Consider the following 288358-nt stretch of genomic DNA (forward strand, 5'->3'; position numbering starts at 1 on the left):
TGTAATGTCTCAAAATAGAAGAGGTGCAGGTTATAAGAGTGGGAACCCCTACAAGAACATCCCTTTGCTGGAGCTCTGAAAGTACTTCTGAATTCCAACAGCACTAGAAATAGTAAGTGAAGTCGACCTGATTCAGAATGATCAATTGTTTTGTAACTCTGGAAAATTACAAAAAAGTCCTTTATCTTTTTCTAGCTGGAAATTCTTATTTCTTCTGTGCAGTTTCAATAAGACATTAAGAAATGAAAGAAAAAAATCCTAAAATTTTTACTAAATATTTCTGATTGTTATATTCTGAAACACATTGTTATAATCATGGATTTTTTGAGCCATATGGGAAACTGAATTTGAAGACCTACTGATAGAATAATATTTTATTCATTAAGGTAATAAGTTGCATTTTTTCATCTAATTATTTAAAAGTCTGCCTATAAAGCTTCCTCCAACATACTCAAAATTATTTTTATAAGCTTAATGTAGACTTATGTTAGAGTTTGCGTTAACATAGCCAACAAATAATGTGTTTTCCCTCAGAAAATGTTGTTACAATAAGTGTGCTTTATCAATAATGTATCACAAGAACTCCACTGTGTCTTGATTTAAATTCTAAAACTCATTCATTATTGACCAGAACTGGGAGAAAAAAAAAATCACATTTGAAGCTGCAAATGGCTACATTTAAAATAAATTTTAGATCTCTACATATTCAAATTAAATTGTATGTAACTATGCATCGTCCTACTCTGAAGAGCAGGTCAGATTTCCTGACTTTAGGAATTTAATGTCTTGAATATCAGGGAGCAGAAATCAAACAAAAGCATAACCCGAACAATCTCTCATTTTTACAGTGCTATGAACAAGCTGCAATTATAACCAGATAAATTATTTATATATTAGAAATCTCAATTTTCATTTCTCCTTTCTTGTGACAAGAAGGGTGAAAATTCAGATTTTTCTGTAGCACAAAGCACATACAAAGTATTTGCTGAAATTGCAAGTACCTTGTCTGATATGGCTATGGGGTTTTATTTACACAATTTAACTATTTCAATTATTCAGAATTTTATTCACCTGTCAGGATGCACGTGGTTGTTGCATTTCAGTCAATTATGGGTCAAATTTGAACAGGCCATCATACTTCTCACTAAAACAGATCTCATCAGTGTACATGGTAATAGTTTCTCTCAGTAGAGTTCCTGTCAGTATTCTGAAGTTACTTTATTCAGGGCTAAATGCAGAAAATCAGTGACTTGCCAGAAGTTCATGTTTTGAGATTTTGTCTCTTTAACTCCACGCTTTATCCCTCATTATTTATATAGTTTCCTTGTTTCCAGAAAACAGCTATACCCATCCTATTTTGCTGCTGATATTCAGTAAACATTACCTCTAGTTAAATAGGGTTTTTTTTCCTAAATAGTCTTTTTCAAGAACAAACGAGGGGTTTTACTCAGATATGGCAAAAGCAGGAAGGGTGAGGATTAGATTGTGTTCCACACGTAGAGCACCCATGTGTGTGTGTCAGCCCTTTAAACTGAATATTCAGTGTTTTTACATCATTAGACCCATATCACTGACTTCATGGCACTGTTTGAAGTGTCTTGGTATTGACTATTTAAAAAGTCAATACACTGGATCAAGTCCAGCTTTAAGTTGTCGTGTTGTTCCATCCCAGAGGAAATGAAAACAGGTGTTTCACAGGAAAGTGCTGCAAGTCCTATATAAACTGATATGGCCTGATTTGTTCTCTATGAATAGTCTGCGATATCAACTGGCTAATATTTGGTTTCAGAGGTGAAGAACAATGCCAATTATAGAACATATTTTGGAAGAGATTTTAAACTTTACAGTGCTGGATAAATGTTAACCCTTCTCCCTGAGAAGCACCTACATTTTGGTTATTATTACTTCATGAATACAAATATCAGATCTAAGGATAAAGAAAATTCTGTTTATCCCAATCTAAAATGCAGTATTAGAACATTGGTGATTAATAGCAATTAAGTTACAATCAATAGAAAGAACAACTAAAGCATGCACAGAAAAAGTTAAAATAAATCATTTCTTCCTATTGCTGCTAACACTGTTTTCTCCAAGTTCAGTAGTTTTATAGTAGAAGAAAGAGCTAGATAAAGTGTAATTGTATTTTGTGCATCTGTAACTGATGCACAAAACTGTGATACTTAGTTATATTACATCTTTAGGAGGTATATAATACAATTCACTGAAGCAATTGAAGTTAAAAATGTATATGCAAGGTTTAAGTACTCAAAAGAGAGTCTTAACTAAATCAAATCATGGTGTGAAAATGTAGAGAGTTGCAACTACAGTGCCTTTATGGTACTTGGATAAGCCAGATTTGTGAAACTGAGCCACTGCAGTCATTTTTAGACAGGGCTCAAACACCTTAATAAGTGTTTTGAGGATGTAATTTCTTGAGCAGCCATTTTCCCTTTCATTATTTAGTCTTATTAAACATAAAGAAGTCCTGATATCTGTTCTTCTGCTGGATTAGCTGTGCCTCTTGTATCCTGAGATACTTGTTCAGGTTTCCTGTTCTTTAACTTGGCTCATCTCTTGCCCTCCCAGTCCTGCAAAGTCTCTTCAGTGAGCTGATGTTCTGCTCCAAGGATCAGTGAAGCCACCCATGTGCTTGTTTACTGTCATGAAATTACTGTTTTTATCCACTTCTGCTCTTCCTCAGCTCCTATTTCACCCTAGATGAGGTCTAGTCTTCCTCCTAACTGGAGGAACAATGTATTTCCACTGTCCAAGAGATTTCAATCTTCACACAGACAACTTTCACAGGCAGGTAAAACAGAAGAATTAATTTCTATCAACCACCACAAGCCAACAGTTGCAATTTAACTGTTAAGCTACACACATTGGTGGCTCAGCCGGTCTCCTCCACTGCTTTCAAGTCAAAGAAGAGAAATGGGCACTTTCTACAGCATGATTCATGTCATCCTGGAGTGAGTGGTTAAGGGTGTCTAGCGATAAGAAATCACGCAACAGAAGTCCCTACCTCTCAACTATAAAGGCAGCCTAAAAGACTAGTTCCAATGGCACCTATTTCTCAGATGACATCTAATTTATGAACATTTCCAGTTACATGAGATTACCCTCATTCCAAAAAATCAAATCTTCTTGTGATCCGGATCAATCATTTCCATGTTCCAGAGAAAGCCATTAGACTGATAACGAGGTGAAGACTGAAGCTGTTTAGGTATCTGAAGGGGCCTACAAGGAAGCTGGAGATGGACTCTTCATCAGGAACTGGAGTGACAGGACATGGAAAATGGCTTCACACTGGTAGAGAGTAGGGTTAGGTGGGGTTAGATGGGATATTGGAAAGAAATTCCTCCTTGTGGGGGTGGTGGGGAGGCCCTGGCCCAGGTTGCCCAGAGAAGCTGTGGCTGCCCCTGGATCCCTGGAAGTGTCCAAGGCCAGGTTGGACAGGGCTTGGAGCAACCTGGGCCAGTGGAAGGTCCATGGAAGTTAATGGAAGTTCCAGCCCCGGCCCACAGCAGGGGCTGGAATGGATGAGCTTTAAATCCCTTCCAAGCCAAAGCACTCTGTGATTCTATAACAGAGAAAGAGTAGATCTGTAGCTGTGCATATCCCTTAATATGTCTTTTCATTACACGTATAAATACCTCACACTATTTGAGCTCTTTTTTTCTGCTAGTGGCATGCACTAATTAATACTGTAAATGTATAAAATCACAATGATAGAATCAGAAAGATGAGTCCTCCAGATGTTGGTACTGTCTGAACACCTAGGAGCGCAGCACATCATCATTAATATTTTAAATGGCTATTACTTTTTTTTCATGCACAGGACATTATTACAAACAGTTAAGATGTAGTAGTTGAAAGAACCCTTTGAGCATTCTAGGCTACTTAAATCTGATATACTATCATTATTCTTTTGAAGCAATATCATAAGCTCAGTAAGGCACATGTGAAAGAAGTTATTGCACAGGACAGTTTTGCTCTTTACAGCACTGTCATCAAAATTTACTGGTATACTAAAGGTTCTAATTTGGTAATAAGTTTTCTGCCTTTTTATGGTATGTGATAATTTATAGAGATTAAATTCATGGAGGAACTCAGAAACGCAATAATTAACAACTTTAAGATCTTCTAAATGCCAAAGTTGTTCCATGGGCTGACCAAGAACATTTAAAAGTCATGAATGATGTCAGAGAACATATTCCCCAAGATTAAATTATTCCTGAAGGAAAGATTAAAGCAGTTTACAAGCCTATATTTAATACAAACAGTGATTAAAAAACAAGTAACGAGGATAAAAATAAGAATGTGCTGTGACACAGTCAGAAAACAATTTCTAATATATTCCACCCTTGTTGGCTGATATGTAAAATTTATAATAAGTGGTAGTACAAGGGTTGTATTTTTTTAATGTGGGAAACAAGAAGAAAATGTTCTACATTTTTTGCTGTCTCCTCAAACGATACATGTTAGACCTTCATGTGAGAGAAAAGAAAAGCAGGGGAAAAGAAAGGGAAAAGAAGAAAGAAGGGGAAAAAAAGAATGGGGAAATAGAAGCTTCATGTTGCCCATTTTCCCCTGGAGCCATTCAGATCCCTCTCGGAACAAACACCAAGTTCTTTGGCCAAATCCAGCAGCAGCCTAATACAACTGGTGAGTTCCAAGATCACAGGTGACTAATGGGTCTGTCAATCAGAGGTGTAATAACTCATCCAGAAAACACACAAAAAGCATTCAATATAAGAAAGAAGCACAGATGCAGGACTATATGAGGGACCAAAATTCTTTCATATTTGTTTTCTACACAAATCTAATTATTGTCTTCTTCCAGGTGTTCCTTTGGCTGACTTGACTTTAACAAATCACTTCACTCTGTTAGTAGATGCTCACATGAATAAAATCTCTGCTTTACTCCAGCAAACTGTTATTTGAGCAATGATAAATATTTACTGACACAGGATGGTGTGCAGTACTTACAAATAAACGCTGATTTATTTCAAATTTGATCACCATTTTCTGTTCTGCTTGTTAGTTGAGAAACCAAGAAAACCATGTTGAAAATAAAATGTGTTCTTTCTTAAACTGGCTGATCATTCTCGAATAGATAAAAGAATAAATTAAGAGTTAATAGTATTATGCACAATGGCAGTCTTTAAAAAAATAAAGATATAGAAACCACCACATTTTACCTGAGACTTGCTAGGAATAAGTTACACTGGGGAGGAGAGGGAGGGAGGGTTGCCAGTGAAGTGATTCAGCACAAAGAAAGAAAGAGAGCAATTCACACCTCTTTTCCTCATTTGCACAGGTGAATTTATCTTGGTCTGCATCCCCTTGTGCAGAATACTAAAGGCCCCCCGGGAAATACCCCACAAATCTCTTTTGTACAGTGAAGTCCCCATGGATCATACCTGTGAGCAGGCACCTTTACAGACATCATGGCCCTGGGGGGAAGAGCTTATCTTAAAGGAACCTCCCTCCCTGTCCCTGAACCACTGCTCCAACACTTGTGATTATTTTAATTATGCCTTACCTGAGAGAAAATACAGCCTTTATTTCCTCAAATAGCACATGGTGAAACTACAAAAATAGATGACTACTTATTTCTCCTAAGGAATCTTGCACATTCAGTGTGTTACCTCACCTGCCATCTACTCTTGAATAAAGTTTTTTAAAAGTCTTTATGCCCCTCTAGTTTAAACTTCCAATTTTCCACTCATTTAATATAAAAGAGTACAATCTGTACTAGTTCAAGAGCTGGTTCATGAAATAATCTCTCACCCCGAGGAGGGAGCTGATCATTCATCAGGAGAGCAAAGCAGACAGCTGGGCTGGGAGATCTGCAGCCATCCAATTCGAGCCTGTTTTGGCATCCAATTTTAATCTGCATGTTTGTCCAATACCTTAGATGAACATCATGGCCACCAGTGAGTTTGGAAGGATTACTACTAATTCTTTCCCTTAAAAAGATGGAGGTGGGGAACAACTAAGGGAGAATATTTTGCATCCCTGTATTTCTGCTGCATGTTATAAATATTTCAAGGGTTGGCTGTGTTAGAAAGAATCCTTTATCTTTCAAATATAAATATACGTGACAATATTTGGTATTTCTGCACCCTTTTGGAATGAACATTTAAAGAAGTCTTCCCTCCCCTCTAGTTCAAATACCCAGATTAATACAGGAATTGTAAGACTCCTTTCCACTTAATATGAAAAGGGAAAAATCTCGGAGGTGACCTTGAAATACATCTTAACTTTCTTGATTGTCATACAGCAGTAGTCGGTGGTCTGTGTTCTTGACTTCTGGAAGTGCAGAAGTTGAAATCCTGTTTAAAGGATGTAAGATAAGAAGCTGTAGTGGGTTTCTGTGGCTACATTTTGGTAGCAGGGGGCTACAGGGGTGGCCTCTGTTAGAAGCTGCCAGAAGCTTCCCCTGTCCCGTGGAGCCAATGCCAGCTGGCTCCAGGACGGAATTCCTGCCGCTGGCCAAGGTCGAGCCAATCAGGAGTGACAGTAATGCCTCTGGGATAACATATTTCAAGTCCAGAAAGCCACTGCACAGAAAGAATTCCAGCCAGGGAAGAGCAGAGTGGGAACATGGGAACAGCACTGCAGACCCCAAGGGCAGTGCAGGAGGAGGGGCAGGAGGTGCTCCAGGCGCCGGAGCTGAGGCCCTGCAGCCCGTGGGGCAGAGCAGGGTGGGGCAGCTGTGCCCCTGCAGCCCCTGGGGGAGCATCGCCGGTACAGCTCGTTCCTGAAGGACTGACCCCATGGAGGAGTGACCCACGGGACAGCAGGTTGGGAAGAGCTGCTGCCCGAGGGATGGACTCACGTTGGAGAGGTCCATCAAGGACTGTCTCCCGTGGGAGGGACCCCGCGGGGGCAGGAGAAGGACTCCAGCTCCTCTTCCTGAGCAGCAGCAGAAACAACAACTGACCGTAACACCCATTCCCCGTCCCCCTGCACCGCTGGGGGGGAGGAGGGAGAACATGGAAGGAAGGAGGGGTGGGGGAAGCTTTTTTTAAGATTATTTTACTTCTCATTCTTTTGCTCTGATCCTGTTAGTAATAAGTTTAAGTAATAAATTTAGGTACTATCTTTGACTTTGAGTCTGTTTTGACCATGAAGGTAATCAGTAAGTGACCTCTCCCAGCTCTTAACTCATGAATCCTGCTGTTGTTTTTTCTCTCCTCTGTCCAGTTGCAGACGGGAGTGAGAGAGTGGCATCTGGCCAGGGTCAACCCACTACAGAAGCATTATTCTGCTTCTACCTCTTCTGCAGCTGGATTTAATTTTGATTTGGGCCTTTTTTCCCTATGACTTCTGTAACAGGCAAATACTGTGAGATTCCAGATAGGACTTCTCTCATTTGAGGATGGTCAAAATATCGTTCTTCTGTCAATCAGTCTTCATTTCTGGTCTGCCACCTTTCCCGTCTTCTGATACAATATTGATCACAAAATGTCAGCTTCAAATATACTGAGCAGAAGGAAATTCAGAAGCCATGGAGTTTATCTAGACTGAGGTCCATTTCCACACTTTGTCTTCCAAGCCCTGAGGACACTGTGCTATGAGAACTATATTCTTTCTCCTCTGTGATGGGATCATGGTTGCATTAGCAACAAAACTGTGTAGAAAGCAATGTCTTGGCACTCTCCTGGTGCTGGTGTCAACTGCAAGAATAACTGTCTTAATCTACCCATTGTCAGAAATATACACTCTGTGTAATATCTGCTTGCATATATTAAGAAAAACATTGGCAGTTCCCAAGACAAAACCTTTCATTTCTTCAGCTGCTTCTGAGGGATGTGTGTGTATGTTCTTTCTCCATCCATAGCCCAGAGCCACAATTACTTATATATATGCCTACAAATTATCCAAATGCAGTAACATCATCTGAATCAACAAATGTTATAAACTGTGTTGATGCTGATATTATCGTATTAAAGATCACAGTAGTTTATCTGGAAAACAACCAACTAGAATGTAGAGAGTCCTGAGATCCTAAAGCAAGGCATGAGGAGATCAGCACTGAACAGAATGTGCAGTGTTGTGAACATACAAATTGCTGATTTAGGCAGTGAAACCCAGAAAGAATTTTCCCTGTCTCTGTATGCTCCCTTGTTTATGATAGATTTTTAAGATTATTTCTGTGAGGCATTTCAGATCTCTCACAGAAACAACTAAACCCACCATATTAGTAGGTAAATCAGCTTCCAAGGTGTTTTGAAGAGGAGTGAGTGTCTGCCAGAGAGGAATGCAGGAACACTCAGTCTTGCTCCCTTAGCCAATGCAGCACCTGTTTTGAAAGAGAGTTGAGTGAGGATTGTTTTCCCAGATCCATGAATGTCATGGTTTCCTCCAAAGAGATAAAAGGTGGAAATGTTCCACAGCTGTTATTTGTGTTGAGCTCACCTGTGTAAGCCAAGCTCAGTGTGAGCTGAGCATCGTTGCTCTGGACCACTTCAGGAGTGATATAGAACGGCGAGGATCTGGTTCAGCTTTGTGGGCAGCAGGTGTTTCAGCTGGGAGAGGCAGTCAGGGCATCCTCAACAGAGGGACTGGGAGCCTGGGCATCTCCCAGGCTGAAACAAGATCCACTTCAACATTTGCTGAGCTGCGTGGAAGACCTGCATTACAGATATTGTAATACTGAAAAACACAAGAGGTGCCCTGATTCAGCCACCCTCCTCTGAATGTCACCACTACATATTCTGCATCACACCATTTTCAAAAACAAGTACAAAAAAGCTGCTTTGAATAAACAGTCAAAATAAGATTCTCCTTTCTGTTTATATTTCAATAACAAGCTCTTTTTGTTCATTGCATGGGGCATGTGTTTTCCCTATTGTCTCTGCAAATATTTGTCTTTAAGTAGAGCAGTTAATTTGTTTTGATTATACTCAAATCTCCCCTTATCACCACACCTATCTGATCTGATTAACATAAAGTAGTGAATGTTACTGCCATTAAACATAATAAGTAAACCCCTAATAGTTAAATAGCCTTAACTGATAAATAAGGATATTTAAGGGAAAAAAAAATCTCCATTCTTCTTTTCTACTATAAATTGTTTAAGAGCTCATATTCAATGTACAAAATAACAGGACATAAATTATCGGTGTGATATTGCACTGAAATAATCTTAAAGTCTGTCAAAAACAAGGGAGTATACAAAGACAGGGAAAATTCTTTCAAAAATAAAAGTCTGTATCTAGAGAAAATCACTACTCATTTGCATATTACCAGGTACATCATACATCAGGATAGATAGATGCACTGTCTCCTATATAGGCCCCAGTGTAGGGCCTACATTACCCAGTAATCTGTCTTTATGAGGCATAGCTTTTGAAGAGTCTAATCCTCCTCCAATGTGTCCTTCCTGTTGTCCAAAAGGTGGGATGATTTTATGATGTGAATGGAAATTAATAAATAAAAAACCATAAAAACCTCAAACAAACAATCAACAAACCAGGAAACAGTAAAATCTACCACTTGAATTTCTGGATTCAAGGAAGGATTAAGGATGACAGCCTCGTCATTAACTAGAAAAGTTATTTACTTACAGTAAGATGAACTTAACAATTTGCTCTTCTTCTATGAAACATTTGAATATGTATTATCCACTTACCTGGATTTACCACAGTTGCTGGATCTATTGGTACCAGATTATCCAGATGCTGAATCAGAATTTAACCATTTAGATGAAAGCATTTATTTCAATCCTGCTAAGAAGGCTCAGACCCCTCAAGAGTTGCACTGAGTTCCAGTGACAAAACTAAAAGTTAGCAAAGGATGTGTCACATGCAGAGAAGTGAGATTAGGAAAAAATAGTTTTTATGCAGGGAATTTAAGGAAGACATCTTTGATGTATCATATCTACTCCAAGGTTAAAAACTGTCCTGAAATACACTTTGAAAAGACGCAATATTTTTTATGTTAAAAGGATTTATGGTCTTCCTGTGACAACTACTGTCATTAATAAAAAGTCAAAACAACTTCTAGTGTTTCATAAATCCAAAAAAAAAAAAGGATAGTTCTACCTGGAAAAGGAGGCAGTTTGTGTGTGTTTCAACAAGCATCAATAATAGTCCATTAGGTAACAATTCAAATTGAGTTTGTGGTGGGTGGATCTTGGCCAGGTGCCAAACACCCACTCAGCCACTCACTGATTCACTTTCCTCAACAAGATGGGGGAAGAAAATAAGATGAAAAGGCTTGTGGATCACAATAAAGACAGAGACATCATCAGAATCTGGTAAGACAAACAAGATGGTATGAAGTAAAAAGCACAGTAGGATCTAATTTACCCAAATTAATAAAGCTCATAATTTGCTGTTCAAAATCAAGTGAAGCAATTAAAACATTAAAATGAAAAATATGATGTGCTTACCTCCTACAAGTGACAAAAATGTGTTCATATTCATTTGCATATGAAAAAAGTTTTTATTGCTACATAGTAAAAATTCAGTTGTTAAGATACGAACATACTAAGTTTAAAATCACATGAAAGACTAAGTCACTTACCTGCTTTCAATAGAGAATGAATTTAATATATTTAATACCAAGAGAACATGAGAGACTAGATGACAATGACACTCTTGGAATCTGGAAGATCATTCTGTGCATTGATTCTGCATTTCTATGCATGTGAATTGATTTTACATATAAATGTTCCATGCAGCAAAACAAAGTCGTATTCTAGATTCAGATAATTCACATTTATAGACAACAAGAATTTGAGGAACTTTAAGACATTGCAATCCTGATTTAACAAAGCTGTTAAGCATAGAAAACCAACACCAACTTTCAGTGTGCTGAAACACATGCCTAAATATTTTTGGCTAGAAGTGGGACTGCTCATATCTGCTTTGCTGAATAAGAAATCTTAAGACACAGCAGTTTGGACACAGCCTCCTCAAAACAATGGAATTTTAAAAGAAGTTTCACTGAGATGAGACTTCCCCTCTAAAGGATAAGTGATTAAAACAGTTTAATTTTAAGGTTGATAAAAGGGAGTCACTCCTTATAAATCAAGTGTTTACTATGCATGATGAAAAACCAAGGTGAAAGTCTGAAAAGCAAACCTGATTAAAGGCTATCAATGAGTAAAAATGGATATAAGGCCAGATAACCATCTAGATCAGATAAGAATTCACAAAGAAACCTTGCAATAGCAAGTTAACTAGTGAAGAAGAAAACACTGACCTAAAAAATACTAGAATTTTTAAATATTATCATCCCTGTGCTATTAAAGTTGCAGTCCTTTAATATCATGTGCTCTTTATTAAGTTTAAACTCTGGTGACCAGCCACATAGGGATTGGAGACTGCAGAGTCTTCTGAAGTGTCATGGAGAGACAGAGCCAGTTTCCCATGTAAACTTATGTTCCCATAGTTCAGAGGACATTGGAAGACAGTCTTAACACTAGTTACATGTTTTTTCCTCTAACTTTCCCAAACTGCGAACTGGAATATCTTGGAGCTATCCTAGGAATTTTGCAGCACTAAAAATCTGCCTGTGTTATGAGCCTATTATGACCTTGTCCATCTCCCCCTCAGGGTCTGGGCTGTGGTTTAACAAAGCCGGAACCGAGCGCGAACTTCCCGACCTGTCCCGCTCCCGCGGGCCGCTCCCCGCGACACTCCCGGGTCTCTTTGTCCTGGGGCAAGTGGGCACGGGGAAGGGGCAGAGCTGCCAGACCCCCGCGCATCTCAGAGTCCTCCAGGAGATATCAGAGCGCTCCTTACCCGCCGCATCCCGCGGTCCCGCTGCGAGCGCCCGCCCGGGCAGCGCTGGGGCTGTGCCGCGTTCCTGGGGCCGGTGCGGATCCAGCCCTGGCTGTTCCTGGAGACTGCGGTACCTTGGTGGGACCATCGTACCCCTGTATCGGCCGGGGCGGCTGCTCGGCCGAGGGGCTTTGCCCCGCTCCAGGCTCAACCCCTGCCCCGAGGTGGCTCCGGGGAACGCGCGGCGCTGGCGGGGGGCGATGGGAAGGGGGCTCGGTTCTACCTTCAAAGACCGAATCCCAGAATATGCTGAGTTGGAAGGGACACACAAGGATCATCGAATCCAGCTCGGCACAGACTCATCCCCAAGACTCACACCCTGTGCCCCAGAGGATCATCCAAACACTCCCTGAGCTCTGGCAGCCTTGGGGCTGTGCCCACTGCCCTGGGGAGCTCGTTCAGTGCCCAAGATGAGGCCAAGGTCCCCCGAGAAGTTCTCTGGGGCCGCGAGCGAACCAACTCTGCAGCTCCTCTCCGAGCGGGGAAAGGCAGGGCCAGCCCGTGCTGTGCCGGGGGTGTCTCCTGGCTTTGGTCCCTTTTCCCTCTCCCGTGGGCAGGGGATGCCCCGCTGGCCAATGCGAGGGTCCCCCAGGGATGGAGGGTCAATGGGCGACTTCTCCGTCTCTGTCCAGGGGGCTGCGGCAGGACACGGTGGGCACTGGAAGCAGGAGGGCTCTGTCCCTGCAGAGGCGCTGGTGGCACCGGGACACGCGGTTCTCCTGTCGTACCCGCGTCCTGCTGCGGGAACCTGGGGCAGGGGCAGTGTCACGGGATGCTCAGGGTGTCGCCCCGGCCCCATCCCTCCCCGGGACCCCTAAAGGCCCTGCTCCAGGACCCCCCCACCCAGGGCTCACTTCTCCCTGACTTCGCGGGGTTTTGGGGGCTCCCCCGGCTCCCCAGCCGGTCTCTGCCGGGTGCTGTGCTTTTAATAGGCAAAGGAAACACAGTTTGACCTGTTGATGTCATTCACTGTTTCACTCTTACTGTCTAGTCTCATGTACCAAGACAGCAACCAAAATGCCCTTCCGGGCACTAAACTGCAGTCATGGGGCCCCAAATGGTTCCCAGCAGACCCCAGGTTGTACCCCTTGTGTCCCAGGTTGCTCACAGTGCCCCATGTCACCCCACAGCAGTCCCAGATGTCCCCATCAGGCTCTCACTCCCCTGGTTGAGCCCCAGTTTGTGTCCCCAGTGCATCCAGGATAGGCTCCACAGTGTCATCTTAGTACGCCAAATGGCCTGGCTGGGCACCAAGTTACTCCTTGGGTACTGAAGGGACTGGGGATACAAACTATGGGATCAAAAGAAGAAGAAAAAGAAAAGTTGTTGAAATTGCTGATTAATAGCTCTTAAAACTACACATGAACTAAATCCAATCAATTCAAGAATGAATAAACTATGGCTAGTTTTACGCCACTACTTACCTAGAAGATTTTCCACAATTTTCAACAAAGTACAATTGTGCCACAGATTCCCAGTTTTCAGCTGTTAGTAGGTGCTCCCACCACACTTTATGCTTCTTGACTACTAATCCAATCACACTATGAAATTTTGCCTTGTGGTTTCACACTTCAGTTCAGTGTATTGTGTCACAAGTACTCACAATTCTGCAAAAGAATAGAAAAGGAAAAAAGACAGAGAGGGGAAAAAAAATCTTGATAAGAAAAGAACTGAGCCTTGATCATTCCCTTTATCTTACACTGCAGATACATGAAGTGTTGAAGAATGCAAAGACAAAACCATAAATCTTTCATAAAGACATTTTTCCTTAAAAATTAGATCGCAAAACTTGTAACCCTGATGAAATTATCAAAGATATGGGAAGCTGGAAGTGAAGAACAGAAGATTTTTCATACTCAACTCCTATTACATTGATTCCTGTTATTTCAATTAGATGCATTATCATAGAATCCCAGACTGGTTTGGGTTGGGAGGAACGTTAAAGCTCATCTCATTCCAATCCTTTGTCATGGGCAGGGACCCCTTCCACTAGCCCAGGTTGCTCCAAGCCCTGTCCAACCTGGCCTTGGACACTTCCAGGGATGGGGCAGCCACAGCTTCTCTGGGCAACCTGGGCCAGGGCCTCCCCACCCTCACAGGGAGGAATTCCTTCCCCATATCCAATCTAAATTTCCCCTCTGTCCGTGGGAAGCCATTCCCTGTGTCCTGTCACTCCAGCCCTTGTCAATAGTCTCTCTCCATCTTTCTTCCTGTAGCCCCTTCAGGCCCTGCAAGGCCACAGTCAGGTCACCCCAAAGCTTCTCTTCTCCAGGCTGAACAATCCCAACTCTCCCAGCCTTTCCTCCCAGCAGAGCTGCTCCATCCCTCTGCTCATCTTGGTGCCTCCTCTGGACTCTCTGCAGCAGCTCCATGTCCTTGCTGTGCTGTTCCCCAGGGCTGGAGCAGCTCTGCAGGGGGGTCTCTCCTGAAGGGCAGAGGGGCAGAATCCCCCCCTGCCCTGCTGCCCACACTGGGGGATCAGCCCAGGGCACGGGGGGTTCTGGGCTGGTTTATGTTCAGCCTCTCCCCCACCAGCCCCCCAGGTCCTTCTCCCAGGGCTGCTCCATCTGCTCATCCCCAGCCTGGATTGATCCTGGGGGCTGCCCTGACCCAGGTGCAGCACAAGCACTTGGCCCTGTTAAAGTTCATGGGATTCCTCTGGGCCACTGCTTGACCTCATCCAAGTCCCACTGGATGGAATCCCAAAGAGATATCAGAAAACAAAGCACATGTTGCATCTACATACTGGTGCAATTGTGCTCTGATTCAAGAAAGAAAGATCTATCCAGACAGGATAGATTGCCTGAGAACAATGCCCAAAGAGACACCTGTGGAGAAAGTTTCAGGACGTGGTTTCAAAAGACCCTTAAAATTATGCATCATATTAACAGGATTTGCATAACACTGAAAATGTTTCCTGCTGAAGATGATGGAGTGTTAAGCAGCACTGTAAAATTAGACAATATTTGTTCTCCCTGTGAATGAAATTAGTACTAAACAATTCCAACTATACCTATTTCTCAAATTTACTACATTTGTCTAAACAATATAATGTATTTATAAGAATATGAAACCAAGTTTTATAGTACTACCATTAGCTATATAAAATTAGTTCACTGGAATATAATATTACTGTATCTTTTCATACACCTCTGCTGCAGGAGAGCTGTATATCACCAGGTTTTTCCTGGTCTTCTTATGTTTGCTAAAAGTGGGCACATTTTAGAAAAAAACAACCAACCAAAAAAACCCACCAAATCACCACCAAAAACCAAACCCCAAACTAACAAAAAACCCACCAGTAACGACCCAATTCTATACAGAATATAATAAGACTTAAGATCCATCATCATATGCCAGACTCAAATGTTGTTATATGGGCATTTTAACTGACCAGGAACAAGACTCCCAATCCCGTTCTGCGCAACTGGTGCAATGTAATATTCTTTTACTGCCAAGAAATATGTGTGAACACAAAGAGAACTGTTTGACTTATTAATATTGTTCCTCTAACATTTAGGCTTTTATGAGGACATCCAGAAATTTCAATAAAGTATAATAAAAAGTTTTATTTTTGGCATATTACAGAATAGTAAATGTAACAGGTTAACCTTAAGCAAATATAAAGGATGCAGATATTCTAACAACTCAGGTTTCCTACTGCTGTTACTCGCAAGTATTTACTCCAGGTGAAGATGAAGCCTAAAAAATACCTAATTCCTCTGCAGTGGGTTTTCATTTTGTTTCTTTTTTTCTAAATCCTAGTAAAATTCTAATAAAAATTCTAAATTCTAATAAAAACATGAAAATATTTTTTTCCCACTGCATGCTCTGCTGCTAAAATACAAAAAGAGAGCCAGGGGAATGTAAGACATTACCAGAAGTTTTTTCCTAATTCTCATCAATATAACTCCAGTCTAGGAAAGGAAAATTAAATATGGTATGTGCATTATATTCAGGATGTATTAGGGTTGCTTTACAAGGCTGAGTCCAGGTTTTAAGAAACCTCTAAATAAGAGAGGTTTAGATGAACATATTTATCTTATAAATATTTAGAATTTTGAAAGTCTGACTTTGCTTCCTTCCTTGTCAACTGGGAATGTCATAGAATCATAGACTATCCTGAGCTGGAAGACACCCACAAAGATCACTGAAGCCCAGCTCCTGGCCCTGCAAAGGACAGCCCAACAATCCCACCCTGCATGAGATCCAACAGGCATTTGTTTCAAATTTTGACTTTAGATTTACTAAAAGGGTGATTATTTGTGGCTAACCATTGCATTCCAGAATGGTTTGGGTTGGAAGGGATCTTAATGATCATCCAGTTCCAGCCCCTGCCCTGGGCAGGGACACCTTCCACTAGCCCGGGTTGCTCCAAGCCCCGTCCAACCTGGCCTTGGACACTTCCAGGGATGGGGCAGCCACAGCTTCTCTGGGCAACCTGGGCCAGGGCCTGCCCACCCTCACAGGGAAGAACTTCTTTAATATCCCATCTAACTCTGCCCTCTGTCAGTGGGAAGAATTCCCCCTTGTTCTGTCACTACATGCTCTTGTAAAAGTTAACTGACACTCACATCCATTAGAGGAATTCAGCATTTTTCAAGAAAAAGGAAAAAACCCAAGTCTTTGTGATCATCTCAGCAACTAAGACTCCTTATTTACCAATCTACCATCACTGGTCATGATATATAAACTATTAGATGACTTAATTATTGTACTTTTTGATGACATGAGGAGGGGCTTAGCTGAACTGAGTGCCAAAATGTTAACAGGACAAAAAAAAGAAAAAAAAAAAAGAGAGAGAAAAAAAAATCTAAATCCACATAGGTTTTCTTCTTGTCTTTCCCTGGTAGAGTGTATGCCCGGAAAGATGTCAAAAACTCCTGCGATTTTTTGAGTATCTCGGCTTTTTCTAAAATCAGTAGCACATCTGATAAATTAGGGCTGGGGCCAAGTCCTTCTTAAGTTAATGAGGTTTTTTTAGAATTATCTACTGCAATACCTACATTGACCATACACATTAATGCCCTTTGTTTTGTGTTTAGCACAAAAGCATTAAAAATAATAAAAAAGTCAGAAAAAAACTCCTCTGAGTTATACCTAAGAGAGAACACAAGCTTTTGTAAAAAAAAGCTTTAAATTAAGAAAAACGGGATAAAATGAAAAAATACCACCCCTAATTGTTGAAGTCTGTAAAGACTAGCATACTGTAAATATAAAAAGATAACCACTTCTATTTTCTTGGAGAAATTTATTTATTTTCTCTATGATATGTGTAGAACAACTGATTTATGAATCTGACTCCCAGTCTGGATAGATCCTGCTGAGTCACAAAATGGATTGGTCTGAAATGTACAAGTGATACTCATAATTCTGTTGATCTGTTTACATCACACATGAAAAGGCGAGTTCTCTCTGCACTGTCATGAGGAAAGAAGCAAAAAACTGTAGGAAATCTTCAACTCTAAATAATTTTTTCTTTTGTTTTTCTAGTTTTCAGTCCCAGACTTGGCAATCCCTTTCCAGAACAGTAGGATCCCACAGAACTGTGCAGGGCTGCACATGCTCAAGCACCTACTGATATGGATCAGATTCCTGGATCTTGGTCAGAGCTGCACCTTGTGCAAATGTTTCACTTTACTCTCCATTTCAAAAACTGCAAAAGAAGGAAGAAAAACTTATACATTTGTTTCTCTAGCATGGTAGTGGCATCCTCATTAAAATTGTCCCTATTTCCTTGCATGTCTCTGCAAAGTCTGCTTATGTGCTTGAATTTTGATTGTGTGCCCAAAAAATCAAAGTATATTTTCAAAATAAAAAGCAATAATAGAAGTATTTACATCAAACATTACTTAATGATTTAAATAAATAATGAGCCTATAGTAAAACTGGTAAATCATTCTAAGAGGTACTTGGCTTCAGAGTTGTAAATATCTGTGCAGCTTGTTGTAAAAAGGCAGGGAATATGAGAAAGGAACATAAAAATTGAGAAGACTTTTAGATCTGAGTTAGTTCCCTTATACTGTATATTGTAAATTATGCTATGCAATAGAATATTTAAACTTGATTTTACTCTAACTTAAGGGATAAAATGAAGGTGTTTCAAGCACACCTTTTTCACCTTGTGAAGTAGGTGAACAAACACTATTCCTGCTTCTCTGTGAAACTTCTGTAGAGTGTCACTGAAAATAACACACACACACAAAAGTGCTCCAAACTAGAATAGTTTGGGGAAAAAAAAGGGGGGGGGGAAGCAATCAAACAATCCCAATGCTGAATGCAGCTACCTAGACATAGTGAAGGGCATGGAATGCTGATGAGGTCATTGCATTTACATCCCAGGAGGAGTTTTTTATTTCAGGTTTATTTATGCCTGCAAACCCCCAGCTCATAAACTAGTGTTTTACTAAGGAATACATTGGATAAGCATTAAATTCCAGTACTTGCCACTAAATAATATTGACCACATTGACTTTCTGTGAATGTCAATGAAAAAATTCCCGATGACCCCTCTGAGAAATTTCTCAGCACTATCCAAGCATAAAGGATGACATATCTAAATAAAGAAGCTATTAGCCTTGAGAGTCACTAGGTATTTTCATTCTGCCCTTAATATAAAATCTAATCCTTATACATTAACCCTAAAATTGCTTCAGAACCTTTTGCACAGACTTCTGCCACACTGGGCTTTTTGTTTGTTTGTTTGTTTGTTTGTTTGTTATTTGGAGCATTCAACATAGTAAAAAATTCATATATCTGTTATTGCTGCCACTAATTGGCCTATGACTCCGGTGGGCATTGGTGATGAAAGGAAGGAAAAAATTAACAGCAGGAGGTTGTGGTGCAGGGCACAGCTCCAGATCTTACACAACTGAGACTGTAAAAATTACTAATTTTTCTATTATATCACTATCATGTTATTCTCATAATCACTACATGGGTTGGGTTTTAACCTGAATAAGCACATTCTTTCTTAATCAGTCTGACTCTATGACAATGCAATATTATATTTAATTTAATGGTACATGATGCTTTTGAGTAGGCCATGGAAACAGAATAATCATAAATAAGTTTATTTTATATACAATTTTTTTCCACCTACTCTCTCCCACTCCCCCCCCCCAAAGGACAATCTCTGTCATCCAACCCAATGAGCTGCAAAGATCCACAGAAAATGTTAGTTAACATCTATTCCTTCGAGGATTCTTTTCTAGTGGCTGATGGTAGAGAAACCTTATATATACTAAACCACATTTTCAGATACCAACTTGTGCTTTGAGACCTGTGAACTGGTGGATGTAGCTATTTGTCTTGATAATAAAGGCTCACCAAGCAGACAAAATCCAGGAATGCATTAATAGCCTGAATTCCATTTATACTGGTATTTATACAGTTAAATAACTGTTGTGTTCAACAGAGGTTTTAATAAACAGAATCACATACTAAGAACAGTTCACCCAGCATAATTATGTCATCAATAACTAAATGTAGTATTTTGTCAGCTTTCACTATCTAGTGACATTAAATTGATTTTGGAAAGCAGGATATCAAGGCTTAAAAGACAGTAAAGCTTAAAACTTCTGCAGGTGTGGAAGGGGGATGGTTGATGATGTCAAGGCAACAGTGGGGTACAAAGGCTGGGCAAGGGCAAAGGTGTCTCCAAAACACCTTCTTTACTATTAATATGACTATGATTTTTTAACTATGATTTTGATTATAAACACCACTAACCAGAACAAAGAAGGATTTAGAACCAGAGTTCAAAGTACATAGAGAGACTTCTGAGCTGACCAACATTTCCCAGTATTGACAAGGTATTAATGCCTTATTATTTTGTGCTGCATATTAATACAATATATTTCAAGCTACAAGTCTTTGCAATGAAGCTGCAACCTCTCTCTTTTCCCCCACTTTCTTAATTCAAGAAATGGCAATTTGTTAAACAGTACAAATACATTCAATTACAGAACTGAGGAACAGTCTCACTGTCTTTGATATGAATAACAAACTAATTAGCTGTTGTAGAGTGTTTATTTCCTGTTTAATAAAAAGCTGACACAGCGGTCATGAGCATCTTAGGATGTACTCAGCTTAATATGCAAAGCATACTAAAATTAACACAATAATTATGTCAGAACAAACAGGATACAAAATGTTTAGATGAATTTAACTCATCAAATAATATCTTCACACTAACACACTAATACGGGCAGTTGCAGTATTTTCCATTGTGTGCTACACTCACATAAATTAAATGTACATTAGATACATGCTATTTGTTCTCACAGTCTTCCATACATGGCTGTGATGATCAGCTCTAGGAAGAAAACAGCTCTTAAAAAAAGAGAATTTTTTTTATGCTTTACAATATGAACATGCACACACAATACATAAAAAAAAAACTGGACTACCAAAAGAGAAGAGTTCATCTGCTTTTCTGAGGAGAGACATTCTGCCATTGCAGTTCTTATACAGTTTATTTAGTTTAATTCTCAACCAACATTTGCTCATTCCCGTCTGCTCATTTATGTTCTTTAAGCATCTTATTTTATTCCAAAAATAAATTAAAATACATAAAAGTTATATTAAGGTTGCCTAGGTGAAAGCACAAATTTTAAGGTCTAACTGTAAGTTTTCACCCGCAGAGGTCTCTCATTACTAAACAACCAGAAAAACACAGAGAGAAAAAAATAAATACAGCCACTTTAATGCTGAAATCCTAGTGCAAATTTGTCATTTCATTTGTTTGTTCTTTTATTAAGAAGTAAGGACTGAGCAAGTACTTGTGGAAATTCACGACTGCCTGTCTTTGCTGCACTCCATGTAAGAGTTTTATGTATTGTCTTTTCTGGGACAAGTGTTTCAATCCTGCACCAAGAACAGTCTTCACAATAGTCATTCTTGCGCTCCCTGAACTGCATGGGAAAAGAATATGCAATAATTTTAGAAATGAAAGTCAGCATTTTCATGGAAAATTTTTGACTGACACATACTTAGAACACTTTTCCCCCCAAATGTTGACTTCTATAAATTCAATCCTTCCGTCCCACAACTATGAGAATGAATGAGAGATCACAAGGAGAAGTAGCTGCTTGGAAGAAAGAGAAAAGTTCAACCAGACACATGAACACTGGAATTATTTTCACTTTCTTAAACTTCACATATAGGTTAATTAATAGTCAAGTCTATGGGACCAGATGGGATCCACCCTAGAGTGGTGAGGGAGCTGGCAGAACAGCTCGCCAAGTCACTCTCCATCATTTACCAACAGCTCCAGCTCACTGGGGAGGTCCCAGATGATTGGAAGTTGGCGAATGTCACGCCCACCCACAAAAAGGGCTGCAAGGAGGACCCAGGAAACTCCAGGCCTGTCAGCCTGACCTCAGTGCCTGGCAAGGTTACGGAGCAGATCATCCCAAGTGCAGTCCCACAGCACCTGCAGGATGGACAAGGGATCAGACCCAGTCAGCATGGGTTTAGGAGGGGCAGGTCCTGTCTGACCAACCTGATCTCCTTTTCTGACCAGGTGACCTGTCAGGTGGATGAGGGGAAGGCTGTGGATGTGTCTACCTGGACTGCAACAAAGCCTTGGACACCGTCTCCCATGGCACACTCCTGGAAAAGCTGCAGCCCACGGCTTGGACAGGGGCACTCTGTGCTGGGTTAGGAACTGGCTGGAGGGCCAGGCCCAGAGAGTGGTGGGAATGGTGCTATATCCAGGTGGGATCTGGTCACCAGTGGTGTCCCCAGGGATCAATGTTGGGCCAGGTCCTGTTTAATATCTTTATTGATGATTTAGATGAGGAGATTGAGTCCACCATTACCAAATTTGCAGATGACACCAAGCTGGGGGGTGTGTTGATCTGCTGGAAGGCAGGAGGGCTCTGGACAAGCTGGAGAGTTGGGCTGATTCCAAGGGGATGAGGTTCAACAAGGCCAAGTGCCGGGTCCTGCACTTTGGTCACAACTCCCCCCTGCAGCCTCATGGACTGGGGACAGAGTGGCTGGAGAGCAGCCAGGCAGGAAGGGAGCTGGGAGTGTGGATTGACAGGAAGCTGAACAGGAGCCACAGTGTACCCAGGTGGCCAAGAGGGCCAATGGATCCTGGCCTGGATCAGCGCTGATGAGGCCACCCCTGGAGTGCTGTGTCCAGCTCTGGGCCCTCAGCTCAGAAAGGACATGGAGGGGCTGGAGCAGGTCCAGGGAAGAGCAGTGAGGCTGGGGAAGGGACTGGAGCACAAGTGCTGTGAGGAGAGGCTGAGGGAGCTGGGGGTGTTGAGGCTGGAGGAGACTCAGGGGAGACCTCCTGACTGTCTGCAAGTCTCTGCCAGGAGATTGTAGCCAGGTGGGGGTCAGGCTCTTCTCCCAGAAACTAGCAGTAGGACAAGAGGGTTGGGTCTTCAGCTGTGCCAGGGGAGGTTTAGGTTGGACATTAGGAAGAAATTTTTACCGAGAGAGTGATCAGACATTGGAATGGGCTGCCCAGGGAGGGGGTGGAGTCACTGTCCCTGGAGATTTTTAAGATGAGATTGGATGTGGCATCAGTGCCATGGTTGATAACCATGACAGGGTTGGATCAAGGGTGGGACTTGATGACCTCGGAGGTCTTTTCCAACCCGGTTGATTCTATGATTCTAATTAATATTCTGATTTGTTTCATCTTTTGGTGAAAACTTGTTTTCAGGGACAGTATTTCACACTGTTCCTTCTAACTTTCCAGATATCACTTTTGCAGAAGAAACTTTCTTTGTGGTCACTGTACAACATGACTTTGTACACACTGGTCACTGTGATGAGACCCCAAACTGGCCAGAGTTCTGTGATCTTGATCTTCTCACCTTGATCTACAAGGAGACTCAAATTTCTGAGTGTTCAACTTAAGAAATAAACCCTTTGGCTTTTCATATTAATTACAACAGCAAACAGAGAAGCCAAAAGGAATAAGAGGGTTTCATACACCAGTCTCCCCTATTCATGGTGAGCTTGCATGCCTTTTCCTTTTCAGGCTTCATTTTGTTCCACTAAGGACAAAAGCAAAGCCTGTGCATTCTCCTTTGGTTCTCAGAAAAGCCTTTCATCTCCTGTACAGCATCCTGCTTTCTTGTGGTGATCTCCCAAATCCATAGTGATCTGTACACCTTTGTGGTGGCTTGAGACAGAGCAAAAGAGCTCTGATAGGACGCTTAGGGCAAAGACTGAACTGAAAGCTGCCCTAAATGTTCTGACTCAGGGGGAGCTTAAATCCCCTGAGGAAGGGACTGTCACAAAGATCCCTGCACTTGGTGAGGTGAGCCTTTGTCCTGGTTATCGCAGTCCACAGGAGAGAGACCTTCGCTTGGAGTCGAAGGGCTGAGAGGGGTGAGAGGAGACCCCCTTGTATGTAATGGAAAGAGATCCAGCTACAACTCCAGCTACCACTGCTGCATTGAAGGAGAGACTGCTGCCCTAAATGTGGAAAGGATCTTTTCTTCTTCCCTTCTGGACTTTTATTGGAGGGAAAAGAGATTTGACCCAATGTAAATACTGCTTTACCATAGGAGAGATAGTTAGAATTGTGTATATAATGTGCAATAATTGTAATATAATTCCCTTCCCCCCATATTGTGTCTTGTGTTGTGTCTGGAAAAACCCTCTCTCACTGGGGTGAGTTGTGGGAGGGGGGCTTGAACTTGGAAATTGGATTTTTGGGGGTCTCAAACTACCACAACCTTTGCTACAATAAGCATGCTCAGGAACTTCTAGAGAGAAGGAACAATCTCCTCCCCTCCACATCTCATTTTTCCGAAGGAAAAGTAACATAATCCTGAAAGAGAAAAACAACCAACCAAACAAACCAAAAAAGAAGGAAAACACCTAAAAACATCTATCCCCCCAAAACCCCCAACCAAACTCAAACCACAAATCCCCCAACAATCATGTTCAGCACAGTGGCACTTCCAGAACAGCTTACTGTAACTTTGAAATAGTAGCAAGCCATGACATTTTCGAATATTCTGTTTTCTATGAAGTAACTCATAGATAATTCTATTTGATATATTCCAATATGGATATGTTCTAATAAAAGTTTAATGTGGGCTTAAATCTGGTATGCTCATCCTGGATCAAAAGATCTCTCTATATTGGCCTTGATGTTAAGATGTTCCTAATATCTGTATATTTTATGACTTTTAACCAGAACCATGTTCTTTCAGATGCCACCCTGAGTGGCTGGAGCACTGTCTGCAGTTTTGTGCAAGGGGCCTTCTTCAGAGGGAAATGATCCAACAGTTAACAGTGGAGAACATCCAGAACCAACCTTCCACCTGAAGCAAAGGAGACAGTGTGTCATGTCTACCTGAGGGGACAACATCTACAGATACGTACAGACACAGCAGAGCAAATTAAGTCTATTTGTAACAAAGCTACTAAAACAAATGGGTTAGAGGCCCTTAAAAAAAAATAAAATTTATCTACAATTATACACATTTTTGCTTCCTGGTAAGAAAAAAAAATTAATCCTGAGACTTTATTATTTCTCACAAAATAGATAATGTTGATTTTGTACTCTTTTGAGGTTTTCCATTGGCACAAATAGGTTATAGTGGCTGATATATCTTAGCTGAGAAAATTCTGTTCAACAATTAAAGGATCTTTGAGGGTCACCAAGTTGATAAGGGGACTGGAACACCTTCCCTATGGAGATAGGAGGGGAGAGCTGGGGCTGTTCAGTCTGGAGAGGAGAAGGTTGTGTGGAGACCTCACAGCACCTTCCAGAGTCTGAAGGGGCCCACAGGGAAGCTGGAGAGGGACTGTTCATCAGGAACTGGAGTGACAGGACAGGGGGAATGGGTTCACACTGACAGAGTAGGGTAAAATGGGATATTGGGAAGAAATTGTTCCCTGAGAGGGTGGGGAGGTCCTGGCCCAGGTTGCCCAGAGGAGCTGTGGCTGCCCCATCCCTGGAAATGTCCAAGGCCAGGTTGGAACAACCTGGGCTAGTGGAAGGTGTCCCTGCCCATGGCAGAAGGTGGAACGAGATGAGCTTTAAGGTCCCTTCCAACCGAATTCTTTCTACGATTCTATGATATTCCACCCATGGCATTAGCCAAAAGAAGACTAAACAAAGCAACAAACAAACCAATACAGTTTCAGCTCAAAACAAATATCCTTTTAAAAAACAAACTCCCTTTTAAAGTTATTTAGCTGGAAAGTGAGATTCTGTAAAACAAGCCTTCCTTCTGACTCATGTTAATCTTAAAATACCTCATCTGTCTTGGTGGCAACTAATTATTGTAACTATTATATGTAAGGACTATTTAATTAACAAAATAACTGAGAATAAGCTGGAATCGAGGGGAACCTGTATGGATGCCTATTAAATTGCCTTCATATGGCTGCATCTTCAATCCTTAGTTCGCATTGTGTCCTCAATAAGACCCTCTCCTTGTTGTTACTGTTTCTGATGTGCAGCATGTTGCTGCCTATTTTAGATTGCTGACATTTTTGAGAACAGTTGGTTTGATATACATGCACTAACGAACCGAGCTGGTGAAAGATTAATATTTTCTCGGCGAAGGTCAGTCATGTGATAATGGCTTTTTGCTTCCTCAACACAACTTTTTAAGGAAGGTTACAGTAAATTAACCCAACTCCTGTCTGTCAATCCATATATGACCACGTCATGTTTGCTCTTTGATAAACGGTTATAGTTCAGCTTGTATTGTCCTAAACTATAAAAGAGCTAGAAGGAAAAAGCTTCTCACATGGGCAAATTTAGATTCTTTGGTAATTTTTCTAAGGAATGATAAGCTTTATTTAGAAGAATAGTCCCAAATGTGCAGGTCAAGGTGGGTGTTTGTACTTACAACCATATCAGTATAGAACATGAGGAGGAAAGACTTGATATGGGTGACTTGATGAAAACCTTTTTCTTTTTAATATTTACATTTATAAATTTTTTTAAAATACGTTGACATCTCCATGTTTACCAAATGCTCACCCATTTTTATTCTTTTTTTCTCAGAGAAGGTCCTGAGTCAACAAAACACTTAACCATTTTCTTCATAAAAAGACTTAAGTGACCCTAAAAACAAACATACTGGGTTAGCACAGCAGTCCTTCCATCTCAAAATCCTTTCCCAAAGAGTGGCTGGTGAGAGTCACTCAGGAAAAGGTTGAAAGAACACTAAATACATAGAAAGATGTATCCTGTCAAGCAGGATGCTATCCCCTACAGGCCATGGAAAGTTCTGCTTGATTAACAACTATTATGTCCTGCTTCTCCCCCACACTTCTCAGGAAAGGAACAAAAAGGTGGAAAAATGCCTTATGGTTGCATCACTCCAGGTAGTCCTTGAGGAAGACTCCAAGAGCAGGGAATGTGACCCTTTCCTGGCATTAGGAGAAACTGATGCAGCAGGAAGCCTGCTGAGCCCAGCAAAACCAGCTGCTCAGCCCAGTGACACCCCTGTGACTGCCACTCACCCGGGAAATTGGGCAGAGCACCAGACACGGCACAGCACAAAGGCATTGCCTGTTATTGAGGTCTAAGTAAAATCCAAGAAGGATGCAATCCCAGCACCCCTCATTTCACACATGGATGAGAACTCAGATGAGTGTTCAAAATTCCATTAACAGTCAAAAACCAGGGAGGTGTACTTTCTTTGTCCTTTTCTCCTATTCTACTCCTCATTTTCTTCTTAAAATCCAGGCGACTGATAGCATCCTGTGCATCTCAAGATGTCAAAAGCAAAAAACTAGGAAATAAAATACACCTGACTGAATGTAAAAAACCCCCCCACATTTCTCACATCAATGTCTGAAAATTGTCATAGAAGGTGGGATGGGAACCCAAGAGTGGAATGAGTAAAAACTCAATATTTCAATTTTTCCAAGCATGCTCACATTTCAAAATTTGCTTTTGCTTGGAAATAAATACTGCCTATCTTTAGGGAACTTCTGAAGTGAAAAATCAAAAATGAAAATATATATTTTTAATTTGGACAAAAATTCAGTTTGAAAACTTACAGATAACTGCACTTTGATTTAGACGTATTTACTTTATAATGTATATCTGTACTACTCTTACCTCATTGAGGAACTCAACACAAAAGATGCAACACACCAGGTAGAAGAACCTGAGAGACAGATCATTAGTGCACCCAAGAGCAATGGCTACTATTTGCTGACACAGCTCTAACTAGGACCTCATCAATCCAGTTGGAAAATCAAAGGGTACTGAAACCAGACAGTCTTCTAATTAGTACAGAGTGCTAAGCCCTTCTTCTTGAGTGTTAAATCTGTCTCACTGGTAAAAAATCTGATCTAGGAAGTAAAACAGAAATAAAATCTTTTCAAGGAAACTTGTGATTAATTAATTAAAAATACTAAAAGGAATCAAATTGATACTGTTTCTAATCATGTGATTTACACTATAAAAACATCAGGACATAACTACATATTTTTATATTTATGAATATCAAAAAGGCACTTCACAAAGGAAAAATATTTCTGTTGCCATCTGCTACATTAATTTTATTGCATTTTATGTTGAATTTCCCTGAGAAAATATTTTCTCCCTTCTTGTACTTTGATTTATTTTTGAAATGAATACAAGGTTTTTCTCATCTTCTACTAAGATGAGTGGAATTTAGATTATCAGGTAATACTATAAATTGAAAAACTAATCACTTTGAAGTTTTTGTGTAATCAGATTCAGTTAGTTTTAGTATAAATGTTTCAGAGTGCTCATGTAAAATGCTCACTCTAGGAGAGCAAAGTCACTTTTTCCCTGTCCATAGGTCCAGTGATCTTCAGAAAAGCATCACAGTTTTTGCTACAAGTTCTTTCTTGTGATGAAAGTTGAGACCTCGGGATAAAATTAACTTCTATTTCAGGGTGTCCGTAAGCAATATTATCTGTGTGTATCATCTTTGTATTTCTGTTCAGATTTTTACCAGATAATGAGAAACATCATGTAAAGGGAACAGAATCCTGCTCCTTCATAATCATGCAATTCTTGCCATTTCAGTTTCTTCACCCTTCTAACTCAGAGCCAGTACCCAGAGGAAGCAATGAGCTGCCAAAAAAATGGCACGTATTTTGTTATTGTATTTTTGATGCTTCCAGGATGTCATCTACCGAACAGAGATCTTGCCTGCACCACAAAATTGCCAACTCTGCTAGTTATTAAAGAACAAACATCTTTTATCAGCACAGAGTTGTATGACTTGTGGAAGGGCTACAAACTACTGAAGAGAACAATAATGAAAGATGATACTGGAGATTTCCTCAGCTCCTAATCATGACTAACAAACTCGGGAAAGAAGACGTGTGTCTTTTGCAAAGCTAAAAGCTTAGCTAGTTTTAGTGTTTAGTTCCATTAAAAACATCATTCTGTGAGCGATTCATGATGAAGGATCTAATTTAGTGGAAAAATAGTAATAAACCTCTCACACACATATTTACAGCAAAACCCTACACGTATAAATCCAAAGGGTGTTTTGCCAATCTGGACTCCTTTGGTTTATTTTAATGAAGTGGACATTCCTTGGTCTCTTATGAGTGCCATGATTATCCAGTGTTCATAACATTTGGAATACTTCCCAACAGTTTATTATTCTACACTTTTGCTACACCAGGGAGAGAAGCACTTATAACAAGTGAGACATTTCTATTCCAGTGATAAGTGACAGAACCAGCATATGAACAGTATTTTCTCTTGGGAGAGAAAATTTCTAGGTCAAAGCCTTTGCTAGCAAAAAAATTTGAAAGGAGCATATTAGGTTGGGTTAAGAACAGAGTACTGCATGTCACGTTAAAGGAATCTGCCTAGCATTTGGGTGAGTACAAAGGCAGCAAAGTAGGACACCAGTATATATTTTAGATGGATGGGTAGATAGATAGTTTCCTTTCCTCACATGTGCCAGAGATGTATTCCTTGATTTTCTGTTTCTATTCAATGACTTACCTCGAGTGCTGGGGACAGTTTGGGAACCATGGTATAAGAAAGATCTAAAGCTGTTAGAGTGTCCAAAGGAGGGACAAGAAGTTGTTGAAGGGTCTGGAGGGGCCATAAAAGGAGTGGCTGAAGGCACTTGGTGCATTCAGCTGGAGAGGAGGACATTGAGGTCAGAGCTCATCAGGGGCTGCAGCTCCTCCCGAGGGGCAGCTCCATCTCTGCTCCATGTGAGCAGTGACAGGATCCCAGGGAATGGCTGGAGCTGTGTTAGGGCAGGTTTAGGTTAGACATTTAGGAAAAGGTTCTTCTGCCAGAGGGTGGTTGGCACTGCCCAGGCTCCCCAGGGCAGTGGGCACAGCCCCAAGGCTGCCAGAGCTCAAGGAGGGTTTGGATGATTCTCTCAGGGAGATGGTGAGATTGTTGGGCTGTCTGTGCAGGGCCAGGAATTGGACTGGGTAGTCCTTGTGTGTCCCTTCCAACTCAGCATATTGTACGATTTTAAGATAATCATACATGTAGGCCTGTACCTCTGTTTTTACAGAATCTCACTTGCCTTCTGCTGGGTTTTCCAGAATTGTTTGGGTATTACATTGTGCTACAAAATAACCTCTATCTGTTCGAGAAATAGGCACAGTTCCTTCCCTGTTAAAAGGGCATACAAATCCTCTCATAGAAAAGCTAAATGCAATCTAAATCCAAGTCAAGGCAAAATGGAGCACTTCAGAGTAAAATCAGGCTCTAGGCTTAAGAATGAAAATCCTTCAGAGAACTTCAGTCCAGCAGTTCCTGAGCTTCTGCAAAAACAATACCATATCAAAGTGCTTCTTATATAACTTCAATATAATTTTTGGGAATTAAGCATAAACAAGTCATGGAAAAAGAGAAAGGAAATTTCTAGTGATTATAAGTCCTTCAATATTCTTACAAAAATTAAGTACTTTGTGTTCCTGGAAGTGTCTAAAATGATGTTTCAAAAACTTTTGTTCTGTCTTGAGCTTATAGGAATTAAGCAACGAGGGGCATCTTAAGCAACAATGTTCTTTGCAAGTAAGTGTGTCTATTTTGTTGAAATATAACCGAGGAATCTAATCAGTAGCATTGCTTTAGCGTGTGTCTTAACTGTTGTGCAATTTTTCTCTGTTGCTTTATTGAGTTTTCTTAGTAGCATAGTTTAAATGCCACTGCAGTAGTGACAGAGGTTAAAGTGGGATTAATTACTCACCTCAGCTGTGCCACATTAACATTATCTGCTGTATCACACAACCCCTCCACCTTCAGATATCCAAGGCAAATATGACAAGTACAGAAATTTAATGGTACTGGCTGTTCTAATACTACTTTTAATTTGATAGTTCTAGCTCCAGTTAAAAACAAATAATACTGAGAATAAGCATAAATTATTGAAAAAAATGTCATTACAGGACAAGGGCGAATGGCGTCACACCAAGAGAGAGTAGGTATAGATTAGACATATGGAAGAAATTGTTCCCTGTGAGGGTGGGGAGGCCCTGGCCCAGGTTGCCCAGAGAAGCTGTGGCTGCCCCATCCCTGGAAGTGTCCAAGGCCAGGTTGGACGGGGCTTGGAGCAACCTGGGCTAGTGGAAGGTGTCCCTGCCCATGGCAGGGGGTAGAATGGGATGATCATTAAGACCCCTGCCCCTTATTTTTGTAATTACTCTAATGATCTTACACTTTTATTGTGAACCGCACCAAACAAGCTGCTCTCTTACATACAACATTGCTGAAATGTGTTGGTTATTGGTAAGCAGAGGCACTAACTACTTGGGTAGCAAACTCCAGTATGCTCAGGAGAAAAGAATCAAGTCACAGGAATAAATCCCAAATCCTATAGAAAGATTATGTTATTTCCAGTAATTAAATAGAGCAGACAGGACTTGATTTTTGGAAGTTTCAGCTAAACCCTCTCTGCAACAGACTCTGTGAACTTTATAGAATGGAATTTATTAATCTCAGAAGCATAACTGCATGCTGTGGTTGTGGTAGGATTGAATACACATCTTCAGGGAGCCCAAATATTTCAGAGCAGGTATCTCAAATAATAAGAGATGAGAAGCAACCAAAAGAAATTTCAACTATTCCAAACCTGACTACGTGGTAGAAACCCATGATGAGAGAAAGCAAAGGAAAATTAGAGGCAAAACTGACAACTGGGAGAAATGTAAACAGAAAAAAAAAGGGGAATTCTGAATAGCAATTCATGGAAATTTGGATGACAAAAAAAAATCACTGCTTTCCTTAAAAAGGTGTAACTTTGGCAATAGATCCAATCAAGTGAAAGTAAAAATAAGAAAGGAAAACAAATACAATAACAAAAATAGTATCAAGTACATTCTTTTTAATATAAATTATAATTGTATAAATGTCAGGGGTGACAGCGGGTCTGTCAGCACCTTGGCACATACTGATGAAGCAATAGATGTTGACCAGATCAAAGTATACCCCTGAGATGGACTGAAAAAGAGGACTGAAAAATGGAGGCCCTGATCCTGACAACATACTGATGCATCCTGAAGAAGCTGTCCCGTGGGAACAGAGAACACTGTCTCATGAAAACAAGGACCTGTTTTGAACGAGAGTAGTTGGGAAAAACATCAACATGAGAGAAAAATAAGAGCAGGTGCTCAGGACTGTTGTGGGAAAGAACTGGGCTGTTTTGAGAAAGAGCAAAGCTGTTGCGAGAAAGTAGAGTTTAGAAAATGCACCTGTTAGCTGTAAGAATTCTGGTGTGAAAGTTTGAACTGTCCTATCCGTGTGCATTACGTGTGTTCAAAAACTGTACTTAAGGGGCTGCGCAGCAGCCCTGCTGTCTCTGCTTTTTTCTTGGAATAAATTTTGCTGGAACCTTTTTTCGTGTCGCTTTGGCCGTTCCGACATTATCAGCGACATATAAATACTGGTAGAAGCCAATAAACCTAAAGAACAACCAAACTGTAAATAAAAACATGAAAACAGATTATAGCAAAACTACTGTATCAAGAATGAAGGACTCCAAACCCAAATACCAAACTACTTTTCTTCAGTAAACTTGTTTTACTGAAAGAAAGACAGGTATTTGTGATGACAGTCTACAAGTGTATCACAAAGGCTACTATGAAAGAAAAGCATTTCTTTCATTTATTTCTTAACTTACTATATATGGTTGAGGGAAAAAGCTGCAGTTATAAAGCAAGGAGAAAAGGCTGTATCTCTCTTGTGACTCGAGGTATGAGGAAGTATCTTCAAAAGAAGAGTGATGAGCTTGTGAATCTCAAGGAAGCTCAAGACACTGAGAAAACCATTTGGAGTTTGCATAATTCAGAAACCCCTTCTCCCAGCCCAAGCTACCAGGATGCTCAGCAGGACTGGAACAAATGCCAGGATCCTTTGGACAAGGTGCAGATTTATCTTTTAGTCTCTTACCTCTGTTTTACCCCCGAATTTCTCAAAGTACTTTAACCTATTCTACTAACACTAAACAAGACCAGTGTTAAGTACTGGGTTTTCGGCAAGTTCGGTTTAAAGAAGAGAAGCAAAGCAGCAATTGCTGCCTGATGAACGGTTCTGTCTCAAAGGTCTGAGAGTCATAAAAGAAATATTTTAGACATCATAATTTCTTAGCATGAAAGGTTCAATGGAGGAATGATAAACCACTTCAGCAATAAATGACAGCAGTAATGTACATAGCAAGCAACATTTACTGGTTCTAAATAACTTAAATTAAAAGTTGTGGCCCTCGAGGTAAAACTTTTGTCAATTGTATTTTTATCAGCAGCACCATGTAACAAATGTTGCAATATGAAAGTGTTAAACAATAGTAATAAGGTACTGGACATCATGATCACAGTATCTCACCAGGTCGTAGGTACCAGACAGTGGACTTGCTACAACCAGAATATTTGTGGAACACATAAAATGAAAAATATTAAAACCACATATGGTAAAAAAAAAATCACAGCTAACCTACCTCTCCACTCACTAAAGGTGGCCTGAACACATCCCATACCTTGAGAAATATAGCTTAAATACTCTAAAATGTTACCAAAACACACTACAAATCTTTAGTTTTACTTTTTAGCAATTCATGGTTTCTTGAGTATCCTCTGACAGTTGTGGCACATTTCAATTTTATGGGATCACTGACAGATATGTCTGTAATTTTCCTCTGCACAAGAATTTATGCACAGCTTCAGTGGCATTCAGTGACAATTGATAAAATACTATCATTCTTTCAGATAATATTTTGATGCAACTCTCTGTCCTGAGAATGCCAGGTACATTACTCAGCAGGTGAAACATTTACCCAGCGACTAATAATAGAGCAGCTTACAATCAGAAGATTGTAATTAATTGGCCATTGAAACAACTCTGAATCAGGCCTGGTACAATCTGCCCTGTACAGGTGATGAAGGAAAGGGAAACACCAGACATTCGCCCATTAAGTCCATCTTTGGGTCAGCGAAGATATGAAGAAATTCCCATTTACAACTTATTAAATTCCCAATGTCAACTCTCTAAAAACAAATCAAATGGAGCAAGTGTTAATTATTCATTGGGATGAAGGTTTGTGAACCACCACAAAGAGCCCCACTGGGCTTGGGAGGAGGAGGAATGACAAATGCTGGAACGACATAAGAGGACAGAGCACACTATAATACAGCAATATTAATTAATAATTCAGATATGGTTTATGTTTAATAGGTTATAAAGCCATTTGGGGTTAATAAACTAACTGACCATCAACTTTGCAGTGAGTAGGCACAAGATATATTGCTTCTTAAAGAATGAATGCTCCAACATTGCCTTTGAAAATGAACATGTTGTTTGGTAACAGTGATTCAGTTTATTACACATGATCCCTCACATGGAAAAGAGGATAATTAATTAACTATTAAACTCTGTGTGTGTAATCCACCATAAAAAATGTCAATATTTATCTTTCCTAGAGTTCAGGAGACAATCACCTCAGAGAAACCGAATTTTTCATGAGCAAGTCTCCAGTAGCAGTCTTAAAATCTGCTGTCAGAACTGTTGGGTGAACCATGGCACTCCCACAATACCAAGAATGTGTGGAGACCCATCTGCATGCAAAATTCACTGAAACTCAGAAATTCTGAGTTCTTAAGAGGAAAGAGAAGCAAATCCTAAATTTGTGCAAGCAAATATCCACTGTTAAGGGGGTTTTGGCAGTAATGTTGCAAAGCATGTGCTAAAGTCCCTTGAATTCACAGCTCATTTGCATGCAAAATGTATGGTATGCAAATCTAAAATCTGGGCTCTACAGACTTATTTTTCTGTTGTTATGATGTATAATAGATTCAAAATTAGCCCTGCCAACAACAAAGTCAGAGGTTTGTTAGGTATCTTGTTGGTCTAGTTGAAAATTATTCTCCAAGTAAAACACCAAAATTTTTCCGTACTGAAACATCTCTCTGTAAATGTGGCAGCCTTTAAACCCAGAGTGCCAGAATCACTGAGAGCAGCACCATGGCTGCCATGGGGACACAGATATTTAGAGCATATCCAGAGTAAAGGGGTTGTCACTTGCCACCTGGTCTCTGCAGACAGTAGTGACTCAGGTTGTATAAAAAGTCATCTGGGGCCATCAGTGGGTGGTCATCATACCAAACAGCATTATTTAACCTTGTTGTCTATGTCATACTGCATGAAAACACTTGTCCATGTCCAAAAAAGATGAGGAAGAGTCTTGATTTGAAGGCATGTGAGGACACTGAGGGCACTTGGTGTGTTCAGCTGGAGCAGAGGAGACTGAGGGGAGACCTCACGGCAGTTCCAATTCCTGGGCAGGGGCAGAGGAGGGGCAGGGACTGAGCTCTGCTCTGGGGGGACCAGGGACAGCAGCCAGGGAATGGCTGGAGCTGTGTCAGGGCAGGCTCAGGTTGGATCTCAGCCAAAGGTTCTTCCCCCAGAGGCTGGTTGGGCACTGCCCAGGTTCCCCAGGGCAGTGGGCACAGCACCAAGGCTGCCAGAGCTGCAGGAGGGTTTGGATGATGCTCTGGGGCACAGGGGGTGACTCAATGATCCTGTGCAGGGATGGGCCTGTGCAGGGCCAGGGGTTGGACTCAATGATCCTTGTGGGTCCCTTCCAGTTCAGCATATTCTGGGATTCTGTGACTTTCACAGCATTTTTGCTAAACCAGTTTCTGTTGTCATTTAAAATGTTAATTTATGAGCGTCCCTTTGGACGCACAAACTGAATCACATAAAAAACATTTTGTCCCATTGTGCAGATCAGTATTTTTAGCTTAACATACAGACATGCTAAACTGTAAAATGCTAAACAGACTACATAAACACTGCAAACATCATATTCTTTTTATGCTATAGATGGTGTATTGTCTCAGAAGGCTCTGCAACATACTGATGCGTAATAATCTATTTAAAAACACATTGACTTATTCTCTTATCCTAGAAACACACACTCTTGAGTCTATTACTCTAAATTATATACTAGTTTAACATGAAATGTGTAGATTTCTTATTTTTCTTCAGCTGAATTTATTTTAATAAAGATTGTGGAGCTCAATGAGACATAAGCCATTAATCCACATTAAATAAACATGGAAGAAATTAAAGATTTATTGCTAACCAACTAGCCTTACAGTTAAGGAATCACCACACTCTTGTCATCCATAGACTGTGCTTCCTTGAAATACTAAATTAACTGGTTAATTAAAAAAGCAAGCAAAAAGAATTAATGCTCCACAATTTCTAACATGCTGTTCCAAACAAAGTAAATCTATAGAGATATATTGTTGCCTTCTATTTTTTTAACAAAGATTTTGCATATTTGCAAAATACAAGGATAAGATGAACTGAATTTAAAGAGAATAAATTAATCTGTTTGTCTTCTCTGCATATTAATTGAAACAAGTGAGATACAAAAAAATTATGAGGTAGAAAAGAATTTGTCATCCCAGGAGCAAGTGAGGTGAGGTGTATTTATGTAGAGATACAAGTGGATAAAGCATATGGTATTGTAAACAAACACGTGAAGCTCCAGCAATCAATGAAAATAGTCATACATGAAACAAATCCAATGTGCAGTCTGGAGTGAATGGAATTATTTGTTCTCAGAGTCTATGGAATTAGTCCCATTTGTTGTTAGCCTTGTCAGAGTGCACTGCTAGAAAGTGCATGATGAATATCTTGCAGTAAAAATTATTTTTTCTTTTATTTTTTGTTAAAAAATAAAGAAGGTGAATAGGAGCTGTTTCCTTGGTTTAAATGCACAGGTTTGTTTCAGGAAAAATGTAAGTGGTAATTTATTATCAGAGGTAAAATATGTAGGAGAGGCATTTTCTCATGGCTAGGCCTAGATAATTTTCAGCTGTAATCATGCAGTCTTATTTACACAAGAACATTTTATATACATACATATCTATACATGCAATAGATACAGTACGAAGGTGTAAAGCAGGAACAACACACAAGGATACACATGTATATCCATAATGAAGCAGAGGTTGTGTCCACTGAACATGTAATTCCTATGATCCACAAAAAAGGGATATATCTAATTCCTTTGATTTATTGAGGGACTGTGTGCCAGACTCCAAATTAAGAGGTCAGATATGAAGTCCTCCATTCCCTGTCACAAGGTCCATCATTCTGCACTTCTACACCTCCTTCTGGAGGATGGATCTTGGGGAAAAGGCTCAGGGCATTAGTTAAGGTCAAGGAAAAACATAAATTGCCAGCCAGAGCTGCTCAAGAAAGAATGGGAAAAGGGCAGAAATACTGAAAGATGAAGAGGGAACTCCTACACAGGCTTTCAGAATGGGTTCTGCAGAGATGCTCTACATCCCATTGCTCACCCTTAGCCTTCCAGCAAATTTCCATTACAACACAGCTTCTGTTTCACTGCTGTTATGAAGGTAGATAAGATTGATTTAGCCTTTTTTTTTTTTTTTTAATCACAGGGAGCATTTTTTTAAACTTTGCTACAAGACAAGTAGAGAAAGAGAATATTTTTAAATTTTTTTTAAGTTCTAGAAATTCAGTATTTTCATGGCATATGTGAAGACCAATGTGTTTGCTGCTTCTTCCATATTTTCCTATAAATCATGGAAACTACCAAAAGTGACTCCTGCATTATGGGTTCTTTTGTTCAGACCCAGAACTCAACTCACTCTTGGTTCATACAAGAAAAGGCTACCAGAGTAGTGCATGCTTTAAAGAGGTTAATTACACAGCTTAACAGAAATGAGGTGAGTGGTCTAGAGCAGCAACTGTACTGTTTTCATTCACGGCCAGTCTTCATGAACGAAGATTTGGGAAAGGTCTTTACCCTTCGAGCCTGCGCAGTGGGTTTTTTAGGTGAGACCCAGTGTGCGCTGAACTGAGCCCACCCTTTAATCCTGAGGTTCATCAGCCAGGGCCGAGCGAGCTCGGACAGTGGCAACGAGGTCCTCAGGACGTAGGTTTGTTTAGAGTGACCTTCTCTGAGATGGATGGCCTTAAGGGCTGACGAGCTCCATCTGCCTGGGGAAGACCCCTGACCGGGAATCGAACCCCGGGCCGCAGCGGTGAGAGCGCCACATCCTAACCACTAGACCACCAGGGGGGCCCGCACTGTTTTCATTACATGTCCATATTTGTATCAAGGTATCAGAGATACTTCACATCAGAGGAATGGCCCCCCAGAGTTCCATATTTCTGTATTTCAGCATTATCATCTCCAGACACACACTATTTTTAGAGATCCTTTCACTGACTGGGTGAATTATGGGCACATGTTCACCGAGGAGAGGCATCATTTTAAGCTATTTACCTCTCTTATTTATTTGATGAATTAGCTCTTGGTGATGACCATGTTCTTAAGCTTCCTAACTCTTGGTACAATCTCGAGGATTTCTGGTCTTTAAGTGCATTTTTGGGAGAAAGATTGGTTTCACAGAACAATTCTTTTCCTGCTGGAACAGCCTCTCTCTGCTTCAGTCCACTAATAGTCCAGTAAGGCCATTCTCCCAGCTTATGTATTAACATTTGTGAGGAAATAGGTATTGAAATAGATTGAAAATAACTGAAAATAATATATACAAAGTGTTTAACTATGACATGAGAAAATGTGATTTTCATTGTCATATACACATGAGAATATGCAAAAACTGAGTACTTCTGAAACCTATAATGTAAATCACAATCCATAGCTGAAAAAGTATGTCCTATCAGCATTTAGAAATATATTCCATACTTGTTTTCTTCCCTACAGAGTTAGTACTTACACAGTTTTCTTGTTTATTATTGCACAAATTCAGCTACTGTCTGAGGATTTTGGGTAGAGGCAAACCCATCTAGATCTTTACTTGTGTTCTTACCCAACAGCTTTATCAATAGAATTACTTTTGTTATGTATGAAAACCTCTGTGAGGGCAGGGGAAGTAGTGCACTTATCCTATTATTGATGTTAGAGGAGAGACTAGTGCACTTATCCTATTATTGATGTTAGAGGAGAGACTATTCCTGGTGTACACACACACGTGCAAGAACAGAAGGAGCACAGAGACCCTCTGTTTCCTCTCTTCTCTCCCTCCACAAACACAGTCTCCCAGCACATCCCTGACTGGACAGTGAAATTCCCTCCTCAGAAAGTGAAAGGTGGCAGGAGATCAAATGACGGCTCAGAGATCCCCTATGGATCAGCCTACAAACAGAGAAAGAGGGTATGCCAAGTACCAGCCGAAGGTTGGAAAGACCTTGTTAATGTCTAAGCAAAGCCTGCAAAGCAGAGTCTCACCCAGAGACTCCCCTGAGCTGGACACAGTGCAGAGCAGAGCCTGAAAAGTGCAGTCTCACTCTTAAGGTTACATGTGAGCTCCCTACAAACTCAGTCAGCAGCAGGAACATTAACCATTGATTCAGTCAATCACAGCCCTCAGAGGTTACAAAAGCACTGCCTGAGACATGTTTAAGACATAATGATTTATAATATATCAATCCCTGGTGGACCCTCAATACCTTTCACAGTTCCTCCTAGAAAAGTTCCTTCTAAAATAGATTGAGATTGGGAATCAATTTTACACCTAAAAACCCTCTAAAAGATGCTATCAATAAAACATATCGGTCTGGTAAAAGTCAATTTGACCTTTGGAGGTTTGTATAGTTTTCCGAGTTCTTGACTTTAATTACAGCCTTATGCAACTCTTTTGCCCTGAAAATATTATTTTATATGTGCAAGCACTGCTTGGCTCCCATTTTCTTAATCTTAACGGGAGTTACACTTAGTTTGTATGATACCATATCAGTTTTAAACTCAATAGCTAGGGAAACCGCATTTTCTTCAGATTCCCATCATCCAACAACCAACTTCCACCTTGCTTCTGAGCAAGATTTTGGAGTGAGACTGTTTACAAACACAAGATTTCAGAGACCAAATAAAAACATAACAAAATCCAGAAGGACTGGATTTCTGTCCATTTTAAACATAATCTTGCACGCTTTGTATACAAACCTTTGCTCACATGAGTATTCAGATGCAATTGCCAGAACTCTGCACCTGAATATGTTTGTGTACAGTTATAGGCTTATACAAAATTGCCTGACTTGCTACTTGTGATACTGTAGCTTTAATTTCTTGCTAACACATTAAAAATGAAAGAATTCCATATTTTTCAGAAATCTCCAGCATTTAATCTGGCTTTGAAAGGCTCATCAAAATAATATTGTGACAATTCCTTTAATTAAGATACATAGTCCAATGTTGAAGTCCATTGATGACAACTCTCATTCAACAGGTATTTCATTACGGTCAGAGAGAGCATCCAGTCCTACTAATTAGATTTGCTTTTTCTTCCATTCCTTCAAGTCATTCTTTTAAGAATTGTGCAGTTGTTTGGAATAAAACTACAGACTTCAAAGCTTTTTAATGGGTTCCTGGCAATTGCTGCTATTTTACTGAATCAAGCAAATGACACTAAATGCTGCATTAACACAGCACTGGCCAGTGGGATTATTGCTTTCAGGTGGATTAATAATGTACTAACCAGCAGGAATGACTCTCTAGTAAAATATTAAGATACAACATGTGTTTATCATACCCATGATAAACTTTTGAGCACTACAGTGTTAATTGTAGTGTGGTTTCCAAATTACTTGTACTTTGACTTTGCACTTATGGCTTTTACCTGCCCCCACCTGCAGAGCTGCCTCCAGTCCCGGGGAACAGCACAGCAAGGACATGGAGCTGTTGGAGAGAGTCCAGAGGAGGCACCAAGATGAGCAGAGGGATGGAGCAGCTCTGCTGGGAGGAAAGGCTGGGAGAGTTGGGATTGTTCAGCCTGGAGAAGAGAAGCTTTGGGGTGACCTGACTGTGGCCTTGCAGGGCCTGAAGGGGCTGCAGGAAAGATGGAGAGAGACTATTGACAAGGGCTGGAGTGACAGGACAGGGGGAACGGCTTCCCACGGACAGAGGGCAGGGTTAGATGGCATATGGGGAAGGAATTGTTCCCTGTGAGGGTGTTGAGGCCCTGGCCCAGGTTGCCCAGAGAAGCTGTGGCTGCCCCTGGATCCCTGGAAGTTTCCAAGGCCAGTTTGGACGGGGCTTGGAGCAACCTGGGCCAGTGGAAGGTGTCCCTGCCCATGGCAAGGGGGTGGAACAAGATGGGCTTTAAGGTCCCTTCCAACCTGTTCAGGTTCATTTTACAGCAGTGTAAATTGTGCTTCTTACCTGCTGAAATACTGGACTGACTTTCATCATCTGGCATTTTTGATATTCGTGTCTTTATTTTCTTCTTCCTTTATGAGTTAAAAGGTTCCTGAATATTCACCTTAAAACTGAACACAGAAGTGGAGCTCCAAGAAAACTCATTCTTCAATTCATCCAGTGATTACTTCTGTCTTTTCTTGTGATTTTCTAGAATGTGGAAAATGTGTTTATTCTTTGCTGACATGCAGAATTCTGCAAAGTAATGACACATCATCAGAATTTCTAAACTTCTCCATATTTTCAAATAAAGAATCTATCACCATAAATGGATCACAATAGATCTAAAATTTCATCATCTTCATGAAGATTTACATTACAAAATTTAAAAAAAATGGGATCAAGAGGGTATATCAATAAAACATTTCTCATATCCTAAATAAAGAAGAAAATAAAATTTAACATTTCAAATAAAAAACTTTTTAAAATTACTCTGCTTCTTAGCAAATAGCTGTAAAAGTTTTTTCCAGTAATGAAAAATGACCTACTGTGAAATATTAATGAAAAATGTAGTACTGTGGCCCATTAAAATATATGACAAAATTGCCACTAACTTTATCTGGGGTTGGAATTTTGTCCTTTGCTAACAAAGCTCTCTGAGCAGGCTGTTACATCAAATAGAAATTATTGATTTTATCTTATCAATTTTATTGTTTTATATTTCTCTAATTAAGACAAAATTCTAACTCTGGGTAAGGGAAATAGAAAGCTGATGGGGTTAACTGTTAACTCACACACTGCCTGTACGGTATCATAGGTAGAGATTATACCTTAAAAATAGAAAGAAACTTTAATTTTCACAACAAGTTTATGTACAGAAGCCTGTAGAGGGTGAACACTCAGACCTTCATTGCACTGCTTCACAAAAAGATGCTTCTAATACAATGCTGACATAACTCTTCTGATATTTGCAATTTGTAAACTAAGAAATACCAATTTGAGTTTTGGAGATGCTGAATCTTGCGCTGGAGAAATTATTGATTTAAAAGCTTGTACCACGGTATCTTTGTGCTGTAGAGGTTGTTCTCAAATAATTACTTTGAGACTTGAAATCTTGGGCTGGTTTAATCTCTACTGTGTTACTTTCTTATGGGCACTATCACAGTCTGAGCTATTCCAGGCTTAGACCAGTACCTCTGAATTTTAGAAGTGAATATGTTTTGTTTCTGGTAATACCACCAAGGTTCACTGTGTAAGAAATTATGCCATTAAAAGCAAGCCCAGGCTGCAAAGCTCTGTGTAACTATGTTAAATCCACAAGTGTACTGCTGTCACCACCTATTGGTTAGTTCTTTAGGTGTACAAACCAAATCCTTTGGAGAACAGAGCTGAAGCTAATTAGCAAAACTAGCAAACACATCAGAAGAATTAATAAGACATATTATGTTAAAAATCTCAAATTCGAGTCATGAATTGAGAGCAATTTAAAAGCTCATTTAAGTGTATGTACAGGAATCAGTAGCAAACATATCCAACTCTTTGCGCTTATCAGGAGGAAGATTAGCTCATGGTAGCTGAAACATCTGAGAGAGAAACGGATCCTTAATCTGTTAACATAAATAAACTAATTTCTGACAATCCATTTCAAGGACTTAATCTAAATTGCCAAGGTAATTAGCCCTGTTTACTGAGGCTTGCCCTCTTAACTTTATCTGGCAAGGCAGATTTTGCCTTCTAAGAAGGCAAAAGATTTCCAGTATCAGGAAATAGCACAGTAAATATAGTTACCACCCAACTCTATATGATGCTGAAGGTGTAACAGAGAAAAGAATTAGATGTGTGTCAAGATGAAAACATTGGCAGGGTAGACCAAGAACTGTGGCCCAGATCAGGCATTTTGTAGGATCAACAGCACTGAGCACTGCCAGGACACTGCAACAACCTGGGCAGGGTTTGCCTGAGCAAGATGGATAGCTCAGGGATCTGTTTACACTGTCTGCACCCTGCAGCCTGGCAAATACTAACCCATCCCTTCGGAGGGACTGCAGGCTTCTCTTTAGAGATGTGACAGCAAATCCTGCGCTTGGCCAGGAATTCAGGAGGGTGCTTTCCAAGCTTAAAAGGGCTTTCTGGGACTGTTTCTGACCCCATTCAATTCAATTCTTTGTAGCATGGCTTCCTTCCAGGAGTTTCAACATGCCATTCATTCAGGGAAATGCACTTTAAGTCAATGGTAGGTTTGCCTGCATAAGTATGAGCTCTGTCTCTATTCCCAATTAATCTTGGAAAGTCAGCTTGTGTGCACTCTATTTTAAAACTAAAGTTACTTTCCAACAGTCCACTCACATAATGCATCTACAGGAGGAGTGATATTTTGTGAGAACTCGGACTGGGTCCCAAATGAGAGGGTTGCTTTGTGTTTTGTTTTGTTGTGGGATGTTTTTATTTTCATATAAAATGTAGAATGATATTGATAGAAAATTGTACAATTTTCATCCTACTTTTTTTTTAAAGAATTTGCTACAAAAATATACATATTTACTTTTAAATTGTATTTTTAAATTAATCAGATGCAGGCAAGAATTAACAGTCTTGACTTGCCAATTGTCAATGTACAAAGAATCTGATATTTTCTGGTTACTGCAGTTTGCTTTGATTTAGCATTTATAAAGGGATTTTTTTCTCTAAATTGTACTACTTTCATCTTCCATTATTTATGAATTTACTACAAAAATATACATAAACATTTTTAAATTGCATTTTTAAATTAATCAGCTACAGACAAGAATTAAAAGTCTTGAGTTGCCAATGGTCAATGTATAACATAATCTGATATTTTCCAGTTATTGTGCAATTTAACATTTATAAAGGGCTTTCTGTCTCTAAAGGACATTATAGCAGAGAACACCTGAGTGAAGAGGAAAGCAGGCTGGGTGAGAGGAGTGAGATTTCAAGAGAACACAATGCAGGTGCCTGTCTTTGCCAACTAAGCTTATGGGGCTTCTTTCCATTCATCCTGAAAGCACTTGCTGAATCAGGGGCTGACTGCACACAAAGCACCAGGGATAACAAAGGGCAGGAAACTCCATCACACTGACTTGCTCATGAACACCCAAGGAATGGAAATCATTCTAAATAAAGAGCCAGACCAGGATGAGCTTAGTGGGCTGAAACAACTGGGATCATTTGTGGGAGAAGCCCAGTCTTTGTATGAAGAGGTTGTCGGACTCTGGCCCACACAGTTCAGTCACCCTCAACAAAGAGGGATGCTGAGCACCTTCCATTCCCACTGAGCCACTGCTCTTGGAAATGCCAGCACCCCAGAAACAGGGCTTCAGGAAGGGGAGGGGGCTTGCAATCCCACCCAAACAAGGGAATAAAAGTCTGCCTCCTTGCAGATCATTCCTGAGCAGAAAACAGGGCTAGGTTTGTGATGTAGGAGCATTCACTCAGAATCATTCACTCCGCTCTCCACTTGAAACAAACCTTCTCGTTGTGTAATTGTAATGCTCCCTAATTACTGATGACTGACCAATTATTTAAGTGTTAAGTTAATACTATATATAGTCAATCTGCCTGTGTTTGGTGTTGCACAAGGATTCTCATTTTATGTACTCCAGTTCTCCATTTCCCTTAAATGATGTCAAGTAAATTAACATCAAGGTTCCTGCCTACTAGTTTGCTCAGACATGTCTTCTTAGATATCTTTTAAACCAGTTCTGACATTTTAATGGGATATAATTATTATAACGAGAAACTCATTATAGAGAAGAGATTGAGGTCATATTAGGAAAATATTTCCCCGTTAGTTATTTTGCCCAATGAGGTACATTGATCTTTTGAAAGAGGCAAAGATTTCTACAAACCAAAACAAATATCAAATATTTATGTGAATAAAACTACGTAAATGTAGTGTGGAATCATTTCTGTTTATATACATCTGAGGCAAAACACTTTCTATGTATATTCACATTGACTTTGAGAAACACTTAATGCAGTTGTGCAGGTATAAGGTCCTTAGAGGAAAAGTGGAGGAGCTCTGAATTCCCCCTTTAATCTATCCTATGTTCTATTTTGTACATCTGTCAAGCCACATAACATCTCTTATGTAATATAGGCCTATAGAAAACAGTTTTTATTTCCAGTTGACACGTTTCTAAACTCAAACACTCAGCCATAATTTAGTTATTTCTTCCCTACATGTGGATTGTTTATTTACTTTACAGACTTGCACAGAAAATGCAACTGTACACTAAACCATTAGTATTCTGTTGGGAAGATGTGTGTTTTGTGTTGGAGGCAGTTCACATTAAACTCAAGGTCTTAATACTCCTTTGAGGCTTCTGAAGCCCCATGGCAACTCTTGAAAAGACTTTTATTCCTTCAGCATATGTAAATTGGATAGGGTGAAGTCGATGTGATTTAAAGCTAACATCTCTTCAAGAACTCAGATGAGACAAAGGTTTTATTAAATGAAATAGTGGAGGAAATTGAAGCTCCACATTTCAGTGTAATGTGATCATGAAGATGGAAAATAATATTTAGTGAAATTAAAAGTGCGGGCTTGGAATTTATATCACTCTTAATCTAGATCTGTTCTTTTCATTTAATTTATCTGGCATGCCCCACTTCTTTCAGGGGAATTACTGAAAAAGATCTATTGGATATAGGGATATTAGTAAGACGGCATTGGGGTCATACATTGATTTGGGCAATAGCCTTTTTATTATATTAATTAGGCAGAGATAATAGCAAATTAAAAAAGAAGAGTTAAAGTTTGTATGTTATGCAGATCCCTGTCTATGTTTATAACTAACTACAATATTTATATTCACAAGCCATATACTGTTATTTGATTGCTCAGAAGGGAAAAAGTATAGTTTTAGTCTGAAAAATTGACTTGGTTTCAAATTATTTCTCTTCTAAAAGTGAGTGCATTTAACATTTCCTGAGATGTCTCATTAAAATGGTGCTACATTAGGACTTAACAAGGTATTACTGTTTGTCAGGAGTTGACCTATGACCTGTACCACATTATTTGTGTCATAAAATTCTTTCATCCTTTACATTCATAATTAGTTGTTCAGAGTTCAAAATACTGCATTATATGATAAAGTATTTTATTTTTGCAATTTGAAAAATCAAGAGAAGAGAGGAAGAAATAATGCAAAACTTGTTTACAGTTATTTCAGCATTAATTAATAATTATCATGGGAGGAGGGAACATCGACAGTGCAACCACTACAAACATCAGAAAAGGATCTTCCATGCTTGTGGTCTTTTAGACTGTAAGAGGCACCAGCAGGCAGGAAGCACTGAATCAAAGAGGGTTAAGAACTCCCAAGTGTACCTTTCTAAGCCTCCCAGGCCATTTTTACATGTACATTCCAGCAGTAGACATGGAACATTTTCAGTGAATAGGAGAAAATTGCATATAAAAGCTCCTCCAGAAACTCACACATCTAAGAAAATATCAAATTATGTATCTTAGCACAAAATCCATCAATACAAAAATGCAATTCTGGAGCAGCTGGTTTCACATTATCCTTTAAAAAGTATAGCCTGCAATATTTAATTTATAAGATAGCATTTATATTTATTTTTATTTTTATTTATTTATTTTTTATTTATTTTTAACCTTAACTTATATTTAAGCTAAGTAGTGGAAGTAGGTGCAGAACATTGACATAAAATGTGGAGAGTTTTACAGAAATGTGGTTGATAGAAAGAGGACATGAGAAAGATACTATAGCTCTGGTCCCACGGTAAGGGAAAACTATTAGAAGGTCACTATATCTGTGAAACTGTGTACATGACAGAAGAATAGAATAAAGCAGATGGGAAACTAGAACAAATAGCAAACAAGTAACCATAAGAATGAGAAAGAAACAGCATTTGCGCAAATATAACTTAGGTAATTAGAAGCCAATGATGAGCTTAGCTTTTGTAACATGTATGAAGCTAATTAGTAACCTTTATAAGCACAAAGCATGCAGTAATAAAGTTGGATAAGCCATGATCAATTCTGTGGTCGGGTAAATTGATATCCCGTCGTCTACAACAATAAAAAAACCCAGGGCCGACTAAAAAACTCACCCATTAAGGGGGACTCTACTTGAAGCATAAGTGCTTTTTTTGAGGCATGTGAACTACCCTCATCATAGTATGATCATATAAATCATAGAAAATGAGTAACGAAAAATTATTCTGCCTTTACAGGAATCAAATCAGGGCACTTGAATTCCTTGGCCATCCCACTACCTTCTGGGGAGACTTTGAATGGCAAGGCTTGATTTCTACTGGGAATGCTTCAGTTTGCAATATTAATTTCTGATTTCCAGTTACCACATTGCTTTTTTCCTTCAGCTCATACCAGACACAACATGTAACACTTGTACAGATTTATCTTTGTTATATCAGTTACTGACAAATCACAGCAGTGATTTATCATAGAAAATAAATTTATCTTTTCAAAACAGCAACAACCTTTCCTCTCTGATGGGGCTGAAGAAAACCACTCTTGTGATTTTTCTTTTCATTCTATTGTTTCTTTTTATTCCCTACATAGCTTTGAGTTAGCTAGAACAAAAGAACTGCACAGAGCCTTACTGAAAACAATGCTGAACAACAGAGAAAGGAAGGGCTCTTCAATTCAAGAATGATCTTTCAGTATTGCCTGTGTGTTTTGTATTTGGAAGCCTATAATTTTTGGTGTGGAAAGGCAAATATGTAAGGCCTAGTGATACACCTAGTTAACTGTTTTTCATCTAAAAGGCCAAATTTGATCACATTTGTCCCATCTAACTTTAGTTATCACTTGATAACCTGTCGTTCACATCAAATGGGATAACACCACTACCTATAAAAACCAGCAGTCCATTTAAACAGTGAATGTTCTCTGGAGGTACCAATACTTCTCTGATGGCTACAAAAATATCACAGTTTGAGTAAACTTTTAACTTAAGATTCTCCCTGAGGAGGCTTCAGTAGATGGAATGAACCTGAGCACGTTTGTCTTGATCGTTTAGGGCAGAGATAATTTATCCCAGAGGAGTGGAGTAAAACCAAATACTGTTTGGATGAATTTACACAAATATAAAGTTCATTCTATTTCTCAACATTCTTGCTTCCCATGGACAAAGGAACAATTCCAGATTACTTGCACCAGGTCACATTTCAAATTAATGTTTGTCACTCATACTGGAATGACACAGGAGGACACAATGCTTGGAACAGTGGGAGAAATCAATTCAATTAGTTAATGACCTAACATAAGAAGGGCTAGATTTGGCTCCACTCTTCACAACTGGTTCTGCAAATAGGTGTAATCAAGCCCAACAATACTGCTGCTCGTAAAGTACTATGAAAATATTATAGAATCATAGAACGGTTTGGGTTGGAAGGACCTTAAACCTCATCCAGTTCCACCCCCAGCCACAGGCAGGGACACCTTCCACAAGCCCAGGTTGCTCCAAGCCCTGTCCAGCCTGGCCTTGGACACTTCCAGGGATGACGCAGCCACAGTTTCTCTGGGAAAATATAGAAAATATATAGAATAGTTCTGTAAAACAGTCACAGTTTAAATGACGATTCTAAGCCTTCACACAAGTAAGAAGAAATGGAAAAAATCAACACTAGTCTTTAAAAACATTACAAATTACTCTACAAAGCTATACTGTATTATGAAGATTGCATTATTTTTTAGGTTATGATGATTTGTTTAATCTTTTTTAAAGCTTGCAGGTCAGTCACTATTTGAAATGGAAGCAGGTATATTTTAATTAAGCACTCCTTAAATTATGGGGCACGAAGCCTCTCCTAGAGCATAGAAATTGCACTGGTTTTTTTAAAAAATTTTTGAATATTAAACAAATATGGGTTCATTTAAGCACTGTATACAGTTGCTGAATTGCGTAATATTGACAATAAAACAAATGTCAGTTTTCAAAACAATAGAAAGTTGCAACTTTTTATTCCTATTGAAATTCTCTTATTCCATCCTGCTGCAGTTTATTTTGTGGTTTTGGTAAATCATTTCAGTGTGTGGTGGCTGCAAGTATTTTGCCTGATATCTGCACTATTTCTCCTTAAAATTTGAAGACAAGTGTGAAGAGTACAAACAGCACAGAAAAATAGCAGCACACTTGAAGACAGTTAAAGAGATTATTTCCTTATCGTGACAGCAAAATGGTTTTGTGCACTGCACATTCATTATCATTCAGGAAGCTCAGAATGAAATTTTTCTCCTCCCCAGAGCACACATATTTTACATTGATTTCTGGTTCCCACATCACAACACTGAATTTCAACACAGTGAAATAAAAAATCAACACTATGTTTGTGAGATGATGTGATTTTCTGTAAGCTGCCATATGTTGAGTACTACATGACTATGGCTAAAAGTAAATCTGATCGTTCACCTGCAGAGATGAGGAGGACTTTGGATAAAACAAACAATCTTCTTCAAAGTGCACTGTCCACACTCAACAAATGTTTTACCATTGTTTCTATCAATCAGTTGGTTGTTTCATTGTCTGAACACAAATACTGCTTCTTTCCCAGAGCCACAACTCTTAAATATTTGATGTAACAAAAAGAGGTGTCCTGTTAAGTGGGTTCAGGCACGTATTAACAGACTTCTCTACTGTGGAGATCAAAGGGAACAGAAGAGCAGATCCCAAAATCACTTAGTCTGGAAAATCCCTTCAAGACCATTGAGTCCACCCCATGCCCAATTGTGCCCGTGCCACCTTATCCCCCAGCCCAGAGCACTCAGTGCCACAGCCAGGCCTTCCTTGGACACCTCCAGGGATGGGGACTCCAAACCTCCCTGGGCAGCCCCTGCCAAGGCCTCACCACCCTTTCCAGCAAGAAATTCCTCCTCATGTCCAACCTGACCCTCCCCTGGCACAGCTGGAGGCCGTTCCCTCTCCTCCTGTCCCTTGTTCCTGGGAGCAGAGGCCGGACTTTCCTCCCCGCTCCCCCTCTGTCAGGGGGTTGCAGAGCAGAAGGTTCCCCTGACTCCTTTTCTCCAGGCTGAGCCCCCCCAGCTCCCTCAGCTGCTCCTGCTGCTCCAGCCCCTTCCCCAGCTCCGTTCCCTTCCCTGCACACACTCCAGCCCCTCAGTGTCTCTCTTGCCGTGAGGGCTCAGAACTGGGCACAGCCCTTGAGGGGCCTCAGCAGGGCCAGCACAGGGGGTGGTCACTGCCCTGGTCCTGCTGCTACACTGTTTTTAATACAGGTCAGGTGCCATTGGCCTTCTTGCCCACCTGGGCACACCTGGGCTCATGTTCAGCCACTGTTGACCAGCACTCCCAGGTCCTTTTCCTAATTTCCAGCCCCTCTGCCCCAGCCTGGAGCTCTGCATGGGATTGTCCCATGTGACCCAAGGGCAGGACCCAGCACTTGACCTTATTGACCCTCACACTGTTGGCCTCAGCCCATTGATCCAGTCTGTCCAAATGCCTCCAGCAGAGCCTTCCTGCCCTCCAGCAGATCAATACTCCCACCCAAGTACTTCAGGAGTACTTTAGAACACCATGTCATGGAGTGTCAAATAACCAAGGCTGTCTTTTCAGTTCCACTTTTTCACCTGCGTTTTCTTCCACTCCCCCATGCCTGGGAACAGCAAGCTGATATCACAAATCCAATGTCGAGACAGGAATGAGTAGGACATGAAAGATTACTATGAAATTCTCACCATAAAGTCAGTAATCTAAGCAAGGCCAGAGTTGAAGTGTTGGTGGTAGATTTATGCCTTCATACAGCTGAAATAATAGTTTTCTGAGGTTGAGAGAAATTAGGGAACTTCATTAAAGCTGCCATCATGGACAAATTTTGCGACAAAGGCTGTGCACTTGATGAACGACACTGTGCGCTTAAGTGCACTTTCTGATTTAGAGTTCAAATCTTTTGTAGTATACTCCATGAAGATAAAATATTTTGTGCCACTGTGTTTTGGGCTCTATATTTTTGACAATACATTTCATGCCTCATTTGCCACTGAAGTAATGAGATTTTAGTCAATGTTCAAAGACCGACTTCACATTTTTCATGGTGAAAATCCAAATGGGTTATTTTTCTACACTACTGTACTGCTAGTTCAGTGAAGCTCTGAAGTATATGTAGACCTTGAGGCAGACAAAGTGTAAAACATTGACTTCACAACACAGAGAAGACAAGAAGCAAAACCACTGATTAATGACTGGAGCTGTCCATTGGTTCCTAGGATATAGTTTCTCATTTACATTTTTTTCCCAAATATCAACACACACTGATACTAATCTTATCAGAAAACAACTTCTCACATATGTGGATATAAAAATATAGATCATAGACCATTTTTTAAGCATTAAATTAGCTTCCTGTCTCAACTTTAGTTCTGCTTTCCTTAAGACAACTGGGAAAATATGGGTTGTGAAACAACCCACAAAGCATTTCATGAAACATTGATGATAATTTCCCTCCTTTTTCATGGAATAAATTATAGCTCAAACTATTGTTTCACTGAATATTGAAATCAATATTGTGTGTACCCATATGTTCTGTCAAAAGAGACAACAGTCTTTTTATTTTTAAAAATGACAGAGAGGGAATTTTCTGACACTTTTACAACACTTCCCATGCAAACTCTAATGTTGTCTTTTACAATGCATGCATACAGTTCTACCATGAAATTCTGAATATAAAGATAATAAGAAAGCAAACCAAAACCATAATTAGAAGATTGTAATGGTCTTTAATACATCAGACTTGTCTTTGAGTGGTTAACAAAGAGTTTCCCCACACTATAATCAACAAGAGTATAAATTGTTAGTACCAAGAGTATAAATTGTTAGTTTTAAAAGAAATTTAGTGAAATACTAACTGGAGTACAAATGTTAAAGAACAGGATAAAAAAAACCAGTCTCAACACCACTGTGCTGTAGCCAGGCTTACCATTACAGAACAATCTGAATTAAAGCTACACTTTAGCCGCTTTGGGCTGTAGCTAGCCAGGAAAAGCACTAGAGATGCAAGAGATTTATGAGATGCTTTTAAAAAAAAAAAAGTTAAAACAATACCCATTGATTGCATGAATTGCTGTTTGTACATTACAGAATATAAAATAATCTTAACAAAGAAAGTAACTACGTACTTTCAAAAGGAAAGTGCCTACTGGCTCTGACACTTGAGGAAATGGCTACCAATCACCAATCATTGTTAAGAAAGGCTAAATACTGCAAGTTCAAAAAAATTAGCACCCATCAATTGTAAAAAAAGGAGTGCATTTAAATTTAAGAGAAGTATTAATGCAATTCCAGTCTTTCTGCTTTCTCAAACCACATTTCCATGGCTTAATGTCAAGCATAGATATTGATCATATGACAAAACATTCCTATAACAGAGTTTTTTAAATAATGTAATACATAATAACTAATGTAATACATGACTTTTAATTGCAGAAACAAAAAACATCATATTGAACAAACAAAATCATATTGAAAAACTCTAAGAAACTTCTGATACTGTGTCAGAGCAGGAAAGCAACTGAACTGAACCTGCAAGGGCTTTTAAGAGGGGACACATTCCTGAGTCTACCATTTGCAAAGCAATTTTACCCCATTCCAGAACTGAGTATGATAAACCCCCTGTATTAGAAGATCTCTACATCTAAAAAGAGTAAAATCCTAACTTAGTCTGAGGACACAACAAGATGACACTGATTTTGGAGGCTAAGATCTTATTCCAGAGTGTTCATCTTCTGGATAGCTGCGCTGGAAAAACACGGTATTGTTTTCTCATGACTATTCAGAATGGAAGGGTGTGCGAGACTCCAGGACAAACCAAGAGGGAAAACTAGAATTATCAACCAAACTGGCACCTGAACTACAGCTGAACGTAGTGGAATTATATTTGTAGCATGACCTCTTCCACATTCTCTCTCCTTCCAGTCATATCCACCCTTGTCCCATCTCCCCACTGCAGCAGTGCAGTGTAAACTGGATACGGCACTGGGATCTTAGAGTGGCTGATGATAACATAAAGCAATGGAGCTGTTTAGCCTCTCCCAGCCATTTTGGCATAACTCGTGCCCATCTGTTCCCTTTCATGCTGCAGCTCCAGAGGGAAGCAGATGGGACCCACTCTGCACTCTTCTTCTGAAACTCATATTCGTTATAACCTAATTTTTAAAATTACAGTCTTGCCATCAGCAATGCTGCTCAACCAATTTTTTTTCCCATCTACAGAAGCAAAAATAAACTTTACAATAGTAGGCTTTGCCCATAAAGGTCATAATGTTAAAGAGACACTGACAAGTGAACCATCTTCTCATCCCTGGAAGCAATCATGTTTACATTCCAAGCCTTGGACTGGATCTGGGTATGACTCCCTAATGTGGTGTGACTGATACTCCTCTGATATTTTTCAGCAAAGGCAGAGGAATGAATGTTTTTTTCTACTGTGTTAGAAACTGCTGCTGCTTGTTGCACTAGTTGCCAGATTGCCAGCTCTGCTTCTTCCCAAAGTCGTGCTCTGAGGGAAGCACTTCCTCTAACACTTGGCTATTTCACAATGACTAAGTCATTTCATAGATCTTTAATAAGTTTTGCTTTTCCAACACCATTAAAAGACTACACAGAGAAATCACTGGATGGAGAAATACTTATGTTTTCTGCTGCCATTCTTCTTGTGGGTGTGAGTATAGGTCTATTCTTTACATGAATTCCATTCCATTTAATGATAACTTCCTGTATGGTTTTGGCGTATAATGTTCCCCCTCCATTTCGTCCCTCAGTCGAGCACACAGCAATGATCTCCTGACATTTTAATTAGCAGATTTACACCCTTTGTTTTCAGATGTTTTCTTCTTCTGTTAGACTAGAAAGAAGGCGCTACCACCACCCATTCTTTTCCTCCCTTGGTTTTGCTCAAGGAAAAAATTTATTAATAAAAACTTTGCAAACAGAAAAGAAAATACTCAAATCTGATGACTCTCACTATTTATTGGAACGTATCTGAACATAAATTCTATGATTTCTTTTTACTTTTAGTATTTTCTTCTCTTATACATGGGAATGTGCTGATTCAGGCACAGGTAATTGCCCAATAAAATGGATTTGGTGGTCCTGTGTCAGATCATTTCAGGTTTTCTCCTGTGGTACAGACATCTCAAAGTGCCAACACCACTTCTCACTGATCATTCCTATCCATGTCAACATGAAATAAATGAAAGCAAATCATGATGGAAAAGATATAAGACAGACAAGTGTTCACCCTTCTCCTGTTACCTTGAGGGTGTAGCAGGTAATATCTGGCTGTGAACGAATAGAATTTACCTCCTGTGTTCATCTCTGTGTCTGACAGGAAAGCTGCAGGACATGAGAACGGTGCATAAATAGGTAACAATGATAAACAGGGAGAAATGCAAGCAGACAGTCAGGAGTGCAGCTCATTAGCAAAGCCTCTACAGCTTCCCTATGCAATGCCTCAATTCGACCTACAGCGATGAGACACTTCTACACACTTAAGCCGCAGCTCTGCTGATTAATTCCTTTGTGTTGTTCTGACATATTTTCCTAGCTAGATACTTTTTAAGAGGGCAGAAAAAGCAAAATATTTAAGAAGTCCAAACTGACTCAGTCAAAGAATCCTGCCCTTCGTCTCTTTGCAATGGAACATAAAGGAACTTTACAAATAATAGGTCTTTCTCTTTGTGGTTTTTCTTTTTTCCTATGAATTTGACCTCAGGTTCAGAACATGTCTTTATGCCTCCTGGTAACCTTGACTATTATCTAGGAGCATGCAGAATCTTAAACATTTCTCATTCCCTCAAGTAAACTGGAAAATGTTGCAGGCTGTTCCATATACATGAGGCAGTGTCATCTAGTGCTGATGAATCAGGCACACACAGACTCCCTCTTGCCAAGAGGCAGAAGTGGTTATCACTTCCTTTCCCACTGCTTAGGTAAATTATTTATTACAAGTTCAATTGAATTTTAAAATAAAAAAATACATTAGTTGCATTAAATTTAGATTCTAATTAAATTGGGTTTTCTTCCCCGAACGTTTAAAGTATTTGAAATGTAAGAAATCAAAAAGAATGTTAAAGTATTTAAAAATAAAACAGTGATAAAGCACATGGTTTGTTGCTAGAGTGGAAAGATCCTAATTTACCTCATAAGATCATGCACCATGTGCAATTAGAGCATAGCTTATACATATCCATATTTTATATTATATAGTATATTTAGCTTCTCAAATAAATGAGAAAAGAGTGTTCAGAGCTCATGCAGAATTCTCCTGCCCAACTACACTATCAATTTTCTCATCCTCTCTTATAACCACTTCAGGGTTATAAATCTTTTTTTTTCTTTGAAGAAATTGCATTAATATTTAATTGGAAAACTTCATGAAATGTTAGAAAAATATTGCACCAAACACAGAGTAACGTCCAAGAGAGTAAACAGCGGATTTGTGTTATGTAGTTTAGCTATGCATTTGCATTTCGTTCTAATATCACTGACCTACTGAAAAAAAAAATCACTCTCATTCTTGCTGTGAACAGGAAATGTGATTTTGTCTGAGGAAATTAAACCCATGAAAAAGACTCATCTAAGTTCCCATTTCTTTAGCCATTTTGGGATGGATGCTTCAAAGGTATGGACTTGTTTTCGAGGCATTAAAGAAATGCATAATTAAATAAGTAGCTCTTAGCAATTTGGGATACATTTTATTGTGCACACCACTTCCTTTTGATTTAATATCACTTATTTTATAATGCCAGTGCACTATAACTGTGATATTAAAAGGCATTCAGGTATTAAAGATTAAACACTAGATGGATCTGAAATTATAAAAATATTATAAATTTTGAAAGAAAGTATCACTGAAAAGAACAAACAATTCAAATGATTCGCTCTGAGATGAGTAAATTTAAGGTCTATTCTTATGCAGCATCTGATGTATTTAGTTCATTAGTCTAACACATTTATGTTAAGTAGGTTAAGAGGCAGAGGGAATATGTTGCATTTCAGACCCTCTGGCTGTGATGACTTAATGGCTGGATCGCCATCATGAAGAAGAGTATTCTGAAATGCTCCTGCCATCTACACCTCATCTGCACATCACAGTGAAGCTGAAAAACCTATTTCACATTGGTATCTTTTCAGTTCTAGGACTTCTTGTTATCCTTATTTACCTGTTAGCTCCCTATTAGGATTTAGTTTCTAAAGAGTATGTGAATGATGAACTAATTAACACATGGAATGTACATTCTAAGGTCCTACCTTCAAGTAGTGGGTGTCTTTCACACATAAATTATATTATTTTAATATATGCTATTAATATCAATTAAATAATTGATAAACCCTGTTTTCAGACTTTTTTTAGCTTAATGTGTTTTTAATGTTGAGCAATACATTTAAAAATAATTATGCTAAAATCTGCTTATGTATCCAATTGCTTGATTTTTAATACCCACATTAATGATTTCATCAAATCAAAGCATAAATTCGGTTCTGAATGAAAATTTAGAGCCCCATGTCAAGCCAGTGGCAGTTTGTGTAACAACAAGCTGAAGGGTCAATCTTTAAAACCACACAATCACTTTCCTAGATAAGACCATTTTTCCTGATTTTGCAGTTGCTCAGATGTGACTCCAGAATTAACTCTGTGTCCATGTAGCTTTTTCAAACACAGAACTTCCACTGATGTCTCAAGTGGGACACTGCTCCATATCCTAAGTCCCGCATGAGTACTTGTTCCAATTTTGAAAGTCCAAGCTGTATCTTTCCTTCTAAAAGAACTCTGTATTAGGGACAAGTACAGAATATGTAATGGAGACTGTACAGATCCACTTCAGATTAGAAGGAAGATTTTATCTTTTATCTTAACATTTCTAATTCTCTGTAGAGTAACTAAATGTGAAGTTTCACTTTTGCATGTACAGATTTCTCCCTCAGACCAGAGGAGTTAGAGAGTAAATTCATCTGCTGCAATTCCCTTTGTCCAGGTTTTCTGCAACACTGTCCAATATTAATGGCCTTGTAAAAATTTTTGTCATCTTTTGTGTTAGAGTGCATTCCATCCTTATACAGCAGAAAGCCTTTAGATTTACTGAACAACAGGCAGTATTTTGAAACTGAGTACCAATAAATATACTTTACTATGAACCAAATTCAAATATTTTAAATCCCCCTGCAAATCAGCATTCCTTCCAGTTGGAACACCACAGTGGAGGCATTAAAAAAATATAATCACTACATTTTAAAGACTATGGCTGCATTTTCTCTCTTCTTTCTTTTTCTTCCTTTTCTTTTTTTTTTACTTTCTCCAACTCTAATACAGAGTTTTGCAAAATAATATTGAATTAAAGGTATTTTTAAAGAAAAAAAAGGTCCATACATTCAAAGGGTAGGTAAAACATTACTATTTTATAAGAATATAATTTCTTGTTGAGTCTTCTTTTCCCCCCTCTTTCTCCTTTATTGGGTTTCTTTTTCCAATAGATGTTTTTCCTATTTGATTGTTCATTTGTCTATTTTCCTCCCTTTGCTTCCATCAAAGATGTTGTGAAACAGTGTGCCATGGCAAAAATAAATGTTACTTGTATGAAGGAAGAGAAATATTTTCTGTGTTTAAAAAGTAGCAATTGATAGAAGACTGTCAGAAAGCAGAAGAAATCTGCTTTGTTCAGTTACTGGTTTTGAACTGCTCTAAATTTTGCTCCTTTGTCATGTACTTTACAACAATGTACAAAAGTCACTTCTGAATTTGGACTCATTTTTCTCTATAATCTTTGTTTAAAGGTTCAAATAAATCAATGATGAACCTGTCCTCCTACAGTTTCAAAGCTTTAGATGCTGTAATTCATGTTGCCTCACTGGCAAACTCCAGAATTTCATGCCTGATGGTACTGCAATCCATTGTTGTAATTCATTATTAGCAGACTTCCTTGATATACTTTAAAAAAAATAAATTAGCATCTGGCATGGTATACTGAGCAGATTAATGATTTCTGACCACAATATTCATGTGCACAGAGAGTTCCATTGCTTCCTGGGAAAAGAACGGGGAAGATTCAGGTCTGCTACAAATACATGTCTCAGTAGTTAGATATAAAGAGAGCAGTGCTTCAGTCAGGTCTTCGTAGACTCACAGAATCAATAAGGTTGGAAAACCCGTCCAAGAACATCAAGTCCACCCCATGCCCAGTTGTGCCCGTGTCACCTTGTTCCCCAGCCCAGAGCACTCAGTGCCACGGCCAGGCCTTCCTTGGACACCTCCAGGGATGGGGACTCCAAACCTCCCTGGGCAGCCCCTGCCAAGGCCTCACCACCCTTTCCAGCAAGAAATTCCTCCTCATGTCCAACCTGACCCTCCCCTGGCACAGCTGGAGGCCGTTCCCTCTCCTCCTGTCCCTTGTTCCCTGGGAGCAGAGCCCGACCCCCCCCGGCTCCCCCCTCCTGTCAGGGGGTTGCAGAGCCAGAAGGTTCCCCCTGATCCTCCTTTTCTCCAGGCTGAGCCCCCCCAGCTCCCTCAGCTGCTCCTGCTCCTTCAGCCCCTTCCCCAGCTCCGTTCCCTTCCCTGCACACACTCCAGCCCCTCAGTGTCTCTCTTGCCGTGAGGGTTCAGAACTGGGCACAGCCCTTGAGGGGCCTCAGCAGGGCCAGCACAGGGGGTAGTCACTGCCCTGGTCCTGCTGCCATACTATTTTTAATACAAATCTTCCTAATTTTCAGTGCATGTCCTAAATTGAAAGCAAATAAAAAAATTGTAACATTTCTAGAGTACCACGTTCCATAATTTTTTTCTCACTTCTTTATCATACTTTGCAGGCAGAGAGACTCAATGCCTAAAATCTCTCTCCTTTATTTTATTATCATGCTTCGTAACTTTTTGTGGCAGTAGCACTTTGCAATGAACGTGTCTGAATACTCATTTTTGCACTATGAAGGCTATTACCTATTTTAAAAGCCTGTTCCCACTAACTTCAATGTGCTTACACACCTTGATTATTATCCCTGAATATTTATGTGCAGCTATTATACTAACAATATATAAAACCTCATCACTGACAGGTGAACTGGACAGGTTTCACATTTTCCTTTAAAATCATTCTACTGTCATTCTCTTGTTCCACTCTATCTACTGAAGTTCTTACCATGGGCTCCATCAGATTCTTAGGGAAACAATTTGTAAATTGAATGAGTAGAACTAGAACTCCAGGAATGTTTATAACACCAACCTGCCACCTCACTCACCTTTGTCGTTTACTACACTCCATAAGTAATGCCAACAAGTATTAACTAACAAATTGAGACGAAGTTCACTGAAGTCAACAAAAATCTTGGATCTGGCCAGGAATATGGTGTAATTTATGCAAGGAAAAATTCTATTCATGGATACACAGAAGTAAAGTAAAGATAGTGTATTATACTGGTAGGCAAAATATACTTATGATCAGATTTAATTGGTTGTGAACATGTTCTTCCAAAGTCCATTGTTGTGATCAGTATTTGTCTGTAGAATTTTAAAAATAATAAGACAAACAAATTCTACCACATGGACAGCAACAAAGTGCTTTGACTCACCCAAAGTACACAGGTGCAAGAGACAGGAACACTTCAGGCATAACTCTCACTTTATACAACAAAAAGTTGTACAAAATTTTAATAGAAAATAAGCATCCTATTCTGTGATGGCTCCATCACATTTGTGAATAAGAATAAAGGGAAGCTAAACAGTAAATTGTGATAGTTCTTTTTCAATCAAGATTTCTCATAGCTCAATCATGACAAAGTATTTCACTACCAATCTAGTTAACCTGCATGGTATTCTAGGTCTTTTAATGACCAACAAGAGATGCCAAAAAGGACACAGCTAAGGTTCTTTGATAAATTATACATCTCTTTACCTTGTACCTTTAAAAAGGGGTTTAACCATGTCTTCATGTTCCAGATTGTGCAAGTTCATTTTATGTTTTCATGCAAATTTTATTTATGTTCATTTATTTCCCCTGTAGTTTTTGCTGTGTTTTTCAAGTCAGCTGTCTCATTATAATAGCTCTTGGCCACCAACTCACTGAAACCCCTGCTGAGAATGCAATCTTTCTCAAACAGTGTGATACCTTAAAGCTTTTTTGATTTTTTAGCTTTTTGTAGATTTTAGAACTAGTTGTGTAGTAAATGTAGATTTTAATGCAGCTGTATTATATCTCTTACCCTTTAGCATAGTAGTTTACAAATACCTAACCCTATTACCCCATTTTACATCAAACACCTCTAAATTCCGTTAGAGTGTTTAGTGTTCTTTTCAAGGCAGAATTGTAGAAAAACACCTCTGTTTAAGAACATCACACCCTAGGCCTGGACAACAAGAGACCACGACAGAAAAAAGCAACCTTCCTGCCCAGAATTCTGGAGGCACTCCAAGGACTGTATGTGCTGTGAAGAAAATGAAGATGAAGAAGAAGGGATCCCAAAGACCCCAAACCCAATTCCCAAAGGAGCATGTCAGGGGGCAGAATTGGGCAGAACCAGGGGGTGGATAGTTCTGGCATTGGATGGACCATCTTGTAAAATCATTGGCTGGGAGGGCGTGTGTCGTCTGTATTCCCCTGGGCCTGTGGGCCTGATTAAATGACCTGCTCTTTTTATCTTATCTTGTACACTAAATTGGCCTGGAGTTTTTTCTCCATGATCTCTTTAGGTTACAGTATTTAATTTTATACACTGTAACTGGAAGATTAGCATAATTTTATCTTTCCCATATTGGCGGAGTCTACTTTAAATAACATAGCTCCATGTTTTCCATACCCTTAACAAATTGGAATGATCTTCCAGCTTACAACAGAGAAATAATTTCTACATTCATAATCCTGTATCTTATCCGTTGAGTTCTCCTTAATCTCATATAAGAAATAATCACAGAATCACGGAATGATTAGGGTTGGAAGGAACCTTAAAACTCATCTCCAACCCCCTGCCATGGGCAGGGACACCTTCCACTAGCCCAGGTTGCTCCAAGCCCCATCCAACCCAGCCTTGGCACTCCCAAGGATGGGGCAGCCACAGCTCCTCTGGGCAACCTGGGCCAGGACCTCCCCACCCTCTCAGGGAACAATTTCTTCCCAATATCCCATTTTACCCTACTCTGTCAGTGTGAACCCATTCCCCCTGTCCTGTCACTCCAGTTCCTGATGAACAGTCCCTCTCCAGCTTCCCTGCGGGCCCCTTCAGACTCTGGAAGGTGCTGTGAGGTCTCCACACAACCTTCTCCTCTCCAGGCTGAACAGCCCCAGCTCTCCCCTCCTATCTCCATAGGGAAGATGCTCCAGTCCCCTCAGCAGCCTCATGGGCTCCTCTGGACTTGTTCCAACAGTTCCATGTCCTTCTTACACTGGGGACACCAGAACCGTGCACAGTGCTCCAGGTGGGGTGTCAGGAGAGCAGAGTAGAAGGGGAGAACCCCCTCCCTCAACCTGCTGCCCACACCAGGCCTTTCCTGATCAAATATTTGGATGATCTTCTCTATACTGCCAATGAAATTCAACATTATTTTGGTTTGGAAACAATGAAACAGAAAAGTATTTTTATTGAGAACATTCTTCTGGGATTATCTGGTGGTTGTTAGCTGAAATTAGGAGGATTCTGTCTAATTTCATGACTTTTCACAAACCCAATAGCATTATTGAGCCAACCAGACAGTTGAGATCTCCCTGACAAGAACAATTCTAGTATTTTGCTGTTCTGCTTGTCTGAAATCAACCTGTATCCTCAAAGAATCAGCATTTTGAGATGAAAAAACTGTTCTCTTGGAAAATCTCCAACCACTACTACTTATATGTGTTTTAAGAGCAGAACACGATTTCCCTGTACAGCTGTCAGAAGAGCAGTTTTTACTCTAATGGCTCAACAGGCAATTGTCTTTCTCTGAGAGCCCAGTTGACAAAAAAAGTGGATTTAAGTTCATGATTTGTGTGAGAAGCCATGCTGCACACAATGGATAGAATTTTTTTAAATGCTGATCAGATGTTGCCCCAACCAGGCATATTATATTGGAATTTCAAATTCATAAAAATAAGCTCATGTTACTGAGATCCCCTCTGAAAATCCAAATTTGGCCTGAAGCTGAGCATGTTTGGATTGGTTTGGTTATGTCAGCTGGGTATTCCAGATCATAGCCATAATAAGAATAAACTAAGATGCACAGTGTATTCAGATGTTGCATTTAAAAATAAAAAAAACCCTTTCCTTATCTTAGAATTCCACATGGATATACTAAACTTCAGAGGAACTTGGGAAAGCTCTGGAGAAAAAGAATCTCTTTGTACTCAACTGAACTGACAAGTACTGCTGCAGCTTTACTATGAATAAGTTCTCACAGTAAGAAGAATTTTAGCTCTGCAAGCATGAAACAATTCTATGTAAACAACTCAGACAATATAGCAAATTTTAGCCAAGACACTACTAACATCAGATCAAGTAACTACTGCAGTTGGAACTAATGTGAATTATAATTCAGAATTTATTTATGCCTTTTACTATCAAAGTCTGTAGTAACTACTTTAAAATATCTAAAAGCCTATTCTCTCCAACATTTCCATGATACTTAATTACTGTTCAGCAATTCTTAATGTAATTTCTCAAATGTTTAAAATATGAAGATATAAACATAAATTCAGACCAAAATAATTTACATTTGGGAAATTAAGTATTACTACAACACCACATAGCTTTATATTTTCCTGATTTCATCATCATCATCATGGCTAGGCTTTGCGGATGAAGATTTAGGAAGGCACTATCCACATTTGTTACAGGCACGCTAGTGACTTATGAGGCCGATACGAGATAGACATGACCGATTGCAAAAGGCACAGCAGAAAGACTCCTTAGGTGGTGTATTCAGCAGGATTTGATTCTTTCTGCGTTGTCTTTTCTCCTCAAGAGTGATCCTGCGTGCATTCTCAAAGGAAACGGCAGCGTTATAGATGGTGTGTCTCCAGGCCTCCCGATTGGAGGTCAGAGTAGACCAGTTATGAAGATCAATGTGGCCGAGGCTGAGATGTTGTTTCAGGCAGTCCTTGTATCTTTTCTTCAGGGTTCCTCTCTTGCGGCAGCCGGAGGCAAGTTCACCATAAAGCAGGATCTTAGGGAGGGGGTGGTTGGTCCTTCATCCTTGAGATGTGTCCTGCCCAGCTCAGCTGAATTCTCAGCAACATGGCCTCAATGCTTGTGCCTGCTGCCTGTTCTAGAACAGATGTATTGGTCACATAATCTGACCAGTGGATGTTTAGGATTGTACGGAGGCAGCGTTGATGGAAGCTTTCTAGGAGACGCAGGTGGTGGCAGCAGATTCGGAACCGTATAAGAGAGTAGACAACACTATGGCTCTGTAAACACTGATCTTTGTGCTTTTCTTAAAGTGTTTGTTACACCATACTCTTTTATGGAGTTTTCCAAAAGCACTATATGCCTTTGCTAATCTGTTGTCTATCTCCCCATCAATCTTACCATCTGAGGAGATGAGGTTACCTAGGTAAGTAAACTGTCGGACTGATTTAAGCTCTGACTGACCAATGGTGATGTGGGGATGATGGAAGGCTTCCTGAGGTGCAGGTTGGTAGAAGACTTCCGTCTTCTTTAAGCTGACTTCCAGCCCAAAGAGCTCAGTAGCGTTGCAAAGCAAGATGTTAAACGCTGCAGAGCTGCTTCCGCGTGGGCGACAAGGGCGGCGTCATCAGCATAAAGCAGCTCCCGGACAAGGTGGTTTAAGGTCTTAGTGTGGGCTTTCAGCTGCCTTAGGTTGAAAAGGTTTCCATCAGTACGGTATCGAATGTAGATACCGTCCTGATCATCAAGGTCTGCTGTGGCCCTTTGGAGCATCATGCAGAAAAAGACTGTGAATAGGGTTGGATTTCCTGATTTATTAAACTATTACATAATATCCATCGGGGATTTTGTTTCGCTTTTTTTTTTGAGAAATGGGATTACCACTGTTTTTAGTTGCTTAAGTGGTACTTAAAGACACTGAAACTTGAGGAAATGGAAAAACCTTATTACTATCGTAGAATCGCAGGATGGTTTGGGTTGGTCTTAAAGGATGGTCTTAAAGACCATCTCGTTCCATCCCCTGACCTGGGCAGGGACATCTTCCACCAGACCAGGTTGCTCCAAGCCTGCACTGTTAGGATGGGTGTGGCTGGGCACTTTGGCTACAGTTCAGAAGTAGAATTTTAAGATGATCTGAAGAAGAAATAAGATAAGGACTGTATGGCAGAGCAGTACTGTAGTGTGAAGGGCAAATAAAGGAGGAGAGAGGATCAAGGGGAAAACAGAAATGAAATGGTTACTGCTACTGGCCCAGAGATGATATGGAGCTGTTGCAAGATCACAGAGCTCCATCCTGTCACTATGAATCATTTATTCTGATCCATATGTTATGGCAAATAAAAACTGAGTTGAATTACAGAATACTCATTCTATTTTGAGGGTCTGAGTAGTGTTCAAGGCACTCAGACTTTGCTTACTGGTTTATGAAATCACCAAGTCCCTTTACTGGCATTATGGACTCATAGTTCACAGCTGCCTGCTATTTATTCTGAGAATAATCTCCCTGTTTTCAGGAAGTTATAAAGTGCATATGAAATGTTCCCTAAGGGACAAAACTCAGTATAGAAAAAACCTCAAGCCTTGAGTGATTTATTTCACAAAATGATTCTATAAAACAAGGAAACCACTGCTGGAAGTCTTGGCCTTGTTTAAACTGTAACAGAGCCAAAGCATGAATAGTTAATAGCAGTTCTCTAAACATTTGGGTGGCTGGAAATTTAACAAAAGTAAATACGCACACACATATATGGTTATTCCAAAAGAATCCAGAAGACTTTAAGAAACTAATGATCTAAATGCCTCAGTGAGAAACACATTCCTAGGGGGAACACATACTTACAACCTTTTAGAAATCATGACATAAATAGGATAATTATTGCTGATGGGAATCTGTTTAGTCTATATTAATAAATACGTAACTGATTACTTTTCTTTTTAGGTTTTTTGTTTCAGGGTATTTTTTTTGGTTTTTGGGGTTTTTTTACAACTGACGAAATACAAAGCAGACCATAACCCATAACTCATTTGCTCTCTATATTTTCCTTGCTTTATAGCAGTTTTTTACATGTATCTCCAGAGAGGGAGCAGAGGATGGCCCAGGCTCTGCTCGGGGGGGCCCAGCAACGGCACAGGAGGAACAGGCAGGAACTGATGCCCAGGAAGTTCCCCCTGGACAGGAGGAAGAACTTCTTTGCTGGGCAGTGACCCAGCCCTGAACAGGTTGCCCAGGGAGGGGCTGGAGTCTCCTCCCTGGGGATATTCCAGAACCATCTGGACACAATCCTGTGCCATGTGCTCTGGGCTGGCCCTGCTGGAGCAGGGAGGTGGGATCAGTGACCCACTATGGTCCCTTCCAAGCAATCTATTCTGTGATTCTTCACAGAAGGTAATAAGTAAATTCGGAATTACTACTTCACATAGGTCATCACGAATTCAGTGCCCCTCAGGAATGCACTGAATTCCAGGGGCTCATAGGAAGAGTAACTGTATCTTATCTGTATCTTATCAACTTCCCCAAACAGAAGGGGTCCCAGAAATACCTGCAGTAAGGACCAGGCTGTTTCATTTGTAAATCAACTCTCCTCCTTTTTGCTTGAACCAAAAAGCCAAACTAGCTTAAATGTTAACTACATTGAGAAGAAAACGAGAAGAGTAAGACGTTTAGTCCTCAAAGGCAAGAGCTAAAAGTTTGTAAATTACAAACCTAGAGGGACAGATAGAATCTGATTCTATATGAATAGACCTAGTTTATTCTAGCAGCCTTGTCTTCAGTGCAAATTCTCTTTGTGCAAATAAGTTGCTTGCATTAGGCTGACTTTTCACAGGAACCTAAACAACGCTGGTAAGATTCACATATAAATTAGTGCTCCTTTCTATGCAGGGACAGTTTGCAGTCATTTAGTGTAAATAGACCAAAATCCTTAAGCTTTCAGTGGGAGAAAGAATAACTCGAGTTCCTTTGAAAATCCAATATGGAATTCTCCAGAGGAGAACTTGGTTTCTTTATCAGAGCTCTTCCACCCATCAAACACTTCAAATCCTATACCATGCAAAGGTACCAAATAAGGGGTTTGCACTTTAGGGTTGCAACAATGCAGGTACATTTTGTACAGCCAACCAGAAATCCCATTAATAACTTGTTTTAACAGCAATGGGTGTACCTGTGTTTTATACTCAGGTAAATGTGCTCAATTCCTATAGTTATATGGATCTCCACTATGCACCTGCAGAATTACACATGTGGAGTTGCAGCTTTGTGCTTACATTTCCTGTATACTCAGCAAAGATACCTTTATTTAACAGTTCTTTCCAAATTTATTTTAAAGTATAGATTGATAGAGTGGCTGATCTGGTAAGAATCATTTTAGATAGTGAAATATAAAGATTTAATGAAGTATTCTTTTTTTTTTTTTTAACAAAATAGCTCTGAAAATCCATTGACTTTTTTTTCATACATTATCATAATTATAGCTATGACTCATACAAATCAACCTTTCAGATATCTTGTCATAAAACAAAGGTCAAGTCACAGAAAATCTTAAAAGAATTTCTTAAAGAATATAAGTGTATTACAGTGGAACTTTCATTAGTTTTAACTTAAAATACACTTGGAAAATCTTTATGGAAATACATGGAAAATCTTTATGATGCACACTAAAATGTTTATGGCACTACTGTAATTTCATCAGTGGTTATCAACCTGTGGTGTAAGAAAAGGTCCACAGTGTTATGCATCATCCTTTTATAATGCTGCTTCTTCCTATTTAGAAATACTCTGAAGTTACTTAAAATGAAAGAGAATGCAGGAAGAAGTGTCCCACAATCCAGCTTTATAATCTGTTCACCATCAATCAATATTGAGAATAAATTATCCTCTTAACCAAGAAATTACCATACAAAGATGAACAGACTGTGGCACTAGAAATCTTTATCATATAATTAAGTGGAAATATTGTATTTAATTATCCTCAATTTAGATGGTTGTTGCCACAGTTCAAATGAAAAAAGACACAGGTATGGTAATAAGTCCATCTACTACCACAGCTTCTTAAGTCTTCCGGGTTTTGATTCATATTTGTGTTCAAAAGGAGTAGCATAGTACAAGTGGAACTCTTGCATGAAGCAGTAAATAAAAACAAATAATTTCATTTAAAAACTTATCAATGCATGAGGTTTGACACAAAAGTCATTTTAGAGGCAATTAATGTATCACTGCCACCTCTATATTCCCCTCAGATTACTGTGATAATAGAATTTTATTACCTTTATTTTAGGGAGTGTAATTTAAATAAGACTGCCTGCAAGCAAATTAACCCCTACTTATCTTCTGTAATTTCCTAATAGATTTTTAACACATGTATAGACATATATCTAAGTGTCCAGCAAAATGCTGAGTAAGGTACTTGAAAAGATAATTCAGGGAAACTGACGGTATTTTTGAAATTGGTCTCTATCAAAAGGCATTTAGCAAAGGAAAGGTACGGAGAAAACAATCCCAGAGGCAGATGAATGGCATCGCTTCCACTCCTTCATTGCCAAAGGACTCACTTTTTCAGCATAGATGATGATCTGAACTTTGCCTCAGCATGGTTGGACTCCGTGATTTTAAAGGTCTTTTTCAAACACATGATTCTGTGATTCTAAGGCTGCACACTTAGTTTTGGAGGGTTGAGGGATGGAGGTGTTGACACAGATACCTGGATCAAGAATCATATACTCATTTTTAAATATTCCTGACAAGATAGTTTCCTGCAGCTCACAGAAAACAGCATCCACATTCTGCTCAGGTAAGAAGCTGCTCCAGCCCTGGGGAACAGCAGAGCAAGGACATGGAGAGAGTCCAGAGGAGGCACCAAGATGATCAGAGGGATGGAGCAGCTCTGCTGGGAGGAAAGGCTGGGAGAGTTGGGATTGTGCAGCCTGGAGAAGAGAAGCTTTGGGGTGACCTGACTGTGGCCTTGCAGGGCCTGAAGGGCAAGAAAGATGGAGAGAGACTATTGACAAGGGCTGGAGTGACAGGACAGGGGGAATGGTTTCCTATGGACAGAGGGCAGGGTTAGATGGGATATGGGGATGAAATTGTTCCCTGTGAGGGTGGTTTAGCCCTGGCCCAGGTTTCCCAGAGAAGCTGTGGCTGCCCCTGGATCCCTGGAAGTGTCCAAGGCCAGGTTGGACGGGGCTTGGAGCAACCTGGGCTAGTGGAAGGTGTCCCTGCCCATGGCAGGGGCTGGAATGAGATGGGATTTAATGTTGCTCCCAACCCAAACTATTCTATTGATTCAATGATAAAGTCCTTGGAGAAGGTCAGGAGCTCAAAATCATACAGTTGTTTTCTAGAGGAAGAGACAAAGCCCAGGAGAACTCTGACTAGAGGATTATGTTTGTATTTTTTACACGGAGATTGACTATATAACAAAGTTTCATATTTTGCACATATCGAAAACCCAGCATGGTCAGAATTTGCTCAGTTACGCAAAATATGTGGCTTTAATATAATAATTCCTAAAGTTGTGTTAAATTAAGCACAGAAAAATGGCCTATGGAACACATTCAAAGCCTGTGAGAATCCAGTCAAAACAGCCCCAGTCTGCCCTTCAGAAGAGCAGAATGACCACCAGTTGCCTCAGTCAAGCTCACAGCACAGTCTGCATTCTTGTTTCACTCCTCTCCTCAAGCATAGTTGATGTTCTCCTACTGAAGCAAAATTTGTCTTCTCAATTACATTTCATTTCTTTCACAGATGCCCTGCTACTTTCATCACTGAATTATTCTACCTCTTCAAAGGCTATCAATCTGTGGAGCACTGAAGTCCAGGTTGTACAGAATAATTCACCACTCGGGATTTCATGTAAAATCCACCCTCCTAATAGGTGTAAAACCCACATTTATTTAAAGTGGATTTCATCGAAGATCTCCCCCATTTTACAAATCAGCTGTAAATGTCATATCTACCTTTTCTATTTCATTTAATAAGTTAGTTCAGAGAATGACAGTTTAAAGACTATGCAAATAAAGCCTATACATATTTCTATTTCTGAATAATTACTAATGAATTCTATAACCTGTGCTGTTGTAGCAATAAAAAAGTGAAAGAAATTAAAACATTATTAATGTAATGACTATTATTGCACAAGCTTTAGTAAGACAGGCTGCAGGGCATGCTCATCCTTTTTATGGTGGGAAGTAGCGCAAGCAACATTTATGAGAAGGGAGTTTAATTGGTAGCACTGCAATTCTTCCTTTTTGTCCTAAATCTGCTCAGTGTAATTCAAGAGGGTTCACAGTGTCCTTTTGGAAACATCATTCTTTTATTTTAAATCATTCAGAGTAGCACTCAGAAGAAATACATGGCAACAGGGAAGATTCCTTATCTCATGGGAGTCAGACTCTGAAGTTAGAATCTTCAGCACGTTTCTCTCTCAGAGATTTCTTGTTAAGCAATTACATAAGCAGGCCCATTGTTGTCTCATTAGTAATTTAATCTTGAATTCCCAGAATTAAAAATGATGCATTTGTCAATATACTTCACAGTCAGAAGGATTAGAGGTTCCTTGGTCAGCAAGAAGTTTAAAAGGGATATCCCTGTTCTAGTCAGGGATATGAGCCATATACTTAATGTTAGTCTTTAAAAATTAGGTCTTATTCTTTAGGGCAGTTTAAGCATCAAGTTGAAACTTGCTTTCAAATCAGAAGCAAAGTAATCTCTTTTCTGAGGAGACTCTGGGTATTTGGGGTTGGATTCATTAGTGCAGTTGCTAAAAAGATAACAATGGTATGCAGTGGGATCTTCTGCCTGATCTGATTTCATATATACTTTCATAGAAACATAAAATAATTTTGGTTGGAAAATACCCTTAAGATCATCGAGTCCAACCATTACCTCAGCACTGCCAAGGCCAGCACTCACCCACGTCCCTGAGTGCCAAATTCACACAGCTTTTAAATCCCTCCTGGAATGGGGACTCCACCACTGCCCTGGGCAGCCTGTGCCAGAGCTCTTTCAGTGAACATTTTTTCCCTAATATCCAAGCTAAACCTCCCCTGGCACAAATCTTTGAATTGAAAGAGCTTGTGATGCCTTCAAACACTTGGCTTGGTCTGCTAAAAGTCAATGCAAATGAGTACAATGATCTCTTTGATAATATCAGACATCTTCAATAAGAACTTGCTCCAATCAGCTTTGAATTAATATAAATGGGGGCCAGAATTTCACATCTGACTGCAATGTGCATTTCAATTCACTCTATTGTATTCCACTCTGATGTCCTGTCATCAGAAATGGCAAAATTGTCAGCTTTTCAGCCAAAAGTATGAATCAACCATGCAGTTGAGGAGGATCACCCGAGCGATTAGGAAAGATTTAAGGCCTGGAGGGATTTGTATGGGGCCTGAAAAGACTATTAATCCACGGACTTTCACATTATTCCCCAGTTTATTACCAGTTTATCATTATGTTCAATGTACCCCCATTTTAATCCCCTTGGTTTGTATTGTTCAGGGCTTGTCTGGACTTGCCCTCACATTTTTCCCGCCAAAAGTTGTTTACTCCCTTGTTCTCCCCTGGTTTTTCTCGCTCATCTCTCACTGACTGGCTTATGGGTGCCGCAGTGCAGAGTGAGCTCCCATTGGTCCTTTCCCTTGGATACTCCAAAGTTCCACCCACCTTTTCCTTGTTCCCCAATCCTGTCTCACCCTGAGTTGTCAATCCCATGCTCCACCCCAGTTATCAGACCTCCCCTTACCCAAACCTTATATAAGTCCTTGCTTTCCCTAACAAACTGGTCATTGCACCCTGACCTACTGTGTCAGAGCCCTTTGTGCAGTGTCACGTCCCCATTCCCTTTCACCCTCGGGTCGTGGCATGCAGTCTCTTATTCTTCTACACTAGTTTTCAGTACTGTAGTTAACAATGTTCATTACTAGTAATGAACATTGAATGTTTGAAGTCATATATGAACAATGAATGTTTGAAGTCATATATGTGCAGAAAAGCTTCAAGGAATTGAGAAATCAATAACATATAGGTAATTAAACCCCTAGAAATAATCATCTCCCTATCAGTTGTTCTCTAGGAAAACAAAATCAGCCAAGGTGATGGACTAAGCTTACAGGGTAAATAACATTGACTTTCTGGTTTTGTTCACTACTAACCAATGCAAAGTGTAACAAGAAAATGTTACAAGTAAGGCATCGAAAAGGAATTTAATATTAGAGATAGTCCCTGGTAAAGGAAAAAGGGAAAAATATTTCCTTCCAATTAGAAATGGATATAGTTATACAGACATAGGTCAATACTTAGGTATTGTGAGAAATCAGTGTGGCAATAGTTGATTTTATACACAAGTCTGAAAATTGATTTTCTAAATTAAGCTATTCACTACTTAAATCTATTTGTGATTTTTACACATTATTGATAATTTGAACACTTATGCATATGATAATTTAAATTGTAATTTGCAGTCTGCTGTCAAGAGAACAGAGGGTAATTTTCCTGTCTGAATGTTGATTGAAAAATTACATTTTTTTTTTAATATAACACAAAGAACAAATAGAGAAAAAAATTTAAAAACCTTGAGAATTTAAGCCAATTTTTTTCCTCGTGGTTTCACATTTCCTCCCAATGTTTTCATTTGCTTTCTGTAAAGGTAACCAGGTCCCATTGCATGGAGTTGGAAGAGCTTAGTCTAGGAAACAGAAGGCTCAGGTGTAAAAAAATGTTGTCAACATGTAAAAATACCCATTAAGGGGTGGAATGGAGCCAGTTCATAACTCAGTGATGTCCACTGACAGGACAGTAGGTTGTGGACACAAAGTGAAATGCAGGAAATTCCACCTAAAAAGAAGAAAAATTATTTTACTGTGAGGATGGTCAAATGAAGAAACATATTTTCCAGAGAAGCTGTAGAACCATCATTTTTAAAGATACTGAAAATCCAGCTGCACAGAGCCCTGAACAACACATTGATCCTGCTTTGAGCATGGAGGGGATGGACTACACAATCTTCAAAGTACCCTCCCAAACCAAAGTATTCTGGAATTTTTACTTCAACCGAATTTTCACCTTCAACGAAACAGAAGTATTCCTTGCCTACCACAGAATATATAGAATCAATAGAATAGTTTGGGTTGGGAGCGACATTAAATCCCATCTCATTCCAGCCCCTGCCATGGGCAGGAACACCTTCCACTAGCCCAGGTTGCTCCAAGCCCCGTCCAACCTGGCCTTGGACACTTCCAGGGATCCAGGGGCAACCACAGCTTCTCTGGGAAACCTGGGCCAGGGCAAAACCACCCCCACAGGGAACAATTTCATCCCCATATCCCATCTAACCCTGCCCTCTGTCCGTGGGAAGCCATTCCCCCTGTCCTGTCACTCCAGCCCTTGTCAATAGTCTCTCTCCATCTTTCTTCCAGGCCCCTTCAGGCCCTGCAAGGCCACAGTCAGGTCACCCCAAAGCTTCTCTTCTCCAGGCTGCACAATCCCAACTCTCCCAGCCTTTCCTCCCAGCAGAGCTGCTCCATCCCTCTGATCATCTTGGTGCCTCCTCTGGACTCTCTGCAGCAGCTCCATGTCCTTGCTGTGCTGTTCCCCAGGGCTGGAGCAGCTCTGCGGGGGAGGTATATTTATAAATAGAAATTAACTCATAAACAGAAAGTTGAAGGATTTGAAATCTTTTTTCTTCTCCAGTGAAACATGGTCTTTAGTAGGGAAGGTCCTTTGTAGCTTTGCAACATTCTGGTTTTTTCCACAAGTAGAATGATTCAAAAAGAAGAGTTGGCAGCTGAAGTTGCTAATGTCAAGCAGACAGAGCTGTAGTTGCATGCAAAAATGTGGGCACCCAGTTGGAGTGTAAATTGATTATATAAAGAGAATGTTCTTTAAATGTTTGGCATTTCTTTTCTTGTTCTGTCCTTTCACTTGTGTTAAATATTGATGGGACTTTATGTTCCTTGAAAATATAAATACAAAGCAAGTGTTCTCAGAAGAAGAGGACTTAAAATACATACAGATGTAATTATGTCCCCTTACAACTACCATATACAGTGTAAAGAGCTTTAAGCAGAGGTAGTAATCAATTCTATAGCTTGTCTGTCTTAGATAACTTAGATAGTTACATGGATTTTTTTATATAAAAAATCTGAAACTCATGCTGTGCTGCAGCCTCAGGCTCTCTATTACATGCTCTCTTATTAAAATTGTAAAAGAGAACTAGCATTATCACTTTTATTTCATTAAATCCTCCATTTTCAGCTCATCTAGCTACTGCAAGGGCTTTTTGTTTTCTTTTTTTCATTTCCAGATAAGATTATACCTGAAAATAGAACCTGGAGGTCTTTAAACAAGTTTTCTTTCTCTAGTGCCTAGAGCCTTTTTTTTCCTTTTAGATACAACAGGCTTTGTCCTCTGATTTGTTAAAGACCTCTATACTTGAAAGAAATGGTCAAAGAAATAAGTAGGATAAATAAATGCCTGCTATTGCATTTATGTCTGTATCTACAATGTCTTCACTGTTTCTTTCAGTGTTGGTAACAGGAGCACTAAAACAAACTAGCAGATGAAATATTAATATAAGAGATGAGTTGTTTCTGGTCCTGCGTTGTATATCCCAGTGATTATAGATATTAGTAGAATTGAATGAAACAGTATATAAAATGCATATAGAGGGTTAGATTGCCAACCAGGAACACCAAGCACCAAGTCAGACATCTGCTGAAACAGACACAGCCCATCAGAATTCCTGGATTACAGGAGACATGACAGCGCAATCACAACCTTATCTTCTCATTCAAAGAGCAAAAGGCAGCAACCCAGATGTATTTCACAAAATCCCATAATAGTTTGGGTTGGAAGAGATCTGAAAGATCGAGTCCCATGCCCTACCATGGGCAGGGACAACTTCCACTAGCCCAGGTTGCACCAAGCCCCATCCAACCTGGCCTTGGACACTTCCAGGGATGGGGCAGCCACAGCTTCTCTGGGCAACCTGTGCCTCACCAACCTTACAGTAAAGAAATTTCTAATAGTATTTTCCACAAAGTAGTAAATGTTCTGATGCATGGAGTACATCTCACAACAAAAACTCCAAAACCATTGAACCAATCAGCAACAATATCTGTTCAGATATAGAACTGAGGACGTAAACATCAAGGAATATTTCTGAACAGGATTTGATTACTGACAGTAACATGGATCACTTTTCTCAAAACACTTCAAAGATTACAAATACCATAATCACAATTTTATTCCCAGTCAGGCAGATTCAGAAAAGCAGTGATTTTCATCAAAGACTTGAGAGATCTGGGGCACAAACAGAAGCAAAGCTCAGATCTTAAGTTTCCTGGCTCACTGCTTCCCTTGTCAAAGGTGAGGCTGTTCTTTATAACCAGCATGCCACAAAGAACACATGGTGTATATTTACTGGAATAAAACAATAACCTGTCTTTACCCATGTATATTGTATCTCACTAATGTTTCAGCCAAAATACTATCAAGGACCTTCTATACTAGAGAAAGTACAAATAAGAAAAAGAAAAAAATACAGTTGGTATTTTAAGTGTAAATATTTAGGCAGTTTTGTTGAGGTCTGTTGTATCTGTGACTTGAACAATTTCCTAAACTTACTCTATAACTTTCTTTAAAGCCTTTGTCACCATCCCAGGAGGGTTCAAGGAAGGACTGGACACAACACTCAGTGCTCTGGTCTGGTTGACAAGGTGGGGACTCAGTGATCTTGGAGGTCTTTTCCAACCTCAAGGATTCTGTGATTTTTTTAGATTAATTACATATGGATAAATTAAATTATTGCAAAGGTGTAGTAAATACTAAATGCATTGAGGTTTCACCTCAAATTACATGTCTCTCATATCTGAATTCACACTGTTTCAAGTACCCCAATGAATAATGCAAAATAAGAGCCAGCATAATCCATAGGGGTGTCTTCATGCAAGGTTTGCAAAATGCTGTGTGACCTCAGGCACTCAGACACTTGCAGTGTCTTTAGATGCTGATATTTCTGTCAGACAATATGTGCAACCACCTTGCCAGAGTTCTGAGGTGAAGCTGCTCAGCACCAGGGATTTGCAAAGGAAGCCTCAAACCACTTGAAACACACCTGCTTTCAGATCTCATTTTAGAACTCAAATCAGAAGTGAAGTTCTTGAACCTTCTACTGAACACCAGCTTCAAGTGAAACTATTTTTTTTCCTACCACAAAGTAGAGGGAAAGTTTTGTTTGAAGTTGATTCTTCAATGTTGTTAAAGCTGGAACATAAAACTAAGCATTGTACAAACTTAGCAGTGTTGTTAAATCCCTATTTCTCTGGTAGCTTGCCATGATAGAATTTAAAAACACAGGATAATTCAATCTAAAGGAATCCACTTGAAAAGCTTAGGTGTCACTGCACTCTAAATTAATTACAAATCTTTGGAGAAAATAACCTGAACAGTTTTTTGAATGGTTATTCCTTCAGGAAAAAAAATAAATCTAGAACAGTTTAACATCAATATTCAGATAATATTTATGTGTTATTGTTTCCTATTCAACAAACATGGATCAAAATCATTACAGTGCTTATTGTATTATGTACGTATATATGCCTGAAATTATATACCTACATATTTTTAGGCTGTTAGGACTTTCCCATCAGAGGTGATAGCAAAGTTTCAGCTCTTTAGTTTACATAAAACAGAATCAGCTGCAGTTGTAAGCATATTTTTAAAAATATACAAAGTATAACCAGTGTGTTTTTTCTAATCTACTTTTTCTCATATCCCTATTATTTTTTCTGTTCAGTTGTAATACCAATATTCTTAGTTATACAGGCCTTATATTCCTTAAAACACTGTAGTTTCAAAGAAATTAATTGTAGATTCAGGTCAAAATAAAGTAAGTTTACATTTTATAAGGTATTTTTAAGTTTACAGGGTTCAAGTTTTGTAGCATATCAGAGTCGCAATATTTTACTAGAGCACATAAACAAAAAACTCACAAACTTATCCTGGTGGACTCATACTTCAGTCTCAGGCTGCCTACACAAGGTTTTTAGTGGAATAGTCCCTATAGAGAGATCATTTACTGTGGAATAATAAAATTCTGGGGTTACACATTGTGGTGTCACCTGTTTATCATATTCAATATCACAATTTTTATGCTGAGTCAAGTAGAACTTTATCAAGTAAAAGCTACCCCAAATCTACCCAAATCTGCAAAATCCCTAAAAGTAGCTGGTTTTGCAAACAATGTTTGAATTAGTTAGGTGAACTGAAGAAATTTCAGCAAAAATCTGTAAGGCTCCAAAGAAACAAATAAGGAAGAGAAAAACTCAGATATTTTTTCTAATCTAACAGAGTTCACAATTAGACCTGAGGTTTCAAGTGAGAAGGGTCTCTCTGAGATGATCATCATGTCGGAAAACACATCATTTCAGCCTCCTCCTCTTCAAAGACTGCAGTATTGATGAACTTGGTACCCAGAGACATGGATGGTGTAAGTGATAATGTTAAAAGAACCTAGTCAGTAATATGTGACTCTGGAGTCAGAGCTACCAACCCAATCAATGCACGAATGCTGCTGCTCTAATTCCCTCATCTTTTTAGTTGGCAGTGGCTTTCCCCTCTTGCTTTCACTGTTTAAATTTTAATTTTCTTTTATTTATAAATCAACACCTCTCACCTAAGTGTGAAGCAAAAAAATGCACATGATGCTATAAAAAAAAAATCACAAATGTCAATAGCTCACAGATGGGACTGGAGCTGCTGTTACATGTTGTCTGGAGAAGAAAGTAGCATAAGAAAGAGGGTTAGGTGGCACAGCAGTAGGGCTGCCACTGGCTTTGCAACTAATTAAGAGCTGTGAAATGAGGTGATTCAGCAAACACAGACAAAATACAGGAAAGGATGTGAGTGAAAAAAAGCCAAATCAAACCAAACCAAACAACAAAAAAACAACAAAAAAAACCCAACAACAAAAAACCCAAAACAAAACAAAACAAAAACAAAAACAAAACAAAAAAAACAAACAAAAAACCAAACAAACAAAAAAAAAAAAAAACAAACCACAAACAACCAAAAAAAAAAATACTTGAAAGCAACTCAAGTAGTTTGGGAAAGCTCAGTTCAAGCTGAAAGGCTAGAGGAAAAGCAAGTATATATTAACTACTTGTTATAGTCTGAGGAAAATTTCCGAGTGAATTGGGCTGGTGACATCTGTCCTCTTCTGGCTCCCAGTATGCTACTGAAGAGAATATTGTCCCCAGCTACTTGTTACTCCCTGCTGGAATTTACTGCATCTGCATTAGTGGCAGCTGAATTCCCTGTTAATCACTCCTTGACACACTGTTTAATCAACTCACTGCAATAAGACTGGTCTGAATTGGTGAGTGAGAACAAAGCAGCCCAGAGAGCCCAGGACAGGCTTGTCCTGGGGCAGGAGGAGCTGACAAGCAGAGCTCAGCTCATGCCAAAGGGATGCACAGAGCCACTGACACCTATAATTATCTGGGCTAACGAGTGCTGGCAATCCCAGACAGTTCAAAGGAAAGGAGACACTGACTTCTCAGTGTGAGACAGTTCTAACTGTGAAGGAAGCAGTATCAGGAGTACTTTAGGCGGGACATCAAAATAAAGCTTTGGAGCAAGGTTAAAATACTACTGAAAGAGAAGGCCTACATTTGTAATGGTTCTGATACTATCAGATATTATTTTATCCTTACTACTTTCCCTAAAGATACTAAATCTCTAATAGACATGAACATATCTTTAACATATGCTCATAATATTTAAAAACTTATTACTGATTTCAAAACAATCATATTGCAATTATCTTTTTTTTAAAGCATAAAAAATCCTTAAATACTTGGAGGTAACAGAAAGATTTTTTTTTTTTTCCCTTAAGATGGTGAAATGAAAACAAAAACTTTTTCTGGCGTAGGGTATCTTTCAATTGCATCTTGCACCATACTGAGTGTTTGACCTTATATTCCCTTTATTTTATTCTAGCCTTTTGAGAATTGAAGCTTGCAACTTAAAAATAGATTTTTTTTTTTTTGAATATCAGTATTTTTCATTTCTTATGTTCTTATCGATGAGGAGGTTTAGAGACATAGCAACACGACCAATGTGATCAAAGCAATGTCCAATTTATTATTTAAATCAGTTAACTTTTATACAGTTTAGTTTGCTCAGGGTACATGCTCACAACAAGATAGCTCAGTTTGTGCATGCATCTCATGCTCTCAGTTTATTGGATCTGAGGCTCTGTCCATGCGACCTGAAATCATTCTTGGCATAGAAACCTCTTTCTAATTAATCTGTTTTTAGGGTTTTTTCCTGGATCTGCAGGTGTACTTTTATCTCTAGGTTCTCAAGGTTTTCTTACTATAAACATATTATGTTCTCAAACCCTATAATTAGACACACAGCTAACAAGTATAAACATCACATATTTTCACACAGTCTATAAGTATAAACAATACACACTTGTCACTTTCATGGTAAGCAAGGCCTACGGAATGCAGGATAAATTGTTCACAGAAATCTCTCTGTTCCGGTGACAGGCTCTGTATTTTTTTCATATTGAATTACATAGCTACATGTTGAGCCTGAAGAACATTACATAAAATAATGATATACAACCAAAGAATTTACTGGTTTTCTTCTTAAATTCCTAATACATCTGGGAAACTCATTGATATCAACTCTAATATTGCTTTCTTCTGTCTACAACTTCCCTTGGATATCACAACATGGTATATATACTAAATATACTGCAGCTCTGGTATTCTTACCCTCACCTTATTTTCTTCACATTTTTTATGCTGTTACTTGCTTTCTCATTCTTACATTGTTAACATTTTTTGTGTTGTGTCTACTCTTTATAAGGTGAAAACTTTGAAAATTCTAAATCAATCATCCCTCTATGTAATTGGTAAAATATAATTTCCACTTAATGGAAGAAAATTTTATTGACTGCTTTGCAACCAACTTAATCAAAATCCTTCCCTCTATAAATTTTTTGCCTCCAGAACTTGCTCTGTTTTATTTAGATTTACCATCTCAAGTGCCCTTTCCACAGAAATCCTGTGGTTTAGTTTTATGAAGAGGTTAGTCCTAATATGCAGAAAATACCACCAAGTTGATGTCTGGAGATAAGAGAGAGCATTATAGAAAATTTTCATGGAAGATCAGGGATGACCTGGCAAGGAATAGTGAGATGATAGTGTTTGGGGATGATGGGGATAGACTGAACAAAATAAAGACAAATTGCAAAGAACCTTGAGGAAAGGAAGTACAATACAAAACAACACATGCAAAGAAGACAAAATTAAACTCAGAGGAGAATAATCTAAATTCCTAGTAAATAATATGCCAGCTCAGCTCCTATCAAGAAGGTTTATGAGACATGAGGGAGTGGGGTAGGGTTGTCTATGAACCCAGAAAATAATAATAAAAACACCAAAGCCCTCAATTCTTGTAATGTTGACTCCAGATAAATCACACCACTAACACCAACTGTGTGAAGACACAAAAGGCAGAAAGGAAGCTTTTCAGTATAAATCATCATCATCATCATCATGGTTATGCTTCATGAACGAAGATTTGGGAAGGCTCTACCCACGTTTGTTACAAGCGTGCTGGTTGCTAAAAAGGTCAATACAAGATAGACAGGTCCGGTTGCAAAAGGCACAGCAGAAAGACTCCTTAGGTGGTGTATTCAGCAGGATTCGATTCTTTCTGCGTTGTCTTTTCTCCTCAAGAGTGATCCTGCGTGCATTCTCAAAGGAAACGGCAGCGTTATAGATGGTGTGTCTCCAGACCTCTCGATTTGAGGCCAGAGTAGACCAGTTATGGTGATCAATATGGCCAAGGCTGAGATGTTGTTTCAGGGAGTCCTTGTATCTCCTCTTTGGGGCTCCTCTCTTGCGGCAGCCGGTGGGAAGTTCACCATAAAGCAAGATCTCAGGGAGGCGGTGGTTGGTCCTTCATCCTTGAGACGTGCCCTGCCCAGCACAGCTGTGTTCTCAGCAACATGGCCTCAATGCTTGTGACTGCTGCCTGTTCTAGAACAGATGTATTGGTCACATAATCTGACCAGTGGATGTTTAGGATTGTACGGAGGCAGCGTTGATGGAAGCGTTCTAGGAGACGCAGGTGGTGGCGGTAGATGACCCATGATTCGGAACCATATAAGAGAGTAGACAGCACTATGGCTCTGTAAACACTGATCTTGGTACTTTTCTTCAGGTGTTTATTTTGCCAAACTCTTTTATGAAGCTTTCCGAAGGCACTGTATGCCTTTGCTAACCTGTTGTCTATCTCTCCATCAATCTTACCATCTGAGGAGATGAGGCTGCCTAGGTAATTAAACTGCTGGACTGATTTGAGCTCTGATTGGCCAATGGTGATATGGGGATGATGGAAGACTTCCTGAGGTGCCAGTTGATAGAGAACTTCTGTCTTCTTTAAGCTGACTTCCAGCCCAAAGAGCTCAGCAGCCTCTGCAAAGCAGGATGTTAAACGCTGCAGAGCTGCTTCTGTGTGGGAGACAAGGGCGGGGTCATCAGCATAAAGCACCTCCCGGACAAGATGGTTTAAGGTCTTAGTGTGGGCCTTCAGTTGCCTTAGGTTGAATAGGCTTCCATCAGTACAGTATCGAATGTAGATACCGTCCTGATCATCAAGGTCTGCCGTGGCCCTTTGGAGCATCATGCTGAAAAAGATTGTGAATAGGGTTGGTGCGAGAACGCAGCCTCATTTCACACCATTAGTTATTAGAAAGGGCTCAGAAAGTGCATTGCCATATCTGACTTGGCCGTGCTGATCCTCATGGAGTGAGAGGATCATTTTAAGGAACTTGGGGGGACAATCTAAATGTTCCAAAATCTGCCATAGACCTTTTCTGCTCACACTATCGAAAGCCTTGGTGAGGTCAACAAAGGTTACATGGAAACCTTTGTTCTGTTCCCTACACTTCTCTTGCAGTTGTCTGAGAACAAATACCATGCCTATGTGTCTCAGTTTGAAGAGACTGGAATGTTTGCTAAAGAGGATGAGTTATGAGACAAAGCAAACTCCTTTCTCTCAGCAATTGTAAATTCAAAATTAAGGGTCTTTAATTGAGGAAGTGTGGAAAAAAACAGAAAAAATATCAACCCTTTATGAAAAGATATATGTACGTTGGCAAGAACAGTAACAGAACACACAAAAAAACCTAGACAATAGTCCTGTACCCAAAAAGTCCCCTTCAAACAAAAGAAAAAGTCTGAATACTTCTCTGTCTTTTAGCGCAGTTCTAATCACGGTTGGCAGGGGGCACTGTTGGATCGCTGGAGGTGCAGAGCCTGCAGTACTCTGTCGTGGTCTGCAGGGGGTGCTGTTGGGCTCTGGCGGTGACCACCTCAGGAGGGGGGTCTGGGGGGTGGTCTCTGGGACCGCGGGAGAAGCCGAAAAAGAAAATGGGGACCCTTCCCCCAGTGGAAGAAGGGGGAAAGGAAAACAGTCCACTCCCGCTACGGAACTCACTGTTGTCCTCAGATGACGGTGTCTCAAGGCTCCTCTTCTCTCTCAGTGAGCACACAACTTTCCGATGAAAACCCAGTAGGTCCCTCATGGAGTCACAAGGCAGCATGCGAGTCGACCAAGGCCAGTGGTCAGGCCTCACCAGGATGAAAAAACAGAAAGACCGGTTTCCAGGCCTTTTCTCCAAAAATGCCCGCACAAAGACCACTGTCTCCGTGCCAGAGACAGAACCTAGCCAAACTGCTTCTCCCTTCTGAGGAGGGCCAGCAACCCCCCCCCAAAACTCCTCCTCCCTTCCCCCAGACTATGATGGGCCATTCGTTAGGAATGCAGCTTAGCTGGCTAGACCTTCTGTAAAGCTAATCACCCCCTTTTCCATTCGGACTCTGTCTTTCTTACAGTGGGGGGCAGGGGAAGGAAAAATTCCCTCCTGGGATTTATACCCTATAACACTGTGGTACTCCTGTTGGCTCTGAAACCGCCACGGCTTTCAGGTAGAATTCCTTCTGCTATAACGGGTATTAGTCTGTTCAAAAGTGTTCTTGCCAGGATTTTGCCAGCAATGGAGAGCAGAGTAATACCATGGTAATTTGAACAGTCTGATTTAATTCCTTTCTTCTTATACAAGGTGATGATGACTGTATCATGAAGGTCAGATGGTAGTTCGCCCAGTTCCCAACAGTGCACCACAAACTCGTGAAATTTAGCATGGAGTGCTTGGCCCCCATGTTTCCAGACTTCAGGTGGAATTCCATCAACCCCAACTGCCTTGCCAATTTTCACCTGCTGTATGGCCTTAAGAGTTTCTCCCAAAGTGGGGGCAGTATCCAATTCATTCTTCACCAGTTGTTATGTAATGGACTGAATTGCTGAGTCTTGAACTACACGGTTGGTACTGGAAAGAGTCTGAAAGTGTTCAGACCATCGATTCAGAATGGAGGTTTTATCTGTCAGAAGCGTTTGACCATCAGCACTGAGTAGAGGGCTTTGTACCTGGTATGTAGGCCCGTATGCTGTTTTCAGGGCCTCATAGAATCCTCTGTGATCACCCGTATCTGCGCATAATTGAGTTTTTTCAGCTAGATTGATCCACCACTTGTTCTGGATGTCACAGAGTTTCTTTTGGAGCTTGCTGCATGCAAGACAAAAGGCTGCTTTTCTTACGTGACAGGATGGCAGTGCAAGGTGTGCTTGTGGGCGGTTCTCTTCTTCAACAATTCTTGGATCTCTTGATTGTTTTTATCAAACCAATCCTTGTTCTTGAAGGAGAACCCTAAGGATTCTTCAGAGGACTGCAGGATGCTGTTTTTAATATGGTGCCAAAGTGTTTCAGGAGAGGCATGTATAGAAACTATGGAATGGTTTTCAAGCCTAGTTTGAAGATTTGCCTGGAATCTGTCTCTCACTGTGGCTGATTGGAGGTTGTTAACTTGGAGTCTCCTCCTTGGGATGCTGCCCCTTTTAAGTTTGAACTTCAGTTTAAAGTTAAGTTTACAGCGCACCAGTCGATGGTCTGTTTGGCATTCTGCACTGGGCATCACACGGGTATGGTGGACATCGCGGACATCTCTCCGCCGCACCAAGACATAATCAATGAGGTGCCAATGCTTAGATCTAGGATGCATCCAGGTTGTCTTCAGACTATTTTTCTGCTGAAAGATAGTATTAGTGATGGTGAGTTGTTGCTCCACACAAAATTCTAGCAGAAGGCGACCATTATCGTTGCAGTTTCCAACACCATGCTTGCCTAATATTCCTTTCCAGGCTTCAAAGTTCTTCCGTACTCTGGTGTTGAAATTACCAAGGATAATGATCTTATCATCTGCAGGCACCTTTTGGGTAAGGTGGCGCAGGTCGGTGTAAAATTCATCTTTTTCAGCAGGGTCAGCTTGGAAAGTTGGGGCATATATACTAAAGAGGACAACGTGTCGGTTGTTGTGGAGTGGGAGGCGTAGGGAGATAATGCGGTCAGAGTGACCTGTCAGCAGATTTTTGGAATTTTTGATCATGAAGCCATCCTGAAAGATGCCTTTCAGTTCTGGGTTTGCCAGACCAAAAGAGTGTGTAACCAGCACCATGTTCTCTGAGGCTGCCTTCCTCGTGGAGACGAACTTCACTGAGAGCAGCTATGTCGATGTTGAGACGTGATAGTTCGTGGGCAATTAGGACAGAGCGATGCTCAGGATGTCCGCTATCCACAGTATCAAGCATGGTTCTGATGTTCCAGCATGCGAGAGTCAGTTTGGGTACACCTTTGGAGGCAGGTGTGTACCTTTGTCTTTTGATCTTTGTGTGACCACATTAGTAGAAGATGCCTGTTGGCCTGCAGTTAACCAACAGAGTGAAGGGGAGATGACCTTTGGTTAGGCCACCTTTTCTAGGCCCCTCTCTGAATGGAGCAAGTAGTGCTCTCCTTGATAAAGGTTGCTTGGTCATTCAGGGTGCTGCCCAAAGAGACTGTCATCTCCGATCAGTCTCTAGCAACCAATGCCCTGAACCGCCTGCAGGTAGGGTTGGGTCTGTGGCTTCCAGTGCACCTTTCACCTGCCTTTTCAACCTTTGCCTAAGGTTCATCTGCCAGGGCAGAGCGAGCTTGGACGGTGTCAGTATAAATATTCTCATGTCAAAAAGACAGGCCTGATTCGTTTCCCCTTCAGAGCTGTGGAACTCCACAGTACAACATGCAGTTCTAATCATGCATCTGAAAAAAGGATATGGCCAAACCAGAAATGACCCCAAGAAGGACAACAAGAATGATCAGAACTATAGCACGGTTTTCATGCAAGAGGAGATGAATTGCATGAGCTGTCCTCTGTTTGGAAAATAAATGATTGAAAGAGGGTAAGACTGTGGTCAATAAAGAATTAGTGGCACATAGAAATCTGAAAATTATCTAAAATTTCTTACAATATATGAACTAGAAATGAAGCAATAAAATGAGCCAGCGTAGTTTTTAAAGAATTTTAAAATTTTCTATTTACCTCAAGCACACATAAGTCTGGGGCATCATGTTACAAGAAGCCACAGACACTGATATGAATGGAAGGAGATGTTCAATAAAATATACATACACTGATGGCTCACATGCACCTCCCAGCTGTATCCCTTAATTGCCAGGTTTTAGCATCTGGTCTGTTGTATAACAGAAGTGAACAATTTATACGTGTTCCATGTTTTTTATTCTTTCATTCATAAACTGTTGATCTCCTCTCTTGGTTCTTCTTCAGTTCTCAGGACATTTCTCATGTTTCTGATGTTTCTATCTACAGCAACTACCAAAATGTCAAAGACAGGAATTTTAATTTTTCGAGTAAAGGTACCTGTCTTTCTTTTGAAATGAACATGTACATAAGTTTACTCTGTCCAGGAAAAAAGACTCTTAGCTCCATGAACAGCTGCAGCCAGAGCACTCAGGACAGTTGTACTGCAGCAACATGTCATGAGGAGTCAGATCAAGTATTTTCATCACAGAAAGAAATTTGAGAATTTATACTTCAATCTAAGATCCAGAATTAAAAAGAAAACAAAACAAACAAACAAAAAACAAACAAACAAAAATTGGTCAACATTTCTGCAGTGTTACTGCCAGAAAAAGCAGAGCCATGCAAGCAGTTCCAATAACAGTGGCAAGTTCAACCTTGATACCTATTTATCTAACAGTCTGGAAGAACACTGATGCTAATGTAAGCATATAAGCATTGCTCATTAAATCAAATACATGTCTCACCTCCTGTGTCTGTCGGTGTTAGCTCACTACTTTACAAGGTTTCGTATCAGTAAGGTCACTGAGGCAGATAAACAAAGTGAGCAAGAAAATGCAGGGATCTTTCTCTATGTAATGGAAAGCCTAAGTATAAGCCTACGCTTGGAGAAAAATATGTACTGCAATTTCCTACCAGCTGGAGGTGAAAAAAAAATGCTCAGCTTGTCACAGCTAACTGTAGCTGTTAATTTTATTACTATCATTATTACTTTTTTATTGCAATAGCACCTGATGATCAATCTGGGAGTTGAGGGCCCCACTGTGGAACGAATTGAACACACAGAACACAAATACAGAAAGTCCCTGCCCCAAATCACTCACTGGCAAAGGTCTACAGAGAACTTAAGTGCAGCTTGTTTTTAAAGTAGATTTCAGTGTAGACTTTGATGCCAAATGTGGTATGTTTTTCTAAAATTAAAACCTATGCACAATATCCATTTGTATCCAACTTTCATGTGCTACACAGAACAGTTCTTTTCTTTTCTGGCCAGACACAGTGACTAAAGACACAGCTCACCAGCACAGTATGAGAACAAACAATCTCTGTTTTGTTCACATGCAGTGCCTTTTTAGACACTGTGTCAGGACAAATGCATGCATTTGATAACTAGTTGGTGTTGCTACTGTTCAGTTAAATAAGTGACACTAACAACCTCCCTCTTTTCAAGTAATGTCTTTATTAGATTCCAGCAGCAAGGCTGTTTCCCTGAAATTTTGTTCACCTCGCTGGCATTCACCCTCATTATGAAGAATCTTTTATTTTTGAAGGAAGATTCCAATTACCCAGCTTCCATTTCTACAAACACCAGTGGACACTGGAGTCACAGAATCACAGAATAATTAGGGTTGGAAAAGACCTCCAAGCTCATCAAGTCCAACCTTTCACTGAACACCACCTTGCCCACTAAATCATATCATGAAGTGCCCCATCTGCTCATTATTTGGACGCTCCCAGGGATGGTGACTCCACTGCTTCCCTGGGGAGCCTGTTCCAATGCTTAACCACCCTTTCAGTGAGGAAAGTCCCAGCACTTGTTAACAGGGATTGCCCCTATAAGGCATATTCCCTTATAGAATTAATGGAACAATTTCTTTAACTGAATAAAAACCTCACAGTAAAGTTACAGTTTTGGCTACGGGATCTCAGTTCTACAGTACGAACCATGGGAAAAGCTGATCCAAATTCATGAATGTCCTCACCTAGTGCTGGGTAAGTAGAGACTTCACCTCTTACCTGAATAGACAGTCATGCCTTGACTGATTCCTAGTTGTAAATGGTCATTATAACACCTGCAAATCTGCTTAAACACCCTGTCCCTGCTCTGAGCCACTTGCTACAGTCCATGTAAATAATGCCATGGAGCAGAGTGTGAGCTATGTTAAGAAATTCAATGGTAAATTATTAATTATGTTCAATCTATCGTACAGCAGACTGAGGCATTACTAAAATCTTGCCTCAAACAATGGTGAGGACCAGATGCTTCAAAGAACAAATCATGAAACAATGATCTGTAAAAATCTGCTTTTCAGCTCCACAAATTCTTTTCAATGGTGACTTTATATGTTAAGTACATCTTGCTTAAACTGTATAGTGCAGCTTGTATGTGCTGCTGCGAGGTTTGCTGAGCCTGCCTCTGTAATTTTTGGCATATTTCTCACTGCAGAGTCCTGCATCATGCTCAACTTATAATTAACATCTCTGCTTCTCTGTGTCCACCCAGATACAGCCATTCACTGATATTGTTGACAGTGACGCTCTAAGAGAGTGACTTCAAGTGCAGGACTGTGGAACAACTCAGCCGTATTTTCTAGAAGTGAAATTAGCTATTTTAAGGTTTTAATTCCCAGCTCTCATGGAGATATTAAGGCGGTACATGAAGACAATTTGGATCACTGTGATTCAGGTTATTACAGTAACATGCACTGTGTAAAACACCAAAGCACTCCAAGTGTTGTCGTGAAATAATCTGAAAATACATAGTGTATATAAATGGAAGGAAATAGTAAAATTTATAGAAGAGTTGCAAAAATGGTGTCTATAAAATACCAATATCTCTCAGCTTATTTGACAATTTCTTTGGCATTTTTAAATTTGTAACTTGCAGAACTTAAATTAGTGAATTATACAGATAGAGATGCTTCCTGGGACAGTAATGTTAAAGGTAAACAAACACAGTTACCATTTAACCTTCATGTAAGACACTAGGAAGCCAAAATATCTTGTAGAGAGCTAACCAAATTACATTCCATTGGTTTCTGTCCTTGGATGTTTACATTAAAGGCTGAGGTGCTTTAGCAGATAATGCATTTGTAAATCAATGTAACAAAATGACCATGGCATTGCAGCATTCAAATAGCACCAGCTGTATCCAGGCAACACCAACCTCTCCAGCAGAAAGACCATGTGAGAAATTCATTTACCTTCAAGAGGAGGACACACTGAAATGTCCAAAGTTGTCATAAATCAAAGTAAAACAGATTAGCATTAGATTATCCTCAGTAAATAAACTTTAACTCTATCCATCATGGCTGGGCTTCATGAACGAAGATTTGGGAAGGGTTCTACCCACATTTGTCACAAGCGCGCTGGTGGCTAAAAAGACAAGACGGGCATGTCCGATTGCAAAAGGCACAGCAGAAAGATTCCTTAAGTGATAAATTCTGCAAGGCACGATTCTTTCTGCATTGCCTTTTCTCCTCAAGAGTGATCCTGCATGCGTTCTCAAAGGAAGCAGGTGGTGTGTCTCCAGACCTCCTGGTTGGAGGCCAGGGTAGACAAGTTATGTTGATCAATATGGCCAAGGCTGAGATGTTGTTTCAGGGAGTCCTTGTATCTCCTCTTTGGGGCTCCTCTCTTGCGGCAGCCGGTGGAAAGTTCACCATAAAGCAGGATCTTAGGGAGGGGGTGGTTGGTCCTTCATCCTTGAGACGTGCCCTGCCCAGCGCAGTTGTGTTCTCAGCAACATGGCCTCAATACTTGTGACTGCTGCTTGTTCTAGAACAGATGTTCATGGCCAGTCTTCGCAAATGAAGATCTGGGAAAGGTCTTTACCCTTCGAGCCTTCGCAGTGGATTTTTTAGGTGAGACACAGTGTGCGCTGAACTGAGCCCACCCTCTAATCCTAAGGTTCATCTGCCAGGGTTGAGCAAGTTTGGATGGTGGCAGTGAGGTCCTCAGGACGTAGGTTTGTTTAGAGTGACCTTCTCTTAGATGGATGGCCTTACAGGGCTGACGAGCTCCATCTGCCCGGAGAAGTTCCCTGACCGGGAATCGAACAGGGGCCGCAGCGGTGAGAGCGCCACATCCTAACCACTAGACCACCAGGCAACCCCTAGAACAGATGTATTAGTCACATAATCTGACCAGTGGATGTTTAGGATTGTTTAGGTGAAAATTGGCAAGGCAGTTGGGGTTGATGGAATTCCACCTGAAGTCTGGAAACATGGGGGCCAAGCACTCCATGCTAAATTTCACGAGTTTGTGGTGTGCTGTTGGGAACTCGGCGAACTGCCATCAGACCTTCGTGATGCAGTCACCATCACCCTATATAAGAAGAAAGGTACTAAATCAGACTGTTCAAATTACCATGGTATTACTCTGCTCTCCATTGCTGGCAAAATCCTGGCAAGAATACTCTTAAACAGACTAATACCTGCTATAACAGAAGGAATTCTACCTGAAAACCAATGTCGTTTCAGAGCCAACAGGAGTACCAGAGACATGGTGTTTGTTCTCAGACAACTGCAAGAGAAGTGTAGGGAACAGAACAAATGTCTCTATGTAACCTTTGTTGACCTCACCAAGGCTTTCGACACTTTGAGCAGGAAAGGTCTATGGCAAATTTTGGAACGTTTAGGATGTCCCCCCAAGTTCCTTAAAATGATCCTCTCACTCCATGAGGATCAACATGGCCAAGTCAGATATGGCAATGCACTTTCTGAGCCCTTTCTAATAACCAGTGGTGTGAAACAAAGCTGCGTTCTTGCACCAACCCTATTCACAATCTTTTTCAGCAGGATGCTCTAAACGGTCATGGCAGATCTCGAGGATCAGGACTCTATCCATATTTGTTTAGTAAAATATCAAAGTGGGTTATGACTGTTTTAAAATAGTGATATAATTTATGATATCTGCTACAATAAAGACTTTTTAGATGATTGTATTATATCATTTAGAAATCAGAACAGCTAGAATTACAAATACCAGCTTACTTGCCTATATTGACATCATGTGCCAGCATTATACAATTATTAGGAAGTTTTAACGCAAGTCAATTCTGAAGATTAACTATCCTTAGCACATTGACAGTACAGAAATGATATGAAGCCACAAAAAAAACCTTCAAACACTGTAGTATTTATTATTGTTTATACTCAATCACTTTAACTTTGTATTTGCCTTCTTTGCCTGTTTGAGTTTGACAAAATGAGAACTGAAAAAAGTTTTCCCCTCTCTCCCTCATGAAAAACAGAACCATTGGAGGACAACTCTCTGGGTCTACAAAGCTTTTACTAGGGTATAAAAAGGTTTGTGACACAAGTTTGGCATCTGAACTCTCATCTGAGGAGCTGAAGTGATAGAATTTCTCTAGATTATAAAACATCCAAGTCCAGTGTTTGGTAAAATTCATATTTCTCTAGCAGATTGTAAATAAACCTTCATGAAGTGTCTTATAAGGGTGCCTTCCCCTGTACCAGCACTCATTTGAGATTGCAGCAGCAGAATTTCAATACTAAAAAAAAAAAATAGCTAGCAATAAACTAATTCTAAGTAATTTTTTTGTTTATTGCAAATATAATTGTACTTTTCCAGATTTTTCAGACATACAAACAATAATTTTTATATTCACAGTGGCTGTCCTATATAATACAATTTTAGTGTATTTATAGTTTTAAAATTAAAGGTTTAGATTAATTAATTTGTATGTTTGTTTTTTAGTTGGGCCTTTTGGGGGGGGGTTTGGGGTTTAATTGTGGTGGGGTTTTGTTAGCTTTTGGGGGGGGGGTTTGGTGTTTGGGGGTTATTTTTTTTTTCTTATGCAGTGATAAACACCAAGTCTTAAAGAAGTAGCAACTTCAGCCATAAAATACCCAAATGCACACTCAGACTAGAATGCAGATTTTATGGTTACTGTTCCACTTTAAATTTACTCTACTGTGTCTTAAAGGCATATTTTTGAAAATGTATGCATAAGCATTGCCTATGGCTATTTGTGATACACATCATATATATAATAGCTGCTTAAACTGCAAGTTGTAGACGAAGTGTCAGTAATACATTTGAGAACAAGAAATCATTTGGTCAGCAATCAAAAGAAAAATATGGGTGTCTCCTCACAGATCAACAATCTTTTGTTGAAGGTGTAAGCATAATAATAAAACACTGCTTCTAAGATTTTCATCTTATTTTCAAATATTTACTTCTGAAGTACCGTGCAGTTATAGCATGTTTAAAGCAATGTCTACATTGCTTTAATCAAGGTCTTTCACTAGATATTAGAGAAGGATTTATTTTATGCTTAGACTGGGCAAAGCTGGATCTTTCTTTTAGAAAACACTTTCAATATAAAATCTAAAATGTAATTTTGAAGAAAATAAGTACTGAATTTCCATTTTTACTAGGGCACCACAAAAGAAGTTGTTCCTGTAATCCATATAGGACTCCATATACCAGTTTCTTCATTGTTAGACATGGTTCTTCTAGTTTTTATTTAATTTTGCAAAGGCCAAACACTGCAGTTTTACTTAAGCCAAAGCTCCTGAAGGAAACTACTGTGCTTTGCTACTGCAGAAAACTCTATTCTCTCTTTTAGAAACTTCAGGTGTTACAGGAAAAGACAGAAAACAAAGGAATTCTCTGTTTAGTACCTCAGTTCTTTTCACCTTTTTCTTTTATGGGCCATTTATTGTGAAAACATAAAGGGATGCCGTATCTCAGGTTATTATATATGTAAGAAATAAGGGAAGTTATTAATTATTACTGTAAGTCACCAAGCTGGGTCACCTAATACCTCCTGCTGTCTTGATTCCATATGGTGATTTGTAATATATATACTGGTCCACTAACCACAGTTACATTTTGGATTTTGAGGATACAGTTGAGTGTTCTGCCTTCTGTGGGAACTCAGAATACTTAGTACCCCTAAGAAAAGATTAGTGCTTTGCAAGAGTGGGCCCTTGATTAAACAGTTATCTATATTACTTCTTACACTGTCTTTCCATCTGATATTGTGGAATGAGAAACCAACCTTGGCCTTCTGCCTCATGCAAATACTAAGAGAGGAAGTTCTTTTTCAGGACTTAGAGAGATAAACAGACAATTTTTCTTTTTTGAAAACACTGCGAGAAAGTGCTGTCATACAGCATTTCAGGAATGGTCTGTAATTCAAGGGCAGGCAGGGGGAACCCATCAGGGATTGGAAAGAGGTGAGTCAGAACAGATGAGAGAGAAATATATGTTCAGATTTAAAAACAAAAGAAGGCTGAAAACTTTTCAAGCTATTTCTAAAAAAATATTCAAATTGTTCAAAAGGGTTCCTCAACATAGTGAGGCTTGAATTAAGCACCAGATTTTGCAATTCTAATGTTTTTGTAGAGGAGTAAGACATGATAGTGATGCTTAAGGTTTCATATGCTATTTTAAGTTATTAAGTGATATTCAGAACTGAAATGTGCACTAACATACATGGGTCAAAATTAAGTGGTTTTTAATCAAAATGAAAAGTGGATTACATAGTGACAAAAAGATTGAAAAATAAAGACAGCTTTCCCATACCTCAACTCAGACTGCCCGAAGAAGGTGCAAATACCCCACAACATGAAACAATTTCTCTGGTTGTGGCTGGAAGAGTGAAAAATTTTCTCCACATGTTTACAGAGAATAAAGTGTCTGAAGAGCATTGAATGAACAGTAGTGGAGAGAAAAATGAAGTTAAAGTTAATTGATAGGAGAAAGCATATAGGAAGGTAGAGAAAATTATTCAGTGATCTTGTACGGGAATGTGTGTTAGACGACAGCAAAGCAGTTAACAGTGCAACAACCTGTATATCATATAAGCATTGCTGATGCTAATCAAGCCAATAGCCTTGCCTATAAAAATCTCATAACACATCCTGTCTAAATAACAGCTGACCCAGAATAATGAAAAACAGGTTTTGAATATATTTTTAACTGGAATGCATTGTGGTTCCTTCTCTGTTTAACTAAATGAATTTTAAAGCAATTGGTTTCTGAGCAATTTAGAAATTCACAAGAATTTGTAAAGTTTGTAGAAACACCAACTCTTATTATGGCAGATATTTATACTTGCAAATATTATTTATGAACTAATGGATGAAGCATGAGTAAGACACATGGCACTGCTTCCTAAATTACTGAGATTAATCAAACATATAAACTACATTGCTCCAAGCAAGCCTATTTCCCAAATAGAATGTGCACAAAGCAGCTGTAAATGTGTTTATGGAAAAGAAAAAGGCTTTTTTGTTCTTTCTATCGGTGTTTTTAATGATGGGGACTAAAAAATAATTAAAACATCAGCACTGATTCCATACTCCTACAAAATTTTTTGGATCTAGCAGATGTTAGTCCCATCTCTCCATCCATTTTAGCTTTCCTGCTGTGATCTCTGAAATCCAGTTTTAGCCTGGTAGCCTATACTGGGTTTAGTAACATGAAAGACAAGTTAATTATTTCCACATTGTTATGTATCCTAAGAATCAAACAAATACGGTTTTTTCGCTGACAACTTTTTTCATTATTTTTTCTAATGGGACTCAATTACTACTTTAATGATGTTTTTAAGTGTCATTTTAATATCTCCCACAGCTCAGTGTTGGAAACAAAACCACACATAGGCTTTCAGGATCTTTTGCAATATCTAAGTTTCATCTTTAACAAACTGTACACATCACTATATACATATTTTTGCAAAAGAGGAATTGTCCAATGGTATTTGGAATTCAGAAGTCCATTAGTCTTGAGTCTCTTGGATGTGAGAATTTTTTGTCTTTCTAAGCTGCTTCTCTGGGTGAGGAACACAAGTAGGACACTCTGATCCCCCCCCCAGGTGCTGCTGTCTGCCATTAGGTTTAACTAAAGTGGTTTCCCTGGGGCTACGAAACACCATTTTTAGATTCTAAAATTTACTAGTAGTGTAGCTTAAAACATGGTAAGTTGAAATATTCAATGATAAATGTTCACTAAATTGCTATCATTATGTAAAAGATGGCATGAATCTAACTCCTTAATAATTTTAAATGTCAAGCTATCTGTTGAAAGATTCTGTGGACTTCCTTCCTTTAGTCATCATCATGGCTAGGCTTCGAGAACGAAGATTTGGGAAGGGTTCTACCCACATTTGTTGCAACCTTCCTTTAGTAGTAACTTGAGAATAGCTTTATTAAACTGGAGAGAAGAATCAAGCTGAGAAGATGGTCCCTCATCATCTTTTGAACTGCATTTATTATGTCAGCTTTAATCTTCTCATTTCATGTATTTCAGGTGATACCTTCACTGCAGTGGACACACTCTTTTGAGTGTACTAGCAGCCATTTTATCTCACTAAACAAACTACCCAAAACCATTTTCCAGATTATAGGCACAAACTGAAAGTTAAAATACTAAAGCTTACAATAAAGTACAAAGGAAAAAACATATGGCTTAAGGGAAACCAAACTTAACTTACTGTCAGTCTGCTATTGAAAATGAGTGATGGCCCAATCTTCTGCTGCTTTTTCAGGAGCTTTGGGTCATTTTGAAAATGATCTTCACTGCTGTAACAATGCCCACAAGTTTAAAAACTTAATCAAGATCAATATAAAAGCATTCCAGGTCACCTTCCTTGCTCCTGGGAGATATTTTTCTTTGTTTTCAGTGTTACTCCTTAGGGAGATGTTTTTTCTCACTTATCTATTTATTTCAATTTATCCACTTCTCCAAGAAAAAAATTGTCTGGATCTGGAAAATTCTGGTATTTTTTTAACATAATTAAAAATTAAAGGTAAATCACAGCTACATCTGTTTTCTAGGTCATAGTATGTATTTTACTTTTTTGTTTTTTACTTCTCTCTCAAGTTCAGATCATATGTTGCAGTCAATTACACTGTGAAAATCAGCATCAATCTAGAGGTTGGAGTCCCAGAGTTTGGTTTTTGTGCAAGTCACAAAAAATGCACTTGGCTTCAAAAGTGAACATCAAAAGTGTTCCAAAAAAGTCAGTCCAGTCTGGAAATGAGTCTGTAAGAAAGTTCAGTGGTATCGGGAAAAATGGCAACAAGCTTTGGAATGCCTTTGTCCAGAGACTGATGGTTCACCCTGGAATCTTTAACAGTTGTGGATGGAGAGGAGGACACTTTGGGAGACAAAGTCAACATACAAAGCCCGTGCAGCAGTCTCAATTCATATTTCAGGGTGCCTCTGTCCCACCCCTTACTCACACTCTGCTCCAAGTCCTGCTTCACAGGAACTTCAGAAGCCATCACTTTCGTAATGAAACATCTGGATCTTCCAAACCCAAAGTCCATGCAAAAGTTGTTATTCTGGGCACAAATACCAGTCCATGGAAACGTAAAAACAACAAATAGACAACAGATGAAATGTCTATGCTTGGGTCAGAAGATCTACAGTCTGAATTGGTGAATTACATACTTTCTTGGCATTTTATTGCAACTATGTCAAGCCTTGTGGACAAGTTGCCCACCCACTAGTTACTCGAGCACCTCGGATGTGCCACTGAATGTATCTCTCAGGGTTTTTTCATCTGGAGGAAACCCAGATCATGGTCTGCAATGTGAATCAAACTATAGTAAACAGAGACAGTCATGACTTTCCACCCAAAGGTAAACACCTGATATAAAATAATGACTATTGTAGGTAGGGCCAATAGACCCTTCTGTGTTTTCTTAAAACAAAATATTACATGAAGATAATTAAGTTTTTCCACAGATTTTGTGAGTTAGGATACCTGTGAATTTTTATTATAAACGCACATTGAACTTTTAATTTAGTTTTTAGATTTGACTTGAAACATTCCAAGATCATCCTGCACTTCCAAGCTGGGTTAAGATAGTATTTATCCTTTGCTCTTAAAATACATGTCACTTATAAAAATAAAAGTTTAGGTGATGTTTTTCTTCAATTTCTAACAATGCTTTGAAATTTCAAATTTGTAAAACTCTCTGTTCTTTCCATCTTTTCTCCCCCTATAAGTCAAAACATGCTGAAATACAATACTTTGCTTTATGATAATTACTAAATTGGTATTTACTACATTTATTCTCTCCATTTGCTACATTTATGTATTCCTGTCCCTCTCATATATTTTGTGTTTGACATTCAGTTTTAAAAGCTGAAAAGCATTTATTTAAATGGAGAAATGAATTTGTGACTCCCATAAAAAAGAGCGATCGGAATATTACCCCTTTTCTAGACATCATTCAAGAAAAATGGCCTCAAGTTTAACATCAAAATCAAAAGAAAAGGGTTAACATTTTGCTCTTGGATGTCCAGCCCTTTTGAGCCCTTTCAGCCCCCTTGAGATGCCCCAGGCAGTGAGGGGGGTGCTGAGCAGGGTCTCAGGGCAGAGCAGGACATTTCCTCAGCACAAGCTGCCCCCACTCCATGGGACCCTCCCTTCCAGCACACCTTTCCCATCACAACAGTTGGAATATTTGAGACAATACATGGTTATGCCTCATCCTCCACAATGATCTGCTTCAGGCCTGGACAGGGTTAGACTTCCATGAGGAGCCAAATATAAAATGTGCCATGAAATCCAAGATGCCTTCTAAAATACTCCGAAAAAACATCTAGCAGCCTAGTACAGGAATTCAGAAATCTGAACTACAGATTTCTTCAGGAGAGACAAAGAATATGGAAAAATGCGTCAAGCTTAGAGATAAACTGACAGATCACAGACACACAAATTGAGTGCAGTGGAGTGAAATCTGTCCCACAATGACTCATGTTAACTTTATTTTCATAGATTGTGGGATGCCATTTCACTCTGTGCATCTGTAAAAAAGGCTTATCCAGTAGAGTCTTAACTCACTGGATGCTAATTGCATCTTTTAATCTCACTAATCTAAATATGTCTCCTTTTTCCTTTGAAGTTTAACAACTTAAAAGTTTAAAAACATTTTTAAAAAGCAAGTATTTCTGTTTACCTAAAAGTCACAAAGGAAAACATAAAAAATAGTAATATATATATGACTGTGTGATTTCTGACTTTCAATATTTTTTATGTAGCTACAAGAAACCAAAATCTTCTTCAACATGGCTATCATTGTTCTCATGTTAATGACACCTTGACAAGTTAAGAGGAAAAAGAAAAACATTGATTTCTGAAGGACTTTTCTGAATCTGCTGTCAAATAACACTAGAAGAAATTAGCTTCTAATATTTTAATAAGTGAAATTGTTTGTGATCTTTTTCTCAATAGCTTACGACTCATCCCATACAAGACTACAAAAGCACAGCAGATTAACAACTACTTCTCAATATGCTGCTTTAATCTGATTTTATTCACTAAAAAAATGCTTAGATGATGTAATTTACTAAGTGTAGAAAAAGCTTTTCATGAAATACTAAACATGCTTAAAGCAGAAGCTCCCAACCATAGGTGACTTTTAATATGCTTACAATGCAATTCTTTAACTGAAAATTAGTCATCCTAAAATAAAACTAACACTACTGTAGATCATGGAACTTCTTTTGTTTGGTCTAACCATCAATCCTGAATATTTTCAAGTTGCAAATTCCAAAGATAAGGGGGAAATGCTTCAGTTATAACTGCTACACAACAAAGCAAGCCACAACAAAACTTAATTTTATTAAAAATAATATTTAGATCTGAAACATTCTAGATTTCAAAAAAAGCAAAATACAATAGCCATGCCAAAATTCTACTTTACTTTGCAGGCCTTTAGAAGGAGTAAATGCCTTTTGAAATAAAGTATTACCCTGAAAGAAAAACCACACATAAACATACCCGGTAAATAGATTCTGGGTTTCTTAAAGGTGATTTTTCACATTTTTTATTTTTTGTTAAATTTATGTTTTCAGTAACTTTTGACAGTTTATAGCATTGTGCTATAATTTTATAAAATGCCACATGCACACAATTATTAGAGATAGACACTTAGAAAATATCTTTACATCTTAAGATCCTTGAATGATTTTTAATGAGTTACAATTATTTCCTCTGTGAAAAAAAGGAAACAATAAACTCTTCTTCTTGCATCAACAAAACCCTTAGAAACATCTCAAAATGTCCATTTCTCTCTCTCAGATATGATGATCACAAAAGGGAGACTTAAAGATAACTTATCATTTGCACAGCCAGAAAACATTACAAAGAATCTTTTTGATAGGGAACTATTTAGGAAATCACCCGTTCAAAATGGAGACAAAGCTGCAGAATTCATATGCAAATTTACTTCTCTTGTGTTCTCAGGAATTCGTTCTTTATTTTGAACTAAGGATTTTTTTTTTTTAATATAATAGGAATAAGAGGCAAACTAGGAAATTAAGATCTTAATCTCTATGGCAAAACAGGTACTTTCAAGACATTAAAAAAAACAGTTTATTATCAGCCACTTTGAAATATAAAGCTTCCCTTCTTACAAAACCTGCCAGATACTCTCTCATAAATTTGCCATTTTCATTCTTGACTTCACACTACAGTTTTGGGTTCATGCAGACATGGTTTTGTTGAATCCATTTCCTATTAGGCTCCTCAGTACATCACTTTGGCCACGGATGATTATACAGCTCTGAGAGCACAGAAAATTACCAGTAATTTAGCAAAGAAATCTACAGCAAAGGCTGCCAGAATGTGCTCTTCAATTTTAAAAGATATTCACAGAACCTGCCTGGTTTTGCTAGTTGTAAGCACTGCTTAAGCCCAGCATAGCCCAATGCATCATTGAAAAAATATTATTTTATATCTTTGCCCCTCTTTCCCTCTCCCATGAATCTAAGTCAGCTTGAAGAAATCTTTCTATTGCTACTGAAACTATAACCCCACCACTCATTTAATTATACATACAGCAGCAGGAAAGAAAACCAGAGAATATGTTAGTGCTGTGATGAAAAACTGTGTGTGACACAGAAAAAAGTAAAAATAAATTTATTAAACTGAGAAACTATTTTGGTCTTGATTCACTGATTTTCTCCAAAACAAGGGGAGAAAATGATCCTCCTTGGGTGTATATAAAGATTCGGTCACCATTTTTTTAAGTAAATCAAAGATTAATGACCAGTGATTATCAGTTGTGTATACTGGAATTGCAACCAGACCTTATATACTAAATTCCACTTTAATTGCTATTTCATTCTCTGTTCCTTCAGTATTATTTTAACTAACACTTATTTCAGCTAGTCTACTGAAATTCAGTTACTGTATAGACCGAATTCTCAGTACTTTCAACTAAAACCCACTTTTTGCCCCCCATTTTCTAACCAGACTGCTGCTACTTTTTATGGAATAGACAAAACCCAATGCCATGACTTTTCTACAGCTTGTTGTTTGTCAACCCTCTTGATTATGATACACAGGTGATGTTAGGGGTCAGGTCACAGCTGAATTAAGACATCAAGGGGCTTATTTCCCGCACCTGCACTTCACTGCTGCTTTTAAACATCTCTTAAGAGTCACTAGTAGACCAAAGAAAAGAACCACTATGTGGTTCCACCCAGGTGTGTTCTGACGTTCCACTGTCTGTTCACCAGCCTTCAAAAAGCACCAGAGTAATGAAAACACAAACCCCACAACCTTAACTGCAGGACACAACAGCAAGTGTGGCTTACAGTGTGAAGTTAATAGTTAGATAAGCCTGAACAGCAAAGGAGAGGGTTGCACAGAGATCCACACATCTGGTAGCACAAAATGACTTACCTCTGGCCATGCAAGGATGCTGTAGAAAAAATAAACAGGTATAGTTCTGACACTTGATGTAAGCGATCAACTCTATCTAATTCCATCTTTCAAACTTAGCAGCCCTTTTGGACTCACTCTGCAAGGCAGGTCGTGGTGATGTAACCCCCTCTCCTCGGGCAGGGTGGGGATCTCAGGAATGCTCATTAGGCCTTGACCAACAGCACCAAGGCTGAGCTCCTCCTGAATTTATCAGAGACACTGCTCCCAGGAACCAGTGCTGGCTAATGAGCTCCTGCTTTCTAACAGGCAGCCTTGGAAACTTGTGTTTTTCTTGCCTGTGTAACAACCCCAGTGGAACAACATTTTTGTTATGGACCTTTCAGTGAAAGTTACTGACCTCAGTTGCGGCCCGGTTGGAAAATTACTATGACTAAAGCCAACTTTCTTGCATTCCTGCAACCAGCAGTGCTGAGTGAGACTGTCCTAGACTGCAGTGGGCTGTGACCAGCATCTGCCTGGGAGTGGGGCCTCTCAGAGCCAGTGAACTCTGAAGTCTGCTGTGTTTGGAGGACTGTCACTAGAGAATGATGGTGGAGCCTGGGCTGATACCCCACTCCTTGAGGCTCAAGCCTTCACCTACTAACAATATGCAAAGACACCTGACATGAGTCAGTTTGGGCAGGAATTTTTCACAGGTGTATACCATGTACATACTCCTTAAGTCTGTGTGAGTGTTAATATGATGTAACAAAGTGCTGACAGTGTTGCTCTCTTAGAGGCTGAAATACAACATACATAAGGAAGTTAGGCCTGTAAATGAGTTACTGTTGTGCTATAGTAAATTCTGTAGAATCTTTTGTTAAATTGCTTAAATCAGGCTATTGATTGAGCGCGGTTAAGTTCCAGTGCTGTTAAACCTTTAGGTTTAAACCATTGGTCAAGTCCAGGACTAAGTTTGGCAAGAGCGTCCCCTCTGAAGCTTGAGACTCAACAGGACAGTCTTCTTTATTCCTTTTTATCCTTACACTTTTCCATCCCCAGTCCCCATGTATATCTTTTTAAGCTGATTTTAGTTTCAGATTGATTTTAGATTTTAGTCCAATCTTTTTCTGTGTATTTAAACCTCCTAGTAGTAGTAGAGCAAACCTAGCCAGTGAACTTTGTCGTGTTTTCACTTTTGTGTTAAACCTGCTTTTGCCAATACCTTTGCCAGTGATTCTTTGAGCGACCTAAAATACTACTTTGTGACACAACTGCATATCACAGGATGTCTCCAGAAGAGTCTCCAGAGATCTCATTAGACAGTAGGAAGGCTCCCTCCACACCATGAACCAGGGTTTTCTTCCTGTGGAAACCACAGCATATGGGAAGATGGAAAGCACTCATGTCTTGCCTACATATGGTCACAATATTAACCCCTTAAATTTTAGAAATAGTTTTACACCTTAGTTAAGCAAATAGAAGTACATCATCTGTTCTGGAACATACGGCATAGCTTTGTTAGTCAATGTATTTTCTATTTCCAACAATATTTATGTTATTTGTGCTACCAGTATGAATGTGTAAAGGAACAAGCCCTTCTGCGATTTCACATCTTTGTTCACAGCATAATACAAAATGATATATAAGACAGAATTATTGTTCTGCATTTTAGTAGTTGTTAAGATCAATATAAAGGGCAAAATTATGTTAGACCAATGAAAATCTAAAAGTGAACAGGAGCCTTCATTCACAGTCCACATGTTGTTCCAAGAACAGGAATCATATCAGAATAGTCTGACCTCCACTCCACAGGGAAGGGAGAACCAGTGCATTCACAGATGACCATGAGAGAGAGCAAGCAGTGCATGAAATTCATGCTTTGAAAGCAATTAATGGGCCAATTAAAAAACAAAAAGGGTCACACAACCACCAGGCATGTTCCTTATGGAAAAATTAACTTCAAGATTTGGTGGGTTTTGTTTGTTTTATTTTGAAAGGTCTAGATTAAAACATTTCTGTAGTAAAGGATATTATGTTACAATACAGATATAAAACCCTCAGTAAGTCATGGATAACATTACTCAAATGCTGTAGAGAAAAAGTTAAAACAATTTACTCTCTGTGTGAGTAGCACCTTCAAAGGAGACTCAGAGTTCTGTTTACTCTGGATATAGTAAACTCACATGTTCTTTCATGCTAGAAAACACATGGGAGATAAATAAATAGGGCTGCCTTCAAATGACTGTTCACTTCCTTAGCCTCATTTCCCCCCCCCCCCATTATACTCAGGTGGTTTCAACACTCAGTCCTTTTTCTGTAACATGACTACACAAGCACCAGGAAATACTGAAAAGCTTATAACTTTGGTGACCTGAGGTACACTTTCTACCCTGGAGTTTTGAGGTTAAAGATGCCAATTGTAGCAGCTTTCAAATGTCATCGCAGGGGACAATATTTGGTTGCCTGGTAGCAGTGGCAGTAAGTGTTGGATGCAGCTTTCAGGTAATCAGAAATTTAGTTCTGTCATGCTAAAACTGTAATAATGGATCTACAGTGTTCTCTGATCTACACAGCTAATGATGTCTGGTTGATATTATGTGCCTCATTTATTTAAGCCAGAGGGCAAAATCTTCTTCTCTACTTGTTTCTGTTGACTTTTTTAAATCAGATCCCTGTCCAACCTGGCCTTGAACACTTTCGGGAATCCAGGGGCAGCCACAGCTTCTCTGGGCAACCTGTGCCAGGGCCTCCCCACCCTCACAGTCAAGAATTCCTTCCCAATATCCCATTTTACCCTACTCTCTGACAGTTTGAAAACATTTTTCCCTGTCCTGTCACTCCAGGCCCTTGTCAATAGTCTCTCTCCATCTTTCTTTCAGGCTCCCTTTATGTACTGCAAGACCACAATCAGGTCACCTTGAAGCTACTCCTCTCCAGGCTGAACAATCCCAATTCTCTCAGCCTTTCCTCCCAGCAGAGCTGCTCCATCCCTCTGATCATCTTGGTGCCTCCTCTGGACTCATTTCATTTTGAAGGAAAAACTGTGCACTGCACTTGGATTGTCCTGAAAAAAATCCTTGGAAGTACCAAATATTAAGAAACCTCTGATTTTTTTGTTTTTATTTTTTTAAATTGTTTGCTCCTCCTCACAGGGTTTGGTATTTTGTTTATGTTAAATCCATTTCAAATACACTGAGCAGAAAAATTGAGCAAGCCCTAATTGGTAGCTGTTGGTTGATTTGTTCTCTCTTCTGGTTGGGTTTTTTTTAAGCCATGGAAATTAGGGACAGTGAAAAATTCAGAACCCATGGGTGAGCACATGGGTATTTCCCAACATACTTATCCCTACTCATCTTGTTTAAATGTGTAAAAAATTCTAGGGTTCAACCTTCTCCGTCCAAGCAAAATTCCCTTTTAACAACTCCAGTCAGAGGTTTTTGCTTGATAAAAAACAGAGGAATAAAATCCAAACAAATAACTTTAGGTGCAGATAGGTTTTAATCATCATCTTGTTTAAAGAAAAACAAGATCTTGTCCAAGATGTCACTTTTGTTGCTATAGGGGCTGTTAGGAAAAGAGAATGAGCACCATGGAAAACAATTAGACAGTGTTTAATTACATGATGAGTCAGCTGTACAATTTTTATCAGCACATTTTGGAGACTTCCTCAGTTGTGGCCATGTACAATAAAGTGAGACATAATAAAATACAAGGGTGGCCCTTCCAAAGCTGCTGTAAGAAGTATTTCTCCTGGGTCTCCCATACAATTTCAGTCAATGCTGCTTGATGGCCATTTAAAGAAAATGAAATTGAACTCCCACACCATGAAGAACAGGGAATATTTATTTATCTTTATTTATGCAAAGTTACTTAACCATAGTTCAGGATTGTGAGGTACAAGTATTTGTGGCTCACTGAATTCCTGTCATGTTACATTGCTCCAACACAAACATCATCTCCTTGTGAAATTTAATCTGATAGTGCTGAATAACTGAATACAGCATATAATCAGTCCTACATTATTTATAGGAATAAGTCTGGTACCTGCCCAACTGTCTTCGTTCAATATTTAATATTCTGTACAGACTCACAGAAACAAGTGCAAATTCAGCCAGTTTGGTTACATGAGATCACAGAGTCCTGTGAACATTAGGGCAAGTACTTGTTTTCCCAAAGGGAGGAAAAGAAAACCATCTTCCTTGTTATTTTGTATTTCTTCTTCTTCTTCCAAGCCATCCAGGCCCTAACCAGCAATTTATTATACTATTGAATTGTTTGATCTTTATCTTTTGGCAAGTAATAGGTGGAATGGGCTAAGAGTTTCAATTTTAGCAGATACCATAACTGGATTTAGAACAGTCACTGCTCTAGTTTTCATAATTTTTAAAGCTCAGCATTAAACAGCATATTGCTACTTTTTATGAGAAAGTAATAATAATTCTAAAAAATTAAGAATTTACATTCAAAATGAAAAATAAGCCTGCAGTACTTTTTTATACTATAAAAAGCATGTTATGCTTTCACTGAGAGAAAGCTTGGCTTCATTTGTAACCTCAGATGGAAAGCCTGTGGTAATTCATAACTTTCAACATGTTGCTCCTTTTCTTCCGTGTGCTCCAAGAAGTGCCACCCAAGGGTTTGGATCCCACCTGTCATGACAACCATTTCCTCTTTGGGATGTGTTGGTACAGCAGTGCAAGAGGAAAGTAATAGGAAACTAGAGAAGGTATCATGAGTAATGGGATAATGCCACAATGGAGCAAAGACAACTCCAACGCAGACTCTCCTGGTTTTTCTGAAAACATCTCCTTTGTGTTCCATTGGTCCTCTACATGAAAGTTAATTACACTTTGCAACGCTGGCAGTGAGCTGGGCTCTTTCTAATTATTTGCTGTTACGTGACATGGTCTGTTCACCACAAACTACATGCATATAAGTAGAACTCTTAAAATTCTCAAGCACAATCTTCTTCCTCCTACTACTCCATTTCTCAGGAGGTGTGGTAGCTTTTGCATGCACTCAGGAAAACATGCAACCACTTGAATTATGTTGAACAAAACAGGATTAATTGATTAATTGATTTACTGCGAGCCATGTTTTCTTGACAGATTTTTCATAGTTGTTTTGCTTTATTAAATGTATTATATTTTTTTATTCTTGGTAAAACAAATTGTAAAATAAAAGCTGGGTGGACAGGAAAACAAATACTTTGTTAAAGGAGGGCAGAGTATTATAAGAAGAACAGTTCAGTTTAAAACTACATTTTTTGGGTTCTTGGTGGGTTTTTTTCGCAAGGCTTCTTTCAGATAAAAAAAATAAACTCATACATTTATGGCAATTTTTCTGAGTTCTCATATACATACTTGCAATCCATTTTCTACACAACTAGAAGATTATATTTCCATACTACACAGCTTTATTACCAAAATTCCATGTTCTTATTGGCTGTTTTAACTGCAAAACTGTTTTGATTTTCACAAATCAGATGTAGTTTTATGCTTAACACAGTGTGGGGGTTTGACTCCAAAAAATCCAATCTCCAAGCTCTCCCCACAATTTGCCTCAACACAGAAGAGAAGTTTTCAGGCAGAATTCAGCATGGGGGAATTATATCAAAATTTATTCCTAACACAATAAATACTATAGAAACTAAGAAGCAAATAAATACACAGTATTAATATAACCTTTACCACCCCTGCATCCTCCCACATCAGTTCAGGAGAAGTTTTCAGGACAATACTTAAAATCTCTCTCTCATTGGGGTATCAAGGAAGGGGTCTTCTTGCACCCCCACCAGCCCTCAGCTTCTGCTGAGATCTCCTCCTGGGCTACAAGGGAACACTTGCTTTACCAGGTCTTCATCACAAAGGTCCAGGGAGTCAGCTTGTGAGTTCTTTCCTCCTGATTTGTGACGGTTCCTCCCAGAGAGTAAGATGTTCAGTCTTCCTCTCCAGGTTGCAGAGTTTCTGGGTCTTGCTCAGTCTTTTTACCCCAAATAGTTTTCACCAAAAGCCCTTACCCAGAAAAAGCCTGCTTTGCTTTGACTTCTCTCTGTTTTCGCTGCTACAGCTTCAGCTCGACTTACCATGTGGCAAGGGGGGCCATCCCCCGCATTCCTCGTCCTTTGGTTTTTCGGCTGCCCTTGTCCAAACTGCATGTAGGGCACTTCGGAGCCTCTTGGCCCTTTTCCCATTTCTTCAGCCTTAGCTCAAAGTAGCTACCTCTTCTCCACCATTATGGGAGGGAAAGGCTGCTTCAGTCTCTCTCCTTTGCCTGGAGTTCTTCTAGCTCTGCATAATTGCAGCTGCTTCTCCGGGCTCTGGACCACCCCTCGGTCCGTCTAGCTAGATCCAACCCGCTGGCTGGCCTCCAAGTCCACGCCACCGCCTCTCCTGGGCAGTGGGGTGGAAAAAGCCCCCTAGCCTTGGCCACAGGCATCCAGTTATAATACTGTCCTGGGCTCCCCACAGCCTGGCCGGGGTGGGGAAGAGGGTCTGCCCCCCCTGCAAGGGGCCCACCGGGCTCCCTCCTCTCACCTCATGGCTCCAAATCTCTCTTTCACACACACTGCCAAAAACTTCCAGCTGTTGTAATATTCTAATTTCACAGGGGTGAAAAACACAGCTCCAATTGGTCCCTCAGTAGAAACCCACCCAGGATCAACCACTTCCAGCCCTCCCCCGGGGGGAAGGGGGCAGCTCAACCCATGACACACAGCAATTTGTGGACACATAGGACAGAAAGCTGTCATTATAGTAAATCAGAATACAACATAAGAGTTTATAAACCACTCCTTTAGAGCCTTCTTTTGGCCTGACAGTCACTGCACAGACACAACAACAAAGCTACCATGAAATGAACCTTCCTTATGAAATATTGCCCAGGCAATCATCCCACTGGGAGGAGCATTGGAGTAGGGTAGGGAGGGGATCCTGCCCCTCGGCCCAGCCCTGGGCAGGCACATCTGCAGGGCTGGCCCAGCTCGGGCTCCTCAGCACAGCAGGGCCAGGGAGCTCCTGCAGCGGGGCCAGCGCAGGCTGCGGAGATGCCCAAGGGATGGAGCAGCTCTGGGAGCAGCAAAGGCTGAGGGAGCTGGGGCTGTTCAGCTCCACAGCAGACTCTGAGAGGGGCCCTCCCCAGGGCGTGTCAGGGGCTGCAGGGAGGGGGCAGAGGATGGCCCAGGCTCTGCTCGGGGGGCCCAGCAATGGCACGGGAGGAACGGGCAGGAACTGATGCCCAGGAAGATCCCCCTGGACAGGAGGAAGAACTTCTTTGCTGGGCAGTGACCCAGCTCTGAACAGGCTGCCCAGGGAGGGGCTGGAGTCTCCTCCCTGGGGATATTCCAGACCCCTCTGGACACAATCCTGTGTCATGTGCTCTGGGCTGGCCCTGCTGGAGCAGGGAGGTGGGACCAGATAAGCCACTGTGGTCCCTTCCAAGCTGAACTAGTCTGGGATTCTGTGATCACAAGTGTAAGGTTGAGTGGGACATTTCACAAACATTTGATAAATAGTGGGATTTCTGCTGCTCCAACAAAACCTTTCAAGCTTATTCAATAACAAGGACCACTCTTTCTCAACTGCCTAAGTCTCATTCAACATTAAAAAAATATATATCAGAAGTATTTTCATTATTATAGTGACTTAGAGAGTTTTAACCCCTTATGAATCTAGTAGGAAGGCAAGATGATGATCGGTGGTCTGTATCCTCCAGTGCTGTGTAGTTTTGCACTAAACACCACTAAGCTGGCATAGTAGGATTTGAATTTGCAATGACAGTTGCATTTGCCTCTTCAAATAAATGAAGATTCAATAGACGATTATGAGAATACCAAAAAAGTAACTGAAACAAGAAGGCAAGGAACTTGAAACAGCAAGAGATTACTATCAAATGTTTAAAAAGAAAGTAATGAAAGCTTGGAGGAGTGATTTTCTTCTTGTGGCTTTGCCTTGCCTTCCCTACTGCTACCTTGCCTTGCCTAAACTTCCCATGCCTTGGTCGCCTTGCTACCACTCCCTTGCCTTGCCCCTTTACACCCAAAAAAGACACATTCTGTTTCTTTATTCCTATCTAACAATTGTTTTTTAGATCCCCGTACTACCCTTACATAATGCAGTATTATACAAACACAAGCAGCCTAAAACACGGGAAATATATTTTTGTGTAGATTCCAGAAAGTGAAGCAGTGCCTATTGTAAGTTATTTTCTACTCAGCTGTCATCTATTTCACTATGGATGTCCCAGCTTTCCTATATGTACAAAGAGCAAATCATCTGAAAAATTTTGTCCTTGGTCATCCTGCGTTTGGCATTAACGTGGCATGACATGCAGATATCATTGGACTAAGGAAGTAAATCTCCATCCTTCTCTAACACAATTATGTCCACGTCTCTCAAATCAACTCTCCAGTTGGCCAATCCTTAATTCCTCTGAAAGTAAATCATTAGAGAATTAAGAATCACACACACAAATAAAAATCAGTCCATGCATCCATCAGTAAATATCCATTGGTCAGTCAGATATATTACACTGTAGACCTGCAGCAGGGAAAGTTTGGAAGGATGCTGAAACTGAAACCATACACCATTGAAAGCTCAGCAAAACCAATATTTATTACCAAGAGGTGGCCAACAAAACGAAAAACCCGAGAGAGAGGAAGCAGGAGGAAAATAAGCCCTCACTACGACTCTCCCAGTCACCCAGGTGTTGCTTATGTGCTCTTACGGACCCAGAATGCCCAGAATTCCCCAGAGCAGAAGCTGCATTCTCAGTGTGTCAGCAGGTTTACACATAGCGGGTGTCTCCACAAAAGGCAACTTTGTCCTTTGATGTGAAGCTTGCATCCCCCCAGCACGAGCCATATGCTTTTTACACAATTAATTGGTGCTGTCTGCCTAGGCAGGTGTGGCACCGCCCAGCTAGAGGCCTTCAGTCCCTCCCCCCATTATGCAAGTGGCATCTCCTCTGCACATGCATGGGTACCCTGGAATTCCCCCCGCGTTTGCACGCTATACCTCAGGGGATCTTTTCTAAATGAGTCTGGGGGCTTACTTCATCACCGTCCTCTTCACTTTCTGCTTCAAATGCCCTTGGAGGGCTGTCAACCAATAGCGAGATACCAATTAACTATAGTTGATACAAGATGCTCCATTCAAGGATGAAGTTCTAGTTTATCAGGGCTTGTTTTCTCCTAACTTGGTAGGAAAAGAATAAACTCTCAGAAGTGGCTGGGCCAATCACAGACCAAAAGTATCAACATCTCATCAAGCCCAGATACAAGACTTAAAGATAAAATTTGTAATAAAGTTAATGGTTTATAAAATCATAAAAATACTGATACTCACAGTTGAAAATATTAAATATGCTCCATGCATACTTCTTCTATTCTTAAAATATATTGATGTGAATTGTAGAAAAGTTGGATAAAAAAGATGGATATAAAACAATTGTAGAAGAGTTGGATAAAAAAGATGGATATAAAACAAATGTCCTCATTTTCATTGCAAATCAAGTATTGCTGTAGATGGCTAAGACACTTGTCTGATCTTTGGAAATATAGCTGTAAAAGCAGTAGTTTTTAATAACTTGCTGACATGATATGTACATGTTCAGCTTTCTAATTAGAGGTTGTCTAATTCCAATGTCAAACCAACTGCATACTCAAGGCACAACAGCTGAATATGAGTTCACCAGAGAGAAGGCACATTGAATGGGAAAAATTAGTGAAAGTTTAAAAAGTTTGAAGTATTGAGGAAAGAATTGTTAGGAGGATTCCTACAAGAATTCATAGCTGTATTTAGACATGCAGTAGCATAGTCTAGTTTGTCATAAGTAAACCATCAGTTTAGGTTTTGGGGGATTTTCAGGAGAATATATAATAGCACTGGCACATTTCCCAGAAAGTTTTTAGGACCTGACACTAGAAAGATTAAAAAAGAATCTAAGGACTTTGTTGATTAAACATAAAACACTTTGGGAATTATGTTTCTGCAAGATGATAAACCAGTGGTATATTTGAGAGCTGACTGAAGCCCAAGAAACTGTGCTCAGGCTGAAAAAGAAACAGTGAAAATTTATTTTCATGAATACAGAAAAGGCAAAATTGGTCAGTAAAGAAGCACACTACAAATCATTGGAAGCTGTATTACAGAATCCACTGTGCAAAACACCACCTCCACATCAACAGAGCACTGTAAAACTGCAGGAGCATTTGTCAAATGTGAAATACTTCCCCAGTGAACAACTTCAGGAAGTGGGCACATTTCAAAGAACACCAATAAACCCAGGAATGAAGGACATGTAGAGTTTTTGAACAAGTATATACATAAAAAAATTTACTATTTGCTCCTAAAATGTGATCAAATTACATAGGATTGCAACCATTTCAGAGGGCAAGATGATCTTGATAAATTGAAGAAACAGACATAAATCAATAAGGTACAATACTGTATATAAAACTAAGAAGCATCAAATTTAGGTAGAAACAACCTGCTACGTAGAGCATCAAGAACAACCAGCTAAGCAGCACTGAATAATATCTGGGTTTGCAGCAACTCACAAATTAAAATCAGCATTATCCCTTTCCTTTTTCTTTTTTTAATAGGTTAATATCTTACTAAATCAGTAAGATTTTATGCAAGTCAGTTGAAGCAATCCTTTTACTCTATTCAGCACACTTAACATCTTGTGAAAAGACAAGTTAATCAACTGGAAGGAATCTAGAGGAGACAGGAAGAATGGTTAGAGGTCTAGAAAATAATAATTCGTTAATCTTGGGGAAGTACTGAAATAATAGGACTTTATTGCAGAGATCCAAATATTAAAAATCAGATATTAAGAAAATCTTTATATGTGAAGGAGGCAGCTAAAAAAAACACAGAAAGGTTTCGGAGAAGTTGCCATGTTCATAAATTATATTAAGGAAGAATAAGAGGGTATATTAAGGGAATAAAACCTTAAGTATCAGGATAACTGCATATTAGCAAAACTGTTCATCTGTGGAGATTGGAAACTTTTTTTTTTTTAATTAAACAAAAAAAAGCACAAATGAAAATTGCTAAAAAAATATGTAATTTTGTGAAACAAAATTACCAGAGTTATAAATATTAATATTGAACAAAGGAACTGACCTAATCACCTTTCAGTTTATTGACAATATTTTCTTTTTTTAACTATTCTGTGCTTCTAAATTGGCAAAAAACCCCAACAAAATATATGTGTATATGAATATGTATATTCATATGTATATGAATATGTATATGTATATGTGTATATGAATATGATCTGTATATCCTACATATCACAGTTCAAATCTACAATTCTTTTGATGATATTGATGTGACCAGCACAGATATCCTGGTGTGCTCAAAAAATCCCAAACTAGGATGATGACAGGAAAACTGGAACATAAGAAGTTTTCTGATAATTCCATTTTATCTAATGCAATTAAATACTCGTTTAACTGGTGTAAAACTTGTCTAAATGAGGCAAAAATCAGACTCATGTTTATGAGGAAGCTTTGTAAGCTTAAGCCCAGTGGAAGTTTCATTATGTAATAAAGCAAACAATCACTACTGTAAAACTGACGGGGGGGGATTACATGGGCATTTTGTGAGTTATGATTGTGACATCTAAATTTGGTACAGAGGAGCATTTTTATCTCAAAATCTTAAAAATCAGCTGAAATCTAGATCCAGAAATAAGAGGCATTAACTATGCAGAGACTGACATGAAAAACATCAGTATCATCTCAGTAGTTTGTAATACACAAAGATTCCATAGTCACTCAAGAGGAACAGTTGAAATCGCTGTTTTAAAAAATAAGTATATTCTTTCTATGTAGATTTTTTTAATGTGTGTTTGAAACAAATGCTGGACATACTGTCTTCAGTTCTGTCCTAGTTAGAACAGCTGGGCCCAGTTCATCACTGGATGGGTGTAACCCAAAACTGTGTATTCTATAACCTTCCATGCCATTTCCCAGAAACTGTTGTCAACAGACTATTTGCACCCTCTGCCCAGAGCAGCCCTGACTCCTCAGGCTATAAACTGGGTGTTAAGAGGCCTGCGAGATAGGAAGGTGTTTTTGTCCTCACGCCTATTGAGGAAAAACCCCCCGCCCTGAGGGAAGTACTGAGCATTCCTTCCTGAACTGGAGAATATATAATCTTGGAGTCTTGGAACTTTTTTAACCACTCATGGGATCCAGAGGAGGACTGCAGACCACCACTCTCAACCAGACTGCAGACCACCACTCTCGACTGGACTGCAATCACCACTCTTGACCAGACTGCAGCAACACTCTCACCAACAGGTTTTTCCTCCTCTCCTTTTACTTTGGACTCAGGGGGCCCAAAGAACACCACTCTGTTCATGCCCCAGGGTGCTGGGTTATACATTTGGGTTTTGTGGGTTAAAACCAATTGTTTGTATAATTGTACTTATTGTATTATTTTATTAAATTGTTATTCTGACTTATAGTCACTCTTTTGGGTCGAGTTCATTTCCCCTACTAGTTTACCTTTAAACCAGCAGAAGTTCTTACAAAATGCTGTTCATTTTCTAAATATGCCTCCCAGTATGTTTTCAGAATAAAGAGATATTATTCTCTATTAGCCCAAATTTCACCTCAAGAAAGGTGAACTAAAAATTCAAACATGTAATTTAATATTGGTTGATATCAGTAGAATCTGACAAAGATATGCACTATTTAATCTCTTTCAGTTCAGAAAACTGCAAACATTTTTTTCAGATTCCAGTTTGGAAATTGCATTCCCTATAATACTCTGAGCTCCATTTCAAAAATATGCAGCACACTTGCTTTTCTGCTTGTAAATCCTAAAAGAACTACGTGACAAATTGTGGCAATTTAGGAATAACTAATACATGCCCAAATAAGCAGAAGATGGAAAACTCAAATTAGACAACAAATACAAGCTGGTATTGCACTGCTTTGTCATTTGTCCTCTTTAAAGCAAAGCAAAGAAGATAAATGGGGGCTTTTTTGGCAAACCACACCTGTGAGCTGTGAGATACAGGTCACTTCCATGGTACCTTGTTTGCGTCTGAAGCCAAGTCCACTTCCCTCACCAGTGCAAGGGGTTCTTTTCCAAATCATTTCAGCATTTTTCTTCTAGCTGAATGAGATCACAGGTACAAAATTTGCTGTTTGGTTCCCTCCTGATTTCATTCATTTAATTGTCTCAAAATGTGAAATCATAAGCTTGGGATGCATTTCAACTAATGGCCTTAAGTACTCCTTTCTGGCTCAGAAACCCAGCTTTTGGGGCTAGAAGGAGTAAGTGGATGTTTGCCAGGGAATGAAGAAAGGGATATCTGTGCTGCTCCTGCTGTCTCAGAAGGTGCTGTTTTACCGGACTGATTTCTAATCTCTGACACAGTGCATGTCCTGCCTAATTCAAACAGAGCTTAAGGACATGAAAAGGCAGTTGCTGAATGGGACTGTTTTTAGCCGTCATCTCAAGTTGGTACACTCAACCTTTTCCCCTGATAATCGCAGACAGACATGAACATACAAAGTAAAAATAGACTGGCCAATGTCACTGTCCCTGAAGCCAGAGAGGAGCAGATGATCTTACATAAGTCATCTGGTTTCTGTGCTTCCTTACTTGTAAGGTGACCAAAATTATTAACCTTCAGGGTTCTAGGAGAGCTCTGCAGCAAGAGTTGTTTGTAGAACTAAAACCCTTTACACTCCATAAGATTGCCGAACACTATTCAAGAGCTTAACTTTTTAATAGTTTATAATTCTAATGGTTTATTGCTGTTGAATTTAAAAAGACTTGAAAGTGTACCAGAGTATGAATCATGTCACTAAATACACTCATCCTCTCTGTGCTTTATACATTCCCCCCTCCCTTTAGCAAGTCAAAGTCATGATTAAACACAGATTTTTAACTTTTTACATTTTACTGTAAATGGAATTTAAACTGCAGATTTTTGTTGGGAAGAAAAAGTCAGCATAAATAGTCCATCTTGACTGACTGTTTTTTCTTTTTACTCTTTCCCTTAATTTATTTCAGCATAAAGCTGAAAAAATGCACCTGCAAAATTATTTCTTTATAACAGTGCTGCAATAGAAACAGAGTATTCTATTCCTTTTACAGGCACACCTGTTGGAAACATTATTAGTTGTAAGTTAATTTTTTTTCCTCTTCCCTAATAAAGACATAGAAAAATAATGGCACTTTAAAACACCTGAGCATTTCCATTCCAACTCAGTTATTTGGGGGTGGCTTTAGACTGATCTATTTCATTTTGATGTGACAAGAAAAGGGAAATTATGGGAAATTATGTAAATTATGGGAAGATGGAAACAAAGATTTGTTGCAATTTAATTTCTTAAACTGCTCCAGATAGATCACCAAGGGCACAGCTGTCTGAAAGCAGCATTTTAATCTGTATGAACAAATGGAAACAAATTTTAGCTCCACAGGTGGTTGATTTAGTGTCTCTGCATTTTCTATAAATTTATCAAATTCTTCTTATAAATTGAAAGAAACTTTTCATGTTATTAGAAATATGTAACTAAAAAATAGATGATCTGGGGAACAGATGTTTAGATTGTGAAAGTGCCAAGTGTTACAGGTTAAAGGTAAAAATATTCCAAATAAACAACCTCAGATATTTGCTAAGATCATTTTCCATAACCCAAACAGAGTTTTAAAATGAGAATATTTTACAAAAGTTATTCAGATTTCAAATGTGTTCAGTAAGAACAAACAGAACAGCTCCAATATGAAGTGAATGAACAATTAGTCTTGTGAAGGTACTGCATCTGATAACCACTGGGTTGAATCTCTGACGGACTCAGACTCTGAACAGAATATGAACTAAACAAGGATGAAATAAGATCAACTCGATCTAACAATTTTTCTTTACCTCTTTTTCAATACATGTTAAACACTACTACAGGTGGGAAAAAGCATGAAACATCTGTATTAAAGATGTTTGAGGTAGAAATTTGAACTCTGGGACTTTTTTTTTTTGCATTATTAGTCTTCATATAAAATTAGAGTTAAAGAAATGAGGAAGGGAGAGAGAAAAAAAGGTTTATAAATATACACTGTTCTCGGAGTAATGTAGTATCATTATCTCTACAATTCTCTGGACATATTTCTAAGAAAATAGAAATGTCTGTTAAATGCTGAGTGTCAGTATTGCACTTTTCTTGAGAGTGATGACATAGCAGCTGTAACTGGAGTCCATGGTGACTTACATTTCCTTAAGTCTTTCTATGTCTTTTACCGTTGGCACCTAAAACTTCTGAATGTACTTTCAACTGTATTGTGAGTTTTTTAACCAACAGTTTCCAAGTCAGTTCAAGCCATTAGCAAAATGTGTGAGTTTTATTATTCTCCCCTCCCCTTTAATTTTAGGAAGAAGATGGCCCAGGATGACACCTTGCTTATACAATGATATTCTTCACCTCCCTACTTGACAAATTTTAATCGCTTAAAACTAGTCAGCAACATATGACAGTAATGTGTCTTATCAAAACCAGCAGCGTTGAATATGGTACAAGATGTCAGTGCTTCCTGTGCCAATGTATGCCATGCAGCGCAGCATAAATCTGCAATAAGAAATTGCCCCCACAAAGGACTTCTGGTAGAGCAAGACTGTCAAATCTTTATGTACTGCCAGTTCAATTCATTTCATTTGGAATGATGTCCAGGCCCTTTTTCATGAGATATACCTTAACAGATATCAACAGCAATTGCCAGTTCAGTGGCCATCTCAGATGACAGAAGGAGAAAGGTAAAACAACCTCTCAGAGAACAAGAGCTGTAAGTGGAGGAAAAAAACAAACCAACAAACGAACAAGCAAACAAACAAAACTCCATCTCATCAGGTTCCTGTTTGGAGTTCTTTTTTGCTCTAAACTTTTAAAAATACATAGGTAAATATAATATTGAAAATCAGAGTTTCATCCGCTATGTGTGTGCTTTCTCCTTATTACTGACATTTATATTCTATAATCTCATTGATACAAACAACAAGTCCCTGGTGTTCCATCAATTATGAGTAGGAATTTCTCCCCTGGGGTTTTACCAGAGTGCTGCAAACCATAAAAGGGGGCAGAAAAAGCCTGAAGGCAGGGAAAATACTAAAGTTAGACAAATAAAGTGATTCTACCTTAAACTGAAATTCCTGGTGACATTCTGATCCTATTAGAGTATTGTGAATATTACTGTGAAAGAGGTTATTAGAAACTGCCAGCAACCTGCAGAGATCCCACGGTTGATGGGAATGCTATGACTGAATGAATGATGCTCTCTGTCCCTCACCATGACTTACTGATTAATTCCCCTTCTACAGGGAGCAGGGAAGGTAAAACAATAGTTCCAATCCACTGAGTGCTCACAATTTGAGCAAGAACCAGCTCAGGATGAACAAGACTGTTTTCCACGGGTACATGATCAGTGGAGAGCCTAAGGCACTGGCTAGTATGTAGTTTTATGGTTTTGCCAGAAGGAAAAAAAGAATATCAGCTGCCAAACTCACAAAAGATTAGCACCCACTGCCAAGAGTAGTCAGTGTTTTGATTGCATGGAATCATGCATTTCTGAAAATACTAAAGTACACAAGCATATGCTCTGTTTGTATGTATTTATCAATCCCACTGTGCTGTAGATATCAGCATCACAGGAGTTAAACACTAAGAAATTGCATTGTAGAACCATCAACTGTAGCAACCTGAGAAGGAGAAGCAACCACAAGGAGAAATAATGTTATAAAAGTATCAATTAAAAGGTAACAAACACCTACAAAGGACATATTTTTGCAGAATGACAAAATCATTGAGGTTGGAAAAGCCCTCTCAGACCATGGAGTCCCCCCTGTGCCCAGTTCCCACCTTATCCCCCAGTCCAGAGCACTCAGTGCCACGGCCAGGCCTCCCTTGAACAACTCCAGGGATGGGGACTCCAAACCTCCCTGGGCAGCCCCTTCCAAGGCCTGACCACCCTTTCCAGCAAGAACTTCCTCCTGATGTCCAACCTGAGCCTCCCCTGGCACAGCTGGAGGCCGTTCCCTCTCCTCCTGTCCCTTGTTCCCTGGAGCAGAGCCCGACCCCCCCCCCGGCTTCCCCCTCCTGTTAGGGAGTTGCAGAGCCAGAAGGTCCCCCCTGAGCCTCCTTTTCTCTGGGATTAACAACCCCACAGCTCTGCAATAACAGTATTAAACGGATGCACAGATTTTAAGTAGCAGCACCACCTAATTAAATTTTGCCATTTTTGTTGATGTTACTAGTGGATGCATTAGAAGGATTAAATAAACCATCTTGAAGGATATTTAAGCACTATGGAAGTCTTAGAAATACCATCATCTGTCTTGGTGGCTGGTCAAACTATTAAGATTGTCATTCTACATTAAACAGAAAAATTATCAGTCAGAAACTATTCCAACAATGAGCAATTTAGAAATTATCCTAAATCAAATGTATTTCTTTACTGTCCAGCTGAACAGGAACTCCTAGCAGCTAAAAGAAGAGAAGGATTATAAGCATATTCTCAGACGTGATGGTACTCAAAAAAACATAAGGATTATTCACTAACCTTTACAAGTCTGCAAAACTGTTCCAGTTCTGCAGCAGGAGGAATTAGAGCACAGAAAGTGAGAATTCAGGAAGAATTTCATCACAGAAGGGGCTGTCAGGCATTGGCAGGGGCTGCCCAGGGAGGTGGTGGAGTCCCCAACCCTGGATGTGTCCAAAGAACAACTGGTCATGGCACTCAGTGCTCTGGGCTGAGGGACAAGGTGGGCATTGGGCACAGGTTGGACTTCATGGTCTTGGAGTTTTTTTCCGACCTGAATGATTCTGTGATTCTGTGACAATTGGGCCAAAATCACATGGTCAGCCAGACTCTCCTGAGATCCACTCCAACAGCTGGGGTAGCCTTTTTTTCTTCTAAATTTTTTTCCTAGTAGTTTTGCTACTTAATTTAGCAGTCTCTTCTCAACTCTCAAGAATTATGAGTGAATTTTACCAAAAGTATTTGCTTTTTTTTCACCACTCATACATGTGCAAGAACCTGCTTGTACATAACAGGTACTGAACTGCCATGAGGTAGAGCCACACAACTGAAACTGTAAGATTAACCCTCAGAAGAAAAATATTTATCCACAAAAGGAAAATATTTCTGTTTATGATAGAACTTACATAAGGGGAGCTTAGCCATCTCTTTCCTTACTGTCATTTCCTCCTAATTTGAAAAACTGCAGCAAAAAGCTTTAGTTCTAGTATTTGCTTCATCTGCCTTTGTCTTTGCGTAAAGTTGCTTAAAAAAAATGTACTTCACTATTCTTACGAGAAGATACTTCCATGGTCCATGGGAAAATGGTCATCAGACACCTGTGCAGCAAATAATGGGAACAAAATACATTATTTTAGGGGTAAATTTCTCAGCAGGTGGGCGAATAATGAGTCCCTTCCAACTCAGTGTATTCTATGATTCTATGAATGCATAAAGAGTTAGGTAAACGAAAATCCCCTTGAAATCCCTTCTGAGAATATTTTTGGCCCTGAATGTAGTTTTTTCAAAGAAAAAAAAAATATCACAAGTGTCTCTGTTACTACCAAATTGGTAAAAGTTTTATTAATTAAAAAAATTTTATATTGTTCACTCTCTAGAATGGTTACTTTGATTTTCACTGTCGAAGGACCTTGGAGTTTGAATTATGTTGAAAACTTTTTCAACCAAATGATAAAAATTATCTCAAAATTTATATAATTTTTAAATTACAAATATTATTTCACCTGAAATCTTTTAGTTAGGCACAAAGAGTATTTTCTTTAAAATTTATTTTCTTGCATGGCAGACAGCTTTCCTCAGGCTGAAAGGAAAGGAAATGATTCAGACAAGCTCCAGGCTTGCAGAGGTTTTTTTAGTCAGATTATTACTGTCCTGGACACACACTTGTCATTACCAACCATATCATCTCCATTGTGGTTTTAGTGTGAGCTTTGGAAATGATACTGCAAATATCCAAGAACTCCACAATTTCACAGAACACAGTGAAATTATTCATTGTTTGACCTTGGCTATATTATATATTCATTTAATCCCAAAATTCTAAATTATTTTTGTATATGCTTGCTCTGTATTTCTTTAAAAACATCCGAGTTTTATTTAATTCAAGATAATTAGAACTTTAAGAAAATATAATGAGGTTGTAATTAAACATGTTAGAATATCTTCTGGAGTGAACTTCAGTTCTACAAGTCAATAACCACCTTAATTAGAATGACGTTTTTATTTATAACGTTTTTAGGTTTGAATTTAAAAGTACACTGATCTGTCTGAAACAATTGTCTGTAGTGATTCGAGCCTCTTGCCAAGATCCTGTTTCAGCCAAAATTAACTACTTTCCATGATCATGATTTGTTACTTCATTACATTAATACTGCACAACATACTAAAATATCAACTTGTACAATGGTGTGTTTAAAATACCAGATGAACCTACATTCTGAGGTTATTGTGGCTGTTCCCTTTGACACCATTTTTTTGTCTATGTGAAAATTATTCAATTCCTTTTTGTTCAGGAAAAAAATATTTATTAGGTAAGGATTTAGGGAGTAATATCAAATCAAGTAGTCTTTTTGTATTTCAAAATACATAAAAATGAAGTCAAATAACAGGCTTTTCACATACATACCTAGTGTTACTACTGATTTATGATTTATGACTGACTGCTGACCTTGGATTGTGCAAACATTTAGCTCAAAGCCACATTAGGCAACCAAATGTCCTCAGAAGAATTTTTTAATATGCCACATGGAAAATGAGGGCAAGGGTTGTCTTTTAATCTCAACTTAATTATTCACAACACTGCAGAAATCACCAATATATGAAGTAAAAGGTGGATCTACCTTTATCATAATGCAGTGTTACTTTTGCTTTATGCTTGAAATATAGGTATTTATATTTTCTATTAAAGTATTAATTAAAAAATTAAACTTTTAATTTATAGTAAGCTTGAAAATTAATATACAATGAAGAATCCTTGTCTTCACAGTCACTGTTTATTCAGATGTGTGCACCGATTATGCTGTTTTAATGAAAGTAACTGAGCATAACATTGCACTGTGATGAAGAATTTTAATAAAGTCTTTTCCATTCTCTCCCTCATCCATATTCTCATAACCCTTAATGTAGATCATGATCATGCAGTGCTTTCTCAAGAAGCTTCTTGTATTTAGACAAACTTTAGATAGACAGGAATAAAACTAATTTCTCCCTTTTTTTATTGATGATTCTTGAATGGCCATTGAGTAATACACAGAATGAAGTCAATTCCACTTTCCAGTTCTCTGCAAAACGAACTGGATTTACATGTAATATAAGCAGAAAAAAACCCCAAGTGATTAATCCATGTTAGTGGTAAGTTCAGCTGATTTTTTCATCAGAAAAAATGCAAAAGCAATACAGAACTGATTAGTAATAATTATCACTGGACTAGAGATTTTTTTTTTGTCAGAAATAAAAATTGAGGTTTTTTTTTAGCCCCATCTTATGATGGTGATTTCACTTTTTTGGCTCCAAGAAACTGATTTCAGAAAGAGATCTAACTGCTTTTTTTCTCCTCTTTCCCCAGACAAAGATAGCAGGATATTCCATTTCACATCAAAAGCTAAACATAATGGGACCTCCTTTCATCAGCCACTCAAATAGGAGTCAGAGTTCCTGAGTATGGAGTTATTCTACTTCCCAAAATTATTGTCAGAAGGAAGCACCGGAGCACGTGTAGGACTTGGGAAGGATTTCCTCTTTACTTATGCCTTGGGAACAGAAGGGGATCAGTTTTGGAGTCACTTGTCATCTGGAAACATCAAGTGGCAGAAATTGCAGCAAGATGTGCTATTGAAAGAAAAAACACCACGCTGGCACTTCCAGATGGTGCATCTCCCACAGACTTCCCCTTTCTGGGCACAACAAGTGAAAAGAAATGTGAAGCTGAGATGGGGAGGGGAAAACAACATTGTTACAAACAGAAGGTTCAATGCCAGTGGGGAAAAGAAAGGCAAAGTGAGTGCTTCAAGAGACAAATTACCTTTTCTAACATGGTAGATGAGAAGTAATGAATATTATGAAGGATGAGTTGAGTGAACAGATTTAGCCCATTTTAGGCAAGACAGGATTTATTCAATCCTTCCACTATGAGTGAAATTTACTTCTCTCTGTACCAAAGCCCAAACAAGTATGTAGGAGAGAGACCCTTCCACACTCCATAATCCATATGGTATCTTAGTAAATGTTATGTATCTATAGCTGAAAGAGCAGCCACTGCTCCTCTTAACCCCTGGATTTAACTATATACATACAGCACACTTTCAACAGATGTTGGATTTAGATAGCAAAGGATCTTGCATGGATTTTAGGCAGAGCAGATGGTTTAATTTCATAATATCCAGAAAGACTGAGTTTCTTAACTCTTTAGTGGGCATCTGACTTGAATTTCTGTCTTAAAACCACTTATCATCATTGAGATGTGTGTACGTAAAGTTTATCTTTGTTTTCAAATGTGTATTCTGCCCTGGACTTGTCATAGTTTGAGACTGACCCCCTCTGGCCAGGGGGCTCAGAGGTGATTGGATGCCAGGGCAGTTTTCCCTGGAGGGCCAATCACCGCTCATCTTGTTCGCTCCTGCTGAAAAATCATATATACCCAACCAGTGGAAGTTGTTGGCAATCAGTCTGTGTCTGCTGCTGTGTGTGGGTGTAGAAGACCAGGGGTGGCAGGGCCTCCTTCCCTCTCCGGGGGTGGGGGAAGGGGGACCCTGCAGCCTCTCAACTCTGCCTAAGGCGGGGTTGGAGGCGGCATTGGAGTGAGCGTGTGTTGTGAAGGAAGGGATTCACAACACCTGAAGGTGAGAGGGTGAGAGAGGCAAGCTCCTTGCGAGGAGGCCAGGCCCTCTTTTCTCCCCCTCCCCCCCTTCCAGCCAGACTGCAGAGCTCGGGACACTTTGTAACTGGACCAAACACCTGTAGCAAAAGCTGAGCGGGGGCTTTTTCCCTCTCACTGTTAAGTGGGAGTGGATGCGAGGCTTAGTATTTTGAAGCTGAGCCAAAAGAGATGGGCTGATAACGAAAGCAGCTCAGTGCCAGGGGAAGGAAAAAAACCCCAGGCAGAACTGGAGATGGACCAGAGAGAGGCTCGGCAGGTGCCCTACAGAGGTTTGAGCAGGGGCAGCTGAAAACTGACTTGGAGGATGTTTGATAGGCTGACTACACTACAGCAGCCTACGAACCAAGGTATGAGAGTGAGAGAGAGAATGACACAGCAGAGACTGACACGGAACCAAGGAGAAAGGACTCAGAGCTATCTTCTTGGACTTTGTGAGGAAGAAAGGACTTCAGCAAACAGCAGGATGTTGGGGGGGGGGTGTTCAGGTTCCCCAAACACTCCCATGAGAGAGAGACTGGTTACCTATCAGCCCTGAAGGGCTTTTCCTGGACTGATTGAGGGAGAAGCTTAAAAGGACTGATAGAAGTGCGTAATATTATATATATAGTTGCTTTTAGCTTGTGTAGTATTTATTTGTATAGTAATAAAATGTATGTATTTCCCCTTTCCCCTATAGAAGCCTCTTGCCTGAAAGTTTCTCTTCAGTGTTGAGATAAAATTGTGGGGAAGGGTGGGGGAAGCCTGGAAATTGGATTTGGGATTTCTAATGTGGCTCAAACAGCCACATTATCTTTTATCTAGGAGTATCTCATTCCACTTATCTCTAGTATTGTCTTAAAAAACTGCAAATGAAAACCCCAATCAGGTACCATGAAGAGAATATCCCTAAAAGCCAGTGTGCTTTGGTTTCATCTTGCAAGTAATTTAGACTGTTGCTTAATAACAATATGTTTACACTTTGACCATTACTTCTATTGCTATTATTATGTGTTATGAACCATCCCAGAGAATCAAGAGATTAAAAATCAGCTTACTTACCAATAAAAGCCCTATACATCAGGAGTTTGTTCTGGAGGGGGAAAACCTGAGGCATCTTTGCAGTACCTGAGTAATAGGAGAGATTTCATAAGTGGTCCTAGTGAAACACAGTTGTCTGATTGCTCTGGCATCAGCATATGGATTATGACTGGGCTTAATGGTCTCAGATAACAACTAAAACTGTGTACAACACTCATTCTGCAGTGAATTTTGCAACTAAAATGCATTATTATTGATGTCTTCCAGCTCTCAACTTTATGAACTTTTTCTAATGTGTGGGTACATTTTAGAGACAAGGGAAAGTGATTAGGAAGGAGCACATTTGCTGCAGTCGAGATTTCCCTGTTTCCCCTAACATTTGTTTTCATTTAGGCAAAGTTGCCATGCATGTTGAACAACTTGCTATTTATTACTGTGACGACAGAGGAATCCCTGTTTAAACATGAACGTAGGCAAAAAGTTAACTGCAAGAAAAGAAAAAGAAAATAATTGGTTCATCTGAAAATGCTGTATCCCTACACACATACCCCCAACCCCACCCTTGAGGACGAAAGGACTTTCACACATTCCCTTCTTTTTTTTCCTTCTTCTTTAACATACTATCAAAATATACTTTTTGAAGGAAGTTTTAGCACATCTAAAATATCTATCTCATGGTCCAAATACTGCTTCCACTGTGCTTCTATCCAAGGATTGCTTGGATAAGGTTCAGCTACACTGTTGCTCAATAAACAAACCATTGCTGTATGACTGTTATGTTGTCCAAGAATACTTTAGAATGAAGCCCAGTGACATCATTCTTGGGATGCTCCTGCCAGAATTGAAAAGCTACACTTTGAGTGTTAGCAAAATACTCTTAGAATTGTAGAATATCCTGAGTTGGAAGGGACCTACAAGGATCATCAAGTCCAACTCCTGGCCCTGCACAGGACTGTAGTAGCAGCTAAACGCAACAACACCAGCCACCTGGATCATAGAAGAAGAAGAAAATATTAAAGCAAAAATATTGTGGTCCTGAGTGAGCCAGAGCTAAGATTAGTGTGTGTGTGAAAAGAATCGCAAGGTCAAGCTGGAAAGCCAATGAAGCATGATTGTTCTTTGTGGCTGAAGGCAGCCATGGGAGTGTCTGCGTGGACTGTGTGCAGATAAGTAACACCCAACCTGGCTTGATAGCTCGGATACTTATTCTGTATATAAATGGACTAATAAAGTTACAAAAAAGCTCTGCCTGGACAAAGTCTGTCTCCCGTGGATTCATTGGCTGAAAAGGGCGCTGAGTGAGGGACCGTCGCCGCACAGGACGCCACAAAAAATCCACCATGTGCCTGAGAGCACTGTCCAAATGCTCAGTTATCCAGACAATTAACCAGCAGTAGATGAGGATATGGACCAAAAGGACCAAAACATCCCAACTGCAGTACTTCCAAATGCAATTTCTGGAAATTGCAGAAATGCAATGATAATACCAAGTATTTCAGACATGCACACCAGTGTTAGCATTGGGATCTAGAAGCCAATTCTCAATCATTGTATGATAAGAAATCTTCACCAAAAGATGTTCAAGTGACTTGTTCAAAGAAACCTGATCAGGAAGCATGGAGAAGAATATGTGTTGTTACATGGAAACACTGTCTCTAAGTCTCCTCAGAGGTAAATTAGAATAACTTTGACATATGCTGCAAGCTTAGAGTCTTCTTTTCTGACTTTACTCACAATGACTTACACTGTATGCGACACCATTTCCTCAGTACAGCAAAATAGTAAATAAACAGCAACTTTAACCTAATTCTAGCTCTTCAAGTTACCAGTTTAAGTAATTCTAACTGAAGTAAACTGTACTTGCATGTATTTTTAATTTTCAAGCAATTTAGTGTAACTAATGAATGATGAGAGAAGACCACAGTTCATACATTGGAGAGCCAAGATATGCTGTACTCAAGGTTTCCATCTCGAAGAGATTTTAGGAGTGTGCAGTACAGATTGTAGAAGAGCACTATAGGAGCCAGTGCAGAGACCTGCCAGGAAGAGTAATTTCTTTCTCCTGCACCTGTTTGCCAGTTGAATCAACTCCGCACAATTTCTCTCTCTCCTCCACATCTTAAGCAAATACTAAAACGAAGAAGTTCATCTGATTAGGAGTACTTTGGAGCCCGGCACTTTAAGTGGAGAGCATTGTCATCGCTGCCATGGCTGTGTATGTCCCACCCTTGGAAGCACAGCATCTGGTGCAGTCACTTTCCATAAGCTGCGTGTGCTGACCCAGTTCCTCAACTTTGTGTCTCTGTTCCCCAAGTGTCACAGGCATGAATCTGTCTCAGCTTAGTGGCATCTCTAGAGAACCACATCATATATATTTAACTAGAATCAAAGTAATTTTAGAACACTTGCTGTTACTGATTTTTCCCTTTTCTATTTCATGAAATGTATAATCCTAAACTAGCATTAAGGGATACTGTTTTTCATTCTTTAGGAGCAGATTTTCTCTTTGCATGTCTGTAGATATTAAGACTTCAGTATGCATTCTGTTAAAGGAAGAATATGACTTTTATTAACATATTGCCTCTAAAATCTTCATGACTCATCGGTCTAATGGAAACATGCCAATGCAGCTACAGAGAGCATTTAGCTCAAATTCAGAAATGCCTGCTCGTAGAAAATAAGACTGAAAAGCATCACATACACCGAAAATACCAATGGAATTCTTAAAATCCTAGTGGGTCCTAAGTTCACTGAAGTAAAGAGGAAAATCTCATTTGATTTGAGCAGGCTTAGAATCAGAGTAAATTATCTATGGCTCTCACCATTTTCTCCATGTACCATGAATTCCCTTAGCAACAGGGTCACTCTTTGACTACAAAACACAGGTTATGTGGAAACTGGAGCAGCTGAAGAATATTGCAGTGTACTTTGTTATGTTGAGGTTATTCATGTCCCCAAATTAGTGGTGTGCTGAAATAACTGCACTGCAATTAAAACAGAAATACAGTTTCATTTAACACTTTACAATGTAACACATATTTTTAGAATAATTAGTTGATTTAGTAAACTTATATTTGCTGATTAATTTATGGTCTCCCTGATTAATTTAATGGCCTTTCTCTCCCTTCTACATCATTAAAAATCTAAAGAAATATTAAAAGTAGAAGCTAAATAAAAATCCAACTTTTTTCCATTAGTTCATTCTGGGTTTCATTTTGTTTTCAAGTTTCCCTATGAGTTATTTGGATATACTCCTGTTGCTCTTATTTCATCATTTTTAGCAGGAAAACTGCAATGAGCATGCCAAACAAAACCATCCTCTCTCTTCAGTTAAGTGCAGACTAAAGCTCTATATACATAGTATCCATAAGATGATACATTTAGAGAAATAAAATTTTAACAAGTATTTAACATTGCCCTATTTCAGTGCAGATAAACTGGTGTCACACATTGTGCTTGACATAGTAAATCCTAAATCCTATCCATGCCCTTGGATGTCAAGGGACTATTCATTACAATTTTCCTCAAGGAGGGCTTTTAACTCCTAAATAGAGGAATTATTAGAACAGCTGTCAAATTTCCCAAAGGCTTAAATTCTGTAGGTATTGTCAGCTTAATCCCAGCTGCAGGGCCTGGACCAAATGCAGATCTGTTGGTGCCTTAGTTGGGTTTTCTGTTCTTGCTGTCCTTGGAACACATCTAGACACAATCTATTGAAGCCTTTGGTAACATCTTACCCTGAATAAATTTGGAAGTATCCTGTACTGTTGCATGAAACAGTTTTAGGCTCCACACCACAATGTATTTTTCAAACATTTTGTTTCTGCTGCTTACCTTGTGCAGATCTCCCCCTCTCAGCATGAGTGAGAAATGAATTCAACACACTGGGATTTTCTTTATTTGAAAGCAGACATCCCTCCCACTGCTGTGAAAAGCTCAGGTTTTTTTTAAAAAGCTATTTTATGCTGCCCTAATGAATGTAGTGTCCTCTTGAAGGTTACTGCTATGCTTAGTTTGCCATCTCCCATACAAAATATATAATCCTCCTTTCAATCTTTGGGTCTTAAGGAGATCAGAGGGATGACAACCTCAACAGTGCTTGAACACCAGCTGGTAATTGAGGTGAAACTCAAGTGAAAGCAGAGAGAAGGAGCTAAGGAGAACTGACAGCAAACCGGATTCTATAGCCCAGGTTGGTCAAGGAATCACTGGATAGTTTTTGAGATACGGTACCATATTGTAGTGATAAAGGGGAAGCACACTGAATATGGTGGGAATTTCAGGAAGTAGGTTGGTTTACCTAAACTGGAAGTGATCGGCTAATTCAGATCATGTCATGTTCCCTTTGAGCTCTTTGGAATTATACCCTTTTCTGTCTTCTTTCTTTTCATGTGGTATTGTCATGGTTTGAGATAGCCCCAAAATTCTAATTCCCTAGTCCTAACCCCCTGTCACATCTCAATCCAATGTGAGATGGGTTTTTTCCAGACAAAACACACCAGACTCCAAATGGGGGAAAGGGAATATATATTACAATGACTGTACAAATAAATACTACAATACATTATACACACAATCACAACTATCTCTACCATGACATATAGTATTTACAATGGATCAGATCTCTTCTCCCCTCCAAATAAAAGCCCAGGAGGGAAGAAGGACAGATCCCTTCCAGTCTCTAAGCAGAAGTATCTTCTACAGCAGCAATCTGTCCTCTTCACATGCACGCAGCAGCTGATAGCTGGATTTCTGCCAGCACTCACGAGGGAGGTATCCAAGCTCCCTCAGCCCCTTGACGCAGGCAAAGGGGTCTTCCTCCGTGGACTACGTCACCCCAGACAAAGGTTGTTCTACCACGGTCATATCACGAAGTACAGGGGGTCTTCGTGACAGTCTGGTATCTCCAGGAGATTCAAGCTCCTTGCAGGGCTTCTGTGCCCTGCCTCAGGCCGCCACCTTGGCAGCAATGGCAAGGGGGGGGGAAAACCAAGGTCACCCCCCTCTGCATTCCTCTCCGTCCCGGTCCAGCTTCCCAGGACGCTCTGAACTTCTCAGCTCCTCTCTCTCTCTAGTGCTGCATGTCCAACACTCTTCTCCTTAATAGGAGTCCATGTCCCTCCTCTCCCGGAGGTCTCAAAGGAGTTTGGGGGGGGTCTGGTTCAGTTCTTACCCCCAAAAACTCTGTAACTCTCTGCTGACTCTCTTTCAGCTTGCAGAAGTTCTGTCAGCTTTGCTGCATGTTTTGTTTGCTGCTCCCTTATCTCTTGGCTCTGTGCCGCAGCTTTTCCTCCGGTCAGTGCTGGCTGCTGCTACTCCAGCCACTGCCCACGGTGGAGAAACATCTCCCAGCTTAACTACAGACACTTAGCCCAGTCTGACACTGTTCCAAGTCTCTGCAGTCCCCCCAACCAGGGTTGGGGGGGCGGGGGGATGCAGAGCCCCAAGGGGCTCAGAGCCCCTTCCTCATGGTTCACAACATGGCCACCTCTCCCACAAAAAACCAAACTACAACCCTTCTCTTCCGTTTGCTTGTGGTATGTTTACATTTTGCAGGAGTGCCCATTGGACAAAACTTCAAAACTTCCAGGGGTTACCACCCCTTGGGGTTTACCACTTTTTCTTAGCCTCTGGGGGAAAACAAGGTCCAAACCACTACAGGTATTAAGGAAGGCAGAATATGGAATAGGAAGGCCTGATCTTGTAATAATAAGGTGTTCACAAGACTGCCTTGTGCACCAGACTAAATAAAAATGGAAAAAGTTCTTAAAAATGAAGATTCCATTAATTTGAAGTTGTCTGTACATGAGTATTATGTGAGGAAGAAACAAAGCTACCTGACCTCTAGAATTACAGTAGTGTAGAAAACTAGCAATAAAATCCTATCAAGCACAAGTAGCAGTGATTTGCAAGAGGTAAAAATAAGAATTAAGTAGTAAAATAAGAAAATTTTTTGTCAAGAACATAAGTAGCATTCAAAAAGTATCTGGTACAGGAACAATGTAAAGGATTCATTAGACAGGTAAAAAATCCAAATGAAAAAAACAATTTAACATGGTCTTAATATCTTTCTTGGCCAAGCAATTACTCATGTTAAGTACTGAAGTAAAAAACAATGCCAAATGTTATCCTGGCCCAATTATCTGGAGAAATACTAATGACAAAGTTGAAACCAGATTCTCAGAACTGCAAGGCAGAAAAACCATTTAGGCTACTCAACATTTGTTCTGCCCTTTTATTTCTCACAAACTGACAAAACATTAGCAGCATAAATACAAATACAAAGAAACATTGTCCAGTAAGAAGAAATATCTGCCCTCCAGACTCTCCCCTTAGGAGTCCTTATATTACACAAAGGAGCTGCAAGAGAAAGAAAACACATATTGGCATTCCTTAGTTCCCCTCCATTCCCTCAGGAACGGTTTCCCTCAGAGTGTTGGAGGACTGAGACATGAGAAAGAGGACCATTACAAGAATTCACTGGGTTGTGAACCCAGTGTCAACCATTCTTTCATGAACTAAAGGAAGTGGGGAGAAAAAAACACCATCCCTGTTGCACTCAGAACTGTACTTTCCAAATACATGGAAGTAGAAAGATATTTAAATACAGTTGAAGAACATGAACCTCCTTGGCACATTATATGCGATTAAAAATGTACAAAGCACATGAGACAAAGAAACAAGGACTGGCACTGATTTGGAAAATGTAATAGTTTAGTTAAGAGGAATTAGTAAGTGCTATATAACTAGAAGAAAAACAGGAGAAGGAGCTGATCTGGAGGGCAAGCTTACTGAACTCACCTTTTATATTAACAGAAAAAGAAAAAGTCTACAACTCTACTCATTAACAGTTCAGGTGGGGTCAGTCATGAAGCAAAAATGATACTGGGTTAGTACAGAAAATTCTCAGATCTAAAGGCAACTATGTATGAGCTGCAATTTTGTACACATTGGAGAGTGCCCCCTAAAGCTGAATTTGCCTTCATCTAAAACAAATCCTAAAGCAAATTATGGATGAACATGGCATATGTATGTCTACCAATAAGCTCAAGAACTCACCATAGTCCATGAGCTCAGTGAAATGCACGCCCTTTCCAGAGCTACAGATGGACTGTTTCTCCTGCCCCTCACATTTGTAAAATACAACAATTTATCATTTGTATACTTAGAAAGGGCTGTATTCACTTCAGTCTGATAAAATGTAAGCCATGATATTTCTGCAGTGTGATAGGCTTTTTTAGTATTCAGACCTATTAAAGCTCTGGTACAGGGATAAAAAAAAAAAAGTACTAATCTGAATATTTTGGAAAGGAAAGAGACAAAATTCTATTGTACAGAGAGCTAAAATTTAGTATGTGGTAAATGTATAGTATCACTTTAATTTTCGGCTGTATCCTTGCCTTTGAGTATGAAAGAATAGGTGGAGAGGTGCATTGCAGGGTGGACAATGCTGATTTTAAACTAGTTGAAAAGCAGATCTCAGCCTTCCACTGATGCCAGAACTGGGATTCTGACAGAAGACATGATGTATCTTTGGATTTTGACCTTGTGTATATTGCCCAGTGTGGCAATGGATTTGTCATATGCAGGGTGGAAAAAGTCCTGTCAGAGATGGACTGGTGAGGAAAATAGCTCAAACCTTACAGAAACAGAAGTTTTTACTGTGGTTTAAACATGTTTTCAGTATGGTTTTTTGTATTTTCTGCAGTGTCACTGTCTCCCTCTTCCCGACACCCCCTGTGAAGCTATTGTCTCACACAAGGTGTCCTGGGAAGGTGTCCTGAGGTGTTTCTCATTGGTCCTTTGTTAACCCCTTCCTATTGGCTGTTGACCCTTTACCTGATGGTTTTTTCTGTATGACCCTGAACTTGTGATTGGTCCCCTTTGACCCTCCTAAAAGCCTTATAAACCCCAACCCCACAATAAACTTCCTCTTTCGTCCCTCCCTCCCAGGTGGTCTGTGTGTGCTCCTTGCAGGGTCACCGGGCCATGTGCAGGGGTGGGGGGAAGGGCATTCACCTCGCAGGTAATGGGGCTAGCATCCTAAGGCCTGGAGGTCTCCCCCAATCCCACTAATCCACCATAGCCCAGGAAGACACAGGAAAAGAAGAGATTTCAAAGGCACAGAGCAGGGAAAGAATGACACCTAATTGATAAACCATTAGAGATCACCTGAAGCACACTTGGATACACTGGACATGTCAAGGGTACAACTACATATGTACGTGTGCAAGTAATTAAAGTGCAGTGATTGCCGGTTGTGTCCTAATACCATGTGCACATTCCTGTTTACACCTTGATACACCCAGGTATATCAAAATGTGACAACATTTAGAGGTAAATGTGTATGTAAAAGTAGAGATTTTCTAGATTGGGTGCTCACAGCAGAGTTTACGAAAAGCTCTAACAACTTAAGGGTGTCACTTGATACTTGCAAGGTTTGACTTCTAAAAGAAGGGACATATAATTGTTAATCCAGGAATTACTTTAACAAAAAGGCCCTTTGTACACACTGGAACTTAATGTTGCCTTTTTCTTTCATGAATTCTTCCATTAAAAACATAATGGTCCCAAAATATAAATATATTGAGGACACCTGCCAAAAGGCAAGAAATCAATTCTTAGAAAAATAATTGAACAAAAAAGAAATCACTGCATTTGAAGATTATTTTTTTTATTTATCTTTCCTTATAAAACTAGTTTTAGCAGAAGCTATATATAGCACATACCTTAGGGAAATAAAGTGGCACATTTCTCATTATATTCAAACCTATTTTATGCTCTGCTAGAGTTAGCACTAAATTTGAAACAGAACATGGATAGTAGCCATTGAGCACAAAGTTTGGCAGAAACATCTGATGGAAAAATTGATGGCTTTTATATGGAAATGCTGACATATACAAGTGGAATTCCCTGCCTAAATCCTCAGCCAGCTGTACAAAGTGCATATAGAAACCAAAATATAGATGCTAGATTAAAAGCTCTCATCATACCAGAAGCCACAAGTTCAATTCCGATTTTGTTCCAATTAGAAAAAAACCTGAACAAACAACTAAGCTATAAGTTTCTCTGCTCCCCATCTCTGGCAAGTAACCCCTAAGAATGATTTATTATTTTAACATTATTATTTATATCAATAACTTCTACTTCATGTCTTTGTGAAAGTAGAACACCATCAGTATCAAGAAAATACACTTCTACATAATTGTGTCGATTTTAGTTTATTATAAGGAATAAATCATTCTATGGCCCTGACTCAGAACACTTTTGAGCTACATTTAGAACCAAAGTCATCCAGAGGACTTTGCCTTTTCTATGTCAATTATTAAACACACTCTGTAAACTTTAACTTTCACTTTTACTGGTTTTTTCTCTTTCCATATTAAAACATATTTTCCATGTTTAAACCAATTCCATTTTAGATGGATAAGATGTTAATAATATTGTGCTTTTTTAAGTGTGAATCTGAAGGGTTTATTCTGAAGTACATCTCTCACTGTAAGGAATTAAGTGAACCACATCACCAACTCAGGACTAAACTAACAGTTGTATTTGCACACTTACATCACAAAACAGCCCAGCGTTCAATCATAAGACAATACCTCCTGTAAATAATATGCAGAAAATAAAACACCAATACTCAGAGATAAATAAGGTTTCAGTTAATCAGTCTCTCCATGAGATGCAAAACTCAAGGGGATTTAAATTATTTGAATACTATCTGTATTAAAATGCAGAGATAGACTACATTACTTAATTCATTATCCAAACCATCTCCTTAGATATTCCGGAATATTCCTATCTTACTTTTACTTTGTATACCTTTTTAGTTTTTTCCTAAAACTTAGATTCAGGAAGAATAATGGATATAAACAATATGATTTGCTGTGAGGTAAATAAGGCTGAGAGAGCTGGGGCTGTTCATCCTAGAGAAAAGAAGGTCGTGTAGAGACCTCACAGCACCTTCCAGGGTCTAAAGGGGCTACAGGGAAGCTGGGGAGGGACTTTTCATCAGGAACTGCAGTGACAGAACAAGAGGGAATGCATTCAAACTGAAAGAAGGGAAATGTAGGTTCGATATAAGGAAGAAATTGTTCCCTGTGAGGGTGGGGAGGCCCTGGCACAGGTTGCCCAGAGAAGCTGAGGATGCCCCCTCCCTGGAAGTGTCCAAGGCCAGTTTGGAGGGGGTTTGGAGCAACCTGGGCTAGTGGAAGGTGTCCCTGCCCATGGCAGCAGGTGGGACTGGATGGATCCCTTCCAACCCAAACCATTCTGTGATTCTCTGATTGTATAAATAATTTAATTGCGCTATCAGCACGTTTGCATCAGGACACTAAAATTCATATAGACCACAAACCAGATTGGAAAAAACCCTATTTCAGGGCAAATTCTCATCAGATGCCTCCAAGATATTTTGATTTCCACAAGGTAAATTCACAGCAATAGTTACTTGTGAAGAAGGTAAAACCATGAAGGAGGTAAATATCCTCCACTACACCTAAGACTGTGCACAGTCGCACCACTCCTCTATACTGTATTTCACATTTCTCCAAGTTCCCAAGGACTGACTTTTCACATAAGTCACTAAGTTTAGTCATTTTGGTATCCATTTGAACTAGTATTCTATGACAGGGGAAAGCATTGGCCTATAGAGTTTAGACTTTAATGGAATGCAAAATGAGTTAATGAAACTTGACCACAAACCAATAATGGAAGGGAAACCGACAAGAGAAGAACTTGTCATGTAGATGACAAGTGTTTTCTTTCACAATTATGTCTGTGTATAAATTTATATGCAATATAGCACACATATAAAAAGCTAAGGTGAAAGAATGAATTTTGATTTGTTTGGTGCAGAACTGCATTATCGGCAAAAAGAAATCCATAATAAAAGCCAGTTTTTGAAAACGTATTAACAAACTACACATTCTTAAAGTGATTGTCTGAAGTGAAACAGAATTACCTGCCTCCTGTATGCTGAATTCTGGATTCCCATATGAAACTTGCACATTAGTTAGAATATCTGTTCCTCTGTCTAAGTTACTTGTATGTACTTCAGGGAAATTTCTATAAATTCTGTAATAGAATAAACCACTTTTAAATAAATTTCATCATTATTCTGCTTAGTGCATTGCTGGATTATGTTTGATGGAGTGAAATTTCTGCAACTCTTTGACTCTACCTATTGCAACTTCAGATCAACATTATGCAGTACACCCAAAGTAGAAACCATCAAATATTCTACAGCTTGTGGCAGTGAGTTCCCCAGGTTATTTTTATGTTTTAATGGAAAAGTACATAGTTATAAAAGTAATAAATATATTTTTAATTCGTTATTTTCATGCTTCTTATGTCCTATTTCATTCTCCCCTGCTCCACAAAGAGGGTGGATAATAAGACTTCCAAATCTATCCTCTTACAAAGCCATTCTAGGTCTATAATTATATTGTCACCCTTCTCTGGACCTCTTCTGTTCCTGTTAAATGTTTTCCAAGTACCTCCTCTGACATTTTAATTTACATTTTTTGAAAAGAGTTGCAAGTTACTTAGCTTCTCACAGAAACCTTATTCACCTTAAGTGCTCCCTTCACTCTTTGGTCGGCCCAGAGACCCAGCAGCTCTCTCACAGACTGCATGTGTCTGAAATATTTAATTTTCTATTAACTGCTTCTTGGAAATAATTCCATCAGAGCCCTCCTAATTCCCAGCTTTTAAACTACAGTGGGTAAAACTTGTATCTTCTTAATGTGCTCAACTAGATTTGTATTTCCATTTGCAGAAGACTTTTCTTAGACTCTCCTATCATGTACTTTCACAGCTGCAATGTCAAAGAGTTTCTGCATATTCCCTCTTCATTTTAGGGCCCTTGTGTTTGGTCTTGGGGGGGGGGGGCGTTGCTTTTGTTTTGCTATAGAATTTCTGGTGCTTTTTTGTGAGGGTTTGTGGGTTTGTTTTCATTTGTTGTATGTTCCTTTGGTTTATTTATTTATTTAACTTGTTGGGGTTTTTTTAATAGATTCTTCTTAGAACAATCTCAAAATGTAGTTTATTTGGAGACCTCTTAGTGGCCCAATTCCTCTGTTGCCAGATACTGATTCCTTTTCAGGATCATGTGTGTTTAACTTCATGCTTCAAGTTAAACGTACTTGACTTCTGCTTTTAAGAGACACTAAGTTTTCATGCTAAATGCCCTCCTAAATAATCTGTCTGAAGGCTCTGGAATCCTTGGAATGAGCTGCTGATCCCTAATGTCTGAGTCTCACAGAAATGTCTGTTTGACAGATAAGAGTTTTTCAAATCAAAAAGACACAGACTAACAGAAGCACTAAAATTTCAAGGTAAGAAACAAATATTCTTTGGGGGAAAAAATCTATTTGAAAAACTACCAGAAACAGATATATGGCTTATCCAATAGTAACACTCTCCTCATCCTTGGAAATCCTTCTATGGACATATAACTCAGCATTGCTAAGCAAAATAGCAAGAAAGTAAATACATGTTCTCTTCCAAATAATTAATAGAGGAAAATATTTACTGCATTAAAAAATAAGCTTTCTATAACAGATTTTATTGGCAATAGAAGGTTGATATTCTGATTTATCTATAACATCAGAACTGATGAATATAAAAGTATCTTTTCTTCACATGTAGTAAATATTATAATTGAATATTCAGGGACAACTGCCAAAACTATAGAATGAACAAAGACATTGTAGTTAAATGGCACTGAGACAGGCTTGGACACTTGTTGAATGCCCTTGGTACTAAAGAGAAGTTAGGAAGACATAAGTGGTTAAAAAGACTCCCCAGAGATAAATGTAAGTGAAGAACATGATCTAAAAAGGGCACAAAAAACACAGCATGGAAGCAACCGAGTTTCTCCACTGACACCAATTAACAAACTAATCGTGGATGATATTATTTATAAATAAATATTTGAGGGAGATAATGTTAACATATTATATTCTCAGAGGCTCTTCCTTTCATGCCAATTCTTCATTATTTAGGCTGCATGGGTTTGATGTGGTAAGGTTTTGGTGGTTGGTGGGCTACAAGGGTATCTTCCATGAGACACTGCCAGAAGCTTCTTCCTCTGTGTCCAACAGAGCCAATCCCAGCTCCAAGAATGACCTGGTCAAGGTCGAGCCCATCAGCAATGGTGGCAGCACCTCTGGGTAATGTAGAAAGAAGGGGAAAAAAAAACCCACACAAGTGCTACTAAGGAACCAAAATTACAGCGCTGTCAAAGACAAGAATGATCAGGGAGCATCATCACTTAAAGATGCACATCTCACTGCTTTGCCCGCATTTGGAGGAAAAATACAATTAATTCATAACTGGAAACAGGAAAAGCCTTTGAAAAAGCTGTTATTGCAGTGGGATTGAGTGTAGTACTGTACATAGAAAAATTACTGTCTTTCATACACCCACGGAAATCTCTGCATATTTTGGCTTTAATTTTTGCGACTCCTGCAATTGATAATCTCTATTTTATAAAAATAAATATAAAGTTACATGTAGGACAGTTGCCAATGTTTAATTGGCATGCTGACATGCTTTTAGAACACAGCTTGGCAATTTTATTGTTCAGTGCTTTTGCTGCCCCGTTCCCATGTACTGACTGCTGGCAGTGTTTACCTATTAAAAGTTATCTTCTAGTAGAATCACGACATTAGGAGAACCACAGATAAAACAGTCATTTTAGGGTACATTTGTAAACAGCTGAATTCTGATAGTCGAATATGACATACCAGCAGGAAAATGTAATTATCTCAGAAGCTTTTGATATGCAGTGGCCTCCCTCATTTCTCAGGCAGGATGTTGCAGAGACTGTTAATACACTGTTGGCTCCTCCAGTTCTTCCTGTGCAGTTTCGTGTCCCGTTCTTCCAAGTGAAATATCAGTCAATCTGCAAGGCTGAAGGGCTCCTTTGGGGGCTGGATTGAAGGAAACTAACTAGCTTTCCATGTCCTAACTTCCTTTACCTTTTCTACACTGTCTTAGCTTTTACTCCTAAATAATCTTCCTTCAATATTGCATTTCAGGGCTGGCTCATTTTGCTTTATCCTGAATATAAGTCTAAATTCAATCTCAAGCACAAGGAATCCAGTCACTTGCTATTTTTTTCTGCAGTGGAGTCAACTTCCTCAGCCTTGAAAATGGGGATGAACTTTAAGATATTGCAACTGCATATTTAAAAAAAAAATCATTTACATATTGCACAGACAAATATCATATCAGAAAAAATTTAACACAGGCCCTTTGTTCAGATTTGTGATGATGGTGCAGCGCTTTCTGGAACTCCTATTAAATATAATAAGTAATTTTGTACATGTACTTTTTAGTATTCCATTATAGCTCAACAAAATTTTTAGTACATTTTTTAACTCTTTGTTATAGCATCCCCCAGAAAAAAAAAACAAACGAACAAAACAGGTTCAGACAGAGTCATGGCTATAATATCTCATTCGGGAGTGCTTCACGGCTTTTTTGGTAGCATACAAGCAGATTTCTATTATTTTATTATCCACAAAATTGTAAATGAACTGATATATGCACAGAGGTCAGATAAATGATTTTAACCTAAATAAAATACACCTATTCAAAGAGACAGCATTTCGCTTTACCTCCCTCTTGATCTGATAATGTTTTATAAACCTGTATCTTGTGTTGGCGAAGAACCTGCCTCACATTATGATCTGGAAACAGGGAATCTGGTTCCTATAGATCTCAGGATTTTGTCTCTAATCTTTAACAAAAAAACAACCAATCAAACAAAAACTCTAATAAAAGAATCCTTGGGAAAAAATAATCTTGCTTTTCCTCACAATTTCTATTACACTTTGATTTCATAGATAATTAGTTTATGAAATTCCTAAGTTGTTTTAAGACACTTGTGATGCACTCCATATATTTTATATACATATATAATATCTAATATCTCTCAACAAAAGTGAAGTGGATGGGGACATTTCTATAAGGGGTTCAATTGGGTTCTGTGTCCTGGTGCTTTTTGTATCCCAGTCTAACTGGGATGGACACGACACAGGAAGATACTATGGCAATCCTCCAGCTAGCTTAAAATTATATGTATTATTTAATTTCAATGGCTACAAGATGGTTACTATGATCTGCTATTTTTATCCCTCAGAACTCATTGTATAATTTTTGTATCAGAGTTTCTAGAAAGGAATTACATAAAATTACAAAACTTTGGCTTACAGTAGAAGCCTTTAAAAGGACAATGACATGGATAAATTAGGACCAGAATGCTAAGCAAGGAATATAATAGAGTCAACTTCTCTCTCCCTAGTGTTCATGTCCAGAAATTTTTTAGAAATGCTTTAAAAAATGCTTTAAGAACTCTACTACCACAATATTTTACTGTGCTCCCTAAAATTTCTGCTAAAGAATACAGTAACATAGTGATACAGGCAGATATCACTAAAATTCATTCAAAAACAGTGTCTTCATGACAACTTATTTAGAGGATACAAATGAGTTTTTTAAGGAGATCTTAAAAGATAATATGAAACTTTAAGACTTGGGCTTTACATATAAAATATATACAATTCCTTCAAATGTTCATGAACATTTCATGAATATTCAACTGTACAGAAAGAAAGTCTTCAGTGCAAAGCAATAAAAGATGGGGTGTGTGTGTACATATATATATGTGGGTTTTTTCCCCCACTATTTCCATCTCCTCCCACTCCACATCAGGAATATCCTTTCATTGGCTTTATGGCTGAAAAACCAGTATACCCAATGCAGTAAAATTTGCTAACTATTGTCATTTTGGGGGTTTTGTTTGTAAAGCTCATTGTTGAAATAAGGCTGGGGCAAGAATCAGGGATCAACCTGATGAAGGATTTGAAAAGAGCAGCAGCAGCAACCAGCTGCTTATTTGCTCTTGGTGTTGGATGTAACCTGATTTATCATTTGCTGTAATTTGAAACTGAAATAGAACACTGAAGTTATAGGGGATGTTTGGGGTTTTGTTTGATTGTTGTAAATCTTGGTACTCTTTATTTAGTAAAATCCTGTCTAGAAATATTTACTTAACTTTTATCTAAGAAAATCAAAGCACTACAGCTAAATACACTTGCTACCACTTTAAATAAAAAGAAAAATCTTTACAAAATCAAACCAGCCACACATTTTCCCCTTCTCTACCACGTGCACATCAAACAGTAGTCAATATTGTTTGATCAAACATAAGGGAACTCAAATCTTCCCATCCCTTTTATTACCCAGCAGGCACAGCCCAACATGCTACATGGACACATGAACACACACCACAGTTCTGAGCTCAGCACATCTGCCAAAACACCAGTGCCCTTTAGCTCTACAGAACCGAAGTAGGGAGGGAACTACAATGCGAAAGTGGGACTGCAACAGTTTTTAGGAGCAGATGATGAAAATAGGCCCTTTCTTCCCCCTGAGACAGCCTGTGCAGGTACAGAAACAGCATTAAAGACAAGGAAGCTTGGATACCTGTAAAGTGCAAAGCAAGTGTTGGAAAGATTACATTAATCACCACAAAAGAGCAAATTGCAGCTAAGAAATAGAGTTTATGTGCTGCATCCTTTGTAGGATATATTTCTCTCCTATTTTTCTTCTGCCACAGAGAGCACTTGCAGCAAGATCCACAACGTCTTCAGAATGGGACAGACCTGTCTTGGTTTCCATTTCTTCCACTCAAAATTCTCAACAAAAACTGTCTTCCAATACATCAAAAAGATCTTTTAGATTAAATATATCACCAAAAGTCAGATGTAAGAGTTAGCTAATCCTTCATCAGAAGGTTCTGATTTATGTACAGTGTCACAGGATCCGTGTACCCTCACAGTGTGAAAGTCTGCACAAGGGTCTATTTGTTCCATCAACACAATCCATTATCAGGTTTCTACCAATGAACTGGATTATAAATGTACTCCCAAATATTTATAGTGACTAAAAGTGATCACACGCATTCTCATTCAACATCACTGCACAAATAGAGGACTATGCATTTAAAAGCACAAACTGTCATAACTGTCTTTTATTTATCAAAATGTTATTAGTGAATTCCAGTGAATTTCTTAAACTGAAATCTCTTCAGAAATAATTAACCACAAAACAAATCTTTTATATCTGTCATTGGAAAAAAGCTGGTGACCATACTCAGCCCCCCAGAAATGATCAGTAACATACTTCCTCACTCTAAAACTATGAGAAAAACAACGTTGCTACACCATCATGTGTCTTGCCAAAGACATCTACAGATTCTCCTTTAAGTGCTAGAAAACAGTAGCTTTGGCAGGGTTGTGCTGCTTTGGCTGAACCAAATCCTAGCAACCCATCTGTGGTGACAAAAGGACCCCAGGGGTAGTTTTATTGCTTATTATTTAGCAAAAAAGCATATGAAAGAAACAAGTTAATTGCTATTATTTTTAGTGAAACATGTAAAGCATCAACACAGAAGCAGCCATTTGGCAAAAGTATTAGCAACTGAATAATTTTCTTAGACAAGAGTACGAACACTTTCAAATTTTCTACTTTAAAATCATATAATTGATGAAATACTTACAGTAGAAATAGGTGGAAAGCAAATTGCTTTGCAAAACAACAACCATGCCAAAAAACTCTTGAAAAACCAATTCATTGAGTCTAACTGATAATTTTAAAAAATTATTCCTTAACTTTTTCATCAGTCAAGAAAAATAAAGTATGTTAATGCATTTTATTTGTTGTACTGACAGTTAAAAATGTATAATAATTACATTGTTGGACCCAATATAGCTTTCTAGATGTCTTATATTCAAAGTGCAAAGTGGACAGATATTGCTTATTAAAAATTCAGACTGTTGGCTTAGCACGTGTCTTTCTACATTGTCTTTTTTTTTCTAACCTAATAGTGTGAGCAAAAATTTTCCCTAACCTAAATTTTGCCTTTTCCAGTTTGAATCAATTCCTGCTTGTCCTGTCACTCCAGTTCCCCTCAGCAACTTTGGGGCCTCCTCTGGACTTACTCAAATGGTACCATGTCCTTCTTATGTTGGGGGGAACCAGAACTGTAGTCTTAAGAATTCATAGGTTAGGTCATATCATTTATAATACTGCCTTGAAAGCCAAATGATTCTGTGTCTCTATACCTTGTTTCATAGCCTTCCCCACGAAGTTACACCACAATGTTACTATGTAAGCCATTATAAATTAATAATGAGTAATAAAGCACATAATAAAATGTGCCCTTTTTTGAGACATCTTTAAAATTTACATCCTAAAGGAGCTGGTTTTCTTTTTAATAAGTAATTCAGAATGGTACAAACAACAAGGATCTAAGTTTAACTTCCCAGTACATTACCAAGGGTTTCAGCATGTTTTTAAAGCATTTTCACACTGCATGATAGATCAATCAAATATTGTAACAGATGTCTAAGGTATTCTTTTCACATAAGGCAAATAGGAAGAAGTTGCATCTGTGTCAGATACAAGCACAACTGCTTGGCAGCTTGGTTGACCACAAGATAATGGATGTTGATTGACGGCAGCTATCAAAGGTTGAACCACAGGTTCAAGAGAAATTAAAAGTCAGAATTTTAGGGGTAAGAAATATGTTCCACCTAAGAATTAATCCACTTCTCTCTGATTACTGTTAAAAGTTACTGGTTTAACTTTGTATTATAAAACAATTTAAAGGTCGAGAGCAGCCCTGAGGAGAAGGAAGGACCTGGGGGGCTGGTGAGTGAGAAGTTGGACATGAATCATCCCAGAACCCCCCGTGCCCTGGGCTGATCCCCCAGCATAGGCAGTAGGGCAGGGGGGGATTCTGCCCCTCTGACCCTCAGGTGAGACCGCCCTGCAGAGCTGCTCCAGTCCTGGGGAACAGCACAGCAAGGACATGGAGCTGCTGCAGAGAGTCCAGAGGAGGCACCAAGATGAGCAGAGGGATGGAGCAGCTCTGCTGGGAGGAAAGGCTGGGAGAGCTGGGATTGTTCAGCCTAGAGAAGAGAAGCTTTGGGGTGATCTGATTGTGGCCTTGCAGGGCCTGAAGGGGCCTGGAAGAAAGGTGGAGAGAGACTATTGACAAGGGCTGGAGTGACAGGACAGGGGGAATGGCTTCCCACGGACAGAGGGCGGGGTTAGATTGGATATGGGGAACAAATTCTTGGCTGTGAGGGTGGGGAGGCCCTGGCCCAGGTTGCCCAGAGAAGCTGTGGCTGCCCCTGGATCCCTGGAAGTGTCCAAGGCCAGGTTGGACGGGGCTTGGAGCAACCTGGGCTAGTGGAAGGTGTCCCTGCCCATGGCAGGAGGGTGGAACAGGATGATCATGAAGGTCTCTTCCAAACTAAACCATTCTGTGATTTTATGATTTATAAAAAATGTGGTTATTTCAGCTCATGAAGCTTCAAATGGTATCCCTATCAATTTTTATCAAAACCTACTAGATTAGACCCGTACTATTGATTTATGAGACTTGTATTTTACTAAATTTAATGGCAGTTTCAAGGAAAGACTATCTATATTACTTTGATAAGAAAAATAAATATTGATATATTTCCAGAATAAAGGCCCCAAATTAGTTATATTGTACAGATGTACTGTATACAGCTCTGGTTCATCTTTCCATCAGCTTAAATATGAGCAGAAGTGAATTCTCGAAGAAACCAAAGCTTCTCTCCCCTCCCATACTGTCATTACTGTTCATTGTCACTGAAGTTTGATATCTAAAAATCTTACCCATCTCTGACTCTTCCCATACAGTTGGGGGTTGACTCAGTTTTGATGCTTTCTCCCAGTAAAATTTCTCAGATAAAATCCCCAGAAATTATCTTGTTTGCTCTCTTGATTTAAATTTCTTTCTCTGTTGAATTCATTAATAACAATGTGAAAAAAATGAAAGAATATGATCTCCATACTCATGCTTGATTCCTGCCCTCAAGGTTTCCATCACCATTTCTCTTTCAGTAATTGTCCTGACCTCCCCTTTTTCACTTCATCAGCAGGAACCAGTTCTTCCAAGGCAAACACAGCAGTGTTCCTGCTCCCTAATCTGCCTTCTCTCTCACCTTGCTGCTGCACAGCCTTTGTCCTCCTAGCGAGCTCCACAGGGACAAACTATTTATCAGCTTCTTCAGACGCCTCTGCGCTTGCTCCAAATCACTCTTTCTGACCTGGGACTTCCTCCAGCTATCCTTAAATGCAAGAGGAAGATTCTGCAAAGCACTGCATCTCCAATACACTGAGCCTTTTCTTAATACTCACCTGTCTGTCTTATGATGCTTAAGGTACTGAGAAGAATAAAAATGCAAGTGGGAGCCTGAGAACTGGTACCAGGTCAAATGAAAGCCACCTAATGCTTCACAACATAGAAAATATTTAAATTTAATTTTATACACTAGGATTTTTAAAACGGAATGTTTCCAATGAAGCTTTGGATTCTGTATCAAAGGTAATTTTGGGGTTGCCAAACAAATGTGTTTTGTTGGTCCTGTGAAATGCCATTGAAAGTTGGCAGTGGTAAGCTAAAGAGAGTAATGATTTCCCATCTGTGATTTCAATTATGTAACTTTATTTTGGCAACAAGTCAAAACCCTGGAGCTTTCTGAAGTCCTGCTCACACACCACACACAGGCCATGTCAGGGTTCTCACTAAGCTCATGCTGTAAGAGGCCACTGTGAGTGAGGAGCTCTGGGAGCAGAGCCTCAGGATAAAACCAGGACACAGCACATGGAATATCATGAATTAGAAATGTTGATCATCAACGTTTGTTCAATTATTCTGATTACTTCCATTAGAATTTTCCTTGTCGAAATCCTGTCAACCAGACCCTCTCCCAGGTTCTCCTAGAAAGTATCTCTCTGGAAATTACAATTGCATTTCTACTGTACAAGCCTACATTTTTTTATTTTAATTCCCCCCCCCCCCCGGCATTGTGACTTGGAATAATGCGCTAGTCTCACAACACATTTTAAAGCTGAACATTTCCCTACCATTTGAGAGTAATTTAACTCTCATTTAACTGCATTCTGTTTTCCATAATATAGTTTGGCTTGGTAGAGAAGATGTCTTCATTTCATAGAATCAGTTTCAGTGAAAGAAAAGGAACACAGAAAACAGGCTACAGAAAATAATGTAAGACTATTCTTGTCTTACCTATACAACCCTTAGTCTTTTAATAAACTCAATTTGCACTTTAAACTGTCTCAGTGATGTCAATGCTCAACACCAATAGCATCCTGGCACACAATTTTTGTTTCTACAAACTTTCTGTTCCTTCTCCTATGGGCAGAGTCATTACATCCCAAAAAGGTGTGAATTTAACTTTGCAGCACAAATCTGAATTCCCCATCAATTGTTTTTCTTTCCTGCCTCTAAGCCATAATACTAAAAAAAGAGATATAGGGAAACTGCAGGTCCTCATCTGAGATTTTGACTCTTTCAAAGAATAAGTAAACAAATATTTTTACTTTTCTTCATTTTTATTAAGCAAAATACCACTCGAAATGAAAAAAAGAGGTTTCTGCAACCAATACAAAGTAAAAGGAACAAATTCTTATTTATCTTATTCTGAATTGAAAAACAAACCCGCAAAGAAACCCCAGGGCAGTGACTTCAAGGATTTGTTTGAGGGAGGATTTTTCTCTGGGTCACACAACAAGGACAAAAGCACTTACAGAGATAAAGTCACACACATGTTTCACTTGAGCTTTGAGCAATCTGATACAATGATGTGTGTAAGGGGAACGATTATAATATTGGCACTGTTGAGCTGCTTGAGTGGATAATGGACCAGCTCAGTTATTAAAGATAAATGCTTATAAAATTATTCACTTCAGAACAGAGGGAAAATACTAACAGCATGCTCTAAAGATCAATACCAGACCACTTTTGTTTGATTTATTTAATCAGTGACCCCAGAGAAACACCAGGCAAGGAGAAAGAAAATCTGCTGATTGAAAAAATATGGAGGAGACCAGCAACAGCGTTCAGGAACAGAAAATGTCCATGGGAAAAGGGTACAAGCTCCTGCATCATTTATGGGAGAAAAAAATGCAAAAAGTAAGTTGCAGCAAGAAAGTTTGGGCTTGCTTCTTTTTAAACACCAATAAAATTTCTAATACTGAAGTAACAGGCAAGGTTTCTAACAGTCTCATTTTCAATGCAGTAGTAGATCAGGCAGCCTGAGGAGATTATCTGAATCCTTTGGTACCGGCTATGTGCAAACATAGAATCATGGAACCATAGAATCATAGAATCAGCCGGGTTGGAAGGGACCTCTGAGATCATCAAGTCCAACCCTTGATCCAACCCCGCCGTGGTTACCAGACCATGGCACTGAGTGTCTCATCTTAAAAACCTCCAGGGCATCTTAAAAACCTTCCCTGGGCAGCCCATTCCAATGCCTGATTACCCTCTCTGTAAAGAATTTCTTCCTAATATCCAACCTAAACCTCCCCGGCATAGCTGAAGATCCAGCCCTCTTGTCTTACTGATAGCTGCCTGGGAGAAGAGACCTCCTGTCAGGGAGTTGCAGGGAGTGAGGAGGTCTCCCCTGAGCCTCCTCTCCAGGCTGAACAACCCCAGCTCCCTCAGCTTCTCCTCACAGCACTTGTGCTCCAGTCCCTTCCCCAGCCTCGCTGCTCTTCTCTGGACCTGCTCCAGCCCCTCCATGTCCTTCCTGAGCTGAGGGGCCCAGAGCTGGACACAGCACACCAGTGCTGAGTCCAGGCGAAGAATCACTTCCCTGGACCTGTTGGCCACACTGTTCCTGATCCAGACCAGGATCCATTGGCCCTCTTGTCCACCCGGGCACACTGTGGCTCCTGTTCAGCTTCCTGTCAATCCACACTCCCAGCTCCCTTCCTGCCTGGCTGCTCCCCAGCCACTCTGTCCCCAGTCCATGAGGCTGCAGGGGGGAGTTGTGACCAAAGTGCAGGACCCGGCACTTGGCCTTGTTGAACCTCATCCCCTTGGAATCAGCCCAACTCTCCAGCTTGTCCAGAGCCCTCCTGCCTTCCAGCAGATCAACACACCCCCCAGCTTGGTGTCATCTGCAAATTTGGTAATGGTGGACTCAATCCCCTCATCTAAATCATCAATAAAGATATTAAACAGGACTGAGCCCAACATCGATCCCTGGGGACACCACTGGTGACCAGATCCCACCTGAATACAGCACTGTTCCCACCACTCTCTGGGCCTGGCCCTCCAACCAGTTCCTAACCCAGCACAAAGTGCACCTGTCCAAGCCGTGGGCTGCAGCTTTTCCAGGAGTGTGCCATGGGAGACGGTGTCCAAGGCTTTGTTGCAGTCCAGGTAGACACATCCACAGCCTTCCCCTCATCCACCGGGAAGGTCACCTGGTCAGAAAAGAAGATCAGGTTGGTCAGACAGGACCTGCCCCTCCTAAACCCGTGCTGACTGGGTCTGATCCCTTGTCCATCCTGCAGGTGCTGTGGGACTGCACTTGGGATGATCTGCTCCGTAACCTTGCCAGGCACTGAGGTCAGGCTGACAGGCCTGGAGTTTCCTGGGTCCTCCTTGCAGCCCTTTTTGTGGGTGGGCGTGACATTTGCCAACTTCCAATCATCTGGGACCTCCCCAGTGAGCCGGAGCTGTTGGTAAATGATGGAGAGTGACTTGGCGAGCTGTTCTGCCAGCTCCTCATCACCTTTGGGTAGATCCCATCTGGTCCCATAGACTTGTGAGGATCCAAGTGGCTCAGCAGGTCACTAACTGTTTCCTCCTGGATTACAGGGGGGCTATTCAGCTTCTTATCTCTGTCTACAAGCTCCAGAAGCCAACTGTCCTGAGGACAATCTGTCTTACTGTTGAAAACTGAGGTAAAGAAGGTGTTAAACACCTCAGCCTTTTCCTCATCTTTGATAACTATGTTCCCGTCTATGTCCAATAAAGAATGGAGGTTTTCCTTGCCCCTCCTTTTGCTATTGATGTATCTGTAGAAAGACTTTTTGTTATCCTTAAAAGAAGTGGCAAGATTAAGTTCAGGTTGTGCCTTCGTCTGTCTAATTTTCTTTCTACGTGACTTAACTATATTCCTAAACTCTTCCTGAGTAGCCAGCCCTTTTTTCTGTAATTGGTAGGCTCTCTGTTTTACTCTAATTTCCTTCAAAATCTCCCTGTTCAGCCAGGCTGGATGTCTGTCCCCCTAACTTGCCTTTCAGCATACTAGGACAGCCTGCTCCTGTGCGTTCAAGACTTCCTTCTGGAAGCATGTCCATCCCTCCTGAACCCCTTTGTTTTCAAGGGTTGTTTCCCAGGGTACACTCTGAACTAGTCTCCTGAATAGGCCAAAATCTGCCCTCTAGAAGTCCAGCATAGAGGTTTTATTGATGGCCCTCTTTGTGTCCCTGAGTATTGAAAACTATTATTTCATGGTCACTGTGCCCCAAATGGTTTCCAACCACCATATCTCCCACTAGCCCCTCTCTGTTTGTGAACAGCCAGTCTAGCAGGGCCCCACCCCTGGTAGGCTCATTTACCAGCTGGAGCAGGAAATTATCCTCTATACGCTCTAGGAATCTCCTAGACTGCCTCTTCTCCACTGTGTGGAGTTCCCGGCAGACATCTGGCAGGTTAAAATCACCAGCCCTTGTTCTCGTGGGTGACTTTGAGACATCCACCAGCTGCTTGTAAAATAATTCATCACCCTCATCATCCTGGTTGGGTGGTCTGTAACAGACTCCCACCAGGATATCAGTCTTGTTGGCCTTCCCCCTGATTCTGATCCACAGACACTCAACCTTATCGTTACTGACTTCAAGTTCTACAGAGTCAAGAGACTCTCTAACATATAGAGCCACTCCTCCACCTCTCCTACCTTACCTGTCCCTTCTGAAGAGCCTGTAGCCACCCATGGTAGTACTCCAGTCATGCGAGTCATCCCACCATGTTTCCGTGACAGCAACTACATCACAGTTTTCCTGCTCCACGATAACTTCCAACTCCTCTTGTTTGTTACCCATGCTGCGTGCATTGGCGTACATGCACTTCAGCTGGGCTGCTGATTTCACTCTCAGCTCGGGCTTTCCACCCTTAGGCTCCTCTCTGGAGAGCCCAGTTTCAACCCTTTCCCCCTTCAAACCTAGTTTAAAGCCCTCCTGATCAGCCCCATCAACTTATGGGCTATAGTCCTTTTGCCCTTCCTAGATAGATGAAGCCCATCTGATTTGAGGAGACTAGGTACCAACATCTGCCAGGAATGTGTGATTATACCTGACTATAAGGAATAAATCTGCTGAATTAGGTAGCGAAGTTACTTTGAGTCCTACTTCTTATAATTGTACTCTGCTGGTAGAGAAACAACCAAAGACTCTTGTTGTAAAGTTTAACTGCAGTAAAAGTACTACAGTTCATAAAATATGACTGTAAAATACTGTAAATAAAAAAAAATAGAAATCACAACACTACTTGGATTGTAGTGTTTTATGAAGAACACTTTGAAGATTAAAATTATATCAAATATTTAGAAAAAGTGAAGTAAGGTCACAAAGAATTCAACAGCTCTAATTAAATGATACTCCTATTTAGAAAACAGTAGATGATAAGTATATGAAGTTCTTCAGTGAAAAGAAAATTTAATGTCACAAAGAATTTCAGACTAATCATGGCTAGGCTTCACAAACAAAGATTTGGGAAAGGCTCTATCCACATTTGTTACAAGTACGCTGGTGGCTAATAAGGTCAATATGAGATTTCAGGCTAATATCTAATATGGAAAAGCAGAGACTGACTTGCACTAAACTAACTCACAAAAAGCTGGACAACATGAACATCTGAGCAAAAGTTGCTTTATCACAGAAAGGACATTCAGAACATCCTTTAATTGATGAGGGGGAAAAGCCCCATAGAATTCTCCAGTTAATATATTTTCCCCTTAAAAAAATAGGGAGAAAATGTTGTGCATGTTAATGATGATGTAATTAATGCGCTTTCTTCCACTCATGTACATTTAATATTTATTTAGGATTTGGCATTGCTACTGTAGAGAAATCTTGTTTCAGTTTTTTTTCTAAGAAGAATTGACTTCCCTGAAAACATAAAAAGAATTTTGGAAGGAACCCATGTGAAGATATACATGCATAGGTGGGCAAATTCAGGTACATCATTCCATCAGTTGTTTACAATGTCTGCATGTTTACTAGTGCATTCCAATTTGTAAAACACCTATATTTGAAAGAGGTCTAAAGAGGAACTTATGGCTCACTGTCAATAGGAAATGAGATCTTGGTCTCTAAGTACACTAAGAATTTCTGTAATTCATTATATTCTACTAGAGCATCACATTTGTCACTTTTCAGTAGAAGAAAGAAAAAGTACTTTAGGTTATGCCACAGAAATGCTCTATGCCAGATAGGGGTTGAAATTCCAAATTTTTATATAACACAGCCAGTCTTTCATAGGCCTAGAGTGAGAGCTGGCAAATAATTTTTCTCATGAAGAATCACCAAGACTTTTGCTTCTGATACATGGAGATAATATGTTTTAGAAATCTGGCTTTATTGGGCAGTGTAGCTCCAAGTAAGCTGAAGGAATATTTACCTGACAGTAATCATAGTTAGAAGTGCCGCAGTTGCACTCTCAATGTCATGTTTTCTGGTGTATCAACAATTCAGGTTTCCATGTAAAACTAAGGTTAACCCTTCACCTCTTCAGTAAGACTCAGGCAGAAGAATAAGGGAGAATTGGGAAAGAATAAAACATAGGCAATACCCTCAAACAGCCATGTAACGTAAAGCTTCTACAAAAGCTTGTTCATGTATCCTACTCCTGTATATGCTGTAGGGGAATAGCATGAGATCAACAAAAATCCTTTAATGTCAGACAGTTCCAGGATCCAGCTTTACATTCTGACGTTCTGCTCTATAACTCATGTTAGTTTTCTCTCCAGCTTTGAATCCTAAATATTTTCCTTACTCTGTTATAGAAATTATTTCTCATTTCTCAACAATGTTGCTGAATCTAACAGAGCTGCTGTAGTTGCCATTACAGTTGGTGCTTTTTCAGTTGGCCCACTGGAAAAGGAAAAAAACCCCTGTTGAGCAAAGAACTGTTGGATCATACTCACTTCACTATTCTTCTCCTCTTGACAAAATGAATACTCTTAAAAACATTTGCTTAACATGAACCTGACATAAAGACTTTCTTGACCAACAGAAATCCATAATTCATAAAAGATGCTCTTTGCACCAATTATACATAATTATGCCCATTTTTTTCAACTGCTTTAACCAGAAATACAGGTTTAGACCAAAAAAACTGAATTTCTTGATCCAATCCACAGAATTAATCAGGGAAATACTTGTTTTCAAAGCTCATTGTAAATATTTAGTAACTCGTTAAACCCTTTGTTCCCTATAGCAGAATTTTAGCTCATCACCTTACTGTGTTCCACTGAGTAGTTATAAATAAACCCTCTTTTTCATGTAGAAATGTCTCCTCAAAATAAAGTCAAGGGCTCAATTCATTACAAATGTTTTGCCAAGGTCTGAAGACAGTTAACACTTTTTAATTTGTGGAGCTGCCAAAGTGTTAATTGTATTCTTAATTCACATTGAATAATTTACAAGCAAGTCATACACTTTGTTTTGTGTGGTGGGTTTAATGCCACTATGAAAGTGTCTTTTGAGAAAGACAAGAGCTGAGAATACATTCAATTTTGGCAGGTATGAACAAAGTCTGATAGGCCCGGTAATCAATTTTTTTCTTTAGTTTGAAAGAACACATTAGAAACTGACAGGAAGGTACTAGGAAAGGAAAGAATGCAATTTTGGCACTGATAAACACATGAAAGGTCAAGACAAAAGACATGGACCTTTATCATCATATATTAATATTATCATATCACCAAAGTCATTATAAAAACACAGCCATGGTGGTTTTCTCTGTTCCCTGGAGCACAGAGCACAGGTTAAGTTCCAAAAACAAAGCCACCAGGCATCAAAGCACATTGCTCTGTTACAGTGAAACCACGTGTTGCATCTCAGTGCAAGAAGAAAGCGACAAAGAGGATGTAGCAGGTTTGAAATTTGAAAGTTCAAATTTTTGCTTATTTTGAGTAAAATACAGAGTGATATGAGAACTCATCATGGCTGGGCTTCGCGAACGAAGATTTGGGAAGGCTCTATCCACATTTGTTACAGGCATGCTGGTGGCTTATGAGGCCAATACAAGATAGACAAATCTGATTGCAAAAGGCACAGCAGAAAGACTCCTTAGGTGGTATATTCTGCAAGACACGGTTCTTTCTGCATTGCCTTTTCTCCTCGAGAGTGATCCTGCGTGTGTTCTCAAAGGAGACAGCTGCATTATAGATGATGTGTCTCCAGGCCTCCTGATTTGAGGCCAGAGTAGACCAGTTATGATGATCAATATGGCCAAGGCTGAGATGTTTCAGGGAGTCCTTGTATCTTTTCTTTGGGGCTCCTCTCTTGAGGCAGCCGGTGGGAAGTTCACCATAGAGCAAGATCTTAGGAGGCGGTGGTTGGTCCTTCATCCTGGAGACGTGCCCTGCCCAGCACAGCTGTGTTCTCAGCAACATGGCCTCAACGGTTTTGACTGCTGCTCCTGCATTTCTTACAGTCTCTGCTGGCACAAGGGCGCTGCTAAACTGAGTGAGATCCGCTGCTTTTATTAGTGATCTCGACTGTGTAGCTGCAGGCACTAGGACCTCCTCGTTAACAGATCTGTCGGCTCGGGCTCGGAGATACGCCACAGTCCCGCTGATTCCCAACAAAGTTCCCTGAGCAGTTACAAGTTTTCGCTGATCCGTAGTTAACTCTTTCAGCGATTCAACAACTAAACGCCAAACTTTAGGGTATTTTCTATATCTTCTAACATTTTTAGACCCTTGTTCCATTTCTTCCCATATTTGAGCCTTAATAGCACCCCAAATGGATACCTCAAAGGCTATTTGAGTGGAGGGGAGTAGATTCTTTGCTCTCGCCCAGACAATTAACCCTTCAAGGGCTTTTTTATCGTAATTTGGCTCTCTTAGAGAGATTATATTTTGTAGGAGCCTTCCCACTATTTCTTCATCTTTAGAATCAGTGGACCCCATACTCCCACCAGCTGACTCACCAGGCCAAGGCGAGCTTCCAATTTGACCGTGCACGGATTTGTTCACAGCGCCGGGGTTCAGCGCTGCCTGTAACAGCTGCTTCCTTCGGCTCTTCTGCTCGTCTTACGTCCCGAAGAACTGACGAACTTCGAGTCCCTGTTCGGGTGCCAATTGTCAATGGAAGGGTATGGACAGATTGCTCCAGGATCAATATGATCAGGCAAATGTCGGATTTATTAGGAGAAACACAGATTATATAGTGCTCATGACGCTCAGTTTCTTGTTCACGCTACATTGGTTACATAAGGAAAATATACTCTGCTGTCCACTGCTAATTGGACCACAACAGGTGGTGATAGGAGATGAGAAAACTTTATTTACCTGCCAAAAACTCCTCCTTGGCATCTTGGCACAAGGCCTGCAGCCATATTAGTGGCGCAGCATTTTTTACTATCAGCACCCAGCCATGCTAAGGTGAAACACACAGAAATGTAAAGAAAATTGTTCACACAATTTTCATCCTGTAACACCCCAGAGGCTGGTTGGGCACTGACCAGGCTCCCCAGGGCAGTGGGCACAGTACCAAGGCTACCAGAGCTCCAGGAGGGTTCGGACAGTACTCTCAGCACAGGGTGGGATTGTTGGAGTGTCTATGCAGGGCCAGGATTTGGATCCATAATCCTTGTGAATCCCTTCCAGCACAGGGATTCTACTATTCTATGATTTTCTCAAACATAGTCACTCAGAAGATATATTGCAAATCTTTCAATAGACTGCAACAAATTTATTATTTTGTCAATTACTGTTACACTAGATAGTAGCTTTATGGATTTGTAATACATTCTATTCTCATGAACATTCTGTAAAAATTGTATTGTTTGCTGTGGTAAAGTTCGTAGCTAGTGCACAGCACTAAAAATCAAATAAGGCGATATGTACTGCATATATGCTGAGAAAGTTAAGAGCAAACTGTCTTATATTGACATTTTTAGTGTTCTATGGTTTCATTTGCCATTTCAGTTTGCATTGTTTATATGCTCAGTATCTTCTAAAAGTATGGAGAGTCAATAAAAAAATAGGAATAATTGAATGAAAAACAGTGTATGAGTCTCATTTCATGCACTGCAGTGGAAGAGTAAATTCAGTGCCCTTTTCAATCAAATGAAAGACAGATGCACCTTTCAATTAATCCTGCTTATCATCAGGATACCTCCAAAATTACTTATACTTAAAATATAGCAACATACTTGTTATATTTTCAAATCACAAAACATTTGGTTCCATCTCTTCACTCAAAATCAAGCACAGTCAGGTCAAAATTCACTGGAATTTTGATAAGTCTACTGGAATTTTGAAGTCTAAATTATAATTTTTGGCAATTGGAATAATTTGTTTCATTACAAGGCATAAGTTTATTACTGAGCTTCATAACCAGGTTTTCTCTTTGATTCATACTGTCTGCTTCCATGGAATTCCTGAATACTTGTCAAAAGAAAGTAAAACAAATTAGGAATTCTGTGAAACATTAACAGCGATGTTCATTTAAAACCAACTTTTCATTTACTTATAAATACTGGCAGCGTTGACTTGTCCCAAGAAGCAGGAAATTATAATAAACAAAAGTTAAATCTATTATCATACAGCGAATCCACTTGATCATGACACTAAACATTTAAAACCTTTCGAGACAGAAAATATTGTTCTGTCCAACACCCTAGGCAAGGTAGATTTTATGTTCACAGAATATTTATGTGCATAGTTTTGAGGCAACGTGAACAATAACCTCAATTTCAGTGAAAGATGGCTCTAAGCTCTTCTCATTTGCTAAATTCAAGTTATGCCAATCCAGGTCTTGTCAGAACACTGTATTATGACAAATACATTAACCTTTTTACAGATTTGAAGACAGAGGAACCTTTTTCATCATGTTGTTTGATCTCTGTGGTTTGCTCTGTGGTGCTGCTTATTGACTGAATTACAGCACGTGTTCAGATATTCATCTAGTCAGGAAACTTGAGAGCTAATGAATCATTAAAAAAATGTATGACAAGAACATACAGAAAATGTAACCACTCTAATCAGAATTCAAATCAGTCATGGAAATTTTACTCAGAACCAGCATTTCAAATGAAAATACACGTTAACTTCGTATTACAAAGTTGATGCTTCTGCTGCATCCAAAGAGGTGTAGGCAATGCAATCAGTTGCAAACTGTAGATTTTCCAGTGTGCTAAATCTATCCTTATGCAAAGAAGGGATTCTTATATCACCAAATCCCAGAATTGTTTGGGCTGGAAGGACCTTAAAGCTCATCTCATTCCACCCCCTGCCATGGGCAGGGACACCTTCCACTAGCCCAGGTTGCTCCAAGTCCTGTCCAACCTGGCCTTGGACACTTCCAGGGATGGGGCAGCCACAGCTTCTCTGGGCAACCTGTGCCAGGGCCTCCCCGCCCTCACAGCCAAGAATTTCTTCCGTATATTTAACCTAAATTTCCCATTATTCAGTTTGAGTATTCAACATATCAAATCAATATTTTAAGCATTCCATTCTAAACCCTTCTCAAACGTAAAACCTTCCCTGACAAAGTGCCTGCAGGCTTTCTCTTGCTTCTCCAAGATCTGCTGCCTTTCGCAGACAGGATTGCCTTTCCTAGAACCTGTCCCCTTACACTCTGTCCCTAAAGATCTGTGCCATCATTACGCGCACTGACTCTTGCCAGCTCACGTCTATCTTGTCACAGATGCGGATGAGATATTATGTAATTACACTTCCTATTACATTAGTCCAAGTGCATAATAAAATGAAGTCTGGTTAATTTTTGTTTCCAGATTTGCTTTATATCCAGCTTAAGCAGATGTTATGTGAGATGCATAAACAAAACTTCAATTTAGACCTGAGCTAGCACATTTATAGAAACGTGCTACATCCCAAACCAGGTACTAAATTCAGGTTCAGATATGGCAATTTTCCTTTTGATGACAGTATGTAATAGTGAATATTTATTTTTAATCAGACTGTACAAATATACTGTGATCATTAAAAATATTAGATAGTTTCTCTCATAGAAAGAAAGAAATCTTCCCTAAAGTATCAAATAAGGGGCAAATCTGAGAAACTTCCAATAAATATTCCAAATTTCAAAAAAATATTTGCTCTTTTAAACTCAGAAGGGAATGCATTGTTTTATTTTTTAAAAATATCCTCCTTGAAGCCCCTGCTAATCCCCTAGCCAAAACATTCCATTTTATCTCTTATTTATCTGTCCATAACAAATCAGCTCTTCTTCATATCTTTGTCCAAATAAGAAGTCTTTTTTCTACTGGGTTTTTAGGAATCAAGTGTTGAATTTTAAATACAAATACCAGTTTATGTCATATTTTATTGTAAGTTTATTTGAACGGATTCGCTTTACATGTATTTAATGGATTTAATTCTGTGAACAATATTCCATTTAAACCATTTTCTATTAATGGAGGGACTTATTGATAAAACAGAAGTTGAATTGTATAAGACATAGATCACAAACACTATCAGTACTGAAGATTACATAAATTCATATAAATCAGTTTTATTTTCTAAATCAATTTTGGAGAACACAGTTCCTCATATCAATACCTGTGTTTTTTTCAGAGGAAAAGTATTTCTACAGGATATTCATTATTTGTGTATGCGTTACTACAATCGATTTCTCGTTCCTCACCTATTAAAAGCTCAAATCATTACCAAGTAGAAAACTTTTCTGTTACAAATCAAACAACAGCGAGAGTGAACAAAATATAATTCAGAAAATGATTCCTGCGTCCCTATATGTGGTGAGTAATCTATTTGCTGAAATGCATAAACTACTTGGCAAATACTTGATAAAACCATACCCAGCTGGGATCAATCTGAGAATAACACACATAAGGGAGAAGAGCAGGAATGTCATCCACAGCTGACTAGTCAAAGACAGGATTTTTTTCTTTTTTAATGTCAACCTCAATGGACTTTGGATTAAGCCCTAAAAACTGTATGATAAAGGTTGCATGCTGTGCTCAAAGGTGAACCTGAAAATGAAATATATGCAATGCCAAGAACAACTAGGCAGCTTCAATGGCAAGCTTAATACATTGCAGATGAAATAAATATAGATTTAAAAGGGTGCTCTAAAGAATAGTTACTAAAATACAATCCATTATAAAATGCAAATACATTCTGATGATCAACAATAACTACACTCAGGAAGATATATACAACTCAAAATATCTAATTAGTGCCTATGCAAATACCAGGCATTGTCAACAAAAGCACCAACTGTAGCTGGTCAAACTCTGTGATAAATCTCTAAAGTATTTCTGAAGTCATGGGGACAGAAGATACACAAACACAAGAGATCTGAATGAAAAAACAAGCTCAGAACTTACACGTTTGATGTGATGGTACATGAAGTATCTCCCCTTGCTGTCCTCATTTACTCTGTTCAATGAATATGGATTAGCAATTAACCACTGCTACACTTGAAGTTAAGATGTATTACAGGAATAAATTCAATGTGGATTATACGATATGAACTTCTTATTGATCAACTTGCAGAAAATGACCTCAAAACCTCCTGCCAGCCTTATACGATTAGAATTACTTGTTTTATTGTTGTTGAATCCAGTTGTGTGAGATGCATCATTATAGATGTGCCACTGCTGCTAGTCATCATCATGGCTGGGCTTCACGAATGAAGATTTGGGAAGGCTCTGACCACATTTGTTACAAGCACGTGGTGGCTAAAAAGGCCAATACGAGATAGACATGTCCGATTGCAAAAGGCACAGCAGAAAGACTCCTTAGGAGGTATATTCCGCGAGACACGGTTCTTTCTGTGTTGTCTTTTCTCCTCGAGAGTGATCCTGTGTGCTTTCTCAAAGGAAGCAGAAGCATTATAGATAGTGCGTCTCCAGGCCTCTCGATTTGAGGCCAGAGTAGATCAGTTATGATGATCAATATGGCCAAGGCTGAGATGTTGTTTCAGGGAGTCCTTGTATCTTTTCTTCAGGGCTCCTCTCTTGCAGCTACCGGTGGCAAGTTCACCGTAAAGCAGGATCTTAGGGAGGCGGTGGTTGGTCCTTCATCCTTGAGACGTGCCCTGCCCAGCGCAGCTGTGTTCTCAGCAACATGGCCTCAACGGTTTTGACTGCTGCTTGTTCTAGAACAGATGTATTGGTCACATAATCTGACCAGTGGACGTTTAGGATTGTTCAGAGGCAGCGTTGATGGAAGCGTTCTAGGAGACGCAGGTGGTGGCTGTAGATGACCCATGATTCAGATCCATATAAAAGAGTAGACAGCACAATGGCTTTGTAAACGTTGATCTCGGTACTTTTTTTCAAGTGTTTATTTCACCAAACTCTTTTATGGAGTTTTCCAAAGGCACTGTATGCCTTTGCTATCCTGTTGTCTATCTCTCCATGAATCTTACCATCCGAGGAGATGAGGCTGCCTAGGTAATTAAACTGTTAGACTGATTTGAGCTCTAATTGGCCAATGGTTATACGGGGATGATGGAAGACTTCCTGAGGTGCAGGTTGATAGAGAACTTCTGTCTTCTTTAAGCTGACTTCCAGTTCAGAAGTAAGCAATTAGGATTAAAATAGTTCCAGTAATTCCATATGCCCCCCTCTCTCCCTAGTAGGCATTTAATTTTCTTCTGTTCCTTTGCATGGAGTACCTGAGAGGAAAACAGATGGATGCATCTTGTACAACTCAGTTCTTTCAGCACAAAAACTCATCATGCAATTGCAAATAAAATAGAACTTACAAGTGCCTATATTGTAGTTTGCATAGCTTAGAAATGAGAACAATGTGTTTTAGTCAGATGTGGATATTCTAAATAAAAATAACAAAACCCAAACCTTTTCTTTCCTGTGGAAGAATCATGAAACTCCAAGTAACGAGACGCCATCAGGAAAAGTGCAAACCTCCAATTCCATAGTGCTGAATGGCTCTGAGCTGCACTGTGTCCCAAAATACTGCCAAAGAAATTAAACTACAACCAAGCACAGGAAAGGATTTACAAAAAAATAATACCTGACTTGAAATTCCAGCACACTGAACAGCTGAAAGGTTTGAATAGCACATTACACTGTCTTTCAGGAGTAAATACCAGGAAAAGAAGGGTAAAATTGTCAAAATAGTTCCTTGACACTGACAAGGCAAACACTAAACCCTTGTTGCTAAGTAAACTTGAGCAGAGTAGGAGAATTATGAAACCATATTATAAACACTGTCATGGTTTGAGATAGCCCCAAAATCCAATTCCCTAGTCCTAGCCCCCCTCCCCATCTCAACCTAATGTGAAATGGGTTTTCCAGACAAAAACACAGCCAGACTCAGAATGGGGGAAAGGGAATATATTACAATGACTGTACAAATAAATATTATAACACATTATACACACGATCACAACTATCTCTACCATGACATATAGTATTTACAATGGACCAGATCTCTTCTCCCCTCCAAATAAAAGTCCAGGAGGGAAAGAAGGACAGATCCCTTCCACATTTAGGGCAGCAGCTCCTCTTCTGTCTTCCATGCAGCAGTTACTGGGTTGTTGTAGCTGGATCTCTGTTCAATACACACAAGGGGGTCTCCAAGCCCCTCGGCTCTCCTTCGGTCCAAGCAAAGGCCTCACCTGTGGACTGCCAGCAGGGACAAGACTTGCATCACCACAGGTATATCGCGAAATGCAGGGGCATCTTCGTGAAAGTCCCTTCCTCAGGGGATTCAAATTCCCCTTTGCAGAGCTCCGTGCTCTGTCTCCAGGTAGCGGGGGGGAGGGGGAGCGGCGAAGCCCTCCTCCACATTCCTTTGGCTGTCCTGGTCCAGCTTCAGGACGCCTTTGAGCTTCTCAGCTCCTCTCTCTCTCTAGTGCTGCATGTCCAAAACTCTTCTCCTTAATAGGAGTCCATGTCCTCCTTTCCCGGAGGTCTCAAAAGAGGTTTTGGGGGGGTGGGGGGGTTTTGATATCAGTTCTTACCCCAAACTCTGTCTGTAGAGCTAGTTCTGCTCTCATCTGCTGCTGTTGGCTCTCCCTCTCTTTGCTCTCTGTCTCCTTCCAGGAGTCCTCTCTGTGTGCTGCATGCCGTTTGCTGTTTGGTTCAGTTTTTATCTGTCCTGGCTCTCTGTCACCATTTCTCTGGTCAGTGCCAGTTGCTGCTCTGCGCCCATGGAGAAAACATCTCCCGGCATAACTACAGGCACCTAACCCAGCTTTATGCTGTTCCAGGTCTCTGCAGTTCCCCCCCAACCAGGGGCTGGGAGGCCCCAGAGGCCCCGAGGGGCTCAGAGCCCCTTCCTCGTGGCTCTACAACATGGTCACCTCTTCTATAACAACCAAAACTACAACTCATCTCTTCCGTTTGGCTGTGATATGTTTACATTTTTGCAGGAGCGCCCATTGGATAAAACTTCAAAACTTCCAAGGGTTTCCACCCCTTGGGGTCTACCACTTTTCTTAGCCTCTGGGGGAAAACAAAGTCCAAACCACTACAACACCCAAGTGGCAGAAACACACAAAAAAATTTACAGTCACAATCTAAAAAAGGTAGGGAATTATTTACAACAAAACAATCAATAAGTTCATCTTTTGGATACTGGGCACTAAAGGAACTCACTCATAACCAAGATTGGTTGCAAAATACAAGTCAACTACAAGCCTGTCTCAGTTTAATGAGACTGAAGTGTTTGCTAAGGAGGATGAGTTATGAGGAAGATCAAGCTCCTCCCTCTAAGCGATTGTAAATCAGAAATTAAGAAGATCCAGTTGAGGAAATATGGAGAAGGAAAAGATAACAGCCCTTTATTAAAGGATATATGTGTATAGACAGCACAAAAAAAAAGAAGAAAAAACCAAACAACAATGTTTGGTACTTTCTGCCTTTTGGCACAATGCTCACCACAGCCAGCAGGGGGCGCTGTTGGGTCACTGCAGTGTTGGCCAGCAGGGGGCGCTGTTGGATCGCTGGGGGAGCAGAGCCTGCAGTGCTTGGTGTGGCAGCAGGCAGCTGTGGGTCACTGCAGTGCTTTGGTGTGGCCAGCAGGGGGCGCTGTTGGGTCACTGCAGTGCTCGCGTGTTGGCGCAAGTGCTGTTGTGCAGTGCTCGTTGTCCCAGCAGGGGCGCTGTTGGGTGCACTGCACTGCCTGCCTGTCAGTGTGCCAGCAGGGCGCTGTGGGTCACTGCAGTGTTGGCAGCAGGGGGCGCTGTGCAGCCCCCTGTGAGGAGGAGCCGAAATGGAGATTTCCCCCCACTGAAAGGGGAAGGGGGAAAGGGGGAAAGGGGGAAAGGGGGAAAAGGGGAAAAGGGGCTCTTCCTATGGACTCACACTGCCAACGGCTGGCTCTGGCTGGGATTCCCCCCCCTTGTCGATGGGTACAAGCTGCTACCGACATGGGGAATGGAGGAGGGGAGGGGCAGCCTCTTCCCTCACAGGTTCCTCCGCAGATGGCCCTGGCTTCTCTGATGAAATCAGAGGCAGGTCCGGGCCATGGGCAGAACAGGGAGCGAGAGAACGGAGGCAGACCGGGGCCAAAGGCAGACAGATGACCCGGTCAACAACAAAATGAACCCCGGAGCTCTTCTCTTCCCACACCTCTTCCCACTCTCCCTGAGTCAGGGCACAAGTAAAGTGCTGATGCTGTTTCCAAGAAGAAAGAAAAAAAAATTATCACCCCCCCCCCCAAACAGTCTTCTGAGGGCCACTAGCTTGGAATATGGGGCTGCTGGCTAGTTCTTTTGGGTGTGTCAATCACTCTAGACAACCACTCTCCCCCTCCCTCATTCAACACCTTACTTTCACCGTGGTACAGAGGAAAAAAAATTCAAACTGTTTTTTTTTCTTTTGAACAAGTAAACCTATGACAAAGCCTTAAAACAAATTCTTGAAAACACAGAGATTTTTAAATTAATAAAGTTACCTATTTTAGAATGAAGCTCAAGTGTCAACAATCTTTTGATCCTTTCAAATATTACCATCTGACATTTTGGAAAAGTCATTCTGTGACAGTTTTAGTCTCATTTTCAGGAGCACCAGTAGAGCAAGCACAGCAAAGATGGTAACAGCAGTAGCATTGATTCAAAAGAAATATTCATATGGACAGCAAAGAACTTTATCAAAGTAATATACAATGGAGAAAAGAAAAAGTCAGTGTACAAACATCTCACGACTCCTAGTAAACAAAGAAAGGGTGCAAATGTTTCTGGCTTTAGTCATAGGTGGGAGCGGTGTCCTGACTTCATGTAAGAGGGAACTGTTGTCTGATAGCAGGATCACAGTACTGGCCAGAGGGAGCCTGGCAAGCACAGCCTCAGCGAAGACCTGGTAGTCCAAACTAAAAGCATGATTAAATTACACCAAGAGAAGAAGAAAAGTCACCATAATTTAGGGGTCAAGAACTGTCATCAATTCACATAACAAAAAGCCAAGAGATAGCTGTGGCAATGGATTTGCCATATGCAGGGTGGAAAAAGTCCTGTCAGAGATGGACTGGTGAGGAAAACAGCTCTAATGTTATAGAAACAGAAGTTTTTACTGTGGTTTAAGCATGTTTCAAAATGGCTTTTTGTATTTTCTGCAGTGTCACTGTCTCCCTCTTCCTACACCCCCTGTGAAGCTATTGTCTCACACAAGGTGTCCTGGGAAGGTGTCCTGAGGTGTTTCTCATTGGTCCTTTGTTAACCCCTTCCTATTGGCTGTTGACCCTTTACCTGATGGTTTTTTCTGTATGACCCTGAACTTGTGATTGGTCCCCTTTGACCCTCCTAAAAGCCTTATAAACCCCAACCCCACAATAAACTTCCTCTTTCGTCCCTCCCTCCCAGGTGGTCTGTGTGTGCTCCTTGCAGGGTCACCGGGCCATGTGCAGGGGTGGGGGGAAGGGCATTCACCTCGCAGGTAATGGGGCTAGCATCCTAAGGCCTGGAGGTCTCCCCCAATCCCACTAATCTGCCGTAGACAGCAGAAAAATCCAAAGAGAAGACCCCCCCCTCCAGGATGAAGTGGTGACTCCAGAAGGACAAATTCTGCTCTGTGATTTTAATTGTTCCTAATCTCGGCAGGTTTATGACTTCTATTACTCCACTTAAGAACTTGATATAGGACTTCAATGATCCTCATGGGTCCCTTCCAACTCAGGATATTCTATGATTCCATGGATTTTTACAGTAGTATCTATTTCTAGTTTTATTTGAAGTGCAGAATTTTGGAATGCCTCCTCAGCAATATCTCATCTTATCTACTAACCAAAAAGTGTCCCTTTAGAGTGCGTCCTGAAGTGGATTTTTCCTCAGGTCACTGTACTGCATCTTCACAGGCTTGGCTGCACAATCATAAACACTTATTTATGTTTATAGAGTAATATTGAATCTGCAAACATATGGCTCTAAGTTCATTTCAGTCACTGATCAATACCAGTTCGTGAGCTCTAAGAGTACCTTGAAGAAGTACTGTTTAAAAATGCCATTCTAAATAAGACAGGAATTGCTGCAATGATGAACCAGTCAAACAAGAAACTTGACAAAAATTACAAGAATTGAATTTAGAGAATTTTCCACAAAAAATGGATCAAATTCTAAGGCACTGTTGATCAAAGGACCTAGAAATCTAGAACTGGTTGAGTTTCTTCTAAATTATTCAAGTATCCTAAATTAAACAGCTGGACACTGTTTCAATTTGCTCTGAGCTGATTATATAAAATGGCACAATATCGCTCCTTGAGCATTCCCAGGCAAGCCACAAAGGTGAGGTGCTAAAAGAGCCAGGGAAGGATGATTTGGAATAATGAAACCACCTCGACTACTTACAAGTCTGCCTTTTGTCAAAGGAGGGTCATGGGAAGTCTCTCTGAATTAAACCTGAAACCATCCTTCATTCTTTCACAAATAGTGACATTCTGAAAAATAAAAAAGGAAGTAAAAAGAGTAAAGACATGCAATAATCAACATTATAATAACATCAGACAGCAAAGTTTATTTTTAATGAAGTAGGTTTATCTTTTCAACAAATCTGAGATCTTTCAAATGGTATTCACCTCTTTTCATTCATAAAAGTATTTTAACTGCAACATTTCTTGCAATTTACAGTAAAAATAAATGCTGAAATACTGTAATAACTGTGAAGACAGAAATATGAATTCTCCACTTAGTTCTAATAACAGAGTTCAAATGAGTAAATGCATTACAGAGCAAAATCAATGCAGTTCAGGAAAGTGGAGGGAACACTGAAGGATTCGTTTAAAACTAGGCACCAAAATTCTATTCCTCACCAAAGCCACTGCACCTCATATTCCTTTGAGAGTTTTTCTTTATCAGGGCATTAGTCAACCATCAGCCTATTTTTTAAAACTAAAAGCAATTAACATGGTATCACTTCTGAGGTAAGTCATTCTTACAAGAAAAAAAAAGGCACCCAAGTGTTTCTTGTTATCAGTTTCTTTTCAGATGGAGCTGTTTTTAAAGGATCAATATGCATAACTGCTAAAAAGTAATTTCTGTATGTCCGGGAGGTTAATTAGTTTGTTTAATTTCAGCTGTTAGGTCTTCCTTTGCTCCAACTCCTGTACTTTCTCCTTTTTGACACTGTTTCATGGAAAATTGTGTTGATTTCTTTCACCATAATGAATAGCAGTACATAAATAATCACATGCTACCACATAAACACATTAAAAGTTAGACAGAATTTGAATACTATAAGTTATCACCTTTCTGTGCAGCAGACTAAAGGACAGAACAAACAAAGAACTCGAAGTTGATTTCAGGGGCAGAGCCAATGGACTGTAACCAAAGAAAACTTCTCCATACACTAAAAATTCTATGAGAAAGTTTTTTCTTTTCATTCTTTTTAAAAACCAAGCTCTCATACTCGTGAGCTTCAGAAATCAGCTAGAGATATTTCTTTGCTACTGGTTAATTACTGTTTATCTTACCCTCTCTAAACATGCTGGACATTCTCAGTTTCAAAGGTTAGAATCTTATTTATTACTAATATAAATTTATATAAATCATTATTTATTATTATCAGCAGTTTTCACCAAAAAAAGCAGTGTTTATTTTGCTTTCAGCTTCATTACCATAGCTGTTAATAACGAAAATTTAAAGGGTAAATGCCATTAAGGAAAATCATTTAAGTGTTACCTTACCAGAAGAAGTCTTCCAAGAAATGGAAGTCATATGACTTTAAGACTGTTTTTCAAATCTTAAGAGTATGTTTTTAAAGGAAAAAGATTCTTTAACTATTAGTCTTCAAATTAGTGATGTCTGAGCAAATTTCTTTCTGAGAGGCTGAATTTTAACACAACTGTACTGTCCAATGAGCAACAGGAGCAGTTGCAAAAGTGACAGAAATTCAACACCCTATTTGCACTTAATTTTCTTTGTACTTTTACACTATTTTTTAACTGTTCCTTTAGCAGGAATAAGTCTTTCTGAAAGGAACAATTTACAGCATTTTGGTTAGATGATCTTAGTTTTCTTTTATTCATACAAAATATTCATTAAGGGAAGCTGAAAATCCCTATGGACTTTTAAGGTACTTGAATTTGGCCCAGGCATTCATATGTCATTGGTTAAAGAGGAGAAGAGGCTGTAAAGAGAAAGAACCTATAGACAGACAGAACCACTGCATATTAGGAAATATATGTAATATACAAAAAAACATTCTAGAATGTGTGAATAATTACTTCAGTTGCATTTCTAGTCCCCTAACTGCTCTATCAACTTAGTGGAATTCTTTCTGATGAATTTTATCCAGGGTTTTCCTCAGTGTTTAGCACTTCTCTTCATATGAAAAATTTAAAAAATTTTAACCCTGGAAACTGTCAGGCAACTGTCGCAAGTACCATTGGAAGAAAAACTCCAATCTTGGTTTTTGTGGTGTTCCATCATTTTTTGCCTCTAAACACACATATGCATACATTAAAAACTAAGAACAACAATTTCATTACCTTGCTTCAGAATAAAGAATCCTAGAATACTGGCTTTATTTAGTTAGTGCCTACCAGAGAGTTTTCGATTAAAAAAAATTAAAAAAAATTGTAACTTATTTACTTTACACATAACATTAAAAAAATTAAAGCAAACCACCATACATAAGCATTTCAAATCAGTAGTTTCCTGGTTACCTTATAAGTGATCTGAAATGTTAAATTATTTTAATACTATGTAATTGTTGTGTGTTCAAACATGATAATACCAATGACTAATTGACATTCTTACAATTGTACCTAATAATCTCTAAAATATCAACGTGGAAGTCAACAAGCAGCTGTAACCATGACATCAAAGCTCTAAACACAACAATATCTGGATTCGAACTACAGTAAAAATTAAAAACAATACATGAAAAAAGATAGTTAATAGCTTTTTACTAAGTACAGTAACAGGTTGCCCAGAGAAGCTGTGGAATCTCCATCCCTGGAACTATTCAAAAGCCATCTGGACATGGCTTTCAGGCAACCTGGTCTCGGTGACCTGTTTCTGCAGGGGAGTTGGACAAGGTGACCCTTCCAAGTCCAACCATTCCATGAATGTCAGCCTTTTCTTTGGAGAGGAGACTCTCATTCATGGCAAAGGGACAAGAATGAGTATTTCACGTACTTTATGGGTTTTGAGGTGATTCGAATCTCAGTCTCAGGCTACCAGGAGCAATGATGGCCAGGAGCTCCCTGAGGGACCCAGAGCAATAACCCACTTGGCAGGACAAGGAGCCTCAACACCCAGTTCATTCCATCAGAAACAGGCTGCCCAGAGCACCTTCAGGGTGACAGAGCAGGTCCAAGGTCCAGTCAAAAAGCCAAACTAGAGGTCAGAAACAAGTTTCTGATCAGAGCTGGGGAGTAACTCTCTCCCGTCCCACCTTGGGAGGAACTAGGAGCCCAGAGCTGAGCTTAAATGGTCAGGGTGGGCCTGGCCCAGGTGAGACTGGGCAGGTCTCTTGAAGCACTCAGGGCTCCACTCTGGTCACTTCGTGCCTAAAAACATCGACTACCCTCATCCTTTCTACAATATGACTCATGTGCAGTATGAATAAATGTAATTTGTTCTTATTTACCTCTTTCAGAGGTAATGAAGGTTATCTAAGCTCAATACATATAAAAATTAAATGAAATTAAATTTAACATACACATATGCACATAAATTTTCTTGGAGTTTCATTTTCATACAGGTAAACTTAAACAAGAGTAAACTGTGGTCAGAAGGATAAAAATCAAAGTAGATTATTATTTTTCCTGTAACAAAGTTTGTACATACAATTTCCCAGATTTTACTGCTCATTTAGTCCACTGAATTTACTGAGTTAGAGTTTAGTCTACAGTTTACTGCTAGAGTACAGTACCTGTAATCAATCTGAATTTTATAATATCTCTATTCAAGATTTTGAACTTCTCTTACTTTCTGTGTATTTTAAATAGATTTTTAAACCTTTCCATATGGATCATCCAATTTTTTAGGTTTTGTTCGTGAACAAAAACATACAGTATTGAGGTGTGCACCTCAAGTGAGAAAATGATTATTGGTAAAGTAGATACAAATTTGAGGGAAAAGATAGATTTTTTACCATTTTTTTTTATTTCTTAATATTAAGGATGAATCCAATCAGACAAATATTATAAGTTATTTCAGGACGAGCTTGCAGAGTTCCTGTATTTTTTTCTCAGAAGTGGAATATAATCCTGATTCACACCTCTTGCAAATTGGACTCACTTCATGGCAGAGATGAATTTGCTGAGAAATGAAAACTTGAGGACCTTGACTTGATTTTATACTTTTTTTTTTTTAGCAATCAAGTTGTGCATTATCTCAGCTCCTTACATCAAAGCCAACTTTCATGAGTTCATAACTAAAAGTTTCATGTTCATGAATAGTGTATTTATATAGCAGTACTTTGGTAAGTTGATTGGAGTTATCACTGCAGGAACACACTCATAGTGGTATTTCATATTTCAAAATACCTCTTGCAGGGAGGAAAGGCTGGGAGAATTGGGATTGTTCAGTCTGCAAGAAAGATGGAGAGAGACTATTGACAAGGGCTGGAGTGACAGGACAGGGGGAATGGCTCCACACTGCCAGAGGGCAGGGTTAGATGGGATATTGGGAAGGAATCCTTCCCTGTGAGGGTGGGGAGGCCCTGGCACAGGTTGCCCAGAGAAGCTGTGGCTGCCCCTGAAACACTGAAAGTGTCCCAGGCCAAGTTGGACAGGCCCAGAGCAACCTGGGCTAGTGGAAGGAGCCATGGCAGGAGGTAGAACTGGGTGATCTTTAAGGTCCCTCCAACCCAAACTATTCCACGGTTCCATCAATACATGAAGAGGTTGCACTAAAGAGGTACCATTTCCCAGCACACATTGTTATGATCCCGTTATTAAAATTATTAGAAATGCAAACAAAACCAGATGCCAAAGTCAATAGTATGGATTTTATTTAATGGTAAATGTGAGGCAGAGAGAGAGAGAAAGAAATAGGAAAAGGAGAGGGGGGGAAGAAAGATAGTGACGGAGAGAGAGATTAAAATAGAAAATGTATCCATGTAACCCAGCTGCATCCCATGGGTCCTGTTCTTCTGGTCTTCTAAGTGGTGAGGGTACCACAAAACATAGGGTCCAATGGATTAATACACGTTCAGGAGATTCCAGGCACCTCCCCTCAAGGTGGGGGGGAAGCTTTGCAGTCTCTTGCTACAGGCTCTGGATTTGCTGCATCACTTGGATCATGTGCAGTCCTCTGGTGGTGGGAGGCCTCGGGATTGAGTTGGAGGGGCGCTTTGGGGGTCTTTGATGGTTTAGGATCCCTTCTCAGCTGCTTCTCACATGAATGTCACATGTGCACGTGGTCTTCCCACAGCTGGGGGAGGTTTACTCCATCGCTTTGGTATGGAAAGATTTCTCCATAACACACCCAAAGCCCTTCTCCTCCACCACCCCCTGGGCCTTGTTTACTTCTCCTGAGATGATCAGAAAATAGCCTCAAGTCCCCCTTCACAGCCCAAGTTCCAGTCAGGCTTCAGTGGAGGCTGCAGTCTGGCTTCAGTCACAGACAGGCAGTTGCTTCCTTGCAGTTTGACAAAAAGTCTTTCTATGATTTTGACAATGTTTAAGACACTACCAACATTTCAGTCCATCACACAAAAGGCACTGAACCAGTATAAATAACAGGCCCTGCTGTGATCTGAACTGTATATTCAGCGAAGGTCCCTCTTTTGGCACTTTCCCCAGCATTTCCTCTAATGCAGGAGGGTTTGGGGTTGATATTTTCAGCTGTATGCTTTTTAAGAGGAAGTTCCCAGTTAATTTTTCACTGAATTGTAAAGCCGTTACAATAAATGTTTCAATATAACAATATAAAAATTTCTGATACACAGTATCTATTCATATTTAATTCTTAGTAATATAATTTCTTTGCCCCAACAGTACTGAAAGGATTACTCAGCTGTGTGGTTTGGGTCTTTATGTTATGTTTTATTCAAAACTTTAACAACTAAAAAAGCTCAGAAACAGTATTTGCTACTTGTTCCCACTTTGCATTAACCTTCATCTTAAGGAAACCTCAAACTTCAAGATCATATCCTGATTCATATATTATACATGGAGGCATTTACCACATATTATCAACTTAAGAACTCTGAGCAATTCTGCATTCTGGAAATTATGGAGTTGAGCAGATGTCTCCCTTATGAGAATGTATTATTTTTAAGATTGAAATACAAGCCCTTGTAAAAATTTGAACTTACTTTGTTCTAAAAGTTTCCAAAATCCAAAAAAGTCATCCATGATTGATCACCTCAAAGTGGGGTTTTTTTTCCTTTAGGTCAAGAAATAGGAAGTTACGCCAAAATTTGCAGTGAAAAGGAGCTAGAGTCAATTTAGACTTAAAGCAGAAGATGTCACAGAAAATTCTAAATTTCCACACTCCATGAATTGTTCTTTCTTTAACTTCAAGAAATAACTACAAGATGCTGCTCTGCCAGTGGCGCTTACAAGAACACAAAAATCAAAACTGCAGTTATATAACCAGATCTTTTCATTGACACTGAGGTATAAGGTAATAAATATCAATGTCTGTGATCTGTGAGGGTCATGGAACAACAAACTCTATAAAACAGAGCATAATGGTGTTTCTTAAAGAGCATGATTAGACCAGAATAATTTCTTACCGACCATTTTGTGCAAAATATCAGTGCATCTTGCTATGTGTTTTCCGAGGGAAGATAAAACCTTGCAGGAAGACAGCAGGTGCTAAAAAGAAGCAGGAGAGGCTATTTATGCTCTGCTCTTATTATATGAGAGATATATCTCTTAATATATTGGAAGACTGGTCCTTGAAAGAAACTTTTTGGTCCTATTACAGCAAAAACAATAGTTAAAAATAAGATTTCAGGAAGCCCTTCTAGATTGTTCCCTCAGTTACTCCTCAGCTTTTTTAGCAGTAAAATAATAAGGAGGTCCAAATGCTTGATTTGGCATCCCTGAAAGCAAACAGAGTCAGAGCTCTTTCCTTTTTGGAGCCCTAACTCATGCTGTAGTTACTCTTCAGGGAGCACCAAAGTATTTTAAGCTCAATACTAAAATTTTCTTCAAAAATTATAATTCAGGTTCATTGCCTAGATGTCTCAGACTCCAGCAGGCTAATTATATCTCTTCTTTTTCCTGATTATTTCTAAATCATCCTCTTTTTGAAGAGCAAATCTTTTTTTAAATAAACTCCAGCAAGTCAATCCCACTAATTTCTGTAAATATGGCAAGACAGAACCAAACTCTGGATTAAAATGAGGGTAAAATTGAAGATGAGGAAAAACTCAAATTTCAAAAGAAATAATTTTAGAACCTATTCAACATTCAGTACTGGAATAAAGGTAAAGAAAAGTATGGGAAGGTGCCCCTGACCCTCCTGTTCTCCAGTGGTTTTTTTGCTATATCAGAAGAGATCTCTCAACTGATATTCAAACAGCTTTTCATCTTCAATAAGTCTTTGTATTTTAATTTGATAATAAAACTCCAGGGATATTTTTAAAACCTCTAAATCATGATGTTACAAATTTTCAGATGCTATTGCACTCTTATAAAACATATTGAAGCTGTTCCTAAAACAAACCTGGGAAGAGAAAATGTTCCAAAGCTTGCTTCAGGATATTGTGCAACATCTGGACAAAAATTCCTCCAGTTTTCAGGAAACACCTATGCTGCAGTAAGGGGATTACCAGAAAAGGTTCTTCACTGTCATTCTTCAGTTGAAATGAATTTAAAGTCAATCTTTCATTGAGTTCTCTTTAGTGAGATTTCTGCTAAATGCTGCAGATTGCATTTCCTTTACCCAGCTCGAAGAAAGTTTGCATTTCTTTCATGCTCATTTAAATGAAATGGAAAAGTTTTTGGAAAAGATAAGCTGTGCTCCCCTCTCCCAGAGGGAAAAGTCCGTCCAGATTCCAATCTGGCCATGGTGTGCACAGGTGCACTTCCCTTCACACCAGTGCTCTCCTCTGAGGCAGGAATAGGAATGGTACCAGATGCCTGCAAAGAGATGCAGTGATGCATTTGCTTTGAAACAGAGCTGAGACCAGCAGGGAGAAGAAGCAAGGTAAAGGTGGATCATCCAGAGGATCAAATAAAAACTTGCTCAAATTAGTTCAGGGTGGAGGGTTTTGGGGTTTTTTTTAACTAATGCTTAAGTTATATCAACATTCACAAACTTGGCTTCTTCAGTGTAAGAAACACAGGAAAGATTAGCAAGAGCATCAGTTAATGGAGACACACCTTCTTGTCCCTCACTACATCTGCTGCGTGGAAAAGGTCCTCAGCTCACCCCTACCCTCCAGCTGCAGAACAGAACAGAAGAAAGGACTTATTAGTGCTAGTACAGATGCTTGTAGCTGGACTTATTTTCCACAGCTATTTCAGTTTAAGTATGCTGAACAGAAAGGAAAAAATTAAACTGACAGTTACTGCAATAATTATAATAGATTTTTTACATGACAAGAGGGACAGGGAGTTCCTGCAGCGGGGCCAGCGCAGGCTGAGGAGATGCCCAAGGGATGGAGCAGCTCTGGGAGCAGCAAAGGCTGAGGGAGCTGGGGCTGTTCAGCTCCACAGCAGAGCCTGAGAGGGGCCCTCCCCAGGGTGTGTCAGGGGCTGCAGGGAGGGGGCAGAGGATGGCCCAGGCTCTGCTCGGGGGGCCCAGCAATGGCACGGGAGGAACGGGCAGGAACTGATGCCCAGGAAGTTCCCCCTGGACAGGAGGAAGAACTTCTTTGCTGGGCAGTGACCCAGCTCTGAACAGGCTGCCCAGGGAGGGGCTGGAGTCTCCTCCCTGGGGATATTCCAGATCCCTCTGGACACAATCCTGTGCCATGTGCTCTGGGCTGGCCCTGCTGGAGCAGGGAGGTGGGACCAGTGACCCACTGTGGTCCCTTCCAAGCTGATCCATTCTGAGATTCTGTGATATTAATACTAATTTTTGTTGTAATTGTGGCAAGACATTATTAGTAATTTTGTAAGCATAAGTATAGAAGAAACAGCCCAATAAGAAGTCAAAATAATGACTGTAAAATCTGAATAGTTGATAGAATTGAGTAAAAGTGAGATGGGAAATATAGTATCCCCAGTAGCTGAAGTAAAACAAAAGATGCTACCTAAGGAGGCATATCACTAACATCTGGTTCCATATTTAATTGAACACATACTCTTTAAAAAGAATTTATCACTAAAACCTGTTTTCAAATTGCCAGAGAGGGTATTCTGTAAATAAGATCATTAAACAGAAATGTTACAAACTGAAGGCAGGAGGGCACTAAGAGAGTACATGCCAACAAAATAGAGGAAACGTGAAATGGCATGAATTATGATTTTGTTTTTTGTTTGAGGGTTTTTTTTATCATGTTATGGAATGTTCTAATATTTTAGCACTAAGCCCCCACACTGCAAAAAAATACTCTATACTGTTCACGGCTACTTCAAGCAAACTACAATCACACAAATTCAGAGTGGATGTAACTCAACTCTTTCCTTTTCCATGTGTCCTACACAGAAAGATTCTCATGTAGAGAAAAGCTAAATCAAGCCTACTATGTTCTCTAATAACGTTGATTAACCTGACATATGCTATAGTTTGATATGTATAAGTCATGTTTGAGAACACAGGTTTCTTCTTTCCCATCCTTAAAGAATGTGAGACATAGGTATCATTAACATTAAAAATGGCTTACATTTCAGCCCTCTTGCTTCCTAGGTTTGGCTGAGATAAAATGTCTCAGTCTGTCTTTAGTTTCTACACAACATTTATTAAAAAGTCTCTCTCACACTACAAAATATCACCGTAACCGGAAAAAAAAAATCAGCATTCTCTCAAAGATTTTAGAGATCTTTACCAAAGCAAAATTTGTTCCCTACCAATGTATGACCCTAAATGAATTGGAAGGAAAAATATTTTGGCATTATATTACCTGGAAATAATATCCATACAGAAATTCATGTGGGAAATTTACTAAGAGACTTGACTGATTTTCTGGAACACATCCCGGGATCAATTCTGCTTTTTCAAATCTTAAGGAAAGGAAAAGTAAACGAAATCTGTAAAATACGGAGAAGTTGTTTTAAAAGATTCATACAGTGAGGAAGATGAAATGGGTGAATAAACCTGCCACATAATTAGAATGAAAGAACAAATGCTACATAAACTATGCAGACCTTATAAAAATACAAGGTAAATATATCACAGAACACTGGGAAATAAATCTGCCAAACTGCTGAACTGCTGCAGAACTTCTACAACTTCCTCCTCATTGTGTTCTTTGCTGTTTGAATGGCAACAGATAAGCCCCAGAGTGACGGGAGTGGTTATCACACAGCTCCCCACTGCTGGCATGGGGTCAGCATAAGGGTTCACATTTGTCTCACTGGGAAAGTTATTTACAATCCAACTAACACAGTAAACAGGGAGGGGTGTAGTCATTTTAGTGTTGCAAAACAACATTTCTGCTATTGCATTGTCTGAAAAAATTTCCTTCACATCAAGTATTCAACAGCAACCAAAAAAATGCAGCACCAGTTCTTCCTTAGGGTTCACAGGTTAAACTAGAATGAAGGCAAAAACAACAAACAACTTACATTTTCATGAAGCTGAAATACTGACAGTTTTTAGTGATGCGTGATAGATGAATAGAACCGAAGTGGTTGATCATGATTATTTTACCCTTAATCACCAAATCCCAGAATGGTTTGGGTTGGAAGGGACCTTCAAGATCATCCAGTTCCAGCCCCTGCCATGGGCAGGGACACCTTCCACTAACCCAGGTTGCTCCAAGCCCCCTCCAACTTGGCCTTGGACACTTCCAGGGATGGGGCATCCTCAGCTTCTCTGGGCAACCTGTGCCAGGGCCTCCCCACACTCACAGGGAACAATTTATTCTTAATATCCCATCTAACTCTGTCAGTGCGAAGCCATTCCCCCTTGTCCTGTCACTCCAGGCCCTTGAAAACAGTGCATTACACAGTTTTGTCCACTGAAATTTTAAGACCACTTTCAAAGTTCTCTCATTCCTGCTCCTTCCTTGGGTGACTTACAAACACATTCAAGTTGTGGTGGGGGAAAAACAGTTTCCCCCTGAAGTTATAAAACGGTAAACCCCCAGGGGATGGTGACCCTTGGGGATTGAACCAATGAGCGCTTCTGCAAAATACAAACATATCACACTCAGACCGGAAAAGAAGGTAGTTGTAGTTGTTGGAGAAGTGGCCATGTTGTGAAAGCCACGAGCTGAAGGGGCAAGAGCCCCTCTGGGGGATCATGGCCCCCCAGCCCCTGGTTGGGGTCATAGAAACTCGGAAACAGTGTAAAACTGGACTGAGGTTTGTGACTGAGAAGCTGGAAGTTTTTCCTCCACCGTGAGCAGCAGAAGCGGCGGCAAAAACAACACTGGCCGGAGACAGTGGCAGAGAGCCAGCAGAAGATAAGAAGCAGCAAACAGGCATTGCATCCAGGGAAGAGAGACACAGAGTTGTCTGAAGAGAAAGAGAGCTAGCAGCAGAGAGAGCAGAACTAAACTCTACAGAGACAGTTTGAGTAAGAACTGAAACAAACTCCCCAAACCCCTCTGAGACCTCCTAGAGAGAGGAGGAGGATGGACTCTTACTTGAGAAGAGTCCTGGAGTGCTACAGTACCAAAAAGAGAGGAGCTGAGAAGCTCAAAGCGTCCTGGAAAGCTGGACCGGGATGGAGACAGAATGTGGAGGGGGCGACCTTGGCCCCCCCTCGCCACTGCTGCTAAGCTAAGCTAGCAGCCTGAGATCAGAGCCCAAGAGCTCCGTAAGGGAATTTGAATCCCCTGAAGATAAGGACCGTCACGAAGGCTTCTGCACTTCATTGATATGACGTGGTGAAGCGACCTTTGTCCTGGGAAACGCAACCCACGGAAGAAAAGACCTTCACTTGGAGTCAAAGGGCTGAGGGGCTTGGATACCCCCCTTGTGTGTACTGGTAGAGATCCAGCTACAGCTGCTGCACGAAGGAAGAGAGCCTGCTGCCCTAGAGACACCGCTGCTCTGAGAGTGGAAAGGATCTCTTCCTTCTTCCCTCATGGACTTTTATTTGGAGGGGAGAAGAGATTTGATCCATTGTAAATAGTGTTTTGTCATGGTAGAGATAATTGAGATTGTGTGTGTAATGTATTGTAATATTTATTTTGTACAGTCATTGTAATATATTCCCTTCCCCCCATTTTGAGTCTTCTGTGGTGTCTGGAAAACCCATCTCACATTGGGTTGAGATGTAGGAGGGGGGCTTGGACTAGGGAATTGGATTTTAGGGCTCTCAAATCATGACATATTGTCCTTAATTATATCACAGGCTGCAACTGCAGTGGTCACTTAATTCAAATTGCAGTTCAAATTCAAGAAGAAAGAGTCTACAGAAGAACACAGAATTGCTGGTCTCAGATATCAATTTTGATATAACAGTTAAGGTTCATGGAATGGTAAAAAACAAGAAAAGAATCTGAAAGGAGAAAAAAAAGCATTAAAAAATCAAGGATAAATGCTAACTAATGCTATTAACAAGTTTATCAGTATGTAAATTAAAGGAAAACAAAATAATCTCTAATCTCAAGTAATGTAATTCACAAAGCTATGAATGAATTATTATAAGCTAATTTATCCATCTTTTATTTATTTTGGATAACAAAGACTTGCAAAACATTCATATATTTCAGCAACCAATATAGATAAAATATGAAACCCCTGGCTGTTAATTTCTGAGGGATGACTACATCACGGCAGATATTGTAAATAATGTCAGAATGTAAAAAAATAAATCATGTAAATTTAACAAACTTCATCCTAACCAACAGACAAGTCAGCTACCAACTGTCTGGTAATTTTGTGCTAAAAGATAGCAGTCAGTTCTAGTGAAGAAATAAGGTTTTAGAAAGACGTGACTGTGAGTTTTTTCCTTTTTTTCACTGTCTTCAATCAAAACTCAAGGATCAAACCCTCTGTTCCTTCTGTATACTGAAGCCCAGTACTCATTGGTTTCTCCAGAGTCTTTGTGATGGCAAGGAAAGGAATGGGCTTCTCTACAGGGCTATCCTCTACATCCACACGGACCTTTAGTGGTGGTTGTGACCAAAACAGAAACACTGATTCCATCCCAGAATTTTGCTTCACATTTCTCCAACCAGCTTCACAAATCTGAAGGCTACAAGAAACTACAACAGAAATTCCCCAAAATAAGCATTAAGGCATCCTGATATCAAAGAAGGATAAAAGGATCTAACTGGGCTTCTGTCATCTCTCAGGTTAGAACATAAAACAGGACATGACTAATGCCAAACTGAATTGATCAATGAGATATATCTTTTGCTATCTCAAAGTAGCTCAGTTGTACATTGTGCTGAGCATCCCCAAAGGCATCAGACTCCTCAGTTTCTAAGATTTCTTTCATTTTCAAAAGAAATAGATTTTTCTCCTTTATTACATTTGGAATTTATTTATTTATTGCAGTCTAAATTTTAAATTTCTCCTGGATTTACTCTCAGAAAACAGAAACAAGGAGCACTGCAGTCAATGAGAGGAAAAGTGAAGTGGTAACAACATCACATGATTGTTGTGAAAAGCTCAAATAGGAAAAAGTGACCTAGAGGATATTCCTATACTATTGCTGCAGGCTACATTTAAAGACAAAATTTGGTCTGAACTAATTAGCACAATAAAGCAAATGGCCCTGATGACTGGCTCAAGTAAATGACATTCTTGATAGGAACTACTGTACTAAAAGTAGAAGGGCTCTTTCATTTCAGATTTTAGGGAATGTTTTATTACACGTCGTAAATCACAGCTAGAATTTTACCCTTGCGTGGGTCTTGGCACTGATAAAGTAATCTTAAAAACTCATCAGCAAAATTTCACTGAGTGCTAATGGTGCAGTGTTCCTAAACTTATAGAACCTTTGGCTTAGATGAATGTTGCTTGGAGTAACAATTAACTGGGAAGAAAAGTTTGGTAATCATCACATATAATGTGTGATGCAGATGTTGAATGACAGGAAAATTAGAAAATAAATCCATTCAATCCATGCAATGTGATTTACTAACTGAGAAAAGATACGCAAACCTCAGATAACAAGACCAGAAGTGAAAAAACAATCCTGCTTGGGCAATCTCCTCTCACCTGAAGTAGTAATTCAACAGCTTCCTGTGCCAAGGAAGATTCCAGGTAGCCAACTATTGCCATCCTTCCAGCCAAAGTGCCTCCTGCTTGGCTTTATCTGCCTTTTCCTTGTAAATGAACTGCAGTCCCATTCCCAACCCTCATAAGAAGGAAAATTGTCATACTTTTTATGTTATTGGTTTATTAGTTCTGGAGAAGGGACTTACACCACTGTTCCCACTGAAAATGTTCCTCTTAGAGGAGCAAGAACAAATTTATTTTTGCCCATAGCAGGTGTTACTCAGAAATCGCATAGAACAAGTGTTTAAGATGTTATAATAGTAATGATTTGGAAGCTTTATATAGTTTTCTGCATAAATGATATTAAAATAATTTGCTCCTGCACCTGCCTACTCTTTACATTAGCATAATTATTCATATCTTGACAAAAAAACTGGTGGCATTTAGTTATATGAATAGAAAAATACAAGCTTTGTCCATCTGTAAAGCATCTGTCATGACAGGAAAACTGTCTTTTTAGTACTAAAAAAAAATAAAAAATCAGTGAAGGTTGGTATGTTTGGGGTTTTTTAATCAGTAGGTCCTCAGTCTTATTTTCTTAAACTTAATCTATGAACCACCTGATCTTGATAAGCTGAGATATGTGTTTCAATGAGTATTTCTTTTAAAAATGAGGGTACAACCATACCTACAGGAATCACCACAGCCAACCACAGGGTTTACTGCCTAACATCATTCTGACCATTGTATGATCTTCACTTGGGAAAGAGTTCCCTAGTGAAAGGATGTTTCTCTCCAATGTGAATAGAATGGAATTTAATTTTTTAGAGCCTTTGACCATGTGTAGACTTTGTATAAGTGACAAAAAATCCACTGGATACAGAAATAAATCGGTTGTACAGGAATTTTACACAAGGCAATTAAAAGCTTTCCATATGGATATAAATTCAAATACATGTTAAAATGTTTTTCACTTTGGCTAAAAGTGGCTTCTGGATGTTGTGGACACGGTATCGTTCAGTGGTGAAAACTTCTACAGGAGACTTGGCTGCAACAATGGCAGAAAAATCTGTGTCTCATAAAATCATAGAGTCATAGAATGGTTTGGGTTGGAAGGGACCTTCAAGATCATCCAGTTCCAGCCCCCCTTGTCATGGACAGGGACACCTTCCACTGTCCTGGGTTGCTCCAAGCCCCGTCCAACCTGGCCTTGGACACTTTCAGGGATGGGGCAACCACAGCTTCTCTAGGCAGCCTGTGCCAGGGCCTCCCCACCCTCACAGGGAAGAGTTTATTCTTAATATTCAAACTAAATTTCCCCTCTCTCAGTCTGAAGCCATTCCCCCTTGTCCTGTCACTGCAGTTCCTGAGGAACAGTCCATCTCCCCTCTTCTGCCACCATCTCAGTGCCATATTTCTGTTTGAATGGTATTTCAACTTCATTACTTTCACAGGCGATTTTTTTCAAAATCCATCAGAAAGTTCTGTCTAGGAAGGGAAACAAATGTTTAAAGTCATGTTACATAAAGAACAATGCCTCTGAGGCTGTGACATGAGGATATTAATTGAATTGAATGATGGCTTTGTAATACCTTGACATATTTTTGGATGGTAAAAAAGACTTACAATATGGAGCAAGAAAAACTAAGTTATCTTGTGACAACAAAATTTGTAAGTGTATTTATGTAACTTAAAGGGAAATTTAGGATGGAGACATTTTAATCCCACTGCATTCAAGATTAAAAATCAGAATTTAGCAAAAAACATGTACTCCCCTGACTTTTCTTTATTGTTCTTTATTTGTGGTTTTACAGCCTGCTGTTTGGATTGTCAAAGATGTATAAGTAGTTTTAAGAAATGTGTCAAGCTGACACAAAATATTTTATAAGGCTTTACTTTTTCTAGTTACTCTGTGTCTTATTTGGCAAGCTTTCTTTCACCCCACAATGAATTTTTACTTGCTAACTCTTTCATCATTCAGTCTTGTCACATAAAAATTATACCAAGAACAAAATCTACATATGATTTGAGCAACAAATTCTGTGATCTTTTCATCTTCCAGGATGGATCAAACACTTCGGTAATCAGTGGTTCTAGTCAATAATAAAGCACAGACTGTTCTTTCAGTTAGTTCAACAATCACTTCACCTTGATTTATATTATGTATTTATAAGATTAAATATTATACAAACAGAACAATTAAAACATGCTCCAGTCAAGTGTTATGTTCCACAGATTTGTGCCAGTTTGTGTCTGAAAATTAGGGAATTCAATACGCCTCAGAACCAACTCCTAAATCTCCAGAGGCACCACCTAAAGTAGAAAGAGTTTAAGATCTGACACCTGGTTTTTATAAGTTTGCATCCAAGAGCAGCGAGATCTGCAACAGAAATAAATCAATTGTACTGTAAGAAAGAATAGCTGCATTTCTGGTTGGGCATCTTTCTACAGGTCATAATTTCATGCATTCAAAGTTCAATGCCCCTCACTGCTTCTCGTAGCCATTGTCCATCAAGAACTGCAACTCTCTATCGCAAGTAATCTTGAAGTAAATAGAACATAATCCAGAGGAAAAAAAAATGTGTCTATGTCTCTTTCATTCCCTGCTAATTAAAAATGGTTTTTTAGCCCAGAAAGAGGAATCATTTTCTAATTTCAAAAGGACTAATGCCCTGAAGGTAGTGTGGTACATTATTTGGGGAGCTCTCACCAAGAAATTGGAATCTGAATTGCTAAAACTCCGTTAGATACCACATAAAACAAATGTCCATTGGGCAACAAAGTAATTCAATTAAAATAATTGAACAATTAGTATTTTGCTTTGTCTCCTGCTGTCTTGTGTAACTTTCTAAGCTACTGCAAGCTGTAAAACAAGCCAGCCCTTCTGCTGGCCATCTCAGGATTACTCCTTTATTTGTTCCTGTTGATTTCTTCTTCCCTGAAAGCTAAGTACAATAAGCATTTGCCCCAAGGGTCTTTTTTAATCATATGATGTCATGTTAATGCAGTCAACACATTTTTCTAGCAATTTTTATTTTGATCAGTTTCAGATCAAGATTGTGTGCAAAAACTGGGGACTGATTCAGAGCATGCAAGGTTAATATTAGCCCCTAATATTCCTTACACTATTAAGATAAAGCTTTAATACCAAAACATTTAATTATATTGCCTATAAAAGCCTTAAAAGTCAGCAAGTATTGTTTTGCAAGAGATTGGTAACTCAAAGAAATGGTCACAGTGAATCAACATTCCAGAATTTAATAAGGCCATTATTGAGATGACCTTTAAATTTCCCTCCCATGCATTCAGCTTCACAAATGTCTGTTTGTATCAAAGCTAGTCTTTTCCCCAGGATTTAAAATAAAGTAGAAAAGTTTTACACTGAAAATTTTTGCCAAGTTATCAATATATATAATATAGATAATATAGATATATAGTGGACAGTACAAAATTAATTTTGAAGGAAAAGGTAGATTACCCTCCCACAGAATTGCATGCAGATTTTCCTATTCTTTACCTTCTTTAGTACTTGCTTTCAGTAAGCACTGTACATTGTTCAGCTGGTATTGCTCAGCTGAAGATTTTTTCTTTCCATAGTCTGTGTGTTTGCATATAAAATCAGCTGATAAAGATAATTTTAGATCCAAAGCAACCATGTTTCTTTTAAGACAAATGAATCTTGCCTTAGAACAGCAGGTATACTTTCGAAACAGTAATGTTAACTGAATTCCAAGTGCACTCTTGCAAAAATATTTTCCTGGTCTCTTGAAAATCTGCCAGCATTTATCAAGTGGTTCTGAAAACCGTATCTCATATATAGATGTGGTTTTTCATGTGTATATAAACACAGTCATCTTCCTCTACATTCATAGCTTTCACTAGAGTTGAAGAAAAACTTTAAGCTACTTTATGATATGAACAAGTGCCAGCTAAAAATGGCCAATAGATGTGATGGAGCACATCCAAGACTCCTCAGTCCTTTAAACCATTCTCAGTTTGAGGCGTTGACTGGGGAAGCACGAAAATGTCACAAGGATCTACTGGGAGACAAAGAGTGGAGCTGAGAGGGGCTGTGAGGTCATAAGATTATATGTGAAGTATTGGGGATTTATTTTCCTCTTTCGTTCCGTTTTCAAGTACAGTTTCTATCCCTGAGGCCCCCACGTCCCACCCCATAGCCCAGCCCACCCTCTCAGAGGGATTCCTTCAGGAATTTGGAAGAAGTAGTTTTCTTTCTTCCAGCTCATTGTGTTGTAGCCCCTCAGAGACTGGGGAAAATGGCTGGAGAGGACAACAGAAGAAGCCCTAGAGATTTTGGGAAGTTTTGCTTCATTTTTTTTCAGGAGCAGAGGCTAGGTGGTGACTGCTGTTCCCACTCCCCACAGCTAATCTGTTACCTCCTGCATCCTGCTACTCTAAGCAGCAGCTACTCTTATTACCATTAAATTGGCTGTGCTGGAAGAGGTGACAACACCGAGCCAATCCAGCTCTCCTTGTCTGAGGAATGACTCAGGGAATCGTTAAAGAAAAAATATTCTTTTTACATGAAAGATATAACAATGGGGAAATGTCAGCTGTAAAATGCAGACACTCACTTAGAGAAATTACCATTCTTTAACTAGAAGTGAGGAACTGTAAAATTGTTTAATTATTCAACCACGTTTACTTACTTAGTATAATGTTATATATAACACTTTTGTTTTGAATTGAACAAAGAAGAAAACTACTTAAGGACCTATCAGGTCCTAACCTTCTTGTGGTAAATTTGAGTTTATTTTTATAATTATAATAATAAATAATTATTTTTATAGTTATTATTTAAATAAATTTTCATTTTTCTTTTGAATGCCATTTTTAAAAATACCATTCAATTCAATTGGTAACAATATAATAAGCATTGATATAATTTTTGCGCTTCTAGTAATCTATATGCAATGACCCATATGAATCCCTTTTAATGACTGAAAACCTTACATGAATTCATACTTGAGAGCAAATCTCCCTGCCTGCCTATATAAAGTGGAATGATAATCCTAAATAATTTAGTAACAGTCATGAAGCTAAGACACAAAACTTTAAAAGTTTACAGGCTTCAAATAGATTTTTTTCTTGTTCTCTGATGATTTTGCATATCTTTGACCTTGCTGTATAAGTACTGAGCCAAGGGAAAGAGACACAAAAGATATGCCTTCAAATAAAAACAAAACCCTTTAAATACAAGATCGGATTTATCACTTAAAAAATGTATTTTCAACAGCCACCCATTAATGGAAATTTTGAAGCTCTACATGCTGACATGGGGAAAGGCTTTCATTTAGAAGTAAACACAGCAGAGGAAAAGTGAACAACAGCACAATCTTGGAGTTCTATGGGGAAGAATTCTGACACTGCAGTCATGTTTTCCATCACATCTACCTAAAACTGTATTACAAAATAACAGTGATCTTATTAATTACTCCTGATTCTCATCCCAAACCTGACACACTAATTTTGCTACAAAAGAAATGTGAAGTATCATCTCTATTTTCCCTTTGTTATGTTAATCAGCATCAAAGTCTGGGTTACTCCTCATCAGTGCCACTTGCTAACTGAAAATCAATCTGCCCATTATTTTTTTCACCTGGACAAACAGAAGAAGACTTTGAACTTCTCTAGCCATTATTTATTGAATCAGAGACCTATCTTGTCCTGAGATAAAAGACAATTCCCCTTCTTGTTCACATTGGAAAATTTCCCTTTTTGAAACACATAACCTGAATTACAGTTCAGAAATAGCATCTGATTTGTGGGTTAGGATTCCTGCTTCTGAAACTTTTCTTGAGTTTAGGAAGTTCTTTAAAATACAATCTGCTTTACAGTTAAATTCACATTTATAAAGGTTTGTCCTCAACATAATTCTTTGAACACCTCTTTCATTAATATTATGACAGCATGAAAGTGACACACTTGGTATATAATACTGGATTAAATTCAAAGTTACTTCTTTAACAGCTACTTGGTTTTGTGAAAAATGATATATTTTGAAAGCATAGTTTTGAGGAAGATAAAATTCTTTTAAGGTAATAAGTTGGCTAAAACAAATAGCTTAACAGTGTCACACAGTAGCATAATTTCATCTAGATTAAATTAAAAATGATATACAGAAAAAGGTTGAATGTTTTCCTAAAGAGATATTATTTTTATAGCCATAATCCTATAATCCTATAGGAATAATGGCTGATCCCAGTGGATGTTTGCTTACGGAAGTAGGGAGAATTTTAGCCACAGTATGAGTAAATTGCCCAACATTCCTACTAACTGTTTACCCTTGTTATAGTACTACTTGGTCTGGGCTGAAATACTCCACTTTCTTCTCTGAAAAATCTCTATCAAAATTAGTTCATCAGTTTCTGAAAATAAGAGAAAGGAAAATAACTTTTCCCCTTGTTAAAAAACTTATGGTGACCTTTTCTTCCATCATTTGTATCATTTATAATTTTGAAATTTGGCAGAGGTTGCTGTGCATGTCAAGGGTGGACTTTTTGCCATCCCCTTGAAAGTCATTGAAGCTTGACAGTTCTAGCCTTTGAAAATTGCAGCTTGCCTATGCTCAACAGATAATTACTAGTTCTTCAAACCTAAATTTCTTTAAGAATTCAAAGATTGTGACTCTGGATAACTGTGGGTCAAGTTGGTTATCTTAACTAAGGAGAAGCAACATGCTTTTCATCTTCTCCCAGCAAGAAAAAAAAAAAGAAATATGGAGGGGTTAATATCAAAGTATCATAAGTGTTAAAGGTATGGAGCCAAGTATGCCATGTATGGAACAGTAAAAAATGGCACAAAGCTCTTTGAAATGGGTTGTGGAGAGAAGCAAGGACTTGGAACAAAGACAAATGAAGACTGGAATACTTCTGCAAGGAAATCTGTACAGCATATTAGGGATGATGTATTAAAAGGCACAAGAGAGGATGCAAAAGTCTGAAAATGGGAAACAGTAATTAGGAATTAAATGCTGTTGAGGAAAAGGACTATGGTAGAGAAATAAGGCAGACGAAAAGCTAGGTGGAAATGACTTGGAGAAAGTCTGTAAGTATAATATAAAAATGTAAAGAGAATTAGGCACTTTGTGTAGGGTAATCAGAAGGGGAGAGAGATGCAAGGGCAGAGAAAATACAATAACAGCAGATTAGAGGATATGAAGCATAAGATAGGAAGATAAATCAGCAACAACACAATCTTCACCTTAATTTGTTAATAAAAATTTTCAGTTCCAGAGCCTGGAAAAAAAATCCATTAATTACTTTCACTTTGCTATCGGTGAAATTTATTCCCAGAGTCACACACCACAGCAGTGACATCTTATTGTGCTGGTTGCTCAGGACTTGCTGATTCTTCCATGGACAGCATGGCCCTAGTGAATCAAAAATGTTATCTCACTGATAATACCCCTGGGAATCCATATGTGGTCACATTCCAGCTCATTTTTCTTAAATATAGGAATACAAACATTGAAAATCCCTATTCCAGTGCTACTAACGCATACCACAAATGCTATCATTAAAATCTGTGCAACCAATAGCTAGGAGGTGATTTACATTTAGGATTGTAACACACTACAGTGCATATTTGTCCCATTGTTTTCCCCCCAGGACTCATGACATATTTTGTTGACTTGCTTAATTGAACTGCACTGAAGGCTGTTGTTCGTAGGATGTGTGCTTCACTTGTTGTAGGAGGTGAAAAATTAATAATGAATAAGGCAGGAAGAATCAGAAAGGTTGTTTTACAGCGTATATGAAGGCTACAGAAACTGAATGTCGTCTGACAGATCTAAGTTGCCTGTACCACACAAGTCCTACACTGACTTTTCCAGAGGATTGTTAGTTGTTTCTCACAGACTAGAAGTCAAATTAGAGTCCTTACAACTGCAACCAAATGCAGTGGAAGTCACTGAAAAAAAATTAAATGAAAAGATAGTATGGGCTAAATCAGTGGCATTTCAATTTAGACTTCCAAAACTGACCGGTTGACTTTAGTCTTAGAGTGCCTTCTGCCTTCATCTGTTAATGATGAGTGACAGTATCATCTCATCCTAGGTTTTCTGAAAATCCTGTCAGACTTAGAGGTTGTACAGATGTTATAGTCAACGGACTAGAGAAATTGCGGTTGGAAAGTTCAAAAGAATTTATTGAAAGCAAATAAGCAAAATGGCTAGCGGGGCGACCGGAGGAAACCCCTCGTTCCTGCCATGGTCCGCAAAGGGGAACAGCAAAGCAGCATCCTTTATACCCTTTTACAACCACCTCCCCCCTGATATCGTGCCATCTGTCCATTGGCCCTGGTTTCACGGACTAAGTCCTGTTTGGTTCTCCTTTCGCAGGCTAGTCTCCGTTTGGTTCCTCTTTTCGCGGGCTTATCCTGTGGCTGAGGGGCATCAGCCAATAGGCCAATAGTCCATAGTCTCCATAGGCCATGATGCTGGAATTTTCCACTGTAAGTAACGGTTTCTCAATTTGATCCTCGTGGTCGACCCCTCCTCCCTGCTTTCTCCGTTCTGCTCTCTACAAATATACTTAGAACAAGCACTTTTTAAAACACCAAGAGATAACATGACAATTCATCACTGCGTTGTGGTTTCACTAGTCTGCAGCTTGACAGAACTTGTGGTTAGCTATTACATAACCTTTAAACCTGTGACTTGACAAAGCACTAAACATAACATTATTAACCCATCTTTATTTGATCTGCAAATTTTTATTCTTTAATTACTTATAACACAGACAAGCACTACAGAGACACGGAATCACAGGGTCACAGAACAATTCAGGTCGAAGGGACAACAGGAGGCCAGACCATTCCTCCAGCCCTTCTGAGATACACTGAAGGGTTGTTCTACCTTGGGGGACTGTTCCAACCAAGTTGGTGTCACTGCAAACTTGATTATGAGCAGATACTGATAACAGATCCATATTGTCTAAGTGCTATAGAGCACATGACGCAAACCTCCTTGAATAATACATATGGAACTGGATAATATTGTCAGTGGATAATACTGTTTTTATCTAAGTAAAATTTAGAAAATGTTCATTTTTCTCATTTTTCAGGACATACTGTCATTGCCCTGTTTATGGTCTGAATGGGATTGTTCTGTGGAAGATCCCTGAATTCCATAAAACTCACAAAATGCTTTAACACAGAGCAAGGGCAACTGTTCATTGTGTAAGATAAAAATATTAGTTATTGCATTACTTTAAAAGTACCTGAACAGAGAAATATTTTATTTTGTAAAAAACATCGGGTTATCTAAAGTTGAACAAAATCATTATTGCTCCTCATGAGGGCAAATGAGACTCCAAATAAACTGCAAATACTAAGCAAGGAAAACAATATAAAACCCTAACACAAGGAAGAGAATTAAAGTTAAATAACACCTTGTCTAAGTTTAGCAAGATTACAACTTTGAATTTAAGAAGCTTCAGGTGAAAGTGTGGAAAAGGAAAAAAAAACAACACAGCTATTTATTAACAAACCCGAATAAACAACAATGGCGCAACCAAAACTTTCAAAAGAAATAAAACGAAGTCCTAATTCCTCAGGGGGGCTGAGGGCAAAACTGTCCCCGGCAGCTCGAGCCGCTCGCGGCCACGGGAGCGAACGGTGGCTCCGCAGCCAGCACCGAGAGCCCTTCGCCCACAGCCGCAGGGCAGGGCAGGCAGCTCCGATAATGCCGCCTGAGGCCCGAGGGCAGGATACCTCGCTCCGAGATGGGTTGGTCTCTCTCTGTCGTGTCCGGTGGGGAAATATTTAAAAAAAACTCCCCTCAGTGAAAAGGAGGAGGCGGCCAAAGCCGAAAGCGGCTCCCGCTCTGGCGGTCCGTGGACAAACAAAGCCTTCGGACAAAGGGGCTTTCGAGGCGGGCGCTGTTCGGCTTTCAAAGGGAACCTCCCGCCCTGCCCGCGTTGCCCACTGGGTGGTCCCCCTCTGGCCTCCCCCACCCAGGGAGAACAGATGGGGGGGCTACCGACACGAGGTAAAAATTCCAACATAGCTTTTCAAACCTATAACACACTTTTAAAAATCATTTCAACTTATAACATAGTCCACTTAAGAATCCATAAGTAAAGCATCTCATTTTATACCAAGTGTTTAAAAAACACCCTCTGTCACCATTAATCTGATCAGTTAACTTCCCAGGAAGGCTGTCACTTGTTAGAAGTGATAGCAGAATGGGATGGAAGGAACTTGGGAAACTTCAAGTAAGTAATTAAATAGCATCCCCGATACCTGAACATACCAATGAGCTCTGGCAGAACCAGACTACACATTCATAGAAAGTGCTCAGACTGCACCTTTGTGAAATTTATCTGAGTTCTATCCCAGATGAGATTCTTGCTGAACACCAAAATGTGCTAGATTTGAAATGCTGTTGTAGGCACATGGTTTCAAGTAAAAAGAACCCTCACAGTGAGCCCTCAGCATAACAGTTGTGATGGGACTCCAGGAGCCCACAGACAGATGGAGGCCACAGGTAAAATAGAAACTGAAGAACAGAAGGAAAAGAGAAGCATCTAAACAGAATAAATCCTGACTAGGAAAGAAAAAGAAAAATAGGAAGCCTGAGTGAAAATATTTAAATAATTGAGGAAGTTTCTGGTCTAAAAGAAATCTTTGATGTGTAGGCCTAATCAGCTAGAAATGGTGACATGATGATTTTGTGAGTAAAGCTCTGTGCAGACAGAAGGACTTAACAGAAGAATACATGAAAGTGGAAAAAAAAATTAAAAACATTTTTTGCTAATTTTCTAAATATATTTTATCAGCCGTAATGGACTATAATACAATTCTCTTCCTGCCCTCTTCTGTATCCTGCCCAGAATCCAGCCATTTTCAGGTGTGCTAATACTAACCCCATTTTTGCCACAGTGATTTATGCATTGCATTTATATTGTTTCCTCATCATACATACAGGTGGCTACTGATTCTTACAAAAAAAAATTAAACTTTGCCTTTACCTTACAGTTTCCTGCTATTTCTTCTTTCTTTATTTTGGTAAGTTCCTCATCTGTATAAAAGATGTTCTTTTCCTTCTGTGTAGTGATTAAACATTTGTTCATTTATAAGTGCTTAATTCATTGATGAAATAATGTCTATATCATCTGTTAGATGTACAGGATTTGGTCCCATAGCAACTGAATTCAACACATTTGACCCTTTGAAGCACTCTATAGGCACTGTTAATGTAATCTATTCCAGCTTTGCCTTGTTCATTCAAATTCATCACCTTTCAAGCAATCCTACCAAGCATATAATCTCACTTACAGGAAGCTTTTATGGGAGCAAACACCTTGCAACTTAAGTACATTCCGGGAAATTTTTAGATTGTACTCTCCAGTTTATCCTGAAAAGGGAAAAGGGCACTCTATATATTTTGTTTATGAATTTCATATGCACAGCAGGTCACCTGTTTTATACAGGTTTACTTTACAGTAAGCAGCTAAATTAGAAGAGATCAGGAGTGATAAAGCCACCTGAAGAAGCCAAAGAGTTCTGAAAGCTTACCTACTCTCACACACACAAAAGATGGATTTATTCTCCCCTCTATGAGTCCAGGATAAAAGGGAACATGAAATTTCAAAGGGCGTAGCCTAGGGAAGAAGACAAGCTGAATGGGTTCTCAGAAGCTCCTCAGAGCAACGATACTAACAAAAACAAATTAATAAAACCACATGGACACTTCAGTGAACAGGTTGTTTTCCCCCTTTTGATAAAAGGTTTTTGCATTTATCAGGCATACTAGGAAATTTTATCATTTTCCTTACAGCTCTTTCTCTTGCATTATATATTTCTGGGTGTACAGGTAAACAGTCCTTTTCATTTTTCCTGAAGAACGCAATCAGTCTGAGCCACTAACACAATGTCCCAGAGCAAGTCATTGGCCAAACTCATTGTCATGGTTTGAGATCCCCAAAATTCTAATTCCCTAGTCCTAGCCCCCTGTCACATCTCAATCCAATGTGAGATGGGTTTTCCAGACAAACACACAAGATTCAAAATGGGGAAAGGGAATATATTACAATGACTGTACAAATAAATAAATATTATAATACATTATACACACGATCTCAACTATCTCTACCATGACATAAGTATTTACAATGGGCCAGATCTCTTCTCCCCTCCAAATAAAAGTCCAGGAGGGAAGAAGGACAGATCCCTTCTAGTCTACTACTCTGAGCAGCAGTATCTTCTAAGGTAGCAGTCATCTGTCTTCTTCACATGCAGCAACTGATAGCTGGATTTCTTTTCAATACACACAAGGGGGTCTCCAAGCCCCTTGGCCCGTCGTCTCCAAATGAAGGGTCTTCAAGACACAAGGGGGGCTCCTTTCACCCCTCTTGACTCTCCTTCAACTCCAGGCGAAGGTCTCACCTGTGGACTGCCAGCAGGGACTAAACTCGCTTCACCACAGGCATATCACGAACTGCAGGGGCATCTTCGTGAAATTCCCTTCCTCAGGGAAGAGTCAGAGTGTCTTGGGCAGCATTCAATTGAAAGCTTTTGCCTCAAGAGTTCTACCAGAGCTCCTGTGCTCTGTTTCAGGTTGCCACCTTGGCAGTAGTGGCGAGGGGGGGAGGGGAAGAAGGCCAAGGTCACCCCCCTCTGCATTCCTCTCCGTCCCGGTCCAGCTTCCCAGGACGCTCTGAGCTTCTCAGCTCCTCTCTGCAGTGCATGTCGCACTTCACCCCTCCCTTCTAGGATGTGAGGGGTCTCCAAGGAGTTTGGGGGGTCTGGTTCAGTTCTTACCCCCAAAACTCTGTCTCTCTGCTGCTCGCTCTCTCTCTCTCTCTCTCTCTCTCTCTCTCTCTCTCTCTCTCTCTCTCTCTCTCTCTCTCTCTCTCCTTGCAGGAGTTCTTTCTCTGGTGTTGCATGTCTTTGTTGCTACTTGGTCTTATCTCTCCTGGTTCTCTGTCACCTTCTCCAGCCAGTGTTGCTTCTGCCGCCGCCGCTGCTGCTGCTCACAGTGAAGAAACATCTCCCAGCTCACAGCTACAGACACATAGCTCAGTTTAACACTGTTCCAAGTTTCTGTTGCCCCCAACTGGGGCTGGGGGGGGGAGCCCAGAGGCACCCAGAGGGCTCCTGCCCTGAGGACTACTCGTGGTTTTCACAACATGGCTACCACTTCTACAACCAAACTACAACTAACCTTCTCTTCCGTTTGCTTGAGGTATGTTTATATTTTGCAGAAGCATTCATTGGCTAAAACTTCAAAACCTCCAGGATTACCACCCCCTGGGGGTTACCACTTTCTTAGCTTCAGGGGGAAAGCCTGGTTCAAATCACTACACTCACTGAGGCCTGACAGATTAACATGGTTTGCACAATCTGAGTTTATAACCTAGAAACAGGTTCATATAATCTCTTGTAAAGTGAGATGACAGGGGCAAAGTCAGTTCTTCAAGTTGTACAGGTACAGTACACCTTGTCCCATGTACAGTAAAGAAGAGATTGCCATGTACACATGATAAAACATAAGATAGTACAGACACAATTCAGAGTTCTCTGGTTTGGTCCAAAGTGGAGCTGGCTGAAGGCTTAAAATGCATCACAAAGCTGTTGTGCCCTTACACAGCCCTGAACACTTCAAAAGTAAAGCATCTTATTCTGTCCCTGCAATGCCTAATCTTTGTATTAATAAAAAACATTCTCTTACTCAAAGGAGCATATCCAACTCCTTCTTCCTTTACAGATGAGGGAGAGAAAAGCACACAGTCCTTTTGGTCTGGGTTGCAAGAGTTTGCTAAGTGCAGGATTCACATTTACAAACCATGGCTTAATCTACCGTCTTCGAGATGGTCAAAGGAATCAAACAAAAGCTTCCAACTGTTGCAATACTCTTAATCCAGAAGATTTGATTATCTCTCTATTTCATCTAAAAATCAAACTGCATTTTTCTCCTTTCCTTTTCTTAAAGGTTTTCATCTCAATTTTAAAAGTGCTGCTCTGGTTTTTGTTGAAGAAAGTACGCTTAACTTAGATATTCCTCTAAATTGTGTAACTGAGTATCCAGCATATATTTTACCTCAAACTATGGCTCTACTGGTGTGAAAGCAGCACTGATTTTTGCTTTTTTTGCTATTTTTCTACCATTGCTTCTGTGGTATTGGGATCACTGCATAAACTGGTTAGAATCATCTATTAGTGTAAGATGATTATAATAGGAAGGGATGAGCACCAGTTATGTTCTCCTGCTCCTTCTCTGACACACTGACCAACCACTGCTGCTTCCCAGAAATAATCCACACTCATGCAAATGCCATGAAGATAAAAGCAAGCAAAGAAAAAACCCCAAACCAAACCAAACCAAACCAAACCCCCAAAAACAAGTCTGTGGAAAATTCCCAAGAAAAGATGTCAAAATGAAACTATTTACACCATCACAGGAGAGGACCATAACAGCTAAGTACTGCCTCCAGCTCTGGGGTCCCAGCACAGCAAGGACATGGAGTTGTTGGAGCAAAATCCAGAGGAGGCACCAAGATGAGCAGATGGCTCTGCTGGGAGGAAAGGTTGGGAGAGTTGGGATTGTTCAGCCTGGAGAAGAGAAGCTTTGGCGTGACCTGATTGCGGCCTTGCAGGGCCTGAAGGGGCCTGCAAGAAAGATGGAGAGAGACTATTGACAAGGGCTGGAGTGACAGGACAAGGGGAATGGCTTCCCACGGACAGAGGGCAGGGTTAGATGGGATATTGGGAAGGAATTGTTGGTTGTGAGGGTGTTGAGGCCCTGGTCCAGGTTGCCCAGAGAAGCTGTGGCTGCCCCTGGATCCCTGGAAGTGTCCAAGGCCAGGTTGAATGGGTCTTGGAGCAACCTGGGCTAGTGGAAGGTGTCCCTGCCCATGGTAGGGAGTGGAACGACATGGGCTTTAAGGTCCCTTCCAACCCAAACCATTCTGGGATTCTATGACATATAAGCAGATAGTTGTATATAGTTGTATTAAATCCCTCCCCTCACCCCTATTTCCAGAATATTTGCACACTTAGAAGTTGACCCACAGAAAAACCATTGCAATTTTTAATTTATCTCTCAGTCCAGGAAGTACCTAATGTACAGCATCACATTCACTCACCTCTAAACAGATAGATTATCACCTTCTGGAATAGGTGAAACTACACAGATCTTTATAAAGACTCATGGGAAAACACTACAGTGATCCAGAAGGAACAGGAACTAGCTCAATATTGGCTCCACAAGACAGAATAAAAAGATTGTTACTGGTTGATTAGGGAAAATATTGAAAGATACCACAACTATTACTAATCCCCTCAATAGAAGGGATTTATTAGATTTTTAGTAATAAAGGGCATAAGTGAAAGATTCTCAGGTATTTTGAGTAATCAAAATTGCTTTTTTTCTGTGTAGGTTAAGGCAAGAGGTGACATGAAACTCATTTCAACCATTACTGATTTTGCTGCTTTGAAATTCTATAATTAAAGGCAATTTAATAAGGGTTTATATGCATTGATAAATGACTGTACATTTTAATTTCTAGGTGATAAGAATCATGGAAAGGCTGATTAGCAATTTTCAGCCTAGAGAGAGGCACTGCATCTGCCAGGGATGTGACAGTGATGACCATGTTACACCTGCTTTCCCCTACTTCATGCTGTGCCTTAGTTCACCCATTTTATTCAGTGTGCCAGTATCAGCCTTCCAATGTTCGCTATTGCTTCATACCAGTAGATAAGCTGTTGAAACAGCAAATGGAAACATCCTGGGCGTCCGAGTCTCATAGTACACCCTTATACACAGCTTAAATACACCTGTATTCTCAGACTCTTGTGCAACCCACAAATGTTTCCATGAGGAACAATTATAAATAATAAGAGAAGATGGATCATGCATGTCACTGCGGTGCTGATGGATTTGGGAATGATTGGTTGCCATAGTGATGACTTGGCCATGCTGGGAGAGGTTACTCAGAGAATAGGGAAGGTTGTGTTTTGCATGTACAGTCAACTTAATTGATCTTGACATTGTGAGGGACAGACCAAGAGTCCCTTGAAAGAACTTTTTCTGTGAGGCATTTCTTATGTCCTTGAACACTGGAGTCAGAAGGTAGTTGTGCTAAAATGTTTTCTCTTTTTTTATACATTTTTACTTAACAAGAGGTCAAAGTTTTTCATCTCAAATCCTACATTTAGACTTAAAATCATTGAAGCAAATGGTTTTTTTATCATATAATTCTCACTTAGTTTGTACTGGTCGAATAGTTTTTTAGTATGTTTTAGTTAATTATTTAAGAAACACTTTAAAAACTCTGAATACTATTTTCCATGTATAGCTACAGACAGGGCAAGTGTTTTGCTTTGCTATCTAAATATGTAAGTACAGAAAAATAGAACATATAAATTATACAGAATATGGAACAACAGAATATGTAGGTTTAAAAAAATAGAAGACAAATTAAGAATGCAATTAAAAATCCTTATTTCATGCATCCATGCATCCATTAGTCAATTATTTTTATTTTCATTCACAAAGATCCTACTACAAATGAAAATATTACAAATTATTCTTATTTATTTTTATCATGCGTTCATGCAGTTCAGTATTAAAGGTCATCTTTTGTTAAAAAGATAAATGTAGAACCTGACGGAATTATAAATTTATTAACTCTATATGTTCAAAATAGTCTTGAGCATGAGGTATATTCGTGATATAGACCAGATATAAAAAAGAGAGACATTTTGACCATTGAAAACTTGGCCAAACATGCTAACACTTCTTAAAGCAAGATTGCTTATGCTTTTTAAGAGCTCATGAACATATATAACCACTAAAACTATACTCATATCAGTAACAGATTATACCAATTGCTATTAATATACCTTGAATGACCACCTGACACGCAAACTTTACGTATCTTAAAATCTGTGCATGTATTGCACAAAATTCAATCTGAAGAACAATACAAAATTCTGTCAATGTTCTCCACGCCTGACCAAATGGAATTAAAAGGTCTATATCCATTTTAAGGCCCAAATGAAAGCATGCTTGCAACTTTAGCTTCGGAATTAGTATTTGTTTCACCATTTCATTTGCAACTATAATTAAAGGAAAGAGGTACTTTTGTCGCTTTAGTAAAATAGTTCTACCCTTCAGAAAAACAACAGAAATACTCTCTGCACTCATTTGTACGACACATAAGGTTGCATGTTGCTTAGAGTCTGTCCTTCAGTTGTCTATTAATTAACTCAAGAAAAACATATTTCCTTCAAAATATACTCAACAGTTTTCTAAGAGAGATCTGAATGAAAACTGTCCATATGAGACCATGTGAGGGTTTAGTGGAAAACCCAACAATGAGCATATGATTTTTCCCCTTAGCTTTTAGAACTGGAAAAAGAAGAGCAAAAGCACTGTAAACCTTGCTTGTTGTATGGGGCTTAGAGCAACCTGGTCTAGTGGAAGGTGTCCCTGCCCATGTCAGAGGGGTGGAATGAGGTGTCCTTTAAATTGCCTTCCAACCCAAACCATTCTATGAGTCTAAGATACTAGTTTAGTGCAATTCGTAGTAAGATCTATGGTTTACCAATATGGTAATCCTTTCTAGAAGCCATACCTCAACTTTTCTGCTTCCTGAATCACAGAAAATACGTGAACCATGAAACATTCATGAAAGGCACTTCCTTTTCATGTATATCTAGTTTTCATATCTGGAGCACTTAAATTGGATACATGGGGTTCATTGTATTTTAGTTTTTAATATCCACTAACATATTCTCTTCAGTTTTCCTTCTATAGAAACAAAGGAAATGAGTTAAAATTGCTAATAAAACTCTAAAGACATATAAAAATATCCTTAACTCTGACCCTTAGCTAGAAATTGTTTTGGGTGGCTTCCTCCATCAAAATTTACAACCTGTCATTTTTATACATGAAACGAGTGAGAAGGGAAATAAGGTAAAGATAAGAAAGTCAAATAAAGGACTGCTTGAGAAACTTAATTTCACTTCAAGATAATTGTATCATCTACATCTTAGAAACAGTAATTTGGCATATCTGGCGACAGGAAAAAACAGTAATTTGGCCTGTCTAGGTACAGGAAATGCAGCAACAATAATGAAATGAGATGTAAAGATGAAATTTTGAAAGCTTGTAACTTTAATGCAAAGACTTTTTTTTTTTTGGTAGAAGTACTGAATCCTATTCTGTTACATCTGCTCTGCCTAATACTCAAATAAATCTCTTCTACCAGCAGTTCCTCTCAATCCCATACTGTATGTAAGGACAACTTGGTTTAAAGGGGCATGTAGCACTTAGAACAGTCTGGCTGACTGTTCTAACATTGTATTAGCAGCCAAATGGGACCGACTTCTCACTGAAGCTCAGAAGATTCATAAGCTTTAACTGTTTTCATTACAAGCCACTTACAAAGTGTTTCTATGTAATTACTGAAAATACTGCATTTTCAAAAAAAAAACCCAGACAAAAACCCATCTGTAGACTTGAAACTTCTTTAATAAACATTATGAAAATGTCTTATGATAACTGGAAACCCAGAAGTGAATTTAGGAGCGAGGGTTATTCCAACTGCCTGATTTTTGTTACAACTTCTAAAGGAAGAACCTTGACATCCAGGAAGGGTCCAAGGGTTAGAAAAATGTAGAAGAAAATGCAGTTTTGGCAGATGATGGGAAGGGACCAAGGATTTGAAAGGGACTTGCTTTTAAAGTAACTTCACAGTTCCAGACTGAAGCCTGAGAATGCAGTTGGGCGGTTGGGAACCAACTCCAAGGCAAGCAATTGTTACTGGTTACTCACTGTGGTGTAGAGAGTCTTGTCTGGAATTCAAAGGTTTTAAGTAATTTAACATCTGCAAACACATAAACAAATAACTAAAGGAAATTAATAAATACATCTATATGCTGTGATATATTCTAGATAAACCTAGAAAGGGAAATATCTTTTATCTCCCTGTATTCCTATGGAATATGAACTGCTCCTGCACATCCACACATGGAGATTTTACAAGGTTTCAGTCAAACTTATAGCTGTATATGTGTAGTGATTCTGAATGTAAATGTACTGTCATTTATCAAACTGTGGGTGTTTACCTGATGTTTTTCTATTTATTTTTCCTAATTAGTTTTAGATATTCCTCATTTGGAACAGGATATTCTTGAAACCTAAATGTAATGCATCAACTCCCACTAGAGTAAAAGGAATAAAGGCTACTCAAAAAAGAGTGATTGACTTTATGGAGGATTAGATCCATTATATGGATATCTATTACATAGATATATGGAGGGAATAGATCCATTATATCGGGGGAGGGGGAAATTATGTACAAATGCACATGTTATTTGGACAATAATTCTTTTTAATTTTTTACATTATGATGACTCCTCCCCTATTATCTGGCTTGCCTATTCAAAACAAATATCCAGGAATCAAATATCTGGAGACTTGAAGTAAGTGTCACTGCCAGAGTACACTAATAAGATAGGCTAAAGAAGGTTGATCTTAGCTCTAACTGGACTCAGAATGAAGCTTTTCATTTTTTTTTCCTTTAAAAATCCCTCTGCCTAATTCTAAGCTGCCCAAGCAACAATTACCAGAAAGTTACACTGAATGGGTAACTGCTGGTTTAACCGTGCATCATTACTCTGCTAAAATTACAGTTTGGGAAGTGTCAGTTACTGATACAGCTTGACTAGGGAAATAACTTGGTCTCATTTAAAGCCTGAAGGAAAGGAAACTTCATTTCTGTTTCTTATTCAAAGAAATTGTTTGAAACTCCATGTCTGGGAAGCATTTTCAGACATAATCATCTAAGAATTACTTATTTCTTCAGGATTACCTGAGACTTAAACCATTTGCATAGCTTTTATGCAGGGCTGGTGCTTATCCTGGTGCAGGAAGCAGTATGCACTGAGTATTTCTAATCTTCAATCTAAACGATTTGGTATTGAAAGTTAAAGGATTATACTTAGGTATTAAGAGCTTCACTTTGTCCTTAGTAGCCAAAGTTGTGAGAACATTTTCTTTGTTTTACATCTGTTTCCTGGGCTTTGATTGTGTTCTTTTCATGAGGTTGAAATGATGGAATGGTTTGTGTGATGGTTTCACTCAGGTCTTCCTGGAGACCAGTTTGTAACCAGGAAGGAACTAGGAAGGTGATCACAGAAGTATTCCATGCTATTCCTTTACGTAACTCGAGGTATAAATAAAACCAGCAGGAGGGACCTCGGGCTCTTCCTTCCCGGCGAGGTTCGAGAACGGTGGGTCCCTGTCTCGGTCTGGCTTATCTGGAGCTGAGGCCCACAGCAACTGCTGTTATCTGCCACGCGTGAGGGGAGAGTGCTGGGCCGTGTCTAGCCATTCTGCTTGTTCAAAAGGAAGTGGTGAGATTTTGCTAATTTACCTTCAGTTGGCTGGTTGACTTGTTTGGTCTTTGTCCCTTTTTGTCCTTTTCCCTTCTCCCTCCCCCTCTCCCCTTCTGGGGAGCTATTTAGGATTCCTGGAGTTGTAGTATATAATATTCTTATTGTATATATCTGTCTCATATGTAAAATATATATATTTTTTTTACTATAGCTTTGGCTGCTTAAGTCGTTTTTTTTTCTTCCCTCTCTGGGAAGCAGGTCCTTGTTGTTGAGTTTCAGGTACTTGGCGGGAAGCTAGCTTGAAACTTGTACAGTTTGTTATGATCAAAGAAGCCATTTCTCTGCTTTCGCATCTTTTTCTCTCTGCCCCAGGTCCTTGCCATACACACTCATCTCTCTTCTGCTCAACTTAGTGGTGTGGAGTGTTGACCCCCAGTCAGGGACTAAGCACCACAGACCCAGGTAGTCACTCCACCTCCTCAGCAGGATGGGGAAGAACAGTATGAAGAGAGAAGTGCCTCTGACTAGTGATTTGAATCACCTCCCTGTGAAGTTAGACAAGCACGGTCAGAGTAATGGCTGAAAAACCAGGCAGGAAAAGGGTTTGCTTAAGGCGTCAGCTCAGTAGTGTTATGCCCTTCCACCCTTAGGTCAGGTTTTAGTTATTTGGGTTTCTTGTCCTCATAGTACCAGTTAATCCTGTTAGCCTTTTGTAGAATTTAATCACTGAGGCTTGGGTTTAACTAAAGGATGACAGCTACTCACCCTATGTCCTAGCATGTCCTTCGTATATATGATATCACAGCCTGGTCCAACAGAATTCACACAAAGAATTAATCATTAAATCCTATGCTTCATTACAATTAAATATATGTAACCATCAGGAATGTATCATGTAAACAATTGTGCCACTTAAAATCATGCCAAGTAAAAAGCAGATGCACCTATTACATAATCAATGTTAAATTCATCTCATATGATTTCAAGTGATTCAAAATCTCAAGACAACTCCTCGAAGATTCTGCAAATCCGTAATCAATTATGTTTACACTTAATTAAAGTTGTATCTGACTGGTAAAGGGTCTCAAAACAACCCCTTTTTTTGCGTATTGTGTTTGCCTTTACTGCACAAAACAAGGTATATAAACACTTCCAAAATAAGTTTTCTCATTGAGAACAGTGATTAACTTCACATGAGCGGAGTTCAGCTCATCCTTGCTCAGCTAACCATTAAATTCAATCTCCCGGTGCCCTGGTGAATGAAGCACAGAAAAGGAGAATGCAAACCTGGAAGGTAGAGTACTTCAAAAAGGAGGGATATGCATTGAAGTGTCAGGTCGTCTGTTGTGATTTCATGTAATAAGTTCACTAGAGCATCGATTGGTTATCAATCTGAATTCATCACATTATATTCTTCATGCTGTTCAGAATAGAGGTCCCATTAAAAGAAAAAACCCAACAAACTGAAGATTGATTTAAATTCATTCTGTTTCTTCAAGGTGCATTAATACAGCCTCAGAGCTCCATTGTTGGTCTTATTTTCTTATTACAATAGAATTTGTCAGCAAAACTTAGACCAGGCCATGCTTGATTGCTCACTGACTCAAACCATTACGGCTGTGCACATATGGCTTCATGTTTTGAGGAATTCCTGCTGACTTCGTGAGGAATGACGTATCCCCAAAAATGGACACAGCTGAGGCAAGACCCAGTAAAGCAGTTTGAAGTACACACCTATATGATGCTGAAAAAGCCAGTTCAGTGAATCCCTCAGTGTGTGAGTTCTTAAGTTCAATTCACTTCTCACAGTTTGACTTTAAAGTACCTTGGGTGACCAGACTTCCACTCCTGTTTGCACATAGAGTTTCTCTCAGACTCCAACAGTGCATATATATCATGTCAGAACTCATCCCTGAGCTCAGAATGGGAACCAGAAACATGGTAAAGCTTTACAAGATAATTGAGCTGGAGACAAATTCTAAAAATGCCATACAAATGCAATTGAATAGAGTATTTTGCCAGAACTGTTTACATTTATAAATACAGCATGAAAAGCACATGATATTCCTTTTTTAATTATCATCTCATCTATTAAAAACCATGTTATACTCCATAAGGTTGCCTTAAACAGTTTGGCTATATGCTATCTGTTTTCCACACAACTGTGCCTATACTTTTTATATTAGGTATTTGAGTAAAAAAATGAATATATGTGAAATTCATAGATGAACTCAGTCCTCCAAAGTAACCAGTTTTGCCTTGTCTATCTGAACTAAGACTCACTTTAAATGTAAGAAGAACTTCAGCAAGTTTCTGCCTTCAGAACCACAGTGTGGAATGTAACATGTTCATCAGAATTTCATCTATGAATAAATTTACATACCTTGCAATACATACATCTACCCAAATATTCTCTTCAAGCTTTATTTAACCTTGGGTTCTTCTAGAAATGCATGAACCAGCTACATATCACCATTTAACCTCTGTTCACTTATCACTTCTCCACAATACTACAGTAAAATAACTTGCTGATTCAAAGTAGGATTCTCTTTGCTTCATGAAAGAGAAAGAAGATGTATTTCTCACTGCTTTTTATTTACCTCTATTCAAAGTGTAATAAGTAGTGCATCTTCAATCATACTCTGACTCTACAAGTGTTTTCTTACTGTTTTGGCAGATGCACAGGCATGTTCTCTACTCCAATGCTTTTTCCCTTTTAACAATTGCTAGGCCATAAACTTATCATTTCGAACATAGAACAGAATCATAGAATCCCAGAATGGTTTGGGTTGGAAGGTACCTTAAAGCCCATGTCATTCCACCCCCTACCATGGGCAGGGACACCTTCCACTAGCCCAGGTTGCTCCAAGACCCATTCAACCTGGCCTTGGACACTTCCAGGGATCCAGGGGCAGCCACAGCTTCTCTGGGCAACCTGGACCAGGGCCTCAACACCCTCACAACCAACAATTCCTTCCCAATATCCCATCTAACCCTGCCCTCTGTCCGTGGGAAGCCATTCCCCTTGTCCTGTCACTCCAGCCCTTGTCAATAGTCTCTCTCCATCTTTCTTGCAGGCCCCTTCAGGCCCTGCAAGGCCGCAATCAGGTCACGCCAAAGCTTCTCTTCTCCAGGCTGAACAATCCCAACTCTCCCAACCTTTCCTCCCAGCAGAGCCATCTGCTCATCTTGGTGCCTCCTCTGGATTTTGCTCCAACAACTCCATGTCCTTGCTGTGCTGGGACCCCAGAGCTGGAGGCAGTACTTAGCTGTTATGGTCCTCTCCTGTGATGGTGTAAATAGTTTCATTTTGACATCTTTTCTTGGGAATTTTCCACAGACTTGTTTTTGGGGGTTTGGTTTGGTTTGGTTTGGTTTGGGGTTTTTTCTTTGCTTGCTTTTATCTTCATGGCATTTGCATGAGTGTGGATTATTTCTGGGAAGCAGCAGTGGTTGGTCAGTGTGTCAGAGAAGGAGCAGGAGAACATAACTGGTGCTCATCCCTTCCTATTATAATCATCTTACACTAATAGATGATTCTAACCAGTTTATGCAGTGATCCCAATACCACAGAAGCAATGGTAGAAAAATAGCAAAAAAAGCAAAAATCAGTGCTGCTTTCACACCAGTAGAGCCATAGTTTGAGGTAAAATATATGCTGGATACTCAGTTACACAATTTAGAGGAATATCTAAGTTAAGCGTACTTTCTTCAACAAAAACCAGAGCAGCACTTTTAAAATTGAGATGAAAACCTTTAAGAAAAGGAAAGGAGAAAAATGCAGTTTGATTTTTAGATGAAATAGAGAGATAATCAAATCTTCTGGATTAAGAGTATTGCAACAGTTGGAAGCTTTTGTTTGATTCCTTTGACCATCTCGAAGACGGTAGATTAAGCCGTGGTTTGTAAATGTGAATCCTGCACTTAGCAAACTCTTGCAACCCAGACCAAAAGGACTGTGTGCTTTTCTCTCCCTCATCTGTAAAGGAAGAAGGAGTTGGATATGCTCCTTTGAGTAAGAGAATGTTTTTTATTAATACAAAGATTAGGCATTGCAGGGACAGAATAAGATGCTTTACTTTTGAAGTGTTCAGGGCTGTGTAAGGGCACAACAGCTTTGTGATGCATTTTAAGCCTTCAGCCAGCTCCACTTTGGACCCAACCATTTATCAGATGCTCTGATCCATTATCATATTTCTGGTCTTTCACTGTACTTGGTCCAATATGTCCATGTGTGTACTGGGGGATCCACAACTGGAAACAGCACTACAAATTTGTCTCACCAGTGCTGAGCAGAGAGAACACCTCCCTGCTCTGGTGGGGATGTTCTTCAGCCTGCTGACCTTCTTTGTCAGAAGGGCATACTGCTTTCTCATTCGCAACTTGTGCACCAGGACCTCCAGGTTCTTCCTTGGAAAACTACTTTCCAGTTGGTTGACTTTCATCAGGTTTGTGTTGATGTGTGGGATCTTTCCTCCCTACAGGCAGGACTTGGAATTTTCCTTTGTTCATTTCCCTTTGTTAAACTTGTTAAGGTTTCTGTCAGGTTGATTCTCTGACCTGAATCATTTAGGTCCCTCCAAATGGTAGCACACCCACCTGGTGTATTAACCAGTTCTCTCAGTTTTGTGTAATGTCTGAATTGCTGAGGCTGCACTCAGTCCCTTCATCCAGGTCAGTCAGGGAAAGGTTTAACAGTAATGATGACAATACTGATACCTGGACTCTTAACTCATGATTAGCCTCTAGGTGGACTGATCACAACCTCTTTGAGCCCAGCAGGTCAGCCAGGTTTCAGTGCACCTCACTGCCTATTTCTCTAGTCTGTATTCCAACACTTTGTCTATTACGCTACAGTGTCAAAGGCCTTGCCAAAGTCAAGACAAGCAGCATTCACTACTGTCCCTTCATGCACCAAGTCAATCATTTAATTGTCAAAGGCCGTCACAGGGGCCAAACATGACTACTGCATCATAAATAAATGTCAGCTACTCCCAATCACCTTCTAGTCCTTAGTAAGACATTGTAAAACTGTCAGCAAGTATGTCCTGGTTAAAACTTTGCTGTCTGGTTTTACGGCCAGTTTCATGACATGAACTGGGAAAAAGCCAAAGCCACAGAATTCTAACATTACTCACAGAAAAGTGACATGTGCGAATTATCTTCTCTGTCAGTAAAATCTGAACTAGGAATGAGGCATTTTTCAGTACTTATTATCTGCTTGTGGGTACAATAAGAATTTTCCATAGGAATGGAATAAGAAGTACAGCAGCCACAACTCACTCGGAATATTTATTGCCAAACCAAAACTGAAACCAAAGTTGATGGAGGCCAAGTCTCTTCAATTAACTTCAAAGGAGGCTGCACTGTGCATGATGCTTCATTGAATTAATGAGAAATGTGGTACATAAGTTTGACTTTACATTTACTGAAACCTAAATTCAAGACCAACACTAGAGATTCCTAGAATCCTTCAAAAGGGAAATGGTCCATTTTTAGAGTTATAAGCTGTTCTGAAGGAGAGGGGTTGCTCTCCCTCCCTTCTATTTTATGAGCAGTTCTACATCACATAACAGAATGAGAGGGGATGCCCTGAATATGGGAAGAGTGAGCAAAGCTGTGTAGTCTGGGATTTAAGAAACTCTCCTAAAGGGCTTGTAATGGGGATTGCATTTACAGGCACAAAACCAGATACTTGAATCTATATTCCTAACTGGGCCCTCTAATTCCCAAAAGAATAGATAATTCTGTGAAGGAGAGGGAAGGACAAGAAGACAGGAATTGCCTCTCACCTTTCTCCTGAAAGTGGCAGTCATTCCTCTGTTATGTTTTTAAGGAATTAGAAGTCTACCTTCTTGAGAGACTCTGAGCTGAATAAAGTTACCTACTTGTGTCTAGTGGATATAAAGGCCAGATCCACCTTAATGAACATACATAACCACCTGAGGCTTCTAAGAAAGTGGGGTGGTTGATATGAGCTCCCTATTCTGTTGGCACTGGAGGATCCTTCCATTTGGGGTTCATTTGACTCCTCAATGTCTCTCTCTTTCTGCACGACTCGTACCAGGCAGATGGAAAAGACTGTGTCCTGAATTTGGGTGTCTAGTTATATAAAAAACCAAAGGCAGCAGAAGAAACAGAACAACACTCCTGTTTTTGAATTGTCCTACTGGGTCACCTGTCAGTCTGTTCTTTGTGCTGATCTGCATACACCTGAAGGGCAGGATTCTGCCTGCAGAGCATGTAAGTAGCCTTAGCTTGGTGTTCAGTGACAGGGGTTTTGGTGTGGCGGTCAGATGCCTGAAGTTAGGTCTTGCAAAGCTCTGTCACAACGCCTAAGTGCCTTTGGGTCTCTGGGCTAAGTTGCTAAGGCTAAAGCAGAGCCTCAAGCAGTCATTTTTCTTGTTAGTGCTTAAGGCTGGCTCCAGGAAAAGCCTTGATAAAAAATGAAAGCCTTTACTCAAGAATGGAATAAAATGTCCCAGGTCAGGGGATTATCATCAATATATCTACAGGGAGCAGAAAAATACCCATAATCTAAGCATAATTGTCTCCTTTTCTCCTGTGCAAGACTGGATTGAGGCTCCAGTCTCTTCGGGGGCGTGGGTAGAGGAGACCCCCTTGTGTGTAATGGAAGGAGATCTACCTACAAGAGCCCAGCTACAGCTACTGCATGGAAGAGAGAGAGAGATAGACTGCTACTCTGAAGAGAATGCTGCTCTGAAAGTGGAAAAGGATCTTTCCTTCTTCCCTCCTGGACTTTTATTTGGAGGGGAGAAGAGATTTGATCCATTGTAAATACTTTTATGTCATGGTAGAGGTAGTTAAGATTGTATATAATGTATTGTAGTATTTATTTGTACAGTCATTGTAATATATTCCCCTTCCCCTTATTTTGAGTCTTGTGTGGTGTCTGGAAACCCATCTCACACTGGGTTGAGATGTGGGAGGGGGTTTGGACTAGGGAATTGGATTTTTGGGGCTCTCAAACCATGACATCTCCCTAAAAACAAAATGGTACATCTGAAGTGATACATTTCGAACAGTGTGCTGAAGAGTATGCAGTGACAGCACAAAGGGGAATGGGTTTAACAGACACAGGGCAGGGTTAGATTGGATATTAGAAAGAAGTTGAGGGTGGGGAGGCCCTGGCACAGGTTGCCCAGAGAAGCTGTGGTTGCCCCATCCCTGGAAGTGTCCAAGGTCAGGTTGAATGGGTCTTGGAGCAACCTGGGCGGAAGGTGTCCCGGCCCATGGCAGGGGGTGGAACAAGATGATGATTCCATGATTCTATGATGCAGTGTTTCCCATGCACTGCACTGCAGCCAGCCATTCACAATCAGGATTCCCAGGGATTTTAAAGGCATGGATTGTTGTACCTCTGTGCTACCTACAAACTGACAGCTTGTGTGCCACACCTTTATTGGCTGACACAGCACAAAGTGTCCATTTTACAGGTGTTTTTGTACCAGTTCTTAACACTTGTAAAATATGCATCATAAAGACAATGGTATTTGCAGTATACAGTATTTATGGTATGTTGTCAAACTATAGCATCAATCCATGAGGTGGCATTTCTTCCATTGTATCACTAATTTTTTTTCGATTTGAATAAATTTAGGATTTATTTTTATTATGCAGAAATATTGCATAAATTTCTGCATTACACACTCTTCTGACTGAGTCCATAACAAAGATTTCCTTGGCCACATTCATAACTGGAACACAAGTAGGCTGAATAAAATTTTTAAACGAGAAAAGATTAACTTATGCACCTAAGTAGAAATGTATTATGTCCTGAAAAGTTGTAAAAACAGATATGTATAGCAAGTTAAAAATTCCCTCAAAGATATAGACTTTTCATGTAACTGAATACTTTATTGTCAATTACTAAATAGATTTTAAAATCTTCTGATGATTTTTTAACATAATAAAACAGAGATACAATGATCATCAGATTTTAAAAATTCCACAGTTTGCCCAAGGGAAAAAATTAAGAACCAAATAAAACAAGTACTTGCCAGTAATTATCATTATTCTATGAAAGTTATTTTTAAACATTTCTCTTTTAAGTAAAAGACTTCATAAGAAATACTCCAAACTGTGTGGAGAAAGAAAATAAGGATGATTCAGTCAATTGATTCTTTAAAAAAAAAACCTGAATATCTATTAAGCCATTAAATAAAATTATCAGCTCTCAGGTTAAACTCTTCTTTCTGGCTCATCTCCAGTCTATAAATCACAAGAATTCAGTGTGCCAGTTAACTATGAGATGCTCAGCAAATCCAGCAATGAAGGCAAGCACAATTTTAATCAACCTATGAACCAAATAAGGGTTTTAATACTTTAAGAATGACACTTAGCCATGTTAGTCCCTTAAGTCTGGGGCTTTGAAAGCATTACACATCAAGAAACATAAGCTTTAAAACCTAAAAGGAATGTCCACGATTCTAGAAAGCTTATTAAACACCTATGTATGTATCCAGATATCTCAATATATTAAACTAAGACTGTCTTGTTTAAATTTTATTAAAAACTAAGCATATTTATAAAGAGTAAGCATGAATATCCCAAGATATTTTAAAGCCTGAAATTTCTTTTAATACAGAAGAAAACACAAAGAATCTGTTGCTTTCCTCCCCCAAACATTTAGATGGGCATTTGCATGACCAACATCTTTAACTGAGAAATAAGGCAAGAGATTATATTTTGGGCAGATCCCTCAGCCAAAAATATTGGTCAAATTTGTAAAAAAATCACACAGCTGAGTTCAGCAGTATGTGAAATGCATCACTTCAGTGGTAACTACAGCCCCACTACCCTTTGTTTTAGTAACAATTCAGCGTTGAGTCACAGAGCCTGCTCAGACATAATAGAGTTTGGGATGGAAAATGCCCAAATGCAGCAGCAACGATGCAACATTGCTGCCACCTGACCTTTGCCAGCCATGCCAGAGGCTTTTTTCATATGCTACTGCTAGTTGTCATTAGTAACAGCGACCATGAATGCCCTTCTGTCAAAGGAGTCGAACCACAGGAGAGAAGTTTCACAGGAACTCTGCACAGAGAAGGTCACCGATGCTTGATCTCATCAAGCTGCTTTCTTAGTTATTAGAAAAGGCAGGAGAGAAAGTGAGTAAATGACAGCCTTAAGATGTTTCAGAACATTAGAAAGCAGTTATTAGACTCTGAGACCAGCGAGTAGTATATCTTATTGATCAAGAAAACATGGGATACTGAGAGGAAAAAATGTTGTTTTGTTCTCTTTCACTTAGACAAATTAAATTCTACCATGTCACACCAATTTTTTTTGATTATTGTTTTTTTTCAATCTTGGCTTGACATTTGAGGTGACTGGAAAGATTCAGTGTGAGATCCCGCTGAAAAAGAGAGAAGAGGTGCAATGATGCTATATGGGGTCCATAACCTGCAATACATCCATAATCCACAAAAGATGACAAGCCAGATGGATATTGTGTCATTTTCCTTTTGTGTTATTATGTTTGCCTCAAATATGCTGCTAAACAGTCAAAGAGCACATCACAAGGGGCAGTTTCTTCATAACAATTGCAAATGGCTTGTCCACCAAATGTTATAAAACACCTTTTCCAAAAAATGTGGTAGGGGCTCCCTCTACTGATATTTTTGAGCTCTCCAAGCTTTCTGGGTTTGGCAACTGTAATACACCCAAATTTGAATTACACACACTTGGAGTATTTTCCCTTATTATATAAAGGCACAAAAGTCATAATTTATGTAAGCCATATCTAGTACTGGCATTATAGATTTACATAAATGTATTGCTGCCTCCATATTACATACTTGTGATCTACCAATAGAATTAGGAAAAATATATCTTTGCTTTGATAAAGATTCTAGACAAGGTCATATCATGAGGCACATCAGTTTTGAGAGGTTGGAGGAACCAGTGTAGCTTTATTAAGTTGGATTTGGTCTCTTAACAAATGGATCCAAGTTCTAAGAAGTTTTTTCAGAACATTTCCCTTCAGTTTATTAAAATTTAGGCATATTTTTATAAATTTCAATTACAAAACCCCAAACCCATTAATATAATTGTCTTAAGAGCAAAACTGCATCTAACAGTTAAATGAAAAATATAATACAGCAAATGTTATAGGATGTTATTGACAGACCACGTTAAGGTAAAACTATCCATGTCCTCTGAACACATAACAAGAAGAACAAATTTTTCATCATGACCATAGACACTTTAAAGTACAAAGAGTGTATAAAAAGCCAAAGAGGTTCATAGCACTAAACATCACTATTCAGTCACATTTTTAGGCCTTAAGTATGACAGAATAGGGCTTTGAAAGTCAGCTATTAATTGCATGCTGTTCTTGGTCATAGCAGTTATTTAATCCTCAAAGAATTTACAGACCAAGTGGACCAAGGTTTGTGCTTGGGATCTGACCTAAGGTTCAGCTGTAGAGGTGGAATTTTTCACTCACTTCACCAGATTCAGGGCTTATTAAATTTTAAAAATCCATCTTGGTACAGAGGGAAATGGAGTTAACAATAGGAAGTTAGGTAAACTCATTTTTTGTGTTCATAGAGATAAGTTTATACTGAGATGTCTCCAAATTCCCCATAAACTCTATAAGGTATCATTAAAAAAATCTCTTTTAAAGCCATTTGAATGAAGAAAGCCAACATGATTCAGGCAATACTATGCAAGAGAGAAAACAAAAAAAAATGTTGAGATGCAACTCTGGGGTATTTGCCACAAGACATCACATTTTTCCCTGAGTCAAAATGTGATGTGGATCATTGAATTTGAGGTCCCTTCACATCAACTGTGAGCCCTGCTTTTGGTTTTATGTGAATTAGGCTACTCCTGTCAGTTTTAAGACTTTTTTATTCAATGTGGAGGCTTATATGAGTACTGACTTTGACAATTATCATGTTAAAGAAAATATAATTATTTAGAAAATTGTTATTTCTCACTTCTCAGGCCTCTCTATTTTGTCAGTTCTATTTCCAATGACATCCAGAAAGCTGAACATGATCAGGACAGCATTTCTCCTTCTGCTTCCATGCAATTCTTTTAAAGTTGAAGTCAGATAAGTCACATATATATTTCAATGCTTTACACCTCAGGGTGAAACTTCAGGCTGTCATCTAGGGCTTAATGATAAAAGGACTGATTAAAAGAGACTGACACTACAGAGCTGATAGAGTTGAAGGACTCTGGGGGCTTCCATGCTATTAAAAATAAGTCCTGATTTTCTTTCAAGAGCACTGTTTCAAACAGTGAGATTTAAATATTAATTCAAACCAACCTTTGTTGTCCCTCTGCTCTGTGTATTTCTGGATGCCTCATTACAAAAATAATTTGATTGTCATCTGTATCTGTCAAATGGAAATCTAACAAAATGCTGTCTGTGTTGTTGAAGTTAAAGAGTTATCAGCATATTCTAACCAGGCAGATTCCAGCTGAAAATGGAAGGATTACTATCGTATCTTTTCCATGAGGAAACATGACTAAAAGTCTAATTTGGATGCACCAATTTAATATTTACACTTATGCCAACTGTACTCTTTAACAGCTGGTTTCCTGCTTAAAATTCAGGAATTACTGTATTCAGTAAAATATTAATACCTTGCACTTAAACAGTGCCTCAATTACAGGATCTAAAAATGCTTTTTAAGCATTAATTCAGATTTGCATCATCCCTGAGAGGAAGATACTTGTAAGAAGCATTGTACTTGATTTTTAAAGCAACTGAGATAAGAAACAGCGTAGCTACACTCTTGGCTGAAGGGCACACAGCAAGGTGGCAGCAGGCTCAGGAAGACTTTAGCAGTTCTGGTTCCTACTGCTCTTCTCTCACCATTAAACTACAATTTTTTTCCCAGCTTCACCTTATAACACCAGTTATGGTCTCAGCAAACACGTACATCCTTCATTGTCTTTGTCGAGACTTGATGTGAATATCTGTCCATTTGGTTCAATATATTGAATGAATTGAAAATTTGCATGAAAACCAGACTCTATTGGTATGAAAACTGACACAAATAGCCTTCAATGGACTGCTAAATTATTTACCATTTACATATAACTTCTAAGGACTATTTAGTTTCATAATGTGGAATAACTTTTCTCTTATAATTACTGGAACATATAGATTCCTACTCCCCACCCAGGGATTAATGTGTGAATTGTCTAAACTTACTTCAGTCACTGAGTAATCACATCATGGCCAACCTGAAGGAGACTTGAAACTTCACCAGGTAAATAAAGTAACATATCAAATCCCTAAATTATCAGATTACTGATAATTCAGGCTAAGAAAGTTGGACCAGTTCAGCCTGGAGAAGAGAAGGTTGTGTGGAGAATTCACAGCGCCTTTCAGGATCTGAAGGGGCTACAGGAAAGCTGGAGAGGGACTGTTCATCAGAAACTGGAGTGACAGGACAAGGGAGAACAGCTTCAAACTGACAGAGGGCAGGGTTAGATGGGATATTGAGAAGAAATTGTTTCCTGTGAGGGTGGTGAGGCCCTGGCCCAGGTTGCCCAGAGAAGCTGTGGCTGCCCCTGGATCCCTGGAAGTGTCCAAGGCCAGGTTGGACGGGGCTTGGAGCAACCTGGGCTAGTGGAAGGTGTCCCTGCCCATGGCAGGGGGTGGAACAAGGAGATCTCTAAGGTACCTTCCAACCCAAACCATTCTGGGATTTTATGACTCTAAGAACAATGTCAATTAAATTCTATGAAATCTTTCCATCCCTATCCCAAATATGAGCAGTCCTGTAATTTTTCCAGTTATTGCCAATATGGAGTACCAGGTTATAATTTTGCCATAGCAGAATATCAAAGAACAATAATAAGAAGAAAATTAGAAAAGAGTCACAGCATCTATGGAAGGAAAGATTTTAACACCTCACAAAATGAACTAATAGAAAGTTCTCACTGAACTGAAAAAAATGGGTGTATGCAATTTTCAAATATGTTATCCACACCATAACTGTGCATAAACTTTTCCTTTGGATAAGATTCTACTGCAAAAGAATTAGTTATTTGCTTGAAGTAAATTATCTTAGCATTAGTTATTATTTGCTAGGACCATCTTACCTTTTTTCAAGAGTAATTTACCAATAGAGAACAATGACAAAAATCTTATTCCCTTTGCCAAAAGACTCTGAAAAATCTTATTTATTTTAGTATCATGTCTTCTAAAAATGCTGCTGCTTTTGGAGACTTTGACTTTCAGCATGTTTCTTTTGTCATTTCATAAAATGTGTAATGTCACTTTATATCTCTCATTTCTCCATGTCTCTTCCCCTGTCTGTCTCTTTCTATAAAACACTTCCATGCATTGTTTAGCTGATGTCAAGAGCTGTGGAGAGCAGGTAAGTAGTTCTCCCATTGACTGCTTAGGCAATTCAAAAAACATCATAATAACAGAACAAAACAGCAGACAACAGTGAAAATCTGATCATAGCTAAAAGTGCAAAAGGTGAGCCTTCTACTGTCCTATACCTTGAAACATGTAATTATTATTTAGCATGAGTACAATTGCTTTAAGACTACCAACATACTAAACTGTAGCATTATCTTGAACATACATGGTTTTAATGACCTTATCACCAAAGCTTGCAAGTATTCAGTCATCAAAAAATATATACTTTTCTAAAACAGAAACAGTTTGAAGTAAAATTTAATTTTACTGATATATTCCATGAATGTAGAAAGATCACAATCTCACAGATACAAAGCATTGTGTCTCCTGTTGATAAAGCTGATGAATAAATAAGAAAAGATAAATAGATGGAAGGAATCAGGCCCTCAGGTTCTGCTGGCTTCCTCAGTCTGTCAGACAGATTTCAAAGGATTCTTCCCCTCTTTTTTCCTGCGTAATGGGACAAACTACAGAAAAGTAATCCTTTCTAGTAGAACTGCCAAGGGGGGGGCACCTGACCCTCTTTATTTTTTTAAGAAAAGAAAAAATGAAAAAAATCTTCTCAAACATATTTATAAAGAAATAAATATTTTTTTAAAATTTTAAAAACCAAAATATGAGCTTTCATTCTCTTAACACAAGGTGCTAAACTCTTGAGTTTGAAAGCTCTGAAGCAAAGGGGAAATGGCCCCCTCAGTCACTCATCTGTTTAGTTCTGTGTTCACATTTTGCCCACAGTTTTATAAGTCAAAAAAAAAAAAAAGTTTTGGCAAAGTCCATGCTGAGAGTTTGGCTGTGATATTTCAAGTCTGAGGGTCACATTTCAGAGAACTTAACTTCCATAATTGTGATGGGATCACACTATCAATGAGTAACAAAAATATACGCAATTTTTTTTTCTGTTTGTAAAAGTCTGTTAGGGTCAATTGAGAATGCACTCTTAAAAAAAAAAAAAGAGACTTTATGAGATGCTTAATAAAATGACATCCCGTGGTAAGATTAACCAGTACTTTTCATCTCTGCAGTTACTGTTGCATTTTCCTTTTAAATCTTGCAAAACCAACACTGAAGATGTCACAGTCTTGATAGTTAAACAATTCTCCCCAGATCAGACCTGCAAGCTGGAACTTTTTTCAAGAAATATTATGCACTCCTATATATTCAAAAAAGAGTTTCCACATATTATCAGTAGAATAAAAAGTAATTAATTAATTAATCGAGGTCAATGCCAAAAATATGTATGCTGAACAATTTTTATTTTAAAAATATTCTTACTCTAACTAGATGTATAGGGTTTATATCTTTAAAATTTATAATTTTCTTATCTTGAGTTATTCTTCCAAAGAGCACCATACAGGACAGGTAATTTCTGGGGGAGGTGAACTTGAGCTGGGACAAAGCTGACTACTTTTCAGAAGCAACCGTCACATAAGCTAATTAATTTGGAATAGCAAAGTCTACAACGAAATACAAACTTTTAATACTTGAGACTTGGTTAGCTTTTTCCTCCTTTCCTAAAACAGTACTTTGTCAGAATCTCTTGGAAAAAAGCTCAGTTAGTTCTCTTTCGGAGTTGCCCTAAAGAAACAATAAATACTACAAAGGAAAACAACACTAGAAAGAAGAGTATTGTCATGTAGGAGAAGATGTTTTAATGTACTAACCTTAAAGAAGATAAGACAAAGTTTTAGGCTAGACTAATTATTAATAAGCATTTCAAAAGAAGAATTAACAAAAGCAAACTAATCTGTGATAAGATTTTTTATGAGAAGGCAAGGTTTAAGTTAGCAAAGAATTTCTCGTCCTTTAGAGGATTAAAATATCTAAGTATTAGTGATTTGATATGGCATGAAGACTAACAGGTAGAATGAGAAATATTATAAATTATATATTAAGGTAAGAAATTAACCCATAAACTTTTTGCACAACTGCATCTGAAAACTCTCCAGGTCTGAAAACATAGTCAGCTCTCTAAATAATCAATCAAATGTGGAGAATTGCTAAGAAAGTGTGACTGGAGTGAAGTGCTCCTGCTGGGGAAGTAAACGGCTGCAAAAACTGTGGCCTGGTGAGTAGGATAAAATGTGGAACCCTGCTCACTGTAGAACACCCACTGGCTGGCTGCTGTGATTTTATATTTTGGACATAATTTTTAATTCTACACTTTTCTAGCTTTGTGTGTGCTCTATCCTGTTCAGATTTGACATGGCAATGGCAGTTCTGCAGTTTAGATGCAGGTCTGCTGTTATAAAAAAGGCAAAATAAACCCGTAGGTGCTGAAGCAAAACCCCCACAGACCTTGTTTGAGAGCCACTGAAGATCCACTGACTGACGATATTTATAGTTGCCATCGTAAACTCTTACAAATGGAAGTTTGAGTTATGAATTAGATGTTGAATGAGTATTTGTAATCATTTACTGTGTATGAATCAATGAGAAATTGAATTAATTATTAAATAACTGGACATATTAAGCTCTATCACACAATCCCAGAATGGTTTGGGTTGAAAGGCACCTAAAAGATCTCCTTGTTCCACCCCCTGCCGTGGGCAGGGACACCTTCCACTAGCCCAGGTTGCTCCAAGCCCCATCCAACCTGGCCTTGGAGACTTCCAGGGATCCAGGGGCAGCCACAATTTCTCTGGGCAACCTGGACCAGGGCCTCACCACCCTCACAGGAAACAATTTCTTCCCAATATCCCACTTAACCCTGCTCTCTGTCAGTGTGAAGCCATTCCCTGTGTCCTGTCAATCCAGTTCCTGATGAACAGTCCCTCTCCAGCTTCCCTGCAGGCCCCTTCAGGCCCTGGAAGGTGCCATGAGGTCTCCACACAACCTTCTCCTCTTCAGGCTGAACAGCCCCAGCTCTCCCCTCCTGTCTCCATAGGCAAGGTGCTCCAGTCCCTTTATCAACTTTGTGGCCTCCTCTGGACTTGTTCCAACATTTCCATGTCCTTCTTATATTGGGGGAACCAGAACTGTACAACTGTATCAACTTCTCATATTTTATATCTCAAAAATCTCTCATTTGATGAAGGCAAACTGATCTTACACTAATTAGTGAAGGAGAATATAGTAGGTGTTTTCACATTTCTAAAATGTCATATTTAATGTTTGGAAATCTCTAAAGTTCAAGAATAAAAATAAAAATCTCTACCTTATGATATCATTTGTTATGCTGCACAGAGCTATAGGAGGTAGCCAGCTATCTCTACCTAAAGGATTTTTACATTGCTCTCTGGAATGCAATAAGGACCAGTTACAAGAAAATGTATATACACTTATATTCATGCTTTTAACTCTAGGGAGTTGCCACAAAACAGAGAAAAAGAATGGTCTCTTTTTTTTATATAGCAAATTAAAGCCATAAAACCAGACACAGCAGGCATAAAATAGTCCCCTATAAAGATACTTCATTAGAAGTTATTTTTTAATTTATATTAGTTTATGCTCTGTCTATATTAAAAATCCCCCCAAATTAACTAAAGAAGTCAACATTAGGACTTTCACAAATCCTTTATTTCTTAATACGTTTATCCAGTGTTTATCTTAGTTTGTTTTTTATTTGTTTGTTTTAATAATTTGAGGCGTCAGGATCACTGGGGCAGTGGTATACAGCTAATCTTTTTGAGATTTTATTTTATTATGTAGATACATGAGAAGAGCACATCTAAAAAAATTCAATGGTGAAGTTCACGTATGTAGTTAAACCTGCTATGGTACAGAAGTTTTAGTCCAACATTTTCTGAACTATAAAAAATGGCAGTGTTTAGTCTACATGGTTAGTAACGCATAGTTAATAACAAGTTTGAGGTCATAGAATCATAGAATCACATAATGGTTTGGGTTGGAAGGGACCTTAGAGTTATCATGTCATTCCAATCCCCTGCCATGGTAGACATGTTCCACCAGACTGGGTTAAATCCAACCTGACCTTGAACACTTCCAGGGATGGGGCAGCCACATACAGGTTCTGGCTTTCTGTGTGTTAAATTGCACCAATAACTGGTGGCAAGAAAGAAGAGTGACAGTCTCAGGTGTTGTCAGGTACATATGGAAGTTTGGTCACCCTTGAAGGTCATTCTGTAATTCAGCTCAACTCTCCAATAGACTCATTAAGTGCTTATAATTAAACTTTGGTTCTTCTTCCCTCATAAATGGAAACGGTCAACCTGGCGCTCAACAGGAGCTCAACAGTGGCTCCTGTTTATGCCCTGGGAGGTGAGCTGGCTCCTGGATAGAAGGCTTGCTAAGTCAGGCCTATCCTTTGGACACAAGCACTTAGAGAAGTATTCAGTTACCACTAATTTATTTTCCCTCCTCTATCCACTTCACTTCTATAATTTCATTTTTTTCACTATGGGAAAATAGGAGAACGGTGCAGAGAAACTTAATTAGCTGAGGAGATATGGTTTGGAACACAATACAAGAGCCATTATGTACTTTACCTCACTGCCTCCTCAAAGTATATGTATGATCCTAATTCCCAAATTTATTCTGCAGACAATAGTTAACAGTTGGCAGGAGCGTAGCCTTTGGTTTGGAGCATTTGTTCAAGGATGACATGCATGCTGACAAGTGAGACCAGATAACTCAGATTTATCAATTCTGACTTGCTGAATAATCATGTCAGAGAGATGACGGATGGCTCCCAAGCTGGCAATGAGACACTTACTGGTGAAAGTGATAAACAGAAAAAGTAGCCTTATCTGTGCTGAATCAGTTAATATTCCAAATTACTAAATACTACATTATCATAGAATCATAGAATGGTTTGGTTGGAAGCGACCTTAAAGATCATCCCATTCCGCCCCCTGCCATGGGCAGGGACACCTTCCACTAGTCCAGGTTGCTCCGAGCCCCGTCCAACCTGGCCTTGGATACTTCCAGGGATGGGGCAGCCACAGCTTCTCTGGGCAGCCTGGGCCAGGGTCTCACCACTCTCACAGCCAAGAATTTCTTCCCAATATCCTCTCTAAACCTCGCCAGTTAGAAGCCATTTCCTCTTGTCCTGTCACTCCAGGCCCTTGTCTTTCTCCATCTTTCTTGTAGGCTCCCTTCAGGATATCAATATCTTCCCAAACATATTAAGATTCAAAAATTGATAAATCATCTATTTAAACTGCAGTGACTATTAGACAAGAAACACTGAGGTCCACATGCCATGAAAGGCCAGGGGCTTAAATCAGCTTAGAGTAGTCATGTAGTCTGGTATTAGTGATCAGGAGAGAAGACTTCACATGAAGAGCCCCCACTGCTCCCCCAAGCCATCACCCCAGCAATAATAAAAGCAGAGTTGATTTCTGACGCAGGCGTGACAGCCACTGATTTTGTCTGAAATGACAGTTTATCATCAATGACATTTATGACAAATAATGGAATACTTCAGCTGCTGTTGGGAGCAGAGGGCACTTGGGAAGGAAGGACATGAATGTGTCATCTTTGGCTGTGTGCCATTTGTGAGAAGAACAGGACTCTGAAGAGCAGCCTGTGACTTCCAGGAGTTGCTGGACCATGAGGAAATCCCAGCAGGCAGGATGTTGCAAAACCAGTTATATTACAACATTTCACTAGCTGGAACTGTGTTCAGGAAGAACGGTGTAAGCATGTCAGGCCCTGAGGAACATGGTCCAACGTGTAGAAATCATAGAAATGCGTCAAGTTCTGCATTCATTTTATTAATTTCCTCCATCATCATTGCTCATGCAGAGGCGGTAATTAGCAGTCACTCTGTAGAAATATTTACTGAAAGCATATTTACAGAAAACAACTTCAAGCAGATTATGAAAAGTAATAATTCAGCTGTCATCCCTCTAATGCTTTATGTAATAATTAGCAAAAATCCACAAAACACAAAAAGTTTAAGATGTACCCAACTATTTAATTCTTTTTTTACTTTTACTGAGACACCAATATACATATTGCTTTCTGAAAATGGACGTATTTCAATGTTGAACTATTGAAGAAGATATACTTGCAAAATTCAGTTTTCATGAAGGGTTTGGGATTTTTTTGGTAAATTATCAGTTTCAACCTTTTTTTGTAGGATTAGTTTGACTGTTGGTACACATCTAAGAAGCAGAAAAAACAAAAACATATATACCCCATAGGTTTTAATAATGTGTAAGAGATTGAACTATCTGATTCTTTGATTACGTTTTCCTATGTCTGCTTTAAAACTGAAACCACCTATCTCTAGAAGTCTATTAATATAGTATTGCAATCACTGTAACTGTTCATGACCTCTGAAATGTGGCATTTAAAGTTTAATTACTAGCTCAGGAATAAGACTTGCAAGTGAAGATAACAGTCAAGGATATTTTCATATCACATTTTAAGCACAATACAGAAATTATTATTGAACATTGTCAACTCATTTCCTTCTTGTTCAGCTATATAAACAGCTATATATATGATGCTCATTAGCCATCATAAAGAGTAAATTTTGTATAAAACAGATTTCTTCATAAAAAAAGTAAAGAGACATGTAAAAACAATCATCATTTGGATAATTTGCTTTTAAAATTCTTAATATTATGTTGATTTTAAAAAAAGGGAGTACTTCAATATTAAAAAGCACGCTGGGACAGAGTGGTTGAAGAGGAGCCAGGCAGGAAGGGTCTGGATCGACAGGAAGCTGAACAGGAACCAGAGTGTGCCCAGGTGGACAAGAAGGCCAATGGATCCTGGGCTGGATCAGGAACAGTGTGGCCAACTGATGTGGCAGGAAAAATGTGACAAGGAATCATGGGAGTCCCATGATTCCTTGTCACATTCTTCCTGCCACAGCCAACAGGTCCAAGGAAGTGATTCTTTGCCTGGACTCAGCGCTGGTGAGGCCACCCCTGGAGTGCTGTGCCCAGCTCTGGGCCCCCCAGCTCAGGAAGGACATGGAGGGGCTGGAGCAGGTTCAGATAAGAGCAACAAGGCTGGGGAAGGGACTGGAGCACAAGTGCTGTGAGGAGAGGCTGAGGGAGCTGGGGGGGCTCAGCCTGGAGAAGAGGAGGCTCAGGGGAGACCTCCTGACTCTCTGCAACTCCCTGACAGGAGGGGGGAGCTGGGGGGGGTCGGGCTCTTCTCCCAGGCAACAGCAGTAGGACAAGAGGGCTCAATCTTAAGCTCTGCCAGGGGAGGTAAAGGTTGGATATCAGGAAGAAATTCTTTACAGAGAGGGTAATCAGGCATTGGAATGGGCTGCCCAGGGAGGGGGTGGATTCTCCGTCCCTGGAGGTGTTTAAGGACAGACTGGATGTGGCATCAGTACCATGGTCTGGTAACCACAGCAGGGTTGGATCAAGGGTTGGACTTGATGATCTCAGAGGTCCCTTCCAACCCGGCTGATTCTATGATTCTATGATTCTATATCCACATAGATTCTGACCATCTAGAGAGACAGACATGTGTGTGAATATAGAAATAATTAATTGATCACTTAAAGATGTTTGGGGAAGTTAACCACTGTTCCCTAAAATATAGATATTTACTCGTAACTGTCACTAACCACACTCAGAATGCATAACTCACAGCCATGTTTTGAAGTACAATAAATTAAATCTTACAAAAGTAATTTAGCAATAACATTTTCAGTTATGAGGGCCAAATCCACATCAGCCTGCAAAGTAACTTCTAGATGACTTTATATTTTTGATATTGATAACTAGATAATTAAAATCTCATACAATAAGAACCAGTTATCCATAATTCTTGAGTTTAGTGCCAACACACATGACTAAAAATGGAAACACTCCAATGTGGGATAAAACAGCTGTAGATCTCTGTGCTAGTTGTTTCATCTAATAAATCATTCTTACAGTGCAATATGCCCATTGACAGAATAACCTCACTTAAGAAACGGACCTATGAATCCTGCATTTGTAATTTTGCCAAGAATCCTCTGTACCCAAGCTTAGTCATAAAACTATTTCAGCTTTTGTTTGACTTTCAGGGAATCCTTGAAGGCTAAACATCTACATCAGTAAAACTCTAAGACCTATCACAAAGTTGTGCCTTAAATATCGTATCAAGAGAACAGAGCCATCTGTTCTCAGGTAACATTACATTAAAGTGTCCAAGGTAGATTCCAGGACTTTTCTGTCATAACTAACACAGGAACAGAAAAACAGCCTCAAAGAACAGCATTCAACTGCAGCAGGAACAGATCCACTGCAGCATTCCAAGTTTTGATATGAATCTCTTGGGATTTTCCATAGTCTCTCTACTACAAATTTGTGAGAATCATAAGACCACTTTCTTCTTTGCACCTTATAAAGCTATTAAAATAATGCTCTTTATCTTTTTTTAATTTATTTACTCCTTGTTAACATCCACACTTGTTTCACAAAGCTCAAAGGGGATATATCAATGGTATTTATAGGCTTTTGTTTTGTTTTTTTTTAAGATACAACTGGAAGCACATAAAGAATTTCCAAAAGATAAATTCATACTGGCCTGGAACAGAAAGAGATTCCAGTTCATCAGAGGTTCCACATAGTGCTATTGACTTCAATAAAGCTGTGCTGGTTTATGGGAGCCAAAACTTTGCTCATATATACAATCTGACTAGGCCTTGATGTATCTTCACAAGTAGACACTACAGCATCTGAGTCAAGTAGATCAAAGTAGAAAGCCTTGTTTGAAATCCCCTTGTGACAACATCTTTAAACTGAGAGAGATTTAAGGACATTAGTATAGTTTTAAACTGTAATAGAATATTCACTTAATCACTGAAATTATCTCCTTGAACAGGTTAAAATCCCAGAATCAGATGCCATTTTTAAAATTCATTTTAAAAGTGCTGCAAACTTCTGCATGCAGTTAATGGGTGCGATTCAGCTTCTTTCTTCTCAAAGTGAGTACTTGGATCCATGTCCACCCCCACTTGAGGACTTATGTGCTTTTCTCAAGACTGAGGTATATGATACATACTTTTAATGCACTCATCACCAAAATATTCTTACCATTCATACCTGTAATGCTTCTCCAGAGACAGAACAAAACATTTCCTAATGTTTATTGATTCTGACAGAGTATTAGTGAGATAGATTGCCTCAAATGTCCATTAACATCAGCTGATCAGACTGGCTAAATGTTGAAAAACAATATAAAAAAGATGGGGCCTGAAGCATTAACAACACCATGACACTACCTGTCAGTCTTCAGAGCAGCTGGAATCCTTAGTAAGTAGCATTTCCTCTTTCAACCAGACTTCACAATCCCACAGGCCACACTGGAGAAGGGCAAGGCCCCAGAACATATCCAGTACATTGATGACATCATTGTATGGGGGGACACAGCAGAAGAAGTTTTCGAGAAAGGAGAGGAAATCATCTAGATTCTCCTTGACGCCGGTTTCGCCATCAAGAAGAATAAGGTCAAGGGACCTGCCAGAGAGATCCCATTCCTAGGGGTGAAATGGCAAGATGGACGGTGCCAGATACCAACAGATGTCATCAATAAGATTGTAGCCATGGCTCTGCCGACCAACAAGAAGGAGACACAAGCTTTCCTGGGGGGCCATAGGCTTCTGGAGAATGCACATCCCTGAGTATAGCCAGATTGCTCCGCCATTTGATCAGCTGCCAGATGAGGAGAGGCGTTATGCCCTTTACACTGATGGTTCTTGCCATATTGTAGGAAGGAACCAGAAGTGGAAAGCAGCCGTTTGGAGTCCCACTCGACGAGTGGCAGAAGCTGCCAAAGGTCAAGGTGAGTCAAGTCAGTTTGTGGAACTCAAAGTCGTCCAATTGGCCCTGGACATTGCCGAATGAGAGCCAAGGCTCTACGTCTACACCAACTTGTGGATGATAGCCAATGTCCTATGGGGATGGTTAGACCAATGGAAGAAGATGAACTGGAGGCGTGGACGAAAACCCATCTGGGCTGCTGACTTGTGGCAGGACATCGCTGCCAGAGCAAAGAGTCTGAATGTGAGAGTCCACCATGTAGATGCCCATGTGTCCAAGAAACAAGCTAATGAAGAACACGATAACAACAAACAAGCGGACCGAACTGCACGGGTCAAAGTGTCACAAGTAGACCTAGACTGGCAGCAGAAGGGAGAGTTGTTCCTAGTTCGATGGACCCATGATGCTTCAGGTCATCAGGGCCGAGATGCCACCCACAGATGGGCACGAGACCGAGGGGTGGATTTAACCATGGATATCATTTCTCAAGTTATCCATGACTGTGAAACCTGTGCTGCTATTAAGCAGGCGAAAAGACTGAAGCCCTTGTGGTATGGTGGACGATGGGATAAGTATGGAGAAGCATGGCAGGTTGATTATATCAAATTGCCACAGACCCGCCAAGGTAAGTGCTATGTGCTTACCATGGTGGAAGCAAACACCAGATGGCTAGAGACTTTTCCAGTGCCTCAGGTAACAGCCCGGAATACCATTCCGGGTCTTGAAAAGCAAGTCCTGTGGCAACATGGGACCCCAGAATGCATTGAGTCGGACAACGGGACTCATTTCAAAAATGGATTAGTCACCACTTGGGCAAGGGAACATGGTATCGAATGGCTGTACCACATTCCATATCATGCACCAGCTGCTGGGAAGGTTGAGAGAAGTAATGGACTGTTAAAAACTACCTTGAAGGCACTAGGTGAGGGAACTTACAAAAATTGGGATAAGAACTTAGCCAAGGCCACATGGCTAGTTAACACCAGGATTTCTGTCAATCGAGCTGGCCCTGCACAAGCAGAATCCCTGCTTGTTCCTTTTTTTTTCCCTTCCCCCTTCCCTTTCCTTTTTCCTTTTGAAATTATATATATATTTCAATTGTATATAACTGTAATATAAGTGTAAATATATTTATATATATTGCTTTAGCTGTCTCTCTCTCATTTCGATTCTCTTGGTTTTTTTTTCACTTCTCCCTGAGGTTTGGGGGGGAGACTTCTTGTGGTAAGGTTTGGAGACTTGGCAGGGAGCCAGCTTCAAACCATATCAACATGACATGGCCAATGCAGAATATCAAATTAAAAAACTGAAACACATGTAACCTTTATTTATGGTATCTATCTCTCATTAGAACAGACTATGTTGTTCTGTACTGAATTTTAGTATACAACTTGCTTCGAGAGCTAGTTGCAACAAATAAATGAGAAAAAGAGAAATATTCTAAGTACTACTAGGACAGAGAATTGTGTGACATGGTTATTTATTTATATATTGATTAAAAAATTCAGAAGCGTTCCAATTCACTAGAAAGCAGTTACTCCTGCCAATAAAAAAGCCATGAAGTAAAACATTCAGATTGAAGACACCAATGAAGTACAAAGCTGAAAAGTTTCTTCTGGAAATTTGAGTTATCTTCTGATTTTAGGTGAGTTGAGTTTTCAAAGAATTTGCCAACTCATCACTGGCTTTCTTAAGGGATATTAAAAATATGTGTGTCAAATTGTGTGTGGTACTTAGCTTTCAAATGTGTTGGATTTATCCCTTTAAATTACAGACTGAACTATAGCAACTGATTTGCTCTTAAAAAATACACATAGGAAACCTGATTTTAGAAGAAAAAATGAATGCTCTTTCATTTCTCAGGCAGTAGATGACTACATTAAAAACAAGGTATGGTAACTAGTGGCATAGAGCCACAAACTAATTGAAATACAAATGGTGCTGCAGAGGGCCAGGGAATATTTGGTTTAGTGTAAGAATACAAACCTTGGGAATTCAATTTCCTTTGTCCAAGAAATATCATCACTAATCTAATACTGGAGTTCATTTGTAACTAGTGATCAATCAGGCAAATTTCCATAATCATTAAAAAAAATTAGTCAATGTTTAAAGAGACCACTAAAGGAACTACAGATCCATGTTTCTAATTTAGTCTTAGTACAGTGGTACCCTTTAATCTCTGTTCTTATGGAAAACTAACAAACCTATGTATGCAATTAATTTTCTCCTATTTCCACTTCATGTTGCTGTTTAAATATATCAGAAACATTTTGAATTTTGAAATATTCTGGTCCTTTTAGTTTTCCATAAGATTTAAAGCATTTACAAAGCTTGCAAGAACATCACTTCCTTGAGTGGTCGAGGACTCTGAGATTGTTTGGTTTGGAGAAAAGGAGGCTGGGGGGTGACCTCACTGCTCTCTACAGCTTCCTGAGGGGGGAACGTGGAGAGAGGTGTGCTGAACTCTTCTGGTGTCCAGTGATAGGACACGTGGGAATAGTTCCAAACTGCACCAGGGAGGTTTAGACTGGACATTAGGAAGCATTTCTTTACTGAGAGGGTGCTCAAGCACTGCAACTGCAACACTGACCTCCTAGAGAGGTCAATGCCCCAAGTCTGTCAGTGTTTAAGAGGCATTTGGATGATGCCCTTAACAACATGATTTAGCTCGGTCAGCCCTGAACTGGTCAGGCAGTTAGACCAGAGGACCATTGTACATCCCTTCCAATTGGAATAGTCTGTTTATGCTATCCTATCCTATCCTATCCTATCCTATCCTATCCTATCCTATCCTATCCTATCCTATCCTATTACCTCCTCATCTCTGGAAAAAATCTATGGCAAGACAAAATTTTATATTTCCTCTTACATTGATTTCTTCATATGACCTCTCTAGATGCTGGAAAAGCTTTTCTCAAGTTACATCTTTTTTAAAATTCCAGTGCTCTTTATGCATTAGAACAAGTCAGTAGCAGAAAGCTAACACCACCTCCTTTCCCACCCCTTCTGGGGGTTAAGAAAAAGTCTTCAGAAGAGAAAGGAACATTTGAGTCAAATACTGAGAGAGCAAGAAAGAAAGATTTTGAGCAGAAGTGGCACAGGGGAATAGACTGGGAGATTATGAAGCCCATATTAGGAGAAATCTGTAAGAACAGACTAGGCAAGCACCTGCTAGAAATAGTGCTAACCCCCTTTTGCAGAAAAGGAGTGTCTGCCTAAAAGCCTTCCTGCCCATGTTCAGATAGCACATGGCTCTGATACACATATTCTCTTATCCCACCCCAACATTCTTTGCTGATGTTTGTAAGCACTTTGAGACCCATATTACAGCAATTTTCAAAATGAAAATAACACATTGCTCCACCTGTGACATCAGATACCATTCAGCTGTACAATCCAAACCCCAAATTCTCTGATGTCTCCTTTGCAGTGTGATGAGCTTGGGAGACTAAATTAATTCCATACAATTCTTATTTGATGCCTTTAATACTAAAACGTAAGGTCAATGAGAAAGATACCCATTCTCAGACAATTTCTCTCTTCTTGCTAGAGGACCTCAAAGCAGTTTATCAGTCTCTTAGGCACTGAGGTTATTGCAGTCTCTAAAGCCCCCCAGATACTTCATAGATACTTCACAACAGCAGTGTCAGACCTCTCAGTTTCTAAATCTTTTCAATTATAAGATTAAAAACATTACCCCTTAATGACTAAGTTCCTTCCTTACGATATCTTCTGGTCTAAGCTGCATTGAAGCCAAAGGGGGAGAGTAAAATCTCACTATCTCCTGTTCTTTTCTTCTTAGGATATAGAGGAGCACTTTCTTATCTCACTCACCCACTTTCTGAGAGATGCACTGTTGCACCAGGCCGACAGTCCAGCTTGGTACTCTGCCTCAAGCAGGAGTAAAAGGTGCTGATAGAAATCATGTAAGATTATCTACTTTCTGCAATCCATTGGGTCCCCAGCAGTCATTGGAGAAGATACATCTCTGCCTTTCTTCTTCAGTATCTGCAGATATTGTCCACAAATTTGTCTAATTCTATGTTGAACCTGTTGACACACTGCCTTTACTCTCTCCTGTGGCCAGAAAATTCAGAAGTTCACTGGCTGCAGTGTAAAGAATTGCTACCTCTATCTATGCCTTCTATGGGCCCCTTCAGGAAGTGACACATCAAGGGTCAGTTACACTGGCTGTCCAGACAGACACAATGTATATATGTATGTATGCATTTATTTATGTACATACATATATATATATAAACATAAATATACAAAGTCAGTGCAATACTTCAACAGAAAACTGACATTCTCCACTGACTGTGGAGTTGATCTACAAAGGCTCACTACATATTTTCAAACATCCAAAGCAGACTAAAATATTGGATGTGTAAATATTTCATACTGCTAAGACAAATTTTCTGTGTGACAAAAAAGGGGATGTCTCAGCCTATAAAAAACACCTTGAGTCCACACAAATCTCTTAATTCTAGTGATAAAGAAAAACTATTCCTAATACATTAGTTAGTATAAAGTATTTATTTTACTGGAAAAATGAATGTATAGAAGATACATCTGATTCCAAAGGATTAACTTTTAGTTGTCAACCAATGTCTCCAAGTGTTCAATGGATTTCTAGAGTAAGATTGTGTATTTGATTATGTGTTGCAGAAATTTCTCATAATTATGTTGTTGAAACTATAATCACAGAATCACAGAATATACTAAGTTGGAAAGGACCCAAAAGAATCATAATGTTTATGAAACAAGTAATACTTTCTCTTCTATTAGAATTCTACTGAAATTTTACTATCATTATTTTTTATGTGTTATATAATACTTTTCTGACTTTTCTGAATGATCAAAGTTCATTACCTCTATATTTTAACATAATTATGCCTTACTTAATAGGCACAAAATTATTTTCCATTACCTTAATGTAACTGCTTTAATATTATGATATTCAATGCATAGTAATAACAACAAAAAAGAAAATCCTCAAACAAGGGAAGAACTAGTTGAAGGGAACAAATCCTTGCATTTTCAGCTAGTGAAATAAGGGATTAGGTGCAGAAATAGTCAATTAATAGCTATTGAAATTGTGTTTCACTTTTAAAGAATAAACATATTTGGCTTAAAAGCAGACATACACACATACGATTGGGATATAATATATGTGTGCTTGAGAAATAATAACTCCATAAAATCTACTTTTCAATAGAAAAAAATCTATGAATTTAGAGTGCAACCTAATTTATTCTGACAAAATTAAATTCTACACTCAGTAAAAACAGTTATGAAGCAACTGAAAACATTGGATTTTTTGTTCATTGCTATTTTTTTCAGGAGTTTCATGTCAATACTTATTTAAGAATGCAGAAGAACAAGAAAATGACAGAAATAAACAGAAATGTTTTATATAGATATATATTTATAACACACACATTAGTAGTTTTAGAATAAAATTATTGAAATAATGGCTTTTTACTCTCTAAATACCTATCATGTTATACAAAAATTCTGAATCTATTATGAATACTGTGTCTTTAAAAGACTGGACTCTGTAAACACTTCTGTACTCATTTGATCTCACAGAAACAACACTATTGCACATAAAAAATTATATCTAAAAGACTTTGCAGCATTTAAGGCAATATATTTTGAAGTTTCAAAGTATGGCCTTGCTGTAATGTGCTAAAAAACCTATGTCAGAGCTTGATAATGCTTGGCAATAAATGCCTATCCCAGCTGTTCAAAACGTAGGATCATTAGGATCCCAAAAGAATGACCCATACCCATAAAACAGAAGGGTTGGGCCTCCCTGGTTTCTGAATTTTGAGCATTTTTGTTGCATTTTCAATTGCTGATGCCAAAATCAGCTCTGTAGGCAACAGAGCTCATGTAAGCAACAGGTTCATGTTGGTCTTTACCATACCATTGCTCTCTATCAAAAAACCCTTTGTAGCTAAGTCACCTCTCTGCTTACCAGAACATTTTCCCAATCAGGAAAAGCCCATCTTTTACAGACTGTTCTTTTTTTGATGATTGTTTTCTCTTCCTAACATAAATTAGTCAATTCAAATAGTAAAGATCATAAATGTATCTAAAAAAAAAGGAAGATATTTGACATTTAAGAAGTAAGATTTTTGGAGAAGGTAAGGCTTTAAGAGCTGAAATACAAATCAGTTAATGTAGTTGGTTCCATTTCACGAGATTTAGAATTTCAGTATGTGATAAAGATTTATTAACACCACCACTTTGTTTAGCTTTTTAATATTTTATTTCCTTATGCTCTCTATTTTCCTATTAACTGTATTGTATTTTAACTGCTTGCTTGGCATGATGGCATCTCAGTAGGGGTTCATGGCAGAGTTTCATAATATTTTAAATAATTAATAGTAATTAATAGAGTGCATTAAATCAAGCTCTCTATATCTTCTGTGTACACCAGTGCTTTCACAAGCTGAGAGCTCAGTTCATCTTTTACTGTGTTTTAAGCTGTGGGGCTCTACTTCTGCTTTAGACCATTTTTATGGTCTAAACTTTGCCACAGAAGTCTAACTTTTACTGGTCTCTAGGATACAGAACCTGATCAAACCCACTGAATTCAGCAAGTCCTGTTGCTTGTGGAATGGCCTTAGATCACACAACTAGAATAAGGCAATAATGTACTAAATCTGTTTGGTGTCTCCAAGTCGCTAAAAGTTAGTTATTTATTATGTGCCAGAGCCTTAATCCATTGCATGTGGATATTTGAATAAATTGCATTTACATGTTTGGCTATTATGACTGCTATTATAAAGCACTTTTATACATTCAGATGAAGCATTTGAAATAAAGACAAATTTGATAAAAACATAAACACTATTCCTGCCCAGTGAGATGCTGAGATCTTTTAAAGTACAAGACTACACTACTGTATAAAGACACATAAGAACTCTATTATTTGCAAACTAGGGACATATAAAATGACAGTAAACTCTCTTTTTTTTTTTCTGGGTGATGTTTACTGTTTTATTAGAGAATAATCTAATTTTTCCTTCTTTTCAGATATGTTTATAATAATGTACAAGACATACATCGAGTACTCCAGCTGTCAGATAAATTTTTGCCTTTGATAAAATTATTGGCTGCTAGAACTTCCAGTATTTTCTTAAAACTATGGATTCTTGATATTTACCAAAGATGAAACACTTAAAAATAACTTCTAAGAAATACGTAGTGCAATCAAAGTCTATAAAGGAAGTGGTATGAGGGTGTTTCATGTGAATTTATTCATAGAATCACAGAATAGTTTGGAAAGGGTCTTAAAGCAATTACACCTCCTGCCATGGGCAGGGACACCTTCCACTAGCCCAGGTTGCTCCAAGCCCTGGCCAACCTGGCCTTGGAAACTTCCAGGGATGAGGCAGCCACAGCTTCTCTGGGCAACCTGGGCCAGGGCCTCCCCACCCTCACAGGGAAGAATTTCTTCACAACATCCCATCTAAACCTGTCTTCTGGCATTTTGAGCCATTCCCCTTGTCCTGTCACTCCAGCCCCTTGTAAATAGTCTCTCTCCATCTTTTTTGTGGGCTTCCTCTGGAAGGACAGAGGTGCATTTTCTGCAGGACAGAGGAGTGAGGTCATTTATGTGTGTACTAAATTTAAACGAACAGTTAGGTTGTTAAAAGACAAGGGAACCCAGAAATTACATGAGAAGTTAAAAACAAAGATAAAGCTTCAACTCTTATGACTAGGACAACAACAGGGGAGCATTTCATAAGAGGTTTTGAGATTTTCATGAATATGTGATGTGTGTGTGAGGGATCTACTGGCATACCACAGTTTTCCTTGATATAATCTCCCTTTAGATTTTATGTCAAGATAAAGGGATCTTTTCCTTGAATATTTCTCTTCTTGCAAAATTTAAGTTCCTGCCTTTATCAGAATTTTCTTTTCAAAAACACAAGTGATGGACTTCTGACTTTGCTCAACTGTGTCACTGACTTTCAAATGGACAAATACTTCATGCTTCTATTTTTAAACAATGCTGCTGATACAGGGTGAATTACTTGAGGGACTGGATGCTGAGCAGAGCACTTTTTTTAAATAATCATTTTCTAAATGATATTATTAGAAACAGAATAAGCCCTATAAGGTATCACATGTAAACTCACCTTTTTTTTTGCAACATTCAGAAAATTCATGAAGGCCATTGTTCAGAAAATGAGTATATACATAATACTCTGCTTATGAATATAAAGCAAGAACAACTGAGCAAATGCTGTGTTTCAGTGTAGATTCTGCATTTCACTATGATTTTATACAGCTTCAAAAATGTGGGGTGAAGTCACAGCCCCACAAATGAATTTTGAAGGATTTGGAGTGTTACAGAGTGTTAGGCCATTTCCCGTGAGAGCAGTGGAGCGATTAGATAGTTCCCATGGACACAGCCTTTTGAGCTGTGTGGCTAAGTGCAGGTGCTGCATTCCTAGATGTTGTTGTAAGAATATGTTTGTGTTGTGTATGGGAAAGTAGAGGTGGGAGAACTGAATAAAAAAGCTGCCTGCTGCGCTGAGCGGGCAGACATCTCTTTGTCTCACCATCCTCGTGTGTGTCGTCTGTCCTCCTTCCCCCCTTCAAGCCGAGGCCCTTCGACGGATACCCAGCGACAGTTGGTGCCCCGGATGGACCAGAAGAAAAGAAAACAGACTGTCGAGTATTGCCTGGGTCGCAGGGGTATCACTCACGGCCGGAGGCAGGTGAGCTGCGGGGAGCGGCGCAGCCGGGTCTCGGTGCTTAGATTATGAGAATTACAAATTTAGATTATGAGAATGCTTTTGGCTCATTCATTTACTTGTACTTTTCACTTTGTCCCCTTTTTAACAAAAACCATACACACGAAGAGCAGGGCATAGGAAGTAGGGTGCAAATGAGTGTGCTTATGACTACCATTTCAGGAACAGATACATAACCCAGGGTTTTTGGTTAAGTCATCATTTCCAGACTTTTATTTTTTCTTGTATTTACCACTAGTGAAAACCAGCAGGGATTCTATTCAATGTGTTAGATTAGCAAACAATGCCAGTTACAGCTTCAACAACTACAGGAACTCCACCCCACTTCCATATTACAGAATAGGTGAAACAATTAATTCTCAAAAGATTTAAGTTTAAAGCCTTGCCTGCATCAAGGGGGCCGAGAGAGGCTTGGATACCTCCCTCGTGAGTGCTGGCAGAAAGCCAGCCACAGCTGCTGCATGCATGTGAAGAAGAAACCTGCTGCCTCAGAAGATGCTGCTGCTTAAGGACTGGAAGGGATCTGTCCTTCTTTCCCTCCTGGACTTTTATTTGGAGGGGGGAAGAGATCTGATCCACTGTAAATACTATATGTCATGGTAGAGATAGTTGTGATCGTGTGTATAATGTGATATGGTATTTATTTGTACAGTCATTGTAATATATTCCCTTTCCCCCCACTTTGAGTCTGGTGTGTTTTGTCTGGAAAAAACCCATCTCACATTAGGTTGAGATGTGGGAGGGGGAATGGAGCTAGGAAATTGGATTTTGGGGCTATCTCAAACCATGACAGTTTGTCTCTACAGACAATAGCCCTTGCTGAATACCTGCGTGGTATGTACATCCTGCTATTGGTCCTGGAAGTCGTCAGTGCAGTTCCTGACCCGTCAAAGTTCACTCCATGGCATAGTTGGAACGTCTGGGTGACTCTAATGAAGGAACTGAACCACACGACCTTTTGTGCATCACTGGCGTATCCAGAGCAACCATTTCACACCTGTCTTGTTGGTGTTCCTCTGGGTGACACAGAAGCATCTCTCCTGGTGCAGGATGTCGTCCGAGGGTGTGATTTATTGAAACGGGACTGTCATACTGTGCGCGGGTGTCGTGATCATGTTGATAGCTGGGATGATGTATTGTCTGTTAACACTCCACTTCAAAAGTTAGGTATTTTAGAGTCACTGTTTGTAAAAGACTGTGTGTATTTTAATCATCATGTAGGTTATGACATAGAACGAGCACGTGGTGAGTCTATGGTACGGGATGTGTTCCCTGAACTGTCTTTCTGTAGGAGTGGTTCCTTCTGGTGTCGGTAAGAGTCCGACTTGGGGTGCTCCGGCGGTGGGTGCACCTTGTCGACTCCCTGCAGGGGTGTTTCTTCTGTGTGAAGATAGAATCTAACCAGGAATCCCTGCACAGCCATTAGGGGGGCCTTGTACATCTAAAAAGTTGGTGGTTGTGGTTGTGTTGCTGATGCTGCCTTGTTTAGTATCGCTCCTGCAAAGGGCCCTGCAGGATGTGATGCAAACGACCTTTGTGGCACAATTACAGACAGGGGGAATTGTGGGGTGAAGTCACAGCCCCACAAATGAATTTTGAAGGATTTGGAGTGTTACAGAGTGTTAGGCCATTTCCCGTGAGAGCAGTGGAGCGATTAGATAGTTCCCATGGACACAGCCTTTTGAGCTGTGTGGCTAAGTGCAGGTGCTGCATTCCTAGATGTTGTTGTAAGAATATGTTTGTGTTGTGTATGGGAAAGTAGAGGTGGGAGAACTGAATAAAAAAGCTACCTGCTGCGCTGAGCGGGCAGACATCTCTTTGTCTCACCATCCTCGTGTGTGTCGTCTGTCCTCCTTCCCCCCTTCAAGTCGAGGCCCTTCGACGGATACCCAGCGACACAAAAATAGATCAAAAATAGGAGATTCATGTTCTTTAACTTATGGAAAAGATGTATTAACTTTCATCTTGATGTAAGAAAGAAATTTTTTACAGTGAAAACAATCATTCCCCGGGACAATCTCCCCAAGCATGTGGTAGAATCCCCATCACTGAAGGTTTTAAAGATGTAATTGGATGATGGGATAATCTCATGTAGGCTCCCTTCCCATGAAAGATTGCACCAAAGGATCTTTCCAGATTGTCTCAGTGTAATGAGACAGAAGTGTTTGCTAAGGAGGATGAGTTATGAGGAAGATCAAGCTCCTCCCTCTAAACAATTGTAAATCAGAAATTAAGAAGCTCCAGTTGAGGAAATATGGAGAAGGAAAAGATAACAGCCCTTTATTAAAGGATATATGTCTTTAGACAGCAAAAAAAAAAAGAATAAAAAAACCAAACAACAATCCTGCACCCAAGGCTCTCTCCAAAAACAGTTCAGTACTTTCTGCCTTTTGGTGCAATGCTCACCACAGCCAGCAGGGGGCGCTGTTGGATCGCTGGGGGAGCAGAGCCTGCAGTGCTTGGTGTTGGCCAGCAGGGGGCGCTGTTGGGTCACTGCAGTGCTCGGTGTTGGCCAGCAGGGGGCGCTGTTGGATCACTGCAGTGCTCGGTGTTGGCCAGCAGGGGGCGCTGTTGTTGCTCGGGTGTTGGCAGCAGGGGGCGCTGTTGGTCACTGCAGTGGTTGGCCAGCAGGGGGCGCTGTTGGATCACTGCAGTGTTGGCCAGCAGGGGGCGCTGTTGGGTCACTGCAGTGTTGGCCAGCAGGGGGCGCTGTTCAGCCCCGCTGTGAGGGAGGAGCCGAAATGGAGATTTCCCCCCACTGAAAGGGGAAGGGGGAAAGGGGGAAAGGGGAAAAGGGGAAAAGAGGAAAAGGGGCTCTTCCTATGGACTCACACTGCCAACGGCTGGCTCTGGCTGGGATTCCCCCCCCTTGTCGATGGGTACAAGCTGCTGCCAACACGGGAAATGGAGGAGGGGAGGGGCGACCTCTTCCCTCACAGGTTCCTCCGCAGATGGCCCTGGCTTCTCTGATGAAATCAGAGGCAGGTCCGGGCCATGGGCAGAACAAGGAGCGAGAGAACAGAGGTGGACCGAGGCCAAAGGTAGCCAGATGACCCGGCCAACAACAAAATGAATTCTGGAGCTCCTTCTCCACACACGCCCCCCCTTCACTGAGTCAGGGCAAAAGTGAGTGAGGATGCAGTTTCCCGAGGAGGAAAACTCACCTCCCCCAAACAGTCTTCTGAGGCCCATTAGCTTGGAATATGGGGCTGTTGGCTAGTTCTTTTGTGGGTGTGACTCACTCTAGTCACCCCCTCCCCCTCCCTCATTCAACACCTTTCTTTCACAGTGGTGCAGAGGAAAAAATTCCAAGCTGGGTTTTTTTAGAACAAGTAAATCTATGACAAAGTTTCATTCCAGACATCCAAACAGGGCTGTTCCAGGCTTCTACGAATCATCATCGATTTTATCTGATCTACTCTTTCACCACAGCCACTTGCAGAGTAACAGGCATACAGATAGGCCTTAATTACAGACTTCAAAAGACTAAGAAACATATGATGTGCAGAAAGACAAGACCTGACCTTTTTGTCTGTATATTGCCAGTTTTTGTGGCTTTCTTAAAGAACCTGATATAAACAAATGAATGGGTATCTCTTCCTTAAGGTGTAGGTTATAAGTCCTTTGTGCAACACTTTTTAAGTTAAAAACAGCACCAAAGTCATCATTTTACAAAAGACATATGCTCAGGACTTTAGACAACTGTCTCAGGCTCCTGAGTCACGTGCTGGTTATAGATAATGACACTGATGGAACAGCTGAGTACTGCAGACTTGAAATTGTTAAAAATTGCCAGACATCCCACTGAAAGAGCAATGTCTGGAATGGTAGAGAAGAAACCAATGGGAAAAAAACAGGCTCAAATAAGGCAGCTGGAAAAAGTGTGCATTTAATATGTTGTGAAAGGGTGAAAGTGAAAGGTACAAAGTATAGAAATAAAGATTCTTATACGTTTATATCTGATTTTCTCCCTCCTTTTTGTCAGTGTTGCTCAGAATTGCAGTATTTTTTCTCTGAATTTTTCACAGAATTTTGCAGAAAGAAAACTTAAAACTAGGCTAACATAATAATTGAGGCCCTATCCTTAGTTGTGCCACATATGCCACTCATAGCTATTAAATGAAGTATAGGGATGTGTGTGTATCCATATATGTGTTTGTGTCTTCCATTCTAAACATGCTACAAGCAAGGAATGATTCAGATAATACTCATCAGGCATTTTCTGCCCACCAGCTGAGAAAGGGCACTGGACAATCCAGTATCAATTTCATTGATTAGACTATCACGTTGGGATCTAAATTGTCCCTTTAAAGAGGTGCAAATGGTTCTTCATATTCCTGAGCACTCCCTCAGAGAGATACTCAAAGCCATGAACTTTCCCATATCCGGTGGTTGCAATTAATGAGAGGGACTGCACAGGCTGAGCAATGGGGGGAACATTCATATCTCCAACCCCATATATAGGATCTGCCAGGGAAGGGAGTAAAATAATGCAACAGAAAATCCCTGACACAGGAGGGGTCCTCCTTCTCTGCTTGAAAGCACAGCTCAATTCATAGCCCAGCTCCATAAATTACAGGTTCATTTCCAGGAAAGTCAACAATGGGAAAAGGCAGCAACCATCTATCTGTAAAATGTAATATATTAATAGAGAGTGCATAAGGCTTTTCTACATAGGCTACACACCATTAACCTACTCTCACTCATATTAGTTTATTGTTCTAAATTTAGCTGCTGCTTTTATGCGAATGTTTTTATTTGCTGTTTGTTGCTCACTTGAAAAAGGGGTAAAATACCAGGTCCACCACGAAAAAAAGCTACTTTTAAAGAAGTCAAAGTTCTAAAGCCTGCCCTCATAATTCATATAATACAAAAGGCATTATAATTCCAATACCTCATCCATTTGACAAAGATTATAGCAAGGAGAGAAAATGCCCACAGATTAATCCATCATTCTGACACCATTTTTAATGAGTGGGAAATGTCAAAAAGATGATCCATTACCTTCGCAATTCAAAATCTGTAATATCACAGACTAGTTTGAACTACTCATATCTAGCATTCCTGCCCGGGAGCTTGCCACTCATCAGACATTTTAAAACACATTACACATCAGTCTGCATGGATTAGAGATTAGATACGCATATTTTTATTGTATTTTAGAGTAAGAACAAGAGGATTTTCTATCTTGATTGTTTTTGAAATGTCTTTCATTTGAACAAAAGTATAATGCCCCAGTGTCCCCTAGTGGGCAAATCAATTGAGAGGTAAAGCTGTTATTTCATACCCGTCTGTACTTATCAGCACCAAAATGTTCAGAAAGTTTGTGCTGGAGTATTGCACTAGTTTGCACTTTTTTTCCACTGTAAAAATACACCAAGAAGACCAGGTCTGATAAATTGTTGTGAAGAAATAGTTAATTCAGAGAAGACAAAGCCAGATGCAATTACCAAGGGTATCCAGTGGGACAGATTGCTTCTGTTTTCTCCTCTATACTATGTAGAGTGATCTTGGGAGGTTTATCCATGCACTTGGGCTTCAGATTTGTTTGAAGGTAAAGATATTAACAGATATTTAATAGATTACCTACTCACGGAAGCACTCCACCATAGTACTGTGCTGTTGTTTTAGTATTGGGTGGTGGGTAAGGAGCAGTTGCTATATTTTTTCAAGTATGTGTCAATCATCTTCCTTCTCACTTGAATTACCTGCAAATGTCCAAAGGGATCACATGTTTAAATGAAAAACAACTTACAAAGATCTATCTCAAAGCTTGTTTTTCTTTTAAATTAACATAGACCTCATGAATTTCAGGTATTCAATTTCTGAATTAGGGGAAGTACTTTGTGTTACTTCCTGTGCTCCCAAGTGCATTGGAATTCTCAAATTCTTTAAAGAAAAGGTTTTTGGTTATATACAGGTTTCACTAGCACAAAATAGACAAAAGGAGGTTAGAACCATGGTGTCTGTTTATGACTCAAAAGCAGCACTCAATGCTTTTGACATCCAGGCAGAAATACCACAGTGTAAGTGATAGGTTTTGAGATCCAGGATGTGGTTTTTAAGGAAATTCAGCATTATTTTAACTCAACATCAGACATATAGTTTTGGGGCTGGTACAGAACAGCCTTTAATAGGAGTTGCCTCAAAAAGAAAAATTAAAGACTCACCTTGCCCCAGTCATGTGTGCTGAGAGCCAGAAACTCCCCCTGCCCTGGGCTGATCCCACAGCATGGGCAGCAAGAGGGGGGATTCTGCCCCTCTGCCCCTCAGGTAAGACCCCCCCTGTAGAGCTGCTCCAGTCCTGGGGAACAGCACAGCAAGGACATGGAGCTACTGGAGAGAGTCCAGAGGAGGCACCAAGATGAGCAGAGGGATGGAGCAGCTCTGCTGGGAGGAAAGGCTGGGAGAGTTGGGATTGTTCAATCTGGAGAGGAGAAATTTTGGGGTGACCTGATTGTGGTCTTGAAGTGCCTGAAGGTGGTGAGGCCCTGGCACAGGTTGCCCAGAGAAGTCGTGGCTGCCCCATCCCTGGAAATGTCCAAGACCAGGTTGGATGGGGCTTGGAGCAACCTGGGATAGTAGAAAGTGTCCCTGCCCATGGCGGGGGGTGGGACGAGATGATCTTTAAGGTCCCTTCCAACTCAAACCATTCTGTGATTCTATAATAAGGAGCAAAATAGGACAGATTTCTTATCACCTAGTTAGGAAAACTGTTCTCATAAAATAACTGAGCAACAGGATTGCAATGTGAGACAAATATGCACATATAATTAATGTCACAGTTTTAATGTTATATTTGTTTCAGAAGCAAATGTTACCTAAGTAGAGTGGCTTCTCTAGAATATTATGCTCCAAACTGAAGTCGCAGGAGATGCAGATTCATCTTCTCCCCAAAAACCCTTTGTGTAAATAATGGTTAAACCACTTCATCTCTTTGTCCATCAGCTGCATCCCCGAATTTGCATAACACTTTCTTTACATGCTTTCTGAGCCTCATTGATTTTGTCTGCTTTTTGAACTCTCAAATCCCTGGGCTAGGCACTAACTCTATGGATGTGCACCTATGGAATGTATCACAGCAGGGTCTCTAGCTATGGCTATGCAGCAAACATTAGACACCTTTCTCCTAAGCTTATTTCTTCGTCCATTACTTTGATTCCAGAATTTATTTCTTTTACAGAAATGGCTCCATCTGCCTTACAGGATAACTTTCAGCCTTACTGTTAAGTAAGTAATGAATAGCTACAGCATTGCATACACATTTTGCAGTCAAAGAAATCAATACAAGATAATTTCATCATTTTTTTAAGAAATGGAATTCTGTTAAAAGTAAAACGTATATATCAAGATATGCTTTATTACAAAAGTGAGCTGAAGAAAGCCAACATTATTGTTTTCCTTCTGAATTTATAAAGATACTAAATCATCTTTTTACCCAGATGGCATATTTTAAGCATAAAATGCAGTTTTATGAAGAGGTGTAGAATAAGAAAGCAAGCACAGAACAGTAGAAGTGCTGATGCACTGCCTTATCTTGCATCTTTAACCTCTAGAGAGAGTGACTGAGCCAGGAAAAAACCTGCTAAGTCACTGTCATGATTTACTTAGACTGGACTTATTTCATATCCATAAGAACCTCCAGCCAGGGGATCCCTGCCAACCCGGTACTGCAGAAGACCTCATGAACAGTGTGACTGAAGACACCACCTGAACACAACCTCAAATCTTATAAATATTTACAGCTTAGCAAGGATCAAAATAAAGATATGAAGAAGCTTCTCAGCTCAGTGTGACACATTTTTTTTCTATAATCCCTGCACAGAGCAGAAACCCTATAGCAATGGAGGGCAACTGCCTTATTCTCTTTTCTAAGGAAAAATGCAGCAGATGCCAGTGCTGCATTAGGCACATCCCCTTCATGGACACTATATCACCTTACTAATCACAGCCATGTATCTTTAAAACAATTTTCATATTTTTCTCTCTGACAAACTGCCTCTTCCAAGGAGCCAGAAGGGTCAGGGTGGAGAAGGGCATGTGTCAGGGTGGAGAAGGGCACTGAGAGAGGCAGCATGGCTGCATGGCTTCTCAGAGGAAATATCGCAATGCAAAACCAGCAGTAAACATATTCAGGTTTGCTTTAATTACTATTAGGAATGTCTAGACTGGACATCTAATATGATGAACAGCTTCTTAATTTGAGAATGAGTTTGGCCTTGATTGCAGACTACTCACCAATACTCATAACATTATTGAATACCTGAGTATCTTTTTCCTCCCAGTATGACATGCACTACAGTGTTTTTAAACAGGAAAATACATTTTTAAGTAGCTGAGATTTTTATATTTGTTAGGAGCTCAAGTTCTAAAGTAATAATATAGTGTAACACCTTCCATAAGAAGTCCCATATTTAGTGACAAATTCTTTCAGTGCAGCTCTAATAGAGTTAAACTCTGTCATGGTTTGAGAGCTCCAAAATCCAATTCCCTAGTCCAAGCCCCCTCCCACATCTCAACCCAATGTGAGATGGTTTTCCAGACACCACACAAGACTTAAAATGGGGGAAGGGAATATATATTACAATGACTGTACAAATAAATGCTACAATACATTATATACAATCTTAATTATCTCTACCATGACATAAGTATTTACAATGGATCAAATCTCTTCTCCCCTCCAAATAAAAGTCCAGGAGGGAAGAAGGAAAAGATCCCTTTCCAACTCTTAGAGCAGCAGTCTCTCTAGGGCAGCAGTCTCCCTGTTTCGCTCTTCTTCTCATGCAGTAGCTGTTGCTGCCAGTACACACGAGGGGGTATCCAAGCCCCTCGACCACTCATCTTCAAGCGAGGGTCTTCTTCCATAGACTGTGTTCACCGGGACAAGGGTCACTTCACTACGTCGTATCACGAAGTACAGGGGTCTTTGTGACAGTCCCTATCTTCAGGGGATTCAAATTCCCCTTTGCAGAGCTCTGTACTCTGTCTCAAGCAGTGGGGGGTGAGCCAAGGTCACCCTCTCCGCATTCCTTCTTGGAGCTTTTCAGTTCTTTTCTGCAGTGCTGCTGCAGTTTTAGGACTTCTATTCAGTAGTAGTCCATCCTTTCCACTTAGGAAAGGTCACAAAAGGAGTTTGGGGTTTTTGGTTCAGTTTCTTCCCCAACTCTGTCTCTGTAGAGCTTAGTTGTGCTCTCTCTGCTGCTGGCTCTCTCTCAGCTCTCTCAGACAACTCTGTGTCTTCCTTGACTGCATGTTTGTTGTTGCTTCTTCAGTTATCTCCTGGCTCTTAGCCACAATCTCCAGACGCTGCTCCTGCTGTGTCTCTGCTCACTCACAGTGGAGAGAACTTTTTTAGTTTTCAGCCACAGGTACTTAGCCCAGCATTACGCTGTTCCAAGTCCCTGCAGCTCCCCCAGCCGGGGCTGGGGGAGGAGGCAGAGCCGGCCAGGGGCTCCTGCCCTCACTCCTAGTGGTCTTACAACATGGCTACTTCTTCAACCACAACTAACAACTACCCTTCTTTTCCTTCTGTTTGTGATATGTTTATATTTTGCAGAAGCGCTCATTGGTTCAAACTTCAAGGGTTACCACCCCCTGGGGTTTTACCATTTTATAACTTCAGGGGGAAAGCTGTTTCCCCCCCACCAACACTCCTAGATGGAACCCTTTACAGTCTAAAAACACCGCTCCCCTTCCTAACTTGATCCGCCTATCAAAGCAAAATTCTTCAATAAACCTATCACAAACTGAGAAGAAAAACCCCCAGGTTTTTAGCTGTGTTCTGAGAGCAAATTGCGACTTGAGACAAAAGCTCTTTCTAGAACTGTAATCAGAAAAGGAAGCAAGGAGAAAAGGAGAAGACAAATTAAAAAAATATACTTTTTTTAATTTCATCACTTAGCAATATTTGAAAGACACTGACCATCTGTACAGCTAACTCTAAAGGGATGCTTTTTGGCTACTGTTGAGTCCAAATGTAAGCAAAAAACAAGCAGAGAGGATTTGGCGAGGGAGGTGGAGGTGGGTGGGAGGGTCAATTGCAACCTCTTGCTCTATTTTCTGGATTACACTGAAATGCAAACAAACAACTTATTTTTTGGATTGAGAGGCAGGAAAAGGACAAGTAGGGTTAACACATCCTTTGAGAAAGACTATTTTTTCCCAAAGCCTTCTCCATTACATAGGGAAAGATGCAGCTGGTTCTTAGTGCTATTGACCCTTTCCTCCCCTTCCTACTGGAGTTGAGTCTGTTAATGAAATCTCCTCATTTTCATTCTGGATGTGTCCTAAGAATCTCACAAAAACATATTTGAAATTCTAGTCCTGATATCACACATGAATGAAGATGATGTGTCACAAAAACATTTGGACTTTATCACAGAATCCCAGAATGGTTTGGGTTGTAAGGGACCTTAAAGCCCATCTCATTCCACCACTCTGCCATGGGCAGGAACACCTTCCACTAGCCCAGGTTGCTCCAAGCCCCATCCAACCTGGCCTTGGACACTTCCAGGGATGGGGCCGCCACAGCTTCTCTGGGCAGCCTGGGCCAGGGCCTCACCATCCTCACAGGGAACAAGTAATTCCTAATATCTAATCTAAATCCATTCTTTCAGTTTGATGATGATCTCCAGGGTCTTTTCCAACCTTAAAGATTTTATGATTAAAACTACTGCTCATGCCTTTTTCTCAAATATGTGTCTAATACAAAACATCACAGTCTCCAATGAGAATTTATACTTTAATATATGAAATATATTCTTGTATTGTAATATGTGACTGAGTCAGGGTTTTCTCATGATTAAGAAACACTAAATGTGACAGATTACTTGCAATTAATTATTTCTTCATCTTCTCAGAGAATGCAGCTTGCAACAGAATTCTTTCACGGAAAGTATTAAATTTCAGAGATTTGCAACTGCTAGAGACAAATGGACTTAGTTTATCAATTGCCTATGAAACAGAGTTGGTTGAATCTTGATCTAGAAGATAAAATTGTGTAATGTTGTTAGAGTATTCTAGTCAGAACAGAATCCTTTTTTTTAATAATATCATAATTCTGCCTATATAGTTATTTTAAACGATGGGGGAAAAGAAAAAACACCAGTAGATTCTAAATAATTTTATCTCAGCCTCATCCCTGCAGTCACTGGCTTCTCAAGCTGAATCAGTGTGCTGCATCACATTAGAAATGTGCCCAGTTTCAAACACATAAATACCAGCATCAAAATGGGCATAAAGTGAGGCTTGTCCAAAACTGTTTCCAGCATAAGGGTCATGGAAAGTAATCACCTTCTGCGCTCTGGCTTAGAGGCACTGCAGTCTCAATGAATTTCAGGCTCAGACCAGTTTACATTTCCTGGCACTTGGTGCCTCAGTGGTATCCAGTGCATTTTTTTTTTAAAATTTGCTCTGCATCATGAACCTCACTAAATTTGCAAGGTTTTTGCAAGTAAGCTTGAAAGGCTTGTTCACCGGACCTTGAATTATCAGTAAGTGCTCAAAATTACTTGTCAGCTTTGCAAGGGATAGAAAATCCAATAGCATTTGATATAAATCTCTTATGCTTAGTGCTTTGCTGAATTCACTGTTACTTCTTACTATTTTCTCCAACACATCATCACTATTTCTAATTATGTACCAGTTTTATATTCAGTATGAGATAGAGACCAAACATTCATGAATATCCACTACAAGAACATCAGTGGAAAACACAGAGAGGTCCAAGACTCACATGCTGGCATGCAAATATTAAGCTTATAAAATGAAGAACTAGAAGTCATGAAGTGCTAGAATTCACATTAGCCTTAATTTCTTCTACTTGAGAATATAGATCCCATTTCCTGTACATTTAATATATGTATAATTTCTGATAATTTCTGTGATGATATTCAAATTTAATGGCCTTATGACTATTTTTTCCATAAGACCAACTCCTCCCAAAGGTTGAGTTATTGGAGGAACTAGATTATTGGAGGAACTTAAATAATTCTATATTAACCACTTAGATTATCAGAATGTTTTAAAATGTACAACATTTTTTTCTAAGAATCAGAAACATTTGTGCCGTTCTGGCTAAAACTTTCCAAACGCCCATAGAGAGAAAGTAGTGAAAAATTCCAACTAAAAAATGTGCAGTGCTACACATGAATAGGAAGAGGTGTGCGTTCCCAGTGCACTGTAAAAAAAAAAAAAAAGCAGTATTGTACATATTCAAAATATTTTAGCATGCAACTCCCAAAACAGTCCCATGAAGTCAGTAGTTAAATGTGAAAACTGATACTGAAATCAACTAAATAACTTAATCATGCAATCAGTCATAACAAAGGAGAGTTGTATTCCACATTCCTTCTCCTATGAAACCAATGTCAAACCAAACCCCCGGTTGCAGTGTCTTTAAAGTACACAAACCAAACCTTTGTTCCTATCAAAGGATATCTGTAAAAACTGGATAGACAATTAAGTCTGAAACCACCCATTTCATATCTGCAAATACGTCCTGATGGAAACAAATGGAGAGATTTCAGGTAAACAAGTTTTCAGCACATTTGCAAGTGAAAAATTCCTACCAGCAGATTATAGTTTGGAATACCCTGTACACCTTTAGGGCTATTGAACTGCATGTTGCAGCACTGCAATCTATATTTCACTGTATTCTCTGTTTTGTCCAAGTGTTTGGTAGGGCAGCCAGAGCCAGCAGTGAGGCACACAAATAGAATAACAAATAGGATCACTTTTCGTTCCAGGTTTTTATACCATAGAATTGTATTTTCAATCCTAACATAGGTCACAATACTCACAACAGCAGTTTTCTCTTGCTTTCTAGGCACGTCGTATGGTTGGAAAAGATTCTCACATAATCAAAGTTGGATACTTCTAGAGAGATCAAAAGAGTCTGTGAAGTGGAGAGCAGGCGCTACAGACATCTTAGAGGATCTGAGAATGCAATTAACCAGCAAATGAGCCTTGGAAAGCCTAGTCTTGCTGAACAGATGAGCACAGTAAAAGCCACTGAGAAACGAGATGGCCAACTCACGCTAACAACAGCAGCATATAGAAATCTGCCCTGTATCTTAACCTTTAGGAAAAGAGAGAGGATCACATACAGACAGGGAGGTAGGGACAATTATGTAAATGTGTGGGGCTCCTGGAGGAGATGAAAATTTATTGATTGCTTTCACAGAGGCTCAGTTAAGCAGAGCACCACTGGCCTCTCTCTGTTGACTCCAATGAATTGGTGCTTGAGATGTCTGGTGCTGGAGGAAACCAGTCAAGTGGCTTCTAAAACATTATCAAAAACAAATTATTTTACTCCTCAGCATTTATGTAGCAATTTTCTTCGTCATTAATACTCTGACTGCCAGCATCAAAGTTTTGCACTGGGAAGTGTTTAAGAAGCTTTGTGGGAATCTGTAGTCACTGACAGCTTTTAACATTTGGACAAATGTAATAGACCTGGGAGAAATGAAAATAATCCATCTGAACAATTTCTGCTGATGCCAAATTTCATACAGGGCTTATTTAAACAATGGGAAAGTGCGGTCTCGAACTTTAAAAATAGGTCAGACTTTCTATAATGCTGTATTTTTTTCTGACTTCTACAATACACACTGCAGTAGTGTATGTCTTTACAGGATATTAATCACAAAAACTATCGCTTGTCAAGCCTCATACAGATTTTGTAGGCATTTGGGTTCAAAAGAGGATTTTCTGCTCTGACACAGAGGATCCTAGTGACAGGGCCATAAAATGTCCTCTCTTACAAAGAGAGAAAGAATGAAGTGTGACATCATTCACCTTGGAATGGGTCATGAGATGCAGGTGGTGCATCAGCTTTAATACTACAACTCTTATAAAATGGTCCACTATGGAAAATTATAGAATATTTTCTTATTTTCATCTCCAACAACTCTGACGTCCTAAAGAACGTTGTCTTACCCATCACTTAGGTTTGCTATGACTTGTTGAAAGTTGAGAAATGGCTGGAATGACCTTCAGCCCATCCAGTTAGCCCAGGCAGCAGCAGGGTCAGGCTGTGCAGCACTGCTGGGAAGATGAAATTACAATTATTTTTAAGTCATTTTGCCTTGTTTCCTTTATCATTTTTTGCTACATTTTAAAGTCAGAAGGTCTGGGCCTCAGGGTGACACTGGATAATTCTTCTTTTTTTCTTTTAAGAATAGTGATTTTTGGCACCTCACAGTCTATAAAACAGAGCCTTTTGTTACAGCACTCAAATTATTCTTAAATTGTACTTAAGATACCTGTGGGCCCAGTTCTTCCGTACTTAGATGTAGCTACTTCCCACTGCAAGATTTTAAGAACTTTATCCAGTCTGAGTTACTGTAGAAATTCAAATATCCCTCCTTACGCTGAGAATGAGCCTCACGCACACTCACCCTTAACAGTTTGTTGGCTTAAATGAAGCTGAACCTTAAATGATCATATCCTTGGTGAATGGGAGTGTCAAACTGAATGCTGCCCCCAGCTTTGAAGTGCTGCAGGTTTATATCTTTACTTGCCTGCTATTTTCCTACTGCTGCTCCCCCTCCTCCCCATTCTGTGATACTCAGTCTCATCAGCTATTTCAACTCCTTATGCTTTTTTTTGGTGTTAGCTCGATAATTTATTAAAACAAAGCTACCAGTTTAGCACCAGTGACTTCAGAGATCTTTAGTGCTTGGCTTTTGCAGTAAGATGGTTAGTCATGATGGCTTGCTCCTATCATATATTAAGGATTTAAAAAAATGGAAATCTTCCAGTCACAGAATTGATATAGAGGTCATCAGTCTGCACAGTTAGAAAGATGTTCAGAAATATTTTCTGAATCATGCTAGGAGAAAAATCTTTCACTTACCATTAATTACCACATTATGACAAGCCAAATTCTCTCCAGGTTTTGTTCTTTCACTTGTAGATAAAAGTATTAAATATTATTTCCTCATTTTCACCCTGAGGCAGCAGGCTGTCTGCTGCTTTCTTCAAATAACACATTCTCCCAACTTTGCCAGATAATACCACCTGATGTAACAGAGTTAAGAGTAGCTCCAGGGAGAAAAAGATAGAAGGAAGTACTTGGATTAGCACTCTCAAAGCACCCAAGGCTGGGGGAACACCATGGGAAGTTCCTGTTGGCTCTTACAGGATGCATCACAACACTTCTCTCCCCTTATGGAGTTAAAGCTTTTGAAGGACATACTGGCATTCCACGCCTACTTACTCTGAGGGTCTGGCCTGTGTTCTTTTCTACTTCTTTCCTCTTTTTTTAATTTTTGTTTTTTGTTTTTTTTTTTTTTTGGCAAGGGCACAGATCAGGAGGAATCTAATATCTGTGAAAAATCTAGGGTGTTTTAGCAACTACGGTTACATTTACCATCACATCATAATTTTTCACTCTGTTCACCACCTCTCCTTAGAATTTGTTGTACTTGGCTGGTTCCTGCCTTTTTTTTTTTTTGGTTAATTTATTTGCTAATATTGATAGTTTGAAAATCTGGATTATAAAAAGTATCGATTTTTACCTAAGTTAAACAAAATCATGTTGTTCTGGCATTTCTGCCTATATTGATTACTTGGGCAGTAATTATCATGTTTACTCCTCCAATCATGTCTTTCATTTTTTCAGAATTCTATAATGTGAACAGACACTGCCCCCTCTTTGAAGTAAGAACTAATATTGGGTCAGATACCAAATCCATTATTTTGTTCACCCTTCTCTTAGAATGTGCACATTTAACCACAGTGAGTTATAATATATTGGACTAAGGAAGGCCAATGATCATCTTGTCCCTCTCCCATTGCAGGTATTATTTTCATGAACACTTACAAAAAGATGCAGAAGTGTAAGAACTACCTTTCTTAGTCAAAGACAGTGATATGGGCTTCTGCAAGAGGAGGAGTTAATCTAACCCCACTCCTGGATGGTTGCCATGAGTTGGTTTCAGTTCCCCAACAGCTCTTCTGGGAGTATGCTCAGGACCATAAAACTGACTTTAAAACTGGTGTTGGCCATCTGTCCAACTAAAACATCCATCCCCTTCTTCCTTAAAATAAACATTTGCTGATGATGTTTCAGCAAGGGGGAGGTTTAAATTATTTCTGTCCATGTCTCAGGTTCTTACTGGGTTTCTGACAAAAATCTGTATCTATATCCCTTTCCCAGCGCTTCGTCACCTCTCATCTCCTTTTTTCAGTTTCTACAAATATTTTCCTCCCCGTTCGAATGCCCACTAGGCAGCAATAGAGCTGCTGGTCCTTTATGCAGCTAACAGGCAATACACATAAAACCAGTTCTTTCCCTCCCAGAACCGGTACCTGTACCATTCCTACAGGGAAGCTACAAATCTTTTGTTTTACTTCAGAAGCAGCAGAGCTTGGCTGTCTGTCGCAGGACAGAAATTGTGTGAACAGTTTCTGTTGCATTTCTGTGATTTCTCCCCTGGCATGGCTGGGTGCTGATAGTAAAAAATGCTGCACCACTAATATGGCTGCAGGCCTTGTGCCAAGATGCCAAGGAGGAGTTTTGGCAGGTGAATAAAGTTTTCTCATCTCCTATGACCACCTGTTGTGGTCCAATTAGCAGTGAACAGCAGAGTATGTTTTCCTTATGTAACCCATGTAGTGTGAACAAGAAGCTGAGCGTCATGAGCACTATATAATCTGTCTTTCTCCTAATAAATCCGACATTTGCCTGATCATATTGATCCTGGAGCAATCTGTCCATACCCTTCCATCAACAGCTGTCCCAAAATCTATTAAAATTGCAGCTCACATTGTGCCAAAAGAAGATAGCAGGAGAAAATCTTTCCAGTTCTTAGGCTTGAAGGAAGGGGCATTAGGTAGAATAGAGGTCAGTCACTGTAGATGGCAGGAGTTCAGAAACAACGCAGACAATCAATATGATCAGCGATGTTCAATTTGTTATTTAAATCAGTTAACTTTTATACAGTTTCGTTTGTTCCGGGTACATGCTTACAACAAGGTGATTGGATAGCTCAGTCTGTGCGCGCGTCTCATGCTTTCAGTTTATTGGATCTGAAACTCTGTCCACGCGGCCTGAGATCATACTTCGCAGGCAAAGTCCCTTCTATTGATCCACCTTTAGGGGTTTTCCAAGACTCTGCAGGTGTACCTTTATCTCCAGTTTCTCAAGGCTTTCTTACTATAAACATACTATTTTCTCATTCTTTATAACTATAAACACACAGCTAACGAATATAAACGTTGCATAGTTTCACACAGCTTGCAGCTTCTAAAGTCATGTCAAGCAAGGCCTACAAAATGCAGGAAAAATTGCTCACAGAAATCTCTCTGCTCCGGCCACAACTCACCGTACATGTGCAATTCCAACTATTTCTGGATGATTTAAAATATTCTGTATTTTACTATATAACAGATTTTGATCAGTGTTTTCTTCCACATAATTTCTTGATAATTTGAAATTTAAACTGATTCATCCTGAAACCTTTAGGGAGAAAACATTAACACTACCAGATGGGAAAAAAAAAATCAAGGTAATGTAAGAGTTATGAAAAGAGTTGTTACTTGTGTATTAATCTTGCATATAATGATGACAGTTAAAGAATTCCAGAGTTTTATTTAGGCTAGATGGTCAGCAGGTCTTCATGATGTTACAAGAGTGACATTGCCAAACAGTCAATACAACCAGTAGACAATTCCAAATAGACTTTAGGACTGACCCATGGTTTGTGAGCAGAGAACAGTGATCGAAAGAAGTTTTTGGCCCACTTCAGATACGACACATCACTTTCCTCATAGAAATAGAAATCACTTGCCCTGTTGTCCTCTGTCTTTAATCTGATTCTCTTCATGTCACTTTTCCACTTCAGCATGTGATAACACAACAGAGTTGATCCTTCTTTTCCGATTCCCTACAAAAGTATCCCCAGTTCATATTGGTGTTGACTTTGTAGTTACCTTCTCTTGATCTCTCTCCTCCCTTATGGAAGCAGTCTGAACCATTAGATATCCAGCTCCTTATTAATTTTGTTTTCAGACGATTTATTAATTAGACAGGGGAGCAATACATCTGACAACATTTACATTTGCAATTAGGGAATCAGATTCTCCATAGCAGAAATCTAATTTTATTTGGCTTATCTTAGAAAGAGTCAGCTGGCTCAGATATGAAGAAATTTCTATTACTGAGGGATACAGAAATCTGAAGATTCCTTTTGTAGAATAAGTTGAGCCAAATTTGTTAAATTTATTCACTCTCATGACACCACATTGGGTCTTTCAAATGTTTCTATACATATTTTGTTCCCTTCTACTTAAATTGATTGCAAAACCGCTATAATACTAGAAATGCTGCTAGTTTTGCTCTTTTTCAAACTTTATGTAAGTGATCTGGGACAAGTGACTTGGCGTCCATGTTGTTTGGGCCAGTAATCAGACTGGGCTACATGATGACCAAAATTAATACAAGTATTAATTGTATATTAATTGGTTAGTACAAGTCTTAATACAAGCATAAATACAAGGAGGGGGAGTGGAAAAAATTGTATTTAAGGTGCCTTCCAAGCCAGGCCATTCCATGATTCTATGCTTATGCTACGAGTGGGCGTGCTCAGGAAAGCTGAATAGCACCCAGTAAACAGGAAGGTCTATCTACCTCTTTAATAAGGACTAAAGCATGGATAAGTCTGTAGAACTTCTCTTATAATTAATTTCAGTTACAAATTGCCAGGATATCAAAGGACTCATATGGATAAAATGAAAGCAAGCTTAGGACAGAAATCCATCCCAGGATGGATCATACACCAGGATACCGGAGTCTCCCCTATTATGAAGGATATGGGAGATAAATGAAATTGAAGCACTTTCTGCTTCCCTGTCTTTCCATAAATGCACAGTTCAAGCACCCACACAGAGCTCGCAATGGGAGTTCATTCCAATTTTATTTTCCCACCCTATCAAGGTATATGCAATATTTACATCATAATAGGTATTGATGCTTCCATAGGAGATCCACAAATAGGTGTTTCACTGTTGACAGAAGTATGTTATAGAAGTCCATAAACCAGTCGAAAACACTCCTACCACACCTAGTGTTTATGCCATCACATTTTCAGAAGTTCTCTATCCTCCATGCAGAGATTTCTTTGGCCTTAAATATTTCATATTGCCACAAAGTCTTTTCCATAAAGCCTGGAAAACAGCTGTAATAATATTTGATCTGTAATTTAATAATGAGATATGATTTAAATTGATGGCATGTAGCTTGGTTAGAGGGGAGCTTTTGGAATTATCCCCAGCCATGTACAAGAAATATAATTCAAAGTCTTAAAGAGATTAGGTTTGAATTTTGAAGGTGTCACAGACTTTTTTTATTCCACCTAAATCTCTACAAAAGTACTTTGGCAAGGTTATAAATGGAATAGTGCCATTTGTTTTTCATATCCAAATTTTGTTTCTCTGGACGATCTTTAGATGCACCAAGTTTGGGGAAAATAGTTTTTCTACACTGATTAAAACAAGGGTTTGTAATTAAGCAAGGTAACGGTGATAAAATTGATTAAAAAAAAGCATCCAAACATCTGACTAATTATTAAAAAGAAGCTATCGTGTCTGTTCTAATCCTTCCCTCACATAACACCTGAAAATTCACTAGAAAAGTGTTTGATTAATATGTAATATAGAACTTCAGTAATATCTTTCAAATTTACAAGCTTTCAGGAGTTTTTGAAAAATGGACAGGTATAAAGATGTTTTACATACTGATGAATGTCCTACAAAAATTATATAGAGTAATTTCTATCAGACAGAAATGAGAATCAAATTAATTATTTGTAAAAACAACAGACTCAGTGAGTTTTTTTCCTTCTGTTTAAAAAAAAACAAGCGTCAATCCAAACCATAATATATGCCTTTGCCAGAAATCAAACAAACCCATAGCTTGTAGAATCTTTCATTAATCCATTAAATATAATTTTCAGATTTCTTAGACATTTTTTTCTCCATTTGAAAGTGATCAGACCTAATGTACACAACATTGCTATTAGTATTTTCAGCAAACAACTGCTCCATTATTTTGAATTATTTTCTTATTAGAGATGGATAATTCCGAATACTTTCCAGTCAGTTTGATTATTTTTTTATTAAGCTGGCTAAAAGTCACAGTCCACAAGTAACTGAGTTGTCAGTTTGTCTGTAGCTCCTTCTTTCAAATGACTGTCCTACATCTGTTCTTTATTAAAACAGAACCCTGCAATTCAGCTCAATTCTGATTTTGTCACCAGGTCATAACACCAAATTTACCAAACAAATTGTTTCCAACAGAAGTGATTTAATTTGTTCCCACTCCAGATTCACTTCTGGGAAGTGCAAAACTGAATTTAAAACTATGAAAGGCACAGTGAATTTTTTCTAAACCTTTCCTTACCACTTAACAATAGCTTGCAGGACATGAGATGGAGCAGTAGCCTTTCTTACTATCCAGTCACTCAGCACATGGGAGAAGACCAGGGCTGTCCATTAGCATTTCTGTTTCAAGCATCCTCTTCCTAAAAAAATTATTTAACTAGTTTTAAAAGCTACATTAACAAAATAATAATAATAACCCACACCAACAACATACCACAAAAAAACCCCAAAACCCAAACCCCCAAACTTGCAACAACTTAGTCTTATTTTTTATGAGTTTCTTTTTGCTGGGCTCCAGACGTTGTGGCTGCCTCTGTATTCTGTTTAAGACTACAGCAGGATTATAAAAACAAAGGTATTTCAGAATCCCAGACTAGTTCAGCTTGGAAGTGTGAGAAATATCTCTAATTACAATTTAGAAGACGGCCAAATATAGTGAAACAAAGAGTTTTATTAACAGCGCGCTGGGTGCACGAACTCGTGACCTGGTCCGAGCACCCCGTTGTTTGAAAAACACACCCTTTTGTACCCTTTTGGTTACATAAGCTGTTAAATATTCAACAGGTGTAAGGTATTTTACCTTAAAAGTTAATTTTTCGAACTCAGGAGGGGGTGTTACCCTCCCTCCTGATTGATTGATGATGTACTCCTATGTACAGAGGGGTCTCTGCACATAAAGGCCAGCCATATGGCCAGGCTGTATTTTCCATTTTTATATATTATTTCCTACCCCAACCATGACATTCCCTTGGTGTCAAGCCCTGACAGGGCCTTTCACCTTACAATCTCCACGAGGCGCCTAAAACTCCTGGAATTAAATGAAAGAGAGGAAATAAATCCCACCATCCCCTGTTTTTTACTAAAATTAATTTGCTTATAATAAAACTGGATTTTTTTATTTCTCATAGAAGGGCTCATCTGGTCCCACCTCCCTGCTCCACAGGGCCAGCCCAGAGCACATGGCACAGGATTGTGTCCAGAGGGGTCTGGAATATCCCCAGGGAGGAGACTCCAGCCTGTCCCTGGGCAGCCTGTTCAGAGCTGGGTCACTGCCCAGCAAAGAAGTTCTTCCTCCTGTCTAACTGGAACTTCCTGGGCAACAGTTCCTGCCCGTTCCTCCCGTGCCATTGCTGGGCCCCCCGAGCAGAGCCTGGGCCATCCTCTGCCCCCTCCCTGCAGCCCCTGACACACCCTGGGCAGGGCCCCTCTCAGAGTCTGCTGTGGAGCTGAACAGCCCCAGCTCCCTCAGCCTTTGCTGCTCCCAGAGCTGCTCCATCCCTTGGGCATCTCCGCAGCCTGCGCTGGCCCCGCTGCAGGAGCTCCCTGGCCCTGCTGTGCTGAGGAGCCCGAGCTGGGCCAGCCCTGCAGATGTGCCTGCCCAGGGCTGGGCCGAGGGGCAGAATATCTTCATATGGCTCATTTTAAGCTATTCACCTACTGTAACTGATAGTTAAAGTGTTACCCAAGATTGTTTTTGTCAGGTTATTTTTTCCCCTTTTGTTTCTTATCAATAAGATTCCTTAACAAAACAGCAAGTAATTACTATTTTATGACTAACTGGTAATTAGTTTGGGGTATCCACTAAAATTAAGATAGTGGTACCTGATCTTTCAACATTTAAAAAGATTTTCTTTTTAATATCCTCCATATGGATTGCCTTTTTCTCCTTCTGCATCTGTTCTTTTTCATCTCATGGCTTTGTTTGCTGAATACTAATGAATCATTGGTTTAACTTATGATTGTTTGTTTTGAGTTATTAATTCAGTTTGAAAAGCATCTGAACTATGTTCCTAACCATGAAAGAAAAGAGATTAGAGTATGAAACAACTGAGATTATATCATGCAGGGCTAGTGAAAGATGACAATCAAAATGCACATCTTTAGGTAGCAGACATTTATGAATGTGTAATGTTCTTCATGGTTTCATCATGTTTTCCTCTTCTCAGCAAGAGAGCACTTACCTGAATTCCTGTTGCTATCTCCAGTTGGTATCTCCAGTACCTTTATTGAAATGCAGAAGAGAAACCAAACATCTGGCAAGTCACCAAACCAGAGTGACTGGGAAAAGCTGAAAAATCCCTCGGAGAGGGAGCAACATCTGTTTGATAGGCAGTGAAAAATAAACCAGTAATAAACTCATTTTAACAGCAAATAAAAGGTACATGGGTCTAGGGGAAGGTTCACTAGAAATACTGATTACTCACATTATGCAATTAAATTGGCATTGGTGTGTTTGACAATCAGAGAAAAGCAACTCTGAAAAAGCTTATATGCTCAAAAAATTGATCTAAGGTCTTAATTTTCTACTTGCATAGCAAGAAAATCTGCCTTTTGAAGTCTCCTGGGTATTTTCTGGGCAAAAACCTATGAAGCTTGTCTACTGCAATCCCAAGAAAGCTGTACAGGAAACACCATTCTCTCTTGGGTCTGAAAAAACACCACAACAAAAACTGATGCCTTGTGTTCTGTAGAAACATCATTAAAAAAATGACAAAAATGGACCTTCACCTTGTTTAATGAATAGATCAGCTAATTGACCACTTGAAGTACAGCTGAACTTCTATAATTTACTGCAAAATTCATCGTGATTCTAGTTAAATTCATTGGAACTGATTTGTATATAGAAACTGTCACCAATGAGGAGTATCCAACGGAATATAAATGCAAGAATATAGATGTAAGTAAACAGATAATATTTAAGTTATGAACTTAAGTAATATGCTAGGCAATAATAGAAACATCCAAACTTCCTAACAAGGTACAAAGTGTTGTTTTTGTCATGCACAGATTAAACCTGTTTGTGCTGCAAGTCTAGTTTGCTTGGGAAGCAGTGAGCTAATCCTTTCCCTACTAATATACTATGAATTAATGTTGAGAACTGTAAGAATTGTCCCTCACCCACATTATCCCACAAATATACCACAGTATTGGATTTATCAGATTTGCATCCTCTGGGTTACACAGGAAGTGTGCAAAGAAGAAGTGGGATCTTGTCCCATAAAACTGCAAGTGAGGAAAAAATACAAGACACGTCAAGAGACAGTTCGCAAGAACCAGGTAACAAAGGTGAAGTGTCCTTTGCACTGTCCACGTGAATCAATGTATGACCATGGCCTACACTAATAAATTCCTCTGAGAAAGGCAAAGCTGTAGAAAATAGCAAGTGTCTGTACCTAAGGAAGTGCTCAGAGATGAACACTGACAGCAACAAAAACACTGCAACAGTTTAGCTCTAAAAGAGATGTTGATGGAAGGGAACGGACAGAGTGCTCCAGGATCAATGTGATCAGGCAAATGTCGGGTTTATTAGGAGAAAGACAGATTATATAGTGCTCATGACACTTAGTTTCTTGTTCACACTACATTGGTTACATAAGGAAAACATACTGTGGTGTACAGCACTAATCGGATAACTGCAGGGGTCCATAGAACTTGTTTTCTTGCCAAAAGAACTCCTCCTTCACCTTGGCACAAGGCCTGCAGCCATATTAGTGGTGCAGCATTTTTTATTATCTGCACCCAGCCATGCCAAGGTAAAACACACAGAAATGCAAAGGAAATTGTTCACACAATTTTTGTCTTGCCATAAATCCCCTTTTTGGTTTCTGAACAATTTAAATTGCATTTCCGTAATACTTCTTATTGTACCAATAACATATCAACAAACATGATTACATATAACAATAATAGTACATTAACAAACTTAATTTCAAGGTTTGTGCTCTTAAATTTTCTTAAAAGTGCTTTTCTAAATATAGGATTTATTCTTGAAAATCTTTATTCAGTATAAAACACTTGTGGAAATGGAACTTCATTTATTTTTGTTATGTGTCTTCTGTGTTTATTTAAAGATGTTTGTATATTTGATGGATCAAAACACATTAATCATCATGCATTCACACACACACATACAAACTCTCACAGTGGCCACTGTCAACATTCACACAAACATACTTTTGAATTCCATATCACTGTGTTTTATGAGCTAAAAAGTTATAATTCTTTAGTACCTTATAATGTTAAAGTTTCTTAACCAAATAGATAAACTTTCTTTTACTAATATATAGTGAATAATCTAAAGTTCACACAACACTCTTTCTTAAATTCTAAACCTCTATAATTATGTGCTTCTTAACTTACTTATGTGCTTTGAAAATATCAAAAAATTGTGCTCATAATGCCTAAAAATTGTGCTTTTGTAATACTGAAAAAACTGTGCTCAAAAAATTGTGCTCTCAATAAGACTAAATACTGTGCCCTTTTGGTAATACACTGTTACCTGCAACAGCAACAACATCAGCCTTGTTGAAGAACCAGTTTCTTTCCAGGGTTTCATTTATGTGCAGATAATCAGAGAACACCTGTGCACAAAAACATTAAAACATATGAAACACTTTTGCAAATCAATAGAAAAGAACTGATATCCTTCTTTCCCCCTTTTTCTCTGTGTGAAAGTGTGTTAAAAAATTCTTAAATCACTAATTTCTTTACTAAATACTCTTGTGCTAATAATTCTAAACCTATAACAGCTTTATTCTACAACAAACTCCACTATACTAATTCTATTATTTAATAATTCTGAAAAAAATTCTAGGAATGTTGGTGATCTGTTCTAGATTCCAACATTATTTCCTTCTTCATCATCATCAGAACTTATTCTGATTCTGAAGAAGTGTCAGTCTCCACAGACAAAAGGGGTTTTATTGCTGCAGTTATAGCATCAGCTAAATAGGCTGCTTTCTCTTGTTGGACTATTTTTGTAGCAGCTTCTAAAAACTGGGCTGTAGCAGTGTACCTAAGTACACTTAGGTAGTGTACTTAAAACTTGTTTTGTATTTTCATTAGCATTATTATAGGCCAGCATGACTAAGAATTTTGCTTTCATGTTATTATCTATGTCCGGATCTGAATTTATTGACTCATGTAAACGATCTACAAACTGATTGTATGGTTCAGTGGGTCCCTGCTTGATTGAAGTACATGGGGGTCCTGAATTTGCATCTCTTATCATAAGCAATGACTTATAAACTAAATCCTGACTAGTTTGTAATACCTCATCTGGAAACTGTGCTTGTACATCTGCTTTTTCATACTGACCAAGACCCATGAGTGCATCGGAGGTAACGCCGAAGAGAGGATGCCCTTGCTGCCTGGGTTGTGCAGCAGCTCCTGCACAGCTGGCATTCCATTTGTTAAAAAATTGTAATTGCTGAGAAGGAGAAAGCAACGTGTTTATAATCATACAAGTATCATATGGTGTCAACAAATGTGCAGAAAAAAGATGTTGCATTATTGATTGTGTATAACTGCTGCCTTTGCCTCTTCTACGATTTTCCAATTTATAGCTTCCCAGGACTTATTTCCTGCATTATCTACAAATACAGGAAAAGCACTAGATTCCAAGAGCTTAAAATCTCCTTCAGAGGCAGCAGCCTGTATAAAGTTTTTCCAATTCTGGGCTGGATTAACGCTCACTCCTCCTTTCCTCCTCCCTCCACCCGGCAAGGTTGGAAGCCCTAAACCAGAAGTTCCCACCCCGGGCATCCCAGGAGAGGGGTTTGGAGGAGGCAATGCCGGTGCTGCAGGCAAAGCTGGAACCTGGGAAAAACCTGGATTTTGCAGCACGAACTGTCTCTCTGTTAAATGAGACTTAAGCTCTTCGAAACAGTGTAACAAATTGTTCACTTGATCTTTTGTTGCAAGCATAGCAATCTTGTCGCTTTCAGCTTCCGGGCTCTCCTTGTCAGAGGGTGAGTTGGGAGACAGGAGCGGGGAAAATCGCCATTCCAGGTTGTCATGATACAGTGTTTCTTTCTTTCTTTCTCTGCTGCAGCGTTGATATGAAGCCGGCAATTTCTCCCGCGGCAGTCTCAATCGGGGCAGCAGCAGCTTTTTTCAAAATAGATCCGGTTGCCATAGTAGCAAGTTTCTGAGGGCGTCTTCCTGGTTCAGAGGCGTCAGCTCTTGATGACGTAATTCAGGCGACATGGTGCTTCCAGGCGGTGGCAGTGCAGCGACATCTAGTGGCGCGGAGGCTCCTAGGAGCTCTGTTCCAGCCGGCGCATGCTCAGAAGCAGTCGGTGACTCAGTGCCCACAGCAGGCGCAGCTGAAGGAGGGGCTGCTGGCTGCGCAGGCTCAGTAGGGGATGGTAGTGCTGGCTGAGCAGGCGCAGAGAAGGGCGGTGGCGCTGGCAGAGTGCCAGCGTCGCTTTCCGCTGTTCCTACTTTTCTCACAGTCTCTGCAGGCACTAGGACCTCCCCGCTAACAGACCTATCGGCTCGGAGGCACGCCACAGTCTCGCTGTCTCCCGGCAAAGTTTCCTGAGCAACTATAAGTTTTCGCTGTTCCGTACTTAAGTCTTGCAGCGATTCAACTACCAGACGCCAAATCGGAGGGTATTTTTTAGTGTCCTTTGATCCCTTAGAGATCTCATCCCATAATTGTTCTTTTATAGTATCCCACGTAGATACCTCAAAGGCAGCTTGAGCGGACGGGATTAACTTCTTCGTTCTCACCCAGACTATTAACCCTTCAAGGGCTTTTTTATCATAATTTGGCTCTCTTAGAGAGACTATATATTGCAGGAGCCTTCCCACGACTTCTTCATCTTTCGAAAGAGTGGACCCCATACTCCCGCCAGCTGACTCACCTGGCCAAGGCAAGCTTCCAATTTTGACCGTGCACGGATTTGTTCACAGCACCGGGGCACAATGCTGCCTGTAACAGCTGCTTCCTTCGGCTCTTCCGTTCGCCTTACGTCCCAGAGAACTGACGAACTTTGAGTCCCTGCTTTTCAGGCACCAGATGTTGATGGAAGGGAACGGACAGAGTGCTCCAGGATCAATGTGATCAGGCAAATGTCGGGTTTATTAGGAGAAAGACAGATTATATAGTGCTCATGACGCTTAGTTTCTTGTTCACACTACATTGGTTACATAAGGAAAACATACTGTGGTGTACAGCACTAATCGGATAACTGCAGGGGTCCATAGAACTTGTTTTCTTGCCAAAAGAACTCCTCCTTCACCTTGGCACAAGGCCTGCAGCCATATTAGTGGCGCAGCATTTTTTGTTATCTGCACCCAGCCATGCCAAGGTAAAACACACAGAAACTCAAGGGAAATTGCTCACACAATTTTTGTCTTGCCACAAAGAGAGCACACAGGGTTCTACCTTCACCCAAGAGCCATCAGACCATGCAGGCTGCACCCAACAGCTCTACAGCAATTTAGTCCTGCATATCACAAGGCTCTGACAGAGATGAACTCCAGAATGCACATTTAGCCCTCCCTTTGCCCTGTGACATCAGTGATGTAGCTCAGAGAACATAGCACCAAAAGTTGCGTTTACTTCCTTGATAGTCATGAAGATGCCTAAAAGGAAAGTTATATGGGAAAATCCTATCCTGACTGCTAGAAGTCTGTCATCATAACTTCAGAGGTCAAGCATTTTTCATAGCCACCTTAAAATGTTTAAAATAAGACAGAGACACCACTGTGGCAGGGTTGGGGCTGTGGCCACTGCTCTGGGGATTCCGTTCCAGTGCCCAGCCACCTTCAAGGGGAAGAACCTTTTCCTGATATTCAACCTAACCCTCCCCTGACGCAACTCCAGCTGTTCCCTCGAGTCCTGTCATTGGTCACACAGAGCAGAGATAGGAGCTGCCCCTCAGGAGGAGCTGTAGCCCCCAAAGAGCTCTGACCTGTCTCCTCTTCTCGAGCTGAACAAACCAAGTGACATCAGTCACTCCTTGTGTGACCACTCCAGGCCCTGCACCATCTTCCTGTATCTCCTTTGGACACTCTCTAACAGCATGAGATCTTTCTTATATTGTAGCTCCCAAAACTGCCCTCATGTTTGCTGCACTCCAGTAAAAGAACCCATCTGTTATGCTTAAAGACCATAGGTCAAATTTTGGCTGTTACAAATGGCATATTTTCATGTTCTTTCACTTATTACGTCCATGTATCATATCAACTATATCACGGGCAATTGGATGGGAGAGGTTCTATTTCAGTGGCTTTTGATTTTGCAAAGTTCTTCCTGTAAAAACTAAAACTTAGAAGCTGATTTTAGATTTTGTAAGTTCAATCAAGGAGTGGGTGCAGCACATACCACTCTTGTTCACCTGCATATTGTAGTTATTTGGCAAAATTTATGCTATGGTAATTTTGAATTCATGCAATGGTTTGGTTTTTTTTGCTTAAACAGATTTCTTTAGGCAAAATTTCACCTTAATTAGACATAAGTTCATATTGTAAGTAGTGTTAAGTAAAATCATCCACAGTTAAAGTATTGATTTCAGTGTTCCAGGATTGCACAAATCTTACTCCTTTTTCCATTCAGTGAATGGTAAAAAACGACTTGTGATTATACTTAACTTCCAGCACGTCCACAGGTTCTCTACATCAGCTGCATAATTGTTTCTTTAAAAGGTCCAATCATAAGAATACAGCTAAATTGCCACGTTTTTTGCTCATTAAGCATTATTTAATTGTCAAGAAAACAGTGTTTTGCATTACTTAAAAATGAACTGTAAGAATTGAGGCTAAATTTCTGTCTTTCAAGTTCTTAAAGGTAGTCCTATTTCAAGAAAGAGTTTTGTTTCTGAAATTGCAGGTTTTTGTAAAACATGGAAGTGTCTATCAATGGTTATGTGAGTTAGTTAAAATATTTTATCTTACTTGAACCTACATTCTTCAGTGAAAGGCTCTAAACTGAAAGTTTTCTCCCACACCATATAAAAGGCTCATTAAGACCAGTTACTTGATTAGTTGCACGTAAGCTTATGGATCTTGCTTGTACTTTGAAGACAAAGAAATAAGTAATTTTTTAAAAGATCGATTAATGATTCTCATTGACCTTAATGAACTGAACCAGAAAAAAAAGGCCCCGAAAGGTCCAAATTAAAAGGTGTAAATTAAGCTAAAAAACTGGCACAAGATTTATTTGTATTACTGGCATTTCCAGCTGCCTGTTCAATGAAGGAGAAGCAGCACAACTCCTTTATGCCTAGAGAAGGTAGGGAGGCTGGGACTGACAATGGATGCTGCTATCATTCGAGGATAATTGTGGAGTGTGAAGAATTAATTACATTCAACACCACTCCTGTAGTATATCAGCACAGTGTATAAATCCAGTGCCCCCACTGATTCCTATTTGTTACTTAAATTTTCCAACCAGAAAATCTCAAAGCCTTAGGTTGTTTTAGTGACTATATTATCATGAAGCCTTTCTTCTCTAATAATAATACTACAATGTACTAAACCAAAATGATATTAATAAAAATATAAGAACTGCCAACAGATTCCACACAGGATGAATCGTCTTCCAACTTACTGAAAGCTCTGAAATATACGTTTGCCTTTTCAACATAAAATAGATTAAATTCTTCCTAGAGAGTCCCTGTCAGAGGCTTTTAAGACAAGTTTCTTTAACTTGCTGATATGTTTTAATTCTCTTATCACTCTACTTACCACACCTAAAATTGTTGTTACTGGTACATGTCACTGTTCTGATTTAAGGACTTCAGAGAATCCTGCCACAGAGATGGAGATTTCAGCTATTCCCTTGAGTAAGAAAAGCCATTTAACTTTACTGGATGAAAATGCCACCGAAGACAGAGACACTAAACATATGTGACACTGCCCTTGAAACGACAAGTAATTGCTACCACAAGTGCCACTTGCCCACTAAATATCCAAGAAACACTTCACTGATAATGTAATAAACCACCAAGAGAATATACAGACAATCTCCATTAGACTGGAAGAAATTTAATAAACAACTACCAGCTAAAAAACCTATGTGTGGTCACATATTTCTCTGGCATTCAGCGAGCTTGAATTTGAACTCTTTTGCAGAACATTCACCTGTGCTCGTGTATCTGAACACTGATAACACCAAGCATGTTGGCAAACCCCTTGTATTCCAACAAGCACTGAGTAGTGTTTTAAGACTATAGAGTCATAGAATAGCTTGGGTCAAAAGGGAAGTTAAAGCCCATCTCATTCCACCACTCTGCCATGGGCAGGAACACCTTCTACTAGACCAGGTTGCTCCAAGCCCCCTCCAACCTGGCCTTAGACACTTCCAGGGATTTGGCAGCCACAACTTCTCTGGACAACCTGTGCCAGGGCCTCCCCACCCTCACAGGGAAAAATTTCCTCCTAATACCTTATCTAAACCTACTCTCTGTCGTTTGAAGCCATTCCCTCTTGTTCTGTCACTCCAGGCCCTTGTAAATAGTCTCTCTCCACCCTTCTTGTCTGCTCCATTCAGGCACTGCAAGGCCACAATTAGGTCACCCTGAACTTTCTCTTCTCCAGGCTAAACAATCCAAGGGAAATGTTTTTTCCTCTTGTGAAAGTCAAAGACAAATCAGAGAGGGGAGGCCTTACTTGTACCACATTTCTCTAAAATGCCAGTGCTGTGACACAGTCACACCTGCAAAGCCTTTTCCTGCAAGTACCCGTAAGAGGCCAGGGTACCAGAAGCACTAAAACACACACAGCAGGAACGTGATCAATGACTGCACATTTGCACACATGTATGGCACTTCCACCTACAATCCAGACACAGGATATACCTATATGATGTATCCCACCTGCAGGCACTACGGACTGAACAACAGCAGAACCAGGCTAGCCTGTTCAAGCTGATCATTGCCAGCTATTTGTGTACCAGTTCCTCACAATTCTCAGCAAAAAGAGGAAAACATTGAAAGAGTGATATCACTGGAAGAGTGATATCAAAATATTGGAAGAGGAATATCCAGTGGTGCCCTGGAACATATTTATGCAAGCCTAAATAATTCAGTACCCAGAAATACAGCTTCCTTATCCAGCTCACCATCATCACCAGCTCATGCAGATCACAGGGGGCAGACTTGGACGTTTCAGTAAAACTAATTTCCTTTAGTTCCTTTTGTTCTCCTGGCAGGTCTCTGGGTGTCCCTCACCCAGCTGTGCCACAAGTTCCTGGGCCCTTTGTCATGCAAAGGGTTGGCAGGTCACAGGCTCTTGACTTGGGGTTCCCCTGTCTTAGTTTAACAAGATTACAACTTAGAAATTAAGAAACTTCAGGTGGAAGTGTGGAAAAGGAAAAGAAACAGCTTTTTATTAACAAAATCTGAATAAACAACAAATGATGCCATCAAAAACTTTCAGAAGAAACAAAACAAAGTCCCAAATCCCCCGGTGGAGGGGAGAAACCCACGGCAACCCCGGGAGGGTGGGGAGGCAGGACTGTCCCGGCAGTTCAACAGTTGTTCGCAGCTACGTGTGCTCGCAGCCAGCACTGAAAAAGTCCCTTTTCCCACAGGCAGTCCGAAGTCAGAATACCTCGCTCTGAGATGGGTCGGTCTCTCTCTCTCAGTCATTCTCTGCGAGGTGTCCCGTGGGGAAAAAAACTTCTCAGAAAAAGAAAAGGAGGCAGCTGAAAGCGGACTCCCTGCTCTGTCCAGTCCCTGGACCAAACCCAAAAACCCAAACAACCGACTCCCCACCATCCCCGCGGCCACCGCATTTTCCGAGAGCGCTCGCCCTCCCTCCGCTCTCGCCCTGCCCAGCGCGCGCGGCTTCGCTCCGGACCCCCCCGTCCTGGAAGAAACAGATGAGGCAGGGACATTGGGGAAAAAAATTCCGACATCTCTTTTCAAATCTACGACATCCCCCGGAGCTCAACCTGCAGCTGCCCCAGAGCCACCTGCATTAAATGGATTCTTCAGTAAGTGAAAGGAATCACAGAAGGACTTATTAATCCTCTTCCTAGCCCGCATTTAACAGCACCCAGAGTTCTCCACTGAGGTTACTGATGAAATTTAACAGTAATATCTCAAGTACCCCCCACAGAAGACCTCGTGAGAGTTATGCAAGAATGACCAATGCTGCTTCATTTCCAAGAAGTAAGTTAAATGGGCTTAAACAGGATGTAATTGGATGGAACAGGAAAAGATAAAAAGACATCCACTTAAAGCAGTTTCAACAGTTCGCAGAAGGCAGAGCTGCTCTCCCTCCGCATGCCCCTCCACCCATAGCTGGGGATGCACTGTATACTAGCAGTAAATTAATATTCCAGTCCTTTCTCAGTTACAACTCATTTATAATTCCCTATAAAAGGAGAGAGAAGTGCCCATGAGGTCCTCCCCTTAGGTTTACTGAGGTCTCCCAAGCGAAGGCACGGCTGAACGGCTGCAACTTCTGGGCTACCCTGGGAGGCCCCACACATTTCTGGGGTGGATTGTCACAGTCAAGCATAGTCAGTCAACATCAGCATCCCTGCTGCTCTTTGCCACCTCGTCTTTACAGTGTGTCAAACTACATAGTTGATCCTTTTCAGAAAGAAATCACCAGAGCCACTATGACAAAACAGAAAATCCTGTTTTGTGAGTCTTTCCTTTCATATGCTTTGACCTATGACTCCCATGTTTTTCTGTAACTGAAAGTTGCAGTTTTTCATTGGTTATTGTGAAGTTTGAAGTCTCTCACTCACAGATGTACAGACAGGAGTAACTTTAATCTTACTGTAATACTGTATTTCTAAATGAATATTTCACACGTGTCCTACATCAGACTTGTAAATAAGGCCTGACTTAAAGCAGTTAACTTCCCTTGCTCTCCACAGGTTACAGCCAAACATTCCCTCCTACTCCACCTTTTCTCAGGACAAAGGAACAGATCTGCATTTTTTTCCTTCTTTATCCACAGGAGTTAACAGTGGACTCTTTATTTCCCCTTCTATATTGCTATTACTTACTCATTTAAATAATAAGAAATCTACAATAATATCTTTCTCTAAGAGCTTTTTAAATGAATATTCTTACAATAGAATTTTTTCATAGCTAAGACAGTTTTACTTCAGTCACATGTGAACATTCTGTTTTACCCACTTTCAGAATTTTCTGTAGAACAAGAATAATACCAAATAAACACAAATAGGTGCCATATTCTGAAACAAAACATATTTGGAAAGAGAAGCTTTAATATTTACCCTCTTCATACACAAAAGGAGAGCTTGAGACTTCCTTATGATCAATGAACAGCACTGTTATTCATAGACAGATTTACAAGGGGATCTTTTAACTGAATATCAGTCATGCTCATCAGAACATGCTCTGTTTTTCACTCTGATAGTCCCTTTCCAGGAGTTCATGTCACAATGCTTCTTGTTTCTTAAAACTAGGAATTTGCAGTTGATTTTGTTCTCTAATTTTAATTTATCCCTAGCTTCCTAAAAATGCCCTCTTGTTAGACTTCTAGTGGTTGAAGACTTACTCTAATTGTGTTTCAGGATCAAAATTCTACTATGTGTAATTATGATATTGTAAAGTAAATAACAATATTTGGTTACACTCCTGCTGTCTCATGAGAATAATATCTAATTGCCAAAATCTGATGTTTTAATTTAATATCTTCACTGCAACAACACACTGAGTTCTCAGCATAGTAAAAATTAATGAGCTTTAGTTTGAAAATTAACTTGAACTCTAAATAATTAAGCATCTCTATATCTACTTGTTCACAGGAATTTGTTATACAAATAGCAGGATAATAGGCTCTATACTTCATCCCTTCAGCCTGTCAATGCAAATCACAGATTCTCAATTTATCTTTCATAGATATTTTAGCACATATAATAGTGGTGTTTCTGTACACGTAGCATGGATTTTATTTTTGGGCTTAAATAATTCATTTGATTTTAAAAAAAACCAAACAAAGTTATTTCCATTTTGACTTCTTTCACAAAATAATTATATTCTAAAACAGTATAATACTTTAAATTAATAGTCCCAGGCACTGCCAAAAGCTGTAACATTTTCAAACTCACTGCCAAACATGACAGTTAAACAAGTATCCATTAGATAGCTGTTAACATGTGAGGTCATAGTATTTCCAGTGTCTAATAAATATAGAACTTTTCAAGAAAATTGTCTTCAGTGAAAAAAATACAGATTTTACTTTGCAATTCTTATGCTCAAAGAAAAAAAAAAACAAACCTCCCATTATATATTTTTATTAGGAGAGTGAAACCAGGGGTGGGGTCGGGCTCTGCTGCCAGAGAACAAGGGACAGGACAAGAGGAAACAGCCTCAAGCTGTGCCAGGGGAGGGTCAGGATGGACATCAGGAGGAATTTCTTGCTGGAAAGGGTGGACAGGCACTGGAAGGGTCTGTCCAGCGAGGTCGTGGAGTCCCCATCCCTGGAGGTGTCCAAGGGAGAGATGTTTGACTGAGAAAAGAAGCCAGTATTTATTTTATTGTTTTCTTGTTTATTGAAATGCAAATCTGCTGTATTTAACATAAGCCAAGTTTTGACTTTAGCGTCTAAGCTTTTTCAAGGTCAGAGTTCCATTCAAGTTGTATCTTTGGTTTTCTGCCCTTTCTCTCTAACATTTCTTTTTCACTCCTGCCTCACACAGATGTTTCTTGTCTTTCCACTTCTCTCACAGACATATATCACTTCACAAATTAGTAACTAATGAAGCCTTTATGCTTTCACATGCTTTGCATAAGCCTTTATTGTGGATGATGACATTTGATTGTTTTCCCTGAAGACTTCTCTAGTTTTAACAATTGCTTTTGTAGAGCCAGATAATTATTAACAGCTATCCCAAATAAAGAGCAGCTGTTTAAATCGTCTAAAACTATAGGTACAATGCCATTCATACCCAAGTATGAATGTATCTGTATCCTAATTATGATGATCATTTTGGTTTTTTGGCCAATAGAACATATACATATTTTAATTTAAAAAAAATGTTTGTAGCAGCAACATCCATTAGTTAGTTTTCTTACCTTTACCTTAAAACAATTTTATAAAAAGAAGAAAGTGAAGTTTAAATTGGTAATTAAAAACTAAATCTAAACTGTACTTTATTTTCAACTTCCACAAAATAATTTTCTCAAATATGCCCAAAATCATGTTCCTGTTTCCTTTCATTTTGTTTTCTCTGCAATAACCCTCTGCTGCAGGGTATCTGTTAAAAACATAACTATTTTCAGCATTAACAATACAGAGTCCTTGAGGCCGAATATGTAAATGTAATTTGCTGCAAGCAATGTGGATTTTTTAAGATACTTAGAGAACTCGGTGAGACAGATCCTTGACTGAGAACTTCAAAACATTTTGATATTTTGAAGTTTTCATATCTGCAAGGTGAGATCAAGCTGTAACTGTAAGTGAAACTGCTATAAAGGGGCTCAAAATGTAGGCACAAAAAAGTATTTACTATCCCAGCAATTTTTTTTTGCATCTCTCCTGTTCTTAAAGCATTTGGGGGAATCCTTGTAAAAAGGTTCTTCAAAAGGCTTTAAAGAAACATGTTCATGGTCCACTGTTGCGGCTTCATAACTGTAATGATTTCCAAAACACAGTTCTTGAACTTCCAAATAAGTCCTAATGTCAATTGAATCTGGAATTAATTTTATCTTCGTCCCTTCTAGAAGATACAACTGTCATTACATCTCTAGGTGGGAATAGAGAGGGCATTCTGCCCCTTTGCCCCCTCAGGTGAGACCCCCCTGCAGAGCTGCCTCCAGCCCTGGGGAACAGCACAGCAAGGACATGGAGATGCTGGAGAGAGTTCAGAGGAGGTACCAAAATGATCAGAGGGATGGAGCAGCTTTGCTGGGAGGAAAGGCTGGGAGCGTTGGGATTGATCAGCCTGGAGAAGAGAAGCTTTGGCGTGACCTGACTGTGGCCTTGCAGGGCCTGAAGGGGCCTGCAAGAAAGATGGAGAGAGACTATTGACAAGGGCTGGAGTGACAGGACAGGGAGAATGGCTTCCCACGGACAGAGGGCAGGGTTAGATGGGATATTGGGAAGGAATTCTTGGCTGTGAGGGTGTTGAGGCCCTGGCCCAGGTTGCCCAGAGAAGCCGTGGCTGCCCCATCCCTGGAAGTGTCCAAGGCCAAGTTGGATGGGGCTTGGAGCAACCTGGCATAGTAGAAAGTGTCCCTGCCCATGGCAGGGGGTGGAACGAGATGAGCCTAAAGGTCCCTTCCAACCCAGGCCATTCCATGATTCTATTCTATGAAAAAGTCTTGAAGGACTTTGGAAAGAAAATACACAAATTCATGCTGACAAGTGATGCTGATTCTTCACTGTATTGTCACAAGTATAAGAAACAGAGCAAACCACTGGCTATTTACAGAGCTAACCACAACATACTGCATGATTCTGATCCCATCTAAATATAATTGGCTCCAAAAGCCATTTCAGCTTGTTCACATTATCAACATCAAGAACAAGCACAGATATGAGATTTGATGAACATATATATTTATTTTTTGAGGAGGGTTAATTCACAACCCTTATTAGTAATACACAGTTATTTTAAAGCAACCTTTTTATGTCTTAAATAAAACAAATGATTTATCAAAACAACTGGCATTTCCGGTCCCTCTTTACCTCATAGCAAGTCAGAGGGACTGTATTGTACCTCTCTAACTCAATTTGTGCCTTTGTTTGTCACATGGCTTCCAAAAGACTGTCTGCTGACATACTGGTTTCACCTACTGTGTTTTCTGTGAAAATCAATTTATTACTTGGCATGTTTGTCTGACAATCAGATAATAAAGTAATATTTGGAGCAAAGTCTGTGGTGGGATAAGAATATTTCTCTTCTAGCTGAGAGATGCATAACTGATTAGGAGGAGTAAATGAAACAGAGATCCCCTTCTATTCATCTCTGGCATCTGAGTTATAATTTGTCACCTGGGCATCAGCAGGGGAAATGGATTCCATATTCAGTAATCCATACCTTTATTTGCTAGGAATGGATGCAGCAATCTGTCTTCCCTTCCTCTGCCCTCCCCTGCCAAATCAGGCACACATCCCCACAGGTGTTAAATACAATGACTGCAGCTGGTGTATTTCCAAACTGTGGCAGATTATTTGCATGTGATACCCAAAGCAGCCACTGGAGACAAAAAATTAGGTTAGGATGTAAACTCCCTAAAAGGGATTTTAGGCCCATAAAATTGACCAAATCACAGTCTCTGATCCAGTTAGCCTTGTTTATAGCACTGCTGAACCTTGGAAGGTGCCTAAATTCTTTAGGACTTCCATAACGAGCTTTCAATTTACTCAAGTTTCTCCACCATCCAGCTGCAGGTACACATTCTAAACTCCAGTCACCAATGTTTCCCTAGAAGGGCACCTAATCATTGCTTAAAATCTGCCTGAATGGCCCAAAACACAGTACTATTACATTTGTGAGTAGCAAATTGAGGAAGAGAGACTGAAAATATCAGAGAGCCAGAGGAGTTAATGGGCAGCAGGTAAGAGATGAACTGTGACGCAGAGTCCAGAGCAAGTGGATGAGGCAATTCCTGCATGCAGAGAAAAGAACTGGTGGAATGTGTGGACGTAGGAAAGTGATGACAGAGCAGACACAAGGAAAGAAATTGGGCTGCAGCATGGATATATGTACCACACCTGAGCTGACTCCTCATCATCGTGGCTAGGCTTCACGAACGAAGATTTAGGAAGGCTCTATCCGTGTTTGTTACAAGCATGCTGGTGGCTAATGAGGCCAATACGAGATAGACATATCTGATTGCAAAAGGCACAGCAGAAAGATTCCCTAGGTGGTATATTCTGCAAGACACCATTCTTTCTGCGTTGTCTTTTCTCCTCGAGAGTGATCCTGTGTGCGTTCTCAAAGGAAACGGCAGCGTTATAGATGGGGTGTCTCCAGGCCTCCCGATTTGAGGCCAGGGTAGACCAGTTATATTGATCAATGTGGCCGAGGCTGAGATGTTGTTTCAGGGAGTCCTTGTATCTTTTCTTCGGGGCTCCTCTCTTGCAGCAAGCTCACCCTAAAGCAAGATACCTGAGCTGACTAGTCAAGCTGAAAAGGCTGCAGTCAGAGCCTCTGTGTGAACTCTTCCTCAGCCAAATTTTACTGCATCTAGAACTGAGAAGGCACCTGGGAAACCTGCTCAGAACTAATAGCATATACGATGGTTGTATTTTGTTGTGTATATGAATCTACAAGAAAATCCCTGGTTGTGTTGGCACCACACTTCAGAACAGAGGAGCCAGAAATGGTCACTGTCCCAGTCAACACCTATGAAAACTTTTTGTTGCCACTGAAGAGAAATACGCTCCTGTTACTTGTGTTTGGTCTTCTGTTTTGTTGCTAATTCCATGACTTGTGTTTGGGTTAGCAGTTTAGTACTCTTGTTTGGCTCAGCACATGCCGACCTTAGGGCTTGGTTATAATTTGGTAGCCAACTAGTGACTGTTGTGCATGAAGCCCTGCTGCATGAGGCTGTCTGGATAATTGCTTCCCTCTCTCAGCCCCTCCGCAAAGTTACACTAGTGATCCTCACTGATCTATTCTGCTTGCTGATGAGATCCATGCTGACCCAGAAGTCATGGATCAACAATAGAATACTGCCAAAAGCAAATTGTCCAAAGGGATACCCTACAACCATCAGCAGAGCAGACATGCTGAGAAATGTACTTTCAGCTAGAGAAAATGTACCTGGGATATACTGGTAAGATCAGGGTGATCTCTGAACTAAATTGGAGATAAATGAAGAAACAATCTCTAAAGGTAAGTAGGTCAATTGTTTCAGTTGACATCTCCAAAGATGAACTTATGTCTGTACTTTATCATTAAAACATAAAATAAAATGCTCTTCCCTATACCAGTATTTGGAAACACTGAACTCACCTCTGCAACTGAGCTGTACATTTTCCATGTCTGGAAGACCATCCAAACCTCTCTCATTTGCTCACCACCTAACTGGCTGACCCTCTGACTGACTGGCTACCCAGAGACTGCTGCTGGGAGCCTCTCACTTTTATGACCAAATGGCTCTGGGATCATTTTCACCATATCACAAGATCATTTAAATGACTTTCATGATTAACTTAAAAATACAATTACAGATAATATACAGATAATAACCCCTTTCTCTGTCATGGAGGCCCAATATTTTGATAAAGGACTGCTTAAACTAGGCTACATGATAGGTTGAAACCCATAATTGTAGGGTATATGTATATATTTTTCTACAGAATTAAAAAAAAATAAAAATAAAAGTTTTTGAGTCCTTCAATACAAATCTATAACTCTTATATGTCTATAAGTCAACACTTTAAAAAAAACCCAGCCTCTCAAGTCTAGGGGTAAATCCTACCCTTAGTTAACTGGCTGTCAGACATAACCAGCACCCATTGTATTCATTCAGGATGTTGACGGGAAACTCACCCAACAAAGAGCTTGAACACCAAACTAGAGTTTCAGTTTTAAGCACCTATTAATACTTTATGGCAGAGTTGTACAGGGAAGACCAGGGAAGGGATCCACCTGGAACCTGCCTACAACCTCGGGAGACTAACTTGCCTAATTGTCCTGGTCTCCAGCAGTATTTTATACCCTTTTGCAGGTCAGTGTGCACCAAAGTCAATGTCAACCATCACAACTCTTCATGTCTGCAATATATTTACTATTTGAGCATGGAGAGAGTTTCTCCTGCAATTCCCACCTGGAGAGTTCTTTTCTTAGGACGGTTCCCACCTGGGGTTCTTCTCTTAGGACAAATCATGTTGTCCATCAGAAACAATCCCAAAGGAGAGAGGATGTATGGGGGGAAGACTAACCAAAGTGTCTTTCACTATCTTTCGTCACCGTGACATACTTTATTTAAATCTTAACCTAAAATATATTGAATGTAGTTCTGCTCTTGTGGGGCATTTTCTCTGGGCTTTTGAAGTTGTTTCTCACTATCTATTTTCTCAAAGCTTGGTATTTTGATAAGAAAATGAAGAATTATTACATTTTATATTTTTAATTCTAGAAAACTGTTAATAAAACAGTTATTTGAAGGTGATATTAAGATCATTCTATCTTTTCCCAAGTGAATTGTTTTCAGTAAGTTGTATTAAGGCACTGTTTATTCACTGACTTGCCTAATTCCAATATTTCCTAGCAGTGGCTTCAGCTTCTTACAAAGTGTGGTGTGATATTCATTCAATTCATTTGAATGAAGAACACTCACTCCTTTCCTATCTGGAATTGGGATTGGTGCCCTTCCCTACCAGAGGTATCCAAAGAGGAAGTCTTCTATCAGAATTGTTTCGATATAGACAATGTCTACGATGTCTGCTAGTGTTCTCCCCTTATTCCACACATACAAAATTTATTCTGAAAAATTTCAGAAAACTATTTTTCAAGGCTACAGAAAGAGCCTAGGTCATGTCTTCACCAAACTTTGTGCAGTTCTGATTTGCTCCTGCAAAGAACAACCCTACCTACTCTGGGAAGCCAGAGACATAAGAGTAATTCAATGTCGTTTTGCTATAGAAAACTAAGGAGTCATAGTGGAGACAAACAAACACTATCAAACATACAGGACAAAATTCCGCACTGACTTCTGTGGAAAACATCTGCACTGGCAATGTTTGAAAATCAATTAATTTTGATTTCTGTTGCAGATAAATGATCCTGGGAATATGTACCATCTCAAAATAAATGACATAGACCAGTATGTTTTCAATCTCCCCCAATCACTGTGCACATCCCGTGTGTCTACCTGTTGTCCAAAAAATACCCATCCCCTAAAATCCTCCCTATGTAGCAATATCAAAATGCAAAATTTGCCTCCCCACAGAGAAACAGAAGCAGCTGAATCATCTAACTTGGCAGCGAACCCACACAAGCAGCACCCTCCACTGAAACTGTATTCATAAAGCTACTCTTTCATTCATTTCTTGTGAAATAATGAGTTACAGGAAAGAAATGGTCGAGTTTTATGCAAACCCTCTCAATAAGTGTCATGGGTTGAGATTAACCCCCCTGAGAACAGGGGGGCTCAGAGGTGATTGGGTGCCAGAGTAGTGTTCCCTGGAGTGCCAATCACCGCTCGTCTTGTTCGCTCCTGCTGAAAAATCATATATACACAACCAGCAGAAGTTGTTGGCAATTGTTGTAGGTTATAAATCTGAGAGAGGAATTTTTCTTTCCCTGCTTCCCTGTAAGAGAAACAGAGTTCGAATAGGGAAGGGAGGAAGGGACTCAATTAACCTTACAAAAGGAATGATTGGCCAGACTGCATTCCATGCTAATGGTCCATTCGAAGGCTGGGGTGAGGGGGGAAAGGTTTTGGAGATTTGGGGAACTGGCCGCCCAGACAGAGGACAGGTCAGACCGCAGAGTTCTCTCTCCGGGATGGAGACAGGGACTGTATCTGGGCATTTCTGGAGGAAAAGCCTGGGAGCCAGTTTTTCTGGTTCTTTCGTCCTGGTGAGGCCTGACCACTGGCCCTGCGCCACCACTGCCTCGTGACTCCCGCCGGGACCTACTGGTTGTTTTTCTTCTTTTCATAGGAGAGGTCTGTGCTTGCTGGGAGAGGAGGGGAGAGCCTTGGAACACCATCATCTGGGAACAGTGAGTCCCGTAGGGGTGAGCTGCTTTTCCTTCTGCCTTTTTCCTATTGGGGGAAAGGGTTTCCGTTTTTCCTTTCAGTTTCTCCTGCGATTCGAGACCCCCCCCCAACCCCCTTCCCACGTGGTGACTGCCGGAGCCCAACAGCGCCCCCTGCCGACCCCCACGGAGTACTGCAGGCTCTGCGCCTTCAGCCATCCAACAGCGCCCCCTGCAGGCCACGATTAGGACTGCGCTAAAGGGCAGAGAAGTATTCATTCAGACCTTTTTTTTTTGTGTGTGTGTGTTTTTTTCTAGGACTACTGTCTAGTTTTTTTGTGTTCTGTTACTGATTTTACCAACATACATATATCTTGTAATAAAGTGTTATTATTTCTTCTGTTTTTTCCACACTTCCTCGATTAAAGCCCCTTAATTTTGAATTTACAGTTGCTGAGAGAGAGGAGTTTGGTCTATCTCATAACTCATCCTCTTTAGCAAACATTACAGTCCCCTCAGACTGAGACATTTTTGGCACCCAACGTGGGGCCTGGAAAGAGGAAAGGTGGAAAAAGAATAAATACCCTCTATGTGAGTTACGCATGTTTTGAACCCCTTGTGTGATTGACATGCATTTTTAACCTGTAGGCAGCGTGATGTTAGGGGTTGTTGCTTTCCTCTGGCATATAACCATGCCAAGATATCTGTCCCACCTGTCAATGTGTTTCAGTTCAGATACTAGTACTCTCATTGCCATAAGTACCTTTGAGTTTGTGCATTGGGTATATGACATGGCAAACTCAGCACCTGTGATTTTCATCCAGAATATGTCCTCAAGGATGCACTGCTGTTCTAGCCTAAGCTGTTTCCTCTGGGCTTTTAAGGATAATAGCACCCATTCCTACAGAGAAACACAGGGGAATGTATTTGCCCAACCCTTTATTCAGTTTCCCTTTGGATACAATACAATGGTCTCTAGGAAGTTTAAATCCTCTTTAGATGTCAGAGACATTCTACTTGTTGGGCTTCTATCCTAGTTTGTGCCATTATAGCATACCTAATATATGAAGCCAAGGCCAAGAATTACCGAGAAGGCATCCAAGAGCCTGCCCCAGGGGTGGAAAACCTTGAGTGGCATGGATTATGGGAGGACATGGATAAATTATTAGAAAGTTGCTCAGCTCCCATAACATGGAAGCTCACCCTTGAACAACTCTTGAACCCTACAAAAATAATGAAAGCCGTGAGGGAGAGAGGTCGTGATGGATCCATGGAGAGGCAGTTGGCAGCTGCATGTGGGGCTTTGGCCATTGCCTACCGAAAGTTACTCGGTATGGTGCAGTACTTCCAGGGAAAAGGAAAAGATGAAAACAAAATACCTAATACCAAGGTGACTCAGGATAAGGCCAAATCAAAGGGGCAGACCAAGCCAACAGAGGTTGCCCCTATCCAAGGGAAGAAATATAAAGCCCAGTCAGTTCACCCAGTTGACGATGATGGGGAGGCAGGATCCTCACAGGTGGCTGCTCCAGAGCCAGAAATCATCACTGAGTCTTTATCGTATAACAGCCTCCGGAGCTTACGGACAGATGTTGCTCATCGTCCAAATGAACCCGTTCTGGCCTGGATGATCTGAGTTTGGGACTCTACAGGTTATGCCGTAAACCTTGATGGCGGTGAAGCAAGGTTCCTGAGATCTATTGCCCAGGACGTGGGTATTGAGGAGGCGTTTGTGAGGGAATCGAAGTCCTTGTCTCTCTGGGCATGGCTTTTGGATGGTGTGAGGGAGAGGTTCATTTACAGAGATTCCTTGCAGGCATATCATTATACCATGGGTTGGAAGACCATAGAAAAAGGATCCTACATCTGAGAGAAATGGCATCGCTGGAAGTATTGTTTGGAGGGGATGGGCAACCCACCAACGATCCTGACAAAGTTAAGGGTACACCACAGATGTGGTGGAGCTTCACACATATGGGGCCGTCCACACATAAAGGTTACCTGACATCATTGCAGGCTGGGGAGAAGCGGGAGCCAGTGATGTCTATAATAAATAAACTTCGGTTGTATGACAGTATGATCGAAGGACCACTGCAGGCCCGCATCTCCACTGTAGAGACATTGATTAATGAGCTCAAGGAATTAACTACAGGGTTGAAAGAGAAGGTTGAGGGAAGCAATTTCCATATGGCCCCAGTGAGAACCAGACACCCCCCAGCTAGAGAGAGCAGACAGACCTCACAAATGAGTTGTGGTACTTCCAAGCTGACCATGGAGAAGACATGAGATGGTGGGACAGGAAACCTACCCATGCCCTAGCAGCCCGAGTACAAGAAGTGAAAGAGAAAGAAAAGGGGATGTCTGCGAAAGTGAGTGCCGTACCAGTATCCTGCGGGCAAGGATCTGACTCGCTAGAGAGCACCTCCCGTCGACATTCACAAGAGGAAAACGGTGACTGGCAGAATGAAGACGAGTGTTAGAGGGGCCCTGCCTCTAGCCAGGTAGAGGCACGGGACAACTGTGTCTATTGGACTGTGTGGATCAGATGGCCTGCCATGTCAGACCCACAAAATTACGAGGCTTTGGTTGATACTGGCGCTCAGTGTACATTAATGCCCTCAGGACATGTGGGACCAGAGACTATTTCCATTTCTGGGGTGACTGGAGGGTCTCAAGAGCTGACCATGGTGGAAGCTGAGGTGAGTTTGACTGGGAAAGACTGGCAGAAACACCCCATTGTGACTGGTCCAGATGCCCCACGTATCCTGGGCACTGAGTGTCTCAAGAATTGACCATGGTGGAAGCTGAGGTGAGTTTGACCAGGAAAGACTGGCAGAAACACCCCATTGTGACTGGTCCAGATGCCCCATGTATCTTGGGCATTATCTCAAGAACAGGTACTTCAGGGACCCCAAGGGACATAGATGGGCTTTTGGAATAGCTGCTGTGGAGACAGAGGCTGCTAAACAGTTGAACTCGTTGCCTGGTCTCTCGGAGAGCCCTTCGGCCGTAGCGTTGCTGAAAGTCGAGGAACAGCAAGTGCCAATTGCCACCACAATAGTGCATCGCCGGCAGTACCGGACGAACAGAGACTCTGTGATCCCCATCCATAAGATGATTCGTGAGCTGGAGAGCCAAGGGGTGATCAGCAAGACCCATTCACCCTTCAACAGTCCCATCTGGCCCGTGCGTAAGTCTAATGGAGAATGGAGATTGACTGTGGACTATCATGGCCTGAATGAAGCCACCCCACAGCTGAGTGCTGCTGTTCCAGACATGTTGGAGTTCCAGTATGAGTTGGAGTCCAAGACAGTGAAGTGGTATGCCACTACTGACATCTCGAACACATTCTTCTCCATTCCCTTAGCAGCAGAGTGTAGGCCGCAGTTCGCTTTCACCTGGACGGGCGTGCAGTACACTTGGAACCGACTGCCCCAGGGGTGGAAACACAGTCCCACCATCTGCCATGGACTGATCCAGGCCACACTAGAGAAGGGTGAGGCTCCAGAACACCTGCAGTACCTTGATGACATCATCATATGGAGGGACACAGCAGAGGAGATTTCTGAGAGAGGAAAGAAAATCATCCAGATCCTCCTGGGAGCCGGGTTTGCCATAAAGAAGAGTAAGGTCAAGGGACCTACCCGAAAGATCCAGTTCCTGGGGGTGAAATGGCAAGATGGACGTCATCAGATCCCAACAGAAGTCATCGATAAGATCACAGCAATGGCCCCACCGACCAGCAAGAAGGAAACGCAAGCTTTTCTGGGTGCCATAGGTTTCTGGAGGATGCATATCCCGGAGTACAGTCAAATTGTAAACCCTCTCTGTCTGGTAACCCACAAGAAGAATGATTTCCAGTGGGGCCCTGAACCGCAACAGGCTTTTGAACAGATTAAACAAGAGATTGCACACGCTGTAGCCCTTGGGCCAGTCAGGACGGGAACAGATGTGAGAAATGTACTCTATTCTGCAGCTGGGAATAAAGGTCTCTCCTGGAGCCTCTAGCAAAAGGTGCCTGGCGAGACCCGAAGCCGCCCACTTGGGTTCTGGAACCGAAGCTACAGAGGATCTGAAGCCGACTACACCCCAACAGAGAAGGAGATCCTAACGGCTTATGAAGGAGTACAAGCTGCCTCAGAGGTGATTGGCACAGAAGAACAGCTCCTCCTGGCACCTCGACTCCCAGTGCTGAACTGGATGTTTAAGGGAAAGGTGCCCTCTACACATCATGCCACTGATGCCACATGGAGTAAGTGGATTGCTCTGCTCATGCAGCGTGCCTGTATTGGAAATCTGAATCACCCTGGGATCCTAGAAGTCATCACAAACTGGTTGGAAGGTGAGAGTTTTGGTCTAGTGGATGAAGAAAAAGAAGAGCAGGTGGTACACAGACAGCAATTCAGTCTGTGTCTGCTGCTGTGTGTGGGTGTGTGTATGAGAAGGCTTGGGGGGTGGCAGGGTCCTTTCTTTCCCCTCCAGAGGGAAGAGGGGCCCTGCAGCCCAAAGCTCTGCCTAAGCCAGGGTTGGAGGCAGCATTGGAGTGAGTCTGTGCCTGTGAGGGATGTGACTCACAAACAACTGTTAAGCGAGACAGAGAGGCAGGCCTTGCAGCCAAGCCATCTTCCCCCCCCCTTTGCAGTTAGGCTGTAGAGGGGGGTTTTTTCTTTCCCTCCCACTGTGAGTGGAGGAGAGGTTCAGCATTGGAGCGGAGCCAAGTGGACGGGCTGAGTGCAGCTCGGTGCCAGGGAGAAAAATCCCAGGCAAAATTGGAGACAGACCAAAGAGAGGCTCAGGGAGTGCCCTGCCAAGGTTTGACCGGGGGCATCCAAAAACTTGGAGGAGGAATCAACATTCCAGGACACGTATGTATGATAAACTGACTGAACTACAGCAACCTACAGAAACGAGGTATGATGAGAGAGATCACACAGCAGAAATGGCACAGAACCAAAGAGAAAGGACTCAGAACTATCCTGGACTTCGTGAGTGAGAAAGAACTTCAGCATGTTTGCTGGAGGTTGGGGGAGGGAGTGTTTCAGGTTCCCTGAACACTCCCATGAGAGAGAGACTGAAAAGCCTGAAAAGGCTTTTCCTGGACTAATTGAGGGAGAAGCTTTGAAGTGTAATATATATATATATGGTTGCTTTTATCTTGTACAGTATTTATTCTGTATTTATTGTGTAGAATAAATGTAAATATCCTTCCCCTTTCCCCTATAGAAGCTTCTTGCCTGAAAGTTTTCTCTTTGGTGTTGAGACAAATTATGGGAAGGGATGGGGGAAGCCTGAAAATTGGATTTTGGATTTCTCATGTGGCTCAAACTGCCACAATAAGAGATTTTTAAAGTTTTCTTTTCTTTATAAACCCTCTGTGAAGTACCAGAATGTGCTACTCAACTTGTTCTGAGAAGGGTGTCAGATCAAATGATCTTCAGAGATCCCTTTCAACCAATTTATAGTTGTTATAATCATGCTATCAGGTGATTTATGTTCACCTGGTAGGGCAGCAAAATGAAATGAGCTTTCTTCTGCCCTGTTTATCAACTACAGTGGTATATGTGAACACTGTGCTATTTAAATTTGACTATATAAATGTGACTATTGCTATTGATCCTCTAGCTAGGATGAAAGGGAATAGGAAAAATAACACAGAATTTGATATTGGATATAGGATATCAATTATCCACAAGTGTCAATCTGCCTTGCACAGAACCAATAAGCTTCAATTTAATGCATGTCTGTAAAAGAGTAATTTCTCCTCCTGTGATACAAAGGCTTAGATTATGAGAATTACAAACTTAGATTATGAGAATGCTTTTGGCTCATTCATTTACTTGTACTTTTCACTTTGTCCCCTTTTTAACAAAAACCATACACACGAAGAGCAGGGCATAGGAAGTAGGGTGCAAATGAGTGTGCTTATGACTACCATTTCAGGAACAGATACATAACCCAGGGTTTTTGGTTAAGTCATCATTTCCAGACTTTTATTTTTTCTTGTATTTACCACTAGTGAAAACCAGCAGGGATTCTATTCAATGTGTTAGATTAGCAAACAATGCCAGTTACAGCTTCAACAACTACAGGAACTCCACCCCACTTCCATATTACAGAATAGGTGAAAAAATTAATTCTCAAAAGATTTAAGTTTAAAGCCTTATATTATTGAATTAATTTCTTTTATTCCTTTCAAGTAAGTATGAAAGCTTAGTGAGCTTATCTGATTTTAATATCTAATCATTAGACAGAGAGGAGGTGAACGAGGCTTGCAGATGTTGGCAGTAGGGATGAGAGGGAAAAAAGCAATACCTGTTTTTAATCTCTGCATACACATGCTATTAATATCAAGGACACCAAGAGTTAAAATGTAGTCCATAATTACAAATGCAGGACAAAAATATCCATTTTAAAAATTCAGATATATTTGAACTGTCATTTAGAATGACATTGAATATCTAGGAGAAATGTGCACCAGTTAAAGACCTTGTACAAGCCAGTCTTCTGATTTTAAGGGTTAGGAATATTCTTTGGAAGTGCCAGTAACCAATATAGGCCTATGAGTTGAAATCATGTTCAGAGCTTCCTTATCTCTAGATTACTACTGTCTGTTTATATCCCCACTGTACATTTTCATCATCCCTATTCATGGCTGCTGGACCATCTGAATGTGGATGGGGGTAATACTGTGGAAATCACATTACATCTCTCTGCCCAAAAATAAAATGTTGTGAGGTCACCAAAAGAGCAGAAATCTGTACTGGCTGACTACAACTGGGCATTTACCTCTATGGGTGCTCACTGTAGTATCAGGTAAAACAACTCTCCTGGTAAGAAATACTCACAGATTGTATCATAACCCAAGTCTCCAAAATTATTTAGATGATGGGACTTTAGATACATTCAAAATCTAGGATCATATTATAGAATCACAGAATGGCTTGGGTTAGAAGGTTCCCTGAAGACCACCCAGTTCCACCCCCTGCCATGGGCAGGGACACCTTCCACTAGCCCAGGTTGCTCCAAGCCTTGTCCAGCCTGGACTTGGACACTCCCAGGGATTGGGCAGACACAGTTTCTGTGGGCAGGGTCTCCCCACCTTCACAGGGAAGGATTTCTGAGAAATGGAGTTTCATGCTCGGTCTTTACAGGAACAAACAAGCAGTACATGCTCAAGACCAAATTAAATATTTATTAATGAATTATAACAAAGTAATTAGTGTCAAATTAGCATATACTGGAGATTTGATTAATAGTTAATTGTCTTTACTCATCTAGGAGTCTGGTGTTTCTATATTCTCTGCCAAATTAAAAATACAAGAGGAAAGAATTGTAAATTGCATTGAGTGATACATAATTTTTGAACATCTCCATTAATTAAAGAAGACAGCAGAGCTACTATATGCTTACATATAAATAAAAATGTCTGCATTTTACTAGCAATCCCAAAAGTTGTATCCTAATTTAAAGACTCAGTCCTTCTATGCCATAGAGTATATTATTAGTTCTTTAGTGAATGTGATAACAGGGTCACACCCAAGATTCATCTCACTTGTCTTCTAGATTGCTAAAGCTAAGTATCTACACTAGGTAAACCCAAACATTGGTTTAATGGGAACAGGAGTTTAAATAACCAGTTTAGACTAGGTTTATTATCTGACATGGGGTTAAATAAAAACCTAAAATGCAAAAACCACTCATGTCAACAGCTCATGGGCAAAGGTGGTATGAATTTAGAAAGTAAGAGTAAGATAACATGAATTTAGCAAATGAGAAATCCTCACACAACGCTAATAAACATGAGCCACAATTTGTACAACTCAGCAAGGACAACAATGAAAATATGAGCCTGGATTTTACAAACATCTGTAATCCAAAGGTCTAATTATCTGGGAATGCCCTAGACTTGAATTGAAATCTTTAATTATAGAAAACTAGGAGTTGAGACTTTGAAAAGATCACATTTTAACCCCTGCTTCCTCTGCTTTGAATTCATCTAATGAAAATCTAATCATTTTTTTTATCTATTTTTTTCATCATTTTTTTCATCTAATGAAAGAAAATAGTTCACCTGAGCTTATGAGCTACAGGTAACCTGTAACAAGAAAACAAGCAAAGCAGGATAATCACTGTCATCCTCTTTTTTTTTTCAGGCAAAATGATGGACGATTTCTTCCCTTCTGTGGTACCAAAAAGGTCTTTTAGATTCAAAACATATGCATAGTCAATGAACACCCTTGTCCTGCTCTCGAGCCAGAGTAATAAAAAAGATATATGCCAGTATTGCCTATACCATGCCATGTTATTTTTTAATACGCTTTTGGCAATTTTCATTAAAGATAAGACCTGTTTCTCTGTATAACTCCAGCCCCCGGAGCTGCTGGCTCACAGGATTGGCTATGAGTTTTACTTTAATATATAGATATCGGGTTCTTTAATACCTCAAGATAGCATCAAGAGAATAAGCCACAGGCTTGTTTGCAAGGAATTTCTTTATTAATTTAGGGGAGTAAATAAGAGGACTTGGCCAAAGTTCAAAAGGACACCACACAAACTAGACAAAAATATTCCACTACAATACTGATTTAACATATACTATTAATGCACAACACTTAAGGCAAAATCCAACCAATTCCACAACACTTAAATCAAGATTCAATCCCTCCAGCTCTAAGACACCCTAAGCATCAGGAAAGGAGCAGAGAAAGAGAAGCAGAGGGAGCAAGAAGAGAAAAGAAGAAAGAGGGAGAGACAGATCATATAGCTACCACCAAAGCCTTGTAGAAGACCAGCTTTCACACGTCCAGATGGCAGGGCTACGACATGAGGCAAACACGTCCTTGGTTTTATTTACTCTGGTTCCTGTGGCCAAGCCCTCCAGGTGGAGTTTCTGACCCAGCAACCACCCTGGAGTTCCAGGCCAGGGTGAGGGTCAGTGTTCTCACTGTCCTTGCCAATCTGAGGCTGGGTGAGGGGCTGCAGGAGGTGTGGTGTGTCAGTTTTCCTGGGCTGTTTGTGACTGACAGCTACTCTGGGGCTCTCCTATATGGGTTCCTGGAGCCTGCTATGAGAGATACATCACCTCTCCACCATAAGGTTTGACCCATCCCTTCCCCTTCCACACACACACACCCCACGAGGTGGTTCTGACCCAATAATAACTGCTGGGGTGTTTAACAGTCGAGATTTCATCATCTTCTTCTGTATCTTTTGATACTGCTGGATATACCAAAATATATGCAATAGATAATTTGTCAAAGCTGACATTGTAAGTTCACATATATGTTCACTCAGTGTTTGTGGATAGATGAATGATTTTTGAGATATACTGTTACAAGATCATTTGGGCAGTCGCCTTTTAGATCATTAGTGAACAGGTTAGTAACGAGAGCAAAAACTGAACATTTTTTTTAGTCGATACATGTGTAACCATTCACATATGTAACTGTCATATCATATGTTTTCTGCCTCAAAAATATGTGTAAATCCAAACAACACCTTGTGTTTATCCAAATCACTGAAATAAATATCTAGATAAAGTATTTTTTCTGTAACTTCTGTTTCTGCAACTTCAATAAGGTACCTGTTTTTTCTTTATGCAAATCTGCAATAAATTCACTTACAGCAATATTGACCTACATATTCACCTTAGAAAAAGAACACTTTGAACTTCATGTAGAAAAGTAAACTTTATGAAATATCAGCAATGATTTTAAAAGTATGAGATATATACTTCATCTGCCTTTATTATATTAACGTATTGTGAAGAAGTTCAAGGTTTGGTTGGACATTTACAAATAAGTGAAACACATTCTGCATGTCAGGAAAGGGAGCAAAAATATGTCCAGAATCAAATTCTATGGTATGAAAGCACTCAGACAAAGGACTGCAGTCTTGTATAATGAAATCTTTCACCCAGTGGAGAGGCCCTTGGCTAAAGACATCTGCCCAATTTACCTGGACATTGTAGGCTGCCTGTATGGACAGTGGAGAGAGGCAACTTCCAGGGATGATTCAACTCATTAACACTCTGAGGTGTTTGTTGATTATGATACCTGTTGTTTTCAAGCATGCTTTTCCCCATCCAATTTTGCTAAAACAAACAGACCAGACCTTGATGAGAGTTCAGGTGCTGAAATCCCATATTTAGTCAGAGGGATATAGCTTCTCATTAGGAATGATGGGCATCTAAACCTTAGGAACATGAATCCATCAACCCCATCCATGTCAAAAATCATAAATCATAGAACGGTTTGGGTTGGAAGGGACCTTTAGGCTCATCTCATACCATGCCCTGCCATGGGCAGAGACACCTTCCACTAGCCCAGGTTGCTCCAAGCCCCGTCCTAACGGCGGAGGGGGTCAGACAGAAATGCACACAAATCAATATGATTGATTGACAAAAATGTCCACTTTATTAGAGGACAGACAGGCTTATATGCTGCCTGTGACACACAGACGTGATTCTTCCCCAGGTTACATTGGATACATAAGGAAAACATACTGTGGTGTACAGTACTAATTGGATATCAACAGGTGTCCATAAAACTTGTTTTCCTGCCAGAACAACTCCTCCTTCACCTTGGCACAAGGCCTGCAGCCATATTAGTGGCGCAGTATTTTTTTACTCTCTGCACCCAGCCATGCCAAGGTGAAGGTCTCAGAAATGCAACTGAAATTGTTCACACGATTTCTGTCCACCGACACCGTCCAACCTGGCCTTGAACACTTCCAGGGATGGGGCAGCCACAGCTTCTCTGGACAACCTGTGCCAGGGCCTCCCCACCCTCACAGGGAACAATTTTTTCCTATATCCAGTCTAAACCTACTCTCTGTCAGTGTGAAGCCATTCCCCTTGTCCTATCACTCCAGGCCCTTGTAAATAGTTTCTCTCCATCTTTTTTGTCAGCTTCCTTCAGGTACTGGAAGAAATGAAGGACTATTTAATTAGAGATTTAATTAGAATTTTAATAGAGAGCATTTATTAAAAAATGCTAAAGAGAGTTCCTTTTTTGGTGGTGTTTTTTGCTTTGTTTTGCTTTTAAGACAATTGAAATGCTTCAAAATGAGCAGCAGAGAGGAATAAGCTCTCAGAAACATATTGTTATAGGTGAGAAGTAATAAATACATTTTCCAAATTCTTTGGAGAAATAGCTATTTGCAATCAGATCTCCCTCAAGTGCACAGGTACTGCGACATGTTTAGCATCACTGAAAACTGGGACATTTATTCAAGTGCTTAATTCCAAAAAAACATTTGTATAGACCTTTTGGAAATACAAATGTTCAAAATATTTGAGTTTGGTCCCTTAATGGAAAATAGAATTTGGATAGAGAGGAAAAAAAAGAAATGTCATTCACAGTATTTTTTGTAGCAGAAATTCCGCTGTATCAATGGTCAGCTTAAAAAAATTTAAATGTTTTAAATAAGGTCAGTGAGGTTTGAATGCAAATTTATGCTACATATTTTACAATCATCTTATGTTTCTGTGAACAAGAGAATGACAAAGCAACCAACTTCTGTCCCAGCTTTTCTCTGATCCAAATTAAATTTCCAAATAAGCATCAGATACAAAGAGGACAATTTCATAAACGCTTGAACTTTTAGGAACTCATCCCACTATTGCCATCTTGTGGATGACCCATAGTGTGATGTTGCTCGTTTGGCATCTCTTTCCTCCTGCCTTGGGAAGGAATGTTTCCTGATCCTCCAGATTGCCATGGCAATCCATTAACTGAGAGTTATAAAGTTCTTTTAAGTCAAAAGAATTGACTTTAATAATTACAATTAACTAATTAAAGAAAATTAAACTTGTTTCAATAAATTATGTTATTTTCCAAGTTAGATATTGAACGCTACTAGTATTTTAGTATGCGAACTGAACTGTAAAAGACAGCAACTGTGCCATAAAAGTGGCTTTGATTACATTTGTATAGTTTCCTTTTTATTAGAGGACTGAATTGTGCTGAAGAAGAATGATCCGTTGTTTAAGTCACAAGGCTTGTTTGAATCATGTGACTATTCAGTGTCACAGAGCTTTGAAGATAATAGTTTTAAAAGCGAATGTATAACACATTATGCAAAACTCAGAGGCCCTGGTGCTCAATGGGAGAAGCCACATCATATATATAAAAAAGCTTTCCAACAATATAGTGTACCTATTATTTTTGTTCTCACATATAGCGTGTGAGAACTCTCTCCAAAACCGAGAGTCCCAGAGGCAAGGCAATATGTGATATAATGATGGAATTCCCAAGTTTAGAAGATTCATATGCCTCTTGGCTAGTTTCAGTTATTTTTGACACATACTCGCATCTCACTGCCATTCCACTTGGATGGGGTTTTTTATATTGTGCATCACTATAATACCTCTATATTTCTTGAACTCTTTTCTCCTCCTTAAAATATATTTTCAGTATAAGAGTTTAAAGTGAAGAGAGTTTCTAGCTGGATTCGTAGAATCATAGAATATGCTGAGTTGGAAGGGACCCACAAAGACCACCCAGTCCAACTCCTGGTCCTGCACAGACACCCCAACAATCCCGCCCTGTCCCTGAGAGCGTTGTCCAAACCCTCCTGCAGCTCTGGCAGCCTTGGGGCTGTGCCCACTGCCCTGGGGAGCCTGGGCAGTGCCCAACCACCCTCTGGGGGAAGAACCTTTTCCTGAGATCCAACCTGCCCCTGCCCTGGCACAGCTCCAGCTGTTCCCTTGGGTCCTTGGTCACAGATAGAGATCAGTCCTGCCCCTCGAGAGGAGCTGCAACCCCTGATGAGGTCTGACGTCAGTCTCCTCCAGCTGAGCAAGCCAAGTGCCCTCAGCCACTCCCTCATGTGGCTTCATGAGGGAGTGATTTACCTGCTTCTTTAGAAAGCCAGTAGTAGATTTCATCACAGGGAAAAAATCTATTCCACTGCAAAATATTCCTTCAGTAGGTTTTCTGTATCTGTAGATTTTGGGTTTCTTATAAACAATATAATTACTATGATGACTGTTATGATAATAAGCTTTTGGCTTTTGCACCACAGCAGAATTTTGAATCGTAGAAGAACACATGCTTTGTCAATGTGGAACCAATTGGTACAAAATGAAACATGGCATTAAAATACAGTAGCTTTTTTAAATGTTTAAGCCACAGCCTGGGCAGAAATAAGCCAATGAGATACTCAAAAGACAAAAAATTTGACTTCAGAAAAAATTCAAGGAATAAAACAGAAAAGACAAAATAGAAAAGACAACTCCTTTTTAAGGCATCATATTATATATTTTACCAGTCATTTTTTGATTATAGGAAAAGATTTTGTTATCAGAATAAATGACAAAAGTAGTTTTTTACGGTATGGTTTTCCCTAAAAACTAAGTTCTGAATTGCAAATTTTTTTTATGAGTACATGATTAGTCAGTGCCTATTTACACAAACTGTGACTTGTAGAATGATATACAGGGAAAGGACACCTGATATAAAAATCTTTTAAACTGACAAATATTGTTAAGTACCACAACACGTGGTACTTACATACCAAGTAAGTACCACAACGAGTGGTGGGCAGGAGCCCCATTGGTGGGCAGGAGCCCCATTCCTAAATCGGCTGTCTGAGGCTGAAAAATGAATATGGATGAAGGTTCCTCCCAGACTAAAGGGACCCGCCCAGAAAGCTCTTGCTGTGCACATATGTAGCAGTACGTTCGGATACATGTCCGGAATAAAGACAAGTGCCAAAAAATACTCAAACACACAAAATATCTTTTATTACAGTGAGAATAATAATAATAGTAATAAACTTAGCAAGAGGAATTAAAAACTAAAAAAAAGAATACAAAGTGACTATCTTATCGGGTGGCATTAAAACAAATACTAAGAACAGCATTTAATACAGTATTAACTAGTGAAAAGGGGTACCAAAAAAAAAGGATCTTAACACAATATTATGGATAACACGATATTGGTTAGTAAAAAAGGGAAACTAAAGGAAAAAATACTATAAACATAAAAGGGGAATTAAAGGAACACTAAAAGGATATTAAAAAGTTTGTTCTCTCAGTTGCTTCCTATCAAAAACTGTGCTTACCCACACAGACAGGCCAGGGCTGTCAGGATCTGCAGCAGCTGGTCGGTACCCATGCTTAGCGGGCGTCCCCGCGGAGCAACACAGTCTCGGTGGTAGGATGAGTATCGCTCAACTCAGCAGCTCCGACACCCCATTTTTATCAGTTCCACATTACACTACGTAGGGCCAGTACGCAGTATAAGGTGATGCCTGAATGGCAGCCAAACACCGCCTGATCATTACCTCATGGCAACAGTCTGCGCATGCCCTACTTGTAGGGCAAGGGGCGAGCGACCCCTGCCCACATAATCTTCCTCCCATCATCATCTTTCTCACCCCTATGTATGACCTCTACCATTGTGTTTCAAGGGTAGATGTATCTATCTTGCAATATGTAGCAAAACCAAGGAAGAACTCAGCTCTGATAATAGGGGATATCAGGCTGACTTGCTAAAAATCACAATGGACCTTACAATTAGCTTGTGCCATGAAGTTGCATTGTACCATACTCTAGCTGGTTTCACATCCTAATATGATTTCGTTCTCACGCCTCTATGCTCCATTGATCATCTAATTCAAAAGTACCCCCCTTACAAAGGGCTGTTGTTTCCTCTTTTCAGCTCCACCTCCCAACTGCAAGCTCGACTCCCAAAATTGCATACGGACGAAGATCTTTCCCACACCACTGGTGCCAGTACAGAAAGCTCTTGCTGCTCATGGAGTCCCCAGGCTGATACACCAACTGCACCACAAAGTCAAAGCTTCCAGTCTTTCTTTCCTGGTCATAAGGGCTGTTTTATTCATGTATTCAGACCCACCTCCCAACTGCCAGCCCTACCCTCCAAAATTGCATATAAAGAAAGATACCTCACAGACGAAAGGTGCCAGCACAGAAAGATTCTCCTTCTCATGGAGTGCTCAGCACGACCCACCAACTGCACCACAAAGCCAAAGCTTCCAGGCTTTCTGTCCTGGCCATAAGGGCTGTTGTTTCCTGTTTTCAGCCCTGCCTCCCAACCGGCAGCCCGACTCCCAAAATTGCATACGGATGAAGATTCCTCCCATATCAAAGGTACCACCATAGAAAGCTCTTGCTGCCCATGGAGTCCCCAGCCCCGCCAACCAACTGCACCACAAAACCAAAGCTTCCAGGTTTTCTTTCCTGGGCAGAAGGACTGTTGTTTCCTGTTTCCAGCCCCGCCTCCCAACTGCCAGCCAGACTCCCAAGATTGCATACGGACGACGAGTTTTCCCACACCAAAGGTGCCAGCACAGAAAGCTCTTGCTGCATATGGAGTCCCCAGGCTGACACACCAACTGCACCACAAAGCCAAAGTTTCCAGTCTTTCTTTCGTGGCCAGAAGGACTGTTGTTTCCTGTTTCTAGCCCTGCCTCTGAACTGCCAGCCCTACTCCAAAAATTGCATACGGATGAATATTCCTCCAACATCAAAGCTGCCAGCACAGAAAGTCCTGGCTGATCATGGAGTACCCAGGCTGACAAACCAACTGCACCACAAAACAAAAGCTTCCAGCCTTTCTTCCCTGGGGATAAGGGCTGTTGTTTCCTGTTTTCAACCCTGCCTCCCAACTGCCAGCCAGACTCCCAAAATTGCATACAGCTGAAGATTCCTCCCACACACAAGGTACCAGCACAGAAAGCTCTTGCTGCTTATAGACTGCCAAGCCTGGTCCACAAACTGCATCACAAAGCCAAAGTTTCCAGTCTTTCTTTCCCGGCAATAAGGGCTGTTGTGTCCTGTTTTCAGCCCCGCCACCCAACTGCCAGTCAGACTGCCAAAATTGCATACGGATGAAGATTCCTCCCACACCCAAGGTGCCAGCACAGAAATCTCTTGCTGGCAAGGAGTCTCCAGGCTGATAAACCCACTGCAACAAAAAACCAAAGTTTCCAGTCTTTCTCTCCTAGGGATTGCTGTTTCCTGTTTTCAGCCCTGCCTCCCAACTGCCAGCCCAACTCCCAAGATTGCATACGGACGATGATTCCTCCCATATCAAAGGTACCACCATAGAAAGCTCTTGCTGCCCATGGAGTCCCCAGCCCCGCCCACCAAGTGCACCACAAAACCAAAGCTTCCAGGTTTTCTTTCCTGGGGATGAGGGCTGTTGTTTCCTGTTTTCAGCCCTGCCTCCCAACTGCCAGCCCTACTAGCCAAAATTGCATAAAAAGAAAGATATCTCACTGTGGGGTGAAGTCACAGCCCCACAACTGAAGTTTGAGGAGTTTGGAGTGTTGCGGGGTGTTGGGTCGTTTTCCATGGGAGCAGTGAAGCTAACTAGATAGTTCCCATGGACACAGCCTTGAACTGTGTGGCTGAAGTGCAGGTGCGCATTCCTCAGTGTTTTTGTGGAAATATGTTTGTGCTGTGTGTGTGGGAAAGTAGAAGTGGAAGAACCTAATAAAAGGCTGCCTGCTGCGCTGAGCAGGCAGAAATCTCTTTGTCCCACCATCCTCGTGTGTTTCGTCTGTCCTTTTTCCCCCTTCAAGCCGAGACCCTTCGACAGATACCGAGCGACACCTCACAGACGAAAGTTGCCAGCACAGAAAACTTCTCCTTCTCATGGAGTGCTCAGTGTGGCCCACCAACTGCACCACAAAACCAAAGCTTCTAGGCTTTCTTTCCTGGCCAGAAGGGCTGTTGTTTCCTGTTTCCAGCCCCACCTCGCAACGGCCAGCCCTACTCCCAATACCGCATATGGACAAAGATTCTTCCCACAACAAAGATGCCAGCACAGAAAGCTTTTGCTGCCCAAGGAGTTTCCAGGCTGACAAACCCACTGTAACAAAAAGCACAAGATTCCAGGCTTTCTTTCTGGGTCATAAGGGCTATTTTCAGACCTGCCTCCCAACTCCCAGCCCTACTCCCAAAATTGCATACGGACGAAGATTCCTCCCACACCAAAGGTACCAGCACGGAAAGCTCTTGCTACTCATAGAGTGCCACGCCTGGTCCACAAAAAGCATCACAACGCCAAAGCTTCCAGTCTTTCTTTCCTGGGGATTAGGGCTGTTGTTTCCTGTTTTCAGCCCTGCCTCCCAAATGCCAGCCCAATTCCCAAAATTGCATATGGACGAAGATTCCTCCCACACCCAAGGGGCCAGCACAGAAAGTTGTTCCTGCCCAAGGAGTCTCCAGGCTGACAAAAAAAATGCACCACAAAGCCAAAGCTTCCAGGCTTTCTTTCCTGGCCAGAAGGGTTGTTGTTTCCTGTTTTCAGCCCCGTCTCCAAATGCCAGCCCTACCCACCAAAATTGCATAAAAAGAAAGATACCTCACAGACGAAAAGTGGCCAGCACAGAAAGTTCTTGCTGCTCGTGGAGTCCCCAGGTGGACACACCAACTGCACCACAAAGCCAAAGCTCCAAGGCTTTCTTTCCTGGTCAGAAGGACTGTTGTTTCCTGTTTTCAGCTCCACCTCCCAACTGCCAGCCCTACTCCCAAAATTGCATACGGAAGATAATCTTGCCCACACCACTGGTGCCAGCACAGAAAGCTCTTGCTGCTCATGGAGTCCCCAGGCTGATACACCAACTGCACCACAAAGCCAAAGCTTCCAGTCTTGCTTTCCTGGCCAGAAGGGCTGTTGTTTCCTGTTTTCAGCCCCGCCTCCCAACTGCCAGCCAGACTCCCAAAATTGCATATGGACTAAGATTCCTCTCACATGAAAAAAGGTGGCAACACAGAAAACTCTTGCTGCTCATGGAGTCCCCAGGCTGATACACCAACTGCACCACAAAGCCAAAGCTTCCAGTCTTGCTTTCCTGGCCAGAAGGGCTGTTGTTTCCTGTTTTCAGCCCCAAATCCCAGCCCGACTCATCCCAGCCCAGAATTGCATACGGACGAAGATTCCTCCCAGATCAAAGGTACCACCATAGAAAGCTCTTGCTTCCCATGGAGTCCCCAGCCCCGCTCACCAAGTGCACGACAAAGTCAAAGCATCCAGGCTTTCTTTCCTTTGGATAAGGACTGGTGTTTTCTGTTTTCAGCCCCGCCTCCCAACTGCCAGCCCTACCCGCCAAAATTGCATAAAAAGAAAGACACCTCACAGACGAAAGTTGCTGGTGTAATATATTAGTAGTTGTAACATAATTTACTCATCAAATTAGTAGTAGTAATAGTTGTAGTAATTTACTCTTTTAATAGTATTGCATGTTTTATATATATATATATAATTGTAATCAAGGTTCTGTTAAGGCCGGTGGACTGTAAGTTACAGAATGGGCAATTAATCTGTCAGTACTATAAGCTGATAGTCCTGCAGCTGCAGTTTCTAAGCTGACAAAACAAGTTGTTATGCCTTACTGAATGAGTCTTTTGTATATTGTCTAAAAGTGTACGCTTAAAGTAACGAAAGAACGGACAAGGATCAAAGGGTCAAGAACGAAGACGATAAAAAGTATGCAAGATGAACATCTGGAAGAGACTCACACAGTAGGCCTCAAGGACGAAAAATTACCTAAAACTATGGAAAGGAAAGTACCTGGCAACTAAAAGCGAGCTTGCGAAAGAACCAACCAGAACCAGGCTTGCGAACTCAGATCCAATAGAAGGATAACAAGTGACTATGGGAAGGGAATTGACAATGGTATAAAGAATACTGTTTTTGCCCACTGCCTTCCTGGCCGTGTGTGGAGCAGGGGTCTCCCCGGCAGCCCAGTGCACTGTTTTGCTTATTTGCAATTTATATAAATCTTTAATCAATTTTACTGCTATATTTTAGCCTAAGTTTCATTTACTTATAACAATTTTGGTGCCGTGTGACTCGGATCAGGGTTCCTGGGCAGTAGGACTCCTCTCTAGGGCAGGTGCCCGTCCCTTTCTTTGGTTGGTCCTGGAGACAGTCCTGCAGCACAGACTCTGAAATTCCGACCGAAAAGATTTTAAAAAAAGCAAATAAGCAAATAAATTACTGCAGTTCCCTGTAATTTTTGTGCA

This window comes from Manacus vitellinus, unplaced genomic scaffold, assembly GCF_001715985.3.
Source record: "Manacus vitellinus isolate BGI_N305 unplaced genomic scaffold, ASM171598v3 scaffold_10_pilon, whole genome shotgun sequence".
Taxonomy (NCBI): domain Eukaryota; kingdom Metazoa; phylum Chordata; class Aves; order Passeriformes; family Pipridae; genus Manacus; species Manacus vitellinus.